At 43.6% G+C, this 288358-nt stretch overlaps 2 protein-coding genes across 8 annotated transcripts; both read left to right on the top strand.

Moving 5' to 3' along the window:
• The first annotated feature begins 4172 nt into the window (after positions 1–4172).
• GPATCH2L (G-patch domain containing 2 like) lies at positions 4173–47321 on the top strand. Of its 4 annotated transcripts, none has more exons than XM_049825135.1 (12): positions 4173–4244; positions 4728–4808; positions 4907–5048; positions 5161–5828; positions 12012–12076; positions 15487–15663; positions 16035–16114; positions 18179–18246; positions 19144–19198; positions 21183–21268; positions 30255–30346; positions 35506–47320. In XM_049825135.1, the coding sequence occupies exons 4-12, from the start codon at positions 5170–5172 to the stop codon at positions 35697–35699; spliced, it is 1476 nt and encodes a 491-aa protein (XP_049681092.1). In that variant the 5' UTR covers positions 4173–4244; positions 4728–4808; positions 4907–5048; positions 5161–5169; the 3' UTR covers positions 35700–47320. The 4 variants fall into 4 exon arrangements, with proteins under 4 accessions (XP_049681092.1, XP_049681096.1, XP_049681094.1 ...); XM_049825139.1 differs by lacking the exon at positions 19144–19198 and adding an exon at positions 19050–19089; XM_049825136.1 differs by lacking the exon at positions 4728–4808 and having other exon boundaries at positions 4199–4244.
• Positions 47322–89723: 42402 nt separating this feature from the next.
• On the top strand, positions 89724–222224 carry ESRRB (estrogen related receptor beta). 4 transcript variants are annotated; one of them, XM_049825141.1, is made up of 7 exons: positions 89724–89839; positions 178224–178633; positions 189538–189654; positions 205984–206094; positions 206747–206908; positions 212897–213166; positions 219625–222224. In XM_049825141.1, coding segments are annotated over exons 1-7 (1317 nt in total). In that variant the 5' UTR covers positions 89724–89837; the 3' UTR covers positions 219870–222224. The 4 variants fall into 4 exon arrangements, with proteins under 4 accessions (XP_049681098.1, XP_049681099.1, XP_049681097.1 ...); XM_049825142.1 differs by lacking the exon at positions 89724–89839 and adding an exon at positions 102001–102029; XM_049825140.1 differs by lacking the exon at positions 89724–89839 and adding an exon at positions 134249–134324.
• The last annotated feature ends 66134 nt before the right edge of the window (positions 222225–288358 follow it).

Here is a 288358-nt window from a genome sequence, read left to right as displayed (position 1 = left end):
GATTGATGAGCTTTAGCTCCTGCATTGAAGTTCCTGGGTTCTCATGCCATTTGTTCCCTTCCCTCAGCTTCTCCCACTGTTGCCAACCTGACAATCCTCAGTGAGGTTGTGGAGCCACCTATCCTGGTTACAGTAGCATTCGTCCCTTTTTTCCTCATATTTGGTAGTAGGAAAATATTCTTAATTGGTAGTGGCATGCCCAGCTACCCAGAAAGAGCCGAGGCTACCACTAGAAGGCAAGATCCATGGCCTTTACTAGCAGGGGTTCCCATGAAGCCAGTGGTACAAAATGCTAGGAAGAGAAGCTAAGCTCTGTAAGCATGCAGGGTATTGCGGCACTGATCTCCCTAGCCATGTTCTTGGGGCTGGTGTTCAGCGACTGTAGCCCCATGCATACAGCCACAGCCCGCGTGACAGCCTCCTCCCCTCCCTGCCATCTTCATCCAGCTTCTGTCACTGGGCTGCCCATACTGAACCAGCCTAGTGGCAGTCACCTCACACAGATGTCCACACTGGTGGACTGGCACCTCCAGATAGGAGCAATCCAAGGCAGACTACCAGCTGCTGGGGTGAGGCACCAGTGAGGGTCTCGTCATGTGCAGAGCCTCCCAGTTATCATTTCTTTCCACTTTCAGGTGCTGTTTAAGCTTGGGCTGTGTTGGCAGTTGGGAAACTGGGCTTTGAAGGTGCCCAAGGGAGCGTTCGTACAAGACAAGTAATGGGCAACTCGCAGCTCAACAGCCAGAGTCTCCAGAAACTCCTTCCGGGTGGTGAGGCGGGAGGTAATGTGGCGGTATAGCCTTGTCCACCATGCACTTCTTCACTCCCTCCCTTTCAGCCCTGTCCTTTCTCAATACCCAGGAAAGATTAACTCCTCTCCGTGCGCCAGAGAAAGTTATTATCATTAATGAAGAATTAAAAGGGAGCGATTAATAAAGGGCCCTTATCTGGCAGTGAGGAGGAGGCTGGACAATGGGAGGAAGATGGAGAAAATGAAAAACAATAAATATGAAGTGTAAAAGGAGGCGAGCACTGCTCCCACTTGTTAGATCGCAGCTGCATCTCCTGAGGGGGGAAGGCTCCAAATTGCTAATTACTGCCTCTGAAAAGACCTCGCTCTGATATGTTTTCTGCTGAAAGGTTCCCATTAATGAAGCAGCGATGATGCCGTTTCCCTTTGACTTGCCTTCAATTCCCTCCCCGAGCTTCCTCCCAAGCCGGGAACAATGAGGCCCTGGGAGCTGGCGGCTCCCACAGGCCTCTCAGAGACTAGGCCAGGGGCAGCCGAGTGAGGGGAGCCGAGCCGGCTGTGAAATATGGAGGGGGGAGATAAGGCAAAGACAGAGGAAAGAGGCTCACTCCCAGGAGCCCAGGGAAAATTTGCAGTTATTATGAAGGAGATGAGACAGATTAAAAGCCCTTGTGTTCTGCGCTGCCCTTTTATTTAGTGGCTTCATCTCTGAGATGAAAGAAGTTGGAAATGACTTTCTCCGCGTTTTGCTGCAAGAAGCTTCACGGCACATTTTTTGACTTTATTCCTCCCTTTGTCTCCTGTCCCCTTTCTGTCTCTCTCTTTTTCCTTTTAACCCCTGGAAGGTTTTGCTGAGAAGCACCATGGGATCAGGCAGAGCATTTGCTGGGGTAAAGCAACGACCCCTCTGCTCTTCCCATCCAACTGGGCCGTACTTCTCCCACTGCCCGCCGGAGAGGGAGCTGGGCAAAGGTGCTGCAGCAACACACTGCTACTGTCCTGCCAAGATTCCTCTCCTGCTCACCTCGGAAACATCCCTCACCACTATCATCTCTCCTCTTCCACCTCCAGGCCCAGCAGCAGTTCAGCACTGGTGACCACAGCCTCTGGGCAGGAAGAAGAAACCTGTACGTACAAAGCCCGGTGACAGATAACAATCCAGTTGGGGTAAGAGTGCTGAACATTTTATATCCCTGGAGCATTTCACGAGCACAACTAGTGCTGAGAAGATGGGCCAGTTCCTGCTGTCCATGCAGGGAACCTGCAAACTGCACAGAGAGTAAGTAATTTGCCAGGGATGCAGGATGAAGTTGAATGCAGGGAAGGACTCAAAATTTATGGTCACTGGCCCATGTCAGAGTGAACCTTGTAAGATAGGGCAGAAATACCATAAACTGCTCAAAACCAGATTACCCCAACTGCGCTGCTATATTTCTCCAACTCCTATTCCCAATTTTCTGATTTTTCCCCGTACTCATCAACGCTCCTTTGCTGTAGCCTTTTAGCTCTTGGGACTCTTGCAATTGCTTTGCCCTGTCTTTTGCTTTTGCCCTATCTCTCTCCCAGAAAAGCAACCCTGCACACCAGTCTGTTGCCTTTACTCAGGCCAAACGCTGCCAACATCTGCTGAAATTTGGTTTGAAGTGTTGAAAATGGCAAAAAAATTAGATGGGTAAAGTACAATTTATACCAGTTGCAAAACAGTTTGCTGACCAACAGAAACAGCAGAGAACTAGTTGGGAAAATGAAGGGAAACAAGAGAAATTAGAGTGGGCATCTGCTGCCATCTCCCCAGGACATCTGAACGCAGGATTTCTTGTACACAATTGTCTGGTTCGTTATCCTACCTGGAACGGCAGCCAGTACTGAGTGCTTGAAATGAAGGGGTAAGGAGCTCTGAAGTGGATGTTTACAGAATAACCTTCCCATCAGGGGAGTTTCGCTCTAACCCAGACATTTTGTAGCTGTTCTATATCCTCAAGCATGAAAAAGGATTGCAGTGGTGAAACAGGATTAGATTTTAGGAGGGATTGGCTCTCAGATCTGAGAGTAAAAAGAAAACCCCTGTATTGGAAATAGGAAACTGGCAGGGAAAACAAAATTCTGCAGGCAAGTAGGGTGAGTTACTGCCACAGAAAGGGTTAAAAAGACAAAAGTACAGAATTTTACAGACAAATTGGTGCACAGAAAGTAACTTAAATGAAGTCAGCTATTGGAAATAGGATAAAAATGATCTGCCGAATGACTATTTTCTTAATATTTCTTTTCCAAGGAAATTTGTCAGAGAACTAAAAGGTAATGAAAATGTTAACATGACAGCTCAGACGGACATAAAGGACTAGTTAGAGAAAAGGCATGTAGAAAGCTCAGTGAAGCGAAACGACAACTGTCCTATTGGGGTATAGGAATCAATGGCAAACTCAAGGATTTGGTTATTTCTGAAGTATCTTGACAAACTAGGGAGGGTGCCAGAGGACTGAGGAAAAGCAAGCACCAGTCTTTTTTTGGAGGGGGGAGGAGCAGGGAGGAGGCAGTGATCTTGGCAATTATCACCCTTTCAGAGTAACTTCTGTTCCTGGTGACATGATGGAATAAATGGAGGTGGAAAAAAATGTAAAAATACAAAGGATAAGAGATCTATGACCAATAAGCAGCAGCATAGATTTATAGAGAACAAACCATGTCAGACAAACCTGATTACTTTCTCTGACTGAATTTACAAAATTAGTGAAGAGAATGCCACGAATGTAATATATCTGGACTTCTGCAAAGCCTTTGATATGCTGCCTTGTTAAGTGTTACTTGAAAAATGAACCAGTATGGGCTTGAATATGAATGCAGCCACCTGGGTTAAAAAAAAAAACAAACCACAAACAAAAATCAACACGAAAGATGAGAAATAAAAGGGAGTGCTAAGCAAAACTGGACGGTGGCAGGGTCACACCTGGCTTTCCTCTGACGGCTGCTGGTTATGTGTAAAATGGGAGGGATGACAGGAAAAGAGGTGCAAGGCTTAAGGAGAGGGGAGTAACACTGTGAGGTTTAATTTAGGAGATAACTAATTTCCATCCTGATATACACAATTAGTGTGCCAGCAGCAGAAATGGAGAAGCTTGGATACCGAGTTTATTGGTTGCCCATTAAAAAAACATATATAATAACGAAGCAGCTAATGGGTAAGCATACAGGAAGGGCTGCCTCGTTAGCAAGTTCAACGATCCGCAATGGCTCCAACAGCGGCACCAACCATAGCGTAGGTTGACGGAGAAGCGACCGAGACCCTCGCAGACCCGTAGCCCGGCCTGAGGGGCGGGTCTGGCGGCGGCGGCGGCGGCGGCGGGTAGCGGGTGGCCCGGCCACCCCCCCCCTCCGCCGCCGCCGCCGCCGCCGCCGCCGCCAGACCCGCCCCTCAGGCGGGGCGGGCGGGGAGGAAGTGGCCCGGGGAGGCCGGAAGCGCCGTTGACGAGGGGCTGGCGGAGCGGGGCGCTGGTCGGTGAGTGGGGTCGGGGTGAGGCCCGACGGAGGGTGGCGGGTCCGTGACGGGGGAGGGTGGTGGGGTGGAGGGCTTCCCGGTGGGGCCGGCAGAAGAACCGGGCTTCTCTTTAGAGGAGGGAGATGGTGTGGCCGAGTCCCTGAGGGCGCTCGGACTAAGGGCGGGCGGCCTGCGGCTGTAGGTTATTCAGCGGGATGGGGGCGCGGGTGTTGCTGAGCCCGGTAGGAGGTGGGGAGAGAAATCCCACGTCTGCAAGGCGCGGGCGGGGAGAGGGAGGTTGCGAGGTGAGGGATTTGGCCGGGACTTTGGGATTGGCACACTGGCAGCTGTGAGGTGGAAGGGGTGGGATTTTTTGGCAGTAGGAGCTTGGGCTAGGTCTCATACACCCCGTTGTAAGGGGCACAGGGTCTCGCGAGCCTTGTTTTGCTGTTGAAGTGATGCTGGCTTGCAAACTACCTGTTTTACTGTCTGTTTTACTCTCAGCTTTGTTGTTTGTCTACTTTTTGGAAGACTCGATCTGTTTGCCGAGCAGGCTAACCCCTCTCTGTGGCTTACTGACACCAGGTAGCGAACTAGTTGCAGGCTGTCATACTCTTAAGATGTGTAATAGAGCATGTTGCTTCAGTGCAAAACATGCAACCTTAAGGCCTTTTCACACACAGAGCACTTGACCCAACTGCTGCAGTAGCGAGATCTCTGCTACCATGGCTAGAAGAGGGGCTTAACCCTTGCAAAAGGAAGGAGTGAGCGTTAGCCCACGAAGCAGCAGTTGTCCTGCATTGGGTTCTCCCAGGCATCTCCAAAGTAAGTGTGTAACTTGATTAATGTTACAAAGGCTATAGCGTACTGTAGTCTAGTGATGTGTTGGTAGCGGCATTTATGTCTGATGCTAATTGTTTATTGTCATTTTTTGTAGGCATTGCCAATGGATGAACTGGTACATGACTTGGCCTCAGCCTTAGAGCAGACTTCAGAACAAAACAAGCTGGATGAGCTATGGGAAGAGATGGCCCTAAGCCCACGGCAGCAGCGGCGTCAGCTTCGCAAGAGACGGGGTCGTAAACGACGTTCAGACTTCACGCATCAGGCAGAGCATGCCTGCTGCTACAGTGAGGCCTCAGAGTCAAGCTTGGACGAAGCTGTCAAGGATTGCCGCGAGGTGCTGACAGCCAATTTCAGTGACTCTGATGACATGGCAGTGGTCAAACGACACCCAGCTCTCAGTGCCACCCTAAGGAGCAAGCAACACTCGTGGCATGAGTCAGACTCCTTTACAGAGAATGCACCCTGTCGACCTCTCAGGCGCCGACGGAAAGTCAAACGTGTGACATCAGAGGTGGCTGCCAGTCTCCAGCAAAAGCTCAGGGTCTCAGAGTGGAACTATGAGAGGGGCTGCAGGTTCAAGTCAGCCAAGAAACAGCGTCTTTCACGCTGGAAAGAAAATGCCCCTTGGACATCATCCAGTCATGGCCTTCGTGAGTCAGGAGAGAACAGGCCCTTCCTCAGCAAAGGGGGAAGGAAGGAGCGGATGGAGTGTGAAGCTGATGAACAGAAACAGGGCTCAGATGAAAACATGTCAGAATGGTGAGAGCTCAGTTTCTTCCCTGTGCTAGTCAGATGGCCACCTTTCTTGCAGCTGCTTGTAAATCCTGTGTCTTGCTTTTAGAAGTTCTTATCAAAGTTATTCAGTGCTGTTCTCTTTTTGAAGAGGAGAAATATTTCAGCTACTTCTAAACTGTAGATTTTTTTTCCAAGTCTTTCCTGTCAACGCTGTACTGATGACCCAAAACGCCTCCTTGAAAAGTTGTCAAGCTGATATGTTTCTGGCTTCTGTTGCACAAGGAGCCCTCTGAAATATCTGTGGCCCTGCAGCTACAAAGTGGCATGCTTGTGGCCTGAGTTTTAGAGAGTAAATCCACCATTGGCACTTGTGTTGCGTGATTGATACGAACTGATCTCTTGTTCTCAGAATTTATCATAAGTAGTAACAGGGAACAGATCAGGTCTCCCATCATGACCACTAGCCCTCTGTGCAGGTACTATGTGAACCTCAGTCAAAACGTATTGTTTGCAGTTCTGCATCTCTGCTCTGGATCTGGAATAAGGTACTGAAAGGCTGGCTATGGGGAAAATGTAGAGAGATGATAAAGAAGTTGGTGGGAACTTGTATTACTTGCAGGATAAGCCTGTACAAACAGTGGAGTCTGGCATGTCTTCATCTACAATTTTGGAGAACTTTCATGAATTTGTGGCACAATCTCATACAAGAGATGAAAATGAGAAGTGTAAATGTCATGGTCTGAATTTGTGTGTCACTCTTGGGAAGTTTTCCCCTTGCATATGACTTTTATTCTCTCCATAGAAGGTTTGGGGTTATAAAACTGCTTCTGTATGAAGAGATTTTTCAGGCTAGAAAAGAAACAACTGCTGAGAATCAGGTGGAGATTTCAGAAAGTGAATAGGGTTTTTTATTTGCTGATAATCATTGTGTAAGGAGCAGGAGACATTGAGGAAACATTTTAAAAAAAAGTATTCTTTTTCATGAAACACGAGCTTTGGAACTCTACTGTGGGACATTTTGGAGGTAAAAAATTTAAATGTGTCCAAAACAGGGATGTGGAGCATAGATTTATCAGGGGCTGTTAAGCATTACAGCCCAGATGGAAGATCTGGATCAGGAAGTCCTTAAACTGCTGACCACTGGAAGAATATACAGAAGAAACAGTTGGTCTGTATTTGTCATGTTCTCATATTCTTTCCTCAAGCATCCACTGTAATAGGCACTATCAGACAGAGGACAGTGGATTTGGAAGGTATAGTTGTTTGACCCAGTATAATTGTTCGTATGTTAAGGTTCATTTAAGTGTTCTGGCTGTCTAGCTCCTGCAGTTTGTCAGAGTGGACAGATGGCACTTGGTTATTGAGGGCTTTGTGGGTAATAGCTGGAGTGCAACCTTCTCAATGCTCTTTTCTTTGAAGAGCATAGTTTGTAATATGTCCTCACGGTCCTGATCCAGGGGACCACTATTGCATTTTTACTAAATAAGTGTGGTTTGTTTGTAACCTTTACAGGGTGGAAGTAGCAAAAAAAGGTCCTTTTTTTCCTTAAAAAGTGGCTATTATTTGCTTAAAAAATAGGTGCAAAGTGGGCCTTTTCAAGAGGCTAGTGGATGCCTTTTTGCTAACTAGTTGTTAAAAGCACTTTTATCTTTGGAGAGCTATTTGCTGGTAGTCCAGGAAAGGGAATGGGCTGAGTAGCCCCTGAATGTTGCATGGCAGTAGCGATGGACTGAGAGATACCCTTACTTGATGGGGCAGTGATGGACAGTGTTCCTTGAGGGCTTTTCTTTCCACCAGTCAGAGTCTGTTCCATCATGTCACCTGCTGAACTTAAACCAGCAGGCTTTTATCTGGCCTTTATTTGTGCCAGCATTTGAAAGAGTAAATAAACAGCTTTTTCTGGACTGTTACTTGAGGACCATGCTGGGAGATCACTTTGTTCTGTCTCAGTTGTTCCTTGCTCTCAAACTAATTATTGTGCAAGTGTCTGCATCACATGACATTTACCATCTGCTGCCAAATCCTTGGGATTCTCTTTGGAAAGCCAGGGGTTGGAATATTTGACCTCTCCAACACCACATGTGTGATCTGTGCTATATGACTCACTAGAGAGGGTCAAAGTTGGAGAGAGAAATACATGCAACCCTCTTCACTGCAGAGTATCCCTCACAGCAGTGAAGGATCATGCTTTGGTCTCTGCTGCTCTAAATATAGCACTTTGCTGCTAGCAGCAGAGTGAAGCTGGCTGTGCTTACCTCACTCTCACTGTGCTCTAGCTGTTTTTTTCTGGTACTGTAAGAGAAGTACTTTGCACAGATGTGTAACAAGGGCATATCCTGAGGAAGGGAGAAGAAAACTGAATGCCTAGGAGAGCGAATGGTGTGGTTGTCATCACAAGCTGATGGGAGGGAGAGTGTCTGACATGGCTTGTGGGACTTGGAAGCAGTCTGTGGCGATCTGGTGATTTACAAAACACTTTGATACTGAATTGGTTCCACTACTGTTCACTTCTCTAGCAGTGGGGAATGTCACAAAACTAATGTGTTTTTAGGCAAACGTAAGTTGTATATTCAGAGTTGAATTTTTTTTTACCTTCTTTTTCCTCCCCTCCACTGACACTTGTTTCTCTTCGTTATGTGGGAATGAATCTCTGTAAATGCTATAATATCTAGCATTTTGTCTGCTTTCTAGAAGGCTCCTTATCCTAAGGCGGATCAAAACACTACTGTATTCAGTAGATAAACTCCCATTCACTGAGAAAGCTTTGGATATGGATCCTTAATGAGGAGGTAGTTTTTATAGTTTGCTTGTGGGACTGCACCTAGTCTTTTCCTGGAGGAAGATGTGCTGCAGTATTGTGATTCAAAGTGTGCATGAAATGAAATCTTTGAAATTGTTTGCCAAACCTGGCAAGAGATGAACACAAACTGAGAGAAGGAAGGATATGCAGGAACATAATGAGGGAATGATGATGGTTCTAAATTGGGTAATGACTTGACTCAAACCCTGATCTATAAATGATTGTGGAAACAACAGAGGAGGCAAGTGGTCTTAGTTTAAGTAGCCATTTGTATATTTGTAGTAAGGTGACAATTAACTGCTAAGACTGTCCCTTAATGCTTTGAGGTTCCCTGCAGCCATAATAAAGTAAAGGCAATTTATATATTGAGTGCTGAAGTTCTTTCTCTTGTTGGTCTGAGTACTCCCAGAGTGGTCTGGGTTTGGCTTGAGGGCAGAACAAACCATAGTACAAGAGCTGTCTGAAAAATCACTCTGAGTGATGTGCTTACTAGTGAGAGGTGGGCAGTTAGTCTAATCTAATCTCAAGTGCCATAACTCTTAACAGGATTTTTTCAAACTGGGGATTATACTGACCCACCAGTGCCGTGTGACTTCACTGGCTTGATGCTGATATATTTGTTGAGCTCCACACAGCTGCCCACTCACTCCCCTGCAGTGGGATGGGGGAGAGAATTGGAAGAGTAAGCGAGAAACATAAAGTTGGTATAATAGGTAAAGCAAAAGCTATGCATACAAGCAAACCAAAATAAGGAATTAATTCACTACTTCCCATTGGCAGGCAGATGTTTAGCCATTTCCAGGAAAGCAGGGCTCCATCGTGTAACAATTGCTTGGGAAGACAAATGCTGTAATCCCAAATGTCCCCCCCTCCTTCCTCCTTTCTCCCAGCTTTTATTGCTGAGCATGATGTCATATGGTGTGGGATATCCCTCTGGTCAGTTAGGGTCAGCTGTCCAGGCTGTGTCCCCTCCCAGCTTCTTGTACATCCCCAGCCTATTTGCTGGCAGGGCAGTGTGAGAAACAGAGATGGCCTTGGCACTGTTTAAGCACTGTTCAGTAATAACTAAAACATCAGTGTGTTATCAATGCTGTTTTGGTCACAGATCCAAAACATAGACCCATAGAGCTACTATGAGGAAAATTTAACTCTATCCCAGCAAAAAACAGTACAGTATTCTGGCCTGGGAGTGTTAACCAGTGCTCATCCTGACTGTGCAGTACAGTTGCTTTACGCTTTTGATGACAGCCTGCAGTGGCAGTCAAGAGCCTGGCTAAGCTAATGAATTGGAGGCCAGTCTCTCCGTAAAGAAAAAATTCCTCTCTTGGCAAGTGACAAAGACAGAGTGTTCAGCTTCCCCTCCTTCTCCAGCCCAGCCTGACCTTCTGCAGCCCCTCGGTGCCTCTTGTTTTCTTATTTTTATAGAAAATCAATATCCCTCCTGACACAAACAATAGCTCAGGCAAAAGAATAAATGGGGGAAACCTGAGATCTCTGTCCATCACCTCTCACTTTAACTCCCCCAAACTATTTAATTATAAGCATGCTTTGCTCCAGGTGTTTGCGACAGTGAAATTGCTAAATGAGGACCATTTTAACCAAAGATTGGGTGATCAATAACACTCTATACCAGTAGCTTGTCGGATCAATAGCATTCATTATTTCATGGTTAAGGTAAGTAGCCTCCTTTGCAAGTGGAGGTCATTAATCAGTGCTTACTGGACCTGCAGAAAGGCTTGTGTAGGAGTCTAGTTTGTGTTCAGCCCTGAAGTGTAAAAGGGGTGGTGAAGAGGGTGAGATCTGTGAAAGTTTGGTCCAGTAAAGCTCTGGCAGTAATGTGTATCTATAAGGAACCAAAGACCTCTCCGTACAACAGGATGCTTAAAGTACTGTTAATATGATCTGGAATCTTGACAATGCTTTTTCCTTTCTCAGGCACCTTTCCTCTGAGGATGCTAAAACCCTTATGAAGCAGTCACTCAATCCTCGCATCTGCTGCTTGTGAGGACTTTTAATCCAGGCTTTCAAAAGGGAAAGCAGACACGCTAAGAGATTTGCCCAGGGTCATACAGTGAGTTGGTAGGAGAGCTAGGAGTGAAATGAATGACTCGTGGTTCTCAGTCTTTGGCCTTAATTGCTATGGTGTATAATGTGGGAGGGTGAATGGATGGCAAAACTTTGTAATGGATTGATTTGGAATTTGATATTAACTTACATGCTGAGATGTGGGAATGATGTACAGACTATTCATCCTTTAAGTTTAAATGGCCTTTATACAATGATGAAGATGCAGAGTTTGTAGATATCCAGCATGATTTGGCTACACTTTAGAGTGCATTTTCTAAGAGCAATAATATGCTCACAAAATGGGGTTTTATTATGTGCTTGTAATTCTTTGGGGTGACACTTCTTGTGGTCCCTCATTATTCAGCCTTTTGAATCAAGGGGTCTCCAGCTGATACTGGTGTCTAGTATGATCCAATTTCCCTGGAAAAGAGGGATCCAGAGATGCTTTCTAACAGCATGCCCTGATTGGAGATTGATTATAGTGCCGACTTATACCCAACGTTCGCATCTAAGGCCTTAGTGCTAAGGGGTGGGCAGTAAGTAGGTTCTGCTTGTTCTGATATCTCTCAGCTAAATCAGAGGAAGTACTGCCCAAAGTGTCTGAGGATTGGTTTAATATCAGCATTAAAGCCATCAGATGCTTGGGACTGACCTCAACATGTACTTCTGCTACAAATATTCATCCAGCTTTACAGTCAATTAACGTCTTTCTACACAACAACTTCTAGTTTAACTCTTTGGTTCAAGAATTAAATCTCCTGTAACTGCTTCAGCAAATGCAAAGTGTGCTGTAACAGCAGCAGCAAGTCATGCTGTGCTAAGGTATTCAGCTGAAGAGTTGTGAATGTACCAGCTGCTCTTCCCTCCAAATAAAATAAAAGTTGCCGTAGACTGAAGTGCAGGGTTATGTACCTGTATAACATTTTTGAGAAAAAGGAATTTGAAGTAGAAAACTTCAGAGGGTTTTCAGTAGCTGTTAAGTGACCTAAGGACAGAGTTTTTAACTGCACTTGATTTCCTAGTGAGTATTCCAGACAATGTCATAGTTAGGTTATTAACTCTAGTACCCGAGGCAAATGCCATTGTATTAATTACTTTTTGATAACTTAGAACTAGACTAGATACAGGATTTTACTCTTTTTCAAGTGATGCAGCATTGCTAGGTTTTAACATAAAGCAATTATGTCCCGTGAGAGCCAGCCATGTATCTGAAATGCGATTTTTGTGAGATACGTAAAGCATTTTGGGCTTAGAAAAGCTAGTAAAACGTAATAAAGTGGGTTTTGTTTTGTATCTGCTGCAATTGTAAAAATGGGATTTTTTGTTTGTTTTTGTTCCAGTGAAACCAGCAGTGTATGCAGCAGCAGTGATACTGGCCTGTTTACCAATGATGAGGGCCGCCAAGGTAACAACTGTCCTGTGATTTTCCTCATGTGTTGCTGGGGAATTTCTCTTAACTTTTTTTACAGATACAAAGAAAGATCTATGTTTGAAGAGGCATAGAGAGGGAATTACGGGAGAGAGGCCAGTGGCTGGGAGGGACTAGAAGTTGAGAAATGAGCCGAGGGCTACAAAGGTGTAATTTTGGTAAGAGTACTCTCTTCCTGCTGAAATAATTTGTAAATCAGATCCATAGTATTTGGAATATAAGAAGCTATTATTACGGAAAGGCACAGAAATGCAAGAGCAGTTTTAGAGTTCTCCATAATAAAGGAACAGAGCTTATGGTTTGTTTCTATAGGTGTTTTAATTGTTGTCTACATACCATTAGTGCCTGAATCTGTTAGTTGTTTTCTCTATGGGCAGGAAGAGACGATGTGGAAAAAAATCAGTACTGACAAGTCACCTAACAAACTGTGCTAAGATGACAACAATAATATGTGGTAGATTTTCTTTCTTTAAATACGTGTTCCTCCCTTGCTCTTGTGTGCATTAGTAGAGCCTAGTTTTTTCAATGTCTGTTGCAGAAATGGTTTTTTAGAAGGTTTGAGTGTGGAGTGTAATCTGGTTCTATTTATCAGTGACAACACAGTGTTCAGTTAATGGGAGATATGGCAGAAGTAAGTGTGAAAGGAGTTGTAGCAGGCACATAGGCACTCAGGACTATTATATTTGGAGCAGGTGGAATGTGACCCTAGAGACCTGTAATTCCACGCAGCTTCTGCTGGTGTGCACTCTGCTTCTGTCACATTTCACAAGCTAAGATTTGGATGAGATCTCTTCTGGGAATGTATGAGTGCTAAAGGAAGTAGTATCAGTAACTCAGTAGGAAATGCTGCTTTCACTAGCTTGTTATTGACCCAGGTATCTGTGTGTGAGGCAATACAATGATAGCGAATATGCTTACATGTTTTCTGATGATATGTTAGGCTGTAAGGCTGATCTGTTGTGATCTTAGGTGGCTATAATATTTTCCCTAAGAGTAGGGATTACAAACATCAGCTTTGACCTTTGCTAAAAAATAACTGTTTCCAGCTTCCCATCCTTCAAAAGCAACAGAAAGTCAAATCTTTTGTCCTTTCTTTTTACTGATGACTGTTCTGGGGGAGCTGAAATTAGTGAGCACTTGCATATCAGATGACGAAGCAGGGTGGTGACTGAAGTGTTGAATTTTTATTTCATCACCCAATGCAAGATTGATATAGACTGAATAGTGTATATATACTTGTCTATATGCTTGCCCTATATACTTGCCCTGGTTTTATACCCTGTTTTAGACATTAATGTTCAGCTGCTACTAGAAGTAGAATACCCAATACATAAGAGCATGTAGAATATACTATTTAAATAAATTAATAAAATCCAATTACAGCCTTCCCTGTCTGGGTACTAGAAGAGATTTGACATCCTAGTCACTAGGCCTCTGTCTGTTCAAACAGTTTATATTATAATAGCTTTCTGGCCAAGATGTTTTAACTTACAGTTACGTTAAAAAGGGTTAAAAAATGTTGTTGCACTTTCAGATTAAATAAGAAACAACTCTCTTTCCTTTTTTTAGACAATTTCTAGTCATGAAATAACTAATAAACAACAGCTCTCCAGTCAGATGGAGAGACCGTGAAACTTTTTTTTTTTTTTTGGTCACAGATCATCATCTTAGAAATAGTTTTCTAGTACAATTCCAAACTCAATAATGGGAAATTATAGCGGTATACTTAAATTGAATGTAGGTTTTTTCCCTCTTCTTTTGATATTACGTCATGTAATATTTGTGCCGTGGCTAATTAAATAGGTTGTCTTTGCAATTCCAGCTACAGTGCACTTCTGTGAGCAGAGAATGGTCCTAGTGCTAGTTTATAATTTGATTGTAAGTCGTTAGTGGTGGGGTTTTTTGGGGGTATTTTTTTGTTGTTGTTAAATGCATTGGGATCTCTCACAGTGAAAGTTACTGTGGTATTAGCATATGAACTTGATTGTTGAAGTTTGTCTTGTGAAAGTAGTGATTTGAGTTATGACAGTGCACTATGCTTATAGATCCCAACCTGCAGGGATATTTTTGCACAAATTATGATCACTTAGAAGAACAATCCAACATTACTTAGTTTTATTGTAATATAAGGTGGGTAGGGATATTTATATTATTTTAAAATATATTTGTCACAAGCATGCTAGGTTACTGACATATCAGAAATAAAAAGCAATATCAGAGCTTTGGGATGAAGAGTTCTGGCTGTCCTACTTGTTGCTAATTGGAGTTGGTTTTGGGTGTTGCTCCTGTTATGTGCTAGAGTGCAGCATTTTTACTAGGGTGACTTTTTTTTTCTTGGATTCTTTTTTTTTTTTTTTTTGTCTGGCAAGATGTGTGGGTAGGCATAATAGACTTCAGTCAGGAATAATGTAACTTGATGAGGAAAGGAGAGTAAGTCGCGATGCTTGAGTTGAGACTTAATGGTAGGCAAACAAGAGTTCTCCCTAAGTCAGATGTGTTACTTTTTACGGCAAGGTGAAGTACCTTGCAATTACATGGGACTGTCTGTTAGTTGGGCTACTGAAAAACTAAGTATGTGAGGTTCTTTGCCCTCTTCCTGCTTTTTTCTTACGCTGCTTATGGGCTACTGCTCTCAGGGGATTTCTGGCCAGGCAGATTTACCATGAATGGTGTCTGATGCAGTTCAGTTTTAGACTGCAACTGCATTAATTGCAGTGACCCTGCTTTATGGAGACTTTGATCATGACTTCTGTTGCTGCTGCTGTAGCTTTGCAGAGAGTCTGTAGTTCTGTCAGAGTCTAAGGAATTTTGATTGAGAAAGACTCACAGCAAGATTAGTAATTATACTCAAGAGTGACCATTTCTAATAGCTGTGTGTTTTCCTCTTAGCTGCTGTCTTAGGAGACTAGGGATCTTTCTCGTCAGTGTGTATGCTCCTTTTGCTTACTCTGTGAGCCTGGTCTTCTCCTGTTGTGAAGTCTCTCCTGTGACAGCCTATAATGTGTGCCAAATGATTGGCCTCTACCTCTGTCAGTAATTACTTAAGAGAAAGAGTTCTGCATAAGACATCACACAACATTGAACTAAGGTTGATGAGATGCAGTTGCAACGGAGTGCTAAAGCTGCCCTAGGCAGGTCTATAAAGAGGGCTTTGTTCTATAGGGAAATTCTGTAGACTGATGAGTTGGATAGTTTAAAGCATTTAGTGAGGCCCCATAGTTACTGCAGATCATTGGAACAGAATACAAATATAAGGCTCTTCAGGAAGGAATTCCTAATGAGACTTCAGCTGTTTCACATCCAGAAATGCCTACCTGTAGTATTTTGTAGGACTGTCACAGGGCACATTGATGTTACTTGTGGCTAATTCCATCCTATTTCTTTAGGAGATGATGAGCAAAGTGATTGGTTTTATGAAGGAGAATGTGTTCCAGGATTCACTGTCCCCAACCTTCTTCCCAAATGGGGAGCTGACCACCGATCTGAAGTGGAGCGGATTGACTCAGGCCTGGATAAGCTCTCAGATTCCACGTTCCTTTTGCCCTCACGGCCAGCTCAGAGAGGTGAGGTCCATAAGGAATGCCATGTGTTTGAGAACTTTTGATGTGATAGCAAGAGTAGATTCTGTTCATAGGTGCTGCAATTTAAACTGATATTAGTGATCTGGGGTTTTTTGCCATCCAATTAAAAATAGCTGCACTACTGGGGAGGACACTAAAATACTCATACCAGCTGCCCACATTCTTGAGTCTTCTTTTTTTTCAATAGGGACTTTATTTGATTTGTCAATAAATTGGCACGTCTACCTCTTGCAGATTGAGAAACAAGAGACAGAGGATCTGATTTGACCACTGAACTAACTGTTTTTCCTGGTGGTTTTGTCAGGAATAATCTTCTGTATTCATTGCTCAGTTTTTCTGGGTTTGGTTTTCAGGATTTCATGCTCGCCTGAATCGTCTTCCAGGAGCTGCTGCCCGTTGTCTCCGAAAAGGTCGGAGGAGGCTTGTTGGCAAGGTATTCCCTTTTGCAAGATAATAATTTTGTATTTCCAGTGCTGATCAGTCCTGAAGTACTATTGTAAGATACCACGTGAATTGTTTTCTGCAGAAAGGGACCCTGTACGTTTTTTGTTTCATGTATTGTTTGATTTAACTGCTTTGACTGTCAGAAGTTGATGGAGTGACTAAGTGGATTTTAAGGCAGGTTTGGATTGGCCAAGACAGTTGATCAGTGCTAAAAGCAGTACGAAAGGAGGTCTGAAGATGAATGACAGGGAGCATAAATATCAAGAAGATTTAGACAGAATGTTGGGGGAAATGATGATGGCATGAGACTTGTCCATGCTCATAATCTGAGACTACAAGGTCAGAGAGGTGACTCAAAGGTGAAGGAAGGCCAAATTTTAGATAGGGAAGCAGACTGACATGAATGCCAGCAAAGGAAGGTTGTTTTAGTAGTTGCATTTTTAGTGGGGAGAAAGAAGAATAAAAGGGTATATGCAATAATGTAGACAAAATTACCCAAATCCATTGACTAGGTTTATTATATGTAGGGCAAACAAAATATTAGTCCTGTTTCTAAAGGAATAAGCAGTACTTTGCAGATGCTAATCTAAAAGAGGGAGGGATACACTTGGTTGGATCTGGATCTTGGAGTGTTGAGTGCTGCTGTCTGTCATAAGAGATGTTTCTGAGAAGGAAGGTGTTGGCTGTGTTTGGCTCTTATTGGAATGTGCTCTGTGCTTTTGAAAATACTGCCATATGTTCTGAGCTGGCTGGCTTTAGAGTCTGTTAGCAAGATGTTTTAGAGGGGTCTGGAGTCTGGATGAATGCGACTTCTTCCTTCTGTCAGTCACACTTCAAAAATCCTTGTTTGCCCCTTCTTTCTTGCACTCACCTTGCTTAGTTGTAACCAGCATTTAAAATATGAATTCTCAGTTGGCAAGAGACTGGCTTTGGGTAGGGTTCCTCAGGCCACCTTCAAGTGGCTGGGCCTGTCGGCAGTACCTCTAATGATCCAAATGAGAAGGATAATATTTACTTGTTTAATTCATCTTCATCACCTTAAAGGGATCTTTGTCATTTGCAGCGGAGGTCACTGCTCCCCCTTCACCATCTCTCTCTAAATTGTAATCATAAATAATGAGTTTCATTCAGAGCTCCCCGCCAGCGAGCTGCTAATTACCAAAAGTACGGCTTGTAATTTACACAGTAATAAACCGTAAATTTAAACATTACAGCACTTTAAGTTAATAATTTTCCTGCTGTAACAAATAGCCCATCTTTCACCCTTGCTGCTACAACTTCCCCCAAACTTTGAGTGCATTTTGCCTATGTACCTGGCACGAACAAATCTTACCTGTGAAAGCCTTTTACCTCATCTTCAGAACCTTACTGCAAAGTATTATTTCTTTCTTGGAGGTAGTTGCTATGCAGATATGAACAGCTGGTGCTTCAGGCTGTGTGTATACATGTATGTCAGCATCAAGCATGTATACAGGGCAGTGTCTTGCAGGGAGAAATGTGCTCCCAGAGCAGGTCCTTTCTCCTAGGTTCTACCTTTTCTTTAGCTGCCAGAGGTCCTGCTGCTGGATTGTTGCTTTCAGAAAAGGCAAAAGCTTCATGCGTACTCCTTGTTCCATTCACCTGTGCTTCATGAATCCCCATTGTTAGTGGGACAACATGATGTCCTGTCTCTCGGCCTGTGTCCGGCCCAGCTGAACCCAGCAACCTGGAAATAAGCACTTCTCAGCCATTTCCCCTGTTCTTAACTGCACCCTTGTGCTGCGTATTTTGTACTGGTCCACTCCTTGGTGTGCCCCTGTGCAAGCAAATATCACTAAAATAATAAAAACCAAGCCCCGCAAATAAAACTGGATGATTTTCTGCCATTCTAATTAGTTAAATCAGGTCAGGTGAGGTTCTAAAAGGAGAGGGTGAATATGTTTAGTTGAGAGTGAGCTGGGAAAGAAGGGATGCAGCCCAGGGGATTAAGGTCTGTTCTTATAGGCAGCAGCAAACTATTATATCTGCTCTCTGTGTGAGAGTCTGCAGCCTTTTACCTGTCTTTGTGTTTCAGGAGACCTCCATGAGCGCTCTGGGCACCGAGAGGCTAGGTCATGTTGTTAATGATCCACGCCAGAAAGAGTAAGGCCCTTAACAACTGTTGCGTAGAACTGTGGGAGGGGAGGAAGAACTACAGGGTCCTCTTCCCTCCTGGGACTGAAGGGATGAAGAACTGGGTGGTAACTTAAGCATGTAGTGACCTGTGAAATGGGAGACAATCCTCTACTGATGGCTTTTCTTTTTTTTTATTTGCAATTGCTGACTTCCCTTTTGTCTGTAAGGCTGCCCCAGTGAGTGGACACTGCTCAAATGCCCTTTTGGTTACAGTCAGCTTTTTCTTTCCTTTATAATGTGCCATTGAAATAACTGCAGATCTTCGCACAGTATGAAAAGACCGAGCTATATATGATTTTTTTTTTTTTTAAAAAGCTTCTCTGTGGAGTCATGCTACAGATGTGTACCCAGACTGCAGAAATGATGCTGACAAGGCAGCCGCGAAATTGCTTTCTCTTTCTTTGGTGTTCTGTCTCCTTCCCCAATTAGTGTATTTAAATTGTAGACAGCACCAGAAATAGTCATGGTGCCTATCCTTTGGCATGCCTCTAATGCTATTCTAGTTGGGCAATATATAGGTAAGGATGGCACCTCTTGACTGCAGTGCAGTGGGTCCAGCCTTCACTAGTTGTTGGTATCCAGTTTTCTTCCTTGGATCTGAAATTCATTGTTTTAATGAGTCCTGCTGATGTTTAATCTTTCTCCTTCTCCTTCCATTTGTTCTTCTCTTCCCCTTCTCTCCTTATCCCCAACCCTCCTTTTTTTGCCCCTGTGTTCATTCCTTCCTTGTCATTGCTCCCATCTGTCCTTCCGGCTCTGCCTCCTTCCAGTTTTTGGTTACCATCCATGGGGAAAAGAGATCGCAACCAGGTAAGCTGACTCTGCTCTATTTTTTTTTTATTTTCTTGGTTTCCTTCTCTCTAGAAAGAACAAAGTGCTGGCTTCTGATTTCCCACACACTGTGGCTTGTGCACATGAGGTAAGGCAGCCCTGTCCCTTCTCATTTTGTTAACTGATGTCTTTTCGGCTTTGAACACAACCTGTGTCTCGGGCGTTATATTGTCTATTTAAACTGAATAGCTCAGGAACTCCTTTTGTTTATCTCCCTGTTTCAGGTTGGTGTAGGCCTTCCTCTCTGGCAGTGAGTGGGAGGTAAAATGCATCTTGGCAGGAGGAGCTTTGGCCCCTCAAAATTCCACAAGAACTAGAACATTTTTCTTTTTTAAATGCTTTGTTTTGCCTTGTTTGGCTCAGGCTTCTACCTGATAGTCTCATCAACAGAGAAGGGAAAAAAATCTGGTGAGCTGATTGTAGTTAAATAGCAGCCGTAACAGGAAAATGTAAGAGATGATAAGCAAGAGAAATAGGCATTCTTGTAACTGAAACTCTTCTGTATACACTTATTGGAGAATATAAAAGTCTTTCATAGCTGCAGTGCTAGGAGGCTTTTTTACTTAAAATATAAGAGCTTAGATTCTTAATAGCAGAAAGCAAAAAGGATCTTCCGTTTGAGCAGTCCTGTTGTAACAGTGTTCCTAGCCATGCACACTCACTTCTGCTCCTTTGTAAGCTGGTTTTTGGTTGGTGAGCAGTAGGATTGAAATCTGGTTTGCCCTTTAGGTGACTAAAAATACATGTATGGCAAGAAATAATTTTCAAGCCTTTGTGCAATTTTGTATTTTCTGCTAATGACAACATTTCACATACCGCTTTTATACTGCTAACGATAAGAATGATAACTTTGTAAGCTTGACCAAAATAAATTACTTTTGTTTTTCTTAAATGAACTTGAATCAGCTACAGAGGGTTTCTGGTGAGTCTCCCCTACTGTGCAGCTGCAGTGTTACTTCACTGACAGTAAACTAACAGTCCAGCTTAAGGAGGAGCTCCCCAGCTTTGTGGTGCATCATGCCTCTTCTTTCTCAGAAAGGTTGAAGGCAAAGGCCTGGTACTGTGTTCTAGAGTTGCAGATAGCTTTTATGATGAGTCCTGCTACAGCTGTGGATTATTCATTTGTCCATATTTAAAAATGCATCATTAATACTAGTAATACAAGAAAAGTATTCTGGAGATTGGTGTAACACTTTGCAAAGCAGATGGAATTGAATTTCCTGCTTGTGGTGTGAATTATAAGTAAAGAGGAGATGCTGAACGGAAGTGTAATGCAGGTACCCCAGAGAAGCTACCAGTCTAAACTTTCTATTTGCATATTGAGCAAAGTTTGCTCCATGCATTGATTGACTAGATTATTCCATTTCTGTCCTGACCTTTAAAAAAATCTTAAGAGTTGTATCTTCTACAACAAGCTGTCTTGCACAGGTTGATGTCTTCAGGATTTGTCTAGTGTATATCTAACAAAGGATCTGAGATTAGACTGACCATGCAGTGTTTCAGAAATTTGTTTTAAGCAGTTTGCAAGGCAAGCTTATGAGGTGGCTCACTTGCTGTGGAATGAGTTGGGAGCTCATTGTGAACTGAAGCTGGTGGGGATGAGTCTTCTAGAAGTCTGTTTCAGTGATACATACAACCATAGGGAATATTGGAACTGCTCTGTGGGAAGTTTTGTGCTTGCACCATTCATAACAGTGACTTTTCTCTCTACAACGTGAAGGTAGACAAGAGGCTTCCTGAAAGGGAGGCAGGCTTTTTTCTCATGGCATGCAGCAGTAGACCACTTTGAGCATGCTCTTACTCAACCAGCATTTTTAATAATGCAAGTTGAAAAGGGGAGCATGCTTATAAGGCTGTCTGTTGTGAGAAGATGGTTATAAGATTTGCTGTTGCACCCCATGCTAGCCTTTTGTCTGAAGTTAAGAGTCAGTTCTCACCTAGTCTCACCCCTTGATGTGTTGGAAAGGTCTCCTTATAGTGTGTGAACAACTATAAGGAATAGATCTGAGCAGTTGTATCTGGAAACTATTTCTTTTAACACTCTGCTTAAATAAAATCTCTTGACTTTCCAGTTCAATCCATTATCTCCTCTGTACTCTCTGGATGTGCTTGCTGATGCTTCCCACCGAAGATGCTCACCAGCACACTGCACTGCCAGGTAACTCCCTTGCTCTGCTCTCTTGGGGTTGTCTCACTTCCCTCCCATGGTTATCTTCAGTAGTACTATGTGGTCTGAACAATAATCATGGACCTGGAAGTCCTAGGAGGCCTGTGTTCAAATCTAGCATAAAACATACTGATACAGATTATTTGAGAGTCTAAATACACTAAGTGCTTAGAGTATATGAAACAGTGTATGACAGACAGGCAGAACATACTATGCTTTTAGAAATAAACATGATCTGTTCTGGATTGTGTAGTGAGTTGCTGCAAGTCTGTTATATAGGTACAAATGGGCATAGTATTGTTGCCCACTATTAAAATTGGAACAAGATGAGAGGGAAGGTGCTGATAAGCTCATGTGGGTGACATGCTGAGGCATTTTGGTATCCTGGGTGCTTAAAATAGACCCTTTGGGCGGATTCAGAACTTACCTGAGGCCTCTAATAACTTGATATCTCTCTCTGTTGCTGTAGCTAAAATTTAGATTTGGTCTGGCCAAACATTGAGGTATATTTGAGTCTGCATAGTTGGGGTTAATATGCTATTCAGGCACCTTCTGCTGACTAATCCTAAATTAAATTCAAGTGTTGGCCTTGGAGGTGACTCCTGTTCTTGTGCTGCAGGTGACTGTCTAAAGGTAAGGTGCCCTTGAGCAATTTCCTTGTGCACGGAGACAAAGCCTTGCTTGGGACACAATTCTGCGTATGTGCTTGTATGAAGGACCAAATCTGAAGGAAACGTCTGGACTTTCAGCTTCATGGCTTTCTTTCCCTTGTTAATTAGCAAATAGAGCATGAAAAATGTACTGAGGTTTTATGTGTCTGAACGAAAGCTTGGCACCCACCCAGGAAAGCCTCTCCTCCCACTGGCTTCTGCAGGGAATTTTGTGATGTCGCACCATGACCTCATGCTGCTGTAGCCAGCATATTAAAGCTGGAAAGGGGGAGGGAGGGAGAAATAAGCTCTTACACATTCAACTGGATGAGAATAAAAAGAATTCAGAAGATTGTGCGTCAGCAAATTGGTTCCTTTCTGTGCTTTTGCCCCACTGTAGGGATGTTTTGGGGCCGTGAAGCAAGAAGATCGATTGGTCTCTTCATTTACAGCTAGGATAACCTTTCTTGTGCCTTGTGTTTTACTTACTGGTCTACAGAAGTTTGTCTTTTAGAAAGGAGAGGTAGACAAATCCTGCTCACAAATTCAAACAAGGCAAAGTCTCTACTTTTATGATGATCAATGAAGGCCCTTTCCAAAGCTACTGATTATGACAAGAGATTTCAAAACCTGGAGGGATCATGTTTGCTTGGTTTTGCTGAATAAGTAGTCTAGTTAACCAATGAATATATGCTTGGTACCTTCCTTTAATGAACAGGTGACCGGTGTCCTGACAAATATAATGTCTGATGAATTGTTACTGAATGTTGGCAGAGTTGTCCCATCCCAGAGGCAGCTGTGTTCTAAAGTGCCTGTAGTTTGAGCAAGTACTTCCTATTTTAGTGTGAAATGTGCTCAAGAATCTTTATAGGAGAAAGAAATATGGAAAGAATGAATGTGTTATGTGGCCCCATATATGTGGCAAGGATTGAACTCTCTGGTGCAAGGTGCTTGCTTTATGTAAAGTTGCTGCCAGGGGCTCAGAAGGAAATTGTTCCTTCATAGACGTGTTTTCTTCACAATAGTTGTTCTTTTAGGTGCTTCAAGAGCCAAGCCTATTAGTAGTCCATTTTCTTACAGGAGGTTCAGGTGATCACTGTAAATGCTGTTCAGCTGTTGAGCCAGTTATCATCTTCCTCTTTTGCTGTGGATGGAGTCAGTTCCAGTAGTTTGTGCTTTAGTAAGCTCCTAACAGCTTCCATCTCATCCTGGAGAAACTCTGCTTGGAAATTTGTCAGAATGCTGGAGGGGGGGGGGGGGAAGCTAATCCCCTGAGAATGATATGAAATGTGTTAGAGAAGAAATTGTCTTGATGTTGTGGACATCCAGTTTCTTCAACCTGATGCCCACCATGCCATGCAAAATTACCTCTCTCTGCTTAGTTTCTGCTATCACGAATGTGTCCGATGGAGTATAGTTACCAGGCAGAGTCTTTTCTCTCCCATGGAAATGTTTTCTTTGTCTCAATGGTGGATTTTGGTGCAGTTCATCTGGAATACTGGTAACCCAGTGTTTCGTTTAAGAAGAGCTGAAGGCCAGAATACTGAGCACAATTAGGGGTGTTCAGGAAAGGCTTTTCAGTGTCAAGGAGGAGGTTCTATGTGGAGGGTTCCTTGGGAAGTGTTATTTGAAAGGCTGTATAAATTGTACGCTACCAAGATTACCTTTCTTGCTTTATGTCTGTGATGAGAAGAGATTTCATTCAAAGTGTGTGCACAGCACTGGGAATTTCACACCCATCATTAGAAGCAGTTTTGTGTGTGTGGTGACTGTTATCATTAGTGGTATAATTTTATTTTGTGAAGTGAAGAGAGTTTCCTGCTTTCTTGCAGTCCTCCCAAGGGACGGCTGGTGTATTAATTTGCTGTATTGCCTCCTGGCTGTTCCCAGGCTGTTTTTCCTCTTCATCATGGAATTTTTAATGGCCCTGCTGCCTCTCGGGAGGCATGCAAGGAAGAGTACCTCAGGGATCTCTTCCTTTTTTCACATGCCTATAATTACTCTCCTTTAAGAGCACAAAGCGTTTGCTAATCATGTCTTGTCTGTTAAGGTTTCGGCTTCACGATGCAGGCTGTTAAAAGCAAGCAAGTAGAGACTTGCGTGGACAGCCCAAGTGATCTTTCCCTGCTTTCTCCTCTGCCCATTTGCCTTGCTGGGAGGAAGGAGTGGTCTGAACAGAATTTTCTTCTTGAACTCCTTCTATTTAAGAGGATTCTGTACAGGCTTAAGTGGAATATCTTTTAGATTTTTGGTTATTCAGTGGGTCTATCAGTGGGAAGACGTCATAGGTTGTTGGTTGGTGAAATGTTATTCCCTTGAGGCAGTGTAAGAAGAACCTAGAGCCAATGTTCTCTTCAATTTGAGTTTGAATAGCAGGCAGAATAAGAGAGGAAGGTAGAAGATAAATTGTCCCTAATGCCATTTATTGTTTGCCTAGCCTTGAAAATAGGGTTATGGGTGAAAAACTCAATTAAATGTTCTCACTGGAGGTCATAGGAAAAGTGGACCTCAGATGGCAAGTAGATGATGATGGTGAAGATTTGAAGAATAATGTTAGAGGGACCTTTGAACAGTACAGATGAATTGAAGAAAATCGTTTTGCATGTACTCTCTGTTAATATTAACTGTAAACCTAGAGTTTAATTGGGTTTAGAAGCAAGTGTCTCATCTTGCCTGGAACACGGGATAAAGTTCTAAAGGGGTGAGTGATCATCTCCTTGAAACTGCCAGTTGCTCTGAACCCTGGATTTGATGGTGCTGTTAGAGTGAAAAGGCTTGAATGTTTCTAATTCTAGTCCTAGCTCTAGAAATATGCTCATCAAAGTAAATCTTGTTCTTTCTCTTCTGTATCTGTGCAGACATCCTGACATTTCTGCCTCTTACCCAAGCATGTGGAAGTACAGGGATTGTCCACAATGTCAAGCCTTTCCTGAGGCAGCTGAAGGAGTGAACGGATGTTCACAATTTCATGCTTTCTCACTTGACCAGGACAGTATCCAGTTCATTCCATGCAACCTATCCACACAGCTTCATCTTCCTGGAATTGTCTTTATGTAAAAATGTCTGTTGTCAACTGCTTTAGGCATCTTTCTCCCTGTTCTTTTTTAAAAATCTTTTTCCATTTAGCTGGAGCACTTTCATGTCTTCCTTTGCTAAAGTCTGGCTAATATTCCAGTTGGGGATATAACTGAATTCTTCTGACAGGCATGCAATGAACGCAGCTATCAACCTAGTGTCACATGCAGTTGTCTGGGGCCTAATGCTCCCATTTTGGTGAATCCTAATTCTCTGGAGTGAAAAATAAATTCCCCTTGGCTTCAGAATTTTGTTTACTTACTATTGCTTTCTTTGCCTATAAAGCATTTTGCTTTTATCAAATCCGTATACTCAGCAGGTCTGGCAAATATTAGGACTCTTTCTGGCACAGATATCATGTGATTCAGTATGAAAATAGAGAATGCAGTATATGGGATTGCATCGTCTCTGCTTAGAATGCTTACATGGAAAACTACAAGAAAATGTGTTCACTTGCATTTGCCACACAGACTTTTAGGAATGGAATTGCTACAGCATTAGAATGCTTACTTGGGGAACAGACTGCTGCTGGATGAAGACCTGTGGGATTTCGGATGATTTGGGAGATGAGCTGACCTGTTAGTGATTTTGGAATCTGAAAATGTGCTCTAGAAGCTCTCCCATGAGGCTGTGCAGGGCAGAGGAGACTCTGCTATGCACAGAAAATATCTACAGTGTGATGTGATAGCAAGAACCACTTGCATGCAGGGGAGCTTTGCGTGCAGACTGGATGAGCAACTTGTATTGATTTACACGTGTTATGTGCAGATCAGACTTTGGTGCCCAGCTGGCTCTATAGTCAAAGAGGAGGAAGAACTCTGCTTTTACTATTAATTTTGTGAAGCCGCCATCAACAGCCTCAGGTAACACCTCAGGGCTTAGAGAAAGAGACTTTTATTTGGCCTATGTTTGCTGGGAATATAGCATCACAACAGCAACATCTGGGTTGCGTGGAGTTTCAGTAGCAGTATCCTTGTTAGAAGGCTATCTCTGTTGAACATTTACTTTAACATGAGGATAATAGCATGCCTTGTTTGTATGACAGTAGATTAATGGCTGCCTCTCACTTTCACTACATAATCCAAGTGCTTTGCTTCCTGTAAGGGTGGAGTTAGAATAAAGATTGTCGGCAGAGAAGCTGGATGATGTGAGATTACAGTGAGAGGCATATACCCCCAAGTATGGGATGTGCCTCCTGCCTCCAAGAAGGCCATAGACACTCACAGTTAGCTCTGTAGGGTCTTCTCAGAGACATCCATTGTGAGTTTGAGGTGCTTTTTACTCTGGGTTTTGAGAAAGTGGATATCACTTTACAGTCTAGACTTTTCTTCACAGATAGTGAAGGTTTCAGGGGCCTGATGCTGTTCAGTAAGGTTCTTTGTGGACTGGTGTCTGCTTGTGCTCTGTATTGTCTCCCACAGGTTGTACTGCCAATCCTAATTTTCTTTTGAAACCCTGTGGTAGATGTAAAATAGTGGCAAGCTCCTGTGACCATATGGCCCAGCACATGGTCACCTTGAACTGTAGGAGTGAGGTAGGACTCCAGTGTATGCAATTACAGTTAATTTAAAAAAAAATATATAAATAAAGTCATAGAATAAATACGTGGAAGAGAAAAGAAAGGAAGCATTACTTCTGACACGTTAGAGATGGCAATGAATTTCAGCTTTCTGCATAGCAAAGCCCGCTTTTTCTCCAGTGTGACCTGCATGCAGACTCAACTACCTTAAGTACTACGTTAAGAACAAAAGGTAAATCCATATTTGCTGGATAATTCCTTTAGCTTGTGATTAAAAAAAAAAACCAACCCCAAACATCACTGTCAGAAAGATACTGTAGACTTTTTTTCATATAAACCCATTTTTTCTATAGATATGTAATTTTTCATTCACTAACTCCTGGCAGTGAGAGGCTGCAGTGTGAGTTGGATGTATTACGGCCATCAGTGTAGCTGCACTTTGCATCCTGCTTTGTCTCTCCAGGTGTGTTCTGCTTTTTCTCTTCCTGGGTTAGAATTTCAGTCCTCTCTAGACTGTAAACTAGGTTTTCACATTAATCTCTGGTCACCTAGCAGATCCAACTGTGACTGAGCACTGTAACTTTGTTTTTTTCTTGTGATCAACCAGCCATAGTCCAAAAATAACCAGGCAGTTATTTTCTCATTACTGTTTGTGCAACATTGAAGGAAGTATAGGAGCCTAGCAGAAGAGATTGAAAGCCATTAAGGACAGAGTAAGTACCATTCTAGTTTCTCAGTTTAGGCCCAGGTCTTTCATCCCACAAAGCTCTGTGCCTCAGACTTCTTCACAGGGGGGCTTGTGACAATGCATGAATGTGCATTTTCTGTCACGTTTTCCTCTCAGCCCTGTTCTATTCTACTTCACAGTTTAAAAAACTGTTCAGAAGAGTTGTTAAAAATCAACTTTGGCAGAAAAACTCATTCATGGTTGCAGCCTGTCAGTGAAATTTTCACTATTTATAGTTCAGCTCGTCCACTGCAATGTTGTGGGCTGTGCATACCCATGACCTGACTTTCCTGGTGGTGTTTCTAGGAGTCTGCTGTTAAACTGTGATTCACCAATTCTATTTTCTTACCAATACAGCACCTGTATGCAAGCTTAGTGATTAGAAATTTAGATTGAAAAATGTGGTATCTACCAAAAAATGCATATTTCATAAATTATACCTCAGACATCCTTTCTGTCCATGTCTTAATGAGGACTACCATCCCTGCGTGCATTCTTCTGCTCCTGTCTCTCCCAAGGTACCCACCACCTGGAGATTCCCTGTATGCAGATTTATGGTGCCCGTAAAGTGCACCAGCCACTTGAAACTGACACTTTTACCACCAGGTCGGTTGAAGCCGTGAGTAATCAATAGGTTCCTGATTTACTAACTGAAGCGTGGGTGATCAATAAGGGATAAACCTGAATGAAATACATGTTACAGAGACAATTTATGACCTCTGAGCCTTTGTATGTTAGAGGCAGGGCTGCTAGATGCAGCCTCCTGCTATTAGTCTCCAGCTGTAGTATGATTTGCCTTTACTTTCACTACAAGAAGGTATTTTAGGATTCTCATATTCTGTTTTCATTTTTATTTTTTTTTACCCCCTGTGTAATCATGAGGTAAGGGTAGATGTGGTTTGATCATGGAGCTGAGAGCCAGGAGCTCTTATTCAAAATCCAACTGTAACATTTGTGAACTGGGGAAAATTGCATAAAGTCTCTTGGGAATGATAGTGCATACTTCTTTCCTAGTCTGTAGTGATTCTCCACCAAGGATCAGCTGGTTAACGTTGGTGTAAGTTCATAAAATTAAAAGGGGAACCTTACTATGTGATAAAATGAGTTGGATTATTATATGTAATTGCATAGTCATCTAGTTAGTAATCTAATACCGTGTCACTGACACAAAATAAAAACCTGAAGTTCCACTTGATTGAAACTCTTTTCCTTGGGCTATGTGTGCCAAGATGTTTCTGAATACATGGTAGAACTATGCTAAAATACTATATAGCCACTATCATAATCATGTACAAAAGCAGTTTTTAGCATACGGGTAGTCATTTAGAGGTTAGTCACTTATGCGTACAAACACAAAATTTGAATATGGAGTCTATAGGTGTACTGGTATTTTCAAAAGCCTTTAGTTCATGTTTTCAGGAGGCTTCTTTGTCTGGTTATATTAATATGCATTCCCAGATTTGAAAAATTGGCTGTCAGTGAAACTTAGCACAATTTAAAGATTTTTGAAACTATTCCTTAATGTCAGATTTAGATGACAGATCTTGTAGACTTCCTGTAGAACTTTTGAATTTTAGTTGAGAAGACAGAATGGTAGATATTTCTTCCTTATTTTGTGGTTGGGCATTTGTTACAGGTAAGTAGGTAGACCTAGCAGCATTCAAACAATTTATAGTCTTGGCTGGTATAGGAGATTTTTTGTGCTCCCTACGCTGTTCTGTATAGCTACAACAGCACACTTTGGTTTTGCATGAATTCAGTGTCTAAAATTGTATATATTGTAAATATGCTTTTTTCTTTTTTAAATAGATTTTGGCATGGAAACATGAAGCCATGAACTTTTCCTTTTGTTATCTGTAAAAGATTTCAGTACTTGATAAATGTGGTTGTTAAACTTTCAGGATTTTTTTAAAATCAAAATAACAAGCTTTAAAGACAGAAGTTTTTCATCACTTAATCATGAAAATTTATATGGTTCCAATCTTCACACCATGTAAGCACCTTACAATCTTTAATGGATTTTATTTGTGCTGTAGTTCTGCATTTTGCACATCAGATCTGATGCAGAGAGTGACCAAGGAACTTGCCAAAGAAACTCTGTTATCTCAGACAAAGCAGGGAATTGAACCCAATGTCATTGCTAAATTATGCATTTGTATTCGTTATGGATTGTATTTGAGAAAGTTCTCTGGTCTGCTGCCAAGACTGTCTTTCTGAAGTAAACTTCTCTTCTTCCTATGTCTGGAACTTGGAGGACTGCTCAGTTCAAGTCAGTCCCAATAATGCAGGTTTCTTCTTAATTGGCAAATGGTTAAACTGAAGTGGTCATCAGTAGGCTTCAGACTTAATAGATGATATGACCAGGACAGATTATGCCTTTCAGCCAGTTTACAGGTGCAGCAAGACTGTATTACCATAAGCCAGATTCAGCTGTTATCACAGCACTTTGATAAGGAAATCATAATTTTGAAAATGCATGAGGCAGTTTTGCATTCCTAACTTTATGAACTTACTACTGTAGCGGAAACAATATACATGGACATCTGGAATATAGGTACATTCTAAGATGACTCTAGAGTACTAAATAAGTTGCAAAATAATTTCTGAATAAGGGAGAAAATATCATGCAATATCTTTATAGAGCAATCTTGCAGACATTTGTTATGCTTGTATAGAAGTAATGGTAGGACATGTGTCATGTCAGTGCTTGATCACATCTTTGCTTATGCAAAGAGTTATTTTAAAGTTAATACAAAACCATATCCTTTAAAGGCCAAGAAATTACTATTCTTCTGAGCAGTTTATGTGTGTGAGCTCTTAAAAGAAATGGGAGCATAATGGTATATTTATGAAGAATGCTAGCAAAACTTCCCTGAGAAGCTTTTGTTTTGTCCTGCCTACTAGTTAAGAAGCTGATGGGAAGGTGGGAGTTAGAGGGTGATTGGCCAGGTTCTTACAGGAAGGTGATACTGGAACATAATTTAATTTGTTTTAATTTCTCTATAGGCAAGCAAATGTACACCTGGGACCACCATGTTCAAGGGACATCAAAAGGAAACGAAAGCCAGCTGCAGCCTCCATGTCCAGCCCAATATCAGGTAACCTGGATATCTATGTTGCAGCATTTCTAGTCATGTCCCTCTTGAGCAAAGTGCCAGAGTCTCAATAGTCAAAAATAGCATTACCTTGATTTGAAACTAATGAAAAGTATGTGAGAGAAAATATTATGTGTTTTTGGATAGCATCAAAAGCTGCCTTCTAAACAAATCTTTGATGACACAGCTATGGTAAGTTAATATAATTTACAGTGCTTCACTGTACATTATAGTTCTGTACATTATTACACTGTGGGTAATAATCTGTTGCTTCATAAGGTGTTATTTCCACCCTTCCTAAATTATGCAGTACATGGTAATAAGGAAGTGATCAGTATACACAGTGTGTCCCTTCAGTGTTGGGCTGACATTAGCTGGTTGCTCTGGTGCCCTTTTTCAGGGAGTTTCTAGACACTCACAGGAGCAGAAATCTGGCAATTTTTGTATCATCAACTGGGTGAGACCACCTATTCCCTGGGAGTTGTCTTACTCTTGTGGATGAAAATAGTAACTTTTTTTTTTTCTTGCTCTGGGGATGTAGTGATTAAAATGCTGGTTTACTTTCATGTGGCATATTTCTAGAAAGTGATTGATTACTCATCAGAATCTGAAAAAGTTTTAATCTGCAGAACACATAGGGGTTTAGGAGATTTCTTTCTGGCCTCTCACCCTACCCCCTCTTGAAGTATTTTGCCTACTATAAAGCAACCCATGTTCTTCCAACTAGCTTATTAAAAAACTATTGTCGTAATCCAGTAACAAGACTGTAGGTAAGTTGATAGGAAAAATGGTGATGTGAAAACAGTAGGGAAGGCCAAAGGAACTGATGATGAATAGGAGGAATGAAGTTCAGATTTCTTCCTTGGGCTGGTGGATAGACAGTAGCATAATGAAGTAGGAAAGAATGTTGTGCTAGTTCTCCAGGCCACAGACCTGGATTACAGACTCTCTGAAAGGTTCTGTATTAAAAAAGAAAAGAACATTAATTTAATAAGCTGTTGCTCAGCGAAAATGTCATCTGTTATTGACTATTTATTTAGGATATTCTTTCTTGGCTTTTGAGTATTCCATGCTAGGATATTCAAACTTCTGTAGTGAAAAGGTTAGTAAACTCCATATATCTGAAGCCACAGAATTTTAGTTCTGGGATATTAGGTTTCCTTGGTATGAATCCTAGTGTCTCACTGCCCCCTGTTACCTGGCCATTTATTTATGGTTCAGAGTGTATTCTGTACTGCATTGCTGGTCACTTTCTATAGGGAGAGCTTCTATTTCTATGCTTAGATGTTTCAAAATCTTATGGAAATTGTACTTACATGACGAGGCACATTGTATAGTGAACACTTTTGGAAGAGTTGAATCTGTATCTGGAGTGGAACTCAGCACTGGAATTTTTTTTTTTTAGGGATGAGGGAGAGAAAATTAGAGAATGTATTACAAAATAAGGAAGGAGAATGTAGTTACTGGAATTTGGACAAGAAGCTTGTGCTGATCATCAAGAGAAAAGTGCTGCAAGGTCTTTAATGGTCAGAAGTGGTAAAGATCGCTTCCTTAGACCCTGTTTAGAAATATCCCCAGCAAAGTTAACAACTATGGGCAGGGTTTGCTACAATACTGACTTGCAGAAAAACTTTTATGATTGCGTAGCTGAAGCTGTGTCCTAGGTGACTTTCTACAGCAGTCTCCCAATTGCAGCAGGAGCACAGCCTGGGTATGTAACTTGGAAACTTCTGAAATCTGCTATTATCTGTCAAAGATGATCTGACTGTGGAATTACTAATGCCTAAGAAATACATAGGATTACTCTGCAATAATGTAGAATTAACTGAAGACTTTTATGCTTGTTAGACATTGGTGAAATAGATATAGATTTTTCTCCCTTGCCATGCATCTACTCACCCCTACTTACACTGGGGTTCCCCTGTACCTGAGGAATCATGGCAGCCTCATTTTCTCACTACAGAGGCTTTTTATGTTTGTAGTGTTATACTACTTCTGCAAAAGGTGAAACACAGGTGAATCAGAACACAGGCCCATGCCTGTCATTGCAGGCACACAGAGTGCTGGATTTCTTCACCTTTAAATAGCTCCTTAGCTGAGTCCAACTGCTCTCGTCTCACTTGTTGACCAGGTCCTGCTTCAGTGATCTCCTTTTTTCCAACCTGAGTGCCCCATGGAGGTGAAGGACACAGCCTGAGCTGGCTCCATCAGTCAGCAGAACAAATGGGCTTGCTCTGCCGAACATCGGGCCATCTCGGATTCCACCTCTTTTATAGAGATGAGTGATGAAGAGGGGCTCGTTCCGCTTTGCCGCTGTATTAATACACATCAGGGGCCAGCTCCCGGCACTAAATCACGCTACTGCATACATCTGTTATCGGACTCCTCACCAGTGTGATGAACAAGACTGCAGATAGAGGCTTCCTCGTGTCATTCTTTATAGGATTTTCCTAAAAGAATAAATAGCTCAAATCTCTGCCAACACTCTCCCCTGTCATTGTGATGAATTTAGCTTCTTTCTTAAACATGCAGCTACAAATCTTCCCCTGTCGCCTCCCCCCTCCACCATCCACAGAAAGTTTTGAGTTGAATTTGCCTCAAATCAGAAGATGCTAATAAAAGGCCTATGAGATGTGGATGTTATCTCCCTTCTAGCTGCAGGAATGTGAGAGGGGAGCTAGAGAGATGTTTATTTGGGAGCCAAGCAAACCAAGTTTATTCCATGTCTTCTCACGTACTTTCATGAATGTGAGTATTTATGGGTTCTGGTAAAGCATCTTTTGTCAGAGACCCTTGTATGAACATCAGAAAACGTGTTACTGTAGCGGAAGTGCCTGGGTCTCTACTGTATTGTTACAGCATTAAACTTTGGGTATTAGGCCTGCCCTTCGAGGCTAACTGGCCTAAATACCATAACTGAGATAGCTGTTAAAGAATAACATTTGGGGAAAAGGCCTGGCTGTTGAGAGCAGCAAAAAGTGGGTAGAAAATTCAGAATTCATTTGCACTTCAGGAATTGACTATTATAAAAATTAAGTTGGGCAAACTTATGCAAATGCTGAGAGAGACTGAAAATGAAACTTTTCACACCATTCAGTTGAGCAGTGAGTGAGTCCTAAAGCACAAGGCTTTCACCAGTAAGAACAAAAGTCTGGCTGATGTAGTTTGACAGTAGAATAAGGAAATCTGGAGGAAGTAATACTGTCTGTTCTGGATTAGACCAGAAGTTCGTCCAACTTGGTGACCAACAGCCAGTGCCTAGGGAGGAAGAAAGTCTGTAGTGATAAAGATCCTTGGAACTTTCAGTGAGCTAAGACTTGGGGGCTTCAAAAGGCATGGATATTGTCCTTGTGTTTAGTTACTTTCCATTGCAGTGCAATAGATCTGGAATAATGTCCCCAGTGGCACAGAAAAACATGTCTGAGAAATACTGTATAAAATGTTATTCTCGTGGTAGTTACTCTCTGGTTTGAAAGGGATCTGATGAAGACTGTCAGGTCTGTCTTCTGTTTGTCAGAACAGACCACAAGTATAGATGGTTGTGAAATGAACAATTGTCCAGCTTTACATTGATGTTTTTATTGCTTATGTGGTCCAGTCCCCTATAAATGCAGCAGTGCACACAGTAACTGGCATCCTATTTAGGTATTACAGTGAGTCTGGGGTAAAAATCTGCATAAATAGATTTTTGTCTGTCTTGGCATGTATTCACACTTAGCTTGTGAAAAATAATAATTTCTAAAAGGTGTCAGCAGCCTCTGAAACTGCTTATCAGAGAACAGTCTGATGAGTAGTAGCAATTTGGTGAATTTTCCCTCTCCTATTTCTTGCTACTGCATTCACTCTTTGTCATGGTGTGATGGTACCCAGCAGCAAGAAGCCTGTTTCAGTCCTTTGCTTTTTTTTCTTTTTATGAGAAAAGATGGATGCTATTGAGGGGCCCATAGTGTAGTATTGGTCATGATTAGTTTAAGGGCTTTGACTTATATTTTTTTTGCATGTTTCATATGACCTTCAGATGGAGGAAGTTGATGGGCTAGAGGTAAAATATGCAATGTACTGTTATCAAGCTGTGTTGTTGTGGTTGAATGGGAATGACTCACTGTTTTGGATGTACAGAAGCAGGATTGTTGGGGTTCCAGATCTACTGAGTGTGGAACCTCAAGCACTGAACCAGCTTTTTATTTAAACTTCAAAGTGATCAGTCCTCTAGTTGAGGCTTGTTATGGCCTCTTTATCCTTCATCCACTACAGAGCAGCAGACACAACTTGTAATAAAAACACACAAACAACTATTACCTGTTGTGAGAATACCAGGAAAAAGAGATGTGTTTCGTACTGAAGCAGTTACTTGTTAAAAAAAATTCTGGTTGCCCCAAAGACTCCTGTGGCAATTACTCTTTTTTATCCTGCCCTGTTCTGCTTGTGAGGATTGAGTGATTCAGGATACTGAGAATAGGAGTAAACTCTCATATCTCTAGGTTTCTGACAATCCTTCTGGAAATTTGGGTGACTGTTGGGCTGAGCTATGGATCTGCAAATCTCTCTTGCTAATTATAGCCTGTCCCATTTTGAAGCAGTGGTTGTATTGAGAAAATGAGAATGGATTCCAGCCTAGCTTAGCAAGTAGCTTCTTGTTATAATATGCTGATTTACTGTATTGGATATATGTGGAGCTTCATGGTACTGCCTTTACTGGGTAAGGAGGAGAGGTACATTTTCGTCTTTAACTGAGCTTTGCAACCTGAAATTTCCAAAACCTTCAGAGACCTTGAAATTCTCAGGTACAGGGTTAATTGAGTCTTCATGAAGAGATGAAGATATCTTCAGCTGAATGATTATTAATTGATTCAGCTTAAGCATGGGACAGCTAAAGCTCTTGATTTTCAACAGGAACTTTGACTAAGGGAACTAGTTAGTGGACTGGGAACTTGGAGTTCTGAATGTGAGAAACATTAGGGGAAAGGTGTTAATGCTATCAAGAACCGGTATTTCAAAGGAATTTGGCAGGGGAACTCGTAGGAACTCAGTAAATAACACCTTCGTATAAGATATTAAATATATGAGGCATTTGCTATGAAGTCACTTGTTCTAACTTTTTTTTTGTTGCCCTTTCTTACTCTCTTCCTCTGTTCCCCCTTTCCTGCAATTTTATATTCCAGCAACTTTATCTGTCCACATGGATGCAGCAGAATCAGAGCTACCAGCAACACCATCCCTGAGATCCCAGAACTCTGAGTGGACAGGGAAAACACCAGCAGCCGAGAAAGCCACTATTGCTGCCTCCAGTAACTTTTTTAAAATGCCACCAGAGAAGAGCCCTGGATTCAGCCAAAAAGAAGCATTGCAACTGTAAAAGCTTGCTGGATTTTGGAAGTGTTTGACTCTGGTGTGTGTCTTTACCAAACAACTTGTTTGGCAGTAGTGACATCTTCAGTATTGCTGCGTGATGCATCATCATCCAGACTGATCTGCGTGCCCCACATACCTAAATCATGCTTGTGAATCTATGTTTAAAAAAGGTAATCAGTGTTGGGACCGCAGTGGCTTTTAAAAATGTTCTTGCTATTGCTGTATTTATTATGCATTCATCTCTTTCCCTGACGCCAGTTCATATGTGCTGGGTCATGTACAGATTCCTTTGGGTTTTCGGATCTTTATTCACCCCCTGGACATGTTGCTTGTTTGTGCATTTGACATTTTTTGGGTGAAAGTCCCACTGCCGCTCAGGGAGGCAAAAGTCTCCCCCTGCTTTCTTCCAGGCCAGGAGGATTTCTTGGCTGGGGAATGAGGAGGGAATGCAAACAAGTTGAACATGGAACCTGAATTCTGTATTAGCAGAATGTTTTCAGGCCTTGTGCTAATGGACTCAAATCATGTTGCTTCTAGCGAAGCAAATACGGTGCTTGTCCATTCAGAAATTGCCATTGGCTCACTGACAGCGTGGTCCATTAGACCTTTTCATTCTTGCTTGTTATGAATGTCTTTAGTCTTGCTCGTGTATTGCATGTTCTTTCCTAAATCTCCTACTGGATAAGGATTTGGGAGAACTACTTGGACATAAATGTGCAAGCTGGCATCCTGGAAAGGAACCTGGGCCCTTGAATATCCTTGGACTATGGTAGAGGATATACAACACTTCCATTTCTCAGTGTATGAATTAAAAAATTACTGTTAGTGTTTCTAAAGGATGCTTCCTGTTGAACTTAACATGCCATTGAACAAAAAAGCCATTTAAAGTATCACCTGAGTTCACAGCATTCTGGATATTGATTAGATCACTTCTGTCTCATGTTTTCCCTCCCTTCAGAAAGTATTGTCTGCTGTATCTACTGGAGGTGTCTCCACTTACTGATGATTGTACTTTACTCTGCAGCATACACAAAAGACATTCTCTTCATAGCACTTCTACTTTGCCCCCTGTTACCTTCTGTGTTGCAGAATATATGGATAGTGATCTTTTTCCCTCTCTTTTCTTGAATTCTTGATCACACTCCACTCTACTTTTCTTGAATTACTCTCTCTGGAACTTATTTTGGGCTATGTTTTTAGAATATATACCTGCATAGCATGTGTCAAGGAAGAGGTGGCCTCATGGCTTCTTAAGTCCTTTAAAATTAGGATGTATTTGCATGCATAGAACTCTTTTTGCTTTCCTCAATGGGTAGAGGTTTCAGACAGAACCTTTTAAGCTTGTAAAATTAATTTCGAATGTGGAGGTGCAGATAGCACTCTTAAGTAGATAACAAAATTTGCATGGTTTTAGTGGTTTTGCAGTGTTCTGCTCTGCCGTATAAATCAAATACCTGAGGAACAGATTTGATTGTGAGGATATAAAGCACTGATTTATATTTAACCCTGTATTAAAATGTTAAATGGTCATAACATACAAAAACCAAAACTTGAATGACTCGCTAAACCACGATTGACAAATAGTTATACAGTTATACTACAGACACATTGTCCATGTCTGATCCCCTAATACCTACTTATTCTTGGGGAGACATCTAAATTGGATTTATATTTCACAGCCCAAGCAAACTATCAGATCTGTCATCTATCAAAACCTTTTTTTTTTTTTTTTTCTTTGGTGGTGGTACATCTTAGAAATAATTAGAACAGCGAAAGACTTTTTACCTTGCTGAAGGAGTATAGAGGTCAGTTTGGATTACAAGACAAGCTGTAAGGGTTTTGTGGAGAGAGGAATGTTCCTGTTTTAAAGTAGTCATTGGATTGTCTTTATTTTGTAGTTGTTTTGGGCAATGGTGTTTAAGAGGTAGCACAGGAAGTCTCAGCACTGAAGGGCCTGTAATCTAGAACATACAAAGAGAAGATAAACCTGAAAAGTAGTAGCTTGACTATCTAGTACTCATGAACACAGTGAGAGGGAAAGGTGGTCACATTCTCCTGACAACCTGCAGATAAATTTTAGGATTGGAAGCCTTGTAACCTAACTTGCAGGCTCTTTCAGTGACAGGGAGTGGTTCCCTAAAAGAGCATTTGTGCAATTGAGTGTTTTTAATCTCATGAAGGATATTCCACATCCTCTCTTGGTTGGAGTCTATTCAACAGACTTAGATTACTGATCATTCAGCTGAAATTTTAAATTTTGGCCTTCGTGTTCCCTTTTTAAAAACCAGTTCTGATATATCTTGCTACATTCTGATTATTGTTCAGAGTAGTTCTGTTTGTCCTGTGGTGTCAGGATGGTTTTAAAAATTTTGAGAGAGATGTTTGAGGTGTTAGGGAATCAATAGCCTTCATCTCACTCATTGTGGTGGCAGGGCGTTGCCAGACTTCACATGTTTTTTCTCTGGGGGCAGGGAAAGATAATTTATCAGATTTTCCTATTGAGGTCAATAGCACTGTTCATCTGGTTAAGGCCTTACTTAGGTTGTAAGCTCCTAGGAGGTCTTCCTTCCCTTTAAAGGTTGAATGTACCTGTGGCAGTACTGAGGAGTAACTGTGGCAAGCCTTGTCTTGGTAAGTCATACTTCCTGCAATGGCAACTTTCTGGAAGTGCCAGGACACTGAAGTTCTTGCAGCTGCCATGTCTTTCCTATTTCTAGGTTAGAATGCATTTACAGGTCAGTCAGTTTCTCAAGCAAATTTGATTCTTCTGGGTGGTAGACAAGCTAAATGAATCACATATCTTTTTACTCCAGGGTATTTATCAAAATTTATCTTCAGACTTCAGTAGCTTGATACAGATTTGAATATCTGCAGCATTCTTAGTTGAATAAACTAGGTCCATTGTTTTGTCTCTTTTCCTCTAAGGCAGATTCCTTAGAACTCACACGGTACTTGCAGTGAAGGGCACAGTGCTTCAGATGTGGATTGCTTGAGTAGAAAGGAATAATAACGTGCCTTGATTTGGTAGCTGTGCTTCTACTAAGGCAATCCAGTATGTGATTATTGTTTCAAAGATACACAGCTCAGTCATATTTCACTTCTTGCCCACCAGGACTTCCCAGTCTTTTTCCAGGTTTGTCTTCTCTCCAGTTGTCTTCTCTCCTTGTCCTTATGGGAGACTTCAACTTCCCAGACATGAACTGGTGATACTATACTGTTGTGACAAGCAAGTCTGAGAAATTCTTGGAGTATGTTGAAGATAATTTCTTGTCACAAGTACTCACTGAGCCAACTAGGAAAGATGTCCTCCTAACCTTGTTATTTGTGAAGAGAGAAGGACTTGTGGGAGATGCGATGGTAAGTGGCTGTCTTGGCCACAGGCATCATGAAATGGTTGATTTTAAAAGTTTTGATGTAATGAGAAAAATGGTCAGCAGAGTTGCTACCCTCGATTTCAAGAGAGTTAACTTTAAGCTATTCAGTGAGCTAGTTAGCAGTGTCCCCTGGGAATCTGCTTTTGAGGGCTTAGGGATATGTGAATTCTGGTCAGTTTTTAAGAACCACCTTTTAAAAGCACAAGAGCAGGCAATCCCTTTGTGTTGAAAGTCGAGCAAGCAGCACAGAAGACCAGTTTGGCTGAACAGGGAACTCCTCTTGGAACTCAAGAGGAAAAACAAATTGTATGATCTGTGGAAGCAAGGTCAGGCTTTGCAGGAAGATTACAGAGCCGTGGTTTGCATATGCAGGGAGAAGACGAAAAGACCAAAGCTTAATTAGAGTTTAAACTGGCCAGCGTTGTGTCAGACAGCAAAGTCTTTTTGAAGTACATTAATAGCAAGAGGAGGTCTAAGGAAAACATTGGACCGATACTTGTTGAAGATGGTCACCTGAGAAATTGGGATGAAGAAAAAGTGGAGGCATTCAATGCTTTTTTTGCCTCAGTCTCCAATAATACTGACAGACCTGGGGCTGCCCAGTCCTCTGAGTTGGAGGACCATGACTGCAGGGAACAGTGACTTTCCATTTGTGGACACTGAAGTTGTAAGGGACCAGTTGTATCAGTTGAATGCTCGTAAGTCCATGAGGCCGGATGGGACTCATCCCAGAGTACTGAAAGAGCTAGTGGATGTTACAGCAGGACCCCTCTCAATTACCTACCAAAGGTCTTGGGAGTCTGGGAAGATCCCTGCTGACTGGAAGCTAGCCAGTGCTATTCCAATTTACAAGAAGGGCATGAGGGAAGACCCAGGAAGCTACAGACCTCTTAGTCTAACCTCAGTACCTGGAAAAATTATGGAGAAGATCCTACTGGGTGCTATTGAAAGGCATTTAAAGGACAATGCAATCGTCAGGCACAGTCAACATGGGTTCACAAAGGGAAAGTTGTGTTTAGCTAATTTGATATCCTTCAATGATAAGGTCACCCACCTAGGGGATGAAGAGAAGGTGGTGGATGTAGTTTTTCTGGATTTTAGTAAAGCTTTTTTGTAAGTCCTTCACAGCATCCTTCCGGACAAGTTATCCAACTGTGAGATGAGCAGGTACATGGTGTGCTGGGTGAAGAACTGGCTGAATGGCAGGGCTGAAAGGGTTGTGGTGAATGGGGCTACATCTGGCTGGTGACCAGTCACGAGCAGTGTTCCTCAGGGTTCAATTCTAGGGACAGTTCTGTTCAATAATTTTATCAATGATTTGGATGCAGGAGTTGAATGCACTATTAGCAAGTTTGCTGATGATACTAAACTGGGAGGTGCTGTTGACCCTCTCAAGGGACAAGAGGCCTTGCAGAGGGATCTAGATAGTTGGAAGCATTGGGCTATGATTGATGGGATGAAATTTAACAAGAACAAATGCCAGATTCTGCACCTGGAGTGGAGTAATGCTGGACACAAGTATAAATTGGGAGAGGAGCAGCTGGAGATCAGCCCTGCAGAAAGGGACCTGGGGGTGCTGGTCGACAGCAGGCTCAATATGAGTTCGCAGTGTGGCCTGGCAGCCAGGACGGCAAACAGCATCCTGGGGTGCATCAAACACAGTATAACCATCTGGTCAAAAGAGTTGATTATCCTGCTATATTCCACATTGGTGCGGCCTCACCTTGAGTACTGTGTGCAGTTCTGGGCCCTACAATTTAAAAAAGCATGTTAAGGTACTTGAATGCATCCAGAGTAGGGCAACAAAGCTGGTGATAGGGCTAGAAGGCAGGTCCTATGATGAGTGGCTAAGGACTCTGGGGTTGTCTAGTTTGGAGAAAAGGAGACTGAGGTGACCTCATTGCTCTCTACAGCTTCCTGAGGAGGGGAAGTGGAGAGGGAGGTGCTGATCGTTTCTCCGTGGTATCTAGTGACAGGATGCATGAGAATGGTTCAAAGCTGCACCACGGGAGGTTCAGACTCGACATTAGGAAACACTTACGTACAGAGAGGGTGGTCAAACACTGGAGCAGGCTTCCTGGAGAGGTGGTCGATGCCCCAAGCCTGTCAGTGTATAAGAGGCATTTGGACAATGCCCTTAATAATATGCTTTAACTTTTGGTCAGTCCTGAAGTGGTCAGGCAGTTGGACTAGGTAATCATTGTAGGTCCCCTCCAACTGTTCTGTTCTGTTCTTTCAATTCTTATTCTTGATTCTATTCTACTCTAATTCTATTCATGAACGTCATGAGGTTTCTGTCTTTTCATTCCTCCAATCTGTCAAGGTCCCTCTGGGTGCTACCCCCACCCTCCAGCATATCAGTGGCTCCCCTCCCCAACATGCCATTATTTCTGATCTTGTTGAGAATATGTTCTGTCTCTTTCTACCATATCACTAATGATCACTGAACAGTATCGATCCCAGTATTGTCTTCTGAGGCATGCTTTTTGTAACTGGCCATCACGCACATTTCAAACCATTGATCATTACTCTTTGAGCCTGACAGTTCAGCCAATTTCTCACTGACCTTTCTCAATGGACGGCATCCAGTCCATAGCTCTCCCATTTGGCTATAAGGATGCTATGAGAGACTGCATCAAGAGGCTTGCTGAAGTCAATGTAAACAGCATCCACTGCCCTCTACACATCCACATAGCCTGTCATTTCATCATAGAAGGCAGTCAGGTTCATAGGCATGATTTTCCCTCGTTTAATCTGGCTGCCTGTTCCTAGTCACCTTCTTGTCCTTTGGGCACCTGGAATTGGCTTCCAGAGCTTGCTCCATAAAGCTACAAGGGATCGAGGTAGGGCTGACTAGCCTGTCATTCCCCACATCCTCCTTCCTGGCGTTTTAGAAAGGTGACATGATACGTACCCCTTCCTGTCACTGGGGACCTCGTGTAATTGCCACGATTTTTCATAGATGACAGAGACCAGTCTTATAATGACAAACTTTTGCAAACAGGGCTTTATTTATGTACAGGGAGAAGAAGGTAGATGTTCCATGAAAGAGAAATTGAGATCTTGGAGGAGCACATTTAGAAGTTGTTGTTTGCAAATTTCCAGTAGTTCCAGTGAGCTCTAGGGAGGCTTAATGCCCAGTTTGGTAGGTACTGGAGAAGTGTGAATTAAAAGAATGTAGCTTCTGGCCTGATGGATTTATGATTTTAAGGTAAGGTACAGTAAAGGGTGAAGAAGGCAACAAAACAGTTGCTGGAGAGAAACTCATAAGAGGCTGTGACTAGTGCTACTGAATGATAGATTAGCTTCATGATTGTGGTATGCAGAGGTGTGTCTTGCCAGCATTCCTGAATAATGACATTGAGATGGTTAGTGCTGTCCTTCAAACTGTAGAACCTCATGCTGTTACTTTGTGGATGTTTCAAGAGACTTGCTGAGTGGGCAGAGGATGAGAAGGGAAATTGGAGGAAGGGCAACAAGAAGGGTGATTGAGTGCCTCTTTTTTTTTGGTAACCCCTTCTGCACCAAAGAAAGAAGATGCTACAAAAAACAATGTGTGTGCCTGGATATCGAAAAGGAATTATGTAAAGTGGAGAAGAACTTTGCTTTGTTGCCTTGAGGAACAGTTCTGTAACCAGAGAACGTTTCAGTGAAGTAAAAGTGAAGGACACTACCCATCATTTGTTCAGAAAATATATTTTAATAGGCTGTTAGAATACTATCAAAGGAGGACAAACCTTTGTTCTCATTGTGATGCTGCATCACTGTATCTTTGTCCCCTGCATTCTATTCTAGTTTGTGTTTTGTGCTTGAGACATCCTGCTTTTGTACCATCAAATATGGGAAAAATACTTTACAGCAATGCTTCTTAAGGCATAAAACATAAGGAGCCACATGCTATACAGAAGGCAAGACAAGATGATCTTAGGCCATTAGGCCATTAACTTTTACCCAGTACAAAGATTGAATTTAGCATAGGGAACATAATTTCTTAATTATACCAAAGCGTCTCATTCTTAAGAAGGCAAGTGCCATAGACAAGTGCAGGGAGGCTGACCTGTCACCAGTGCCTGGAGACTGGTGCATGGCTGGCCCTCAATCAGGTGACATAGACGTGTTGTGGAGACAGAGGGAACCTTCAACATCCTTGTCAACTTTAATGTGGGTAAAATGCCTTCCCAACTGCAAGCCTGGCTGTTAGTGTGACTCCAGTGAGTTGACAAAGATGTGTTAACTAGCATACCAGGAAAAGATAATTCTTGTACCAGCTCAAAGAATTGGTAAAAGTGGAAAACAGATTGGTACAGCCTGTTATGTCGGAGAAAGATGCAAAATACATATACCTGCAGACAGTAATCAGAAAAAGTATTGCTGAGCCCTGCATGTATGACCTAGAGTATTCATTGTCTTACAGCAGAGCTGCCAGTATTATGAGGATGATCAGGGTTTTGCAAAGCTGCCCTCTTTTCCTTGTAACCTCTGAAGGAAATGAGATGAACAGCATAAGAAAGACTACACTGGGTCAGACCAAAGGTCTGTCTGGGTTGGTAGTCTGTCTCTCACAGTGGTCAGGTTTGTATGCCTAGGGGGTACTGTAAGGGCAAAGTAGTTACATAGTGATACTTTCCTTTTATGTTCTCTTAGCCCAGTGTCCTGTCTCAGAAAGATTTACAAATTCTTTCTTTAAGGTTGGAGAAAACTTTTGTGAACCTTTTGGCTATAGTATTTATCCTGCAACTGGATTTAATTATATTTTTAGAAGGAAATGTAATCTGACTTTAAAAACATAAAGTAAGGATTAGCTCATCTTTCTTGGTAATCAGTTTTCTTATTAATTACCCTCTTTATAGGGAAATTGCATCTTCTCTTGGAATAGTTTTTTCCTAATATCAACATGCTGACATTGTTTCTTGCTATGTTTTTTTTTCAGCAAGGTTGAAAAGTCCTATTCTTCCTTTACAATTAGGCGGCTTTGTCATGTATAACTACCTATATCCATTCAACAAGTCCTATGTAATCCACTAACCCATATAAGTCATTTTTCATAAGCTTCACACTGTAATACTTGTCATTTAACCATTAATTGTGCTCCTGCATGAAAATCCTTGGTATTCCACATCCATCTGCATTCAGTTCTAGTGTCTACACTTAAAGTATTCTTTACAGAAGCAGGAATACTTGCTTCCCTACTGCTATTCAGGGTTTCATATACTCATGGATCCAAACATCATGCTAGCCCTTGCTGCCCAAACACTGCTGTAACACTACCATAAAAGTGATATTTTGGCAGTTGACTCTGAATCTAAAGTTCTTACTGCTGCTTTTCAATGCACAAGATCCCAGAAAGTAAGAATAATCTTAATTTATTTTTTTTTTATTCCAAAATGCAATGCATTTGCTTTAGCAGTATTACAGTGCAATTTTGGAATGACAGTTTTTATAATTTGAAATACTTAAAAGCTCAGTCTGTTGAGTTTATCTGAAGAGGATCAGAGGTGTCTTGCCTGTGTGGTACAAAGTCCTTTATGGAAATGGAAATACTAGGTAATAAAGTGTCTCTTGTCTTGAGCAGATGGGCATAAAAATGAACTTGAAGCTAAAGCCAAATGAATTCAAGTTAGAAATGGGATGTGAGCTTTTAACAGTGAGGACAGATTACCCATTGGAACAAAGTACTGTGGGAAGCAGTAGTTTCTGTGTATCTTCAGGCTTAAATTTGCAGACAGTAGCTTTCTGGAAAGAATGTTGTAGGCAAATATAAGCCGTTAAAATAAATAAAGAGGCATCTAAAAGACATTGAATGGTCAATTTTATAGTGAAGGTCGGTCTACATGAAATGATAGTTGCTCCTGGTTTAGAACCTCAGAGAAGACAGAAGACTTTTTTTTTTTGCAGTATAGAGATCTGTGGAAAAATGGGAAGTGTTTTGGCAAACATAGGGAAAAGTCATAGTGATGGAAGTTTTATGTTGTTACCAAAAGATTGTAATGAAGTTTGCATGGGAAGGTGAGGTCACAAAAAATTTATCTGTGCCACCTGGAATGAAGCATTATTTCTGCATGCCAATTTGTGAGTAGTATAGTGACATATGAGTGTGCTGTCTTCAGAACCTACACAATCACTCAGCTGAAGAGTGTTCTTGGTGGGGATTCCTCCTTTCTTGCTGTACTGGCAGCTGGAGTTCTGCTGTGTTGGGGTGGTGTTCCCTGAGTACATGCTCAGCTTCAGGAGCTCTGTCTCAGTTCATTCACTCAGCTGTGTGAACTGCCTGCACATTGCACTGAAATCAGAAACAAATGAAGGAGAGCATCGGTGGGCTTATTATATTGATAAGATACTTGCCAAAAAAGTATGCAATATCTTTCTTAATCACTGTAACGCTTGCTTCTCCTTTTCTCTCTCATGGCATATAAGGAAGATACCTCCTTGTAGGAGTGCCCTTTTGGTAGCCTGTAGCCTTCAGTGTCACACCGAAGGAGGAGATGGTAGGTTTCTCCAAGTGGAAGGGCTCTTCTGCACTCATCTGAGAGCAGATGGTGTGACTGGAGGAAGCAATTTTCTGGTAGTATGTTCTCTAACACTGGGGAGCAATGACTGGTTCAGCTTTTTCAGCTTTAAAATACACTACACTGTACCTTTGTTTCAAAATTAATGTAAAATTCCATTGATGGAATAGTGCCAGATTTGAATTGTTGCTTCAGATCTCAAGCCCTGGACATAGTGTTAATGTCCCATGCTAGCATTTGGTTTTGTTGTCCAGATTGGTCTGTGTGAGACCTCACTGCTGGAAGCTCTTCTAAGAGTGCCATGAACTGAGGCTGGTCTGGCCTGACCAGAGCCCCTAGACACTGCTGAAGCCATTGAATTTTCTCTCAAGTTTGGCAACACCAGACAGTTAGCCAAAGCTGCCATCAGTTGCTTTCTAGCTTTCTCCTCCTGTCCCAGAGGGCTTACCTAGAGATAGTTCACAAACAGGTCTACTCAAAATCTTTAAACAGCCGCATTGTGCATGCCCCAAATGTTTTATGTTGTCATAAGATTTAAGTGTTTGATAGGGATTTGACTCTGGGTTCTTAGGACTCTTATTTTGTGGGTAACATGTAAATAAGGAAGATTCTTGCCTGTATTCCTCTGTCTTAAACATGATGTGTATTCTCTGAGCGAGGCTCTTGCAGAATCTTTGTTCTGATTATAGAAACTGGAAATAAATCAATACATGAACCAAGTGTTTTATCTGATATAAAGCGAACTGAGTTGAGAGTGGGTGAAAAGAGGTTTCACTGACATCTAACTAGATTTACAGTATTGGAATGTCCATAATCTGCATGCTTCCTTGACCGTTTCCTTAAGTATTAAACTGTAACCTGCAGGTTTATAGGGAGTCACTATGCTTTTCTTCGTTTGAATTGCAAACTTGAGTGAAGAATTTGAGGTAATTTATCATGTCCATTCTTTGGTTTTTGCAATGATTTTGTTTCCCGGTTTGTCATGACATTGCTGTAGACAAGTGAGATGCTCCCTGTTTGGAATTCGAAACAATTCCAGAGTGTCTTAAGTAGCTTTTCACTTCTAAGTCACTGCTTCAGATCTGTCCAGTCCCAAAAGGGATTTCATTTAAATGGGCAGGTCAGACTCAATTGGTAGTTTAATGGATATCTATTCATTTTGCCAGTGCTAACATCCTTTTAAGATAGATTGGCATCGTTCTTTTTTATCGTGATAGCAGTGGCTTCAAAGATCAAATGAGCACTGGACTTTGAATTTTCTTTTGCATATATTTGTGTCCCAATATTGATAGCTATGCACACTTGTGGAAGGAGCAAAACAGGACTCCCTCTACATTAACTGTTCCAAGGAGTAAATTGTAAAAAATTAGATCCCGAGTTGATTGAATGCTTTTGAACAAAAAGATCAAGATCCTTTGGAAATTGCTTCAAGTTCTCAACACTGTATTTGGGGGAGGGGGGCTGTCCAATTTTTAAAAGTGATTATTTTCCTCTCTCATCTGCAAACTGCATCAGTGAGAATTGGGAAGTGTTCCTGGTGAAATGTGCTGATTTTTGTTGGGAGCAAGGAGAAAAGAGCTCTTATTAGATTCTCTTATGGGAGATGCCCGGATTTGGCAAACATGATCAACTATTGGTAACAGTCAAAAATGTCAGATATCTAAAAATCAGTATGAGCTGGTTCAGTCTTCTACCTACTTGCAAATTTATTTTTTTTCTGAGGAATGAAGCATTTAGTTTGATAATTGGAGGCATTTCTATTAAAAAAAAAAAAAGCTGAATGGTTCTTGTTCACACATCTTTAATTTTACACCCAAGGGCTGAGAATTTTCTCAGTTCAGTTTGAATAGCTGGTGGTAAATTCAGTAACAGGGCTGACTGTGGTGGCTTTTACTGTTTTGATGTTTTTCAGACCATGCTTGCTTCATACTTTTCCAGCTCAGAGAATCAATTGAAACTACAGATGAATACAAGTAGGCTTGCTACATACTAATGGAAGATTTCTCACATCTAAGTAAAGAGTACTTCAAATCTGGGGGTACAAGATTTGTGCTCTACGGAAGTAATTTTCCACTAAGAGCAGATACTTGATAATAATTCTTTAATGAAATGTAGTATAGAGTTTCAAAATGCTAAATGACATTAATTTCATTCATTTCTAGTGGGGGAGCAACAGGGAGGTATCTAAAGATGAGAACAAGAGCAAGTCTAGGATTTGCTGCCATTAGGCAGATGAAACACATGGATTTTGCAAAACACACTTTTAAAATTGCACCTAGTTGGAGAAATCTTATTTTGAGAAGTGCCATAGCTTTTTCCTCCCAGACTGCCTGCAGGGGAAGTGATGGCAAGCCAGCAGTTCCGCGAAACTAATGCCAGCACTAACACTGATGTTTTTCTAGTAATTTTGACACCAGCTTCCTGAGATGTTCACCAACATTGCCTTAGGACTTTCCTTCATCCTGCTTCACCACATAATTTCCAAGTGTTTGGACTCTTCCAGCCCCCCACCATGAGGAAACATGCATTCCCATTTTTGAGAAAGACATAGGTGAAGACACTCCTAATGCCTAGCGTTATATGGTGAATGAAAGAAGTCTTGTGTTTTCTTTCCTGGCTGTCCAGTGTCACCGTTAAGAGAGCATATAGAAATAAGCAGCAAAGGGAGCTTTCATAAGTCTTTTATCCCTTGCTGGTCTTTTCAGGTACTGTGGAGACAGCAAGGAGTGGGAATGAGGAGTGCAGGGTCTGATTCCCAGGAGAGGGGAGAGAGACCATGAGGTGCAGCCATTGCCCTGCACTCAAGCACTGCAGGGGCTACCACAGGGCTGCACTGGACCAGGTGGCATTTCTTACCCTCCTGACCACATTGGTAGGCTGCACGACTCTAAGCTACAGGCTTCCTGTGTTTTACGTATTTATTTAAACATTTAAACAAGTACCTTATTTAACCCCACCCCCCCCCCCCAATAAAAAAGAAAACAAACTAGAAAATTTGTGTTCCTATGGAAAACAAGGCTACAATTCAAGTGGCCAATATTGCTGTAATCGGTGCCCTTCTGCATGCACAGTACAATGCAGTCAAGCAGTTGCATAAGTTGTTGGGTTTGAGGGTTGTGTGTCCCGACCCGTTCCCCTGTCCCCGCTTCACACTAGGTTCCTGCCTCAGTCAGTGAAGGAGGGTTGAGACTCTCCGAATGTACAGCTGCTTGGTTTGTTGGGGGTTTTTTTTCCTCATTTAGACTGAATCCAAGCTTTATTTACTACACAGCATCCAGGCTCCATTCTGAAGAGAGAAGAAGTAATTTCCTTGTTAGTGTCTTCAGGGTACCTCCTGCTATGATGAATTTATTTATGTGCTGAGAATTTGGATGTTACTGTCACCCTTATTTTATAGATGGGGAGTTTAAGTCAGAATGACTGAAGCAAAAACCAGGAGTTATTTCTGAATTTGGGGGCCCCAAGACGAGTTACCTGGGCACGGGCAATTTGGAGTGGCTTTGTAGCTTTTTGTAGGTTCAAACCACATTTCCTACAAAGTTCTATAGCAGCTATTGAGTGCTCAGAACTTCTACAAATCCAGCCACAATTAGTAATGAGGTGAGGAGCACTGTCCTTACTGCTGAAGGCTCTCTCTGGCTTCTTAGATATCAGAGAGAAGGCAACAGGCCGGCATCTCTCCAGGGCTGGTAGTCAATTGCTTTCATTGCAAGAATTTTGCCTTGGCAGTTTCCTGCTTGAGCATGGAAATAAAAAATGAACTGTGTGATCATTTGATTTGGCATTATTGTAATGTGTATGCACAGAGGGACAAATTAGGATGGCAGTTCATTTCTTCACTTTTGAGTATTTTTATCTGTAATCAGATATGTGTGTGTGTATATAGATAGATTTTATTTATTCTTGAGCTAGGAATTTTTGGTATGTATTCACTTTGTATTGGGGTTTCCTTATAGGGTATTTTAGCTTCCCAAAATATGCTTTGTCTCTGGAAATATCTATGATTCATGGACTTCAAAGGATTGAAAGTGGAAGAGCAGCCCAAATGCATAGTATCACAGAGGATCTCCTGTGAAATAGCTTGTCTACTACAACTCAAGAAAGAGCAATAGGTAGGTGAAAACGTGCTCTTGAGCAGTTACACTTTATACACTTTTACCTGAACATCAGAGGATGATGTGACTGTTGACTCATGTCTTGCACTGATATTTCAAGTGTTCTCCTCCGATTCTCTTCCCTAAACTCCAATGTAATGACTGTCCAGCGCAGAAAACCTGGCTGTTATTTAACAAATGATAGGCTGCCTGTTAATGCCCAATTCGGCAGTGTTTTAAAATACTAGAAATCTTAATGTATATTTTGGGAAGAATGCCTTCGGGTCAGAGACCCTGTTTGGAACAAGAATCAATCATCTGACGGAGCTGTATCAGTAAGAAGCGGAAAGGTATGAAGAAAAAATGGTACTAACTTTTGTCTTTATTATCCTATGTTTTGTTCTGTTCTCTCCATTGACTCTCAGGTCTAGATCTTCTAGAGAAAGTAGTGCATCTTTTAAAAAATAAAAAACACAAACAACCTCCCCCTCCAAGTTTTTGTAAGATTCTTGTGTCAGACGTGGGTTGGCAGGCTCTGTTCACAGCTGAATACCCAATTTCTGATGTAAGCAGATGCCGTTAACCTGAAAGATGAAAATCAGAATGTTTAAATTTCTATGAATACCATCTTGAGATTGGGCAGGTAGCTGCAGTTGTGGTATCCTCATCTTTGCAATAAAGTATTGTGGACCACAACATTCCTTGCTCACACATTGCACCTTTACACATGTGCTAAATGGGCATTTTCTGAGCAAAGTGCACTGTTTGATCAACAGAAGCATAAAAGATGACACATGGTATGTTGCTCTATACCTTATCTTCTCTTTGCTAATCGCTGTGAGTAAGGTAATGATCGTGCACTACCACGTGACTCAGAAACAACTTTGCTGAAACCCACAGATTTCTTTCAGGTAAGCTACATCCCATCTGTATGTATACTTAAATGTAGCTTATGTATTTGTTCCTGGGAAGGATCCAAGTGCTTGTCACAAATAGCTGGCAACTGGAAGCACCAGAACTGGTGTATTCAGAATGTGACTACTCTCTATCATTCTGCAAGTACCTTGAGTGTTTAGGATATGGATGAGTACAACTTCTACTGCTTGTCACTGAACTACTGCTGGTAATTGAAAATTGGAATACAGTGGTCCCTGGAGAGTTTGTCTGTCACGGAGCTCAAGAGGTTAATATGTAGTTATGTGATGATACTATAATTTTATATGCATCTGCAGATACTGGTAATAGACATTAAAGTGAGCATTTACATCCTTATTATGGGTCAGTACTTGATGTCATAATAAAAAAGTCACATCAGAAAAGTACAGTATAAAAATCTGATTATGCACCTTTTGGAGTGTAAATGGCTTTAAAATTCAAATTGTCACCTGATGGGAGGATCAGGAAATAGTGAGAACAAGGGCAAAGGGGCAAAGCTGTGAGACACAAGGGGCAGGATAAAGGAGGAAAAAGAGACAGACTGGACTAGGCCTTTACGTGGGTAGTTTATATCCATATGAATACTATACCCCATTACTTAGGCACTTCATGTCATCTCATTAAACATAAGCTTGAGTGAAAAGTGGACTTTGTGGTGGGGTGTGAAGGTCAATAGACTCCAGATCTTCTGACTTTCCACAGCGTTCAAATCTGCTCAATGTTGGGAGAGCGAAACCTTCATGTGGGTTAGTTAATGCAGGGTGTTCATTTGGAAAACAACAAACAATATGAAAGCTAATAAAGTTTCTAAGGCAAGGTAACAGCTGAAACTCTCTCATGAGGCTGTCCTAAGTAACTGTGGAACTACTGGCCCCAGAACCTGAGGAGAGGGGTGGATACTGGGGGGACTGAGACCTCTGAATCCTGAAGGGCTGTGTAGGTTAAAGTCAACTGAAAAGTACAGTGAGGACTAGAGCAGCATGTAGGATGAGCTGCCTATGCAGCTGGATAGATTGGGACAGTAAGTTCAGCTGTGATGCTGAAGTCTGTAGCATGTAGAAATTTGGAAGGGTGTTGACCTTCCATTTCTCTACTATTTTTTTTAATCCAAATACATCCTAAAGCACTCTGTAAAGTCTTTGCAGTTGACTGAAATTTTAGGGATGTTGTTTTCCATGTCGGAAATATGGGGTGCATGGCAATGGGGTAAGTGAAGTGAACAGTTAATTTCTGCTGAAAGAGGAAGCCTTCTCCTTCTATCTCTACCTTTTTGCCTCCCCACGCCTGGCTGTAAGCTCCTGCTGCTTACCTTTCACTCCTTGGACCCCTTTGAGTCACGTCAACCCTCTTAACTGCAAAAAAGGACTTGATTTCTGCTGGTTTAATTAGTTGATTTGGCTCAATTGATGTGTGTGAGGAGTGCCAGAGGCAGCCCAAGGCATGAGGGGCTGGGGAGATGGGCAGGCTGGGAGAAAGTCCTAGGGAATAATGGTTTGAATGAGGGAGACTCACCCAACTGGCAGCACCAAGGTTTTAACTTTGGCTCTATCACTTACAGACCTGTGCGCAACACGCCATGTTCTCCAGGGATTCAGCAGCTCATAGGAACTTCACATGGTCCAAAGCTGCAAGAGGTGCTTTGGGGGGTTGTGAAGTTAATGCCTCACCAAGAACTGTGTGCTCCTTTTCTCTCAGATGCTCCTTAGGTGTTTTGACACCATCTTTAGCTGAGGTGAGAAGGGACATTTCCTGTGAGATAACCATATATGCTTCCTAAAAAGGGATTATGGCTGGAGAGGACTGGCCTGCTCTAGAGAACCCAAAATGTCTGTCATGTGGATCTCTTCTCTTAAGGGGGCTGATTTGTTTATCTATATGGAGTAATGAACGATGGGGCAAAATGATGGAAAATACTTAGTATCTCTGTACCATGTTGCATATGATGAGAACCAGCCTTTCTGGTGAATGAGAATGTTTGTTATTAAAAAAAGAATCAGTCCTTTGCAACGGCTTTCAACAGAAGTACAGAAACATTGAGGCCCACAGACAGCATGCTCCACAGCCTTCTGGGGTGGAATGTAAGGCAATTTTCTCAGGAAAACAAGAGGCACGGAGAGAAGTTAAAACTTTGCAAGAGTTATGGGGTAAATCTGTGGCAGGCCTGAAAGGTTTTTGAAATTACCTCCCTAAAGGCCTTATACTTCTGCGTCTCTGTGCTAGTGAGGTACAAATAAAACTCCAAGAGGCTGTCTGTCCATTCAGTGGATCAGTCAGACACCGAGCAGGCTGGTGGCAGTCAGTCAGATACTGAGCAGGGGGGCCATTCAGTGATTAATAGATCCTGGTTTGTGAATGGCCACGTCTCCTGGCTCAGACAGCTTTTGGCTGCTGAGAGAACAGGGATGGAGAACTCCATCCCTCTGTTCGCAATTAGTGTTTGTTATTAAATGCTGACAGTGTGTTCTCTCCTCTCATGTATCTGGTCTTTGTTTATGCACTGGATGTTGGCACAGGCTTCTGTGCTGTAATGTCTTGCATTAGCTGCTGTTGAAAGGAGTCCAAGGAGCAGTGTGCTTTGAGGAGGACAGGAGGGTGGCTTGGCACCAAAAGAGCAGGAGCAATTCTGAGGGAAGGATGAAAATGGGTTTAGTTAAGTGGGAGGCTGGCAAGGAGCAAGCAGCAATGAGTCCGTGCACAACTCTGCTCTCGAACGTGATGCCAAACACTTTGATGGGAACGAGGAGCTAGCTAGGAGGTGGATGCGATGGCAGGAAGGTGAGATAGCCTTGGAAATGGTTTGGTAGAGGGTGATGTTAGCAGATATGGTATCTTCAGGTGGATAGGCGGTGCTTGAGGTAGGAAGTGCCTAGAAGGTCTAAGATGCAACACCTGGGCTAAATACTAAGACAGGTCCAATGGCTGCAGCTCCCTGACCCTCTCTGCGATGCTGCAGCAGTGTGTGGCACACCAAGCAGTCTGAGTTGGCCATTTTGGAGGTCAGGTCTTTCACCTGTTTGCGTGATGAGAACTTGAAGTTCAGCTTGGAAGAAAACATGCCAGGATCTACAAGGGACAGGTATGGTTTGGTTATGAGAGGGCAGCACTTTAAGAACTCTTTGTCTCCTACAGCCCATCTGTTCAGAATAGCTGCAAGGGGGTTATTTTAAGATCAGAAGTAAACCCAAAGTGAGTAGATTTTTCTTTCTCTAAGACCTGGATACCACCTCTGCCACTCCTCTCCTGCTCCTGTCCTTTCCTCAATAGGGAGATGTTAAGAAACATTAAGTAGGAATAAACAATGCAGCTTCTTGGAGTGGTACTTGAGTAAAAGGCTTGTCATGTTTCTTCATGCAGTGGGAATGGACAGAGAAGGGTGTCATGAGGCCAGGTTTGCCTCTCCTGGGTGCACTCACTCACTGTGTTTACCTGTGGCCTGACTGGTGACAGACTGTCTTTGCCAGTCTGAGCCACATTCCCAAAATACAAATGGCTTTGGCGGTTGCACAAACTAGAGCCTTGATGTTCGCTGGTCACCAGGAGCGGAGTGGGATGAACAGCATTATCAGGTACTATTTATTCATCACTGGGGACTGCTGTGTGTAACTGCTCCTCTGGGTGTTGCCATTTTGTCCTGTGAATATTTTGCTGGAATCTCTGCAAACTTAACTCCAGAGTATCTTTGACAGCACAACTGACTATTACTAGTTATTTCAAATATTTTGAATACATAGCTCCGTTAATCTAGAGCTTGTTTGTTGGAGCAAATTGAGGTCCTCATCACCAGAAAGATACCTTGCTCCAGTCACTGCTCATCTAGCCCAGTTGGAGTGAGCATCTTTATCTTTTCCCATTTCTTTCTTAGTCTTTCCTGGTCTTCCCATCCCTCTGATGCTGCTCTGCCACTGCTCCTCCCCCACAGCCCACATTCAGGTGTGGCTGTTTAAAAGCAATCTCTGTCAACATTTGTCATTAATCTGTTTCCATTTTTATTTATAAAAGAAAGAGAGAGAGAGAGAGAATGGAACAGCAGCAGTAGCAGGGCAATTGCAGATGAATAATGAAAGGATTCATCACAGCCATACCAGGATATATATATTTTTTGCAGCCAAGCGAGACGGATTCCCATCACAGCTCGGGGACTCGTTCCGCACAACCACTCATCTTTCATGCTGGGGGGAAGGGAAAGGTGGAGACAGTATCATTATGGATGTAACGGGGCTCTGAAGTGACTAGTCAAGGTTGCTGCTTCAGTCGCAAGGAATCTGCTAACAGGAATTTTCTCTCCACCAGGTGTTATTGCCTGGTAAAGTGGCTGCCTTCTACAGCAGACTGTCACGTGTGAAAGGGAGGCTTAGGGTTTGCTAATGAGGATGCTTGCTAAGCAGTCAAATCACTAAAGAAGGATGAGATGGCCAAGTAAGGATTTCACAGGAGTGACAAACTTGTCTCAGAAGGAATGAGGGACACACTGGGCAGTGCAGGGGTCACTCTTTCTCACCTTTTTGTCTCTTAAGCCCACCCTCAAGTTCTCTGCCATATCAACAAACAACTCTCAGCTTGCCCTGCCCCATCTAGCTTAACAAATCTGTCTGCCCTGTTGAGCATAGACAGTTTTGTTCTTCTTGTTTACTTTTAATAGGTAAGGTGGATGAAAATTTGTCAAATAGGGAATGCTGAAGGATTCTGGAGCCCTGAAGGTCTCTGTGAAGCCAGAAGACAAAGAACTGCCATTTAAGAAGGAGAAAAAAAAGAAAAGAAAAAAAGCCTGAAATAGGCCTGGTTGATTGAGGTGTGCACTCTGTCTTCTCCTATCTGCCAGGTCCAGGGGAGCAAGGCCACATGCAACCTGTGAGGGCAGTGTTAATGCTTCACTACTGTTTGAGCTCTGCGTGCCTGGGTGCACACGTGTAGTGGTTACGTTCCTCCACCACTGAAGAGAGAGTCTGGCTCTCCATCCCTCTCGTGCTTATGGGGAGGTCATCCAAACAATGCTGTTGCCTTCCAAGGCAGAGGTGGGCTGTGCTGAGTAATTCTCTCATGCAGAAATGCAGTTACTCTGTCTTCCTCTGGGGTTTGGAGGGTCTGGGTTTGAGGAAAGAGCATGACATCTGACTGTATTTTTCCATCTAGGAAAGCACTAAAGCAGGTTGATTTAAAGGGCAGGATGGTCTCATTTTCAGGTGCTGCAATGAACTGTATTGCTGGTTATCAGTTCCACTTCCAGTTGTAAGAGCACATCAGCCCATAAAAAGCACAAAAGACCTTATCGCAAAGGACTGTATGTTTGTCAGGCCTCTTGGCAACCTGGACTGCTTCATGCACCTTTGGCAAGGTATTGGCATCAGGGCATTCCTGTATTAAATCCTTCCTGCTCTCAATTGAAGCGTATGTGCCACTGAAGGTGATCCAAGTTGAATGGGAGGGTGCAGTACAATGCCACAGCTGAAGTGATCCTTGAAAGAGTAAGACAAGCAGATATGTTGTTTTGTTGAGCCCTTAGGGCTGTCACCTTGGCAGGGGGGAAAACAGCTGAGATCTTTTCTATTCCAGACTCTTCTAGTGCTCTATTTTTCCTGTATAAAATCGCAGCCTTGCCAGCAGTAAAGGGATCAGAGAAAAGGAACCTGTTTCTCAAGCTGCCATTGCATTTCTGTCTTGTACCCAGGGAATGCAATGCAGTGCTCAGAAGCTTAGACTCACTCTGTGTTTTTTACCATTACCTCTCCAACAGATACCTGCCTTTGGGAAACCATTTGGTCCATTTCCTCATATCCTGGCACTGGATTATGACAGGTCATTATGAACTGGATTTTACTCAGTTTGGGTACATGATTCAGCTCCATTTAAGCACACTACTAGGTCTCCATTCCCATCCCTAGATAAGGACCCTTGGTTACTATAGAGACAGGTTTTCTGTTGAATATGGAAACCATCAAGTGTTCGGGAAGTACAATGGGAATAAGCTTCTATATAAGGTGCTTGCTTATTCCAAAAAAGGAAAACTCCTTCAGCCATGATAGGTCTCATCACTGAACAACTTCAGAAATTGGTTCTTATACACCCTATGGTTAATGGCTTCTTACCTTTTCTCCTGGAGGATCTTTCTTTTATACCCCCATAGAATCAGGTTTCTGAAGGAGTTTTTGCTTCTGTGGAGACAAGACACTGTTAATGCTAAAGGTCACCTCCTGACCTTGCTTGGATGTAGCCAAGTGCTTGGACATTGAAGGGGGGAAAAAAAACATCAGCTTACTTGAACCTGTAGTGTATGCTTACAATACTGGGTTGAATGGGCAGGTGAGAATCTTGGGCAGTTCTGAAAATGCTGTGCACCTCCTGTTTTTTCTTTGGTGGCATTATGGATTATTAATGGAAATCTTGCTTTGTCACAGCCTGGGAGGGTGCCTTGCTTCTAACTGGTGCTTTGCAGGTAGATATAAACTTGATGTGTAATAAATGTGTAGTAACATGTTAGGGGAGGAGAAAGATCTCTTCTGACTCCAACCAGCAGATGGTTTACGAGATCTCATCTCTCCAGTTACCTTTGTCCCAGTGATACCTTCACTGAATTCTTTTGTTTCAAGCCACGTTTTTAGTGGCTCCATGCAGTGACTAATCTAGGGCCTTCATTATTTGGCCTCCATGTCTATTCTGTCTAGCCCCCTTCTTTTCCTCCAAACACTCCCAACCAAATGAGGAGCTACTCAAACAGTATTTTTCTAATTATTTTACAGATGTGGTTGTCACTGCAGTCTGTTGTAGGTCACAGTTTCTATGCCCTGCTGTGAATCCACTCATACGGGCAGTAGAACCACGGCACAAGGTTAAATATGATGACCAATTCTCTATCACAGGGTATCACTGAGTTATTTTGTATTTAAATAAAAAAGGTAGATTTTCTTTAGCCTCAGTCTGTAAAATATTGCAAGCAAGAAAATCATTGCTCTTGCTGAAGTCTTGTGATGCAGCAGCATACAGTCTTTTACTGGAGCTGTCTCCTCCCAGCCATGTAGGCTCTTCTCAGTTGGAAATATATAACACCTTATTAGTTTCTGATGTGTTCTTTAATATATCGGTGATCTCAATGTTCCCTGAGAGGCCTCAAATTATGAGGATATAACCAGGAGCAGGTTTGCATAACCTGCTTTGAAATGCTTCACTCCATCTGATGCATACTTGAGTTATTTTAGAGTTGCCATGGTGTGAGCATGCTGAAAAATCTGCACAGTGTCCAGTGAGTGGTGGCTGAAGATCTTTAAACTCCTCCAGCAAGGGTCATGTGAAGAAAAGTCACTGGGTGGCCTCCTGGAAAAGTAGTATTTCTGTCTGGGAGATGTAAGAAGTGTTCTTTCAGCAAAGCAATCCATGGTCCAAAGTGATGCCCTGAGCATCTTCTGTAGCCTGTGGGATCATTGTGTAAACTCAATCTTTCCTCACTTTCTGTACTACTATAGTCCCTAGAAGGTTCTGGTTAATACTGAAGTCCAGCTGACCCTGAGCCTTTACAGACTTCAAATAGGAGCATTTACTGTCCAGAGAATGTGCTGTCCAAACAGACAAAGATGTGAGTGTAGACCGCGAATACTAAAGGAGAGGAAGGGCAGGATAATACATCTTTTGTGATGACATCAGTGTGAAATAAAATGGCAAAAAAGAGAGACTGCTGACCTGTTGATTGCTGGTTTAATTGTTCTTAATTTTCATGACCTGAGCATCTCAGGATACCAGCTAAAGCACATTGAAAGTCAGCAGGGAAGACACATGTATGAAGGCATGTATAGGCAGAAAGAAGAGGAACCAAGATAAGAGGTAGATGTGTTTTGAATAGAGATCTAGCTGGGGAGCAGAGTCCATATGTTGAAGATGTTATCAGAGAAACATGATTTGGATTGAAAGCTGAGTGAATTGTTGTTCCTTATATCTTACCCTGTTGTCCACCTTCTTTGGATTTTTTTCATTTCAAAATCCAGACTGTCCTGCTGACTGCGTGTGTGCATTTAGTTCCCTGTGTGCTCTACCAAAGCAGTGGGAGCCGGCTAAAGAATGGTGTCTGCCTGTCCCCAAACTTTCTCCCTTGTGCTCTTTTTCCCGGTGAAGGAGGCACAAGTGGAGACCCAGGCTCAGTATCGAGGCACTTCTGATTCGAGGCCTGAGTTGGGGAGATGTTTTGCTGGTGACAGTGGCATGGCGGTCAGTAGTGTTCTGCTTTCTGCAGTCCCCATGCTTTGTGCTCCAAAGCTATGCTTTCAATGGGAGGATCCAGTTCTCCAAGAGCAATCTAAGAGGCCAAACTATTACCTGTGGGAATGGTATTTCCTGGGCCAATGCTACTAAGTGGCAGCAGTTCTGCAGTGTCTTTCCCTGGACAAGTCAGTCCCCCCAGTTGCTGCTTCCCCAGCGTTGCTCTCTGGTGACTCCTTCCTGTGTCTGATGGCATGAATGCAAAGTGGATCTTCCCTTGCCGATTCCTGCAGCAGTGAGAAGAACCGAGGAGTTGTAATGATTTCAGTCCGTTTCCACTATCCAGTTCTGGTTGGGGACCTAAAGGCTTCAGGGGCATAGAGCTGTTGAATCATACTTTGCATGGGTCTAAAATGTCGCAAAACAGTGAAAGACTTGGTTCAGCTGTTATTGTCTGTAATAGCCATGGTGGCCTGTGGGCTCAGCTCAGCTAGGGCAGAGACTTTAGGTTCTCTCTGAGGAAGCACTTGAACCCAAGAAGCCTCTTAAGGACTGAAGTTCTGGCATATGGGCCAGGCCCTCCACAAAGTGACTGTCATATATTTTGTTCGAGAGCAGATGTCCCAGGTGCAGGACCAGCTATTTCAGACAAGTTACCAAAAAACACAGACAACTTTTCTAATACTTTCAACCTGAATACACAACATCAAAGCAATACTAGCACCTCAACTCACAAAGTGGGAGGAGAGACCAAAGCTATTTGCCCCCGGTTGCTATTAATGGGGGCAAATGCTATTAATTAATTCACATATAATGAATGCTATTCATTACCCCTTTCCTCTTGTAGATCACTGGAGTATAGAGGATGATTCAGTGGCAGGGTTCTGGATGTCTCATCAGAAGCGAAGGCATGATTGGGAGAGTGAGACTGGATAATCCCAGCACAAGATTAAGACCTACTTTGAGGTGCCTGCGCTGTATCCCACTTGAGGATAGGTAGAGTTTCACCCTTTGTATTTGGAATTTTTCAGGGGTGCTGAATTTGCAATGAACTTGCAGGGAACAAAGGTGTCTTCTACAGGCTCAACTGAGTCTTGCCAAATACTCCAGCTCTCTTAAATAAGGCTGCTCTCTTGCTGATCTGTGCCCAGAACCAGAGGCTGCAATAAGCATGTGTAAACAAGGTGTCCCAGTGTGTTACCTGTCAGTCCCTGTATTTTCATGTTCGCCTCAGGAGAGTGGTGAGGGAAGGGGGAGAGCTGGGCTGCTTAGTTTGACCTTGCTTTTTAGGTTTTTTCCCCCGTTGTTGTTTGTTTTGGTTCGGTTTTTTTTTTTATTCTCTTTGCACGTGCCTCTAATTGATCTTGAAAAGAAGGGACAGTTAAAGAAGACGTTAAGGTGAAATGAAGCCATAACTGTGACTGGAGACTTTTATTAAGTGTGGCAAAGTTCCCTGGGCTGCGTAGAAATTGTTTATTGATTTTGGTATGGCTGGGTGCTCCGGAGTAATCGCCCGCAGAACCGCTAGAGAGCGAGCAGAGGAGAGGCTCTGCCAGGTCTCTGCTGCCTCCTGCCCCGGCTGCTCTTCCTCCTGCCGGTGCCGGTGGTCTCTTAACCTGTGAACGAGCAGCCACAGCTGGTTAACTCTTGTTGCCGCCAGCTCCTGCAGCCCGGCGCTGGGCTCTGCCCTGCTGCTCCAGAAAGGGCCGGTGAAGGAATATGGTACGGGAGGAGATGGCTTTGGAGCACGTTTCATACAAGCAAGCGTGGTATTGCTGAGGCTTAAACTGCCCTTTGGTTCTTCCACCTGTTGGTTGTTTCGGACAAAAACCTGTTTGGGACGGTCAACGAGATTAGTCATCTCCGAGCCTGCCTAACCACGGGGCAGGTCAATCTTGTGACAGGGCGGAGATGAACATGTTCATGTTTCTCAGTTGTGTCTATGAGGTTTCGTCCCAGTATCCCCTGCCTGCACTCCCATGCCTTTCCCCTCTGTGCCAAAACTGCAGGATGCTGAGGAAGGGTTAAAATGGCTGTGTGCAGTGAGCCGGCCTGCTCCCCTGTGCCTGTCTGCAAACCCAGGAAAACTTCAGCCCCTCCTGGTTTTTCCTTTGTTTTTTTGTGACAGCATTAGGGTGGTTTTACTGCTGTAATTCAGTAAACCTCCCTATACAGAGATTTTTCACATCCTTTCTGGGGGGGGTTTATACCATTGTCTTGTCAGAGGTGGGGTTTCTGCTCTGCTCACTTCCCATGGAGGTGCTGCACACCATCCTTGCCACATGACTTTTGCACAAGGGCAGTTAGTTCTTCTGTTGTTTCTCATCCAGAGTGCTATGACTAAAGTATGCTCCTAAAATACACTGGCCCTTCAGTTCCAAGGAGGAAATGGGAAGGAAAGCAATTCTATTGGCATTTGATTGGATAAGTGTGTGAATTTTCTGAGGTACGTTGCACAATTCACGATACCCCCTATTCTACAGGCAAGGTGCTAATAACGGGTGGGAGGTTTTATTCTCTCTCTGTGTCATTCAGAGTGCTTATTTCTACCTCCTGGTAGCGTAGGTTGGTTTAATCTCCTTCCTTCTACAGAAGACTTCAGAAGCCTGGAGTAGTGTGGTCATTAGGTGAATGATATTCAGATGTAAATCTCTGTGTGGTGAGGAAAAGAGGACTTGTCCACCTGTTAGGGCCCCCTTAAAACCTGCTGAGCTTTAGTACCAGTGTCAGAAACTCTGTTGTTAGAAGAAGCTGAAATAACAAACTGGGTTCCTTTCTTAATCATCTAATCTGTATATGAGAGTGGGAGTATGAAGCCAGAGTAAAGGTGAGATCCTCTTTTGCATCATTGGGCAAAATTTTCAGGACATCTGTAGATACTATGAAGAAGTGTTTTTTGCTTTGCATGTACATTATATTTCTTTAATGAAAAAGCCAGGGAAATGTGCATTAGTTTAAAATTTAATTTCCTGAAGGGCATAATGTTAATGGAAGGCAAAATATCTCTAAAGTGTTGCCAATTTAACTCCTGTAGAAAAGGTTTTGAAATGGGATAAAATAATATAAATAAAAATTTGCATCTACCTAGAGAGTTCTCTGACAAAAATGACACGTGAACATAAGTGCTAGGAACAGCAGTAACAACTTCAACTCTGATTTTTTTGATTTTTTGTTGTTGTTTTTTTTTTTTTTACACCTGTAATAAAGTTCAAAATTTCAAGTTACTGTGGAATAAGGACAATGAATTATGCTGATGTTGGTCTGTGTACTTTGGCTAGAAGGTGTGAATGCTGTAACAGAATGTGCACCAGTCTGCACTGGTACTTTAAAGCATTTACTGTGTATGTACATCACGTAAACTTTTGTAATGCTTAGTTGCTTGAATGAACTAAGATGACTGATTTTTTCTCTCTCTCTCTCCCTCTCTCTCTCCCCCCCCCCCCCCTCTTTAAGTTAAAGCTGCAAAACCTTCTGCCATGGCTCAAGTTCCCTGACTGCAAGTTCTTGCTCGTAACTGCTGTAGTTTACTGCTCCTGTTGCATGTGTTGGAGATTTTTGAACCCGTACCCTTGGAAAGAACAGGCTGGCTTTAAATTCCTCAGTCCTGCACCTCAGACTGAAGGAGTTATTTTTAACCTGCCTTGACCTCTGCCTGAGCAAGAATAAAATAGGGATTGGGCAGAATATGACACAAATCAATAGGTTATCCCAACAGATGTGATCTTTGGCACCGTTTTGCCTTGGACACTTGCTGCAGTAACAAAGATAAATGGTGATTTGTTAACATTGTGATCTAGGGACTGGGTGGCTCAGTGGATCGTGTGGTGGCCTCTGACCTCTGGGTCTCCAGGCTCTGAACATAAGGATGAAATCTCATTCTGATAGTAGGAAGGGAAAAAAGGTCCACAAGGGTTGGGTGATTTTGGTTCAGTACTAATCACAGTGCTCCACAAAACAATCCAACAAGGGCTGAATAGACAGTACCTCCTGGCAAAAAGGAGTATGAGAAATAGAGCAGGAACTGTAGCAATAGAGAACTAGTGATCGGTTACTGCAGGCTAATACTTGCAGTGCTTTTATGGAGTGACACTGGAGCACATAGAGCTACTTTGTCTCTTAACCTACCTGTCAAAGGGGACTTGCACTGGGGACAATTTGTGGTGGCTCTCAAAGAGCAATTGGTTTTATGAAAGCAGCTTCCCTTTCATTTTCTGGGACAGTTTCTGCATGTCTTTTGACCCTTGACTGATTACTGAAGGATAGGCATGCAGGTTTTTGGGGGAGCTGAGCTATTGGAACCAGCAGATACGACTGGGATAGATGTGAGCCAGTCATGTTTCCACTGACCTTGTGTGATCTGTTCCATATCTCCACGGAGTCCTGCAGGTCCTCTGTAGATAGCTGACTTTTAATACGTTCTCAGATGTGCACAGTTTGTCTTGCTTCAGCAGTCCATGATAGTGTGTTCTCCTCAGGGTGAAAATAAATTCCTGCAGCAGAATTTCTTCCAGGACATCTGCAAGGATTGGTAAGCAGTGTTTGAAGACAATTCTGTGTTGTAACTAATCTCATGTAAACAGGCGTAAGCCACAGTGCGTTCCTGTCTACCTTGGCTGGTGTATAATTCCTCTTGCTATGAGGAGGCAGTAGGGCAGTATCTCATTCTGAAGATGAACCTGTCAACTTCAACTTTCTGGCTCTGGATCTCCTTACAGTTCTGCCTACAAGACTGGCACCCTGCTCTTGGGTGCTTAATCATGGTAAGTATGTCCTCTCAAGCAAATAATCAAGCAAAAAAGCTTTCACCCACTGGGGGCAAGGGATCTAGTAACTGCCTTATCGATGCATGCAAGATTCTTACATATTGCTCTTAATCTTTCCCATGTTGTAGATCCAAGGGTTACGTGAGAGCTCATGTTGTGCCTGGGACCTCCAAGTCTACCTTTGTGACAATCCCCTGCAGCATCAGTCCCACTTTGTACTTCACATTGGGCTGTGCGTTGCTGGCTTATAGAGAATGATGTGAGTCATGTCGTGGAGAGTAGCCTCTTTCCTCATTTTTCCTCATTCCACCCATCTGTATGTAGTACCTATACCAAAAATGAGTTGGAATTGCAATGGGCCAGTGCAAGCTTCTGCTAGTGTCTCTGTTTAGTGTTACCTTACCATTGACAATTGCTCTTGAATCTCAAATGGAGAACCAGTTTTTAATCCATAGACTGCATGCCCTGTGGGTTGCTCACAGCACACATTTGTTACTTGAGATGTCACAGAAGGAAGTTTGAGCCAAAGAATGTTGTCCTTCTTGTCCCTCTCCTCATGAGCAGGTGATGGTGGGAAATACTGGTTCCTGAAAACTTTGCCCAGTATCTTCCTTGTCCCAGACCAAGGCACATCTCTGTACCCTGCCCAGGTGCCTGTTCTGGCTCACGCTACCCCAAGCTCCTCATGGCAATTGTTTCTCCAGAGACAGGGGCTGCAGCCTGCTTGTAACCAGGAACAGAATTTGTAACTGCCAGCTCCAGCCCTCTCCTTCCATGGGGACACAGATCTCCCTGCCATTCTTGCCTGTCAGTCCTTGGGCAGAGGTCTGTGTCCCTCTCCCCTGCAGCCTAGCCCAGAGCTTGCCCTGGCTCCAGGACGCACAGAGCAGACTGCACTGGGCAGACTGAATGAAAGCAGCATGTCCAGCTCTCCATGCCCCTGCAGCCAGCATGCCACTGTCATCAGACTGCCACTACCATCTCCTTCATGCCCCCTGCTTCTTTGCTATATTCAGAGTATATTTGTGGCTGAGCTTGTTGCATGTACTGAACAGTGGCAGCAGGGTGGTTTGTGGGCCAGGAATGTGTTAGGACCTGCACGCTGGGTGTGAAATAACACCTAAACTGGCTATGGCTGCAGCCTTGCTATGGATGTCCAGGTATGCTGCACTAGCACTGCTGTCTTTACCCACCAGGCTTGTCATCCTGTTTAAAAAAAAAAAAAAAAAAAAAAAAAAAAAAAAAAAGCTGGAGAGAAAAGGTAGCAGCCTAACAAGACCTACTTTCCACTGTATTTTTAGCCTCTGATTTTATTTTTCCCAGTACAATTCTGGATTAACTGTTTCATTGTTTTGTCCAGGCTGAGATCAAGTTTAACTGATCTAGAATTCCCTGCCAACATCCCTTTTATCCTTTTCAAGATACAGGAATCTCACTGTCATTGCTTCAGTTGTTGCTTGAGTTTCATGGTGTTTTTTTTTAAAAGGTGTTAAGTGACATCACCAGTGAGTTCTCTGGAGGCCCTTCAAGTTGTTCAAATGGGAAGTTTTTACTTTCAACAGATATTTCCTCACGTTTCCCTTGATTGTAAAGAACAAAGGATCTCCTCCATCATAAGATATACGGGATAAGCCATCCTGTATCCTTCCTGGTTTAGAGAGAATTACTAGCTACAGATTTCTGCCATCTCTCCAACTATCTAGGCCTAGACAAGGACATTCTTCCTACCCTAATATTTAGTTTCATGAGGAGACAGCTCTATGTGTGTGTTACTGAGAAATAACATTTTTTTAAAGATGTGAAGACTAAGGGGCAATAAACTGCCCCAACTTCTTTGTGATGCAGCTCTGCTCAGAGCCCACTTTGGTTTGCTCCCATGGAAACAGCTTTGCATATCTGTTGGTACAAATCATCCTTTAGGGGTTTTCTTCTGAAGGATTTTTATTCTTATGGAGAGACATACTGGGGAAGTTGGTACTTCTACAGCACACTGCATTCAGAGTGCTCTGCTGTTGCTGGCAGACTAGTCTGTTGCACCTCTGAGAAGCCATGAGCCACTTCCTCACTGGTACTAGAAAAAAGACTGTACTTTGATGGGTCTGGCAGTGGCCAGGATCAGGCCTTCACCTTAGAGTGCATGCAAGTAGCTGTTTTTTCTCTCTCAGGGGCCCTAGCCCATCTGTTCCATGGGTGCTATGAGGGGAGCTGTTGTGCAGAGGCAGTAATTGCAGAGCTGGTGGGAAGTGGTAGCCAGGTGCTGTCATTTCTCTACCTGTTCCTTCTACTCCAGAAACACCTCTGCAAGAAATTAATGTCTTCTGCAGTCTGTTTGTAGAATCATTGAATTACAGAATAATTTAAGTTGGAGGGGATGTCAGAAGGTCTCTGGTACAGTCCCTTGCTTAAAGCAGGGTCAACACTGAATTCAGACTTGGTTGCTCAGTCACATCTTGAAAGCCTCCATAAATGAGGTTGCACAGCCTGTCTGTGCAGCTCGTTCCAATGCTTGACTGTCCTCATGCTGGAAAAGCTTTTTCTTTTATCCAGTCTGCACCTCTCTTGTTTCCATTTCTATCTGTTGCATATTGCCAACCCATGATCCACATGTAAAGAGCCCGTCTCTGCCTTCTTGATAAGGTCCTTACTGAAGTCTGCTGTTAGGTCTCTCTAAAACCTTCTCTTCTTCAGGCTAAACAAGCCCAGTTCCCTCAGTGTCTCCTCACAGGGCAAGTGCTCCAGCCTGCTGACCACCTTGCTCACCCTCCATTAAACTTGCACCAGTTTATTAATCTCTCTCTTGTACTGGGGCCCCAAATCTGGACAACATATTCTAGATGGAGTTTGACAAGTGCTGAGTGAAGTGGAATAACTACATCCCTTGATCTACTGGCTATGGCCCATGAATACAGCTCAGGGCACAGTTGGCCATTTTTGCTGCCAGGGCATTCTGCTGACACTTATTCAGCTTATTACCTATCAGGCCCCCAGGTACTCTTCAGCAGAGCTGCTACCCGGGCAGGCAGCCCCTCGTACGTACTGTCACTGTGGATTATTTCTTCCAAGGTGTAGGACTTTGCATTTGTCCTTGCTGAGTTTCATAAGGTTCATGTTAGCCCAATTCCTGCAGCCTGTCTAGGCCATTCTGGATGGCAGCCCTGCCTTGAGCATATCAACTGGTCCCCCCTAGTTTGGTGTAAAGTGCAAACTTGATAAGAGTGTTCCTTGTTGCATCCTCTAGGTCATTGATACAGAAGTTAAACAAGACAGGTCCCAGGATACAACCCTGCATACATCTTGTTACTGGCCTCCAGGTAGTGTATAGACATTGCCCTCTGAGCCTGATCATCCAATCAGTTTTTAACCCACCTGATAGTCCACTCATAATAGTTTTATATCAAACTTGAGACATTCTGGGAAACAGTGTTGAATGCTTCTCTGAAGTCAAGGTAAATAGCTTCCACGCCTCTCCCCTTGTCCACAAGTCCCATCATTTTATCATAGAAGAGAATCAGTTTGGTCAAGCATGATTTATCCTTGGAGTATCCACACTGACTGTTCCAAATCACCACCTTCTCCTTCGTGTGCTCAAAATACGTTCTAAGGGCACTCACTACATCATTCTGCCAAGGACACAGGTGAGGCTGACTGGCCCTAATTTATTGGATTTTGGACCTCTTTTGAAAATGGATCAAAAGGAAGTTATAGGTCAGAGAGATACCCATAGTCTGTAAAGTCAGCTACTTTCAGCTGCTTTTTCTTTAGTCAGCTCACAGCCAGAACAGAGTAGCTGGTAGTATGCATGGATGGGGTGAGAGAGCTTTCTGGCTGCCTCAGATTTGCTACCAAGGGACATGAGAAACCAGGAAGGAAGTGCTAAGATGCAGGTTGGAGTGGAGGTGGCATCTTAGAGGTGGGGTTTAATTGACATGGAGGTGCTAGTGGAGAGGTGGAATGGAACAAGGGGCAGAGTAACTCAGCTGCAGTGCTGAAGTGGAGAAAGCCCCTGTCACAGGCAGGCAGGTCCTAGGAGAGCATGGTGGGCAGAGCACATGGTGGGTTTTCTCATGAGTTGGCCTTTAAGCAATGACTGATGAAGTTGAGGGTTTGCTACTTGCTCCCTAATCACAGGGTCTGGGTAAGTACGTTTATTTCACAGGAATGAGGGATTTGATTCAGGGGCCTTAAAGCTCTTTCACTCCATGCAGTGTCACTCTGCCTCTCACTGAGGGAGATCTGCTTTCATGCTTGGGCATCTGCCCTCATGCTGTCAGCTCTGTATCTCTCCCCTTCCTTGCGGAGGAAAATGGATCTCTACTCCAAACCCAGCAAATGTCATGCACATCAGAAGGATACATTTGCCCTGTCCTCTTCCTTGAGAGAAGTTTAGATAAAAATAAATGCATCTTTTTTTTGCAAGCCTTAGAGTGAGAGAGCTGGAGCATTGGTCTCATTCCTCTCGAGGTGTCCCTCTTGGCATTGTGATTAGTGATCCACAGGGAGCTTAAACGCAGCAGTTGTAATCAAAGCTGCAAAGTTCCTCTGTATGTTGAGAGCCTTCTGTGTCCAATTCCTTCTTGTAAGAAGTCTGGAGAGATAATTCCCTTGTTGGCAGGCCAGGAAGAAGGAAGATAAGGCTGAGAGAGGGGAAGAGGTGTCCATTGGGAGCACCTCTTCTGACCTGCTGCTGGTCTCAGGGCAAGAGGGCATGTTTCAGCCCAGTATCAGATGTTGGTTTGTTTTTGTCAGCTCACCTGCAGTGGCCTCAGGTGAGAGAAGTAGCTCTGCTGAGAAGCTGTCCTATTCCTAGTGCTTTCCCAGAGGGAAAGGGAGATTTCCATGTGCTCTATCTTCTAAATGGGGGTATTTGCAGTAAGAGGCTTTCTGGGGCAGAATGTGAACCTTACATCCACTGGCATGCCTGTATGTGGAAATGCAAGTACCGTCAGCTACTGCAAATACTCTTATACAAATTCTTGAGCTCTTTGGCATGTACCTTTATTTTCCCTACCCCTAGCTTTTGTGCAAGAGAACATCCACAGGAGAAATGTGCTCAAGGGAGGCTGGAAGCAAGGAATAAGAATGGCTGACAGGGATGGTGGAAGCATTGGGGTTCTTACAGTTGAGGTATCTCCTTGGAAACTGAGGTGGAAAAGAGGAAGGAATGATGTGGAGCTCTTGAGAGCAGGTAATGATATCTGTAAAGACAGTAGGGAGAACAAACCAGGTTGGGCAAGTGCTCTCGGCTTTCAGTTGCTGTTGCTTATTCTCTCATGTTTTCTTTGCCTGATATTTTACATGCATCTGAGCGCTGGTGAAGCATTTGATTCTGCTGTATGAAATCCCATTAGCAGTGTGTGTTCTCCAGATAGGAGGGGGACTGGGAGCTTAAAACTGGTCAGTATGATGATGATTGTAAAAGAATCATATAAGCTTGGGACAGAAAGGTCTGGTCTTTGCCATTGAAAACCTGATATTTAATAGCCTGAAATGGCCAGTGAGGTGGGACAGGGATCAGCATTCAATCTGGTATGATTAATCCTTTTCATTAGATATATAGAAGAGGAGGTAAACAGACCATTAATTAAATCTGCAAAGGATACTAAATTGGGAGCACTGTAACCAGTGACTGCAGTGTGGAGATGCAAAGGGATTTGAAATTAGAAACAAAGGTAAGAAATAAACATCTCTGCTGCCAGAACTCATGCAAGTAAAAGAAACCTGCATTGAACCTGGTATGTGGAGGGGGAAACCTAAAAGACCGTAGTGCCAGAAGGAGATGCAGCCATGTGAGGGTATTCATTGGAATACCCTCAAGTCCATGTCTGGAGCTTGGTAAATTGCTGTCCATTGGAGGAATCCTAAGACTGTGCTCCTTGGAGAGAGAAATGAGGCTAACTCATTGTTTGTGGAAGTCAATGGAAAGCATCCCAGAGGCTTCAGTAAGGTTTGGTTATGGCCTGTAGACTGTGTCTGAGTGCTGATGGATGAGCCACTGGGAGACTGCTCAGAAGCATTCTGTGCAGCCAGCTGACTCAGTGGGCATGCTTTGGATCAGGGGACCCATGGCCTCTGTAAAGAGCTCCACCTTTAGGGTGTCCACAGGGCAATGTAGCTAATCACAGTGTCAGAAGGGATTTGTATGGTGGGCAGGGGTGGGAGCAGAAGGATTTTGCTGCAGTGCAGGAGCAGGAGAATAACAAAGAAGAAAGTGAGTGAAATCAATAACAAAATGCACTGTAACCAACTTGCTCTGGCCTTCTCCAGTGCTTCCCTCCCAGCATCTCCAGAGAGCTGCTCAAGCATGGCCTCCTGGTCAACACCGTCCCCAGGGAAACTTCTGGTGGAGAAGCAGAGGAGCAGGGAAGTAAAGAGATCAATGCCAGAGAGGTATTAATGTGAGTGAGCCAGGGTCAGGCCTGGGAGTCCCAGGCTTTTGTTGTGACATTGAAGTCTCATTTTCTGTGTTTTGTCCATTTAGCATTTGAGACACAAAAGGGAGCAGTAGGGCTCATGGAGGTTAACGTTCACCCTTTGTGTTGCTGGGGAATCTGCCTCATTGTCAGCCTAGACTGTATTGGGCCATTGCTGCAGGTTGTTCTTCCTTATGCCCCTGACATTCCTGTTTAGCTGGGACGTGTGGTAAACATGCCCCTACATCCCCCACCAGCTGTAGGTGGCAGCTCTGGACGGTAAGGTGATGTGAGAGGACTCTGAAAATCCATCCCTTGAAGAGCAGTTCTGCATGTCTGTCTCATGACTGGGTGCCTTGAGTGCTGAGCTGCTCTGTTTGGGGGCTTTCCAGGGAGGAAGGGAATGGATGTCCCCAGAGGCACTCACAGCAGTGGTGAACTCTCTGCATAGCCTTTGTAGTGCTCGGGTCAGGCTGGCAGAGGCTGGGGGGAAGAGAATGAACTTTCCTCAGGGCGAGTCATACTGTGCATCTCGCCAGTCTGGAGAGGTTCTGCTGTGCCTATCCCTTCCTCAGCAGATCAGGGAGAAGCAAGAAGGTTAAAGGAAATATATATTAAAACTATTTTGTAGGGTAGCATTGATTTTGACATGCCCAAGAACCACTTTTACAACAAGCTCTGAATGAGGTATTGCTACTCAGTTCAGTCCATGTTTAGACCAACCATCAAATACTGGAGCTGGCCTGCTACATCGTGGGAAATGCTGTGTGCAAGACGGGGGATTTCAGCAGTAGTGGGTTGCCAGTCTGTAAAGGTCATGGAAGGGTGAGGCAGAGCTAGGAAATACAACAAGGGAAGGAAGCTTATCATTCTTCCCTTTGATGGCTTTTTGTACCCTGCAGTGCTTTCCAGCCTGACCTCTGCAAGCTGGGTTCACATAGCCACCACAGTTGTTCTGCCTCTGGGTAACAAGGCACGCTTATCTTGCTGCAGCTTCTGGTGTCTGCACCTATCTGCTCATCTAGAGAGGCAGAAGAAGGAGGTCTGAATACAAGCAGGTGAAGGGGAGTTACACTGAAAGGAGCCATCCAGCACTTGAAACAGAGCTAGGTGAGGTGACATGTAGAAGCACAGAAGTCATCACACCAGTTTGCACCAATTATCTCCCAGCTCCTGAGTCCTGTTTCCCAGGATGGTTGATGATCCAGAATAGTCGAGTTTGGGGGTAAGGGTTTTACTTTCTGCTGGTTTGAGGTTGGCTTCAGCCTCCAACTTTGGAGATTCTTTGCCTTTTCTCCAAAAAATGCTGGTGGTGCATTGGTGAACTCAGGCGACAGCTCTGTACAGTTCTCATCTCTTTCTGTAGGAACTTTAGATATAGAAACAGCTATTGTGTCAGTACACAAAGCCTAAAGACAAATCAGGCGCTTAGGCCAAGGAGTTGCCACTCAGTTTATCCATAAAGCCTGTGGGAGGCTCCCTCAGCTGGCATCCAGTCACTGATGTGGGGCTGGGTGCACCACTATTCCCTGATGTTCAGCGTTTTACCAGCTTATGAGTCTCTGACTGAATCTCTGACTGTCAGGATGATAATTTTACAGAAGAAGGTAGATTGTCCCAAACTACTATGAGGTTCTTGCAGCAAGCTTTGGCTGCTGTCAGTGAGAGAGTAGAGGACTGGAGAGCCTGTATAGATCACATCATAATTCATATACCTATCTGATCCTATTTTTAATCCTGCTTAATCTGTATCTTCAGTGCTACCTGAAGTTACATGAGTTACATGAGTTAATGCGGCTTCATGTATTCTATATTCTCCAGGCACTTTTCTCTCCCAGCTTTGCACTCCCGTTTCTGCTCTCTTCCAGAAAATACTCAGTTCTAACTGACTATGGTAGCTCTCTCTGGACTGTCTATGTTTCCTGTATTCAGCTGGAAATTCCAGCCCTATGGAATTGCAGTCTGCATTTCCTGGCTTTGGATTTCACCCACAGTTGTCTGCCTTTCTATCCGGCTTTGTCACTCTGAGGTTCTTCTCAGACCACTTTTACCTTGATTAATTTAAATGAGGCTGTTGTCTGCAGTTTTCTACAACCTGTTCTTCTTGGTTTCCAGGTCACTGATAATATACCTCAGTAGTCCTAGGATAGACCCTGGTGCAACTGAGCTTTTGACCTGGTGCCATGCTGAAGACTAGCTGTTCATTCTTCAGTTTCATCCAGTTTCTCATTTGTGACAGAACTTTCACTCCACAGATGCTGGTTTTCCAGAAATGTCTGTGAAAAAAAGCATTACCTGAAGGTCCAGATTGTCAGCTGGTTACCTCGCCAAGCTGTTTCAGAGGTGCCTTGAAAGAAGTCCACTAAGCAAACGACCAACTCTTGTTCCATAGTGAAAGCACTGGCTTAAGTGGTAGCTGTAAATTAACTATTTATGTATAGTTGTGTATAGTTTATATAGTTGTAATTAATTAAGCTCATAATTGTAACTCCAGCTTGCATGGGTGTAGGGGTCAGGCCCTTGAGTGAGGGAATCAGGGAATTCAGTGTGGCATTTTATTCTTCCCTCACATCCATCATGGGTGACCTCAGTCTTTTGTAATAGGGAGCCATCCAGGTGCTCTCCGGGAAAGCTGTGACATACTGGGAGGAGGCATACTCTTCTCGAGCACCAAGTCATGTTTAGGTGCCCTGACTCTGGCCATGGGGAAGTCAAAGGCTACTAAAGTCCCCGCCCATGGGAAGCGGGAAATTATGTTGGGTAGTTATTGAAGATAATTGCCTTTACACTATTTCCCCTCAAGGAGTCTCCTTTAGGCTAATTTCTTAGAGAGGAAAATGAGCACTGAGGAGTTAGTAGGAGGCTGGTTTTGTGGCACGCTTCACCCCTGAGAAGTCACTGTGGAACTGAGGTTTCTCTGGGACTTGTGGATGGATGCACTTGGTGTATCCCCTTGTCCAATGCTTGACTCTCCCCTCATTCCGGCATTCCTGGTTCCCTGCAGTACCCAGCCTTACAATACTGCTGCTATTCTCTGCTCACTGGCATGTGCTTCCCAGGTGCTCATACCCTCCTGCTTCTGAGGCTGACCCTGTGATGACAGCTGCCTGGCTGCCTATCAAAGGCTCCATTTAGAGCTAGCCTGAGCGCAGACAGAAAGCTGCAGTGTTAGACCCCGAAATCTGACACAGTGTGGCTTGCCCGCTTTTCAGTGGGTCCTTGACAGCCTTTCAGCTCATGTCTGTCAGCCCCCCTGCCAGGCACACAAGTTCACTTCCATCTTGGAAGAAGGGGAGAGAGGAGTGACATTTCACTGAGTGGCGGGCGTGCCGGAGGATGTAGGGAGATAAGGCAGGATCACAGGAGCAGCTGAAATCCCCAGCGGATATTGCGTTGCTGGCTGGATTGACAGGTTAAAAGTATTGCTGGGACAAGTCTCTGTGCTCCTTCTGTCCCAGAGGACTGTGCAGTGAGAACAGCACTCAATCCTAATGAATCTTGGCCTACATTGGGACCAGCTCTGCCATAGCCTGGCATAAGGACATCCATGGGGAATTCGTTTCCAACTTTCAACAGGAGCTACCCATAGAATGGCTTTTTAAATAAATAAGTTCACTTAGCAAACAGCAGCAGTAAATGAACAGAAACACTGATGTGGCCAAGGATGAAATATTAGCATTTTTCAAATCCGTTTAGCGAAGACAGCCCCTGGGCACTGGTTCAGGTCCTTGTGTTAGTGGGCTGTTTGCAAAGCACTAAGCTAACTTACAGCCAAAACCTGTCAGCTTCTTCCTGGAGCTTAGGAGGGCAAAACTTGTCTTAGTTGAAAAACTAAGTCTGGTCTAAAAACATAATACCTTTGCATTTCTTTCATCCCAAAGTACTTATGACATGTCAGTCAGAGCACAAGCTTCAGGCAGTGTTTTGGCCACTCCAGACTGCAGGCAGGGAAAGGAACAGTTTTCTTCAAGCCCCACAAAAATGCTACATAGGCAACAGCAAACTGAGGTGACTTGTTCAAAGAGCACCACTTCAGTGACCACAGGTGGTCTTGATGCAATGAAAGGGCTCCCTGTTGCATCACAGCAGTGAACAGCAGGCTCAAACAGTCCTGGCTTGGAGAACCTTATGAACTGCTTCCTGCCCACAGCTGAGTTTACTGGGGAAATGATTTGTCCAAATGTGTATCTGGCCTTGACTGGTTCACCAGCTTTTGTGGGTTGCAGCACAATATGGCATGGCTTGAGGCTGCTGTCTAGCAGAAGTTTCCCACTCTTGGAAAGGTGTGACTATGTCCTTGGGTAAGGACAATGTTGCATGGGGAGCCTTTTCTTTGAGGTTGCTAGATCCAACCTGATCTCCACCAGTAAAGCTGTGCCAGCTGTGTGATGTGAGTGGTAGTTTCAGCCCAGCATCCACTAGGAAAATCCCATATGCAGAAGCTAAGGCTAGGGCTCCTAACCTGGGGAAAGAGGTGTCAATCCTCAGGAAATGGATATTGGACTGGGATGAGGGTCTTCCCGAGGAACTTCTCTGTGCAGTCAGTGGGGAAACACTGGTGACTGACCAGTGTGTGACCCAAGCCATTACCTGTACGTCTCAGACCAGGGCATTCCCCCAGGCAAGTGACAGGTCCCAGGAGAGAGGGGGAGTGCTGAGGGGTGGGGGTGGGGGGATTAGTACTGCTGGGTAGGCAGAAATGAACTAAGCCAATACACTAGTCAGTGACTGGCCAGGGGACAAGTGGTCTGTGAGGAGGGTGCCTGAGGCCAGGCAGGTTGCACGGACAGGGAGAGGGAGGTGCACAATGCCTGGGGATGCGATGCTAGGGAGACAGGGTATATAGGGGCAGAGACATGCTGTCATCCTGCAGCCAGTGGGGAAGTTGCACCAAGGACTACTGTGTGCCCTGCTTGACAACCTCCCCACAACACTCTCTGTTCCCTGCCCACTCCTATATATGGCAGATGGGGGCACTGCCTTTGTTTTATGCAGTGATCTGTGTCCTTTCTCCCAGGTACTGTGATTCTGCAGTACCTCCTGCCTGTTGTTAATGCCCAGACTATTCAGCCCCAATATCTAGGGCATATTGTCCACTTCCTTCTCCCTGTTGTGCAGGCCCATTCTGCAGCTGTTCTGCATGCAGCAGTGCCCCTTGCAGTCCCTACCATAAGGTTAATAAAGACCTACTGCCTGAGTTACCTTTAGCTTTTATAATCCAAAAAATACAAACAGCATGTAAGCAGCATTCATTACTTGCACGCCTTCAGCTGCTTATTGGATACACATCCCCCTCCCTCCAGCATCTCTCTCTTTTTTTAATATGTTTTTTTTAATTTGTTTTGATGAATGAGTGACAACCCTGACACCCGATTCGCTGAGATTAATAGAAACGACACAATATTTACGTCGCGCCGACGAGCAATTATCCTGCCATCTATCTTTGAGATTATCTTTCTGATTGAAAACTACTCATCCGTGTAATCGGAATTATTTGGAATTAGAAGGGAATTTATGGCCCTTCTCATTCTCCCTCCTATTTGCCTCTGCCTCCATCCTTCTTCCCCCTCCTTTAAGAGGGATCCTTTCTTCCTTCGTTCCTTCCATCCTTCCTTCTTTCAGCCTTGTGGATGGAAACGTGTGCTTTACTGTACAAGGCTTTGCTGTACAAGGATGGTTGTTTGTGGAGATGGGGGAAAATGTGCAAGACTGGCCAGGCAGGCACTGGGGACAGTAGGGATGCAGTGAGGCTTGGGCAGCAGCCGGGAGATAAAAGGCTTTTCAGAAGAAGGCTGGCATGGGAAATAGACATGTGGAGTATGTGACACAGTGGAGGCTGCACAGGCAGTACTGCAGTGACAGAATAAGTGGAGGCACCTCACTTACCTCCCTTCTTCATTCTGTTTTACAGTTCCTTCCTTATTACTCTGTTTTAAAGATGCCTTTCACTAGCCCACTGCTTAGTAAATGTGCTCCTTGTGCATTTATTTTATCTAAATGCTTATCTGAAAGTGTTTTTCCAGCTCACTCTGTGTAGAAGGACCCATGCTTGTGGGCTGCTTCTTGCTTGCTGTGAACCTTTCTGTAGCAGCTGCTGGTGTTTCTGCTACTTCAGCAGACCCTGGAGTCAGCCTGCTGTCCTCCAATGTGTAGGATGGGGTCTGACAGTCTCATTTCAATACTGGTGTCCCTTCAAACAATGCTGCCTGTATAGGGTTTCTAGGAAATACTCTTGCTTATTCGTAACAGCTTTAAGGAGCTGATAGGTGATATAGGACCTCTGTTGTTTTTTCTCACTGGGAAGAGCTCCGTCTTTTGCATTTTTTCAGATGCATCAGTGTTTCCCACACTTTTCTTTATTTGCTTTTCATTCTTTTGCTGGCCTGTGATGTAGAAGAAGCAACTAGTCATGTTGTCTCAGGTCACCTCTAGAGGCAGGAGACACAACTCTTCCTTTTTGATGATTCCAAGATAGGATTACAAAATTCACATATGCTCCCTCTCTTCTCTGGAAGCCCATCTCTTAACGCAGTCCTTAGTGAAGCATTTCCTACCTTTTCCTTCTTTGCTATGAAGACAGGAGTGGAGCTATCCTGCTACATACAGAAAAAAATCTGTGCTGTAGATCAGTCAGCACTGAGAACTACTCCTCCTCTGTAGACACGCTTCAAAAACAGTGCTTGATTTTTTTACAAGTGGTTGTGGTAGAAACAGAGACAGCGAAGTGGATGTCAGGGGATGTCAAGCAGCAGAGACGTTTTAAATGGATCTAGTAGCATCTGTGTCCTTTGAGAACTACAGCATGGAAAGGTCCTTGGCTCACGTGAATCCTGCTGGAGAATAGAGAAGGGAAACAATGTAGGTTTATGAGCAAGTGCCATGTGCTGAAAGAGAGACACGGGCTAAGTGCTGAAGGAATTCAGTATGAACTCAATTGCAAAGATACTAGCTAACATACAATCCAGGCTGACAAAGATGTTTGCTACAGAGAGCAGTGTAAACAGTTAATGACACAAGGATTTGGAAAAGCAAATGTGCTTTGAGGTACAATTGCTCTGTCAGCTTGTGAGATCTAGGCCCAGATGGGAATCCCAGATCCTTCCGCCCAGAAATACCCGATGTTGTTATTAATTAGTATGGAAATATTTTCCTTTCTTGAGAGAGGGCTGTTGAATTGCCAGTGGGATACTGGGGGGATGGGTGTGTGCATGTGTGGGGTAGGCTATCAAGGAACTATTAATTAGGTTACTTCCCACTGCTGTTGACATGCTGGGGAAGGGGGTTGTTTGTGGGCCAAAATAAAAACAGAAAGGGAAATGGAAAGACTGGGAACAAGAATAGAAAGCATGAGGAAAAAAAGCAGTTGGGTAAGACAAAGCACACAGGCTGAAAGAAGAGGTATGTGTGAAAAGACATTCCTAAGATTCCCGAAGGAGAAGACGGGAAGAACAAGAAACCAGGATACGGTTACGAACCAAAGGGGAAGCTCCTTTGAGACAGCAGTAGTGTGGTTTGGACACAGCCACACAAGGACTGACTGATCCTCTCCTGCCTTGTCACTGGTTTTGTTGTTCATACTTCCACAAACTTGGCACCAAAGCGTCCTCATGTCAGAGCAGTGATATTTTATGGCAACTGTCACTATGAAACAGGAGAGAATTTGGATGAGAAACTTCTTCAGTTGTAAGTTACCTTCCTTTGCTGGCTGGGTCTCTTACCCCCTTCCTTTGGAATGGGATCTTTATCACCTTTGATGAATAATCATAAAAATACTAATTGGAATTTTTGCTTGGCTTCCTACATAATACTTCAACCACTTACTACTTTTATGAAGGTCTCCTTGCAGTCTCTAGCTCTGTTCTTCTGGTCATAGTGTGTACAGCCCTGGGAGAGCACAGACACAAAAACCAGCATAAAGTGATAGTGTAGCCCTGTATCTAAGCAGTAGGTGCTGCATTTACAGTTCTGAGAGAGTGCCAGAACAAGAAAGAGACAAGGAATGTGTGTGGCAGTGTGAGTTAGAACAAGGAAAGGATCTATTCACAGAGGGGAAAGAAAACTGAGCAAGTGGGTTACCTAAAAATATCAGTGCAAGCTCCAGGCTCCGTGCAGTTGTGATTATTCAGAGAAAGTGTTCTGGGTTTGCGAAGTGGGAGGAGTGGAGTGATAAGACAAAGACATAGCATTGATACCTCATATGGGACCAACACATCCAGACCTATTTATCCAGAGATCTACTCTAGAGAACATAGCTGTCTGCCGCATTTTCTTCCAAGAAACCTGTCTAGTAGGAAGTTGGATTCTGAGCATGCAGAGCACCTACCCAGCCTCCTTGGAGTAATACAGCACAGAAGGAAAAAAGTTATCCAGTTTGCAGCCTACCATCATGACTTCAAATCCTCAAGTTCCCTAAGAGACCCAGGGTGAACAGAGGTGGTTTGAAACAGAGAAACTGGTAAAAAGAGGAACTAAACCTAGAAGGATAACCTGGCTTTCAATTCCATGGGTTTGTGTGTGACCATGGCAATTTATGATCGTGTGAAAGGTTGCTGCTAGCCTATGCACATCTGCTGAGGGCTAAGGAAACTGTTGTCTCTAAATCTGCCACCAATCATAGAATCCAGGAGCACTCATGGAGCCCTTGCCTGCCCTCTTCCTATGCTATATGTAAGGCAGAGCATGGTCAAGGTGGGCTTTATTGTAAGGCCTGTTTTTCTAAGGGAATATTGCGTATGTGATTGCATTGGGTGAGTTTGTGTAACTTTTGAACCTGTTAACTAATTTCAAACATATTTTTCAGCCAGTCAGAAGTCTGAAAGGTATTAAGTTCATGCAAGTTTCATGAAATAGGTGACAGGTAGAGGGGGAAGACATTATTATCCCTTAGGGAAAGACTGCAGAATGAGCTCACTCTAATAAGAGTCCAGGAGATCCACATGGGACAGGGACTGTCCAAATGCCCCAGTTACAGGAGAGTTCAGTTGAGGCTCACATCTGACAATGTGTGCATCGGAGGATCCATTGGTTGGTCAGTGTCTCTCATAGATTCTCTAGTGACTAGTAAGGCAGAAGCTTCCTTCTTTCTGGACATTCATAATGCTGCTAATGCATGTAGATTCCCTGGAATTTAAGAAGAGGTGAGTAACATTGCAGCCTCAGTATAATACAGTTAAAAAGCCAGTCAAACACAACAGAGAAAGCTACTGGAAACAAGGCATCTTTGTTTCAGGTACCTGAGAAGGCAATGTACACCCAAAATTTTCAGTAGAAGATTCTTTCAGGTGGTAAGTTGTGGTGCAGATGTGAAATTGCTGATGTCTGTACTGACTGTATCTTCTGCCCTCTAGCTTATGTGTGCCCCAGTTTTCATCATATTAGACTCTTGGAGTACTGGTTTAAGTGTGATTTTTGGATCCCGGTATAGTAAACTGGTACAGTTCTGGCATGAATATTACTTTGGTATGACATACTTAGTCCACCATAGCTTCTTTGGAGATGTAAGCTAGACTAACATAAATGTGGTTGTAGTTATATAACTTTGTTCAGTGCAATATTCTTATAAAATCATTCCTGTGAAATGGGATAGTTACATTTATACAAAAATGGCCAGGCCTCAAATTACAAAGCACTAGAGACCATATTTGCATATTTACATATGCGGGTGTTTAGTGTCAAAGGGCCCAGGTTCTGAATGTTGCTTATAATAATAATAATAACAATAACATAAAAGGGTTACAAGTCTGGCTGGGGAGTCACCACAGTGTGTCTGTAATTAGTTGTAGTAAAAATTATCATTTATGAGGTATCTGGCAACACAAACTAACTCTCAGAGATGAACAGTAACTACGTAGTCATCTCTGTCATGGCACAGCATTAATGACGTTTTTGTCAGGGAACTTCCTTACTTTTTGCTTGCTCTGTACCATGAAATAAAGGTAATGGCTGAATGGATTTTGTCTGCAATCTTGCCATTACGTGGACCACTGAGGCTGTCCATCTTCATGACTCATTTACCTGTTCCCCTTGCAAACATTGTTAACATTTCGCAAGCATAATGTAGCAATGCAGAAGCAGTTTCTCTGCATAGACTGGCACATTCTGAGGAAGGAGGTGAAACAAGAGTTTGCATTTATGGAGAACCTGGCTGCAAAAATTACCTTTGAAATAGGGAATCAATGAGCAGTTTAGGGCAGGGGGCTGCTTCCCGATATTGTGGCTTTCGGTGTCAAGACTTGTTTGCTTGTTTGCTCTTTGATTAAAGTTTTCTGGAGTAACAATTTCTCCAAATTACTGGCACCACTCAGAACAATAGTAGTTAACATAGAAGACTTCCAAAGAATTCCTCTAAAACTCAGCTTTTTGTTCAATTTCATAAAAGAATGACCAAGCTTTAGGAAAGTGTTTTCTTGGGGAATTTGCTGATACAGTCAAGAAATACGAAATGCCCTATAGTTACAACCAGCCGTCCACCTGCCTCCAAATTAGAGCCTTGCTTTCTTCCTGAATGTGAGCTATTGACCAGTGAGAAAATGAAGAATAAAATAACTTTTTTTTAAACATTAGCTGTTTTCTTTGGAAACTTCAGAAGGAGACATGAAAATAATTCCACAGGCTATATGTTTTCCAACATCCCATTTCTACAAATTTAAAAATGTGAATTGTGTCATCTGATAATGTGGCAAAAAGAAACTTCTCCAGAAGAATGATACAGATGTAGCACAACAGCTCTGGAGAACAGGCTTCCAAAGAGCAGAAGGCAGTCTGTTCTGCAAGTTTCCATGGGGTTCCACCAGGCGAATGAATCCCAGGATCTCATGGCAAGGCACATGATGTATTCAAGAGAGGTTCTGTTCTTGTCTGTGCTACTTAAGGTGTTATTTACAGGGCACAGGAGAGCACCACACAGTGATAACTCAGATACAATCTCATGGGGCTCTCCATTTGAATTAATATAGCCTGGTTCTCATCTGGATATAATGTCCATATGAACGAGGCTATATTTCTGCCAAAATCCAAACCAGCTCATTCAGAGCATGCTGAAGTAGCCCTGTATAGCTCTGTTTTGCTAACATACTCTTATTTGCTGCGTGACATAAAAATGGGGTTGCTTTGCCTGGAGTTTCTGTTACCCGGCTGCAAAGTGCTCTGATGCTGCTGTCCTGCCTCACAAAGATGCAGGGGGCTGAATCTGACGCTTCTTGCGCAGAGCTTGGTGTTGCACAGAGGTGCTAAGGAAGGAAAGGCTGTGATTTCATGGTGGTTTGTTGGGTTTTTTCCCAAGCTTGTGAGCACAGGAGAGCTGTGTGGTACATGGCATGTCAGGGAAGAAACTACTGTGATTGCTTTAGATCTTCCCCTTTGTGCCCAGTGGGGAGTTGCAGCCAGGTTGTGCGTGAGCGAGTATGTCTGAAGCCATGCCTGTGACACATTCCTCAAGGGAGGGGACTGGCCAGGAGCTGGGTCTCACCTCCCAGCAGAAGCAGGGCCCTAGGCAGAAGCAATGGAAGGGACTGGTTATTCCAGGCAAGGACAGGTCCAGGTGTGGCAAGAGCACAGACTAAAGCAGCAGCAAGGGACTGAGCAACCAAATGTCTGCATCTGAAGCACGGACTCAGCAGAAACCTTCCTCAAGCAGCTGCTTCCAAGGGGCTTTGGGTAAATCCACTTGAGGTTAAGAATTGACAGATTTATCCCCTCTCCCCCCCACCCCCCCACCCCCCCGTTAAGCCTCAGTGAATGCAACATCTTTTTACAGGGGCTAGGTGGGGGGTGGGGAGGAAGATGGAGGGCAATATAGCTTGCTATAGACTGTCCTATACCTGAGCTCCAGCTCAGGTTCCAGCAGCTTTAAATATCTGTGATGAGCTGCAGGGCACCTTTGTGCCCAGAAGCAGCCCACAGCTCTTCCAGGAGCTTGTGGGGTGGGGTCAGGCACTGCCTGCTCCCCATCAGGGTCTCAGAGGCATCGCGGGGGGGTGTGGGGGGTGGAATGCTGTCTGTGGCACATGCCAAGACTGTCGGTAGAGGAACTGTTGGGGTTTTGGCTCCTCCTCAGCCTGGCAGGCTATTGGCTGGCAGCACATAGCTCCGGCTGGCTGAGGGGGCTGAGCGCCGGGCACATTATCCTGGCATGCCCTGGCACTGCTGTCTCTCTGCTGGGACTGTGTGTGTGGCCCTTCCTTCACATTCTCTCAGTGCAAAGCAGCCTCAGACCAAATCCTGAGTGACTGAAACAAGCACTGAAGCTCGGCAGCAGCACAGTCGGCCCTGGAAGCTTGTCCCCTCTCAGTGTGTGCTGTAACCTTGCTCCTTCGTCTGGGATGAGCTCAGTGCTGGGGAGCTGAGGAAAGGAACACTAAAGCATTTTGCCAAACCCTTCTTTCTTGCAAATATGGGTAACTACATTTAAAGAAAAGGTTCCTTCCCTTTTTCCCTTCCCTCTCTCCATGCTCTTGGAGAGGAAATGCTCCGAGTTTTGAGGCGCTCCAGGCTGCAAGGCGGGAAAGGTCTGTGTCAGGAGAGCTTTCAGAGGTGACTCGCAGCACTGAGATGAAGGACTTCTGGAGGTGATGGGGCGAGGAGGCTGAGGAGACTGCAGCAGAATCTCGGTGAAGAAGGAGAAACCACCTCACTTATTGCTGAGATGAAGCCGAGCCAAAGTTCAGTAGAACTCGCTATGGTTAGCCTGAAGAAAGACAGACAAGGGAGGGGGGGGATTTTACCTGGGTCTGTGCCTGTTCAACACAAGGGTTTACAGCTCTCTGCCAAGGGCCTGGCAGTCACCGAGTGGGCTCAGAAGTGATTTTAGATTGCATAGAGCTGAGAGGCATTAGCCGGAAATGCGGATCCCAGTTCCCCTTGGGGTGCAAGTGAACCTTGCTGTAGCTTTATGTGCTAGAGAGGCTTCTGTGAAGGTAATGTTTAGCCTGCCATTTCGTGTTTGATTTACCCACAGTGAGGGAGCAGTATTATGGTGGCAGAACTTCACTGCCAGCGAGGGAATTGAGGCAGGCATCTGCAGACACATTGCCGTGTCTGTGAAAGTCATGTGTGCCCTCAAGTGCCTCCCAGATACAATGGTTTAATTCCCTCATCAGTCAGGAGTTATAGGTAGAGGTTTGATCTGTGTGGGAGGATAGTCTCTCCCACAGTAACAAGACAGTTTCCAGTACTGTTCAGGGTTATTTTTGGTGGCCTGTTTCCTCCTACCTGTCCCTATGGTATATCCTGCCTGGCACAGGAGCCCTGGCAGTGTCAGCTGGAGATCACCTGGCTGGGAGCGCTTGCTTGCCTGGGTCGCGGGTGCAGAGGGAGAGCTGCTGAACAAAGCAGAAATTTTTTTTATCTGTTGTGAGATACTGTGGTGGGCTGACCTTGGCCAGCTGCGAGCTGCAGTTCCTTCAGGAAATATCCACCTGCTCCACCGCGGTCTCTGCAGAGGCTGCAGGGGACTATCTGCTCTGGCACTTGGAGTGCCTCCTCCCCTCCTGCTCTGACCTAGGTGTCTGCGGGGCCGTTTCTCACTCCTCGCTGCCTGTGTGGTGTTTTCTGTCCATTCTTAAGCATGTTTTCCCCCAGGCACCACCACCATGGCTGAGGGGCTCCGCTGTGCCCTGCGGTGGGTCCGCTGGAGCCGGCTGGAACCGGCTGCGTCTGGCACAGGGCAGCCCCAGCCTCTCCTCACAGAGGCCGCCCTGCAGCCACCCTGCAGTCAGTACCTCACCACAGACACCAGGTGCGGACACACTGTGTGACGCTTGGCTGATGGTATTTTGACAGGGGTGAGAACTGCGCCTTCTCCTTCAGACCAGTGAGAGTCCCAATCTGAGGGCAGGGGTAAGGGCTCTTCAGACACAATTAACTTGATGGGGAGATGAGGGAGGACAGGAGATCAGTGGTGTTGCTTTGGAGGGTGCTCATGAGGGACCCACTGCAGAATTCCTCTTTACTTATTTCCTCGCTTTAGAGGCTGAAGGAATTTGCATTGCACCTCGCATTCCTCTGAGAGCTCTGCTGGGTTGTGCTGACCTGCAGGCATGCCCTCAGTGGGGGATGGAGGCAGGTGAGCAGCCCTGAAGCCCCTCAGCTTGCATGCGAAGGGCTTCTCCTGGAAAAGCTTATTCCTCATCTGGGTGTCTGCAGCCAGGAACATCCCCTTCCTTTGAGGAACTTCATCAGTTATTTGCCTTCATTTTTATTTTTGAGAAAATATCTTTTAATTGAGCAAGACACACTATCAAAGAATATGGAGCCTCTCCTTGGAGAGGAGAAGAGGGAGCGGTAATAACCCCACCAACGCATGCATTTGGAAAACGGTGATGATTTTTCTGGGGAGCTGAGCTACCAGTCTGGCTGTAACGAGTTTAGATCTGGAGCCAGACATCACGGTTAGGCCTGTCTGTGGTTATAACGTAGTTGTTTGAGTTTTGTAGAAGTCGTCTGAAGGAATCTGAATTAAAAACAAAACCAAAAACCCAAGGGGAACCCGTTTCTGGCAGTCCTGGTGCCTATTTGATCTGGCACCAGAACTGGTTTAAATCTCACTTTGTCCCCCTTCTCCTGCTATCAAAATTGCTACGAGCTCTATTATGACAGTTACCATGCTTCCTCTCCCTCCCCACCATGGCCAAGGTCACTGAGAACATGAAACAGTATCTCTTGCCTGAAGTCGACCTTAGAAGGCTGCAGGGCTGCTTTGAGATTTGTCTGAGTGCACAGCTAATGCCCTGCCAGCACAGGTGTGGACTTGCTGGTGCTAAACCAGGTCCTAAACAAGTGGTACAACAGCAATGAGTTTCTGCAAAGCATCCGCAACAAGTTGAAAGCACAAAAAGGTGCTTGCCCCCAGTGATGGAATTGACAGCCCAACATTGGTGAAACGCTTTGCAGCGTGTGATTGGAAGAAGATGAGGGTGGTTTCCCATGAGAGAATATCATGGTTACACAATTTAGGCAGGAGTACATCCAAGAAGTTTTATTCTGTTTCATTGCTTTTTGCTGGGTGTAAACACAGAAGCCCTTTTAGGCAAAGGCTCTGCAGTAGAAGCGGAAGTTCTAAATGAGGTAAGGGTAGAAGGGCCTGTGTTATCATACTGTAAGTGATAGACTGTCAAAGGTCGTGTGTTTAAATGTAATGCAGCATATGATTGTCCTAGTGCTTACAGGCTTTAGTTAAATCCTTACAGATTTTATTTCTGTGTGTACGTGTAGAATGGAATGCTCACTCTGGATAGTCTCTGAACGCACTTTGGTATGTGTTTTGTTGGTCAGGCCAAGCTGTTTTTCATTAGTGCATTGTTATTACTGGTGGACTCAGAAAAACAAGGCAGAGTGGCATTCTTCGGTGGTTGCTCTTGTTCTTGTTAAAGCCAATGGTATCACCTCTGCTGAGCAGCCACAGATGGTGCCTCTCCACAGCCTAACTCTGCAAATAGCTATGCCAGGTGAAGACTTTTCTCTACCCACAGCTCTGAAAATGGAAGAATAGATTTGGGTGCTACCTAATCCAGGAAAGTTCCTGAACCCTAACCTGACGTGCTTTGCTTGAAGCTGTTTAGAAAGTCCTTACAGTTCTATTCTGTCAAAGAGATTTTGGAGTCCTAATCTTCAGCTGGCGGGCAGCTGGAGGGTGGTAACATCTTTAGCTGGAATGGCTAAATCTGGTAGGGGACTTCTGTTAAAAATCTTAGTCATTTTCACTTTCCTGAGAAATAATAAAATATATAGGGGCTAAAGAAGGAGCAAAGTTTACAAGTGTATTAATGGAACAGTGTGACTTTCCCTGGTGATGACAGAGACTTGACATGGCAGCATGGCATGCACCATGGAGGGTGCATGAAAGAACTGGATGCTAACTTCGGGTTCAGCGTGTGCCAAAAAATACCCTGCTATGGATATTGGTTGCACAGAAAAAGAACACTGAAGTACTATGGAGTTTGCAGCATTAAAATCAGATAAGGAAATAAAACAGCTAAAGTCCTAACAATAATATCAACATTTCCCTCTTGAGCATTTGCTGTTTCTCAGAGTACATGCTTTGTATCAAAATGCATAGTATATTTAACTACCTGTTAAATCAGATCTGAGAGTCATACTATGTGTGCCAAGCATCCAGAAGAGCATTGCTACTCAAACTTTTCCTTTTGTTTATCTTTTATTCCTTATCTTGTTATTTTCACAGTCTTGGAAGAGCAGCTTTTTGACATTCATTTCCTTTATGTAAAAAGAGTCATCATTTTATAGTATCTTTTTTTGGTGTTTAAGTAGTCCCTGTTTGAAATCTGTGGAATTCACAGCTCACTGGATCCAGCAGGGCACTAATGCAGCTGTCCTGGAATTTTGGGTTTGTGAGACTCTTTCAAAGTAGCCTGACTCTGCCAAAGAAAGTTTTTGTTGTGTGTTACAATTAATCTTATTACTTTGTGTCTGGCCCTGGAAACTGCAGAGCTGACTTTATAAATTTATCTTTTAAAACTTATATTCATACCTGCATTTCCTGATACAAAAGCAGCAGTGATTCTGAGCTCTAAATTTCTGGCACATAAGTCTGATGTGCACAGAAGCATCTTGAGGCTCATGGGAGAAGGGACAAAGATTATCTGTGTGGTTAAATGTGTGGGTGGGGTGAATTGGAAGATTCCATTGATTGGACCAGTATTTTCAAGCTTCAACTGGTTTTTCTGTGTCCCTATCTAAAAAAGAGTAGCTGTGATATTTTGTTTGTTTTTGTCATTACAAGGAAAGTATATTTTGCATTCTTCTATAATAGCTTGTATGCAAGCTGAGCAAATTCTGCCCTCATTTATATGTGCAAAGCAGTCTAAAAGTCACTGACATTGTTCTTTTTTGTGTTTTGGGTTTTTTTTTAATGTATCTGAGGGTGCTTTTGAAATATTCTGGCTTTTTTTTTTTTTTTTTTTTTCCTGTGTTTTGAAGTGGTCATTCAGTCTCATGGCCTCTACTGTTGGATTCTTTCCCTGCCTCACCCTGAGTCTGGAGGCTGGTATTAAGTGGTGTTTATGCACAGGGGTGCTGGCAGTGGGGGTAGGGGACTTGTGCCTGAAGTTTTACCTAAAGCAGATCTTCTCTGGATTGCTGGGTACCCCAGTGGGGAGCAACTAAGGTCATACATCCTGCTGTCTTAAGGCAGAGAGGAAGGATGGAGGAATGCTGACTCCATTCAAGGTTCATACATACTAGGTAACTGTATCATGCTGGCAAGTCCTCATCCCTTCATCCTCCAAGCAGAAAGTGGAAGGATGGGGGACTAATGTATGCCCAGGTCTTGCTCTGCTGTGGATATGGGATGCCAATGATAAACACTGGACCTGGACCTGAGAACTGACTAGACCTTCCCAGCTACCTGATTGACATGTGCCCAAAGTGCCCTTATGATTTAGACTACATTGTAGGGTTTCCCTGGGCTTCAGTTTGGGCCATGGCAATCTAATGGGACAGGGATGATGCTGTTCTATACAACACAAGGATTGACAGCGTACTATTTGAAGAACTTTAGATGTCGGTGATATAAAATGGCAAAGAACAGTCTGACAGTGATAACATGTTCAGGAACTATGTGACTATGCCTTTGTTAAAGCTGAATTTTTCAAAAGTGACTCTTGGATTTAGGTGCCCCTGTTTTGGGACCTTGATCTGCCGTGCCTCAGCCTGATTATTCTGTGCATTGAGCTTCTAAAATTCCTTCCAATGGCAATGGGAAACGTAAAATTTTTTACAGCTCTCAATATTAAAGCCCCAAACATCTTGTACCCAAATGAGAGGGCAGAAATTCAAAATTTTCTTTGTTTGGTCAGGTAATTTTTTATCTGAGATCTGATCCAACTAGGTGAAGGTGAAGGACCAGAATCTGGCAGGGAATTGAGGGTGTGTTTCCACACTGGAGCTCATCCTGTCAGATACTTCTCCCCCCCCCCCCCCCCCCCTTAATTTGTAGTTCTTCATCTGTAGATATCATAGTGCTTTAAAGTGCAGTGTTAAGTATTGTTATCTCTGTTTTTTTAAACCTGGGGAATATGCAACAGTGGTAAAGTGACAAGCCAGACTTCACACAGGGCAGTAGTAGCTCAACTGAGGAAAATGTCTAAATGTCATGAGTCTTTGCCCAGTGCTTCATCAGGCCTCTATCCTGTGAGAAGGGCTTTTTTTAAAAAACTTGTTGACTAAATCCTACCAGCTTAGACACAAAGCATATTGACAAGAAGTGAATTATGCATGCAGCAGGATTTGGCCCAAAGAGAGGAAATGACTTTATCTTCCCACATAATCAATAGCTGCAGCTGAACTGAGACCTTGGCTATGATGTGGTGGGTCCTTGCCTTGCTTCAGGATAGCTGCTCTTGTTGAACTAACTTTCTTTACTCCAGCAAGAGCAGCAGCTGCAGTGCAGCGTAGACATGCCTAAACTAGCTTAAATAGTTCAGGTACTGTTAGCCACTGAGCCAAAGAACCATGGAGTTCAACATGTGCTTGGTGCCTGAGGATTTTATCCTGCTCTTTATGAGTTCAGCATTTCTTTACCATCTCAGCTCAAGCAAGCCTAGCAATATATGAAAAGAAGGCTGGTGGATCTGGTACTCTGTCTGCACTAGTACTTTTGCCTGCAGAGCTGAGCATGGTGCTAGGGGTGATTGTAGGAGATACTGCCAAAGGTAGCAGTGTAGCGAAAGTTGTTTTGCCTCTCTCTGCCTACTGTTCTCCCTCTTCTTCCCCACCCTTCCCTTGGTATTAATCTGAGTCCGTTTCCTATGAAACTGCATAGCCATTAAGGTTCTACTGGAGATCACAAATATCTAGGAGTTGGCAAAGGCTTGAAGAACCAGCTGGCTCCTGGAAAAGCTTTTGGCCTTGCCTGACTGTGGCACTAACAGGAGAACCTGTAGAGGTTAGATATGGAAAAATCCAGGACCATTATCCCTACAGTTATTAATGGGCACCAAGGCAGAAGCATTCCTGATGCGTTCTCTCAAGTCATTGTCCAGATGGTGGGCTCCCAGGTCAGCCTCTGCAGAAGAGCTGTGCTGATATCTGTAACTTGTTTTCTCCTGGCAGTCAAGGACATGAGCAGGAATGATGGTTCAGGTCCTTGAGGGCTAAGTAACTTCTGCTGAGTCAATAGGAGAGGTACCATCAATGCCTTCTGTTTTGTTTTCAGGAACAGCCTCATCAAATGGTGTTTGTGGACAGAGACCCTAAGTAGACTGCCAAGCTGTTAAATTGCTAACCTACCCACTAGCCCTAGTTTATTCTGCAGCAGAAATACAAGCACACCTGGACCAACCCCCAGAACTCAACTCTGAACTCCTCTCTCATTCTGTCAGAATCCCCAACTTGTTTTTAAAATGGCATTTATTTTTGTTCAGTTGCAAAAGAGTTGGATGCAGTCTGCCACTTGTGCTTTCCCTTGCCTTCTTTGTGCACTGAATTTTGTTCATTCGCTTTACATGCCTCAAGTTGCTGTAATGCTGCTGGGAAAGTAATTGCCTTGCACTTTCTCTTTCTGATGCCCACGGGTGACTGTGGGGGACTCCTCCCTGGGCATAGTACAGAGTTAAAAGCCCAGCTTTTGCTGCTTTGCTTAAGACCTGGTTATTTCTTTTCTTTTTTCCTTTCTTTCTTTTTTTTTTTTTTTTTTTTTTTTTTTTTTTTTGTCAGCTGCCTGTTATATCAATCACAGAGCTGGGATCTATTTATAGGTTGGGACTCAGAGTACTGTGTCCTAGTCACAAAGAGAGGCAGAGACGCAGAGGGGACTGTCGGCTGGTGCAGGCGGAACCAAAAGATATTTAATCAGCAATTAGAAACACCTGAGGGCAAGGGAAATTCTACTCCAGCCTCGAGCTTCATCTCTCAGCCTGCAGCATGTAAGTAGCAAACTTCTACCTTTTATTGCATTTATGGGTTTGGGTTTTGTTTTGGTTTTGTTTTGGGTTTTTTTGTTGTTTTTCTTTTTTTAATCCAAATGTTGCTCTGCACCAATCCTTTTATCTGGGCTAAAAATTATGGCAGCATCTCAATATGGTTAAAGGTAATAATTTTTTTTTTCTATTTTCACACTGTCAAAAGGAAGGTCAGTGTGACCCACAAGGAGAGGAGTCAGTTCAGAACTTTGTAGAAATCAGGCAGTTTCACTGTTTGAGAGTGGGTTTTTCCTCTGGAAATAAGCAAATGAAAGTTTGAGTGGAACAGTTTTGTTTGGGGAATAGAAACGGTAAGGTTTGCTGGCATTCCAAAAAGGTCAATATATAACGTAACTCTGCTTAAGGGCTTACCAAGGACAGGTGCTATTTATCCCATGCTGGTAGAGGCAAACCTGGAAACTTCAGCAGTCCTGTCTTAAAAGAACCGAGTGACACCCTTTCTTCTATTAAAAATAACGCACACACACACCCCCAGCTTCATATCAAACCTCCTCTTAGCAGGGAGATGAAATGAAATTTTGCTTTTACGGAATGCATTTATCATTGAGCAGTTGATGTTTCTTTAATTTTAAAAGTCCCAAAGCAACTGAAGCCTCTTCAGTGACAAGAGGGGTGCAAGTCTTTGCAAAGTCAATGCAGTAGCAATCAAAGAAGGAACTTACTCTGTCATCATCAACAAGGTGTTTTCTTTAAAGTAGCCAAAATGCAAAATGTTTGAGCAATGATATACTTTTGGAGTACTTTTGTTAACAGGAATATGAAGAGAGGGAAGACAATAACTAGTCAGAAATTGTTTTTTTTAAGTAGCTTTTAGCATAGCATTTTTGTCAAAACACAAATGTTTTTTGTGTTTCATATTTTTGTCTCAGAGCTTTGGGTTATGTCTTTTACAAAATGTAGGCTTTATATTTATTTTTAAGTATAGACAAAATTCATTAATTTCTTGTATTTATAATGTCTACCCCCTCAAAATGCCAATATTACAATTTTTAATTTTGTTTTTTTAGTATAAATTTCCATGAAATATATGTTCTACAAACTCCACCCCCCCCCCCCCAGTTTACCATTTTTGAAAGTAACAACAAATAAAATGAAGCTAAACTTAAAATAATTTGTTGGAACAACTGTCTAATAAAAATGGAATAATAAAACCAGAGCTGTTTCACAGTTAAAATATCAAGTCCTAAGAAAGAATTGTTTGGATGGAGTGTAGAAAGGTGACAAATAGGCTTATTCTTTATTTTGTATTTCTCTGATGTACGTTTTATAATACTCAAAGTTTTTAACTTAAGTTCTAGGAACAAAAAATACTGACTACAAATTAATTCTTTCTAAGTTTTTAACCATTGATATAAATACTCCATCTTTAAGCTAGAATTCCAGATGTAAGGAAGGCTTTTAGGAAAATATGGATAAACATAGTGAATTTACATACACAAATAATGCCCAAAATGATCATTACAATACATGCTTGCTATGAAGCTCCCCTCCCCCCAAATAAAACAAAACTGTCAGCCTGACCATTCTTATCGTAGGAAGCTTCATTTCGATTATTAAGTCTTTTTCATTACTTAAAAATGAATGTATTAAAATTATTTAAATTATTTAAGTCCCTTTTCTGTTTGTTTTGGCATGATATTACATTTATTGCCTCTCTGTGACAATGCAACATTATTGTGTAATAAAGGGAGAGCAGATTTTTCTGAAAGGCGTTAGAGAAATGAAATTGCTGACTCTAACTAACAAAAAATCTATCATATAACTGGTCTGAGGTCCACCTAAAAATTGCAAACTGGGACATCTTATCACTTGAAAAATACAAATTGAATCTTTTTCTTCCTTACACACAGAGAAATATCAGCATGACTGCACTTGGGAATTACTGCAAAAACTCATTTACTATATATTTTTGCAGAAATCCAAGCATTCCCAAAGAAGTTCTCCACGTATAAAGCTAGAAAAGATTTAGTCTTATGAATTTGTTTGGACTTTTCAGTAGTTGTGTCCACATAATTGCTGGACTTTATCCTTCTCTTTAACTGCATGTGGGTCTTTTCCCCTGTTAAACTTGCCATATCTTTTTATTACTGCATTTGGAAAACAGAACCTAGCATCTACTGTCCTGTAGCATACCAATCAGTGGTTTATGGGACCACTTTTATTTGGAGGGGGGGAGGGAGTTATCTGTGGTTAGAGGGAAGACTTTGATGCATTGTGTGGAAGAAAGTCTTTGTTATTTAGTTTCTGCTTCAGAAACGTTTCATGTTTTGTAGACTAAGCACCTATCAAGCTCCAAACTGACTTATTCTACACAGCGTAGTTTGTCACAGGAGTGTTGCATGATTTTTTTTTTCATTCCTTAAAAAACCAAACAACAATCATCTTTTGTTTCATCCTAGTTTATTTGTTTCTTTTGACTGGAAAGTAATGATTGACATGCAGATTCTCCGCGCCCCTCCTTTCATTGCTGAGTATGACATCCCTTGGGAATTATAAATAAAACCTGTGCCAAATCTGCTGCACAGGTGTCTGGAGTACAGCATGCTCAGGTGTCTCGGTGTAAATCCCTGAGAATATGGAGTAAACACCAGCAGGAAAAAAATACTCTTGAAACAGTTCTGTGTTTTTAGGGGCCTTCTGAATAAAACCCCCAAAGCCAGCAGCCAGTTATTAAAGATTGTGTAGCTCTCTGTCTCTCTTGCTCTCTCTTACCTCTTTTATCACTTCACCTGTACATCTGTCCATCTATTTCTCATCTCTCTATTTTTACATTTCATTATGCTATGCTTGCTCTCCCGCTCTCTTCTTTTCCTTTCCTGAAGACACATTTCTATCTGGCACAGAAAATAAACTCAGATTGCGGGTAGTTATGTTAATCTAATTCAATCCTCTGTGGGTTAGGAGTGAAATTCTAATAGTGGAGCTGTTGAGGGCTTTTTTGTTAATGGCTTGGGGATTACATTGAGTTAAAGGCTCATTTCCTAATCAAACAGAGAGGGAGAGAGTGACTCCGAATATTTATGAGTCTCCCAGCGCGAGTTAAACATTGAACTCCAAAAGCAGGATTTCAGTGCTGCAGAAAGAGTTAAAACCCCTCAGGGCTGCGGGGGGGGGGGGGAGGGGGGGGAACCAGTTAAGCCATCAGCATTTTCAACTGCTATATAACTTCAGTTTGGTGAGAGAAAATAATCATCTCACAGAGCTAAAATGGAAACTGTAGCGAGATATTTAAAACAAAGTCAAGTGATGCTTCAAAAAGGCTCGTCTTTAGTGAAGCAGGATACATGCAGTGCATGCAGCAGCCTAATAGAAACTCCAAATAAATACTGTTCTAAATGAGAAGGATTGGAGGGTGGGCTGCCTTTTTATTATTAGTGCCTGGAAGACCCAATTTAATTTTTTAATGCTTTTTATTTTTGGTTCTACTTAACTCTTGGGTAACCTTTTATGAAAAAAAAAAAAAAGAAAAAAAGAGAAAGAAGTGTGGATGGGTCAATATCTAAATTGTTCTACTTCTGTAGGCTGGTATCTTTTGAGGCATTTTTTCTGTCCTTCAGTTCAGCTGGAGTCTTGTGTCAAATAGTTGGAGAACTGGATTCGCTGTCACAGGAATGATTGACTAAATTAATGCCTGATTGCTTTTATGATGAGTTCATCATACATGCTTGGGTAGACCCTGCTGCTGCTGAAAAAGAGCAGGCCTGCCTGCCTGCAGCAAGCAGAGGACCTCTGTGTTGCTAAGGCCTGGCATGTTGTGAGCTAGCCAGCAGTAGGCTTTTTTGCCCCAAGCTTGGACTTAGAAAATCTGTCTACAGCAGGTGAACTGCACAAAATCAAAACTGTCATGATCCTGCCTCTCTTCCGTAAAGAAGTCCTGAAAAGGAATGGGGATATAAACCTGCTGTCTTCTGACACATGGCCAAGTCATATCTCAGTGTTCCTCAGTTTCCCTGCCTGTAAAATGATACATGGCTGCCATCAATAGTATTCCAAGATCTACACAGAACAATCTTATTTAAATCTCCAGTGGCTGGTTTGCCCATGGCAAAAACTGCAAATCACTGACACAGGTGCATAACTTGAAAATAGGAGGGTTTTATGCTGGCAACAAGAGTTATCCCACTTTGCTGTTTTGGGTTTTTGTTTGTTTGGGGTTTTTTGTTTGGTTGGGTTTTGTTGTTTGGGGTTTTTTTTAATACATTTGGTACAAGCCACCAAAAAGGTTTTCTGATTTTGGTAAGACAAGCGGATAGAAAGCTAACTTACTCCTAGTATTACCTTCAACTTTGGTTGAATTTGGTCTTTGTGACTCTTGTTGAGATGAAGCTCCAGGTTTGTTACTCAAAAGTGGTAAACTTTGGCTAAAAAAGTAAGTTACTGTTTCGTTCTGGAGCCATGTGTATCAATGGTCATCCTGTATCCACCGAACTTGGTGGTTTTGCTGACACGTCTATCTGGGTGCAGCACCTTGAGGTCAGAATTGGCACCTCGCCCTAGTTTAAAAATTATTTAAAACTGTGACCTGATGTGAATGCCTGAGGCCCCTTTCTCTTTGGGTTCTGTGCCTGGACCTGCTGAGGAGAGCACCATCAGCTAGAGTGTACTTTATTAAATGCATTTGAAATACATAACAATTGTGTTCTTTCCCTCTAATAACTGGGACCCACAGCAGATCACTTTAAGACAGGAGCTTTCTGTGGCTGAGCTGAACACTGTATAACATTTTTCCTGCCATCCTCTCCTTCCCATCCTTGTTTCCGTTCTGTTTGCCTCAGCCTTTTCCTCTCCTGCACTATTCTGCTGTGACCATGGCCTAGCAGCTTATACTTAGATTTCTTCTTCTGACCTTTCAGGCAAAATACTCTTCCTTCTCTTTTTGTCCTTTCTGGTGCTATGCTGAATCCTATGAATGACCTGCTGCCGTTGACCCTGAGGGTGGCTGCATTTCAGTGTAGCTTTGCCTGGCATATATACAGTTTATGAAGAACTGGGGAGTAAAAACTGATTTTCAACTTTTTCAGAAGCTACATAGAAAGCTACTGTGTTCTTATTGTCCTCCATGCATGCCCCAAGTGCTTACAAAATTATTTTATAGTAGTGTAGGAATTTCAGGGAAGAAAATACTGCAACTCTTTAAACTTTTAAAGCACACAGTTTAGTTGACATGATGACTTGAAAGTAATGACACTTTTAAAGTCTCAGGACTCTTGAAAGTCTCTAGATAAAGGACTGTGTTTTTAGGGGAGGGAAATTACCTTTTCTAATGGGATAAAACTTGCAACTAAATCTTGTTATTTGGATACTGGAAAGCATATGTTCAACATGTATGAGCAGGAAGCATAAGTGGCTATTTTTATTCATTAAGGAGTTGCTGCCCTTTCCTTTCCCTCAACCATGTGAGATACGAATGATCCTGCTCACAAGAGTTTCATGCTGCTGTCAGAATGGATTCTCTTTCTCTTCGTAATCGTGTTTGCTGGATCAGCAGGAAATGTACTCCAGAAGTTCTTTTTTCCCCAGCCTCCCGTGATCACCTCTTTGTAGTAGGCCAGAGCAAATGACTGGTAGCCGTATACTAAAACATAGGCATTTCATCAACATCCCTCTAAAGCTCACAAGACCTAGAGGGTGACTTCCTGGGTGAGAAGAGAGGGTATGTCTGCCACCAGGCTTACCAGACAGCTTGCTTTTTGTTTGCTTTGTCTTCCATCCTCAGGCCTTTCTTTTCCCACAGGTCTCCTGGGCTTTTTAAAATTGCAGTTACTCTCATTGGCAGCTCTTTCTACTGCTTCTCTTTGAATAAGAGGTTCTTCCCTCTTGCATTGTGTCCCCATGGCCTAGTACAGGCGATTTCAACCTTTCTTTGTTGGTGATGTGAACTCATGTAGATTGATGAAGAGCTCATGTGAATATGATTGGCTAGGTCATACTTTTTGGACCCAGTCTGTAGCACTGAGAGTATAGCAGCACTCAAGTTATAACCTTTGGCTAATGCTGTCTTTGCATGGCGGAGGACAGCAAGGATTTTGTGAGTGAAATATGGGCTAGGAAGGGATTCCTTGCATCAGCATCCTATCTAATGCTTCCATGAAAGTCATTCTAGGAGCCTATCCCAAGCCCCACTGCTTTTCAGGTGGAAAATTCTGTGTACAGCTTAAATGTATTCATAGCCAATGTTTATACCAAACTGTTTGTTTCACTGTTATTCTTTAATTCTAGCTCTGACACGGACTCCCTGTTCAGTCTAAGGTGAGCCCTTTCACTGATGTGATGTGTTTTGCTCATCTTAAATGGGGTTCCTGCTTGCCTGTTGTCCATGATCTGTGGAGAATTGCATGATCACAGTGAAATGCTTTGTGTTACTGCAGGCTCTGAATATAGTCCTGTGTTTTGCCTCCGGTAGTCCCTATTCCCTTTTTTACATTGCAAATAATCACATGATTCTTCCATTCTCGCTGAGCTTTCTCCCCATCCCTGTTACTCTCTTTTTGCTATATAGGATTAAACTTCAGGTTTGTGTGTCTCTAAATAGTCTCTACTCTTATGACTGTCTGTAATGACTGTCCGTGCCAGCTACTGCCTATGCAGCCCCCTTCTGTGAGTGTCAGCTGGTGCTCTGGGAGTGCCTTAAACTCCCTGCACAGAGAAGTAGCGAGGGATAGAGAGCTATGGTATCTTTGGGATCCTCTATCCCGTACAAAGAAATCAGATGCAAGGATGCCTCCATGTGCTGAAAGGGCAGTATATAGACATGTTATTGCTGTGCTGAAGTAATGGGCCATACCTCTCTGCAATACCGTGTTCACCTGGCTACGTTACTTCCAGCTCTGTAGTCTCTTCTGGCACATGGGCTTGTGGAATGTGTGATTGAGGAGGACAGAATTAATGGGGCTGCTGCTATGTTTGTGGAGGGTTAAATGATGGGGGATGAGAGCCACAGCTTCTCCTGGGGAATAAGGACTAGCCAGAAGAATTGATTGTCTTGGCTTATTGATCCTTCAGGAAACAGCACTGAAGAGATAATGCTGTTCCTGCCACTTTGAGGCACTTTGTACCAGCAACATCCTCTGTTTACCTAGGATAGTGCAAAGGAAGAGCTCCTCTGTTGCTAACCCATTCCAGCAAAACCCCTTGCTACGCATGTGTTGAGTTTACCACTTGTCTGTCTGCTCCCAGGGAGAGGTGCATGTGCAGAGAGGTAGCTCAGCAAGTGTTATAGTGCTTAATGGAGATTGGCTGCACATGGTAGTTTGTGAGTTACTATCCTGAGTCTTTGCTGGCAGTGTTTTGGTCTGTAGCATTCTGTGAAGTCTCAGGCTATCATGTCACAGGGTAACCATCTCTCCCATCCTTTTTCCTCCCTTCCCCTTTCTGACCAATGGTCAGTCACCCCCCAGTTGGTCTTGCTTGTAAGTTGGAACAGGGTGGTTGAGCGCTTTTGATCCTGTGAGCCCAATGCTAACTTCTAGCCACCTGTGTGGGCTGATGGGGGATGGATGATGAACCATCCCACCTGCTTTGCACTGAAGCTCCGAACCTGCCCTGAGAGGTCAGGCATTTCTTTCTGGCCTCAGGGTGAAAGAGGGAGAAACACACACCTGCTACAGGAGCTGCTGGAGGAGCAGTGCTTTTTGTCTGCTCAGATGCACCACCCCTATAGATGCATGAAATATGTCCAAAGAGCACAGCATGCAGAATATCAGCCCTAAGGATCTGTTGGGTACTTCTGCAACTATGGGCCTGTGAGGAGTGGGGGAGCATATGTTCCTGCCTGTTTCTAGGCTCTCAGTTGTCCTTGTAGCACAGTGGGCTGGGGAAGAGCTCACACTGTTCCCCCTGAAGCACCAGTTGCAATCAGTTGATGAACTGGTCTTGGCTCACACAGTTAGCTGGACCGTTGCTGATAACTAGAAAATTTGGACTCTCACCTGTAGAAATAAAAGAGCAGCTTTCTCATCATGCTCCCCATCTCCTTTTCTCTCTGCTTTGTACTTGTATGTGCTTTGGACCCTTTCTCTTTCTGGATGCGTCCTTGTGTTTTGAGGAATCCCAGGCAGGTCTCTGAAGCTTCCCATAGCCAGGTCAGAAGGCCAGGAAAGCTTGGGACCATTTGGGGGGTATTGCAGAATCTTGCACAAAGCCAGGAGGGCCAACAAGCTATTGTGAAATGCTTCTTTATTAAGTCAGGCCAACTTATATACGGAGATACACAAATAACTTGCAGAACCATTTAATTACCCTATATATCATTTCTATACTTCATCCTCTCTGATGTTGCCAACAAGTTTATTGCTGTACTTGATGTTTGACTTTACATCTCTACCATGTGAAAGCAAATGATGAGAAAAATTGCAGTTTGTTTTAAAAGAAGAAAAGTGTCTAGACCACAAGGTTTCAGGAAACAACTAAAAAGCAATGCCAATTATCTTTTTTTTTTCTTTTTTTTTAAAGGGGTGATAAGAATAACCACCAATGTATCATATAGAATATAATTATGTTTATTTTGGGACTCGATCAGTAGTTGAACATTTGAGGCTTACAATACTGGTTTAAAATAGTATGCAACATTGTGTATTATGTAATATAAAATTATTATCTACTACTTAATAAATCTCATGCTGTGACTGTTCCACTTCTTTTTAACTAGCTCTCAGACTATGGCTATGAGTTGTACTGGCAGCTTTGGCTGTTGCTTCCATTTTGCACTCATTGTTTGCATGATGACACATTCCCTACTGCTGGGGCTGCTGCGTTTAGCCATGAGATAGCTTCTGTCTGAAAGAGCTTCCAATCTGATTCAAGACAAGAGATTACCAGGCGGTAGAGTCAGTCATGAAGTCTGTGGCTAGAAGGAAGATGAGGGTAACGGAGAGAGGAATTTGTGGTAATGTATTGCTGCAAGTGTGGCTTGTTTGGAGTACACTTGCTGTGTACTTAACTAAATGATAACAAAAAAAGAGCATAGGCCTTTATTTTCTTGTGTAAAACCTGCCTAATTCTTTGCTTTGCAAAATTAGCACCTTCACTTTCTTAGCGAAGACGAGAGCTCTGCTACATGTTCTTGGTATCTTTATACTTGCATGTGTGTTTTCTCCCTTTTTTCAATGCTGTAGTCATCCTTTCTTCTTTAAAAAAAAAGGAGGTATTTTTTCACATAACACAAAATTAAACTGTGGGATTTATTGGCCTCTGCATCATTCAGTGGCAAAGTTATGGATGGATTCAAAAAGATATCAAGGAATTTATGGAACGTGGACTCATCAGTGACAAGTACGTGTTATGGTCTAGAGGGAACACCCTAAGCCACAGGCTGCCAAGATACTGATTGTGAGGTCCGCAAAGTTGCAGCAAGGTGAAGAGCAGGGAAAACATTCTCCTTTCTTACCTGAGCACGTGTTAGCAGTTGATATCAGAGATAAAATATGGGACTAGGTGACTTACTAACTTGACTTGGCATGCCTGTCCTCACAGCTTCTCTTGCAACTGGAACCAGTGTTGTCACTCTTTGCAGATAGCTGATTTACTTGTTTACATGATACTCTGTTACAGACATCCAGCATTTGTATTTTGGGGTACCTGATCTTGCTTTCCCTGAATGTTTTTCTACTATTATAGGCAGTGTTTCTAAAGCTGTGAAAGTCCCTAGGGTAGATAAGCTATGGCACTATGAAAGTAACAGTGAAGACAAAAATGCAGTTAGGGAGCAAGGCTGAGCTAAGCAGAAATGATGCTTCCTGAATTTTTCCTTTCTGATTGTACCTTCCCACTGACTGGGTGGCGCTTGTGGTGGAATTTGCAGAGCAGAAATAAGCCTACAGGGAAAGAGGCAACAGTTAGAGGGTGCTTTCAGGTATTTATTTTTAAGACCACATTATGCAGCAGCTGTGAGTTTGTTTTTAATGTATAGCATCCTCTGCTCTGCAATGCATAGGTCTGCAGAAGGTTTAGTCACCTGATGGGTTTCGGTTTGGTGGTGTGTTGAGTCAGAGGAGCATTGCATTCCTGTATCACCAGCTGGTGAAGGTTTCTTGAAGTAAATGGTCATTACATTGTAACACTCAGCAGGGCCTTTGCCATCCTGATACTTGTTCCTTGTGACTTCAGCAATGGCTTCTGGCTTCATCTTTCCCTTCTCTGGGTGAGGGGGAGTGATGCGCCTACAGTACCTTCCTTCTGCAGTGGAGCATCTGGGAACACCTTCCCAGGTTTTACCTGACAGAGGAGGTATTTGGACAAGAACAAGATATTTGGTTTTTAAGATGAGAGTCCAGCATAAGAAAGAGGAAGGACCACAAACATTTGTGCACTCGGTGGTTTTATGGAGCAGCCCGCTTCTTGTACACCACCTACCCTGTGAGTACAGAGTACTGAAAAAGTGACCTGTTATCTGTTGAAAACTGTAGCATGGTGTTTTGGCTTTTATTTTTCCCCAGGATTTCATGGGCCTTCCCCAGTGCAGCCATCTGTAAACTTGTATTTGTAAACCTGTGTAAACTTGGAAGCTGTCTCATGTAGTTTTGCTGCTTAATGTATGTCTCAGTAAAACATGAGTGCCTTGGGGCTTCTGAGCAAATTTACTTTCTTAGCCCAGAATTCACCTCTGTAGTGAGAGGACAGCTCTGCACTACCTTTTGGGAGCTAGAAGCAGCCAGGCAAGGGGCAACAGTGCCTCCTATCTTGCTTCAAATGTAGATTGTAATCTTTTGCATGCTTTTTCAGTACTTTGCCTTGGTAGCTACTGACCCACATGGGAATTAAACTCAAAATCTCTTACACTGAAGTCCTGATAAGCACTCAGACCTGAAAAACTCATGACAAGCCTGGAGTGTTGGGAACCATGCTACTTTTAACTTTCCATCCCAGCCAGAAGTATTCCTAATTTTCCATTTTTTGCTTTGAGCCCATCAATAATGTGGGGCAATTATGTGACTATGAAGACTGATTTGATATTGTACAAACATCTTTTTGTACCATTTTCTATTTAAAAGCGGAGCCAAGCAGGAATTTTTGCTGCTGCCCATTCATCTGGGAACCGCTGCAACTTGGTAAAGGCACGTTTCTGAGGAGAGAGGACTCGAGCTGCTAATTTGACTGTAGGAGTTTATTTCTGGAATGCAGCAGTGTTTCACCAACGCAGCAGCTGTCCTGGAAACACTTACCACATGGGGTCCTTTTCCTCTCTATGTAATCGACAAAGCCACTCCAGTTAATCTGAATCCTTTTAAGTCTCCTAAACTAGACCACAGGGAGTGCAGAGAGGTCTACAGGACTCTGACCTCCTTCACTACCTTCTCCTATCATTAAGGAAGAAAATATACTCCCATGCTTAAATGCCCTTTAAAGGGGAAGCCTATAATCTTTCCTGAGCATGAAAAACTGTTACTATCAGTAACATGCTACTGATTTGGGGCGAGGTGTTAGTCCTCCATTTTCTATGGGTATTTTGTGATAGTAGCTACATCTCTCCTAAGTTTACCAGCTAATCCGGGTGGTGGAATCACAGAAGTTAGAGGTGGGAAAAGCTTCTTGGGTTATTCAATTCTTTTTCTTCTGTTTGATTTGCTTTGTTTGCACAGCTTTTTTCCATCCCTGTTCATTTCTGGGGTGACAGTTCCACAGCTCAATTCCTCTGCTACAAGAGAAATTTTCCTGGCTATTTAGTTTAAATTATTTCTTATTTTGTTTTCTTTTTTGTCCCTAGTTCTCTCTCATGTTGCCCAGTTCCTTCCTCACTGTTTCTAGTCTTCAGTCCTTTTTGGACATAAGTCCTGTCTCTAAATCCTCCTTACCTCCAGTAGGCTCTATGCTTTTTTCCCTGTTACAACCTTGCATCAGTTTCTTGAACTGCAGTATAATCTTTATTGTGGTTCTGTTGAGAAGGTTTTACACTTTGAGTTTAGCGATTCCTTTATTTGTCTTTAAATCTGTCTTCTAGGCCAGGGTGCAAGGCCAGTCACAGGTAGCAGTCCGTTGTGGGTAGGAGGACATTCTTGAGAAGGCCTTTTTTGAGATCCTACGACCTGGCAAGTCCTGCATCTGGGCCAGCCTTGCTGCAGCCCTCATGGGTCCATCACTGGAGCTCTGAAATGGAAGTCTACATCTGCCAGGATTCAGGGACTACTTCTTCAGTCAGGTACTTAAAACTGAGAACACAAATTACTCCTCTTTCCCCAGGCTGTGCTAGTGTAGGTTTTCAGATAAGTAAAGTATGACTGCAGCTTCCTCAAGATTAACAATGTCATTGAGGATTTTTGCCCCTACAACTGTTGTTTCAAGAAGTGATTTTACAAAAAGACACCTCACTGAATTAAGCTAGCATATTTAAGAGTTTAATTTCAGAGTGAAGAGAACTCTAGAAAATATTCAGTGGACGTACAGTTTCTTTTTCTTCTTGTAAGCTCTTTGCCTTTAAGATGAGTGATAGGGTGAACTTAATTAGTCCTGGATCACCCTTATGGAAAGGTAGAATCTGGAAGGATTAAAAGGTTGGTATGATCCCTTTAGAGAAAAGGCAATATAGATTTTCCTTACTGAGAACCAAGGGGCAGTAAGTTGTAGTAGGAAAGTGTGTCTTCCTAACATTGTTTTGGAAGGTGACGTTTGAGAGATGTTGCAGGAAGGACAGGTGATCAGTTTTTAACAACAGCCTACTATGACACACATCAGAGAGCGCGTTCGAGAACAGCCATGTGTGCCTTTAAGAAGCCTTCAATAGGCAATAAAGTAGTAAATTGACATGTAATGGAGACAAATAGAAAAATATTTTCCCCAACACTATGACAGAGTCTCTTCTGATGGAACATGGCTATGTTCACTTGAAATGAAATGATGGATTTGTTTTAGCAATTGAAACTAGAACAGTATTTTGTTAGCCAGAGTATGTGAGAAACTGGAAGAACAATGATTTTCCTCTCCCATTTATGAGCGTGTGTTACAGCAGAGTTCACAGCTTGACTTCAGGCCTCCAGTGCACCTGTATTGAAAATGCATACTGTAGTAGTGACAGCAAACCTGGATGGTGAGGCAAACATATTGGGGTTGACTGATTGACCAACAGCTCTCTTCACTCATTTTGTAACCATGATGTACTGGATTTATAGTAGTTGTTCTCATTGGCAACTTACTCTCTGAAGCTTGAATAAAACTTCAAAACTATAAAGGAGATCTTTTAAAAAAGTAAATCTAATTTTCCTCACTTCCATCTACCCCAAAGACTACTGAATTCAAGACATGGGCAGATTTAGCTGACCACTTTTCCTCTTGTTTATGATTCATGCACAGCACAGCCCTTGTCATTAGCCTTTATACATTCTTTATATACACTTTATACATTCTGGTAGATGAAGCACATGTCTGGCAAAAATGGGTAGTTTTTCATAACAAGGTTACTATAATGTATAAGAAATTGCCTTATAAAAAACATGTATGACTCCTCTTACTTGTTTGCTCTCAATAAGCTTCAATTATTGGATACTAGATACAGCACAAGCACTTCTTAGTAAATGGTTTCAGAAGACCAAAGCAGATGCTGTCTTTGCACACATTTGTCTTGCTTTCTACAACTCTCAAAGAACTACAAGGAATCTAAACAGATTTTAAGGTAGACCCATACTACTCTGATGCTCTAGGCCTAACTGCATAGCACAGGCCATTAAAATCCACCTCATAACTCCTGCACTTACCCAGGCAGCTTCTCAACATTGTCTTCTAGAGAGACATACAACCTTGATTTAGAAGTTGTGATAGATTATCCAGCATGCCTCATGGCAAGTTGTCCCAATGGCCAGCTCCTGATGTTTAAAATGTGGTTATTGCTAAGTGAAATTTGTCTAGTTTTGGATACCAGGAATAGTCTAGTCTTGCATCCTTTTAAAGCTAGATTAAAGAACTTTCCACTATTAAATTTTTCCCCACTTACAATTAGATCAGGTCACCCCTTAGCCTATTCTTGGAATTAAATTTATTATGCTTCTCAGATCTCTCACTGGATAGACTTTGTTTCAAGCAAGTATTAGTTTGATGGCACCATGCTTTTCAGTTCGGTAATTTATGTCTTTCGGACTCGTTCTGTCTCAACAATGTTATCATTTACTTACACAAAAGGGGAAGTTTTCAAGAAGACGATCCCAGATATGAATGCTTTTAAGAAACCATTTGACATTGCTAATGGTTTCACAACTTTCAGAACTGCTGTAGTGTGGGGGTCATATGTCATGTACAGGTATGTGTGTACACATGGACTTATAGTAACCCTGCTTGCGGTCAGTTTGAATTAAACTAACTTTTTGGCATTTTTAACACAGATCAGCTCCTCAATCTGAGGTGTACAAACACGTGTTAACACAAGGGAGGAGGCAGGACAAATGTGGCTTGGGTGGGAAAGATGGTAGGATCTCCTGTTTCAGCAACAGAGGTGGATTAAAAAGATTCTGCAGCCTATGCAGAGAGACTTCGTTTTTCTACAATCCAATTTGTAAGAGCTAAACTCCTAAAAGAAACAAATAGGCAAGATGTAAAGTTTTATGCTCTTTGAATGTAACACACATGTGTTAGTTGTATCAAATTAAAGGAAATTTTACAATTCTGCAGAGCGGAAGAAGAGGTGCAAGTCTTTCATTGGTAATTTTAAAATGAAAATCTTACACTGAAATCTCCCAGAGAAAAAACCACAAGCCTTTGGGCTTTGCCCATACTGTATGTGGCAGAATGTAGTTGTGTTGCTCCAGGAAGAATTTGGAGAAGAAATCCTGGCTTGGATGCTTCTACATTCATACTTTCCCCACTTTGCACAGGAATGGATGTTAAGAACAGAGTTACTTCAAAGAAGTTGCACTCTGAAAGAGAGTTTCACACAAGGCCAGTCCTAGTAGCCTGTTGTTAGGGTCATGAGAGGGTCAATCAGAGAGGGAACGGGCTTTCTTCTCTCTTGCAGGATTTTAGAACATTTGATTATTTCTTCTGACGTCTTCCCCTGACTTGCCTGCTATAATGCCATGAGAAGACTACCTTCTTTTATCACCCTTTGCTAAGATATTAAGGCTAGTCAAAATCAGACCCTGTGAATGTATGTAGTAATGAAGCCCATTCATCAGTCTCAAATGCAGGTGGCCTGTACATGCATAATTTTACTATGAGTTTTATTCCTCTTCTATTAAATTAGAATTTGATTATCAAGAGAGCAATTGTAAGTGCTTTACCAAAGAATTCCAGAACCAGTTGGTACATATGTTGAATTGCCTGTATATTCACTATAGCTGTATCCCTAAAAAGAAAATACTTGGATTATGAAATCAAGGTAACAGGGCTTCATGCATCAGGATTACAGCTGCTGGAGTGAAATATACCCTTCTTTGTACTTTCTCTGAATAATGTGATTATTTGTGATATGGACAGTCTAAGATTTATGGAAATAGCTGCTCAGCTGGTATAAACCAGTACAGCTACAGTGAAACCAAATGAGCTCTGCCAATGTACACCACATTGCAATTTGGCCCTTGGTGTCGTTAGGTAGATGTTTCCTTGCTTTTAAGTGGTCAGGTTTTATATGTGCAATAGGTAACTACAGGGTTGTCAGCAACCTAAAACAATCCTAAGCGTGGTTCTAGCAGAGGATTTTACTTTCAGACTGTACCTACATGAGGGGAAACATTCCCATCAGGTAAGTGGAACACAGCAGAGAACTGAGTGAGAGAGTGGGGGAATGGTAGTGATGGGCAAGTCTGATCTGCGTTAGCATTGTAGCATGACAGACCAAGGGGGCAAAGTGGGCAGGTTGCAAATGTTGGCCTTTGTGTGAGACTTGATTGTGTTGTATGCAGGCAGGACACCATGAAGCAATGAGGGAGTGTTCTTGCTTGGTACTGTTCTGGTGAGATTTTCAGCTCTGGGCACTAGCAGCAAAAAATGCAAAGGAAACTTGGAAGGTAGTAAGAGAACAACAAAAATGATAACAGCTGGAGGGATTGTTTTTATGAGGGAAGATCAAAAGAACTAAATATGTGGAGCTTGGCTAAGTGATGACTAAGAAGGGAACATGAAAACTACCTACAACTGTTTGAAGGATATAAACACTAGAGGTGAGCAAACAGCGAGGAGAAATAGTCTGTGAATTTGAAAGTCATTTTCAGTTCAACTGTGTTTCCACCCTTTAATGCTCACTTTCTGTTAAGACTTGTGCTTTCCTGAAAACATTTTCAGGGAAAAGCACACTTGTGTATTCAAATGCTTCAGTATCTGCAAGGGAATTCTCTAATGTAAATTCAGGCTTAAAATTTGAAATTTGCTCTACCATACATAAGTCACCTAGTGTGTAGTATGTTGTGCTAATCAACAGTATGCAAATTTTCTGCGTGGCAAGTCAAATATGTGGTTGAAAACTGTACTTTCAGTTTTGACATGGTACTTGTGTGCTTCCCTGATGGAATTACTTAGTTAACTGAGCAATGCAGGATAGGTCCTAACTGCTTTCTATCAGCTTTGCACAAAAAGGTGAGTCATTTGCTTTTGTTGACAGGCTGTATTTTATAAATGGTATGATTTGCATGTTGATCTGTTGGGGGAGGTATTTTTTCCTTTAACAAGAGTTAAAAGTGACTAGAGCCCAAAACAAGAGTGTGTTATGTATATAACGGTTGTTGGTGCAGTTTTATGAAGTTGTCCAGATGTGCTTGTGCACTGCAAGGGAGATCTTTTCTAATGTTTTGGTGCACACTTCATCAGCTGAGAGATGTGAGTTTAGCTCCTGTGACACCCCCCCCCCCCCCCCCCCCCCCGCCCCATGGACAGTTAGAGCAATTGAATGAAGAAGAAATTTCAGGATGAATTTAAGAAAATGTTGTGTTAATAGTGAAATATTCTCCTCCTGGAGGCCCACTTCTCATTTAAAGCACTTAGGCAAAGCAGTGGAAGTGCTTGCTGGGCAAGCCTCAGGTGAACTAATTTGGTAAGTCATATTCAACTTCGGTGATTTGTGAATTCAGGCATTAAAATTCTGTGTTAATACTCATCAACAGGCTTTTCTAAGTATCTTTGCCTGTTAATGCAGGATTGATGTGTGCTGCCCAGCGAATGACAAGAAATATACGGTCAGCTGTGTAGATACACTCTTTAAGAAAATGCCTCTGGAAACGACTGTGTGTATGTATGCACGCATGCATCAATCTATACTGTACATAGAAACTACAGGCATTGACCTATGCAAACACACACCAAATTATCGCTTCCTATAAACAAATTAGCATGCTTTAAAAGGTGAAAAGCTCTATAAAATTGTCTGCCCTGTTGTTTATGGTGTGAGCGGAGGATGCACTACATTACAGAGGAGCTCACATTTCTCTCTTCTCCCCCCCCCCTCTAAATGGACGTGTGCTCCGTCCGTTTCACCATTGTTCCTGCCAGCCCGATCCCAGCAGGGGTTCCCTAATTAGCAATCTCTTCATTTCCAATCAAAGCACAAAGCGGCCCCAAAAGCCTCTCTTTATGAGGGAGCTGAGCGGTGGCTGGGGACGTGGAGTGGGATAATTGCCTTCGCCACTGGCAGCAGTAAGCAGCCTGGCTAATTCATTATTGTAATAACTTTGCTTGTCCTTGGGGAGGGGGGGCTAGGGTGAGGAGGACTGAGCCTGGCGGTGCTAGCTGAGGACAGGGGGAAGGGGGAATCCAGCCAGAATTGAGGTAGAAGATGGGAACAATTGGCAGGAAAGGAGAAACTAGTCAAGATTTTTCTGTCTGTCCCTCCTAAATAATCTGAGGATGATGTTAACTGTGGCATGGCAGCCAGCACTCACTGAGCAAAACTGCTAGAGCACTCCTTGGCTCTGCCCTTGTCATGTTCACAGAGGGCCGTCTGGAAAGGCATGTAACTTGGCCCCAGGACTGCTGGGGAGGCTGGGGCTTGGTGGATGAGGAAGACTCAGGGGTTGCCTCTCAGTCCAGGTAGGAAAAGTTGACACTCAAGCATTGAGATAAGGTTGAATGACTGAGCTGCCCACACCCAGCAGTTTGTGGCTTTCAGTGATGCAGAAAAAGTCACCAGTTCTTGTGTGGAGATTGCATGTTGTATTTCTTCAAAGGAGCCAGGAGGTAGCAAATCCTGTGGCAGAGCTTTGTTCTTATCTATTGTCTCTTAAATACCGTTAATCACTTATCTGTCTTCTTGTGGGCTGCAGCTTTAACTTTGTTGGAGCTCTGTTGGCTTTCAGGAGCAATCAAGGCTCTGCCCCTGTGAACAGACCGCTGAGCTGAGATGCCAGCAACTGCTGGAGCTGCTAAAGGGAACAGACAATGGTGGTGGTTACTTCTCTTACTTGAAGCGCAATGTCTGTGGTGTGGCACAGTAAGTTTATTAGGTTTTTGTTTTTGAAATGGGTACGTATTTTAAGTAGGTAAGACCAGTCATATGTTTCCAGACCTCCTGGTTCTTCTTTTTTGTTTCTTTGTGCTTATTTCAGAGTGGTGTGCCAGGGTCTTGGCTACTCTGACTGACTGACAGGACAGCTCCTTTTTGAAATTCCTGTGAGCCGTTACTGCTGTGTATGTTCATTGAGCCCATCACTCTGAGACTGTCACCATTCATGTTTCTGCACCGAGATGGCTGGTAATGTAGCTATGCATTTTATTGTCAAAGTTTTTCCACTGAAAATTATTATTTCTACATAAAATAAAACTAAAGTTACAGTGACATCAAAGTGCAAGTGCCAAACATACAAATTTGTGTGTGGCAGGAGCAGTTTAACATCAAATTATCCCACTGTATTAGTGAACACTTCATTCTGGAGCTGTTTGTGTTGTATTTGTGTTATGGAGAGGCACATGGAGCAAGTCCTCAGCCTGATGGGCATTTCAATAATATGTAAAGGATCCTTTGATTCCCAAAGAATTTAGCCACATAAGCAAAATGCTTACTGTGAGCAGATGGTTTTGGGGTAGTTGAATAAGGCAATGGAGAATTATTAGGTGTTTGCAGCAGAATTTATAGTTGGCATTGTCCTGATTCTTATGACCAGTGCTGTTTTCCTAGCTGCCTTGTGCTAGTTGCTGTCTAGCAGGTTTTTCCACCTCTGCCTTCTCCACCTCTCTACCAGAGAGTCAACCTCTTGGAGGCTGTGCTGCCTGCAGCCAAAGGAATGTTGGTTCAGTGAGTTGACAAGCAAGAACAAACTCCCTCTGCCTGGTACCAATGTGTGTGAGCAGTCTATAGTGGTGATGTTAGAGTCCCAAGAGGTAATATGTCTTCTGATTTTTAGTTTTCCATGATCAGTGCTGTAGTCCTGGTTGCATTGTGCTTCTTGCTGTGTAATGTAAATGCTGTACAGGGAGGAAGGTTCAAACAGGCCAATGAGTACGCACCATGACTGTTGTGGGGGATTTCAATCACTTGCTCTGTGTCCTGTGCCGTTTCTATGCTTCTGGATCTTTTTTGTCAAAGGATCATTGTAGCAGTGATGGGGGAATTGCGCACATCTCACAGCTTGCTTAGTTAATAAGTTGCAGCAGTAACAGCACATAGGGTTGAGGTGAGCTCATGTAGATAACCCTGTTTGCTAGAAATGGAAATATCTCCATTTGTACGTTTGTGGGATTCTCCATCATGTGGTATGTCCTACCCTTGGTTGGCATTTATTCCTCCAGCCCTCTGAGAGCACTTTAAATGTGTGGATAGTGTGGAGACCAAGAGTTAGAGCCACACAGTGGCTAGACTCTTCAAACTGGTTGTTTTCTTTCCCTGTGTTTCCAACTGCTCAGGAATAAGGATAATCTTGAATCCCTTTCCTGGTCATTTAAGAGGCTATGGATCTTGAAGACCTTTTGATAGATAAATTGGGGACAGGCAATTCAAAGGGCTCAAAGACATCTGAGATACAGCACACTGGCATAAGGTTGATGGGATGCTGGGATGTGGGCAAGGGTGGATGAATTGGAGTAACAATGGGCAGATTAGTCTTGACTTCTCTTCACTTTTAGCCTGAGACCCTAAATTGTTGCATTGTTAGCAATTGCTTGTGGAGAGGTAAGAATTTGTGGCAATGGGCATGAGAAGGAATATTAATGATCCAATTTCCAGCTGGGTTCCACTCCAAGGCCTCGCTGGGTGATGTGCATTTTTAATCATAACAAACCAGAATGAGAAGGAGTTGTTTGCAGCAAGGCAGGCCTGCGTGTGGAGCCACAGAGTGTGACACCATCTCAGACCTCTGCCAGCTACTCAGAGGAGGCAGTCGCACAAGACTGCTGTGCTTGAGTGCCACCACAAACTAGGTTGCACTGTGAACACAAGTAAAACCTGGATCACTGCTAGAAATGGATCCAGGGAGGGAGCCTGGTAAGTATCTTGAATAGCCTAAAGCTCTTGACCAGAAGAAATCGCTGAATGTGACTGGAGCTTTAGATCAAAACTGGCCCTGATCTGAAAAGGGCAGAAATATGATTTCTAGATGCCAGACAGCATTGCACTGTAGCCATGCTGAATGTCCTGCTAGCTAGTTTTTGCAGTTTTGATGGTTTCTGTGGTACAGTCTTCTCATTTGTTTGTGTTTCTGGAAAGCGATTTCTCTGACTTCCAAGGGCATTCAGTCTGGCTGAGTGATGTGCCCAACAGCAAGACTGCTTTGATCCTTTTAGTCTTAGAGACACAGAGTTTGAGAGAATTTGGGAGAGCCCTGGAGGTTTTCTTTACCCTCTGAGGTGCTTTTCATTCTGAACTTTCAGCCACAGAGAACTTTGCTGTACTTCTTTGGGAGTCCATCATCACATGGTTCAAGCAGCCAGTAGTTGTTGTTGAGGGACATGAAGCTCCCCTTGCCTGGGGCTAAGTATTCTGTGATCACTTAGCAGTGGGATGTGCAGCTCTGTGCTGGATACACATTTGGGAACATGCCAGCTATACCCTAACTTACCTGCTAAGCTTCAAGCTCTGTGTCTCAGGACAGGTCCCTCTTTACTGTCCCTCATCTTTTACTCTGTCTTGGTAACTGTGTAACTGCTTTGTCTGTAGGGTTAAATAGCTAATAGTCACAGCAGTGTTTTAGTCCCACAGTTTTCTAGTGTTTGTAAGAACCTGGTGCAGAAGCACAGCCTTTTTGTGGCAGAGATGTCTGATACATCTCTGGCGGAAGAAGCAGGAGCTTAGCTTTCTCAGTACAGGACTTACAGTGCATGCTAAGCACGAGTCATTCCATCGAGCAGAGAGCACGGGTGCCACAGATACTCTCTCACTATAGTGCAGGAGTTCTGGGAGGAAGAAATACTTGTCTCGCATCGCCTCAAGTGTTTATTAAGGCTGTAAGTAAGTACTGACTTTCCTCTTGGAGTTCTCAGCAGCCGTTCAGTTGCTCCCCATATGTTAGTGGTAACCCAAACTAGGGAAAAGGACTGAAGTACTGCATGCCTGGCCTTTGTAGCATCATGTTTTATGTATCTGGCAGAGGAAAGGTGGTTGGTGTTTGATATCCCAGTACTCCTGCTCATTATTTTCAAGTAAACAAGGTGGGGAATCTGGAAGAGACATGAGAAAACTCCTGTCCTGATTTTTATCCCATTAAACTGGAAGCTAGCATTCTCTGGGATGGTCCATGCTGATGCAGCCATCTGTATTGTGCTGGCTGGGGTTAGAGCATTGCTGCCGAACGATGGGATGCTTTCTGTCAGAGGAGTTTCTGGAAGAACACTGACACCTGCAAAGTCAGAGCCAGCCAGGCTACTGGTGTCTGCCCCAGCTCTTGCCTGCTGCAGTTCCAGGGGAAATGCCAGCAGCTTAAAGACTTCTGTTTTGCTTAGGAATAAAGATTACATGATTTGTGCAAGAGCTGTTTCACCTGAGGAAGGGAATTCACTGAAGTGGCTGAGGAGGGAATGGGGAGGGGATGGGAGGAGTTGCCTTTCAACATCCACAGTAGATGCTGCCTCTGGCATAAGTGCCATGGTTGGAGGACAGAGTGAGGGGTTTGTACATGTTGTGTTCCTGCAGCATGTCTGGCCTTGAGAGAGGCACCTTTCTACTTGGTAAAGCTGCCTTGCTGCTGCTGCTTGACACCCAAGCAGCTAATATGACTCCTCCACAAAAGGCTTTGTTTTGAAATGTTGAAAACTGCAATTCTCTGTGTGTGTGCGCATGTGTTGGGGGTGGTGGTGCGCCAAATGGATATAGCTTGCTGTGACTTTAGAAATGCTTTTGAGGGAAGATGGATACCACTTGCTGAGATAGGTGTTTGTTGCACAGGCAAAACTCCTAGTGTATTTACAGCAGGTCTACACGGTCTCTGTGTGTGCGGTAGGTATGCGTGTGTGCATGTACATGCTTGTGTATGCCTTTATTTCCATGCTCCGGCTGCCTGCCTCTGATTTAAGGGCAGGTTTTATTCCCCAGCTGCCTCAGGGCTCCTCTTTTCTGATTGCATTAAAGTCTCCGTAATTCTCCCCTCATTAATGATTGGCATATTTTTACCTCTCACTAAAGGAGCTTGGAGGCAACTCCCGTGGGGCCCTGCTCGCCAAATGAAACAATTTCATCCTGCTCCAGAAACGCATTAAAAAGGGTTTGTCAGGATCTTATCGCTAGTTAGGGAAAGCTAATCAAATTACTTCTATTTATTAGCTGCCGCAGCAATGTGTCATTCCATCAAGTACAGGTACTGGGACAGGCAGGGATTGCATGAAGAGCTCTGTGCATCCAGCGCTGCTGCCTTGTTCTGCACAACAGCATCTCTTGACAAGGGAGGCCACAGGGCCAAGAGAGGCTGTGAACTTCCCAGCAACAGTGCTTCTGCCGCTAGTCCCAGCAGGGCCTCCCATTTGCTGCCCTTCTTCATGTGTCTTTTCCAGGGGACTCTCCACAGTACCTTCCCAGTAGCACTCCTAAGCTTTTACCATTGACTCCATTGCTTCTGCATTTGGTTGATGCTTCTTACTGTTACTGACTATATTTTGCTATGGACTCTTTGTTTTGAAATGGTTTGGGTTTTTTGGCAAGTTTAACTCAGTATTAAACCAGTGCAGGAATGATCTGTTACTTAGTTTCTCTATGGGCCTGGGCTGACGAAGAGGACAGTGGGGCAGGATTATGGCAATTTGTAAAATAATCAATATAGGTCTTTTTTTACTTTGTGAGACTTTTAGGAAACATATTTTTTTCACGCCTTTTTTTTTTTAAGTCTGTGTGTTTGGAAAAGTAATTAAAATTGGGGGAGTGGGAAAGAAAACAGCTGAGACTTTATTGAATAAACTAAGTCCCAAGGACCTAGCTGGGACTCTGAAAAGAGCACCAACTATTGCTAGACTGATGCTGATTGTATGAGCAGTAGTGGTGTGTGAAGCAGGAGGTGTCAACTCAGATAAAAGCTCTCTCTTTTATTGATTCCACATGTGGAACATACATTTCCTTTATGCACATACACAGTGCGCTTGTATTTGCAACGATGTATGCAGTCCCATTCTTGCACATCATCCTAATTCCCAGAGTGATTGTACCTCCCATGGGTTTGCTCAAAAGGGGCATGAATGCAGGTGCCTGAGATGCACTTTCAAACTTTAGAGAGTATAGATCTACTTCCAACTTTTTACTGTTTCTTTCATCTTTAAACTAAGAGCAATGAAATCTCTGGCGTTCTGTATAAACATGCATTTGCCAGTGAAAAAGGGCTTGTTTCCATGTAAAGCTGATCTCATATTAGAAAAAAACACCAAATAAAACCATTTAGTGGATGTATTTGCATGAAGTGAAGTGTGTCTAAATATAGTTATGGTGATTCACGATGATGATATTGCTGTGCACTTCATGTAAACCTTTGCTGTTTCATTTTGTGCATACCAAGAATTTCACCTTAGCACAAAATCCTGGGAAAGCAGTGAAAACACACCATTCCCATTAATAAGTGTCTATGTAAATATAACAGTGTGCACATCATGTATGGTGTTGGTTTCATTTAGGGAAGGTTTGCACTGGTTCTCAGCATTTTGCAATGTATGTACACACATGCACACTCCATGTTTGCATAGAAATGATGGAGTGGTTAGAGGTTTGACAGTATTCTGGCACTACAAGCAATGATTTCTGGAGCTTGGGTTGGTGGGGGATGGGCAGATGCCCCAGCTATTTTAACTGTGTGAATTCACTATATGGGTGTGAGTGGCTGCCAAGCTGCAGGGGCCCTGGGTACCATTCCTGGAAGCAGCAGTGTAGCAGAACTAGTGGGGGAGTCTAGCCCCATCAGCCCCATGCAGTGAGCCACGCTCCAGCATCCTCGTTATCCACACAGTTCAAAAGGCAGTCCTGAGCGGTCCGTCACGTCCCACAAAAGGCTGTATCGATTGGTCTGTCGGAGCATTTCCCGGGGTCCTTTATATCTCTCTGCCTCGTCGTCAGTAATGAAGAGGCCGAGTGCAGGGAGAGTCAGCAGACTCCCAGCTGCTGGGATTTCTTCATCTTCTCATCAGGATTTTAATTAGACACGTCCGAGAGGGCAGCACCGTGTGAGGGCAGGCGGGAGCTTTATCAAGCAGGCCACTTCTTTAATTACTGTTTACTGACAGATAACAAGGGAGGGGAGGTGGCAGCAGAGATGGTTGCAGGGGGAAGCAGGGAAAGGACGGCAGTCCCCAGAGTGTGCGCTCAGCAAAGAAGGCCATTGCCAGGGATCAAGTGGAAATTGTTCCCCCCTCCCCATCCTGCCATGCTGTTTACCTGTTGCCAGAGTGAGAAAGGTTCCCCTTGCCCCTTTTGTAGGGAGCAGAAGATAGATCTGAAAGGTGTTAACTGGTAAGGGCCAGAGACACAAGGAATTAAAAGTATAAGTTTGGTTAGAGAAAAATGAGAGAACTGTCTCCTCTAAGCTGCCAGGATCCTCAGCTGAGCTGTCCTGTGCCTTCCCAGCCTTGGGTAGCCCTGTGGGTTTTCTGACACTGCACAGTAGGAAGCAAAATTATTTCCTTCTCCTTCTGTCTGGAATTGGCAGCGCTCCTCCCTCCCACCATCACCATTGCTGTTTTGTCCAAAAGAAACCTCCTTCTGTCTCTTCCTGTGTCCTCAGCATTGGTGGTACGAGAGCAGTCTGCTCTGTGGCTGCTGCTGTCGCAGACTTCCTCCCTGCTCTCTCGTGGCCAGCTCTTCACCTGCTGTGAATCATATCTTCAGCCATCTCTCTTCTCTCTGGCCCCAGAATCCACATCTCCCTCCATTGTTTGTCTCCTTCCCCTTAAGGTGCTTTTTGAACACCATTTGAAACCTAGCTGCTGTGGCCTGCTGGATCATAGCCCTGGCTTTAGTTTTGTGGAGCTGCATCCTCATTCGTGTTATCACATGGGATTGGTGTTCATAGTCCCCACCAAGCCATGTGGCTGGGCCAGATGGCCGAGGTGGGTCACTGCTCCCTGGCTCAGCCAGCCCTTTGGGACATGGGATGCCTGCAGTGGAGTGCAGCAATTGGTGTCCACATGAGCGGTCCTTTGGTGAACTGAGCTCAGCAGCCTGTTGCTTTCCAGAAATTTGCTCTGAAGTTCATGCCACAGTCTTGGCTGCATTTGTATCCACTGTAAGGCAGTCTGGTGCTTCCAACTAGCATGGAAGATGGCCTGTGTGAGAACTTACTTTCCTTTGATGCCAACAGACTCCCACTGCTCTGAGCAGAACAAGATCTGGAGGATGTGCTTGGGATCAGCAAGGACTTGGTAATTGGACTGTTGTTCTTTCATTTTGCTACGCAGTAGCGAGCAGATTATAGAGCCCACACATTATAGATTTCCTGTCATCCCTCATGAATCAACCTCCACCGTCTTATTTACTGTCGGCCAAGGCCTGTGAATAACATCACCAAGGGATACACTCTCACGCAGTTGTGCAAACACACAGTACAGAGCAGTTGCATGTGCCTTTGAGCCGTCAGTTTACCTTCCCCCATCACAACATCTATGGTTGAGAAGGGCCCTCTGTTTCCTATCTGCACAGAATGGCTCCTGGCTTCCCTGGGAGCTCACAGTTTGTAACACTGGAGGCAAACCTGTGTTATCTGAATATTATTAAGTTCTACATTTTTAACTTTCTGACATTTCTAGTTACAACTCTGGCCATTCTGTACACTCTCATACCCACATGCACCAAGGATGTGGATTTTCAGTTTCCTGGGAGTTATTTCATATGAAATCTGGCAGGTCTTCATGGCTTGTCAGTGAGGAAAGATTGCTTTGTGCTCAAGGCACAGCACTGGAAGTCAGGACCATGGGCAAAGCTCTCAGCTTCATCAAGGACAGTTAAGAAATTTTGCTGGTCTACCTAGTAGTGTAGTAAATGTAATAGATGATAGCCTTGATTTATCAGAAGATATTTTCTCAAGTTTTCAAAAAATTCCAGGTCAAGATTTTGAAAGAGCGTGAGAAATTGAATCTAGCTGGGAGATTTGCCTCAGTGAAGGGCTAACACTGTTTTGGTTTTTTTTGTAACTGCAGTGAGGCGTTACTACTGAATCAGTTGGAGTCCCCTAGAAGTGAAGGGAAGTTTGGCTTGTCTACCACAAGCCAGCCTGCTAGTTGCAACCTTGTTCCTTGTTCTATGTGTTCATAAAAAATCTGTGGCCTTCCAAGTGATAAGCTTGGAGACCCAGGAATAAATTTGGAGAGACCAGCATGCTAATTTGTTTCTGTTAGGCAGGTTAATATTTCTGTCATGGAAATCTAGATATTAGGCAAGGTCTGGGGAATGTGTCTTCAAATAGTAAGAGGCTTTGTCCAGGAAGAAGTGATTAAGCCGTTTGCTATGTCCGTTGTTGATAGAGCTGAAAGTAAATGGGCTTTGATTGCAGTGTGGGAAATTTCAGTTTGATGTTACAAATTTGTTTTAGCAATGATGCAGGAGCATTAGAACAGACTGTCTTGAGAAGGGCTGAAAGTTTTTCAGAATAGGCTAGAAAAACATCTGTCAAAAATAATGCTGCTATAGCTGATCCTCCATTGGGACGGAGGGATGCACCAACAAGCTGGCCCAGTCCTATCCCTATTTTCTGTGACTCTGTGTAATGTTAAGATGTGTATAATCTTGTGTCCAGCTGATGCAAGCTTCATATGGGTGCAGGTGTATATATCAAATAAGCACTAGCATCAATAAGCTACCAGAATAGTGTACAAAGGAGTACAAGCGCTCCACTTTCCTTCGAAGGCCTGCCATCCAAATGCTAATGTACCCAACCATGGTAAGTCTTAAAAAGAGATGGCAGCAGTACTGTTTCTTATTTAACCAACTTCCTTAATTTTTATCTTCATTCTTACTGCCATCTATAACAGACTAGTAGCACCATCTTTTTTTGCTAGTGCTTCCTGTAAAATTTAGTTTCAGTTGCTCATACCACTGCTAAGCTTTAATCATTGCTGTAAACACTTTCTGTGCCTCTGATGGACTTGTTTTGTGGAAATTTTTATGAAAACCAGCAATTATTTTTTTTAAAGAAAAAGTAATGAGTATGCCATGTTCTTGAATTATGCCTTCCTTCCATTTAAAAAAAAAAAAATCAAGAAGATTCCAATTTGCAAAGCTTTAAATCAGCTTGTGTTTTGGAGCCAGGCTGCGGGGACAGCTGGGGCTGTGTCAGGACAGAGGCAGTGTCAGTAAGTGGGGCCACCAAACAGTAATGGAAAGACAGGGCAAGGGAAGCTGGGCAAAAAGGTGAGGAAGGGAAACAAGTAGTTACAAGCAGCTGTTGAACAAGGAGGCTGGGGCTGTGGATTATGGGGGAATGGTGTTTGGAGGGGTGAGATGAGAGCAAAGGAAAGGGATGGGGTGAGAAGGCAAAGGCCATGAAGAGAAGAAAGTGGGCTGGGATGGTCTGCAGAGGAAAAGCAACAGGCATGACTTGGATTGAATGGTTGAAAGAGCCTCTGAATCATTATTCCTCAGCTGTCATCAGTGTCTGAAATTCACCCAGTGTTTCATGCTCCTCATGTTACTCTTCACAAAGGAGGATGAGCTACCTTTACAGCCTATTTACTCCATTACGTTGGTTGTAGTGGTCCACGTGTTGGATTTGTCTCTTCTGATAATCCACAAAAGTGTCACTGTGATGCTTCATGAAGGAATTTGTTCACTGTAAAAGAAACAACAAACTCTGTGAAAAGGGCACTTTGAAGGGTGCTAATGCAAGAACTGGAAGCGGGGGAAAGACCAATTACCCTCTACGTGCACTTCTGTCTACCTGACTGTCTTATACGACTCATGTTTTAGCTATGTCACTGTGTGCTGTTTCTTCCACAGGACCCCTGCTTATTCACTGCATGCGATAGACCTGCTCTGAGATAAATCAGAGTTGCACAGTGAAAGAGACCATCTGTAGGACCCCTGCCTCATTTGTCAGGTGTGTACTGAGACAGGCAAGGGACTGTAAGAGAGAAAGGGAAGCTTTTATAGCTGAGGCGGTGAATTTCTGACCTGCCAGTTGACTTTTTTTCTGTGACCATTTCTGTATGATGGTTTTCAGGTTTTTTTGAAGCAGCTCTTGTGCCAGTGGTTATTTAATTGTGCATTCCTTATTTTATAGGGGACCTTTTTGATCCCAAAGGACCTGCTTTACAGAAACACTGAGTGCTTACAGTTGCAAATGAAGTGAATGTGAATCCACTGAACCCAAAGTGCTTTACAAGCACAGGTCAGTCAGGCTGTTGGTGTCTCAGCCTGCGCACCCAAAATTAGCAAATACCTTTTAATACAGTCTTCAGTGATTTACCTGTAAAATGGGAATAAAAATACCCCCTCTTATATAAGTGTGTGAAAATAAATGATCTTGGGCTGGTGAAGCTCTTGGACAGTGTAATGATAAGCTGATAGAAAAACACATAAGGAAATGAATAAATCTCTAGAGCCAGGTTTGAATAATGTACAGTAAATAAGGCCTGGGGCCACACACTGAACAATGAGCAGAAACCAGCATCTCAAATAGCTGCTTATTACATGGAACAATCCCTTCTGAGTGCAGTCTGAGATGGGGTACTGTGGAAAAAATATGATCATGTAATCAAGGGCTATAAAATAATGCATATGTGCATGAGGGCTAAGAGTATTTCTCACAAATAAAAACAATTGTAGCATTTCCTAATTCTTGACTTCATTTGTAGCCTGCCCTGTTTAACGTACAGGTTTTTTGTTTGTCATTGTTTCACGGGTCCTGTCATGCTTTGCAGATTTATGTGCTGTAAGATGGTGTTGTCCCAGCCTCTCCATTTGGATTAAGTGTTGCCATTTCATATAGTTGCAGATCAGCTAATTGCAGGCAGTCAAAACCTACTCATATATTATGTATTTCACAAGTTGTAACCTCCACTGAGGTGCAGATTTGTGTGATTGAGAAAGGCAGATTTGACCATCATTTGCCATCATGAGCAAAACTGACACCCAGATGCTGCTGTTCTTAACAGTGAAGGAATTGGGGATATTTCAGATCTTACAACCCGCTAGCAGTAATTAAAACAATAAAACCCCCGGTAATTTTCCCATGCAGCAATATGCAAGAGAGGAGAATGTCACTAAGGCTATGAAATGACTTTAAAATTCTTTGCTGTAATAGGTGGAGGAAGAATGGCAAAGCTTAAGCTTCTAGCAAAAGTATGCAGAAATGTAATGCTCAAAATACCTAATTTTAAATAACCACACTTTTGATGACTGATTATGTGCATGTTTAGGAACAAATATATGATGACTGTAATGGTAATAGAGTAGTGTTAAAATCTATCAAGTTGAGTGTTAATGGTGCTGGGATGATCAGTGTCCAAACCTAATGCTGGTTAGCCTTTCCATGGCATGTCTGGTATTTGCTATCATTCCAAGGGAGAATGTTATCAATAGTACAAGAAGTGGAGCTGTGACATGTACCCCATACGTTTTGTTTGTGGGCAGTAGAATTGTCTATTGCAAATGTCTAAGAAACATACCATAAAATCTTTTTCTCTTATATTTTCCCCTTCTCTTCCCCATTCACAATCTCAAATACTGGAAGAAGAACTAATTGGCCTATTTAGGCTATAGAATGTGATCCCCCTCTCAAGAATAACGAGTATCACTGTTGGCCAGTTGACAACTTGGAAAGCACTGGTTCCCACATGTGCTGCAGATTCTGGAAATGAAGTAAGCCAAACCTATCAAACACATTTTAACCTGTGTAAGAGACTGAATGAGTGTCCTTTGTGCAGTGGTTTAACTGCTCAGTTTTAACAGTTTCATCAGACAAATGTATTGTATGGTTTAAAGAGGACAGAACAAAAAGTGATGCCAGGGTACCCAAGAGCAGGCACTCTGACAAAAATCCCCTCAGGCAGGGCCTGGCACTACTGGCCAAAGGAGAGAGGAAAGGGCAATTAAAAAAATACAACAATCTGTTCTTGTAGTGGTCAGACAGCAAGATGCAGCACGTGTGCTGGGTGGGAGCCATCAATGAGAGATGGTTTCCCCATGGGATATGCAGACCTGGACTATCAAAGTAAGCTGAGGCTGGGACAAACAGATGTTATGCTAGACACGTCAGCAGAGCTAGTCTGTTTTGCATAGGCGCCTGATCTTACTTGGCATGCTTTAAACTCTCTTCTGAATCTCAGGGTGCAATATAACCATTATGATTTAATCCTAACTGCTCTGTTCTCCACGTATGATGCAACTCTGGGGTATTACTTCTAGCTTACACAAACGGGAAGCCAAGGCACAAGGTGGCATGTTGCCAGGTGCACAGCTCCCAAGTGTGCAGCCTCAGTCATATGCCTCTGCTTCCCTTCGATGAGAGAAGGAAGAGAGGCTGTGGGGGCACTGCATTACCAAAGTGAACAGTCTTTCCCTGCAGGTCTCTTATTGACAGAGTTAGGTAGTGTTAGTGCCCCAAAACTGATGTTTTGAAAACACCATCCTGAGGCATCTCTGCACAACAGGCACTCTGCCCTCTGGAAAACAAGCTTAGGACAGAGTGGGGAAAACGAACCAGAACATACAGGCTAGTGGCCCCCACTCCTCTCTGGCAGTGCAGGGGTAAGGTCAGGCCTTGGCATCACAAAAACTGCGTGTGACTGGAGAGTGTGATCCTAACTGTGCTCAGGGGCAGGCAAGTCAGAGTCTTGCTCTTTACAGACCTGCCAAGCGGAAAATGTTTATTTGCTGCTCTGGATCCATGATCTAGGAGAAAAGAATAAAAGTGATTTAACCTCCAATGTGAGGAAAATCACCTGACTGAGCAGGACGCAGAGGACAAATGGGACAGGGGGCCTTACCTTGCCCGGCCAGGAGAGATGGGAAAACAGAGGTGCAGCACAGGATCAGATTCATTAATTATTATTTATTATTAATTTTCTAATTTTTCCCTTGCTCGGATTCCACGGTTGCTGGAAATAAAGGCTCCTCTAGCTGTCTGGGTGCATCTGTGACATTGACTCTGTCTTTGAGATGGGGAGCACCCTCTGGTGGTTAAGGATAATCTGACATTTCCTGGGATTGGCACCCATCATCCCCGCAAGCCGTCAGTTAAACTAGGTGGGAGGTAATGCTGGCTTTTTGTCACTGCCGGGATGGGTGTTTGGGGCACAAATGCTCTCTCTGACTTTCTAACCCAGGAATCTGAGTTGACCCCCGGGGAAGCCTTTTTGCCCTGTGAAAAAGGGTGCAAGGTGTGTGTGTTCTCCCTGCCCTGCTGTTGGGCATAATGTCACATTCAGCCCCTTCTTGCTTTCTCCTGGTGAGAGGGCAAGTAAAGCTCAGTTTGCTTCGTTAGTTCCCAGTGGATACAAAATCCAGCCCTGGCTCTCTCCCTAGTGCCTATTGTTCCCTGCCTCTGCTCTTGCTCCTGTCTCCCAAAAGCACTAGTCTTGCACCCAGAGCTCTCCCCAGTTCAGCTCTGTTTGGATTTGCTGTGGTGCTAAAGCCAGCACAGTACAGTCCCTTGCAAGGAGCACAGGAATTCAGCTCAGGTTTCCCTTCTCCTTCCCTAAATGGATTAACAGGCTGAGAGGATCGTCTCTGCCTGCCTGACTCAATCTTCATTAGCTGACATGTTTCGCCAGCCGCAGTCACATCCTGGTCTGGAGAGCTGTTTGACAGGAGCGGATTCTGGCCCCAGCCTCCCACAAAGGCTGTTGCATCTTCTGAGAGGGTTTTCTTGATAGCAAGGCTCTGTGGGATGCCCTGGGTGCTAGGGATGTAGGGCAGGAGTGCTGCAAGATGTGCATCGTTGCTCTATGCAGTGTTCACTTTACAATAACTAATTTGCATCCCCTGCTGTCTGAGAGACCTGCATGCCTATGTAATGCACATGCTGTATGAGTGTCAGAAAACATTCTGTGTTGCTGAAGGTGCACCCACATGTGTTTGTTTTCCCCTCGTGTTTTCCAGCCAAGGGAGGATCCTGAGTATATTGAGATGTCCCTGAAACTTCTGTTAGTTGGCTGTCGCTTCTGGATGCTTTCTTGGGTGCTTGTAGGTAGTCAATCTGAATAAAGTATTTCCTAAAAAGCTGTGTGCAAGCAACTGACCCTATCTCCTCAGCCCCTTCTCCTCCCTGCTGCTTTGTGGTAGTTGTTAACGGGTGTTGCACCCTTGCACAGGGAGTAATTTATTTTACAAGTGCTGCTGTTTCCTCAGTCCAGAGAAGATCTTTTTTACACAAGGAAGCCATACACTTTAAATTGCATAAATTTTAAAACAATCCATTTAAACTAGTGAAAATCTGAACTGTGAATGCTCTCCTGCCAGTTTGAGGATGCTTCATCTTTGCTCAATAGATGCCTAAACAGGTTTAGTTTCAATAGTAATGAGTGCCTTTTGCACCAGCTTAAGTTAAGTTGTACCTTGAATTATATTGCAGTAACATTCTCGTGCAAAGAAAGCCTGCAAGGAGAGGAGGTGGACACTGGGCGTCACTAATACCAAATGCCATTGGGGATGCCTATGCCCCATAGTACAGAGGTGTCTAGTATCTGTGCAGAGACCTGAGTGTACCTTAGCAGGAAGAAGAGGCCTCCTCCTGGCTGTCAAATGCATTTAAATGGGTGCAGATTAAGCCCTCTATTTCTGCAAAACTAAGACTGTGAAAACTTGCTACAGAAATTATTGTGACTGAAAAATCTCAATGGGAAGCGTTTCACAAGGAAGCAAATGTTCTCCTTTTGTTTTTGTAGCCTGACCATTGTGGTGGGGAAAGTTGGTGTGCCAGGCTCTGAAAGCAAGGTCGACTGGTCAGGAACAGAATCAAAATGGACTTTTTTTTCTTTTGGCAAGGTGGAAGGGAAATAAAAAAGGCAAATGAGCATGAAGAAGCAAAGGACACTGCAGACTTTGGAGGATTTTAGAACCTAAAGCTGTATTTAGCAAATTAAGGGATGAATTGAATTTCCCAAACAATGTGTGTTAAAGCACACAAATGAATAACCCCAGCACTTATGAACTAGCAGTGTATTTGGTTTGGCCCTGTAAAGATTCTCAAGCCACAAGTCAATAGTCAAAGCAGAACAGCTCCCCAGAGAGCCCTGGGTTGTCTGTGCTCTAGCTCTCTGGGGGATGCAACCCTCTCTAGAGCAGTGCCCTGTCAAAGCTAAGTAGCTATCAGTGCCTAATGATGTTCTTCCCAGAGTGGGAAACAAAGGTTACACAAACCCTAAAAATGTAACCTGTCTCTGAATGGGCAGCAAAGGAAGTTTCCTTTGAGACACCAAATAAGACCTGCTTCATTGAATGGAAAAGGGATCCTTTTTATATTGCCCTTCATTTGGAGGAACATAGACTGGGAGAACAAAACTGGTTTTATATATTTACAAGTAGCAGGAATCAGTTTATGTGTGGGAAGGAGCAGACTGGGGAGGAGGCAGTCTGACTTAGACTCACCGAAACACTCTCACTGTTAGACTTTGTGCCTTTTTGATGTTGAGGCTACCTTGGATCACTGATCTTGATGAAGATGATACTCTCTTGTTCTTCAGTCCTTTCCTTTTCAAAGGTTTCCCAAAGCACTTTATGCATAATGAGTTATTTTGCTACCACAACAGGTTTTGCAGTAGCTTGAATGGCACAAAACAATGTACTGATTTGAGACCAGAAGGGGAAGAATATCATTGGGGAAGAATATCATTGCTGGGGAGTAATGCAAGATATACTAGCAGAGGCAGAGCAGGAATAAACTGGGAATGTTGAATAAGATGTGTCTAAAGCAGTAGTTCACTGTCTGCTCCTGCCCTTTTCATCTCAACCTCTGGCATCTCATCAGTAATGAATTGCAGGGAGACACAAATTAACACAGTGCAGGCTGTACCACTCACATAATCTGTTCAGTCCCCATCAGTGACCCTCTTGTAACACTACTCTTCTGCAGCATCTTCCAGTGAAAAATTCTGGTGGCGTTGGGTAGTTGCCAAGCCCTGGTTCCCCTTTGTGGCCTTCTGACCAAAGCCAGAATAAGAGGATAGTTGCCAGATCTGTCTGACTGGGCAGATATGTCTGTCTTTACAGTTCTTTTTTAGTGTGTGGTGAAGTGTTAACTCTGAATACTGAAGGGGACTCTGCGATTTTAGGGAATAACTCCGCTTCATCCTCCAATTTTGGGAAGCAATAAGAAATTGCATCAAGAAAGACACTACTGTATCTTGAAAAGGAATTGTTGATACGATATCAAGAATTCTATATTTCCATGCTGACTTTTCCCAATTCACATATTTCCTCCTGTTTAATCTGCTAGTCCTTCCCTCCCCCTTAAGTTTAGAATGTTTAGATGAGCTTTGGATACAGACTAGACTGACATGCTTTCTGTGCAGTTAGGATCTGGTTGCATGTAACTTCAGGGTTGCTTTATCAGCTGTGGATTGAATTGAGGATGTCTATGGGGAGTTTCAGGTCTTGGTTTTCTCATTGGAGGTCCTTCCATCAGGCAGGTCTGTTAAATGCTTGCTGAGTCCCTAGAGACACTTGATCTGTGTTTAAAGGGAAGCAGCTGAATGACGAGAAGAAAGAAACGGCTGTGTACTCAAGTACTATTGCTCTGAAGGGATCTTACTGTAAGCTGTGCAAAGCTTGCATGGCAAATCTGGGTGCCTAGGGCTCTCAATGTGCTCCATCCCAGCAGAGACCTGTGTGATACTCTTTCTGGCCTTTCCTTCTCTGAGAAAGACAAGTTGATGGCTCCTGCATGCTTTGAGCATGAACTGTGTTTAATTCTCCTGAGGCCCAGACCAGGAAAACCTCTGGAGGATTCCAAGCAGCACCTTCCTCCTGCTCCCCACTCCTCTTAAAGCTTCCCCAGTGGAGGCGCCCGCTCAGGGAGAGCAGGAAGTCCATAAATAAATAATTTCCTCTGTCTCTCCTGATCAGCCCAAGGAGCTGTGATTGCTCCCGAATGCCTGGGTTGCTTTCTTCTTAATGGCTTTTAAACCAATTTCACCCTCACCTGATGACCCAGCTTCTGCTCCTATTTTTGGAGGAAGAATTTCTTCTTTTAGAGAGAGGGATTTGGGGGGTATTTGTATTGTGTCAAGAGTTTTGGCTGAGGTGAAATAGTATAGCAGTGCAGGTGAAGCTACAGTTTACTGGTTCTACCAGGCTGCCCCATGCCTTATTCTGACAAACCTCTGCAGGGCATTTCACTGGGTACTGCAGCTAGCATTGACCCTTTCTTGAGAGCATTGGACACATGTGATGCTCATGGACATCCCACAAACATGTAATAACTCTTACACCACTCTAAGACACTGCACTTTTTTGGATATGTTTTACTGTTGGGAGAGCTAATCACTGAGACATCTGAGTGCTTATCCTTTGTCCCACAGTGTGTAGGTAAAAGTTTGGGAACGTAAGTTAGGAGTGCAGGCTCTCACTTGTCTGTTCAGCTGACCTACAGCATCTCATTAATGGGCATTTGATACCTTGACAAATATTTAGGACTTATATTGGTGCTCTTGTTTGTATATATGAACTGTAGTAGCTCAAAAAAAGAGAGTGGTCTTTACATAGCAAGTGTATAGTCAAATCTAAAGGTGCTTGGTTTGTATCCTAGTGCAACCCCTGGAGGTATTTATTGCTCATCTGATGGGTGTCATCTAGGTTTGTCTATGCAGAAGTATTCTGTATTTCTGGAAGTATTAATACTGCCTCCACAGACAGAACATACCTGCTGGGTAGTAGGACGTGCAAGGCATGTTCTAAACATCCTTACAGTGCTGCTCAGGTATCCCATGTGATGTGTACTAGCACAGCCTTGTGCAGGCCTTGTTGCAGGCCGATGACAGTGCCCCACAGTGCCTTTGGAAGAGGCAGTAGTCTAGCTGGGTGGAACGCAGCTGTCATGCCTTGGGTTATAATGCCAAATGGGCTGATTCAACCCAAATGATTGTTGGGTAATCAAGGCTAATGATGTACATTTTTTGTTTGTTTTAACCATTGTGCTTGACCAGTCAGTTTAATAACTCTCCTCATTATATGAGCCCCTGGAAACAAATTGGTCTGTCAAGGTACTCTTGCCTGGTACCTTCTCCCTCAGAAGCAAGGCAGGGCCATCCTGGGTACCATGTCATTGACTGTTTGGCAGACCTCTGTATTGGAAGCAGTGACAGTCTTTCTCTCTTACCATCTTCCTTCTATCCTGCTTCTGTCTAACTTCTTGTTACTCTGAAAAAGCAGTGGGTTTAACAAGGAGAAGTGCTGTCCCAGCTTGTATGGTTCCCAGGACAAACCTGGTAGCAACAACTTCTTGAAGTTATAAAAGCCTACCCTGTGCTGAGTTGCTGACCACATGAGTTATGAAATACTGCCAAATGTTGAGGGGCAAGGTCTAAAAGATGCGTTGAGTACTACTGAGTTCAGCTGACTGTAATTATTTAATGGAAGTTTGGTATGTTCAATAAACGAGCAGAGAGGGGAAGCATCAGTAGTCTTTGATCATTGCTAAAATAAAGGTGTTCAAGAGATGAGCAAAAGACCAAAACTGGATTTTCCTTTGTAAACACTGTGGAGACCAGGGGACCTGTTGCTAGGAGGCTGCAGCACCAAAGTCACCCTCAGACCACATGGGACTGAGATTTGAGTTTGTCTTTACAATGATACTGAAAAGTAATCTTTCCTAATGCTGCCACAGAAACGGCAAAGCTGGCAACACATGACTTTGAAGGATGAAGGCATTTTTGCTGAAATCCAGTGACGCATATTCGGGTTCATCAGGAGAAGGCTTTACTGCTGCCCACAACTGCCTCTGTGCCTGGATCTCTGAGAAACTTAAAGACTTGGAATTCATGTCAGTAAGACCTTTTCAAAGACATCTAGGGATTTGTACTTCCACACATGAAAGAGATTGCCATCTTTTGGAGTACACAAGGCTGCATAACAGAAGTAGGACTGAGCTAGTGAAGCTTCTCCTTTCCTTGGCATAGAAAAGCCTTTTTTTTTTTGGTAGCCGGCATCTGTCTCCTTGTGACTGGCTACCTTCTTGATACTATATGTGCATATATTGTGTAGCTAAAGCAGACATGTTTATATGGTCCTGAGTTGCCCTTCCTCTTCTAAATGATGTTTTTTGTTATAGGCAAGGATTGTTTTTCTTGTTCTTTTTCTATTTCTTGTTTGAAAAAGTACTACAAAAACATGATCATTCATGGTCTGTAGGCATAGTGTTTTAATGTTAATGACTTGTAGACAGAGCAGTGATTTCCTAACGTGTTTTACTGCAGGTGTCTGAATGAGATACAGTTGATGGAACTCAGAAATTAAAAGTATGTTAAGAAGCTTGGGATAGAGTTTGTTGGCAAAGCTGTCTAATCAAATAATCTGTCACACCAATTTGTTCTTGTCCAGAAAGTGAAATAAATGTAGTTCAAGTAATAAATAAACTCAGGAGAGAGTTGTGAAAAAAAATCTGTATTGTTGTTCAAACACTAAGGTTAGTACAGAATGAATCTTCAAAATGGTTGTGTACTTAACTGAGCTGTTTGGAGATCCAGAGCAGAGAAGACTTGCACTCGTTGTGCTGCTGATACAGCATGTCAGAAGGAAGCTGGCCTCTGTCATGCCTGGCTCTAGCTGAAACCTGTAGCCCCTTACTGTTAGAAACTGGAATATTCTGAGGCTGGAGAAGGTGACCAGGAGAACAGTCCTAATCATCTGATGTTCCCTGCTTTTACTAGACTGTTGTGTATCAGGTTTCCTAAGGTCACTTGGGACCTGCAGGTTCATCTCCCTGTTAAATACTTTTGCATAGATCCACTGTCGGTGAGCTCCTCTGTATTTGGCCTGGCTGACCTGGTGAAGTCAATAGTCTTCTATTGTCTGTGCCCAGATGAGGCCAGATGGAGGTTCCTGCAGGGAAAGGAAGGTCTTTAATCCTTGCTTTCTTCATCCCTTCATCCCCTTCTTCCCTGGATGGAAAAGTCCTTTCATGGCTTTGCTGCTTTATAACTACCCACATCACTTTCCAAAAGGACCGTTACGTACTCAGAGAACCCGGCTAAGAGGAAATTGCACACTTACCCACTGGTTTTTGTCACATCATAGTATTAAAACTGTAAAGTCTGGGCCACTGGAGCCACCTCATTGCTGTTGCTGGGAGGTAGGTTATCTTGTATGCGTTTAAGTTCCTGTTTCCATCACAGACTTGGAAAAACTACCCTCCATCTTCACTGCCTAGCCCTCAGTAGGCATGCTCTCTAACAGTAGTAACTCTGATGCATTTTGGTTCTTTAGGCCCTACTCTTTTTCTGGGTTGAGACACTTGGCATTATCGATGCACATGCCCAAAATGTTTCAATTCTTTGCTTGCAGCATAACAGTAAGTAACTGTTAGTTCTCCTAAGAAGACACGTATTTCTTTTGATCAATTCAGTGAGTTAAGTTGGTACTGCGAATATTAGGGTCCTGAAGTGATTAGAATGCATGGGCTTGGAGTGCATGGGCTTGGAGACAGAAGCAGGAAATCATCTCCCCAGATTAGAGGAATGAACAAGCATCCCCTGTTCTCCTGACCTCCCTCCTTGGCCTTTCACAATACAGTACTTGAAGCTAGTGTACTGAGGTAGGAAAGCTAAAGGTGAAAAGATGCTGTTTGACTTTATATCCCATCTCAAGACTCCTAACATTGTTGTATCCAAGCACAGAACTTAATGAAACATCACATTTGGGGGGACAGAGAATTCTCATTCAAAGCAGGACAGTAAGGGTTAAGATACTTGTATTCAGACTCTTGCTCTGCTACAGATATGCTCAGATTGATCTGGGGCAAGCCACGTAACCTCTTTATGATATGATTTGGCAGTCTATAGGTTGAGAATTATAACACAGATGTTTTAAAGACTAGGTAATGCTTGAAGCATGTCTAAGCATGTTCAGATGGGCAGTTATTTAAAAATTACAGTGTGAAAACTATTTCCTGCTTAAATAGATGTTGAGCTTCAGTGGTGATGGTGGTGATCACCTTTTAGATGGAAGCAGATTGTTCATAAAGCCAATTAGGGTTTTTTTGAAAAAATCTGTTGGAGTTTGGTAGAAAAGAAGACATTGCCTTTGGTGGGGAGAGCAAACTGTTTTGTTTGGGTGTAGTAAGGGAAAATAGAACAGAGCCCAAAATAAAGAAGGCTGTTTTGTCCTCATGGATAGAATGTATCTGGGATAGCTGTGGAAGGGAGTGTGGGAGAGGTGAAAGCCTACCAGCGATCAGGGACCTGTGCTCAAGGGACCTAAGTTTCTCTTCAGGGTTACTAGCCTTGCGAAGCAGAGCCATCAGGGCATGCAACACAGTGACTTGTGTGAAGTCCAAGCAGTACTATTGGCCTCAAAATGTGGAAGGGTTGTCTTCTACATTCATCACAATAACCCCTCTGTAACTGTTATTTCCTTAAATGAGAAAGGGGCTGGGAAAGGTCTGTTGTCATTGAACTCCTCTTTCCCTAGCAGGCAAGATAAAAATGTGTGTACACAAGTCTGTTCTGCCCAGCTTAGGTCTCCTAATTATTATGTATGGGTTTTGCCCCATGCAGTGACTTTCTTTGTGAGACTACAATAGTAGGGCCTTCATAAAAGGGAAAAAACCCCCAAACTCCCCAAAGTAACTAGATCTCTCCCTCTCCTCTCTGCTGCATTTTCCTTATTCACAAAAAACTAGACTTATCAACAAGTGAAATCAAGTTTGTTTGGCATGATTTGCAGGTTACTCCAATATTAGACCAAATGAAATTTCTGTCAGTCAATCAGTCAGCTTGCTGGAAAGTTGATCATTATTCCATGATAAAAGTTTAAAAAAAAAGTAAAAAATTAATCTATCAAAACCAGATTACTCATTAAAGAATGGGGGAAAAGTCTCCAAAGAGAGTCTCTACCCGTCATCTCTTGGAAGAGCCGGTAAAAGTAGAGACATGTCCTCGCAATTCTTGCTCTTTTTCTGGGGAGGAGAGTTACATGTCTCAAAGAACTGATACTGACTATTGCTCCATCAGCCTGTAGCACTCCAGTTGTGCTCTGTCCGAGGCTAACATTGATGGCAAGTCGTTGCTTTGCATTTGGACCAGGTGTGAGGAGAACCGGTGACCTCAAAAGCCAGAGGCTGCCTTATGAAAGTCATCCCAATGGGTAGCACTTACTAGAGCACCTGTGGGTATGCTGTGCTCAGAGGCCACAGACTGAGTGGCCAGGACTGTTCCTGCCCCTCCTGCAGCGAGAGAGGAGCAGGGTTCCAGGAGAGAGTTCCAGGGCAGGATTTGGTCAGGATTGCAAACAAAGGCTGTGCTCACAGGGCAAGCTAGTGCTGCTGTTGCATGTGCAGTTCTGCCTTGTACTTGCCCAAATTGAGGGTTTTGGCTTCCAGATCTGCTAGCTTAATCTTATAGTCCTTTCTAACCTCATCCTGGTACTTTTTTAAAAAACACACATGTTGGAAGGCTGGCCATGTTGAGATCAGTGTTTCCTTCTTTATTGTTTGAGGGGGAAGAGGATTTGGCTAAATCTGTGAGAAGAGCTCAGCAAGCGCTGCGTGCAAAAGAAGGTGAAGCCTCCTGAAGTTCCAAAATCAGCCTGCAGGACTCTTTTCATCTTTCTTGGGGTATTCAGGTTGCCAGATCAGGCCCAGCCAGCAGAGACTATTCCTTCCTATCCTTCTCAGAAGGGAAGAGCCAGGCCTCCGCACAGCTGCTCTTAAGGCAGGGGAAGCTCCATTTGTCCATTTGCACTGGGTCAGAAGAGATTAATGTTACATTTCTGCACCACTCTGTAAATACCTACCTTACCCAGGCAGTCCTCTGTCAGCAGCAGCCCATTTCCAGAGTACAAACCCACCATTGTACTGTCTATATCAGTTAATTCAGCCCTGTGGACCTTGTGCCAGGCAATCACATGGCTCCCTGCTTGCCTCACCTCAGCCTGGATAAAAGTTAAAAGTGCAAAATTAAAACATCAGCTATTGGGAGAGTAGGACCTGCCTGCCAGGCCATTCCCACGCTGGTCTCCCATTCATTGAGAACCCACACCAGAGCTAATCTCTGCACAGTCAGGATCCAGCCAGGGTGCATCTTTCTGGAGAAAATTGTTTTCCACCAAAATCAGCTCACTGCAAACACTCGGACTGCTCTTGAGCTGTAGCTTGCCTGGGCCCTGACCCTGTGTGCCTCCTCCAGCCTCTCTTGCTACTGTGCATCAGGAATCTTCTTTATGGGGCAACTAGGTCATCAGTGAGTCCCTCTCTGACCTCAGATTTCTTTTGGAAACACACTGGTGCTGGTTTCATCCTTCTTGCCTCTGCTTGGGTCAGGTGTTTTCTGATGTGGTCAGTGAGATTCCTTGTTTACGATCTTGGGCCCCACTAATGCTAATGCCCTACTAAAGCTCTTGTATTCTGTCTCTTCAACATTTAAAGCATCTTAGAGTTTCTGCTGGGCTGATATATCATGTAAGTGTACAAACGTGTATATGCGTATGTTCCATTTGTATTAATTCTGCTTCCTAGAAAGATGGATAATCTAAATTTTGTCACCTGCAACATTCAGGTAATCAGATCCTGCTGTACTCTTAATTCTGCTTCCCATTTTCTAAACTAACCTGTTCTCTGTGCCATCTTCATGTGTACCTTTCACCATTAAAGACCTCTGTTTTATCATCCTTAGGCTGTCCTGTCTTAAGGATAGTTGATCAGAATCACACAGCTTGTCCCCACACAGCCTGGGGACGCGGTAGGGCATACCATTAGTTTGTATGACATTTGTTAAGATCTCTGGTAGAGAAGGTAGTAAGGAAGTTGCACTGATAGACTTCAGTAAATCAAGGACAGTTTACACTGGCTGCGAATTTGGTCATTCCTCTTTTTTGAATATTCTCAAGTTTCTACAAATACTGATTGCATGAAAAGTTGTAGCCTAATTTAGTCAGTCTTTATTGCCATGTTTATAGCTGAACCAGCCTGCATTTTCTTCTATGCCATATCACCCCCCTCATCTGAAAAGCTCTGGTCTGCCCTTTACTTCTCCCAGTGTTGCACCCTCTTGCCTCAAATTAGATTTATATTAAGGCATATCCTCTTAGCTTCTACTTTTTTGTTTTTGTTTGCCTGGCATAAGAGAATGAAGCTTTTATCCAGGTGTGTTTGTGTGTATTTCCTTTTAAAAAGGCCTCTAGTTCTTGTTTATCTGTTAAGGATATTTTTATACATGTGAGCAGTGGACATCTAAACATGAAGTAGAAGCACAGGAGAGAGACAAGAGAGGTTTGCTTGAGTGCAGTTTGGAAGGTGGAGAGTAGGTAGCAAGGGACAAATAGACCCTGTAGGGCACCTCTGTGTGAGTCAGGCTTTCAGTGCAAGACTGCGTGTGCTAGGCACGTGCCCGAGTGGCTCGCGTGCTTATATGGCGAGGGATCTTCAGATAGGTATTGGTACGTGGCTGTAAATATGCAGCGGAACTGTACGAGTGTGAAAATCTGTGCAGCAATTGTGAAAGCACACTGACTTACAGCAGCCAGTACATATGCAGAGCTTTGAAAACGTGTCTTTCACGAGGCTAGTTAGTTGTGTGTGCCAGTTTTGATGTTTGTGAAGACTTCTGAGGGTCTACAGCTACGGTTCTTGTGCCTGGGAACATGCGCTGTTATCCTGAGCGTCCGATTCTGATCTCACGCGCCAGGATTTATTCCAGTGCGGTTTCATAAGCTGCACTGAAGCGACACCTGAATCACGCTGCTTGGAAATGGGACTCGGGCACTCTTCCGCGTGCGTGCGTTAGAGTTTTCCTGTGTTTGGGAAAGCAGACATCTGAGCACGGCGATTAGGCTGTGTCGGTGTGAGACGCGGGTCTGTGCATGTGCACCCAGCGCGCCTATGTGGAGTCATGTGTTTGCGTGTAACGGCGGCTGTGACACGCGTGTGCGGAGCGGGGCGCCGGTGCGCGTGCTGCGCGTGTGGACTGCTGGCTGGGCGGGCAGACGCCCACCGGCGTGCCCGCGCGGGGCGCGAGCAGATGTAAATAGTCCGTGGGGGCACCCTTCACCTCGGGGTTTTGCTTAATCCTAAACTGCGGCCGCTGCCCACGAGAGGCGGATCAGTAGGAGGGAAGGGGAGCCGGCGCTGCCGCTGTATCGTTCCCGTGGTGGGACCGGGCTGGAGCTGCGATTTCGCGTCGCGCGCTGCCGGCGGCCCCGTCGCCCCAGCCGCCGTGCCAGGGCCAGCCCGGCTCGCGGCCCGCCCGGCTCCGTGCGGGGCTGGGACCGGGGCCGCGGCCGGGGCCGGGACCGCGCGGCCCCCACTCCTCCGGCCCCGGCCCGGGACGCCCCGCCGCCTGGCCCGGGGCGGGGGGCGGAGGGCGGAGGGGGGCGCGGCGCTCGCCTGGGCCGCGCCGCGCTGCCGGGCGCGCTGCGGTGCCGGTGCCGGGTCCGGCGGCCCCCCCCGGCCGTGCCTCCCCCAGCCGCGCTCCAAGCCCAGCCCCTGCGCGGGAGCCAATAGCCGCCCTGCCGTCTCCATCCGTCTCCCGGCGTTAAAGCTACAGCGGGGCTCGGGGCGGCGAAATCCCCCGTGGCCGTGTCCTGCGCGCCGCCCGCCGCCCGCCTCCTGCCGCCGTCAGTGTGTCCGCACGCGGGTGCGGGTGCGGGAGCGGAGCGGCGCGGCGCTGCCTCCCCGCCGCCCGCCCCGCCGCCTCTGCCCCGCCGCCTCTGCCCCGCGGCCGGGCGCGGGCCGGCTCCTCTTCCCGGGGCTCCCCGCCCTCCCTGCCCGCTGCAGTTTAGTTGTTCTCTCCTGCTTTTTCTCTCTTTCCTTTTTCTCCCTTTCCTTTTTCTTTCTTTCTTTCTTTCTGTATTCCTTTCTTTCTGTATTCCTTTCTTTCTGTATTCCTTTCTTTCTGTATTTCTTTTTCTTTCTGTATTTCTTTCTTTCTTTCTTTCTTTTTCTTTCTTGCTTTCTTCTTTTTTTTCTTCTCCCACCGGGAATGCTCAAACTGGACTGATGGACATTTCCGAGCTGTGCATCTCCGACCCGCTCGGCTACCACAACCAGTGAGTGCGCGGCGGCGGGATCGGGCGGGCCGGGGGCGGGCTGGGACCGGCGCTGCGTCCCGCTGCGGGTGGGACGGGGCAGCGACCCCGCAGTCCCGCTGCCTCCCTGCCGCAGAGCCGCCGGTCTCCCGCCCCCTCGGGGCACCGCGGGTGCGGGTGCGGGTGCGTGCGAGCGGCCGGCGGCGGGCAGGGCGACGCACACCTCCGCGCGGGCAGGTGCGGCAGAGTGCGCGGAGGAGCGCTTCGGGGGGGTCGGTGCGCTGGCGTGTTTCTTTCTTGCCTTGTAACTTCTCCCTCTAACGCTTCATCTCCTAGGAACAGGCAGCTAACACTGAGCACTGGCAGTCCTTTCTGCGCAGTTTTACTTTCCGTCTGTGCTAGGATTTGTATGAGCTGAATTACTAGGTGTCTCTGAAGAGGTGTGGATACAAAATTACACAGAGTAGATCCGCTGAAGCACTGTCTCTGATAAAAAACCCTCCGTTTTTCACCTGCAATGCCCTGTGGAAATTTAGTTTCCCACAGCTTGCTCTTTGGATAGCCTGCCCGGGGAAAGAGTGGCGTGAGCCGGCGGGCTGGCAAGCAGACATCCCGAGCTGGGACCGGTGGCTGATACCTTAGCACCTGCTACTGCTCTTTGTATTCCAAAGTGGGCTGTGCCTGGTAATGCTGTGTTTAAAATCACTTCAGCATGTCAAGTTTGGTTTGATCCTTTGGGGGGAAGTTAGGAAACAAGGCAAAATCTTCTCAGCATTTGCAACCGGCTGACTGGAACAATTAATTTTAAATACATTTCTCCTCTCTGGTAAATCTCACCCTGAGCGGAGTCCTCTTTTGTGTGTTTGCATGTTAATCTGTGTGTCACCTATGCAGGTTCTGTGGTGTCATCAGAGGTGGGCGTGAAGTAATTTTGCCTATTTCATTGCTTTTGTTTTAATAACACATTGTATTTGGTAAAATTAAAACAATTAAAACCAAACAAAAAGCCCGCAATGATACTTACACCTCTTTCCCCATTACAACTGTCTTTTATTTGTCTTTCTGTCTCTTGTTTCCTGATATTCCATCTGTCCTTACACTCATTTCTTCTTTCCTTAATCCCCTGCTTCCAGCAGTTTCATTAAAATGAGACTTAGTATTGTTAATAGAAATTAATAATCTAACCCATGTTAGATTCTTTTCCCATGTTCTTTTCCCCACTGGTGCTTCACTTGTGGCTGCTCCATTTTGAATTAAAAATAAACAAACAGTTTCTTAAGGGAAATGTATTCTGTATGCTGCTGGGAGTCTTTTAATATTAAGGCAAAAAATAGAAAGTGCATTTACCTTCGTTACAAAAGAACAAAATGCCACAATCAAAAGCTAGATCTTCATCACTTACTCTATTGTCTCTTAACTTTTTCCTTTTATTTTTTCTACTTTTGGAATTCAGAAAGGGAACTCAAACAACATGAAAATAGTAAGAAGTAATTGCGTCTTGTATTACTCCTTTTACTTTTCCATGGGCTCTCAGTCAGTTCTCAATAATGTCAAGTGCACCTTACCCATATTCACAACTCTTTAGCCGCTGAGTAGACAGATGAAGGTGGCCCTGGGGGAAGTGCCACTGAGCCCCTACGGCTTTACAGTAGACTGAGAATGCTGCTTTTTGAGATTAGAAACTGTTGGAGAGCTCTTTGTTTGGAGAAGTACTTGCCTTGGTTCTGTGTGCCAACTAATCTTCTCTTTAACATTGTTGAGGTTGGGGAAGAGAGACAGAGAAATACAATTTAAAATATCTCAACCTCTATTTTTCAATCTCTTTTTTTTTAATTTTCTTTTTTTTTTTTTTAATTAAAGGAGTACAACGATGCAGGGAAGTATGGCTAAGTCTGGAAAAAGTTATTGAGAGAAGGAATAGATGTGAGAAGCCTTAAAAATATGGTATATTTAAAGGTATATGTGCAGTGTGTCAAGTACTGATTTGATTTACATTCTGCTTTTGTTAAGGTTAGACTTCAGATTGCATTCCTGTAGCTGAGGATAAAAGTTGGCCCAATATATATCCCTTTAGCCATTTTTTTCTCACACTGTAACACAATTATATTGTGAACATATAATGTAAATACAGGTATTCCATTTGTCTGTATCGCTGCCTAGCTGTGTGAGCATATTACCCGTGTTCTACTGATTTACTCTTCCTACTGCTAACCATTGAAAAGATTTTAATAGTTATTTTCCTTTTTTAAAAAAAATACTGCTTTTAATTATGTGGACAGCAATTTTTGTCAAATTAAACCTTAAATTAAGAGTGAACTTAAAAATATTGCAAACTGCCTCTTCTTGTTTAGTTGCTTGTTAAGCTATAGGAAAAAATAGGAGGAAGAGTAGAATATAGTAAGAGAAGTGTATGTGGTCACTCAATACGTGATCCATACAGTTACCTGGAAACTGTATTTCACCTCACAATTATTGAGGAAGAGAGAATGAACAAGAAAAAGGGAGAGAAGAGGTGACTCCCTTCACCTTGGAGTTTAAGGAGAACTTAATTTTTCTAACAGTCAGACCCAAGAAGAGTCTGAACAAAAACTAAGCAAAGGAATTCGTTGTCCCTAATCCCACTCTTCAGGTTTTGGATTTGTCTTCCTTAAGCAGTGAAAGTTCCCTTTCCTTTGCCTGTGTGTGTTGATCTGAGCGATTACACCAGGAACCTGCAGAAGTTCTGGTCAGGGGGTTGTGTGATTTCCCTCAGTGCAGGATCTTTCAGGGAGAGTAAGAAATTTCTTCCTAATTTTGACCATCTGTGCATGTGTCCTAAGGCAGCGTATGTATTTAATTTCTTGCATAGGAATCCACTCTTTAGCAACAGCGTACTACCTTTTGGTACTGACCTCTGGGAAAATTATTCCTGGGGTAGGGGATGCATGTCCAAGGAAGAAGCTTCTTTATGAGTTTGAATTGGGAAACTAACAAAGACAATGATTTGTACCTGCAGTTTGCCTCTCAGGTGAGGGCATATGGCGAGAATACATTAGTTACACTGTACTGACAACGTCTGTCTGCAGTACAGCGGGAAGGGAATGCATGTGCAGACACCACAAATGTATACTCTGACATATAAAAGATGTGATTATATTCACACACAAACATGCGTGCATCTATAAATATTTATGTGTAGGTATACGCACATACATATATATGGTCATACCTAATACTGGTGTTGCGTCTCTCATATGCAAACCTAAGGCTGTTTCAAGGGAGAGCGAAATACGGCATTTTTACTTTTCTATATTAACTTCCACATCCCAGAGAATTTTGTTCTGCCTAGTTATAGTTGCAACTAGAAATGTTGACAGGACTGCAAAATTACCATCTCTGTTTCTAATTAATATTCTACATGACAGACAGAAACTGACCAAGGAACCATCATGAAGGGAAAATAAAAATCATTGGCAAATGAGGGCATCCTACCAGATGCTATGTCTCTTACACTGTTTGCTCTTTTGTACAAGAAACACACGTGAGTCATTGATCTGATAAAATGAAAATTATTTTATGAACAGAAGGAAAAAGTTGAAAAGAATAAGTGATATATTTGATAGAGAGATGGAAAGGTTTAACATTGGAATTTTAAGTCAATGAAGGAGCAGATTCCAGACCCTGTGGCAGAGAATTAACAAAGTTGTTGTCACTGACTCTAATGCACAGACTGAGGAAATGTGACTTGATTTCAGAGCTTACTGGAAATCTCCATATTCCCTGAATGGGAGGAAATCTGAGTCAGAGAAGCTGAATGCAACTGTCTGCTCTGAGTATCTCTGAAAGTCTGGGATAGGGAGGATTTGTTTGTTTTATTGACAGAATAAATTGAAAAACCTCTGTAAGGGAAATGGCCTAGTTACTGGGTTCCTGACAAGGTTCCCATCATAGAATGGGGTCTTGGTACACTAAGCTTATTGAGCACAAGGCTGATGAGGAAATTGGTACCTTTAAAGTATTTGTATTAACTTTTCCCTCCTCTTCCAATTCTACTTGTAAAAGTAAAGATGATCTAATAATTATCAATTATTGAGAAATATGGAAAGATCAATATATTTTAAAAATAGGATTTTTTTCATTGTATTGATTTGAAGTGATCAATAAATATTGCATTTAGCCTGAGAGGGGAAAGACTTTGGAGAGATTGCATCAGAGAAAGTTGCTGTGACAGAGATTTCACATCCCGTTTTCTTCCTCTCCAAGAGAACGTTGCTCTACTCTCCGTGTCCCTTCCTTTCCGCTGTTATTTCCCAGCCCTATTTCTGCACTGTTACTACTGCTCTGAATTTCATGTTGCCTGAAAACACCCATATTCTTCAAGTAATTTCAGTTCAATAAGAAGTTTTGTCCAGTGCGTCAATGGGTCTCTTTACTAAATTTTCCAGGGCTCAAAGGATACAAACTCTCTTAGAGAACGGAAGGAGGGAGGAGGTAAAAGGTTTAAACCTGAGACTGGATGAACTTTACAGGTTCTGTTGGGAGCACAGTGGAATTTCTCCGAAGAGTGTAAAATGTCTAAGAGAGATTTAATTAAGGAAAGAAATAGTAAAAGTAGAAAATGATGGTGACAAATCTTGGATATAAAAGCCAAAATCCTTTTCCCAACTTTTCCTTCTAACTTGCGGTCCTCGGGTTAGGAGTTGGGGATCATAGCGGCAGCTGGTGTTGCACGGCAGCGATTCCACTGTAGATTGCAGAGACTGGGAGATTCTTCCCAGCCAGACCTGTTCTTTATTCCATGGAGCTACTAACGGTAACTTTACAGCCAGGGAGCACAACAGAATTTTTAGTTTGTGCAGTGTGCACAAGTAAATTTAGCATCTGTCCAGTACCCAGCAGTGAGGTTCCTAGGTAATGCTGCTATAGAAACTGGGGGGGGGAAAAGGGAAAGATCAGAGCTTCCATGGCAAACTATGAATCAGATGGTTGGTTGTGTAGCGAAGGGACTTAACAAAGAAGATATTAGCAGTACTCGGCTATGGCGACCTTGCCAAAAAGGAAAATCTGATTTCTTTGTGCCTTCCCGGTATCGGCTGCATTTGAGTTGTGAATGTAATCATCTCTATGTAGCTTGCACGTGTAAAGTGCTTTGTCTGTCATCGGGAGCAGAACGTAATTTAGTATTATTTATTAGTAATAGCTATTGACCTGGTTAGTTTCACTTCTTAGGAATTAAATTGTAGTAACTTGTTCTTTACGTTTGTTTCCATCCTTGCTATGCTGCCTTTCTCTTAAGCTTTGCCCCGTCTCTTCAGAGCAATAGAGATGCCCACAAAATGATCCTTGCAGCTGGAGCACAGTGCACTTTGATTCTTCCAGTGCTTGAGATTCTGGCTGCTGGCAGTGACTGTCCGTGAGGAGAAACATGCCTGCTCAAGGTGGAACACACTGTATAATAATATATTTGTCATGTTTGTAATTGCAAATGTAATTAGCAAACAAGCTCTGGGGGATTGAGGACTTGAAACTTTCACTGCACATCATTTGACCCTATCTTGACTGGACCAGAGCTTGTATGCCACTGTTAACCCTTGCTGTTCTTGCAAAGAGATGTTCCTTCTAGTCTGACTGCTGCTAAGTTTTCTGTCTTTTTTTTTTTCCTTCACCCCTCCCCCCCCCCCTTTTTTTTTTGCTATGAGCAGCATTGTACCTGTATTTGCTTATACGTTCCTTTATTGTGATGGCAAGTGCTTATGTTCCTCCTGCAACACACGCACTAATATTTCCTCTCCTAGCACTTCTGACACAGTCTGGAAAGCATTCTGCAATGCCCTTTGTGAAGAGCACTGTGTACCAGTAAGTGCTTTTGCATACTGAGCTGTTCAGTGCATTCCTATCACCACAGGCAATGTTACTATTCAGTGCCCCTTGCACTTCGCAAAGACAACTTGTGAAAAGCAGGTGGCAAGCTGTTATCACGCAACCTGCGATGGCTCTGTGTCCCTGCTGAGCTGGAATTTTCTTGCACTCCCTTTCTGAATGGAGGAGGAATAAATATGTAAGAAATCCTGTTCATTTGGTGGGAACCTGGCAAATCTCAGTCTAGTCACCCTTAGGATGACTTTGTTGTCCTACAAAGAATATTCCTGATCCATAAGGATTTAGTGAACAGCACGGAATCTGTTCATAAAGTCATAAACTTGTGTGTGCATAGGAAGCAAAGAGGGCTACTTCACTTTTTCATGTGAATATAATTTCTTATTTGTTTTTTGTTTTCAAGGTAGGACTTAAATTGCAATAAAATTTGTGATAGGACTGTTCTTGTTTTGGACAGAGTTTTATTTATTCTTGCATTTTTGAGTATGTGAAAGGAAATAGCTTAAATGTAGAGAGGGGTGGCCGTTTTCATACATTTTTTGTCATTCCTGTAAGGACATCTCACAAATACTGCATCCTATTGAAGGCTTGGAAGGAAAAGGAAGCGTATTCTAGTTTCTTCTTGGTAGGGTAAGAGCCTTTGATGAGAAACCCTTCCTTCAGTCCAGATTTTCCTTTTCCCTTCCTGGAAATTATGTTGGATTTACCATGTATTTTAATGGTCATGTATTTTTCTTAAATTAGAAAAGACTATAATGTGGGTGATGGAATTGGGACCTCCAGCTTAGAGTATCTTGCATAACAGGAGACAATTTCTCATAGCACCTTCTGTTTTGAATTGATTGCCTGTGTTTTACTGCAGCTGTTTTTAGATGAAGATTTCTTGTTGCTCTGTGTCTACTGTTCTGAAAGGCTTTTTGTACATATGGCATATTTAGAAGTGTTATTTTCTAATTTCCCCCCTTTTTCTCCTGGCACTTTAAAGTTCCCTTTAGTAATAATGGCCCTCTATCTCTGGTGATGGAGCCGTCACTGTGAACAATGCTGGTGAGTGTATTGTCTCGCTGTCCTTTTACTCAAGAGAAAGGTCAAAAGAACAGCTTTAAAAAAATGTTCAATTCTTCTGTTATGATTTTGCATATGGAGATGATCATTTTAAGAATGTGTAAGCACTTGGGTGAAAATAAGACAGAAATGTCATTTTCCATCAGTTGCTGCAAGTACATTTTTTCAAAACGTGCTGACATGTACAATTACAAACCAAATTTCTCACTGAGATTTACACCATTTTGTATATTAAAAAATTAAACAGCTGAAAATAAGGACACTAAAGAATTGTTCTTCAACAGATTTTATTTTCCTAAAGTCTTCTGTGTTGTTTTTGGTTTTATTCAGTAAATCTGACAAGTTGCTCATTCTCAAACCTATTATTTGTTTCCTGATCTATGAAATTATACTTTATCTAGATGAGTGTTGCACAGGTGTGGCAACATAGCAGTGGAGAACATAGGGCGTTACTTATTTCAGGGATTTGGTTTAGAGTATTTTTTGGTGCAGATAACCAGAATTAGCCAATACGCATTTTCGGTGTGTACATTTTCTTCATACTTTGCTTTTTATTTTTTAAAGCAATCTTTGATTTATCCAGCAGTTTTGAGGGATTGCGGTTATTCTATTTTTCTGTGTTTCTGGACTGTGTATGGCACGTGATTGCTATCTAGTTTTAACAGTTCAGAAAGTGCTGTAGAGGAAGAACAATTTAATTCTTTAGAACACACAAATTCAGTCCTTCTTCAGCTCCTTTTCAAACATATATGATGTTGCTTCTACTTTTATCTGTTAAGAGTTTAATTCAGTTTCTTTGTAGTTTTTGTATTTCTGTTGATGAGGCTTTTTTGGTCATTTTTTGTAGACTAAGGAGGTAATGGCACAGGGAGATACTAAAAACATTCTCCTGTGAAACTTAACAACGTTGGTGCCTATTGCCTGATACTCTTTAGTAGGCAATTTTTGTTATCACATTCATCAGTAGTGCAGAGGTATCTGGCTGGATCAAGGCTCTCCGTACCCCTAACTGTATTAAGCAGTGACTTCTAAGCGATGATGTACAGCCTGCAATGCAGCCTACCCGGGGACTGGGGCAGGGAGGGGGTCACAGCTGTCTGATACATTGGAGACTCACATTCAAAGGCAAGGAAATCCCAACAAGGGAACTTGCATTTTGGTGCTTAGGCTTTGTGAAGGATGTTGACTTTACTTCTTGTGGGTTCTTTTTGCCTTAATAGATTGTAGCAAATACGACCTTTTGAAAATTATGTTTAAGTATATTGATGTGTCCATATGTATTATTTTACACAGATGATGCCAGACGCATCTCCTTTGGAATAATTGATCTAAGTTGGGTAGTGGCACCGAGCACGCTGTAGAGGACTAGAATGAGTCAAAGTAAAAGAGAAACAGTTTTCTTGCATACAGACATCTGTAAGTGCATGGGTGGATGTATATCAGGGTGTGTGTGTATACATAATTTTACATATGTGTGCACATACTATAAATTAACAGAACACACATGAAATATATAATTTTCTATATAACCACATGTTCATGCAATATTGCATAATGTACTGTTTCACTTAAACAGTTATCCATACAATGTCTCTTTGTATGCATATGCAAGCCTTTCTGCATATGGTTGTGTATTTCTCTGTGTGTATTCATGTATAAATGTATAAAAATTTAAGGATAGGTATGTTTGTCTTCATCACAAGGTTGTTCCAAGTCTTTATTAATTAAAGTTTGTAAATCTGTTCATAGCCTTGCATAGAAGGTGTTCTATAAATGTAGAATGCTGTACAAATATACCATATGTAACATTTGTACTTAAAAAAAAAAAAAATTTGGTGTTTCTATTGGAACATATATAATTACGGGGTTTATAGGGTTAGGTGCTACTGAACAACTGCAGTTAGATCTTCTGTTTATAAATCAATGCATATTTAAAATTGTGATTTTTAAAGAGGAACAGAGATTTTCTTTAAATAAAGCATCAGACAGGAATTTGAAAAACAGTGTGCAGAACATAGATCCAGCTATAACATTGTCCAGATAAAGCTGGGCTCATGTGCCATAGCCAGAAAAGGAGGTGGTATGGAATTTCTTTTTTATTTTTGTTTAATTTTTGGTTATTTTGGAAACTTTTATTTCTTCCTTTTTTTAGTTTTAATGAAATTTTGGTTTTGGAAGGTACAAAAGACAGTGTGCTTCCCCTTATGGAATCCGTTGCTTGAAAGGTTATTTGACGATGAGATACATTGCTTTTTTATTTCAACACCTACAGTGTTTCTGACCGTTCTCTTTATGCTTTTAGAAGTAGGGGTTTTTTTACTTTAGAACAGAGCAGTTCCTTTTCTTCTAGCAATTACAGCTAGGGGACTGTCATTGCAGAAGGAACTGTAAGCCCTAATCACTGCCCATAATCATTACTTCTCTAATAATACGGACGGTCTCTGTCAAAATTTACCCTCTTAAGTTCCTATTTTAACATGGACTTATTTTTAAAAATATGAACAAATCTAATTCCACAGCCTTTTTTAAATAACATAAATATGAAACAAAAACCAGAAGCTCTCATAGTACAGTGATGTGGTATTTATACATGTTTTAATACACTAATTTTCCTTAGAATATTCCCCTCAGGTGTCTGGGGAAAAACAGATGCAGCCCCCCTCCCCCCCCCCCCCCCCCCCTTTTATTGTTGGTTGAAAGAAGAAAAAATACCTGATTTTGGCTGGTCTGCTTTTTCAACATACTATTACTTTGCTTCAGTTTCTGCAAAATGTTATAGATTCAATTCCCCTGTTGGACCAAGAGTTAAAAATTAATTCATGAATAATAAAAAACAATCAGTCTTGTTGAGTTTAAGAAGGATTAGAAGAAAGGTTTTTGTACAGAAGCAGTTATGTATCTTGGTGGTGATGTTGTTGGACTAATAGATATTGTACTAGGTCCCGTTGGTTATCTGATAAAAGGTAGCTGATTTGCAAATAGGATTGTTATCCTGATGACTAACGAGTCTAATATTGGATGGATTAAAAGAGGCTGGGTGGCTGGTGTCTATTATAAGTTCTCGACTCCCTTGTAGGAGATAATTTATTTGATTCAGACACATAGATTGAAAAGGGACCAGGTAAATACATACCATAAAGAAATGGTTCATGCTACCTTACTGCAGCTGGGATTTTCAAGGAAGGCAACGTGACTTGGACACCGAATTCCACTGAGTGTCGGCGTACCTGCGGTGGGGAGCTGTCCATAGCGCGATGTGAGGCCTGTACAGACATCAGGCTGTCCTGCACTCAGAGCGTGTAACTGGTAGAAGGTGGGCACAGAAAAACTCATGACCCCTCAAGATAGAGGAAGGATTTGCACACAAAATTTTGCGATACAAAACCTGACCCTGTCGCTATGCAGATCTGCTGTGTAACACTGGAGAGTGGGAGAAGGAAGTAGGAGACATGGCTTCAGGGGAATGAGGGCATCCAGAGCAATGGAGATCTCAGTTTTTTTGAATAGGGTTCAGACCTAAAACTAGAGTTTGAGGGAAGCCAGTGGGCAAAGGTGGCTTGTTTGAGGGATAGTGCTTGAGTCTGACATGGGGTATAGGCAGAAGGCTGCCCTTCTGCACCAGACAGCCATTCAGCACAGTTAGATGGACGTTTGGGGAAGGGAGGAGGAGGATATGGGTGCCATGGGCAAGAGGAGGAATGGATGAATCTTTTCAAATATCTGCTCCATAAGAGCTTCTTAGGACTGCAGAGCCTTGGTGAGAAAAGCATCTTGAGCAACAAATTCTCTTCCTGTAAGAGGAGTTTGCTGTCACACTTAAGAGCCGCAGCATCTCTGTCTTTCAGCTGTCGTGGGAAAACTTGCAAACGCAGGATCTTTGGGAGGTTAAAGACAGCGATATTCAGCCTGCAGGCTGTTAGGTTTGGGTAGAAATAAAGGCAGCGTAGAGAGAAGCGCTCTTTTGAAAGGAGAATAGTTCTGCTTCCTTCAGCGGGTCTCTGGCTAGTGGCTTTGCCTCCACCTGCCCATTGCTCCAGCGCAGGTAGGAGCTGGAAGAGCTCTGCAGCCATCTGCAGGGCTCTGCCGACAGTGCGCCGGGCACCTCGCTGCTGCGAAAGGGGCTGCAGGGCCTGCCTGGAGAGCAGCCATTGCACCTTTTATTCACATGCCAGCTCTTCGGAAACGTTCAAATTACTTTGTCCTCTAAAAAGTCCATGCGTTTTTCTCTTGGGCATCTTGGCAGTGCACTCATTACTGCATTAAGAGAGAGTTTCCATGTTTATGGACCTTGTGGAGCCTCCAGGGAGATTCTCTGTCATCCTTGGTGGGTCCTACTCTGCACACTCCTTTCTGCATCTTACTAGTATATGTTTGGACACTGTCACCACATCCCCTGGAGAGTGATTCCACCGTCTGTGAAGAACTCATGGTAAAGAAGCTTGATGAGGAAAGAGAAACCTTAGTGTTTCCCATATGAGTTTCATGCAGTCTTTGAGAAGTATGTTACTATCTTTATGAGTGCATCTTCTGTGTGTTTGCACACTGTTTTCTAAATGAAGCAATCTCTTGCTTTCTCACAGAATCACAGAATGGTTGAGTTAGAAGGGACCTCTGGGGTCATCTGGTCCAAACCCTCTGCTCAGGCAGGGCCACCTACAGCTGATTGCTCAGGACCGTGTCCAGACAGTTTTTGAATATCTCCAAGACGGGAGACTCCACAACCTCTCTGGGCAACCTGTGCAAGTGCTCAGTCACCCTCACAGTGAAGAAGTGTTTCCTTATGTTCAGGCAGACCCTGCTATGTTTCAATTCATGCTCTCATGTTGTGCCCCTTGAGGTTTTTTTCTTCTGTGGAAAAAAATTGGGTTTGCCCAATCATTTTATGGTGTCTTAAAACTCTCTCTAATTTGTCAGTCTCTTCCTAATAAAGTGACACATAGAAATTTTAGGTACATTTAGGTTAAACCTATGTGGAAGAGAAGTATACCCTACCTGGTTCCCTGGCAGTATATCTTGATGTCACTTTTATAGGTGATTGACAGCTGGGAGTATAACTGTGTCATTAGGATCTGAATCACTGGGCTCTTGCAGCCTGAGTTAAGGTATGACAGGTATGTTGTCTTAAATTCACAACTGGTTCATCAAGAGCATCTATTGTGTCTCATCAAGAGATACAGAAATTTCTCATCTAGTCTAGAGTATAGCTTGTCCACATCACAATATGATGAATATGTAGAGGTATTTGTTTCAAATATCCTATTTATCTTTTTCTTAGTCAGTAGCTGGTTTATCAGTGTTCTTAGCAGGGTAAGTGAATAGCAGTGAGTAACAATTCAATGCAGATTTAACAGGGAACAGTCCATTCATTTGGGGATTGCCATTATTTTGACCCCTGTTCTCACTCATCATTGTTTCTGGTTTCTTCTGGGAGAATGACATCTGAGTAGCCTCGCTGTGTGTCTATATATATATGCATATATACGCACTTTGGGACATGACCAATGTGAGAGTTAGGTAAGGATTTGACACTGTTCATGATGTGGACTACTGAACCAAGGAAAAAACCTTTAATAGCTATAGAGAAAAATCTTTGAGGGGGATGCTATATTAAAATGACTTCTACTGTGATAGAAAACCTTCTGCCTGCAATAATGTAGTCAGTACTTTCTGCCTTCTAGGAGCGACTACTGTGCTAACAGGTTTTGTTTCACTCGCAGCAAAAGGTAATTTATATCAGGTTACTTCATCTTCTGAGAGCAACTAACAACCATGAAATGCTGCCACTGTTGTTGAAGGAAGAGGCTGGTGTTAAGAATTTATATGGGAAACTAGACAAGCAGAAGCCACAAGATGAAAAAGCCATCTACAAGCTTTGAGAGTGTTTGGGAACTTGCTTTTTAAAACTGTCTTCTAAGGTACTTTGGATCTGAATGTGCTGTCATTTTTACTTGTGTAAATGACAAGTAACTGTGAAAATCAGATGGGATACACCAATGTAAAACTGGCACAAGATTAATATTAGGCCATTCAGCTCAACATCACAGTGGAGGAAGATATACCTGGAACCAATATAAGAAATCATATTGAAGTGGGGAAAAAAAAAAAGGACTAAAGCTTTGTATGGGAAGGGCAGAAACTAGTGATTTTCCTTCCGTAAAACTCTGCCAGGTGCTGTTAGTGCCTCAGATCACTGGCTGCTTCTTTCAGAGTTCGGGTTTTATGCTTCTAATGCATGAAATGATTCTTTCTGCCCTTTGGGAATAATTTGGAGTATGTTGGAGAAGGCTACATAGTGGTAATTGGGGAGCAGTTTGATGCATTGCTAAAATGCGCAGAGGACAAAATGCCAAATGAGGTGTGAGAGGAGGTGAAGTGTGAACTCGCTGAAGTTGCAAAGAATATTATTGGGATAAAAACACAGCAGAGGTGAGTAAAGCAGGACTCCAAAGAAGCATTCCAGAATTCCAGAGAGCTCCAGGTGGGAATGTCCTTTGCCAAATTCATAAGGATGAAACCTGTGGAAGAAGGCGGCCTTTGCAAAGGAGAAAGAAGACTAGAACAAGATAGCTGGGAAGAAGAGACCCGACTGGTTTCAAACGCCTTTTAAGTTATCTATATAATGCCATCAAGCTGAGCAGCAATTGCATCTTTATAGCAATAGATAAAATCAAGAAAATGTGGAAGGCAAACGTAACAAATTGTGCTTTAAGCAAAACTTCCCTGATATTCCCCTGTGGGTAGGAAATCAAAGTTTAGTACCACCTGATTCTGTAGTATCCTGAGAACTCCGGTGCTGCAGGGAAATGCAAAAAGCAATGCTAGGCAATATTTTACTGCTATAGGCAAGAGATCCAAAGGAGAGTTGATGGTTCAGAATGATCTTGAGCATTTTGGATTGTCAACATTATAATTCCACTGGACACTGTTGGCGCTGTGTTTGACTGGAGATGGTGAGCTAGAGGAAAGACAAGCAAGGGGGAGGACCTGTGTCATGGAGCTTGAGATCACACTGTGACAGAGCAATGGTGACTGAAAAGCCAAGGACAGCGGTCCAGTCACTCTGGCTGCGTCTTGTCATGTGACTAAGTTTTCTGCCTGAAGCATGGTAGGAAACATCTATTTCTCACCACTTTTCTCATCCAACTTACTGAACATACACTGAAAACACACAGCCATTTCTTCCTGCAGAAAGCTTGAATTTTAATACCACTTTAGGAGAAGGAGAGATTGCAGAGGAGGAAGAAAGATTTTGCTAGCACATGCACAGGTTTCTGTTGCTAAAAGTGAATGAAAATTTGCTTAAAAATTGGGGTCAAACCTTGCAAAACTTCTGCCTTGTTTCTCTCCCAGCTTTTTAATTCATTATGTGCTGTATGGCCACTGGACTGGAAATGGGCTTTCCTTCAAATTTGGAGACTGTCTTGTTTTGTCTCTCTGCTACAAGGTGAAAGTCGTCAGCAACATCCTTGTGAGGTGAAGAAGAGGCGTATATGTAAAGCCTGCCCACACCAATACACAGGTCCCTTCCACCTGACAGCCCTATCAAGGGCCCCATCACTGGCCGAAAGCAGAGCCTGCCTCCTGCACCTGTTGTGGGGAACCTGAAAGCCAGGTGGTGCTGGGAGCAAATTGCACTGGAGAGAGGTGATGAGATGTAGGGCAGCAGGATATCTCAGAGGGCAGAGGAGCCTTGAAATGGAGCTTTTGACATTGGAAAGAGCTTCTGTGTGCAATGTCATGGGGCCTGAAGAAAGAGAACTGTTCCCTTAGGATGAGGAGATTTATTACAGCGTGTTTAGCATCCTTGCAACTGGAGAAGGAAGATACCCATTAGCAGCTGGTACGAGGCCTGTGCTGCACTTCTGCTCCAAGAGAGTGGAGAAGGCAGGAATGACGCATTGCTGTGAGGTGGGATGGGAGTGGAGTCCTGTGCATCAGATGGGGCAAGTTAGAGCAACACTGGCTTGGCATGGAAGAAGGAAAAACTCATCTGACCTTTGTCATTGTGATAGTGATATTACAGAAAATCCCTGGGAGAAAAAGCTCCCAGTTAGTGAGCTGGAAAAGGGGGGAACTAGGGACCACCAACCAATTTAAAAAAAAATATTTCTGGCCTGATCTACTGGCTGCTGCTGGCTACTAATACAGTTTGAAGTCTTTGTGCTGTGTTGCAGGATTACAGGGTGCTTACCTGTTGCCTCCTTATTGGTTCTTGGCAGTGTGGTTCAGAAGATGGTTTCACTTTCTCCCAACTTTTATTCTTATCTGAAGTCCTTTCTGCTGAGTGGGAGGAAGAGAACAGAGAACAGCACTTGGCAACACCTATTCTGCTTGAGAAGTTCATGGGCTAATGGCATTGCTTTGTAGTTCCTGTTCTGGTGCAGCGCTTGTTCTAGCAGGTGTACATAGAGATGGAGAAGGAAAAGAAGGTTCTGTGTTTTACCTGTTTTTGAGGGATACTTTGCACTGATATTTCATATAAATACTTTATATGCCAATGGACATAGGGAGAGTTACACGGTGTCTGTCTCCTTGGTGTAAATGGATTTGCTACCTCACCTATGTGCCTTATGCGTGCACCCTATACGCACCTCCTGTGTGTGTCCATCTGTACTAAAGCAAGCAAGGGTATCTCCCATGGAGCTCCATGTTGGTTGCAGTAGGTACTTCTTGCTGAACTGAGTCTCAGAGCATGTCCTTGGCTTGAGGAGGGTGCTCTTAGGACTCCTCCTGTGAAGGCAGTACATAAAACAACCTCACAGGAGTGTGAACTCGCTGAATGAACATATTAAATCCCCAAGGGAATTCCTGATTCCAGCAGGAGATGTAGATTTGGGATTGGCATTACTGAGCCAACATTTATTTAACATGTCATCAAGACTGAAAGGTATTTTGTGGAGGTGAGTTGAACAGCATTTGCTCTGAGGAGCTACAATTTTAATGGACAGGGAGCAACATAGTGCTGGACAAGATAGTTTGGCTCCTCAGAAATTAGTTTTGGAAAAGCCAGTCCATGATGTTGCTTGAACAAGGTTGGTGCCTATACGCTGCTTTCTGCAGGGATTTAAAAGTGCAAAGCGAAAGATCTTCACAGGAGTAGGGGGTAGAAGGTGAACCATGTTTCCATGCAGTGATGCTGAACCTCTGTCAGACATGTCCTTTCCCTGATGTGCATTCTGACATTTGCTTATCACTCGGAGAGCAAGGACACATCTTTTGCCTCCAGCAGCCCAGCTGCCAGGATGGAGTAAATATTGCTTTGTGGCCATAGGGGCCTGTTAGCCTCCAGGAGACACCAAAGAGCAGCACTCAGAAAAATTAGCAGCAGTAAAAGTACATTATACAATTCATCAATCTTTTGTTTTCAGCACTGAAGCAATGCTACTTGGGGCACATGGGTTACACCAGGGTCAGCACTTTCATTAGGAGATCCCTGGTCCCCCACCCTCAGCCCACCATCCATCCCCAGAGGTGCAGCAGAACTGCTTCCAGCAGTGGGTGCAGGCAGCTGCCTGGCATGGGCACGTCAGGCTGGGAGCAGCCGTTCAGTTCTAGGCAGTGTGAAAAATCAGAGGCGGTTAGGTACGAGTAAAAATATTATAAGTTTCCCCGGTGTCAGCACAGGCCAGTTCTGATTTTAAAAATGAAATATGGCAGCTAATTAATCTAGATCACAGCTTAATCGCCTGTGGTGGGTTTTAAAAAAAACATTTTTGTGTGAATTTAGCACTCATGAAAGTGAGAGGCTGAGATTACTGCATAGACCAAAGCACAGCACGGATAAGCTGTCTCCCGCTGGCTCTGTTCATGCTCCTCTGCGGTGGCCTGCAGTCGCCACTGCTATTACCTCTGGAGCTTGCCTTTCATATCCTCTTCTACAGCAGCATCCACACACCCGGTGTGACACATCTCCCCAGAGCCTCTGCATCTCCTTTTGGGAGCAGTCGCAGAGGTTTGGAGGCACAGAGCAGCGGATTTGCAGGTTCACCCCAGGATGATATGGGGAATGCCTCTTCCTAGGACCCAGGCTGTGGTGTGCTACCTGCTGTCAGAGGTGCGGTGAAACATGGTACTGCCCTAGGAAGGTGTGGTGTGAATAGGGAAAGGAAAGGGATCAGCAGAGAAGGCATCAAGGCAGTGATCAGAAAGACGAGAAGAAGAAGGATTTGCTAGCTCTGTTCTTTCCCCCAGACTAGCAGCAGGCCAGCACTGGGGAAAAGAAAATCTGTCCAATTCTATAGACTGTGAGTGCATTTATGCTTTGTAAAGATTTTGAAAAAACAGAGCATGAGTTCTTCATTGCACATCTCGCCCATCATTAGTGAGTTGCTTTCTGCCAGTGTTTTCAGTAGATCTAGGTCTTGCAGAGGGGTGTGTCACAGGCACTGGCTGCGAGACAGTCAGCCAGTTGGTTGACTGAAGTGAGGGATGGTATGGGGGGAAGGCAGGTGCATGTTTGAAAGACGGGCAAAACAGATGGACCAAGCTGAGTGCATGTGATGGATCACAGAAAGGGCCAGGACAATGTGAGAAGAGACTGTCTATTAAATTTTGTGGAATGGCTTTAAAATAATCCATCAGCAAAGCAACAGCTTTCTACTCTGTTCAATCAACTTTTTCAGTAAGAGTCTCTACAGTTAGGAGCAAACCATTTACTTTCTTCTTCCTCTTTCATTCACACTTATGGTAAATTGTGGTCCTGACTCTTCTTGCAGGTTAGCAGAGCTGAACAGGAGGCAAGCAAGCAAATGTGGAAGGCAGGGCAAGAGCTGGTGTTGCTGATGAAAAATCCTTTGCTCTGAGAGCTGGCACCTCAGTCTGGCACGAAGGTTGCCTCTGTGCCCCTGGCACCCATCGTGCCAGGTTATTTGGTGGATACTAATATTCTAATTAGATTTCAGGTCAGACATTTACATTGTTCCTTATTTTCCATTATAGTTTCAATAGTACAGGCAATTCTTTTTTTGCTTCTTGAACTCTGGCTGTATGCTGCAGAAGAGCTGCTGTGTTAGGCTTCAGAGATGGGATGAGTGAAACAATCCCTTAATGTGCATACAATTTTGAGTAGCAGTTTGATATCCTTGTGGGTGAAAGATGCTGCATGTTGCTTCTTATTCACCATAAATCATCATTTTTTAATATATATTTTTACAGTGACCTGAGTGGTTTATAAAAGGAACTCTTCCATTTTGGGAGGTAGTAACTGTATCCTAGGTGAAGTAAAATACAAAGCCAAAAGCTTTAAACAAAAATCGGTTGTTAATATTAATAAAACACAATAGTACTGTTTTATATCTGTAATCTTCAGCAATTATACTGACCTATGTAGGAGCAAATACTTGGTGCTTAATTTGAATAAAAACATTATTTCTTATTTTGTCACTTAGATAAATTGAGAAGATGAAGCAGTCACGTTTACTGAGGGTATGGGGACAGTGAGGCCAGAGGGCAATAGAGATCTGAAGAATACGGTTCCCATTCAGTGTTATGACCGGCAAAGAAAGTCCTGTCTCAGCACAGCAGCTGGGGAAGAGACATGATTTTCAATTTGAAAACACAGTATTAATGGGTTGTATTTTGTTGTGCAATATTTGATCCATGAGGGCCCTGTGGCCAGGAGCCCGTAAAGCAATTTGAAAAATGTAAGGTATGTGTAACAAAGTAGGAACTCGGAGAAGAGACAAAGAATTCACAGCAATGTGGAATGGGTTGTAGTAGGAAAAAAGGGAGAGTTGCACACATCAAAAGGCACTTTAAAATTATTCAGGATATGCACATGTCCACTAGGTTAGAAACAAGGAGAATCTGGTTTGTCCTCTTCAATTTACCTTCGTTATTACACAGCACATATCCTCACAGCATCTCAAGTCTCGCTGTTTTGTCTGAGGAAGAGTAAGGTATACATGAGTTTTTGGAATACCTGTGATTTGTTCTTGCAAAACAGGGCTTTGAGAACCCTGTGGGCACACAATTAACTGTTTCATTTTAATTCAGCCCTGTGGGAAGGGGTCAGGGTCTCTCACTCTGTCTCTTTGAAATTGCTTTGTAAAGGAGATGGTTAGTTAGCATCGACTGAGCATCTGCCGTTGAGGCTCAGTGAATAATCACCCGATCCTGCTCTGGATTAGAAGAGGAGAGAGAAATCAGACAGGGCTAAACACCAACAATTAGTTAGCTTTACTGCAGCCTGGGGATGCATATGGACTAGGCAGGATTTATTTGGCTTTCCCAGTTATAATTTCCATGATTCTCCATGAGCTACTCAAGACAAAGCAACCAGCAATCTTGGAGGGAAAAGAGTGGAGCTGATATCTCCTTTATCTCTTTCTTACTTTTTGTAGAAATTCTCCCCTTTTTGTTTTCCTTCATTTGTGATTTTGGGTCACAGAAAGATGAGAGCATCCCTGAAGATGGCAGCACAGACTCCCCAAACCCTAGCTGCGGTGCTTACAGAGTACGGAGTTAATGCTTTCTGGCCTCGCAGACGGAACCTTTCCCTGTTTCCTTCCTTCTCCTGCAGGCACTCAGGCGGATGTTTCTTCTGTCCAGGACTTCCTTCTGCTATCCGGTTTGTGTTCCCAGTGAGTGGGGATTATGTCTAGGACATTTTTTTTTTTTTTTTTCTTCTCTTCAAGGCAGTGGTAAAATTTTAACTTGAGAAATTTGTTTTGTTTTTTTTTTTTTTTTCCTAGCTGTGCTGAAATGAAACGGAGTTGTCCTTGCATAGTTGTCATTTCTGAGAGAAAATTATCTTTCTCTTAAAATAAATGAAACTAAATCAAAGCAAACTTACATCACGAAGGAAGAAAAATCCTGAAAACTCTTCAAATATACTTACAGTATAAGTTTTGGAGCAAATAAAAAAGATTTTACAGATGTTAAAAGTGTTTTTTGTTATTGTTGGTTTTTGTTAAAAAGAGATTTTTCTTTGGTGGTATTAAGTCCCTACCAATAAATGAAGTACATCCATAGCTCTTGGAAGCACGCAAAGTAACTCCTGTGATTAGGCTGCTCTCTCACCTTCTGTTTCTTAAGGAGGCTGGATGATCTAAAGCTGGGATCAGGATGGAAGCTCAGTTCCCAGCTCTCCTATAACTTCCTTAGGTGAACTGAGCAAACATTTCAAGTTGGATTCTCTCCCCGCCTGTAAATTGTGTATCGAAACATTTTCTTTCTTTTAGTCTGTCTCTGGAATGCAAGTTCTTACAGACAAAGACAAATCTTTAATACATAGTATACTGCCTAACACTTTGTGTCTGCAAAATGCTTTTGTAATGAGAACAATGTCTTTAATAATACAGTCTGCCCTGTCCCAGTCACCATCCCACAGATTTGTTCTCCATCTTTGATTTGGTGGGAAGGAAATTGCTGAAGATGGGTGCCATGTGCTGAGCCCTTTAGCTTGAATTTTTGTAGTCAAGATGAAGGTTTAGGTGCTGTGAAAATGCATCAGTGCTACCTTGACATGAACTTTTTGGCTGAATGGCAAAGACTTCTTTGCCTCTTTTCCAAGCATGTTCCTATATGCGTATATATAAACTTACACTGCACATGGCAGTCCTGATTTGCACACTCAGATTTTGGAGATAAGCACATTTTGTAGTTCTGGAAAATATCCTCCTTTGAGAGGAGCTCTCTGTGTATTGCACTCTGTGTGTAAGCACTAATTTCAGAGACCTTCGTTTTACCCTGGCAGCATCTATATCACACTGTCTGTGTCCTGCCTCTATTCATACTCTGTGCCAAAGTCATAAAGGACAAAGTGTTTTTCTTCCTTCTCTTGCTTACCTGTTGACTGTCTCCTTTTGAGGCATATCTGCTGCAGTCTGATCCAGATTGCCTTTAATTTATAGTTATTGGAACTTATTTATCTGTTTTTCTTTTCTGCCACCTTTTGGAGTCTACAGGGAGTTAATTTCTCTTCTCTTCTACCTGGCCCCCCCCCCCCCCCCCCCCCCATCTCCCATTGTTCCCATCTTCTTCTGGGTTGGCTCTGTCTCATTATTGAAATCTTGGCCTTCCCAGGACTGCATCACATGCCTTTTTGAGCCACTGAAGGTTTGTTTCTCCTCTCACCTCAGCCAGGCCTCCCCCTAATCTGCAGTGTTGCTTTGCCCCAGCTTGCTGAGTTAAACCTTTTGAATTCTACCAATGTGAATGCTATGTGCCTCTTCTATTCTGGGGAGCTTTGTAACTTGAAGACGGGCAATATTGATGGGTTAATTACTTCCCATGTCAGTAAGTAGGGCAAAGGTAGTATTCAGGTTTATCTCCTGGGCAGTTCTGCAGTATCATCCTTAACTTCTCAAATTTAGGACCCAAGTGGCCAAAGGCTCTTCAAAATGAAGGTTCCAGTAGGGAAACTTTCCTTGGCACCAGTACCAGAGAGAAAGGCCTGTGGATGGCTGACACTGGAAATCTCTGTAGTGGGAGTCTTCACATAATCTGTTTACCATCTATTTGCAACTGTATGGCTCTGTTCAGACCCAAGCAAAACTTAGTGGTATCCGCAATGTAAATTTTACTTCCTTGTTCCCTCTTTCACCACCTAATGGCTGTGGTTTCAACACCAATATTGTATCTTCACTTGTCTGAAAACTACCACCACTGGCAGCACTTACCTGTATTGTGACAGGGCGCCATTCAGCAGCCTTTCCTCAATTTCCCAGGAAAATGGGACCACACATCACTGACCCTGAAGTGCAACACTAAGTGTATGAAGTGTTTCGGCTGCAGTTGTAGGAGATCCTTTTCCCTGTGTTGGATTTGGTTCTAGCTGCCCTGCAACACCCACTAGAGCTAAAATTTGACAGTCTGTTTCTCTAATGATAGGGAGGGAAATTACTCTTCAAGAGTTCAGACATCACTGAACATGCTAGATATGAGAAGACTTTTTGTTCTTTCACGTGCAGAGGTCCCGGTTTCTTCAAGTACTCTTTCCCATAACCAAAAGTTCAAAAAACATCAGTGATTCCCATCCAAAGATTGTCATCTTGTATAACAGTAAGATCCAAACTGAACTCCAGGTGAAGTAAATATTACTGGATGTCATGCAGAACGTGCATAGCCCAGCATTGTTAAAGATGTTAACAGGAATTAAATTTCCTCACAATGTGTTTTCCATATACATGTTCTGTCTGCTGCACCTCTGCCTTTGACTACTGAGGTTCTGTGGGAAGTGTATGCTGTTCCATGAGGTCTACACAGAAAGCAAGAAAGTCTCCCAGTGGAAGGTGCACATGGACAACATATCTCAAAGCTCCTAAGGCCAGCTGGTTGGTAGCTCTTCTTCTCTTTCTTTATTTTTCAGTGAGTGAGTATATGAAAAGGAGCTGGAGTTTTATGTAGGATGTGGAGCTGAGTCCTGAATGTGTCCTGGCTATATCTTTATCACACTGGAACATTGAAAACACTTCTGGGGTTATGTGGGTTTTGAAGTTTGAGCCAGATATGTGTTTGGAAGATACACGGGGTATTTGAGAAATACAGCAACAATTTGTAAAAGAGAATGAGGAAGGTGTGTGAAAATAATGATGCTAAACAATGCAAGTGAAAGCAAGCTTTACTGAAAGAAGAAGAGCAACAAAGATGGAGAAAGGAGGAGTCTGTAGTCTTGCAATATTTGATAAGAGGCCTTTTTTTTGAAGTGAAGTGATGCACCAGTTATGGTTTTGTTTCTTAATGCAAATTTCTTGCCCTCAGCATTGCGGAAGGAAGTATGATATCATGGCTTGAGAGCATGCAAGTAACCCAGAAAACTGAAACAGACACAGAAACACAGAAAACAAACAATATTCTTTATTTGCAGGATTTGCTGATTTTAAAGCAATTTTAATAATTTTTCAAGGGTGTAATTTAGGTTCTAGAATTTTGGGTGCTTGAGGTTGGTGACACCTGTGTGGCAGGTTTGAAATTAAGGAAGTGGGATGGACTGAGCACTGCAACGCAAATCTCTACAGAGACTGTTATAGGCAAATGTGGGTCAGGTTTGTACTTCTCCAGAACTCCAAGACTGATGTCCCCGTGGGCTGCATTGGCAGGATGGCTTGATGTAGGAGACAAAGGTACCCGCGCTTTCTCCCTCCCTCCACAGGCAGTGCATGTTAATATCAGATTTGCACCCCGCCCCTTCCCCACCACCACCACTTCCCAAAGCTCAACAGCTAGAAGGCAGGAAAGTGACTCAAAAGTGTCAGCCCTCAGGGTACAGCAGTTGTCACCCACCCCTGGGAGGGCTGTTGTGCCTGTCTTATTCCAGCTAAGGAGAACAAAACAGCACAAAAGCCTGAGGCTCCATCCCAGGTCTGGTTCTTCCTAAGCCACAGGGCAGTTTGCTGCCTTTGTTATCACCTCTGGCGTAGCCCTTATGCTTTCCCATCTGAGGAGTTTTCCCCTTTCCCCCAGCTGTGTGCTTCTGCTGCCCAGAGTACATTCCTGGAAGAACGCCGCCTGTGACACAGCAGATCAATGGGCACAGACCCAAGTCCCCTCTCCCAGGGATCAATATGATGTTGGAGGCTGGCATTGCCTACTCCTTTCAGGTCTGGCATTGATTAGCTGCAGCCTGCAAATAGAAGTGGAGCAGTAATGCTCTGCAACCTCGATAACCCATCCTCAGGAGCCTGCCAGAGTCAAGGGGCTCCTTGCTGCCACTGCAGCCAATAGAGCCATTTCATTAGCCTGGAAAGGTTAATTGCATTGAAAACTGGCATCGTTCTCAGCACATGATTGTTGTAAAACTCTACAGTGGTGTGAGGCCTGAAGCTGTCTTATGGAAAGTGGACCCTATCTGAGCTCTGAGAAATTTTGCTCAGCAAGGCTTCTGTGTAGGGCCGTCAGACCCCGTATCTGCCACAGTTCTCTTGCTGAGGTCCCCTTACTTTGTTTAGAGAAAGCTGGTGAGGGAGTGACTGATGGAGGTGGTGGTTGTGGTCAGAAGGGCACTTGCTGGTTTCATGCAGCTTTTGGATTACATCCTGCATGCACACATGCAGTAAATAGAGAGGAGCAGCTTATACAAACTATGGGTTTTACTCTGAGACACACGGATGAAGAAAGAATGTAGCAGGCTGGGAGTCAGTCTCTGTGCGCTGTGGCTCTGCGCTGAAAAGGCAGCTGTGATCCTCTCCGTTCTGTGCTAACAGTGAGCAGAGCTCAAGTTCCTGGAAAATTGTTGCTGCAGCCCCTTAAAAAGGTATAGTTGGGTTTTCTCTGCCGCAGGACGCCACTTGTGTCCTTCTAAGCTCTAGGAACCATCACCTGTCTGAAAACCAAGGGGAGGGCTCCCTCTGCGGAAGGTTGGCCCTGTGAAAGTTCAAGTGGTCTCTTCTGGTGTGTTGTTAGGCTTGTGTGTGTGTTAGCTAGTCGTTGGTCAGAGAAATTTATTTTGTGATTGACGTGTTTTTGTCAGGATTTGGAGGAGAGTCTGCTGCTTGTGCAGAATGTCACAATTCAATTTGCCAACCAGAGTTTCAGAAATGAAGAACATTCTGATCATCTGAGAACTTTTGAGGATCTAAGCAGCGTATTTTCTCGTAGCTAAACAGGAATTTCAATTTTTGAAGTGATTTTTGTTAAGACACAGATTTTCTGTTACCTTAGCAAGTGTCCTCTTGTCCTTTTGTTAGAAACAGCATCTTAGAAAGCAAATAGTTACAAAGACGGATGTTGGGTTCTGACATTTGGCTTTCTATTGTGTGTGAAATGTTTTGAGGTGCTTTTACAGAAAATATTAAAACAGAGCAGAAGATTATTCCCCAATCTGATACAGAAAACCTTGCAAAACCAGAGTCTTCACAGATTGCTTTATTCTCTGGTTGTTGGTGACTGAGCAACAGCTGGGCTATTAAATCATCAATTGCAGCTTCTTTTATAAACTCTTTTCTGCCTCCCCTTCATAGTCACCTTCTGTGGACAATCTTATGTCTTCTTGCTCCTCTTTTCCTTTTCCTGGGTGCCACATTTCAAACCAGAACATTGGTTTCGGAGAGGGAAATGTGCTCTGTAGATGGGAACTTCCACTGCTAAACAGAGACAGATGAGGACAGAAGGATGGGAAGATGCTGGGTGTGCACAGCTGCTGCTTTCTAAAGGGAGCCCTTTACCATCCACTCAGTCACTTCTCTGTCGGAATGCAGCTGTTGTGGCACCCCAGCTACATGTGCCAAGCACCAAGGCAATGCCTAGCATCTTGTCTGTGACTGCAGGGCACCTGTGTTGAACCTGGTCAGCTGATTGTCCACCTTGCCCACTTCTTATAGATTCATGGGACAGGCCTAAAAGGGTTCACATGTGCTCATTATGTCTACTTACTAACACATAGCAGGGCTCGGTAGCTCCCCTGTCTCCTCTGCCATCTGTGCAGGGACCTTCTGCTGCAGCTTGACAGGAAGCAAATGAAAGAAAGGACTTAGAGGTCTGAAGGAGGAAGACAAGAGAGGAGGGTGGGAGGGAGCATCTCAGGTTCAGGAGACCTGTTTTGTATTTTGAGGTGCTCTTCCAATGTGCATGGGGTTCTTGGTGGGAAGGGCACAGTGAAGAGCTTTCTCTTTAATACAGTGTGTGTTTTATCTCCGCAGACTTCTTGCAGACTTAGTTTAAAGATCTTAGCTCAATACCATTAGTGTATCTCTGCTGAAGGCCCTTTATAAAATTGATTAGAAAGTGGGCTTTTGCATGTGTGTGTGTGGGCTCTAATCTGATTTGAGTCCGAGATGGTATCTTTAATTCAGTGCATCGCGGCAACTAACTCACGAACTTCACCGAGAGTCAGAGCTCCTAATTTGGTTTGAGAATACATTAGCAAAACGAGCTCAGAAGGCCCCTTTTCGGGGAGAGGGGGAGGGGACATCTTGGGGGGGGTCTTGGGGGAGGATGGGAAGAATTGACTTGACAGAGAAGAGTCATGGATTTAAACAAGATCCTGGGCATGATATTCCTGCAGTGGTTCCCAGGGAAAAAAAAGGAGGAAAGAGAGAAGATTGATTGATTGCTGGCCTTGCACAAACCATGGAGAACAAAGTGAACCTTAAAGCAGGCTTAACTCTTTCTTCCCACGCAAACAGAGAGAACCTGAGGTGCTGTTTATCCAGAACTGTTTCTCCTCTTCCCATTCCTTCATCCTGCTCCGTGGGCTGGTGCCTAAAGCAGGCACTAACATTGCAGAAGTAATAGTATGCTTTTGCACTGGTAGACAATCCACACTATCAAAACTTTTCAAGACTGATCCAACTCAAAGTAAAGTATTAAACCACATGTCTCTCATTCTTTCCTCCTTACTTCCTGAAATAGAAAAAAATTGTTAGAAAGAAATAGACCGGCACAGCTGGTGTTTGCAGTGGGACAGTGAAAGCAGTGTTTTGCTGCAGGTGATATGTAAAAGCCTACCCTGGGGATCATTAGACTTAGCAGAGTAGGTATGTACATCTACTACCTGATTTATAGCTAACCTTCACTCTTCAGATCCCTTATTCCTGTATGATATGTATTGCGGGTTGTGTAGCATTCTGTATGATCCAACAGTTATGGGGGAGGAAAGAAACTCTCCAGATTTCCTCTGGCCCCTTTTAAATAAAGGATTATTTTAATTTAAGAAATTGTTGAAGTAAATGGGGGATAACTCATCTTAGATTCTGTTGGGTGCTATAGAAATACTCGAGACAGAAGTAAATATTTAATTTGAAAATGTGATTAGTAAGCTGTTAAACACAAAATGTTTGCTGTGTTAATTCAGTTTTATGGCTGAGGTCTTGCACACACAGATGTCCGAAAATTCCAAGTTCTGCCTCCTTCAGTAGCAGTATTGTATTCCCCTTGCTGCTGGGTAGTATTTCCTCTTGCCAGGAGTACAGTGTTCTAGGACTTGCTGCCTAAATTTCATAAATTGGTACAATTCCATTTATTACAAGGGAGTTTTACTTGTTTATACCCAGTCTGGCCATTAATATCGTGTCTGACTTAGTGTTTTCACATGGAAGCTCCTAAATTGTGTTTGTAAAGTACTTACAAGATGCACATGTGATGGCATAGGCAAGGCACTCATGGACACAAATGACTAATATACTTGCACCTACATGTTTATGAATGAAGTTGACTGAGCCATTGTTTTTGCAGTAGAAGTGCATGGGATTTAGTTGCAATTCAGTATTTGTGTTTGAGAATATGACTGTCTCTGTGCAATGTCACATGATGGTTGTTTTAGGCAGAGTAACATCAAATTTCCAGACTTGAGGATATTGCAAAATGTTCAGTATAGTGGTCCTTTATGATATATGTTTCCATTCCATTTCTTGAGTGTAAAATCAGCCAAGACCACAGCTGCACAGAGGACACAACATATTCAGAGGAGATTTGAGCCCCTTGCTCTCAATAGTTGCATTTTGGAAGAGGGAGCTGACTATGCTTTCAGGAATGAGGAATCACAAAAACAAATATCTCAGAAGTGGAAGGCTTTGGCAGTAGGTCTTACTACTGTCATTTGAATATACAACTGGATATATGACTTGATTCAAATGCATAAGGTCAGTCACCTTCCAATAATTATTTTTGTTAGCCTTCATGCTCTGCATATAGTATACCACCTGCTTAGTTGAGATTCCCTTTTCCACCTTCTGTGATGAACTGCTGAGGTCAGCAATTTTATTTCAGTACCTTGCTCTGATGAACTTTTATTTCTATACCAGCCTCCCCATGCAGACAACGCTGCAGTGCAGAGAAATAATCCAATTTTACTTGATTATTAATAATTACTCTCAGCTGCTATTTTTTCAGTTGATTGATTAGAATAAACACTGCTCTGACGGGATACACCAGAATCCATAACTCCCCTTCCTTCTCTACTGCAATTTCAGCTCCTGCTTCTCCAGGCACAATGTGAAGCAGGTGGTTGTAATGCAGAGTGGCTTTTTTAAATGTGCCTTCATGCTGTTTTTTAACTGGATGGGACCAAAATTCATTTATCTGGATTGGTGGAAGTCCACAAGCCCTGAATAATGTCTGTGGTTTGCAAGGCAGTGCTTTTGCTTAACAGGTATGTTTTCCACTGTTCAGGGTTAAAGCTGGATGAAACAACTTCAGTCTTTTAGTCTTCCGAACTGATCAAAGACTCTAAATGTGCTTCATATTTACAACCTTGTCTGACATCTGACTGGTTGTGTATCCCTCCAGCAGGGCATCAGGCCATGAGAGTCACTTTGGAGGGATCTCATGTTGTAGTTTTGTGAGGTTTTTGCTGTACCAAATGTGACAGTTTCCTTTTAATATTTGGAAGGAGCATATCAAAAGGCACTCTCTCAACAAGTTGTGGCCTGAAACTCTATCCAGCAGTTCTGCAGGGACAGAGGAACTTTAGTGTTTGCAGATTTGTCAGGAACTTAAATACCTCAGCTAAATTATACACAAAAAAATTGGAAAATGAACATTGATGTTCATGTTTGCACCAGCTTTGTGCACAGTCAGGAACAACCTCTCCCAGCCCTGCAATCCAGTCTCCGTGGCTCCCTTGCTGATCCAGCCTATTTTGTACCAGATTTGCTGTGAATTTGCAGTCAGTACCTCAGGAAATGAGAACAGGCAGTTCAGGTGTAGCTGGGATGAGCAGTGATTTTCCTACAAAGTAGCTGCAGTTAACCCTGTGGACTGGAATTCCCTCTGGGCAGGTTGTGGGTGCAGCATGGGAAATGGTTTTGCTACCTGTAGCTATTTTGATTTGCAGCTTGGGCTCCTTAAGTTAATCCTTAAATTCATGCTACTTCCAGGGCAAGGGAAGGTGGGAAGTGAGAAAATTGCTTGAACATGGACAGAATTTACCTTCTCTTTGCAACAGAGGCACCTAGAGCTTGGGCTATTTATCTGCTTAGGATGAATCCAGGGAAATGAATGAATCCCTATTAGAGAGATCTTTTTAGGGACCCTGTTGTTGCTGAATTTCCTCTCTGGAGTGAAGTGCACAGGGTGGGCAAGCCTGTCAGAGCTGGCAGCAAAGTGGCTTCCAAGGAATGCTCAGGCCAGTGAATGCCACCTGGATGTGTGAATGGATTCACTGTACCCCATGATTTGCAGTGGTTGGGTAGGGCTATCAATCTGTGCAGTGTGATTGGCAGGAGAAGAGTGTTTGTTAGTGTAAGTGGGGATTTCTGAGAGAGCCCTCTGTTGTGAAAGATTTGTTCATCTTGCTGTCCTTCCCAGGAACATTTGAAATAAAAGTGTGTTTGAAGAAGGAGTAGTCTAACACTGGAAGACAAGTCTCCAGAAATCCAGTGAAGGGCATGGGATAGTTGCAGTGTTCAACATTCAGATGACTCTTCAGATCCTGAGGTCCAGTTCCTGTTCAGATCAATAGAAATCACAATTTAATCTCAATAGTAGTTGGATCAAGGCTTAAATGAAGAGATAGGATCCTGGCCCAACTACTTGTGATTTGATTCCACTGTAGCTGCAAAATGCTGGGTAGGGTTCAGGTGGCAGGTAAGGTATTTATACCCAATTCCAACAATTTTTCCTCAGCAGGTTGTAAAATGAAGCATTGTTTTGTGGCTCACAGAGGTGCTAGGAAGTAGCACTCCTTGCCATGACTGAATGAGAAAGAAGTTTCATTCAAGCTCTCATCAAAGTGGATAAAATGTCCAGGTCAATTTTTTTAAGTTGATAGGGAGCCAGGGTTTCGGAGCTTCTGATCACATGCCAGCACTGATTTCATTGTGATGCAGAAGGAATGGGGTAAAGCTTAAATGGCACCAGATGGAAAAACAGAGCTGGGTTTCTCCAGCAGCACTCAGCTTTCAAAACAGAGGGGTTGATTTTTGGCTGTGGGATGCTGCTTGACACATGGTTAATCCCAGAGTAATACAGGATGACCATTTTATATGAGTTGATGGCACAGCTTCCATGGTACTCTTTAATTTCCAGAACTTTTATGCAGAGTTCCACCTTTTCAGATGATTTAGATATAGTTTGTTTGCCAGTATCTGTCTCTCTATGCTGCCTGGCTAAAGTGGATAACATGAAGTGTCAAAACGTTTCTGTGTGCATTAGAATACACATGTTTCTGAATGCATATGAATAGAGAAAAGAGACCTTCTGAGTGAAGCACAAGCAGAGGACTGTGTGGAAGATACAGGGAGTAGAGCTGCATGAAAATTAGAATCTTGTTTCACAGAATATTTGTTGTTTCAAAATGTTATTTCATCCCAAATCTGTCTGCATCCTGAAATTTTAAGCAGAGTGGAGATTCCAATAAAGTTTATTTTGAGGAAACTTCCAATATTTTTTTCATTATGTTCTTGAAATGATGCGCGATTGGTCGGTCAAAGAACACAAGGCAGCACATAACAGGCTAAACAAAGTGCTAGGAACAAGGCAAAATTAAACATCTCATTTTCCTTAGAGTTGTTTTGGAAATCTTACTGTACAAAACATGGCCAAAATTGACTTAGTTCTGTAATGAAACAGAATAGCATTTTTTAACAAAATGAATTGTTGATGAAAAACTTGTAGTGAAGTGTAACTGTGAAGGAGAATGGAAAAATGGGTTGTATGGAGGTGTGGTCAGGAGGCAGCTGGTGTGAGAAATAGCACCTAGGGAGATGGAGATAGGATTAGGCAGTATTAGAGATAAGGTTATTGTGCAGACTGGGTCACAGGGGACTGGGCTTAAAGTACAGTCCACTGTAGGAGGAGGTCAGAATTGGTCAGTATAGTACAGACAGACGTGTGAAGCCAATGTTTTATTCCTCTGGCTAGCTTGCATGCAGGAAAACACTATCTACTCGCAGTACTTACCCAGGCAAATCTCTGCGCTGCAGTGCTGAAGAAAGAGCTTCAAATTCTGCTCATAATCTGGAGTGGAGGCCATCATATGAGCACAGGGCTTATCTGTCCATCGTTCTGTTTAGCACACTCATCTGCACGCTCCATTCTTTCAGTCACAGTTGCTGATTAACTCTCACAATGTTCCTGAGAGGTGGGTCATTCAGGACCATATCCCTCCTTTTCAGTTGGGGAAGCAGTGTTCTGGAGAGCTGCAATGACTTGCTGAAATCTAGGAGAAGATTAATGTTGAGGCTGGAATTAGACTTAGAGACATTCTGGCTGCATTTTAAGGGGTCAGTACACTGTACTTCACTGCCCTGTGTCATAAGTACAGAGCCAGTGACTAGGAATCATAACATGTATATGGGTCCTTAGGCTGTGTTTGGGATGTGGGTGCCTAGTGGCTGAGGAGAGATGTGATCTAGGTGTAGAATGGTTCCCAGAAACTTTACTCCTAAGAGTGGGCTCAGAGAAAGGATGGGAACAGAGACAAATCTGGGAGAACAAGGTCTACAGCATAGACCTGGCCAGAGATGAGTGTGGGACACAGGCTTAGTTTGCCAAGGGCAGAGGGAACTGGGAGGCTGGACACATAGACCAGTTGAAGTGTGAGTGTGTGGAGTTATAGATCCTGTCTTTATGCATCACATTGATCTCATTCAGCGTGTTATACTTAGCATTTCATTTATATAATGTCAGGGTGTTACACGGGTTTGTTTATTTTTAACTCATGGATGACTGGCAGTTGCAGTCTGGATGCTCTCTGGTAATGAAATGGGAGAAATTTGTCCAGGTCTGGTGAAAGATCTTTGTCAAAGGATCTCTGGAAATTAAGAGAAATGCATTTTCTTGACCATTCATATTACCTTGTTACCTGGGAGCTAAGTCCAACACAGACACCCTGTGCAGGGTATGGTGAAAAGACTGACCGCCATTTGAATGCATTGGTACATGGTTCTGTCATTTTGTGATAAGTGTTATATTTCATTTAGGAATTTAGGTAGGAAAAAGAAAAGGGGCCAAGGTGCATTTTGCATCATGCAGTAGGAGTCTGGTGCAAAACCAGCCACCTGGTGAAGTGTATCATGACCAGAAGAGCTTGGGACTAGAAGCTGTCTCATAGCCATATGGTCATGCCTGACCTCACTGCTGGTGGCCACTCGCTGAGTTGCTGTTTGTGCTGTTTCCCATTGTAGACAGGGTTGGAGTGAAACCAGTTTCAGGATTTGGCAAAGGATTCCCTGATGTAAACAGGGTGCTGAATTAATAGAGACCAACACCTGCCGAAGATCCATCTCTTACCAACGCCTCTGGATGCCCCTTTCTTGCTGTATCACGACCAGATTCTCCAAAGGCAGTCACATTTCCCACCATACTGAAGAATCCAGCAAGGACTAAGAGGGTTTCCTTCCTGCAGGTTTACACGCAGCATCATGCATCCAGCTCTAAGGCCTACTGAACCCCAGTGGAGCTAGGCTCCAGAACTTGCTTTAGAAATGACCCTGCATGCCCTGATGGGTTTGCAGTGTTCACTGCTGGCTTGTGACCAGACATTGATTTCCATTTCTGATTTCTCTGAACTCTTGCATGGCTCACACATGGTAAGCTCAGTCTGTCTGCTGTGAGCTGTCAGGGTTGTCCACTGGAGGGAATGTCTGTAGCTTCCAAGACCTCCCACCGTAAAAATATTTGGCAAAACTGTGTTGTAAATGGATTTGTGCTTCTGCCTATCCCTACCCCTTGTCCAGGTTGCTCTCACCTTCTGTTCGGCACATGCCTGTTCCCCTTCAGCCCAGTACTGTCTGTCCATCTCCTTCTCTTTATATGCATCTAATGGAGGTTGGTAATCCCGTTAGGTGCTTGCAGCAGGCGCTGCCGAATTTGCTTGCAAACGCCTGTGCCAGGTCGAGTGTCATTGCCAGCAGCACTCTTGGCGGGATGAAGGTTGCATTAGCGAACAGTAATTGAAATGCAAAATAACATTTTGATCGAGCGAGCAGGCTGTTTATTTATCAGATCAATAGCCAAAATGCCCCATCTGGAGAAGTCAGCGTGATAATAAGTGATAGCATTCCAAGGGCAAAGGGAACAAGCGCAGCAGGGAGGACATGCCGGCTGGGTGAGCCGCTTTGGGTTGGGTCACGCGGGGCCGTCGGTTGCTGAAACTTGCTTCTTTTTGGGTCCTTCTTTGAAGAGGGCAGTCCCCCTCCTAGTAGCATCTGCAAAGGGTTCCAGACCTCTGGACAGAGAACAAACAGTTCTTAAGTATGAGATCAAACAGAGTGCAGGCATATGTAAAATCATGTGAGGTCTTTTCCCTCTCATGCTCTGGTAGACACAGGGCTGTGACTCAAGGTGCAGACTGTGGATGATGTAGCTCAGTTAGGTGGTGGTTTTTTGATTGTTTTTGCTTTAGTGCATTATGTTTGCTATAAAGGTCTGAACACTCACGGTGATGATCTGGAAATATGAAGTCATAGTTTGGCTTCTATAGCGAAGCTGCTGGAATGGTATCTAGGTGCATCCACATAATGAGGAAAGGAGAGATGTGGGAGGCTGCATGTGAGGAAGGGGTTTGTGTGTATTTGCACAATAAATTTTATTATATGTATGCATACCTGCTTTACACAGATACCCTGCAGAATAAAGCTATGCAACATTTAAGCCTGTCTCAGAAAGGTACTATATGAAAGTGTAGAAGCAGCTGTATAGCTTCTTTGTGGGTGCCTGACTGCCTGTCTGTCTGCTTTGCTGTGTCTGTCTGTTGCCTTCTGCTTGTCCATTAGTAGGGATGCTAAAGACAGGGAACAGGAAGTGAAGCTGAGGTTGAAGACCTTGCAAGCTAATGTTTTTTTCTTTCACGTCCCAAAATACTAAGAGGGAAAAGTGAAGACTTCCTGTGATGAGGAGATGATCTATTCACCATGACAGAAAGGAATGTTTTTGTGATTTTTTTTCTAAACACATTTAGTTAAATTTTCAAACAATGATCCCAATTTGGGAGGAAAATGGAGGTAATTTTAAAGTATTTTGCTTTAGAATTTGTTTGGGGTGAGTTGTTTGGTTTTTTTTTTTTATCTGGATAAATGAATGTGCAAGCTATGCAGAGTGTTGAGGAAAATTATGCACTTGTTCTGTTACATAGTTTTCTGTCTGAAGAGTGGTTTGTGGCCATGTTCTCCTCCTCATCTCTTAGTTCAGACAGCTAAGAAAACAGGACACTGCGGGGCCTCAGGTAGGGCTGGGCTTGAGTGGACTAGAATCTACTTTGTCAGTCAAAGGAAATGGGGACAAACAATCTGGAAGATGGATGAATGAAGTGGATTTAGAACGAGTCATTAGGGTTTGAAGCTGGAATTTGGGTCAGCTACAACTGGCTACTTAATACATGCAGTGTGTGGTAAGAGATCTGCTAAATACCTACCAAAGGTGGGGTTTTAAAGACTCAGCAAAACTGAACCTTGAGGTTATTTTAAATAGGTAGCTAAAGATAATCCTGTATGTTACAGCAGACTAAGGTGTGTAGAAGGAAACTGGCTGTTTCCATGTATTGCTTATTCTCCTCAAACCTGTGGTGTTCATTAGCTTGAGAGGAGCCTGGTCTACAGTTACCTCTCTCATGTGCTCTCTTTCTGTGCTTGTTCAAGTGCTGTGTACCAGCTTAACTGTGTGGCACGGGTTTCTTGCCTGTCCTTGACCCCATGCAGTTCTCTTCTTGTGCTTCCATCCACACTGACAGCCCCACTCACTCCCACTTCCACACTTTTCCAGTGGTTCTGGGACGTCTCCGCTATGCCAGATTCAGTGTTTGCTCTCACATCATTATCTTGCTTTGCTACTGTATCATCTTAGAAATGCTTTCCAGAGAGTCAGGGATAAAAAAGTTTTCAAACTGAAAAGCAATAATTGCCTATTGTTATTTACCATGCTGTAATTTATGTGGAACTAATTTCATTCAGTTTTTCAGGATCTGTCTGGTTTTGAGTAATGTTTCTAATGATGAGGCACTTAATTATAGATTTCTCCAAGAGCTACAGGTGGAATCTAGGCAAAGCCCATCTATTCTGTCTGGATTGTCCTGGTAAGGGTGGGAGAAGGAGGCAGAATCCCACTACCACTGTAACTTTTGAAGTGTAAGAAACAGAAACCCTCAAAAAAAATTTAACAGGTCAAACTCAGAGAATTCCTAAATGCATCCATGTTGGAGAACACACAAGTTCAGGTTTTGTCTGAATAAACCAAGTCCCCTTTCAGTAAACTAGTATTCATAAAGAAATGTTAATTCTTAAGTCTCTTTTCACATTTGTTTCTAGGATTATGTCCTTGATTTGTAAGTATCTCCCATTCTAACTTCTTCAAACACTTGAAGGAATTAAGCAATACCTCTGGGTCTCTCTTTTTTCCCTGCCATTGTTCATCATGAATTGTAGGCAAGGTTGAAGGGAGGTGTGCCTTCAATGGATATCTTGAAATGCGAGGAAGTGCAGGCTGAAGAATTTGCACTGGTGGCAATTTTCTCTCAGAAATGCTAAGAGGGTACTGAATGAAAGAAAAGGTCTATGTGAGATGAGACAAGGGATCAGGCTGGGATGCAAAAACAAATGTGATGTGAATGGCAGTGCCGGAGGTTTTCTTTTCCTTGCCCAGCTGCAAAGGTGGAAGCAAAATTCTGACGTACAAGTGTTTGAAGTGTGCTTTACTGAACATGTTGTTGTATGAGTCTCATTCACAAGTGTCTGAAGGACACTGACAGTACTAAGAGAGATACAGATTATAAGTGCCCTAGATAGGCAGAGTATAAAGAAAGACATTCAAGAAGAAATGAAGGTCTAGCTGAGCATTTCAACAGGGATTGAATTGCAGCTTTGCTCTATGCAGGCAAAATTGTTGAACTGGTGTGAGCAGTCTTCCAGATGTAGAAATAGTGGAGGAAGAAGTGGAAATGTGAAACACAGAATGATAACATGGTGGGGCGGAAGGGTGGTGGTAGAATTTGGATAAATAGTGAATAGCAAGTCAATCCTGGTCCTTGTTTTGCTGTGGTATCAACAGTAAGTATAAGCAAGAAACATTAGTTCAAGTGCTAAGCAAGTCACTCTGGAGGGAGCGCCATTAGTACACCAGAAGGCAAGGTACCTTCGAAAGGTGATGTGTTAATAAGAGAATGAACTGATAATGTATGTCACACCTCTAGATTAATTGTCACTTCATCTGTGTAATACTTCTTACCATTTACTAACAAGAGTGTCATCCTCAGGGTGAAGAGAAATTGCAAGAATGAGGAGAGGGATAAAGGCTAGTAGGAAATCCATAATGTCTTCTGCCCATGAGAAGCCATTTTTATTTATTAAGCAGCCTCCAGACAGTTTGCTGCGGCAGCTTTCATCAGCATGAGCTAACTTGGACTAGAGAAGATCTACCGATATGTAACTGGGCTCTGGTTATGCAATGGATCAAAGGGATAGAATGTCTCCTGGGCATTAGGCAAACAAATGCTATTTGTGTAAGAGCCAGAATATGAGCACTTGCTGTCTCCATCTCCTTAGCTTGCAGAAGAGCCCAGCTTGGGCCTCCATCTCCCCTGCTGTGCAAGGAGTATGTTCCTCCAGTCTACGTGGCAGAACTGGTCTCATCCAGTGACGCACTTCAGTAGATCTCGTACAACCCAGTTCTCTTCAGGAATACCAGGGGAACTGACTCCTGGAGACAGGTCTCTAGATAGGCTCTTGCACTTGGGGAGCTGTGGGACTTTGCTGGCTTCCTTACATATTTTCATTTTAGCTTCTTCAGCCTCCTGACTCAAAAGTTCTTCCCCTAATGCACCATCAAATTATAAAGCAAATAAGAAAAATCTGTATCTCTCTTCAGAGCAAGGGTGAAAGGCCGGCCAAGTGTGATGCATTTTTACAAAACAAGCCAGGCCCAGATGCCCAGCAAAGCCAAAACCAACAGAAAATGGTTGTAATTGGAATTAGATGGTGTAGCTCTCTTAGAATAAAATGCTGACAGTTGGACCTTGTTACAACCTGGCAGTCCAGGTTTGTGAACTACAGGTTGGTATTCATGCTGTGGAGTAGAACTCACACAATGCTGTCTACTCCAAATTAGAGAGCAAGCTCATCAGCCTATTGCTAAGCTATGGTTTATGTTTGTTCCAAAGACAAATATGTAGTACTTGTGTGGGCTTATTATGGACAAATGCCTTGCAAACAGGCTGTGTGGGGTTTGCCATACTCTATAGAATAGAGGCATAACCCACGCAAGCCAAAGGGAGCCGCCACTAGCAAACATGACAGAACTCTTAGAAATCCTATCTGCAATCCAGAGAAAAATATTTAGATTGATCTGAGGCTCTGACTCTCTTGTCCTTTATAGCAATGCAAAATACTGTGATTTAAACAAAAAACCTCTAAAGCCTATGCCACTATAACTTGTCGATTTATGTTTATGATCATGCCCATCAGGCATGTACTACCCAAGCTCTTGCCTACCCCCAGAGAGAAATGAAGTTTGTCCGGGGAACAGGATATGTTCCTGTATGATAGAATAAGACCAGAAAAGCTTCCTTTACTGTGGCTGGTATGGCTGAGTTATCCACAGTTATCCACTGTACAGGAGTGAAGTAGCACATTGGCAGATCTCATTATTCTTGGACTGTTGTGTGGAGAAGAGCTGTCAGTGAAGATGAGGAGTCTCTAGATGATGTCTCTCTCGTTTGAAGTCCATATTGAGTAGAAGAGCAGGAGAAACGAGTGGGTGTGCTGACCCCTTGACTCCCTAGCACCATGGTGGGTGTCCTCGAAGCGGAGAGGCAGGGTGGGAGCATGTGTGTGAGCTGTCCATGGTAGAGCAGGTCACCCGACAGGTGTGGGCATCTCAGCTCCATGACATTAACTCTTTGCATAGGTGACCTAAAATTACACTGGCTGTTATTGCAGCTGTCATGTCTAGCTGCCACTTGGAAAACAGTATTTATTTCTGTCTCTTGTATCTAAAAAACCTGACCTGACAAAATTTGGCTTGTTACTGGTGTTGCAGCCAGTGTTTGAGAACCTGATCTATATTGTTTGTCAGCCAGCTGTGGGTTGCAAAGCTCTCTCATATGGCCCACAAAGGACACAAAGTCTATGTTGCCCAAACGGCATCATGGCATCATATGCATATCCCATTTACACATGCAGGGCAGTTTTATGTCATCTGGGCTAACAAATACTGATAGCAAAAATAGGCCTGTACTGGAGAAGAGGTTGGATGGTTTATCTCTGTGTAAATCATTGGTGTTTCTGCAGATTAAACTTCTTTGGTCTTTCATGGTTGGTTTAAAAATGTCTGTGCAATCCAAAGTATGCTTTTGTCACAAGCTGGGGCCTGAAGCGAGCAGGTTTATACAGGCAATCTTCCTGGGTTTTGCCAGTAAAACTTGAATCTACTGTGAGGACTCCCTGTTCATGGGCTTCAGGACTGAAGTGCAGTTCCACAAGCACAGCCATAGGGCACCTGGAAGTTAAAAGCTGCACAGGCATCTCGCCTGCAGGCGTTTTCAATTTTATGGTAGATCTTAAAGGACTTAAAAAAATAATCAAGATTTCATTCTGTCTGGAATCCATACCCAGCTGTGAGAACCACCCAAAAAAACCCATTTCTGAGCTTTTACATTTCTCCTTGTGCCCGGAATAGAGAAGATTTTGCCTAAGGAGGGCCTGAGTGTACTCTCTGTCTCCCCCTTCCCTCAGCTGATACTAGTTCTGCAGCTATATTTTAGCATTATTTTTAATGATAATTTCAGTCTTACTGTTGGAAATCTCCAACATGTTGGTTTGGTGAGTTTGTGATTTTATCAATAAATACTGGTGAAGGGACTGGCCTACATGGCAGAACTTCTGATGCCCATTCCTTACCTTCCTCCAGGAAACTGGCGTATAGCACTGAGCTATCCTTGTCTTTCCTATTGAAGATCATGTAATGAGGACCAGCCAGTAGAGAAGCTCAGCAGTGTTGCCTCTAAACTTTCCTTGATCCAGTTTGGAGTAGGGAGTGCTGCATGGAGAAGGTACAGGGTCAAATACTTGGGTTTCCATCAGCACTTAGGTGCTCAGATGGTATTAAGTTACTGAATTGTGGATACCTTTAGCCAATAGAGAAGTCTTCTGATAGGGAAAGGTTACCTTCTGTTACAAAGCTGGATATTGTTCTGGCTGTCTTGCTAAGCAGATGTGAGTGGTGGACCTTGTTTTCTCTTGAGTCAGGTGAAGGCTTATAGATAGAGTACTGAATTCCTGTAATTTTCATATCCAGATGTAGAATAAAGAGGTGAACATAGCTACAAATGACTATTTCTGGCAAAAATAATCTCAAAGGATGTGCAATAAAATAGCCTTATCTGCATCAATTCCAAACTTATAATCCTTGAAGTTTAAAAGAAAAAAAAAGAATTGGGGGACAATATTTACTGCCTTGATTTTATAACACTAATCTTTTGTGCCTTTCTGGTCCTGTCCATCTAGCAGTCTTTCCCTCTCTTATTATTGCTGTTGTTCTCAAGAGAGCATTAAACTCATAAGCAGTCCAGCCACTGTAGAGAAATAGCAAAAGATGAAAGGCTGGAGAAGAATTGGAGAGACTTGTAACATTAACCCAATATCACTGCCCGAGGGAGATAACACTAATGGATAAAGACCTAAAGCACAATGTTGACTTAGTCTAAACCTGCATATTTACATCCAGAATCACCGAGATAGGAGCATGCTTGTCTGAGGGCAGTTATAGGCATGTAAAGGCTAACAACATTGTTAGTCATAAACAGCAGTGGGTTTATGAAACAGGAGTACAGCAGACAATAACCTTTCTTGATACAATTAGATAATTAGTGGGCAAAAGGAATGCAGTGGATAGACTGTCTCTGGACCATGCATGGGCTTTTAACACAAAGCTGTGCAAGATCTTATTAGGGAAATTAGATCAAATTGGTTTTGATACAAATCCTGTGAAATGAATCGTGGATTAGCTGACAGAGTGTATACAGAAGGGCTAGAGACATTCTTTATCCCTCTGCAAAGGTGGTGTCCAAAAGGGCAGTGTTTTGGTTTTAAATATTCATTAGTGACCTGGAAGAAAATGTAAAAGGCATAGTTCTCAAATTTACAGTTGACAGAACTGAAAGATACTAGAAAAAAATGACAGTAGAAAAAAGAAGAGCTAGGCTGAAAAAATGAGCATTATTAACAGGCTTTGGTAAAACAAGTGGCAATTAGCAGTGTGTGGTTTAAGGATGATACTGGATCTACTTTGGAACAAGGAGCATCTCCAAATTTCATGTTGTGCAGAGCACGGTGGCAAAAGCAGCTTATGTTCAGAGAGGTCCCAGTGAGACAGTGGCTATCAAATGATGTGAGCTGATGTGCAACCTGATGTCTGGCAAAGCTACTGCTCAGTTGGTCCATATGTCTGCCCGGCTGTGTGCTTTCCAGAGTGACTGTCCCCTGTAGTGCTGTGGCATTGCACTGTGTGATTCGGGGCACCTTGCTACAAGAGTGACCCAGGCAAGTTGGAACAAATCCAGAGAAGGGCCACAAAGATGCTAAAGGGATTAGAGGGAATGACCTATGATGAGGAAGGGTGAAAAGAACGAAATGTTTAGAACCTCTAAGCCTGTTACATGGGCACAGAAATAGTAACGGAGTTTCCTGTGCCAGCACGGAGGAGAGTTGGATCAAGTCTCTCTCCTTTTACATTCCTATTAAGGTAACTAGAGCTGGGCAAAATGGCTGTTCATCACTTTGAACTCTGCAAAAAACATTTAGCTGTTCTTCTTGAAGTTCAAGATGTTGTATTTCATTGCCAGGGGACACTCTGAGTCTGTTTAAAAATCACCATAGGATCTCCATGAGACTTGCAGAAAGTCGCAGCTGGTGAGGCTTAACTCAGTGTGTGCTGCCCAGCAATAGTCAACTACGCAAGTTGTACCAGAGGCCAGAAAAGAAGAACACAAGCTCTGGAATGGCTGGAGTACCTTAGCTATGATCTTTGATCTGTCTTGGTGTTAAGGACTTTTACCTCTAAAGCATGCGTTCACATCTAACCAGAACTTGCGATGTATTACTATATCCTGGAAGGGAACAGGAGCGTCCTCAGCTGTAAGGATGTAGGGGGTTTGTTACTATCCTTGATTCACTATCAGACAATCACTGTTTGCCTGCCTTGGGGAGGAAGGCTCCTTAATTGAGGTTGTGAGTTGAGAAGTGAGTTGGTCTTAGGAGATTAAGCTCCCCTCTTTTTTTTTTTTCTTTTTCTTTTTCTTTTTTTTTTTGCAGTGGAGGCAAATACCTCAGTGGGTCCTGTTGCAGTCCTCTGTGAATTTGGGGCTTTTTAAGAGACAGAAGCTGGGATTTGAACTCTGCTGACTGAATCTGACAGTATAGCTCACCTCCTTGTCATGCCTTTTTCATAGCGTTGTCCTCTGTCTGCCCTTAACATTACAACTCCAACTCCTTTTACTGTGGAGTTTTTCAGTGCAGAGCAGTGTGTTATGGTGGTTTTGCCTTCCATTTTGACCCTAATCTCATGTTATTGTGCCCAGTGATCTTCAGATTTTTATTACAAATGCAATTCTCAGGTAGGGAAAGGTTCCAGAGTCTGGCCAGCACAGCAGCTTTCAGCTTTGCTGTGAGATGCTAAGATCTGGACTCAGCTAGCAAAGCTTCATCTTCCTCCACACACTCAGCTGGCATTCCACCAGGAGATCTGCAATCTGTCTAGGTGCCCTGTGGGATTAAAGATGAATGCACCTGCAGCAATTATTCCTGTAACTGCTCCATGGCCTCTGGTCCAGTGTGACCCTCTGGGCAAAGCATGGGCATTCATCAACTCATCATGCTGTCTCTGAGAGGGACCAAACTCTGGATTCCTCTCAAGTAACACCAGGCAAAGCAGCTGAGGAACGTGAGATGCCTGCCCATACTCTCAAGGTCAACAGTCTTGCCAAATAACAAACTTGGCCGATCGATTCCAGAGATAGGAGATGAGGTCAAGCATTGAGGATGAAACAGAGAAGGGAAAATTAGGAGATACTTGGGTCAAATGAGATCATAAGGATGCAGGACTGTGAAGTTGCTGCATACAAACATCTACATTCATATCAACAGACACACAGATATGATATATATATATATAAAAGTGTGCACTCCAGCCTTGCTGTATCACAGAATGTTTTGTCCTGTCCCCTGCTGGGTTTGACCTCTTGGCAGAAGGAGTTGCCACAAATACCAGGTAAATAGGCTGAAACTGAAATAGAAATAGAAATTACCCACATGACCATAGTACGGTAACTTTAAACCAGCAGAGCTTCCAAGAAGAAAAGTCAAGCATCCCCAGTCAGTCAGAATTCTTTGGACATGTCATCAGGAAAATGCACGTATTTAGGTTTTCTTAAAAGCCTTTGACAAATTATCTTGCTGAAGGGAAAATTTAACCTCTCAGGTTAATACTATTATCAATTAAGAAGTGTCTGAGACAGAAAAGAAGGGTAGAAATACCCTACCCAGAAAAGAAAGAGAAGTCAATTTTCAGCATGGTAAAGGTTAACATGAATCACCCACAAAGATCAGTGTTGCGGTGTTTGATCCATGTGTTAATGATCTGGGAAGCGGGTGAACAATGAGACTCTGCAGATGACATCAAATTATCAAGAAAGACTGAAGAACTCCAGAGGATCCTAATAAAGCTGGGTGCATGGACAGCACAGTGGTAGATGAAATGCAATGTTGACTATTGCAAAACATTGCACACCAGAAGGCATTAATTTGATTTTGCATACATCTTAATGGATTCTAAAGTAATGGTAGCAACTCGGGAAAAGATCTGAGGATTGCAACAAGTAACTTGCTGATATTCTCTGTTGAAGAAATGGTAACAATTTAGATTTTAATTTAAAGAAGAGAAAAGCAAACAGTGTAAGGAGTTATATAATAGATAAGCTGAAAATAACACTGAAAATATGGTAACGTCAGTAGGTAATTGATGGCATGCCTTTGTCTTGACTACTGTCCAGACCTTCAGCTGGAGAAGTGATGGAGCAGTGCCAGTTTCATGCTGCTGAGGAGCTGGTTCATTGAACTCTGTTCTGGATTGAACAGAAATAGCCAGGCTAGAGGAAGTTCAGAGATGGATGATGAAGCAGATAAGAGGTCTGCAAAAACTTCTGCGTGAAGAACAATTATATAGATAATGAAGAGCTGAATGAGGAGAACATGGCAAAAGTACATTTCCTGAGAAGGAGAGTCAGGAGACGTCCAGGGAGCCTGAAAGGCTGCAAATACAGTATAGGCAAATAAAAGTGGGATTTTGTTTGTTTGTTCGTACACCGCACAAGTAATCCCTGGAACTCATGGCTGTAAGATATCATAAAAATTAGCAGTGTTCTAAAAAAAAAAGGCTGAACATTTATGTAAGGAGTAAGACTATCTGTGACTAAAATAAATAAGAAGAGCTTGCAAATTTGGTAAAGATGCAGTCCTTTTCATATACTTAAGAGCATAACCCTCTCTCTAAGAAGTGGGAAATTGTCTCCATGCAAAAGCCCTATACGAGTAAATAGAAGAAAGATTAAGATTAAGCTGGAGGAAACACCTGATCAGATGATTTTCCTTCAATTTCTAAACTCCTCATTTAATGATGATAGTGAAGCAGGGGGTAAGGAATCCAATATGAAAATTAATCAAGACTTCTGTATAACAAATGAAAATCCAATCTGAGCAGGCCCTTTCTGCAGGGTCTGCTAGTGAACTTTTTGCTTAGAGCAAGGGCAGCACATCTTGAACTAACCAAACATCTTTTTCACCTGGCCTGCCACAGACAGGCGCATTTCTTTCTGCTGTCCCAGGGGTAGATTGTGTTTGGGGTAGATTGTGCCTCATCAGCACTGATGCCCCTTCCCAGCACTGCAGCCCATGAACAGCCTGAATCATGATCTACATGAATAGCCTTGTCTTTATTCTAATGTGAGTTTGTGGGGAGTAGGTGGGCTATTCTTAGTGAGTTGTACTGATACCCCTGAAGGAGAAGGATCTGGGTGGGGGCAAACTGCCTGAGCCAGCTGGAGTTGGACTGAGGTGGGAAAAGCAGGGCTCTCTTTTGACCAACCTGGAGCTGGGTTTGGCCAGGAGGCTGCTGAGTGCCTTTGCTCTCTCCCCGCAGGCTGCTCGGCAGAATGACCACGGAGGAGCGGCACCTCTCCTCCAGCTGTGGGTCCTTCATCAAGACGGAGCCCTCCAGCCCATCTTCTGGCATCGACGCCATCAGCCACCACAGCCCAAGTGGCTCCTCCGACGCTAGCGGTGGCTACGGCATCGCCATGGGTGGCCACCCCAATGGCCTAGACTCACCACCCATGTTCAATGGCACAGGGATTGGCGGTGGGTCCTGCCGTAAGCGTTACGATGACTGCGCCAGCGCCATCATGGAGGACTCGCCCACCAAGTGCGAGTACATGCTCAATGCAATCCCCAAGCGGCTGTGCCTGGTGTGTGGGGACATTGCTTCTGGGTACCACTACGGCGTGGCTTCCTGTGAGGCGTGCAAAGCCTTCTTCAAGAGGACTATTCAAGGTATGGTGGGAAGGGAGGGACACTGAGACCTTCACTCCATAGCAAAAATGGGAGGTGGCCCCAGACATTGCTGAGACTGCAGTGTTTCCATGTCATAGAAAAGGGGGAAAGGGAGGATGAAGGTAATGCACCTAACCCTCCATCCTTTTGTATGCTTCCTCTCTCCTCCTGCTCAGCTCTGGTCCTTCCAAATCAACCTGGACATGAAGTTAGGCTTTGTGGTGGTAGGAACCTTTGCCACGTTCCTAGCCTGGCTGGCTACCAGATCTGGGTGTCTGGCCTAGTGGATCTTCCTGCCATTGCAGGTGGCACTGATACCCTGATAATGTGGCTGCTAGTGGAGTGAGGCCTGGAAAGGAAATGCTTTGCACTCTAAAGGTGTTTTTAAGGCTCATTTGAAGAGTGGATGCCCCTGCCTAGAGATGGCATCTCTTTAGAGATGTCTGCACCTTGAGGTGAAAACTCCAGCATTACAGGCATAGAGAGGTTCTCACTCTGTCCTGCCAGTCATAATTTGTGGCCGTGGACTCCATACAGAGCTCACCACAAGGCTGAACAGGGCACTTGGATGACAGTCAATCCTGTGTTCATACTTTTCCAGTTCCACCGACCCCTTTCATTCAGATGCAACTTCTTTGAAGATAAAAACTTTAGGCACTGAAGGAGATAGAGATACTCAGTTTTTCTCAGTCTTACTAAGGATGAGAAGTTCCTCAGGTGATTTTGAAAACCTCATTGCACGTATGTGTAGGTGAATTGCAGTGCATTGCTCCTGCATGTACAGTTCACATATGAGGTGTATGGCTGTGTCGTGACCGCCCAAGGTATGCCGCAGGTGGTGCACACATGCAGGTACAATGGTATAGCCAAAAGTGGGAGTGCATCCAGGCAAGCTCCAATATCCATGGATGCTTGGGTGTACTTACATAAGCAGGCCCCGTGTGAGCAAACATGTCTGGACGTACGGATAGTCCCTTTATTTCTCACACTCTCTGACTGGAAAAAAGACAGGATCATTCACCTTCCAGTAGAAAGTGTATTGAGTTTACCCGATCATGGCGGGTTGACTAGAGACAGATGTCCAGTGAGCAAGCAGCTCTGTGTGTACTTGAATGTTGGCTGGGGTCAATCCACTACACCAACACTTCCTTATCTCCTGTGAAATGAAAGAAATGCACATGTGGGGAGAGCACTTATTTTATTTTTGTTCATTGAATGGGCCTGATTACACTCTGTCACTGGGAATGTCCAACTCTGGAGTGGACAGAGCAGTACAGGGTGCAGTTCAGCCCAGGTCTCTGCAGAATTCACTATTTCTAGCTTAATTTCTTAGATTCCAGATGTCTCTCCTTACTATTATCTAGCTGTGGAAATAATCACTTTTTATTGCCCCACTGACTCTTCCTCTTTTATTATGCTGTGTGGAAAGCATGGCCATCTCTAGGGCATTGGCCTGTTCCCTGGCAGTGTTTCTGTGATTTGTCATTGCTGAATCTCCTGTGATTGAATGTGAACTTTTACTTGCACTTCTGACTGTCAGCACTGGCTCTGTCCCTCCTCCAGCACTTGGACCCATTCCCAGTGTTTCTTTTTGGCACATTCAGGTGCTAAAGGAGGGACAGGGTATTACTCTGAAGCGAAGCCCTAGGGGCTTCTTATATAGGAAGAGCCTGAAAAACTAACCCCTCATAGGAGCAATACTGGGGCACCTCTGTGGGAGAGCAGAAGAGAGGCCTAACCTGGAGAGAGAGAAAAAGACCTAGGAATTTTTTAAGACTTTTCAGAGAAAATTGAAAGAAAATGATGTAGGGCGGCAGTGCCTGAAGTCTGTATCAGCCTGGGTGATATGTCAGCTGACTTAATCCCAAGAAGGGAGAGTGCTTCTCTCCAGCCCCCTCTCCCCAGCACAGCCATATTCTCCCTGTGGTTCCCTAACTGATTGCCTGTTAATGTGTAACAGATGGGGCAAAGGAGTAAGTGCAGATTTCTCTCACCCTGTCATGAGCTTGGGCTAGCGACTGAGGTACCAAAATGCTTTTCTTCTGAGTGGGAGAGTCGAGCGTGCTGTGCCTGAGGGTGAGCAATTTCAGCTATGGAGCTGAGGTCTGAGCCCAGGGGAGTGGGCAGCAAATAGGGCTGCAGTGTTTGCTTGAGTCAAGAAAATGCACTGTTCCCAGGGCTCTGCTGCAGTGCATGCAATATCCAAGCACAGCCCTGGGTATGCAGCGGAAAAGGGTTTAAAGACCACATAGAAGAGATGGCAAGTGGCAAAAGCATTTCCAAAAGGTGTTCGTCCTGCAACTCTATTATATTTAGTAGATGTGTTAAGCATCTAACTGAAGAAGTGGGAAAATCTTCATCCAGGCTGCCTAACATTGATGTAGGGTATGCAGAAAGCGTGCAAATGTGTATGTTATACAATTGCATTCCCTGCTAATATCAAAAGACTTGCCATGATTCTGGTATCTGGGAATGCCATTGACTCAATGGTTTGAGTACAGAGATGGAGCTACGACCCCAGGATTTCCCAGGTGCTCAGGAGATGCAGTAGGTAAATTCATCATCAGGCTTTTGTGGTCTTGGACCAGCCACTTCACTTCTGTGTGCTTGAGCATTGAAAGATGAAAAACTAATGACTATTATGAGAGTACTTAATCTGTTGGCCCTACATTTGGTAACTTTATTAAGTAACAGGTGTGCATGCTGCTATAAAATGGGTCTAAATCTGTCCTGGATGATTAGACTACTATGTAAATACCCCTGATCATGAAGCAGAGCTTCACTAAGTCCCCCCCCCCGCCCCGCCCCACCCCACCCCCCCCCTCCCGGCGACTCCCCTCCCTTGCTACAAATGACCCCAGTCTGCCTATTGGTTTTTATTAGCTGCATTAACTCATGTAAAACCTCATGTCTTGAGGCAAGACAATCCTGGAATAGCCTGCTGCTACAGCAGTGGGAAGAACGGACATCCAAGCTGCAGACCTTTTTTGAGCCTGACAGCTCTGCAACTCACTTTCCCCCTTAGACAGGTGAGGCCAGGCTGTCCTGGACAGCAAAAGGGTTGTTGCTTTTCAAGTAATGCAGAGAAGATAGGCTGAAAGCCAGCATGGACATGGCTGGTTATCTCTGAAGTCACTACTACTACTATGTGGGAGTTTTCCATCGGTAGGATTTTTCCAAAGAGAAGAAGAATTTTTACAAAGTCAGATTTCCCCAAAGAAAATGTTGATGATAAGATAAAAAAGGTCAGGAAAATCCAAACTGTTGATTCACTTCAAATTGGAGTGTTTGGTTTTGCTGAACTAAGCCAGGATCACACAACACATCCTAATCTATCCCACAGGTTATGGGGGCGTCACACCTATGACCTCTCTCATGTTGTGTTACATGGCCCAAGAGAAGGATCAAGGCCTGGAAACCTGTGTGTCATTTCCACTTTGCAGCACTGGCAATGCTTGAGATGGAAAGGTGAAAACCTGAGACGAGAAGACAGCACGCGCCACTGGGCTGCAGGCCTTTCCCTCTGAACATGTTATTTTGAGCCCCAGGGCTGGACTTCCCATGCTTTGAGGCAGACTCAGAAATTCTGAACTGACTTGATGCATTTTCTGTCAGCTAGGCTTGTCTGACAAAACTTTAATCCTGTTTCTCTACAATTGTATTGCTTTGTGGGAACTGTGCTTTGGGTCCCCATTATATTCTGTCTGCATGACTGCATGTCTGCATTTACCTCCATGACGCAAGTGTCCTCCATAAAAACATGTGCCATGGGCATCACCTGACTTTGTGAATATTGTGGAAGGTGCAACCTAGCGAAGACAGGAGAGAATCTGAGTTTTGAGCATGTTGAAGTGTGCTGCTGTTGGTGCTTAAGAGAGGTCTGGTTTGAAACCCAGAAATTCGTATTAGTTGAACGTAATGGAACAGGTCTGTTACATGAAAGATAATGCGTTTTAGATGTTTCTGAATTAAAATTTTTTTAATTTCTATTGCATGGAAATCCTAACTAATCCTTTCATACAAATTTAGGGCAAAGGCAAATGCTGGATTTCTTATGGGATACAAATTCTTAATCTAACTCTACTCTGTTCCTTCTTTTAATAGTTTGCTCAGTAGATAGAGTGTTATATATCAATCAAATATATTGTCATTATCTTTTGTTCATCAGTCGTTACAATTGGTAGTTTTGCCTATTCTGAATATTAACTAGTAACAGTACTATGTAACCATATGAGTCCTTTATTATTCAACATATTCATGGCTGTGACTACCCTTCATCTATTTTTCATCTTCAAATGGTGAAAATTAAGGCTATTTCTAAAATAATCCATTAATATAAAATAAAAGCTTAAAGCTCAGCAAAATAAATCTGAATTAAGATTTCTCTCTCTGATCTTTGTGAATCATCTCATTGTGTACTTGGAACTCATACCCGTAAGGTAATACACACTTGCAAGCAGTGATATTGGGGAGAACTGGTTATTGGAGAGTCAGAGACGAGAGACACATTTACCGTCGTCTTCTGAATACGCAGGTTGTGTATCAGGCAAAGTGTCTGCATCTGTGGATTCCCTGCTTGAGTCTTGCAAGCTTCAAACTCAGTGCATGTAGCAACACAACTGCTGTGCTGGGATGCCCTTACACCAAGAAGGGGCTTAAAATGTGGATAATGCAGCTTAGAAGACTTGTAGGGATTTATAACAGGCTTGTAACAAAATCTGTAGTCTTCTAGGGCTTCCTGGTTGTCGTTACGGTGGTTAGAGTGGGAAGGGAGGAGCAGTTAAGAGAGTTTGCTCGTTTTCCTGAGCAGAAGAGCATTACCATCCACAGGATCAGCAAAGGGCCTGTGAGATGCAGAAGGGAGGTTTTGTGCCCCTACAGTAGCAGCCACGGCAGCCAGGCACTGTCCTATCCTGTTGTCTTTCTCAGAAACATGCCTGCTACTTTTCAGGTGGGATTTCACAGCCAAAAAACAGGAGATGTTCTGAGCTTTCCAAAAACTTTCGAAGCTTAACCAGGGAAAGTGCAGTATTCCCCAGATCTAGTGCCTGAGTGCTGCCTACTATTCACAGCTCTGGCACTTGGATTCAGAAAAACATCTCCAGTGCACTCAACTCTATTAGTCTTGTGTTTTCTTTTTGCCTCAGTGCATCTATACAGAGAATTCTGTGCAGGATCTTTTCTGTAGAACTTCAGTGAAGTATTTCTGTGTCAGAAACCCTAGAAACAAACTTGCTGCCAGGAGGGAGCTCCAGGGCCCATCTCCTGCATCCTCATGCAAGCAGAAGGCTGATTTGAGTGAGGTTGTACAAAATGTCCCGTTCCTCTTTCGTGAAGCAAGGAGCCAGGTGTGCCACACTGAGGAGGAAAAAGTGCTGGTGTTACACATATAGCTACCCACTTTTCCTCTCATAGCATCAAGATTCCTGAAGCCTTGGTCCTCACATTTCTGTTTTTCTTCGTGTATTAGCTGCATGAAGTAAAATTTTGTTAATCTAAGTGTTAGGGCTTATCTCACCTGCTTTTCCAAAGTCTCATTGTCCTGCAAGTGATAAACACGTGTACTAGGGTGGGGAGTTTTTCAGTTTTGCTTTGTTGTTGGGGTTTTCTTTGTTTGTTTGTTTGGGTTTTTTTGTGGGCTTTTTGTGCTGTTTGTTTTGGTTTGTTTGGTGGTTGTTGTTTTGGTTTGCTTTTTTTTTTTCAAAAAATAGGAGCCTCTATTGATGCTTGTATATACTCAGGCACCTAGATCAGGGACATGTCCCTGGAAGCATAGGACAGCCATGCTGAAAATCAGGTCACTTATTCAAGTGCCTAAATACAGATTTACAGGTTCAATATTTGAATCCCTTTCTTTGAAAACTGTGGCTTAAAAAATAACCCCTTTTACCTCACACAGATCATTGGAGAGATTTTCCTCTGATTTTCACAAAGTACCTCTCCTCACACCAGGACTCAGGCTATGATGCCTCAGTTAGAAGGGCTAATTTAGGTGGAAGGTAATAGAGAATCCACTCCATACATATTATCAGTATTCCCCATCCTGGTGCAGGAGGTCAAACTAGTGCCTGCTGAGGGCAGAGGAACTGCTGGCCTGGCACTGTACTCACCAAGGACCTTTTTACAGTTTTCAGGTCCCTTTTCGCTGAGACACCCAAATGATCTCTTTACCTTCGGAATCGGAGATAAAAAGGATTCAGGACAAAAGCTTGTGGGTCCTGAAATGAAAGTGTCATCAGAGCTAGTGACTTATTGAAATGTTGGGTTGCTTTCTTCTGCAGACTGTCCCAGCCATGCAGAATAGCTGTGCCATGGAGGCATTATACTGACTGCCTGATGGGACCTTCCTAAGGCTACAGTATTTTGCAAGCAGTTCTTGTAAAACAAACAAACAAAAACAAAAAAAACCCCAACCAACCAAAAGAAAAAAACAACTGTGAAGGCAGTGTAACAATTGTTACAAAAATTGCGATAGAAGGAAACAAATGCATGAGCTGAGGTGCCTATGAGATGGATTTCCCTGGGAATTCCTATTCCCAGCCCTCTGGCCCCAGGGGGCTGGCAGAGTGGCACCACACCATTGGTCACAACTGCAGCATGATGTGTCAAATCACTAGAGTGAAAGACATGACTTGAATGAATGGAATTTGGAACTTAATAGCAGATATGTCTGAATCTGGGGTTTTCCCTGAAATTCAGGAGAAGCTGCAGTCATCTGGCCCTCTGAGTCACCCAAAGAAAGAGTTAAGAGGTCTGTGTGCAGCAGTGCAGAGCAGGACAGAGTATGGAAGGAAGGGAGAGGAGAGGGAAAGAATGGCGAAAAGCAGTGAAGAAAAAAAAACAGAAAAAGAGAGAAGATGAGGGGTTTTCTTCAGAAAACAGAAGCTGAAAATGTTTTAGCTTTAAGACTTTCTTGGCTACTTCTATCTAATCTTTCCTGAGTTTCCTCATAGAAAGGCTTTATAGAAAGGCAGGATCAGTATGCAGGGAGCAGCTTATGCTCTCAGTGCCATACTAATTCTGAGTTTAACTCCCCTGAGGAGCCCTGTCCATACTGAAGCAGGAGCTGGGTGGGACTTCACTGTGCTCCCGAAGCTCAGGGAGGCATTCTCCTCTTCCCAGTCCCTCCCCTTCCAGTGAGGTAAGGTGACTATGGGGTCTCTTCAACGACCAAGCTCTCGTGCAATTTTCAGGTGCTTCTATTGTGTGTGCACTGGAAAGTCTGTTCCAAACTGTTTAACAGTCAAAGGTCCAATTTTACAGAAAATAGGGTAATTTTGCAGTTCTCCAGCATAGAAACCATGATCTATCACTTTAATAGTCCTTGGCTGTTTCTTAGCATCTCTCATCTAAAGGCTTTAAAGTACAGTTAAACCTTAATGAATCAAGACTTACTATCTCCCCAGAAGGTAGGTTTGGCGCTCGTTTCATTTTGCAGACGAGCAAACTAGGACACAGAGAGGAAGTGATTTGCCCTCCAAAGTGACATATGAAGGCTTAGAACAAATCCAAACTCTGATCTGGTCACCTACCAGTTGATTTTTTTGAAGCCATTTTTTAGGTAAATCTTGTCCCATGGTATTGGTGAGGTCCTAGCAGTTTTTTCAGATCAAATGTAAATATTGTCAAGGAAATCTTTTTTAATAAGCAACAGTTCAAAGCAAGGCCTTGCCTATTAGATTATCCCATTTTCTGCCCTTTCGGATCGCATAATCTACAGTTCATGATACACTGAAACTTGACTCAAATTTTATACTTGCATGCAGACTTGTCCATGTGCATGCACCCTTGTGTGCTGACACTCTTCTGTAGGGCCTTGCAGCACCCCCAGATGCTGTAGTGAAGGGGAAACTCTCTCTGAGACCCCTGCGCCAGCAGCCAGGCTGGTGGTGTGACCGCCAGCCACTGGGAGGCTGCTGGAATTCCGATGAGTTAATCTCATCACTTTATCACAGGGCACTTACAGAAATTACAGGGAGTTGTGAGCAGCTCACTGTGCTGGCAGCCAGCCCCAGGACCCATAAAAGAAATTGAGACACACACACACACACACACACAAAAGTCAGAGAACTTTGTTAAAGTTTTGGAGATGATAGTTTTTCTTGGATGACTTCTGCCTGGGTAATGCTGATTGTGCCTTCCCTGGTGATGTCCCTGTTTCTTGCAATAATGGCTGGTGATGCCCCCAGCTGTAGCTCTCAACTGCTGAAGCACAGAGCATGTTTTGGGGCCTGATATAAAGCTCCATTTACTTTGGCAGCATTGTCTTGTGCGAAGAGGGTACAGTGAGCCTCCCCTCTAGCATTTATGCCTGTAGAGAGGGCTGTAAGACACAGCTGCTTGTCCTTTCTTCCTTTAGTCTGGGCACAGCGTTTGGAAGGGGCACATGACCCTGTGTTCAATGTGAAGGCAATATGCATGCTGAATAGGATGGCTGCTGCACTACTTGGTGGCCACTGCTTTGCTGCCCAGGAAGGGGAGTCCCAGTGCCCACCTTCCTCTGGCTCTGCTCCTTTAACAGGCTTGATCCCAGTACAGAAGTGCCTTTGAGAACTGCTTTTTCAAGCTGTACATACAGCGTGTATATGGTAACCAGTACCTACACCTACTCTGACACTATCAGATTTAGTTGTGATGTAGGTTTTGTAAACCATTTCCAGTACTTTGCTTGTCAAGAGGTCCATGGGCTGGAGGCATGGAGAAGCTGGGGGATCTGCTTGACACAATGTAGAGGCACCTTGAGCTGCCAGATGAGGGCTGTCACTGCTTCCCGCTGCTATTAAGGGCTCAGTGCCCTTGGTGCAGTGTCTCTGTGTTAGGGGGCAAATTTTTGGCCTTGGGACCACAAAACATGAAATCTTACATCTCTCCAGAATTCTGGTCCTGGATTTGGTGAGAAAGGTGGGCACTGAAACTAAGGCAAAACCTTCCAAAGCGAGACCGTGTTTGAGTTTTATTCCAGGTTTGTTCCTGCTCTGTTCCTTCCTATGTGGGGCACAGCAAGTATCTGATCATGAGGTCAGGGCCTCTGTACTTATGGGTCTGTAATGTGCTGGAGCTCTGTGTCTAGAGCAGAAGTTTTTTTATTACCTTGAGATCAAGACTGAATCTCAATTTCCAGCTCTCTGAGAACGTTGCTATATTGCTGGCTATTGAAATTCAGGTACTGCACAATGACGAAAATACAGTCTGGATGGAAGCAACTTGTGCAGCACACTCTGTTCCTGCAGACAAACTGCATTTTGGGGGCAGATGAACAATGGTGAGGAATGGAGTGGCTGGGCTAGAGCTTAGGGGCAAGTTGCAAGTCTTGTTACAAAACAAGAGGCAAGAGGTAGAAGGTTTATAATTAGCAGGCGGATCACCTTTAGGCTTTGGAGGTTGTGTGCTCCTGGGGTTTCACCCAGCATGGGCCAAGCATGGTGAGATACATCAAATGGTGCTTTCTTCCTTTTGAATCTGTTCTCTGTCTTTCCACTCAGATTCCCAATGGGCTTTCCAACTGCTTGGTTAGCCCCAAGGTCTAATTACCACCCCCAGAGACTGGTATGTATCAGATTGTTTGTCTTTAGAGAAAGGAAGGGTCTTGCACAAGAACATAGAAATCCATTACAGAAGCAGGAACAAAAATCAAGTTCTGTCCCAGTGCTACTAAACTGTAAGCTCTGCTTCTAATCTGATGGTACGGAAAGGCCATACTGTGTGTTCTCTCGGCTCTTACCTACACTTCTCCCTACAGCTCTGACTGAACTCTTGAATCTCAATTTCCTGCTCTAAACCACCAAACCAACTTTTCCATTCTTCTGAACTGACTGTAGAGCCTAGAAATCCTTTTCAGAGCTGCCTGATTTACCCAGTAGCTAGACTGCCTCAAATGTATTGTCATTGTCCATCCATCACTGTCAAGCTTAGATTTCCAGTCCTGCTCCATGGCAAACATTGAATAATCCTCCTCAGAAACATCATCTCCAAAATGAATGGCAGGATGGAGACAGCCATTTCTGTTTGTTGTCTTCTAGGACTAACTAATTGTTGCATTACACTGTCATCCAGCATAATTCCACTTACATCCTCATATCAGACCCTCATATCCATGTTTCAGTTACATTCTTGGCTTATGATAAAACACAGTGTGACCAGAAATAAATTTGGGATGCTTCTTGCCCTGCTTTGTCTCAGAGGCAGTGTTGTGAGGTGATCATAAATGAAAGGGAATGAGGGAAGAAATGCTGATGCTCTGTGCAGAGGGATAAGAGGCAGGTACACAATGACTAATAAAGTAAAACTGGAACGATTTGCATAGAGAGCCTGTATTCGTTTTACAGGACCTCTTATCCATCTTTCTTAAACCAGACCTACTGCTTCTGCGCTACCTGTAGTATGCCAGCTGGCAGGAGGAAGCAAAGGAGTCAATGCCATCTCTGAGCTCCCTGGTCCCCTAAGCAAGGCAAGAAAGGGCAGGTGACATCCATCTCACAGACAAGGAGCAAGACTGGCAGCAAAGGGAATGCTGCTAACGTCTGAACTGCTCCCCCTTTCAGCCCTGGACTTCAGGGAACGGGCTGGTTTATAAGGGATGCAGCACAAGGGATGATGACGTGCCTGGAGGACACATTGTGCCCAAAAGCCCAGCATTGCAGTCATGCCCTTGAATGGACAGGTTTCTCCTAATACTTAGAGCAGCATTGCTTTTTTCTGAAATGTGTTCTAATAAGTAGTGCTGGGGTCTCTAAGAGCCATCATGAGCTGGCTGTGGTCTCAGAGTCTGTGTGTGTGCAAAGGAGTGAGCAAATATACAGCATATACAGACTGATGGTGGTGGGAATATCTGGGCACTACAGCCTGTCCCTGGGTCAGTGGGGGGAACGTGGTTCCTGGGTGACCATCTCTGTGTTTGATTGCAGGGAATATTGAATACAGCTGCCCGGCCACCAATGAATGTGAGATCACGAAACGGAGGCGCAAGTCCTGTCAGGCCTGTCGCTTCATGAAATGCCTCAAAGTGGGGATGCTAAAAGAAGGTAAGACAGAGTCAGACTGAGAATTGTTCTCTGTCCCAACAGCACCTGGGACTCCAGGTCTTGCAGGATCTCCTAGGCTAACTACACACTTGCCCTCTCTGACTTTCCAAAGGTATCTTTTTACAGGCTTTGTAAAACAGTCAGGATGGACAGTGACAAATAGGGCAGTCCAGAGAGGCAAGTGGTTCTAGTCAGCACCCTCATGCTAGAATATTACTTCTAGCACTTGCAAATCTGACAAATAACTGGAAACTAGCTGTACCGGACTGTTTCCTTTCCCAAAGGAACCCCAGGCTAGAGGGTGTTGCCCTTCTTGCCCCCCAGGTCATTTTGCAGTGTTGGGGAGGACAGGCTCTTGTGTGGTCATGACTGGGTTGGCTGGGCTTCATAAGGGAAGGATGGGGTTAATGCAGAGCTATGGCACAGTGTGCAAAGAAAGTCTGGCCATATTAGCCCTCAGGAGACTTTCTGAAAATGGTGGGTAGTGCAGGTTTGTCTGGGAGCTGTGGGTCCCCTGGCCTGCATGCTCAACCTGCATTGTGCTCAGCCTATTGATCTGTTCAGCGCTCTCTGAGCAGTGTTCAGCTTCTCTCCTGTGCTGCTTTTCCTTCCCCCACCCCCGTCTCCAATCCTTGTCCATTCAAGGTGAACCACAGGGAATTCAGTGGCAATTAAACACATTCTTATGGATTGACTTTAAAGCTTTGTTTCCCTTGGGTCCCTCTGGGAGAGGCAATGAGGGGAGGAGGGGGAAGGAAAGAGAAACGTTGCATGTAACCCTATGCATTGCTGTACCTGGCAGAGCATGTTCTCCTCAGTTTAACCACAAGGAACAGCAGCTGGCTGTGGTCTGCACAAGTCCTCTATGCTGGAGCCAAGATGCTGGGAGGCAGCTTGCTTCCAGGTCATACTGTCAGAGCAGCTGGTGATGAATTGTACAATGTCACCTGAGCGTGTATTGCTTTGCACTAGGGCTCTCTCATTTCTTGAGAAGCAAGTTGATGGCAGACAGTGTTGTTAAGAATGTAGATTAGATGTTAAACCCTGTTCTGTTCCTTGATGGATGTGTAGTTTCTGTGGTTAAATATCTTCCTGCTAGAGCACACCAGTTACCAAGGGGAGGAGATGCAGACTTGTGTAGTCTGGCCCTCCCTGACCTAGGTGTAGAGATGGTAGAGTCAGAGGATCTTAATCCACTGCTGGGAGGGAGGCACCTACTTTTGGAGTTAGAGAGGGACCACTGGAAACTTGCTTATCTGCATGTGGTAGTTTGGGGAGGGGATACATCCTTTTACCCGCGCCAATCCACATAAGTGACTCTGGCTTTAGTGGGAGCACAGATTGGTAATGCACTCTAGCCTGCTCATATGAATCCCATAAAACAACCTTAAAAGCCTGATGTGGCTCCAGTCACTCTGCAGAGCAGCAGCATGGGTCTGGGTTTGCTGGCTGCCTGAATCTGTGCTGCCCTGCGTCCAAGCCGTTGAGCTTCTCGGAGCTGGCAGCCGGGGAAGCAGAGTCACAGGAGCTGGCGCTGGTGTGTCTGACTGTGTGGCCAGGACATTCTCTGCTTCTAGTTCTGGGATTTCCATGCAGTCTAGAGCAGGGTCCTGTGAAGGGTTTTGTGGCTTAGACTCCAAGTTGTGTGAAAACAGTTAACTCCGTCCAGACCAGAGTTAGGCTGGCAAGCAATGTAGGTTCACTCACATGATGCTGTGCCTGAACTCCTGAGCCCTGTGGGATACTACTCATGGCAAAGTGAAATTTGACTCTAAAGCTGCTTTTGCGCTGAAGTGTATTTAGTTATTCATATAGGGATTGATTCGGCATCATTAAAGCCACTGGGGAAGGGTGGTTTGCTATTGATATTAGTGTATCTGTGATCCTGCCCATAATATTTAGAGCTGTGGAATATACAGTGTAAAGATTTATTGATAGTAATGGGATGCAAGAACACATGACAATATCAAGAAGAGCAGAGGAGACTACACTAGCAATCTGCAGATAGGACTTCTGTGTTCTAACACAGAGTGGTCAAGTGATGTTGGGCAGGCATCTTTTTTTCTCTTTATTTTGCTCAATTTCCAGAGCTGAGAAATAAGGGTCATACTGCTTTGCTTTGCAAAAGGATTGTGAGGACTGATTAGTTAACTTTATGTGAAGCCTGGTGAAAGCACAAACTATTAGTATACAGAATTCAATCAATACACATCTTTAAAAGCTAAATCCGAAAAGGGAGAAAAATGGTTTTACAGTCTTTGGTCTCCACAGAGCCAGGAGTTCTAGAAAGAACAAATCCATAATTGCTTGACTTGCTCAAAAATGCAGAATTGACAAGGGATTTTGGATTAGAAAAGGTTCATTGGTCTTTTCCATCTCTGATTTGTCATCCTATTAGCTCATCCATCCCTTTTCTCTGCCAGGGCAGGAGTGTTCCCAGCTGTACATTTCTAGTAGTTTAACTGTTTTTAAAAATCCCTGATGTCTTGGTTTCCCCAGAGGGCCTGCTCTGCAGTCTCCAAGCACTCATTAGGATAAGATGTGTCTTGATACTTGAGCTACAATTTTTTTCCTTTCAATAGTTCCCCCTCCTACTTTGCCTCAGTATACCTCTCTCTTCTTGCTGGGGTTCATCCATGGCAGAAGGTTGCAAAGCCAGGTTCTTTCTCCTGCTTGATCACCAGGAGTTTGAAGAAAACCAGTCTTGTGATTAAAGGCAAGACCTAGAAAACAGTTCTTCTCTTGACAGGTTTCTCCTTGATGTCCTTGGCACTGCGCTGGTAACTTAGCAGGGATATTTCTGGGTGAAGAAACTGTCCTTCCTCTGAAGAACAGTATGATATTCCATTAGTAACTAATTAAGGGGTTCATGATTTCTTTTTTTCTTTTCATTTTCCTGGTTATTGTCAACATACATGATGTACATACCACCTCCTGCCTTCTGGACACGAGGCGTGAGCCTCTTCTTCAGGCAGAGGACACCGGTATTCAAAGATGGCAAAAACAGCTAACCATGACTTCAAGCTTCTGCCTTACTCTTGAAATGCTCAGCTTGATGCTGCAGGAGAGACTTAGGCCTTCCCCTTGGGGAGTGCATATGAGGGTCACCAGGCATCTTCTCTCCTCCCTACATGGGCTGCAGCTAGGTGAACAGCGGTGCATGTAGCCCTTTAAGGTCTGGGGAGACTGCCCTAACGCAGAAGTGCAGGTTATTCAGGCAATGCTGAGTGAATGAGGATCAGGGCAGGAAGAGAGCCAGTGGAGCAATCAATAGGTGTCTCAAATATCCAGGCCACTTTCTTTAAGAGAGTTCCGATCAATGCATTGCAACGAGGGAACTGCACGGACACCAGAGCTTTGCTGTCTCAGGTTCTCCTGGCATGACGCTGCAGGGCAGGCGAGACTTGCTGGGGAAAGTGGCAGGCAGAAAGCTCTGCCCACGGAGCCCAACTGGCTCAGATGTCTGAAGTGTTGGCCTGTCTGGCTGCCTGTCTCTCACTTTCCCCTTCCATCTGGAGTGTGCCCCCGGAGAGCATTAATTAGCCCCTTACTAGCAGGCTCAGATAGGAAGCTGCTGAATCTGGAGTCCAGGATTCCAGCAGACTCCAGTCCCAGCGCCCCTGTGGAGAGGCACCATCCCCAGAAAACTTGCGCTCTGCTGCTCTTGGCCTTGCTGAAGCACCAGCCTGTAGGCAGCAGGAGATGGAGCATCTTCACAGCTTCTTCCAGGAGAAGTGCATACCCCCTGCTCTGCAAAAATCAGGGAAACCTGGGCAACGTGTGATACTGCTGACCCCAAATGGAGAACATGATACCTACATACATGCCTAGCCAGTGGGGATGGCCAGTGAAGGAAAACGTGCCCTTAAACTTGCAGAGGAGAAGCATTGCTCAGAGCTGGGCATCCCTGTCTTTCGCCACCCCGTTGCCTCTCTGCTCCCAGCACTGTCTGTCTTGTGCCCACAATGACCAAAGTGTAGCTCTTCAATTCTGGGCTCTACAAAGTAGATCTAGATCTCTCTGGCTCTCTAGCATGATGGATAGAGAAATTTCAGCCGTCTGGCAGGTCTCTTTTAAAACCTCAATATACTTTGTCAGTTTTGGAGAGAATATACCCTTGCCATTCACGCTCTAGCCACCCATGGCCTTTCTGTTCTACAGCAATTTGTTTGTCTTCAAGAGGTAGATGTAATTTCAGATGACACATGGCTTGTGTAAGTGGGCTCAGAGGTTTGATTTTGGGCATTGGCTGGTTAAACATGACCTCACAGCATTGCCCTCCACACCTCTGCTGCCTCTCTGAATTCACAATCCTGTGTGTGACCTTGCAGAACAACACTGTGATGAGGACAGTGATGTCCGTTCTTGTCTGTGTGTCAGTGTGGTGAGTTGACCTTGGCTGGCCACCAAGTGCCCACCAAGTTGCTCTCTCACTCCCCCTCCTCAGGAGGACAGGGAGAGAAAATATGATGAAAAAGCTTGCGGGTCAAGATAACAACAGGGAGATCACTCAGCAATTACTGTCAAGGGCAGAACTCAACTTGGGGAAAATGAGTTTAATTTATTGCAAGTTAATAAGAGAGTAGGGTATTGAGAAATAAAAACAAAAGTAAAAACACCTTCCTCCCACTTCTGCTTCTTCCCAGACTCAACTCAGTCATGACATTCACCTCCTCCCCCCTGAGCAGTGTAGGCAGATAGGGACTGGGGGTTTGTGGTTGGTTCATAACACTTTGTCTCTTTCCTCCTCATTCTATTCTCCTGCTCCAGCATGAGGTCCTTCCCACGGGATACAGTCCTTCATGAAGTTCTCCAATGTGAGTCCTTCCCATAGCCTGCAGTTCTTCAAGAACAGCTCCAGCATCGTTCCTTTCTACAGGTGTCATGGTTTAGGTTTAACCCCAGCCAGCAACTAAGCATCACGCAGCTGCTCACTCACTCACGCACCCTGCAGTGGGATGGTGGAGAGAATCAGGAAAAAAGTAAAACTTGTAGGCTGAAATAAAGACAGTTTAATAGGACAAAAAGGAATAAAATAATAATAACAATAATAATAATAATAATAATGATAAAATGACAATAATAAAGAAAGAAAGAATTGGAATATACAAAACAAGTAATGCACAATGGAATTGCTCACCACTCGCCAACTGACGCCCAGTTAGTTCCTGAGCAGCAATCTGCCGCCCACCCCAGCCAACTCCCCACAGTTTATATAGTAGGCATGACGTCCCATGGTATGGAATACCCCTTTGGCCAGTTTGGGTCAGCAGCCCTGGCTGTGTCCCCTCCCAACTTGTGCCCCTCCAGCCTTCTTGCTGGCTGGGCATCAGAAGCTGAAAAATACTTGACTCAGTATAAACACTACTTAGCAACAACAAAAAACATCAGTGTGTTATCAACGTTATTCTCATACTAAATCCAAAACATAACACTATACCAGCTACTAGAAAGAAAATTAACTCCATCCCAGCCAAAACCAGGACAAAACGGTACCATCCTTCAGGAACAAACTGCTCCAGTGTGGGTCCCCCACAGGCCACAGTTCCTGCCAGAAAACCTGCTGCTGCATGGACTCCTCTCCCCAGGCCACAGCTCCTACCAGGAGCTTGCTCTGGCATGGGCTTTCCACAAGCTGCAGCTTAATTCAGGGCATGTCCACCTGCTCCTGTGTGGGGTCCTCCATGGGCTGCAGGGTGGATATGTGCACTACTGTGGTCTTCCATGGGCTGCAGGGGGACAATTTGCTTCACCATGGTCTTCACCACAGGCTGCAGGGGAATCTCTGCTCCGGTGCCTGGAGCACCTCCTCCCACTCCTTCTTCTGTGACCTCAGTATCTGCAGGGCTGTTTCTCTTGCATTTTCTCACTCCTCTTTCACAGCTGCTGCATAGTGTTTTTTACCCTTTCTTGAATATGTTATCAGAGAGGCATCACCAGCATCACTGATGGGCTTAGCTTTGGCCAGTGGTGGGTCCATTAGCTTTGGCCAGTGGTGGGTCCATTTTGGAGCCATCTGGAGCTGGCTCTGTCTGACATGGGGGCAGTGTCTGGTGTCTTCTCACAGAAGCCATCCCTGCAGCCCTCCACTACAAAAACCTTGCCATGTAAACCCAGGACAGTCAGTTCATGAAAGGGAGATGTTCTGAGATCATGCAAAAAGGGATGGAGATAACAGATGAGGTGCAATGGAACATCAAGGCCTCTTATTACAGAGCTCGTCTTTGGGTGGAAATGACAGACAGGCAAGCAGAGGAGAGTCAATACTGGACATACCAAACTATACCATATCAAATGGAGCAGACTGGCTTTTGTCTGGGCATTTGGTCCTTTACTGTTGTGGAAGCCCTGCAGAATTTTTTCTTCAGTGGATTCCCACTTGTATTGTTTCTAAAGCTGTGTTGTTCCCTGTTCTGTGCTGGCACATCTGCAGAGACCCAGATGGAGCACAGATAGTTCTGAAAAGGAAGTAAAGCCGGATCACTAATGCTTTCATGAAGCGCATGCACGTGCACTCATGTGTCACATCAGAGAGTGACAAACCAAATAGCAAAGAAAATAACTGCTTTAAAAAGTCCCATCTAGGCATTGAGATGTCACCCATTATTCCACCAGTCTTTGAGTCTTGTTTTCCTTCTTAATAGGAATAATGTGTATTATGTTGCTGAAGATTGGTTGTCTCCTGCTCTTTGCCAGTGCTGAGACTTGTCTCCTCAGAGTCCTGCTCATGACTGAGGCCTAAGTGCAACTTTCTGAGATGTGTGCATGGCTTCTGCCCAGTTTCTTGCAGACGTTGCTGGTTGGCTGCCAATAAAGAGGGCAAAGAATGAAAGGGCCCTGGGGATGTGTCCTGTGGTAGACCACATATACCTTATTTCAGAAAGTAGAAGGTATTTCTGGAGTCCCCCAGATCTACATACGTTTCTTCTGATAAAAGCAGGAGTGGGAATTCCCAGGATAGGAAACCTGCCCTGTATGAGGTGCTTTGCCCCACTCTGAATGTCTTTGAAGGCAAGTTGTCCTCTGGCCTAGCCTCCTGGCTCTCGGGAGTCACCCAGCAGCTATTTCTTGTGTGGTGAAGGTGAAGTCTACAAATGCAAGGAAGGAAGGCAGAGGAAGGTAGTCTTGATCTGGATGCAGAAAAGGGAGGCTCTTTAACAGCAAGAGAGAGGTTAGGCAATTATCCAAGAAAGGCATATGATTTGTTTTATCTACATGACTCTCTCTGTTCCCATAAGTGTATCTGCTGTGGTGTAGTAATCCCAGGTACAACCATTCCTTTCCTAGGCTTTGCTTCTAATGCATTTCCATAAGAAATGCTAGAGAACATGTTAAAATTCAACAGGACACCCAAATTCTTTGTTACAAATCCCCTAAGCTCTTGGACTCCTATCTGTCTAATCTAATTTCTGATGTAGTAATTGCTGGAAGGTGTGGATACTGACACTGCAGGCCTAGGTGGTGAAATATGAATGAGAAGTGAACAGAGGAGAGCCACAAAGTTTCTTCAGCTCATCTTCCTCTTAATTGTTCCCCTTTCCCTCCTGTCCCCAGTGTCTTTGGGAATACCCTGCCTCCCAGGAATTTGCAACAACCTGATAACCCTTGTGCTGCCTAAGTGCCTGCATCTCTGTGAGTGGTGGATGTGGTCCCCCCTTCAGAGATGGTGAGCCTGTAATCTCCAGATTTCAGAAGTGGCTGTCTTACTTAAATCCACGTTCCTCCTGTTCAAGACCCTGGCTGATTAGGGAGCCCTGTAGCCAGTAGAACTTTCCTAGTGTTTATTCCTAACTCTGCTGTTTCCCTTACCAGCTGCAGCCAGTGGAGCCCTGTAGCCAGTAGAACTTTCCTAGTGTTTATTCCTAACTCTGCTGTTTCCCTTACCAGCTGCAGCCAGTGGCTGATGTCGTAAATGTTTCCCAAGGAAACAAATCTGTCTATCACCCTGGGCAGGCCTGGCTCTGTGATGTTATAAATTGGGTACAGTCATCTAGTATCTAAACAAGGGATTCCAAGCACTGGCAATCTCAAACTACTTCCGCTTAGTAACTTTGCCTTCATCCTTCACTAAAATTCAAATAACTGAATCAACAGCAGAGCTCCTTTTCAGCAACATAACTGAATGGAGGGTGTTTCATTTCTGTTTTCAAGTGAAAGAATCTTTCAATGGAGCAAAGCGTTTCCAGCAACCTCTCCCTCCTGCTCCCATCTCTGCTTCCAGACCATGTGTTCTCAAGAAGATATTTGATTTCAGTGAAAGCTCAGCTGACATCCCTGCAATATGCTCGGGTTCTTGCTTTGTGCTTCCTGGGAAGGATGAGGGCTCCTCCGGGGATTCTGGGTAATTGGGTTAGTGGCCAGCTCATGTCAGGAAATTAAAAGGCAGCCCTGATCAGGTTGCTGCTGCATGCGTTTTAATGGCTTTGTATTTATAGAGTATTCTGCCTCCAGCCGGTGCCAGAAATACCGCTATTGGAGGCATCCAAATGAAAAAAGAGAATGAAAAATGATTTTTCTTTCTCTAAAATACCCCTGTGTTTAAAAACAGACAGGCAACCCCCTGTCCTTTGAAACAGGATCTCCAGGTGCAGTGAGTGGCATTTTGATGTCTATATCATCCACACCCAACTACTTTCCAAGGCATGAAATGAGCATTTGCAATGCGGCTGGAGCTGGGCTGGGTGGTGGTGTGACACAGAGCATGTGCTGCCTTTGGCGGTGTGGTGGTGATTCTCCAAAGAGGAGGCTTGCAGTGGATGGGCTGTCCACAAAGTGCACGTTGGGCTGATGGCACTTTGTATTTGTTTTCCGACTGTAAGACTGGTGCATCCAGGACCCTCACACCTTCTGCCATATCCAGTGGATTATGAATCTGTTTAGTTTGGTTCCTCCCATTCATTCTGAATTATTAATTTGCCTAGGTTCTTGCCATACCTAACGAAATCTCCATTCTATCAAACATGAAGTCCAGGCTCAATCAATGTACATCTGTGTGGGTTCAGCCAGGCTCAATCAATGTACATCTGTGTGGGTTCAGAGAGGCATCTACACAGGTTTATGACAAACACTTTGTGCATTCTGTCACCAGAAATTGTGCTTAGTGCTCTTATAACGTGTATAGAAAAGAGGAAGGTGATGAAAGCTGCAACCATCCAGTGATGTTTAGACCCCAACCATTGTGCTACAAGCTCTTAGGCAGTTCTGACAAGATGGTAGGAAAGATCCTCTGAGGTGAGCAAGAGTGGGGTGGGACCGAATGTATGTCCCACTGCTCTACAGTAACTTAAGGCATGTGTATCAATATTTTCACAGCCTCTGGTAACCCACGTTCACCAGTGACTCAGCTCTGCCAAGATTCTCAGTCCCTTCCCCTGACTCACCTTTGAAGACTGTGCCAGCCCTTGGGCTGTAGGGTATCCTGAGAGGGTCTTTACTCAGAATTGCCTGGCACAGCTGTTCTAATTTAAGAATTAAATAATAAGTGGACAGTAGTTCTTAGTGTTGGAAAAGCCACTGCTGAGGTGAGGACTTCAGGAGAGACTTCAAGGCTGCAAGGCCCAAGCAGAGGTGCTCTAAGAGGCTGGCCAAAGCAGCAGCACCCTGTGTTGGTGGGTCTAACTCCCTCACCTCTGTGGATCTCCATCACAAGTGGGCCTCTCTCCCTGCAGTGATGGGGGCCTCTCCATTGTGTCACATATCTAAAAATTTGGTTCTTTATCCATACTTGTGCTGCTCTACCTGTTCCAAAAGGCTCACAGACTCTACCTAACTAGACTAAGACAGAAAATTGGGCTAGAGAAAGCATTGGTTTGACCCTGCAGGGGTTCCCTTGGTAGTCAATAGGGAGAAATATCTGTCGTCACTCCTCCTCAGGTAAGTGTTTGGCCAGTGAGGTAAATGTGGAGGTGCCTGCTTCTCTCTGTTGCTGGTCAAGGGAGCCCAGACGTGCAGAAGGGAGCTATCAAAGCCTAAAGTAGGGTGAGTTAAACCACACCCAGGGCTGCAGGTTCCTCTAGGCAGCAAACACCCCTTTGGGGATTTAGCTCTGAGCACTACCACTTGAAAGGTCAGCGAGGCTGGGGCTTTGTCATCTTTTAGGTCCTCTTGTGAAAGGCATCCATGGTCTTCTCCTGGCAGGCATGTGCCTGCAACTGTTCCTTTCACACAGTGCCCCTCAGCCTGCTGTTATGCAGGCATTGCTGCCACGGGTAACGTAGCCAATTGAGCTGCTGTCCTGCTTCAGGCTGTTTAGAGGGTTGGGAAGGGAGGCAAAGGAGAACACGTGCATGGACCACAAACACAGGGTGAGTGTGTGGGTGTGGGGGCTATTACAGAGAGCTGAACAAGGTACTGAGGTAGTCTTTATTCCCATCTGCCCTTGAAACCCTTGTTAATTCCTGACTTTCCAGGGTGATTGGGGGGCGAGGTGAGAGGGGCTCAGCATGGGAAGGAAGCTGTACATTTGACAGACAGCAATGGCTAATGCTGCAGAGATGCCTCTGCAGAGCTGGCAGCCATGCAGCTGGCACTAGCAGAGGAGAAGGGTTGGTTTGCAAGCTGTGTGGGTTACATCAGATCCTGTATGCTTCGGACAATCACCTGGGACATGCTGCTTGTGTTTTTGTGTCTGAGGAGCAAGGACGCCTTGTGTCACTGCTCCAAGGCAAGTGACAGCCTCTGGTACCAGGTATCATCAGGCATCACAGGGCTAACCTGTGTCCAGGGACTCTTTAGCCAGACAGACAGCAAAGGAACTTTCCTACACAGCTAACATATCCCTGAAAATATCAAAGGTGGAGCAGGCTGCAACATCCTACTTGAAATGATCTAATATCTCTGTAGGCCCTTGTAACACAGGAGATGGATTTTTCAACTCCACTGCCTCGTGCCCCAGGTTGGTTTCCCACCCTGCCATTGCAAGTGTCATTCCCAGGCTTGCTGACCTGCACTGTGCTAGTCACTGGGTTTTTCTGACCATGCTGACCTGTGACCCTCAAGTTGCTTTCCTGTGTTTCAAATTAGTTGGGTAATTGCACCAGTCATCTACCAGGACATTTTCCAGGGGCTGGCTTCTTTTTGCAGCAGTATAAAACCTAATGGTATAAAGGAGTCTTTTCCCCTTCCCATGCTGGAATCTCAGAGTAACAAAAGAGACCCTAGTCAGGTTGCAGCCTCTCCACTCTCATTAGATAGAGATGCTTTTCCCTATAGTCTATTTCTTTCACCATCTTGGCAAGCCTAACTTTTATGGTCATTGCTGCTCTCTGTTTCCTTGATAGGCCTCCTCCTGGCTCACTCATCCCATCGCCACATCCTGTTATCTCTCCTGAAGTTCAGAGCAAAAAGGGAGAGGGAAATTCTGTAGGAGACACCCTGGGCACAACCCTTCTCCCTTGCTTTCTTCTCTACTCTTAGCCTATGCCTTCCAGCTTCCTTGGGCAGTGCCAGTCCATGTACTTTAGACTGCAGCTCCTGGGGACAGGAGCATCTCTGTTAGCTACAGAGCACCACCCCAGCTCAGACCCTGGGAGAGCAAGCAGGTTGCATTGATGCAGAAATCGCAGCTCAAGGATTAGGTGGGCAGTGGGCACAGGACCCGGCTGGTGTATCGGGGAAGCTCAGCAAAAGCAGCCCTGTGAGCATTGCTCCCTGGCCAGCACTTGCCCTGTGTTCCCTTTGGTTGTGTCCTCCTTGGTCTAGACGCATATTGTACCGTGCAAACCCTGTAGCTTGGCTCCTCCGCTAGCTCTTTTGGCAAGATAGATCTTTCTGTTCCTATCAATTCGTGGGCATGTGATTGGACTCGATGGAAAGTGAGGTGAGGCTAGTAATTTGACACGACAACTGATATTGGGCCTAGACTGCATTTCCCACTGGCCAGGGCTTAGCTTCACAGAGCTTTTAGGAGTATTTTTAGTCCCCAGAAAATAAAAGAGAAACTAAACCTGACTGTGTGCTGTCGCCTCTGCATACTTTGCTATTTTTACTTCCGACAGGCTCGGCCTGGGTCCAGCTTTAAAAAAAGCTGGAATTATTTTACTTCCATTAAGAAAAAAAGCCCAAAGCCTGATGTTATCAAGTCAGCAAGGGGACATCTGATCCCAAAGTTGTCGGGCAGACGTCTCTCTGAGGGACATGTCAGAGAAATGCAGGGAGCTTGAACAGATCAGCAGATCAGCTCTCCCACTGCAGAGGCCTGGTGCTGGCACAGACCTCTCTGCAAGAGCTCTTGGAACACGAGTGGCACCCACAGGACGCTTAGAAAACTGACATCCCTACCCCAGGCAGGATGCTGAGCCAAAAAGTCCTGCCCAACTCCTGGCCCTGCCCTCCTCCCTGCTAGGTCAGAGGGGGCTCAGGCAGGCTGGGGAGCTGGGAGCATGCTGCCCGTGAGCTGGGACACAATCCCTATGGTGGACACCGGGGTGAGCTCCACACCTAGGTCAGACGGGGTGCCAGGACTCTTACTCAGGATCCCTCAAAAGATAACAAGATTCAATGAACAGCAGTGCTTCCTTGAAACACAGGGGAGTGGGAGGAGAGGGGATGTTTCCAGATAGCTTTCATTTGTGAAGAAGCAGCTGCCAGAAAGGTAAGTTATCAAGGGGTGGTACATCCCAAACTTTGCCCTATACTGTTGCATCTCACATAGTGTATGTAAACCCTCCCTTCTTTACTGCTCTAGCAGCCCCTCCTTGCTGATACTGTCAAGAAAAGGGGTCCAGGAATGCCTATGGTGGTGACAGTTTTGTAGGACGAGTGCCTTCTCTCCTGGGAACTGGCCAGTTGTGATCCATGTGAGAAATAGGTTTGTGCAGGAGCTGGAAGGCAACTGCTTTCTCTTGCTGCTGTCTTATTGTCAGAGTGGCACCAAATCCTATGTAAGGGTCTTCAGTACAGACCAGCTGCATCTTGTAAGTGGCTGCGGCACCTTGTAGTTAAAGCTCAGGTGGCTGCACGTTTGGTGTGAAATCTGCCCTTGGGATTACAGTGTATGTACCGCTCACCCTTGCTCCAGCCCTCTCATGTCCCTTCTCCTTGCACTGTCTCACTTCCACTCATATCTCATTTTACATCTCCCTCAATTTCTTCTCTGCTCAGTGCTTTCCTTCAAGCTGCTTCTCTGAGCTTACCCACTGCACCTCCCCACTCCATTTTAATGTCCTTTAGTGTCCCTTTCAGAGCTGCATTGTAACCAGCCTGCCTATCTTAAAATCAACCACTGAGGCAATGAAAGTATAACAGCAGGCATTAACAAGCCACCTGAATACCACGACTCAGTACCAGGTCCTGATATTTGATCATGCCCTTTTCTTCCATCTAGATACGACCCATTAGGCTGTCAGATCTTTGGGGAAGGGATTTTGCCATGATGGTTGTGTCTGGAGTGTCACAGTCAGGGACTCGGGGTTGAAATGCTTTTGTTTGCTGCAGCACCTGCAGGTCACTGCACTCAGCAACTGGTGCTGGGATGTGCTATGTAGGGGTCAGCCTATTCACCAGCTCTGCGGCTGGAGCGATGACAACAGGATAGAATAGTGGCTCTGCAAATGCTGACTGAAAACATTTGCCTCAAGGAGTGTCACACAGGATGGGGAACAAGAGGAGGACAAACACTTGTTCAAAATTAACGAGCCAAAGTCCTTGGGCAAACAGACCTCTATCTGCTCAGTGAGGGAAGGAGGGATGGAGGGTAAATCTCTCTGCGTCTCTCTTATCTTTTTTTAATGCACTTAAGTCCTTTGTGTCCTTATAATCTGATTGAGGGTCCCTAGCACAGCTGCAACCTGTGCAGCCATCCGTCTGCCAAACACTGGAGTATGGCATGCTTCTCCTTGGAAGAAGGAAACGAGCTCCTTCCCCCATTTCCTCCCTATCCCTCCTAGTGCCCCCTCTCCGCTGCTTATCAAACTGCATGGCAAAAGCATTCTGAGGGCTGTGTGTTGGTTTCTCCTGGGCTGAGAATGGCGTCTCCCTGCACCAATGACATTCTGCTCACTGGCGTGAAGGAATGGACCCCACTATGACCCTTCTTCTGTGAGGGTCTTAGGGAGCTGTGATTGAGGCCTGAAGTCCTACAGCCTGTTCTGGATTCCTCCATAATCTTTGAACAGTGTATTCCTGACCCTTTTAATTTTCACACCTGGTTACTTGGTTTAGTGGCAGTTCCTGAAATTTGTGTCTCTCCCTCCTCTCCTGTCTTATAGGTAGGTGTCATGCATTCAGCAGAGTCTGGAATAGATGTCTTCTTTCTTAGGAAATCAGGGCACATATATTGAAGGGAAAGAAATCATAGATGGAAAGGAAAGTTTCCTACTTCAAGCAGGACTTTATTAGTGCTGTTCCTCATGGATCTCCCTAGATAATCTCATTTGGGATTCCCTGGCTGCCCTTTCTGAAATCACTCTGTGGAATGTGTTGGTGCTCCCAGGAAGGAGTCTTGCCCACAGGCTATCTGCTGCTGTGAATGGAGGTAAAAGAAGCAATGGGCAACATTTTCAGAAACAGTACCATGTAATGGAGGAGAAAGGTAGTACTTGTGCTTAGGGATGTCAATGAATTCTCCGCACAGGGTCAGAAATAGAAAATGGGGCAGGGGAAGGAAATTACTCAGTGTGATCTGAGTTCATGTATTCAGCTTCGTGTCTTTCTCTCCATCTTCGGTGTCTGCCATCCTCCCATAGCAGCCACTTGCAGCAGCATTTCTTTTGCTCTGGAGAGCTCCAGGCCTTCTCATTCCTGCTTCTCCTGCTCAATGGGAGCAGCAGGACTCTTAAAAGGAAGCAGCTATATAGCATTAATATCATCATGCCTAAGAGCCTCTGTCCCCACACACCATGGCTTACAGGTAATGCAACCTAGACCTCCATGTGGGTGTTGCTACTGCCAGAGAGATTTTGCTGTTAGACTGTATAACTGAGTGCTGTTGGCCTGGTTGGTGTTGGTTATTCTTCCTGTTGGGAGGCTGTTGGTACTGTCTGTCAGTCAAGCTGGTTTGGGTGCTGCAGCCGTAAAGAGTATCAGAATCTAGATGTTGTGGCAAGTAATGGTTTCATGTGGTGCAAGTGGGGCTGGTGTGGTGGCATTGAAATGCACAAGTGACAGACATGTGCCTCTTTCTAGGGCAGAATATTTGTCAGCAGACTGCAGGTATTTTCAGGTGTACAAGTTGTTCAAAAAGCATCACTTCAAAATTGATTTGGAGTGTTTGCTTTTAGTTGTTTGTGTTTATGTAGTGGATTGATTGCAAAATATTAATGGCTCGATGTGATTAGGAAGTATATCACATAATTGGTTCCTGTGATCAGACTAGAACTTATGTGTTTTTCTAAGGAAGTACTTGTATAGTGTAAATACAATTTTTTATTCTGTTTGAATGCTCCTACATTTACCTTGAAAGATTTTTTTTTTTTTTTTTTTTTTTTGGCAATAGCTTTTTCTCCCAGCAAGACTGAGTTACCCCAATTTCATAAGAACTGATTACCAGAGACCATATGGCTGGCCAGAAGTAACTGACAATTGGATAAATACCTATGCCTTTTTTCACTATTTGTTTTTAACACTGTATTTTGTACTAATACAGCAGTTCAGCTGCTGGTCCTAGTCTATTGATGCTGCTATGGTTTTTTGCACTGTGACAGTAACTGGTGCTTCCCGGTCACTGGGAGCTGTTTTCAATGTGCTATTTGCAGTTTGATTCACTGCATTTTGAACGAGCTGCAACAAATTCTTCAGTGTCTCCCTACTTCAGCTTTATCATTGCTTTATTGTAGTAGAGGTTGTTTCTATTTATTTGGGTTCTCTTTGTATTACAGTTGCCTTACTTGATCAAGGCTGAAATATCTTTGTTGAATTGATAGTTCATAATCTATTTGCTATATGTCACTTTTTTCAAATATAAACAGTAAGAGATCACAGAACATTTAACTTCTCATTTTTAAGAACAATCTAAAAGCTTACTTTTATAACTGCAGGTTTGATTGACATTTAAAGTCTTTCTTTTTAAAAGCAAGATCATCCAGAGGGCATTGAGGTCTGAAGCTTTTCATTTGCCCATCAGATTGATGGTGATTGAAGAGTTTGAATGGGTTAATTTCTGTCTTCATTAATGTTTTGAATAAAGTAAAGCTCACAGCAGCATGGTTAGAGCTGGAGGCAGTCTAGCTGGTATTATTGGGATTGCTGGGTTCAGCTGAGATCTCAAGTATTTGGGAGAGAGAAGCTCCCTGGAGTGTGGGGAACGTCTTACTTGGCAAATTTTAGCATCTGCTTGTCCAGGTTCCCTGTGGCACTAAGGAATCATGAGGATTTCTATTGTTTTACTTGCAGGTGTTCGTCTGGATCGAGTCCGTGGAGGCCGTCAGAAATACAAGAGGAGACTGGATTCTGAGAGTAGCACTTACCTGAGCTTACAGATCCCTCCCCCAGCTAAAAAGCCACGTACGTATTGGTCTTGAATTGTGGTCCTCTGAGCAACCACTAAGTTTCTTTTTATTGGTCTCCCAAAACATAAAATGGAACAGTTGTCACTTCTGATTCCCATATCAGTCACCCAAATCAGCACTAGGATTATTTTTCTTATGAACCTAGTGCAGGGGTAGATTAGGTATGCCTAAGGTACAGCCCAGGTGCTGTATTCATTGCACCTAGGGTTAAATACCAGACCTTTTGTAGGAGATTATGTAAATCCATTTAGTGATATTCTGATCTTTTCCTGTAACCAAGCTACGTTAACAAAACTGGTCCCATGCTGATTTCTCTCTTCGGTACTACCCATAGTTCTCTAAACTTTTCTACATCCCACCAGCTGATTGTTCGTGCCTCTTCCTCCCCTTGTTGGACCTACCTGAGACAATGGCTGACAACCTTACAGTAACTTCCTGCTTTTGTCATCCCTGTACAGAGCTGGTTTGGCATAGGCAGATCACTACAGCTTGTGTAGCTGCAATAGTCTTTTGTTGTGACCAAAACCATTTCTGAGGTCCTATGGACTCTATAGTCATGTCTCGTCCCAGCAAGGTCCTTCTAGAAATGGCTGTTACGACACCTTATGTCATGTGAGATACAACAACTTCTCCTTTGAAATGTGCAGTGACTAAGATCGTCTCCCACTTGCTGGTCGCTGAGCCAGAGAAGATTTATGCCATGCCTGATCCAACCATGCCAGAGAGTGACATCAAAGCCCTGACAACCCTCTGTGACCTGGCAGACAGGGAACTGGTGGTGATCATTGGCTGGGCAAAGCACATCCCAGGTAAACAGGGGGAATTACAAGGGTGTAAGCATGAACAGCAAAGGGAGCTATTATTTATCACTGTGCTTATCAGTTTTGTCTTCAACCAGGATTTTTACATACAGTGATGGGTGGAAATTACTGTCACAGAAAACTGCTTGTGGTGGGCTCTCATTGGTAACAAACTCCAATATAGCCTATGGTATAGGTGCAAAAATTGATGATGGGGTGCGTGTGTGTCCTGAGATTACGCAGAAGGCCTTGAGATGATACGATAAAAGTTCTTGGTTTTACCTGGCATTGAGTGGTACTGCAAAAATGCTTGGGAAACAGCCCTTGGGATGGTACGGTGGACTTCAGTGATTTTGCACTGCATCAACATGACCTACGTCTGTTGTGTTTATAGATGAATAAGTGTTATGGCAGTGACTGGACTTTACTGCTAATGGCAAGGCAGGCAGCCACCCTCTCTGTAGTGGGCATTCTTGCCCAGACTCAGGAAAGCTTTTGTCATACTGGATTCATCACAGAACAAGTCCCATTGGGATGGACAACATACTATTGTCAGTGAATCTCCAGGCTTCCACGCTGACAAATAACGAGGACAACTTATTGGCAATGTGACTGGCCTTGGAAAGCTCACTGACTATATCCAATGAGTGCCTGTATGACTGAGTGACGTAGCAACTGTCTCACACCTGCGGGTAGGATGGACCCAGGCTGAAGGAGCAGCCGTGGCCCTCAAGGGGGTTGTGGGGACAAAGATTTGGCCTGGGAAGGGAAAGTGCCTGGTCTCGGAAAGTGCCTGGTCTCTAGTTCCCCCCCGCCAAAAAAAGATAGATGGATTTGGGTGTGGAGAAGGTTGGCCAGGGAACTTAGGGGATGTCCTTGGGGTTTACGTGGCTGCTTTCCAAAGACTGCTTCAGATGCTCACTGTGAACAGCTCACTACAGCTATCTCTTGCCTTCTGCCCCCCTTCCTTGTGTCAGGAGAATATCTGAGACTCAGCCACAGTATTTAACCCATACTGCACGTTTTCTGTGTCTCCCACTGCATGGGTCTGTGTTCTTTTGCTTTGCTTCATGGCTTTAAGCTCTTCCTTGTTTGGTGAGGCATCCTAGCATGAGTGATCAGACAGTTTAGTTCTCCGATGTACTTTGTTTCTCTTTGTAGCTCCTCTTTTGGCTTTTTGGTGGCTGCTTCACTTTTTTCAGAGGGAGTATTTCCCCTGTGACTCAAGGGTTAGTGGTTTTCTTGGCTATATGGTATATGAACTGTTACATGGTGGGACTACGAAGTCTGGAGAAACTTTTTCAGGACAGTGTTTCTGAGTAGAGGTTAATCTCAGTGGTGCCCTTCTTACACAAGAACTGCAGTATCTGCAGGGATTAGACCCGTCACTAGTGCTGGAAGCCATCTGGGGCTGATTCATCACAAGTGGGGTTACAGTGGCGATTAGGGAACTCAGCCTGGATTGCTCTACTAACCCAGTACTTGGAGTGTTAACAGGAATGGTTTTAATGCAATACAATTAGCTGCTACGGCTGTCCAGTAAGGTGCCATTGTATGCTCCTCTAACCTTGGCTATTTCTGTTTGCACAGGGTGCCCTGCTGTATTTTCCTAGCTTGCAGCTGTGGGATGAGCGTGGAATGCTCAGCTCTGAGTTCCTACAGAGTTTTTCAGTCTGCCATGGTGATATTATCCCAGAACAGGAGTATAGTAGAAACTACTCCTGCAATGTGAAAGGGGTTCTTTCTCTCCTTTCTGAAAGGCAGGACATACCTGCCATCATCTCAATTTTCTCTGTGTATTTTCCTTTCCTATCAAAGGCCCTGCAACACGATAACAGCCATCAGCCTGGCTCAGTTCAGACCAGCAGCAGTATTATAACAGGACTGTGTGCACAGGAGAGAGCTCAGGGGTTGTTACACAAGGGAGCAGTACCAAGTAACAGACATAATAAAAGACAGTTCATAAAAATAGAACAAAATACCCCACAGTTCTGAAACAAGTATGAAACATACTGAGTTAGGCAGCAAGGGGGCAGAGCAGGGCAGGGCCAGGAGGCTGCCAGGTGTCTACATTATGCATGCCCAGTATTTCTGACTTCCAAGGATTTTGAGCAAAACAGGACATTGCTTCCTGTGTGCATGAATTCTTGGACAGAGAGGGATGGAGAAAGGAACAAAAGTCACATATTCCTGCCTTGTGTTTGCACTGGAATTAGTAAAGAACAGTGTGACGTTGAAGTCGTACCAACCCTTCAGCATCCCAGGTGTCAGAAAAAACTTCTGCCCCACAGTGTTAGCAAATAAAACCAGTTAAGCTTAAAGACACTCTCCTATGATAACAAGAAAGCATGATTTAATGGTGTTTAGCAAATGTTATTAGCTCAATAGCCTTATTAGCCACTAGCTCAAAAGCCAGGCTTAGCCAATGTGGAATTGTCCCCTTTTGTATGGGGCCCCCTCCCCGCCACTCACCCTCCCCCCTGTGCTAATTGTCTTTGAACATCTACCTTTTCTGCATGCCTTGATGCAGGGAGACAAGACTTCTCTCGAGGGGTGACGATGAAGGCTCTCCCAGGGTAGCTGTTGTGCTGTTCTCACTAGGAAGACGATAGTACTAGCACAGAATGAAATATGGCAAGTGGAGTGACAGCAGCTGTGTCTGGAGTGGCCTCAGATCCTATAATTACATCTCCCTTTATTACCTCTGCTAATGGCCCTCCAGGATGACAGAAATGATAATAAATTAACAGATTATGAACTCCACTTGCCACAAATTATGTGACTTTTTTTTTTTTTTTAATTCTGGGAGCTCCCACTGCCAAACCACTGAAATAAAAAAAAAAAAAAAATCACAAAAAATAAAAAACCTGAATGTCACATCAGCTGTTGCAAATAAAGCAGCTTTTCTCAACCTGCACCTGGGAATGAGGGAAACATGCATGGAGCTCTGTGCTAGAGACAGAGGCCCCTCTTTGGGGAGCCTAGGGATGGCAGTGGAGCGTTCAGCACTTTTCAGGATCAGACCTGAGAAAAGCAGCAAGAAACAGATCACTAAGGGCACTTTCAGGATGCTGTGCCATCAGACAGCTCAGGAATGCAAAAGGGCTGGATTCTAGCAATTCCTGGGAGCTGTAAGATGGCAAGGCAGTTGAATTTCACAACTAGAGGTTCTCCTATAAAAGCAAGCCTGTGATTTTGGCCAGGTGAAATTAGCATTTACCATTGCTGATCTCAAGTTTTATAGCATGGGAGACCCCAGGTTATATGATCTTCCCTAGTCTGTGCAGACTGCAACGATACAGGCACAGTCCTCTAGCCCTTGCATTCTACATGTGCAAACACTGGAGAAAAAGGGTCCTGATTCTGTCAGACATTTCAAATCCAGGCTTGGCATTGCAGTGCTCCCTCCCTCACACTCGCCTGTCAGAGCTGGAGTTGTTGGCTACCTGGGAGTGCTTCTGGCAAGGGGCTTTCCTAGGTGGGTAAGGCAATTGCAGCTGGATCTTCTGTTCTCCTTGGCACAGGGTAAAGCATGGTCTCTGCTGTGCAGTTCCCACCTGGCATGACTGCCTCTGGGAAAGAGTGATTAACAGAGATGCTGGATGTACAGTCTACTGCTAGGGTTAAGTCAATTTTTCTATTTTATTCTCTAGCAGAAAAGTGTGAGCCCTGTCTGTCCTGGATCCTCTTGCTCTACTCTATGACTGTTTCTCAATCTTTAACAAATTTCATTGGCAGACTGCAGTGAGGTGATGGCATAACCCCTTTTGTAATACAGATGGGGAATGAAGATGCAGAAAGGCCATGTGACTGACCCAGAAACTGGACTTAAGGCAGCAGCCTTAATGCAGGGCTGTTCTTCATGGTCAGAGCTAGGAGAAGGATGACCAAAGGAGAGATTCTGGGTGCTAGAGACCATGACAGTAGCTGTGAACATCACCGTTATCCCTGTCTCAGGGCTAATCTCATCAGTTCCCTGTGCAGCAAACAGACCTGGGGAGACAGGATCCCAAGCCTTTGAGCTGCATCAGCCTGCACTTGGACTCAGTCAGGAGGGCTGCATTCAGGAGCAGCACAGTACTGACTGCGGGAGGTAAGGGGCAGAAGGGTGAGGCAAAAGATGGGTCACCCCTGAAGTAGTCACAGCCTGAGCAAGGGGTGGGATTCACCAGGTGCAGAGCTACGTGGAGCACAGGCTATGCTGTACGGGAATCAGTCTCACAGTCAGAGAGCTAGATTTGCAGCTCTTCTCTCCAGTAGCCTGGACTCCTCTTTAGCTGTTCCCTCTGGCACTCCTCCCCAATGGTTTATTGATTCTTCCCTCCCACCCACTGCTCCCCTCAGACCTTGCACACACAACACGTGACAGCTGATTGGTATCTGTTAATTAATGTGGCCTGGGGCCTCTTTTCTATTCAGTGGCCTGATAAGGGAAATTGGATGTCCAAGGGCTGCCAGGCCATTATCACCCTTTGCTTCCCCTGGCAACACAAACACAAAACATGGCGTAGTGATAAATAAATACCACTAACCCACCCTTCTGCCTTCCCTTCCCCAGCTGAGATAGCGCAGATAGAAAAAGAGAACCCACAGTCAGTCAATATAGCAATCATCAGCTCTTTTGTTAATTGCCAACTTGATAACAAGAGAAATCAAATGATCATCATGGTGGCTGGCTACCTAGGTCCTGATGCAGGGCCAAGAACTGTGAGCAGGGAGGGCTGTGGGATAAAGGAGTCCCGCTGAGCCTAGCACACAGCCAGCAGGGCTGGGAGGCTTCTGCACAGAGGCTAATGAGCTCACAGGCCTCTTGGTGAGCCCTGAGGCTTAATAAGTATCTGGGGAGAAAACTGCCGGGGAGGCTGGTGGAGCATTGTTCCCCCAGCTGAGGGGTGCCTGGGTGTCCCATTCTCTCACAGCCCTGGGACCCTTTAGGTGCAAGGAGCTACCAAAAAGAAGAGTCCCTGCCTGTCAGTGCTGGGCAGGAGCTGCCTATGTGGGACCAACAAACTGTGTGTGGCATCCCTGTCTGTAATGGCTGTTGCACAGTGCCCATCTCCCAGGATCTTTCATGGGCTGGCCTTCAAGGATACCTGGTACAGAGGACGTAACAGACACAGCTTTCCTTCCCATGCACTTTATTTTTTTCCCCTCAAGACAGACAGTCCCTCTGTGTTTTGGCCTATCCACTTTCTCAAGTGGATTCTGGGGCTGTCAGGGTCTATCTCCAGATGATGATTGCTCTTTCTGTATTTGAGGAGAATGATTTGGTTCACTGCTGGGTGCTGGTTCCATTGCTACCGGGTTTGGCTGTGATTTAGGTACTTGTATGGCACCATAAAGGTATTTTTGACACTGGGTAGGTTTATTGGCTGTGAGGTGCAGAAAGCTGATGGTGTGGAGCTCAGAGAGTGAAGAGGAATAGAAGAGGATTCTGTTCACAAACGTATTCAGCTTTTAAATACATTTTGGTGCTCTGTTGTAGCAGGACCTTTTCTCATATTGGCCAAAATGAGAGACTGTGGTATGCTTGTAATTCAGGCCTGTGTCATTCCTTCCTACCCCATCAGAAGCCCTCTTTTCTGCCATCTGGAGCTCTTCTCTGCTTTTTGGTCAGCTGGGGCAGACTAAGTAGGCCGCAGTACAAAGCTACAGAGCAACACAGAGCAGGACAATGTGGTACAAAACAGTTGTTGCTATAGAAGAAGCAGAGATCATTGAAAAGAGGTTATCATCACCTTGGGTTGCCCTAAATGCAGTCAGAGCTCCTGTTTGAGGCTGTGGGTGGGCATGGGAGCAAAGACAAGGGTAAGGTCCATGTGTGCTGATTACCACAGAGACAGGGTCACTTCAGTAGGCTTTTTTTTTTTTTTTTTTGAAAGCAGCAGGCCAATGGGGGAGAGTGCTTGGCATGAATCCCAGGGAAACTAAGGACCCCAGGCTCCTAGAGGCTTTGCTGCACACCCATTTGACCCTGCTTGTCTTTTGCCTTGTCAGGGTTCTCCAACCTCTCTCTTGGGGACCAGATGAGCCTCTTGCAGAGCGCCTGGATGGAAATCCTCATCCTGGGCATTGTGTACCGCTCCCTGCCGTATGAGGACAAGCTTGTCTATGCTGAGGACTACATCATGGATGAAGAGCACTCTCGTCTGACAGGGCTGCTGGAGCTCTACCTGGCCATCCTACAACTGGTGCGCCGCTACAAGAAACTCAAGGTGGAAAAGGAGGAGTTTGTCACACTCAAAGCTCTGGCCCTTGCCAACTCAGGTACAGCCCTGGCCCAGCCAGCCTCACAATCCGGGAGTCAAGGCCCATGCTGTTATCTGGTACGGGAGGAAACCAGAGCCTATTGCCCAAGACTGTGCTGTGCCTGTGTCATGCAACATCCTCAAAGCTCTCCTCTGTCCACAGAGCAGGACCTAAGCTGGAGAGCAGGGAGAAATGAGGCTTGCTGCTGCTAGAGCCCCAGCTGTGCTCTGGCCCTGTATTAGGGAGTGGAACCAGGCAGGGATGGGCTGGCTGCTGGTTTCTGGCAGTAAAAGAAAGCCTGTGGAGCCCTTCTCCACTAACAAGCCGACTCCAGTGCCGTGAGTTCAGAAAAGGGGAGGTGCACCATGCCTGCATCCACCTCAGTAGTGTTGGTCATTTACAGCAAACAGGGAAACCCAGGTCCCAATTTCAAATCCCACAAAAAGCTGTGGGGTTGGGGCTGCCTGGTCCCACCCTGGAGATGTTCAGTGATCACAGACACGGAATACCCCTTTAAATGGGAAACAGTGTGGATCTGGGTGGTAAAGGGTAAGACATGCTGGCAGAGGCCTGATGTTGCATGTTCTGTTTCTTCTTTTGAAGAGGATGAGAAAGGCCAGGGCCCTCGGCCCAGTGCCTTCCATCTCAGTCTGTGGAGCAGGCTGTGGGAGACACAAGAGGTGCTGTGTGTTGCCCTGATGTTGCACAAAAGCCAGGCACATATTTGCTCAGGAGTCCCTTTCGAAAGGGAAACTGCTAAAGCTACTGTGTGACGAGGGCTCCCTCTACATCCCTTGAGTCTCATTGTCTCACATCAGATCTTGCTGAGCTGCTTCATGCAGGTCACAGAATTCACCCTTGCAGCCTAGCAATAAGTCCAGTATCTGTGTTTGGCTAAAGCCACCTTCCAGAAAGACACCTCATGTGAAGCTGAAGGGATTAAAAGAGGGGGAATCTACATCTTTTGTGGTAGCCGACTCTAATAATTAATCATTCTCTCAGTTTAAAAAAAAAAAAAAGGCACCAAAAAGGCACCATATCTTTAACGTCAGTTTGCCTGAGTTCAGCCTCCAGATACCAGTCTTTGTTGAGCTGTGTCCTATGACGCCAGGTCTTTTTACACCTGACACCTTGACATGATAAAGTTCCTGTTCCATAGTTGCATTCCTTGGCTATAGATATATTACTTCAAGTATAACCAAGTGGTCCAGAATGCTGTGAGACTGCCCTATCCTCACCATTTTACACCATTCTGTTCCTCATTGCCATCCATACTTCTTAGCAACAGCAATTTAAAAGAAAAAAAGAAAGAAATTACTTACAGCTCATTGATAAAAATGTTGAGTAGTGTCTGGTTTTTTACCGATCCCTGTGGATTTCCACAAGAAAACTCCTTCAGGGATGATTCACCACTGCTAGCTACTTTGAGATCTGTCATCTAGCCAGTTACTAATCAATTGAAAGTGTGCTTTATTGATATTGCGTAGTGCTAATTTTTTAATGAGAATGTCCTGTGGTGCTAAACCAAGTGCCTTATAAAAGCCTAAGTCTATTATATCTATGCAGTTAACTTTATCAACCAAACTTGTAATCTCATCAGAGAATGAAATGAGGTTTGTTTGACAAGACCTCTATTCCAAAGTATTGTGTTGACTGGCAATAGAATCATAGAATCATTTAGGTTGCAAAAGACCTTCAAGATCATCAAGTCCAACCATTAACCTAACAATGCCAAGTCCACCACTAAACCATGTCCCTAAGTACCACATCTACACGTCTTTTAAATACCATCTTATAAGTCTTAATTGAACATCACAGGGTTTTTTCCTTTATTTTGCCCTGGTTCACATCAGGCTAGCATGGAAATTATCAGATAAGACCTAGGAATATATATGCATCATTAGAACTTTTCCAGTCATCTTGAATTTCTCAAAAATACCAAGACTTGTTGATCATTAATCTGCCCTAGATGTGCCTCAGCCAGCAATTTTAACTCTTAAAGAAAAGTTATCTAGCTCTGCTGATTTCTGTGAAGTTTGTCCCTAACAGATGTCTAACATCTTCTTGCATAAACAACAGACTAAGAAGTCTTCATCATCTTCATATAACACAGGTACCTAATGCTGCTTTTTTCTAAACAGGACAGAAATACTCACTGAGGATTTCTGTCTCCTCTGCACTGCTATTAATAATTTAATAATCTCCAGGTGAAAAGAGCCCACTACAAATGGTCATTTTTCTTCTATTTCTTAAATATTTGTAAAACTTCTTTATTGTCCTTAGCCCTTCCAGCCATGGATTTTCCTCCGATGTCCTTCACTTCCCTTATCGATTTTCTACACTTCATAACTCCTGATTCATATAAATTGCTATCTAGTTCCCTTTTCCAATTTCTCATATATTGCTTTTTTAGCTCTAATTGCTGTCTTTACTTTGCCACTGAACCAGGATGGGCAGATGGCCAAGACTGGCCTCTCTAGATTGTGGGACAGTGGTTTTTGGTGATGTAATCAACTCTTGTTAAAGAACCTGCCTCCTGTCTACCAGGAAGGTCACAGGATTAATCAGGGAGAAGGGCTCCTCAGAGAGGCTGAAGTGCTAAGGTAGTGGTTGTGACAGGGTGAGTGCCACACCAGGACGTTCATCTGGCCCATGCTATGAGCAGAGACACTGCAGGACTTGAGTCTTGGTGCTGTCAAGTTCTTCACGTGCAACAGAAGCACTTTCTGCTGATGTTGCTCACTATGCTTTCAGGACTAAGCCCAGGGTAAGCCTTATGGGACAGTCTCTATCAGGAGTGGAGGAACACTGAGCAAAGACAGAGCAGAACAACCAACACTCATCAGCTGCTTTGCGGTTCTGTTTCCAGCACTGTGGAGTAAAGAAACCAAGGTAAGGGTCAGGAGGCACAGGCCAAAGCATGTTCTCAGCTGGATGGGAAAAGCCATTCTGACTGCACTGGTTTCTCCTAATGCAGCTATGTAAGAGCATAATCCACAAAAATCCTGTTTTGTTATTCATATTGAAACACGTGAAAGTAAAGCACGGATCTCGTTTTTCACGTAACTAAAGCCTCTCACAATACACACAGAAGAAAGCTAGAATAGGACAAGTGTATTTTTCTACTGTAACTTTCACATTCAACCTTCACATTCTTTTAATAAAAGTTATTTTTCTTAGTGTATTTGTGACATGGAGTAAACGTGCAGAGCCTGCATGTATGTGCTTGCATGCAAACAGCTGATTCCTAAAATGGTAGGAATGCAGACTACCTTTGGGCCAGGCCTTAGCTCCCATGGGTCAGAGACAGGGTTTAAAGCTAAGCACTTAGATTAGCACCTGTGCTGCCTAGGCCTGCTTTCTGCCTTGCCTCCCATATAGATAAGTTCCTGAATTTGCTTTATCCCTGCTGGGTGTAATTGCTCATACAACCCAGCTCCTAGGGACTTTCCTGTCTTCTATGCAGCCCTGTGTATATTGACCCTTTGTTTCTAGGAATTAAAACAAATGAAAACAGAAGTGGGAGCTCACTCACTCTTTACTAGAGGAGAAGCTAACAATAGGCTGACCTTGCCAGAGCTGTGGCTGATCTCTGAGTCCTCGGTGTAACACACCAAGGACACACCTGCTGGGACTGGCAAAGATAATTCAAGTGAATGCTGTCTTTAGTAAGTGCATTTTAGAGAGCTGAGAAATTAATTCTTAATGCCCAGAGCAGCAGGCAAGTCCCAACAATATGATCACCCATTTTTTGACAGAGTAGGGGTGCTGTATACTTAATTTGCCACCCTTCAGAACCTGCAGTCCCTTCTTAGGCATTCCTAGGTCCTCTTTCCTCAGGAATACAAATTGATCAACCTGTATATTGAAGAGCCCTCCAGGTTAGCATACAGCACATGTTCATTTAAGGACATCCCAGACTGACCAAATCTTATTTCCTCTTTTTTCCCCCAATGCATTTTAGTGCTGAGATGGAGTGAACAAGGTCTAGATGTAGCAAGGGGATGTGTAGCAAATTCTGTACTAATGGGTCCTGTGAGGTGCCGGCTCTTCCTGCTCCTGCCAGAAGCTGCAAAAAAAGAGTTAGGTGAGGAGACAGTGAGCCTTGTCCATTCTCACACCTGCCCTGTACCCCATGCCAGCAGTGCTGGAGAAGGGCTCCTGACATGAAGCCTGACTTCTAGGCCAGCTGACCCTCAGGGACATGGTCAGGCAGCCTCCCTCCACCTCAGTGCTCTGACAGCTGTAAAAATTCATAGCTATTGATTTCGTAATTAACAGTTTATCAATGCCATCAACACCAGCTCACTGATGGATTGCAAGGAAATTAATCCTGCAATGTTATTTTATTTTTTTTGCAGTCAGCTGCCAATTTTGAGCTTCTTTCAGCAAAGAAGGGGGGGGGGGGCAGGCTTTGATCTAGTTATTTAGTGCTGTTAAGTCTCATCACCTTACAGAAGTCAGGTGGCAGAAGGGCACAGTTTTGGGATTCTGTCCACTGTACAGCAGCATCAGTACCCAAAACAAGACCACCCACTTTGGCCTGAAGCATGGCTTGTTGCCTACTGCTTCTAGCACCTGCTGGGATCTGCAGACTCTGATGGGCTGTGATTACTTCTCCCCCTTGTGCCCCTAGCCAGAAGGACATTAAACAGAAAGACTGGAGGACATTTTTTCCAAGCTCCAGCTCTTGATACTTCCAGTATCCAAAATAACCTCTGCAACTTGGCAGGAAACAGATCCTACTCACTTCTCCTGAATGGTGCATGGAAATTTTCCAGAGGTGCTACCTGGTTGGGAGAAGTTGACAGACTGACTTGGCAACATGATTCTCCCTCCCTACTTTTCAGAATCAACCTCTGTGGCTAGCTCAGGTCATTGTGATGACCTGCCAGCCCTTCTCTGAACTTCTTTGCCTGGTCTCTTGGATACAAATAGCACATGCAGGAAGAACAATCCTTCCTCAGTAGGCTTCTTGGAAATACAACCCTTTAATATCCTCTAATTAGGGCATTCCTTCTAAAGAGCTTCTTAAACAGCTTTCTTGCTAGACATAATATTTTCCCAACTGTTGTAATACTTCATAAATCATGCATCATAAAGAGCATTTACTGTACATGTGTCTTATGAAATTCACAGTCTCTAACTTGTGTTGTGCTCTCCATAGAGATGACACATATTTCTAGAGAGACTTTGGCAATTCACCCAGCTTTCCTCCCCTTCACTGCTGTCACACTGAGGAGCCCCTGTCCTCACATTTGTGTGTATGTGTGTGGGCTGAGCCAGAGCACTGCCATACTGCAAAGCCTGGCTGCAGTGGCAGACAGTGCAACTGCATGTGTCTTGCTGTAGTGTCCCTTTGCTGCTGCTTCTGCATTCGTTGCCCTGTGGCAGGAATCTTTATCAATGGGTTCAGTATCGATTAGAAGTCTCTGAACATTCAATGAAGACAAGGCAACAGTGTCTCCAGCTCTGTGAGGATTGTAAGAAAGAAGCAAGCATCAGCAAGATGAAAGGGAGAAAAACCTTCAGTGATGCTGTGCCTCATTAGCTTCTCTAATCTAACCTCTCTGCTCTTTGGTGCTGCCCTGTCACCTTGACTCACCCACAAGTTTAGCAGCCCGTTCAACTCGGGTTCCCCAGCTCAACCCCTGACTTGGTCACTACCTTTGCCTCAGAGACACACCAAGGAGCTGTGCTAGCCTTGCAAACCCTGCCAGCCCCTCCGGTAGCTTGTAGAAATCTAACTGGCAGGCTAAGGGAACAGGCCTTGCAGGAGGTGTGGGTTTCCTTTACTGAAGCAGGAAGCTCCGGGAGCAGCTGCTGCCAGTCTCTGAAAACAGGGGCATATGCACAAAGGTGGGGCTGGCAACACCCCTGGGCACACTGGTTGTGACCTACTGGGGCTTTTGTGTCTTGCTGACACCCTGAGCAGCTGCACGGCAATTAGGCAGTTTAGACAGATGAAGCGCTATAGCAGTGTTAATTATTCTTAATGAGATTGCTCCCAAGTGGCAGCACAGCAGCTGCTGCCCCTTGCAGGGTGACTCTCCCCGTAAGGAGCATGGAGGGCAAGTCAATGTGCAAGTCACAAAGGCCCCGGCTGACCCCTGCACAGCCTTGGGGTGTCTGGCAAAACGGGCAGCACACAGGGCACAGTGTGTCACCTACACCTGGAAACCTTACTGTCCCACACTGTTAGGGCCAACTCGTTGGGCTGATGCAGAACTTCACAGCAGCAGCACCAACACCTGCTAGCAAGGGGTTTTTTGCCCTTAAGAAACAAAACAAAACAAGAACAATCACCCCAGTACCTGCCCCCCCCCCCCCCAAAAAAAAAAACCCCACACCAAAACACCAAACTCCCCAAAATCAGAAAAGAAAAGGAAAGAAAGCATCTTTAGCTTCAGGACCATAAAGGATTTCCTTCCTCATGTCTGACTTGTCTGTTTGCTGTCTTTTCTCCCTCCCTCCAGACTCCATGCACATAGAGGACATGGATGCAGTGCAGAAACTCCAGGACCTTCTCCACGAAGCCCTGCAGGACTACGAGCTGAGTCAGCGCAACGAGGAGCCCCGGCGAGCAGGCAAGCTGCTTCTGACCTTGCCCCTCCTGCGGCAGACAGCCGCCAAAGCTGTGCAGCACTTCTACAGCATCAAACTGCAAGGCAAGGTTCCCATGCATAAACTCTTCCTAGAAATGCTAGAGGCAAAGGTCTGACAGCCCCAGCGCCAGCCAACAGTGGCCGGGGAACAAACTAGAAACAAAGATGCAGACAACGGAGCAATCCAAACAGCAGCAGCAGCCACCGCCGGCTTTTATCTTCAATCATTTATTATGGAAGAATTATTTAATGTCTATCTGTCGGCGTGACTGCAGAATCTTGTGTACAGGAGGGGGGAAACTCTTTTAATCAGTCACCTGTTTCTCTTTTTTTGTTTGTTTTCTCTGTGGGAAATACCAGAATATGCTCTTGCACTTGTTGAGGCGGTCACTGGGGCTCAGCCTCTCTGAGCAGTGATGCTCTCAGCACTATCCAGGCCACCTGCTCCCCAGCTCCCTCCGCCAGTGCTGGAGGGGGAGTGGGGACAGAAGCAGGAAGAGAGGAAGAATAGCATCAATACAAACTTTATCTGCTGGTGTTGTGAGGGGTCAGATAGAAAGGGAAGCAGCCAGGGTCCTTCTTTTTGTCACCTTCCTGGCTCTAACCATAGAGCAGATGCTCCTTTGGAGAAGAGTGCTGCTGGACCTCTCCTGATGAAAACGGCTGCCTCCCAGGCTCCTCTAGCGACAGCTAACACTTGTACATACAGGCCCCACTTCTTACCGGGAAAGATGCTCCTAACTGTGTAAGATATTCTGCGACCTTGTACAGTGTGTCATTATGCCTGGCTAGTCCCTCCTATGTACAATCCCCGCAGGCCCCTGAAGAGGTAGGATGTATGTCCCTGAGAGTATGCAAGTCTCCTTTCCCAGATGGCAAGAAAAGGAGGAGAGCCTCATGTTATGCTTCAGTGCTGGGTTGACTTGATAATCTCTGCATCCTCTCCTATGTGGTGCTAACTACAATTCTTCCACACTTTTCACCCTGTAGTGTATCATCAAACCTGCCTCTTCAGCTCAGCTGAGTGCCATTCCCCACTTGTTCCTTGTGGCAGAGAACACAAGGCTTTGTCTGCATGATTACTGCCCAAGTATAAATACACCCCAAACCAGGGCTTTCCTAGACTTCGTTAAAGTGATAGCTCTTTGCCTCCACAGAGACTTAGGCTTATTGCCAAATGCTAGTTAGGAATCAAGGGCACTGCTTTTTGGAGGAGGCAGCTCTTGAGCCTGAGAGATTGCTTTTTTGTGGCAGCCTAGGGAAATAAATTAGAGGGTGACGTGAAACCCACAATATCCCAACTACTGACTTCCCCTGCCTCATCCCATTACCCTCAAAAGCAGCAAAAGAGCTAGCAGAGATTATACCTGGGGCTGGTAAGAGGTTCTTTCACTGATGGGAAAGCAAATATTTGACCTTGAGGTGGCGGGAGAAGAAGTGGGGGAATGTTTATTTACTCCTTTCCTGTAACCAGGTTCCTGCTGTCTCCAAGCCCTGGTTTAGATCTGCTGCCCTTAGCCAACTGCTGCATTCCCGGTAGCCAGAGGGGAATGTGGGTGACTGACAAAACTGGCTGTTGGCATTCTCTGAGATTTTATTTTCTAGGTCACTTAGTTTTGAGCCAGCCTGAGCTGATGAAACCTGAATGTATTGTCTGTTTTGTGGTCAGCGGCATGGCAGTAGAGGTGAGAAAAAGCCTCTGATCTACATCTGAGACACCACTAGCTGTACTGCCTCTCTTCCCCTCAAGCTTCCATCCCTTCCTGGCTAGCCCAGGAGAAAGGTGGTGTGGCAGAGGAGTAACTTTCCCCCAGGAGGAAGCCTTCCAAACCACGGTTGAGGCATGTGATCAGGGAGACACTGGGTGCTTGTTCTCCAGTGGAGCAGAATGTGTCACAGCAGAGCTGTCAGTGCTGCAGAACAACACCCAGGCTAGCTCAGAGACTGGGGGCACTAACTGATCCTGACCTCTCAGCTCTCACAGCCAGCCCGCTCCTGGTACTTGAGTTAGTTCAGTTCCATCTCCTTTGAGTTTTCTCTACACACACAGTTGTAGCTACTCTCACTCATTTTGTACTCACTTGATAAAGGAATTCAGTCTTCCTTAAGGCACATTAGTAAACCAACAGAGACCTAAGGGGCAGAAGGCATGTGGGAGCTGGGACTGCTTCTATGTTCACAGCAGTAGCAATTACACAGTGGCCTTGTGCTTTGAACAGATTCTCATGCTTCTCTCTGCAGCTCCCTCCCAGAGGCAGCTGGGGAGAAAATGAGAGGCTTTTGGTTGCGCTCATGATCCCTGTACCCATCTGTGACTTGGAGGGACCAAAGTGAAATGCACACCACCACTACAGAGCCAGCTTGCCATGTGCTGCACTCTGCTGTGTAAAGGTAGCTGTCCCAAAATGGGCTGAAAAGATCCTAAGAAGCAATTCTTATTCTGTTGGGCCCTGGCTGGAAACGTCACTTACCAAAAAAAAAAAAAAAAAAAAAAAAGCTCTTCCAGCTTTGTTGTATTTGGATTTGGGCCTGCTTTCCAGAACAGGGAGGGAGAACTATCTACAAAACATGATTATGGAGAGATGCCGAGTTAGCTTGTAGCCCACAGAGACTGCTGGCTATTTAGAGTAGGGCTGTGGTACAGAGGCAAATCCTGCCTTGGCAGAACAATATAAAGATACCAAATGCATTTTTTTCCAGGACCTTCTTTCCCCATTACAGCTGCATAACCTTGGAGCCCATCTGGATATCCCCCATTGCTTGAAGATAATATGCCTGGAAGTGTTTGCATTGCTTCTGAAATAGGATGGGAACTGAAGCAGACAGTAATTAGCATATATTAATCTCTTTAAGCAAGGAATGCAAACTTTTCTCCAGGAACTGGGACAGAAACACCTGTCTAGATTTAACCCTTAAAAGGTTTGTACCATATACTGGGAACCAGGTCAGATCTGTTGGGCACTTCAGACCAGTACAGGAATCACACACATCTCTTCCCAGTTACTCTGATTGCTGTGCATCACTAGTGCTATCACGCTGCCACAACTGAGGAGCATGTCCGGCTACACGGTGAGCTGGGCTTGCAGAGAAGGGTAATATTTTAGTGTAGTCCTCTCAGTGCACTTTGAAGTAGGAAATGGGGCTTCAGCAACTGCTTAGGTCTTTGAATGCTCACAGTCTCTTACAAAAAGGTCTGGGGATGTGGAAGCTGAGACGTGAACTAGGAAATGGGTTCTGGGTCAGTGCTCTTTATGCCGTTCATTTGTAATATAGGACTTATAGAGCACCATACAGCCGTCCTTCTACATGGGGCAAAAGATGATGGATCTTGAGCCTTGGGACACAAATGGGCTCTATGACTTAAAGAAAAGCAAAGTGGTAGAGGTAAGTGTATCAGTGACAGTGAAAAAGCATGAAGCCCACGCCCAGCAACTATGGTAAAAGCAGCTCCAGCCCCTGATTTGCATGTGCGGATAACAGAAACAACGTACCCATCAGCTGCTACAAAAGGCAATTCTTCCCAAGTGACCAGCTCTTCTGGTTTGGGCATATTCTTCTCTGGGAACAGCAGTGTCTGGCCTGTAATGCAAAACAAATTTCATGGGGATCAATTAAAAGAAAAGGTAAAATACCACACAGAATTAGGTTTCTGGGGAACCTTGGGCATTACACCTCGCAGCAAAACTGTGAAGCCAGAAGAAACTCCCCCATAACAATCAGAACCTTGCAGTACTGCTCATGCTAAGGGGGCATTATTTTTTTCTTTGTAAGCTAAATAATCTTTTTTTTTTTTTTTTTAACTATTACAAATATATAAAATAAAACATGCTGCACCAGAAAGATGTAAGCAGCTATTAGAGGGGAAAGTCACTGAGAAAGACCCTAGAATGTAACTTGTTGAGCTTTTATTACTAATCAGAGCTGAGAAAAGAGCTTCCACTTTGTATCCACAAGCTATAATCAATCATATGGCCAAAGGCCACTCTGTTGTTCTTGTGGCTGGGTTGTGTGGAGAATCCAGAGAGACAGAGGCTGTGAGAATGATGCAGGGAGTTATAGACAGTCAGTGAAATAAACAGTATCTACTTAACTATTATCTGCTCCTAAAAAAAAAAAAAGAAAAAACCTGTTAAATAAATTGTATTCTTGTGGTACAGGTCATTTCAAGCAAAACAAGAAATAAAACAGAGAAATGTAAAAACTAACCCAGACAGAGTAATGTTTATTGTGTTTAGGAGCTGCTCCATTCTGTCCCTTGGGATACACATAGCCCCAGAGAAGAGGCTGGGTTGGGGGAAGGCATGATTTATGCATGCTGTGGAAGGGAAGGAGAGCCCCAGCCTTCTCACTTGGAAACGCTCATTTGGTGGTTTACCATATCCAGAAAAAAAATTCTCAGCAAACTTCTGAGTTTTTGTGAGATTAGCTTTGCTGAGGACTTGTTAGGCAGGTACTGTTGTCAGTCTCTGCTGTCTGTTTCTTTCACTCACCCATTTTCTCCCCACATTCTGCACTTCACTGGTGCAAGGAGTAAACATGAGCTAGCAATGAAAAAGCCTTGAAGTTGTTCCAGTGAAAAACAAAATCTCTAATCATCAAATAGACCACTGGCTTAAACCCAACAGTGACATCATGAGTATTGCAAGCATTACAGCAGCTGTCCAGTGCTTATAAAGTGGGTGCAAGTGCTGAAGTCATGGCATTTGCATTGATCTGGTGGTCAAGTGGTGCAGGAGGGCAAGCTTATGTCTGCTTGAGAAAGCAGGAGGAAACGCGCTGTGGTAATTGGGACAGAGGCATGAGAAACAAGAACCCCAGTTTTTTATTCTACCTCTGACTCTACTGAGCGCAGACAGCATCACACCCTGTGTAAGCAGCACCATCTCCACACACCTCAGCCAATGCTGCTTAAGGTCCTTCTTTCAGGCAATGGCACTCACCGGGATGATGCGTCTAAACCAGGCAACCAAGAGGCCTCTCAGCCTGCCCGCAGGAGGAGGAGGTGGCTGAATTATTAGTGGTGGCCAGCCGGAAAGGCCATGGGCTAGAAATGGGCTTGAATGAAAAAAGATGAGCACAGAGCTAGAGAGCGAGGTGGAGAACAACAAGGTTTTTCTACACTTCCAGCAGCTACTCCCAGCCCCACACCATCAGAGCACCACTCTGACCATGACAGGCTCAATCTTTGAAACAACACAATCCCTTTCCAAGTTCACACAGGCACCTCACAGTCCCCACCTGCTCACACTCTCCACCCCACCCATAGCCCACCTGCATCGAGTGCTTAGGCCCTCTTAATGTTGTATCTGTTCACAGAAGGTTTGGAATTGGCCACCACAGTAGGACTTTAGAACAGACTTTACTTTGGGTTAAATATAGCACAGGGATGGTCAGTCTGTGGCTTTGTGAAAGGCAGCAGTTCTAGGGTTCTGAAAAGTTTATGTGGTACTGGAGCTGCCGGTGTCAAGAGATCAGTAAGGGTAGCCAGGGGACTATGGAGAGTCCAGGCCTCACTGGTCTCTTCAAATACCATTCAAGGGACAAAAGCTTTCCTCAGTCCCTAGCCTCTAAAGTGGCAGCTGCCTTCCTTACATTTCCTGGGCACCCTTCTGCTTTGTCTACATTTTTCAAGGCTTTCGTTACTTTCCTTATTATTGTTCACTCACACTGGAATTAAAAAAAAGTGGGGAGGAGGGGGTTGGCTTTATAGTAAGCACACTGAGCATTGAGAGGAACTGAGGACAGCCTGAAATGTCCTCTTACAGAAAAGCTTCACAGAAAATACTGGAAAAGTAATCTATGTTTTCTCGGATTAGCTGGGGAGGGGAGGGAGGTTTCTCTACTAATCAATGTTGAGTTCTTTAAATACATTTCTCTCCCCCAAAGTTAAAGGCATGTTTAACTGCTGGGATATGTTCTTAAACTCCAAATGTTAAAACATGATTGCAGTAGTTATTTGTGGCTACCTGCACACAAAAATAAAATGAAAACCAACAAGATTTCTCTCTTTCAGGCTAAGGTATCACACAGGGAGTCAAAGCAAACATAGCTGATGTACAGAAAACTTCAGTCTTCAACTTTCCAGTAACAGAAAGCTAGAGAGGTTGTGCTGTGTGCCTGGCTTTCTTTACAAAGTCATTCTCTCCCATTGCAACCAATTTGAAAAAATTGGCAAAACCTGGACACCTGCGCCTGGGGAGCAGGAGGACTAGCCTAACAGTGTGCTGGGGTGGCTGGATGAGACAGAGGCTCATAAGCGACTAATGCGAGTTGGGTTTAGAAGGCACAAGGATGGTTCAGCAAAGCACAGCTTCCCTGATCCAAAACACTGCTGCCAGCCAGCCAGCCAAAAACAACAGCCTTGCTCCAAAAGAACTGCAGCCAGTGAGTCGCTTTACATTAGTACTAATCAGCTTTGAGAGGCTCATCATGCTCCTGGTCTTTGAGTGCTTGCTTCCACAGGGCTTGGGTGAGGCTAGAAAAGTCTTCAGCTCTGGGAGTAGCAGCATCCAAATAATTATAAGTAGGAGTGAAGTCACAGGAATGATCAGAGATGGCCAAAGGCTCAAAGTATCTTTTGTAAGAAAAACTGAGAAAACAGACAAGAGCTACCACTGACACATCACAGATTTGCTAAAGACTTCAGTGCTTCACCGAGCCCTTTGTAAAACTAACCAGTCACACATTGACTGCAGCCATCTCTTGGAAGCATGCACAGCACATGCAGAAACAGCTATATTCATTCAGATCACAGACCCATTTAGGCCAGTGCCCCCTCTCTGCTAAAGTGGCCAGTCGCAGGTGGTCAGAGAAGAACGTAAAACCGGGGCAAGGAGGTATGATTAAGTCTCCCAGAAACTTAAGGATCAAAGACTACCTGAGCTAGAGATGAGGTCTTTGTCTTTCACACCCCTTCCCAATGATTATTTTTATATTAATTTTTCAAGTCCTGTTTTCAACTACAACAAGCATTCAGCCTCTGCAGCACCCTGCAGCAATGAGTTCCATGGATCACTGCTCAAAGCAGTATCTTTGCCTGTTCTGAGCATGCCATCAGTTCATCCTATTTCATGCTCCTACAGCTTGTATTAGAAGACAAAACAAACAGGCCCGGGCTCACTTTTTTACCTAGCATTCGCAATCTTCTATGTCTTGATTTCACTCATGGTCATTTCTTTTCAGGGAGGAAGTAGAGCTGCCAGCCTTACCCCTTCACAGGGTACACATTGCACCAATTAAGTTACAAAAATGTTATAATGAGAAAAAGGCAAATGACTACCTTCCACCACTTGATCTTGATGCTTTAAAGACAAGCACAAAACCCTAGTCCCTATCTGAGATGATACACAGACAGGCAGATATAGACCTCGCTTTTGTAGCTATCCACACACCAATATACACACTCATTGCATCTCTTAGCTATGCTTTCTTTCACAGCACTACTGGAGTTCACATCTACCTTCAAAATAGCTTAGAAACAAGATTAGCCTATTTAAACCATATTTTCCCAACAATAATAGATTGGAATCCCTACTCCTTTACATGAATGCAGCCTTTTCCCTGACAGATCTTTTTTCTCTTTTTCATCCATCTGAAACAAACAGTGGAAACTAAAAAGGCACCTTGGCCTTTCTCTGATATAATCCTTTTATTATAACACAAATAAGTGTTTTAAAAACAGAAGATTTTAATGCATTCCTTGATGTATTGAATAAGATTATTTTTTTAAAGGTATTCCTTCCTATTGCACAATAAAAAGCTGATTTCTATTTAGAAATCCCAGGTTACTTAGTTGAGAAATACCAAACCCTTGCTTTTCTAAATGCTTAAAATCAGCACATTGACCATTCTATAAAAAGTCTCAGCATCCAGTGCATTATTTTGATCAATGAAATTATTATACAGTTTGTTCTCTGATTTCAAGAAACTGGCATTACATTTTCAATAAGCTTTATCACACATCCCTGACGTAACTGCAATTGTTGAATAATAAAAGGCAGGGCAGTGATCAGATAAGGAGAAGCCAGGACAGAGCAAACTGAAATCACTTTGCCTAAAGAGGCAAGAATCAACACAAAACAAGGTTGCATTTAATAGATTGGTTAGAACAAAGCACATAAATCATGTTTTTGAGAGGGGTTAATTTACACCATATGCCAATTAAGTCAAGTACAATACATAAGTAAGTTATGAATAATCTCACTGGAGTGAAGAGTGCTATATTTGGAAGGAAAACGATTTAACTGAAGCCAAAATTATAATCACCTTCAATAATTACATTTCCAGCATTGTAAGTTCTTTTCCTTCGCAACATTGAAAGCAGTCAATGCTGCAAGTAATTTTCTATTACCATTTACATTATTAAACTCAAACACATTAACCAAACTCTTGTTTATATTTTTTTGTCAGTGGTTAATGCTACTACAGATCAATGATCCTTTGGGTCATTCTTAGGAAGTACAATTTCATCAGATATTTGTCAAACTAATGAACCCTCCTAACCACGCCTGGGGTAATCACTTCTTTCCCCCATTGCTTTGTCATTTCCCCCATTGTTTTTGTCATCACATCATAAAAATTCAGCAGTGTCCTAAGGGAGTAATGCTTATGGGAACAGCATTAGCACAGGCATCAGCTTTTCAGGGTGCTCTTCCACTGCCTTGAGCTCTTCCAGCTCAGCCTCACTTTTTCTAGCTGCAGAAAATCCTAAATCACTACTGCTGCTTCTGCGCATTTCTTCTTTCCACTACAACTCTATGATTTCTCATGATGAGTCACCTGCTATGATCCAGCCTGTTTCCCTGGCTAATCTTTGATAGATTTTTGTTTTGTCACTACTGTGATAGTCTCTCTTTCTCCTGTCCCCCTCCTCCTGCCCTGTTTCTGGCACACTGCCTATGTGGGTGGCGAGGCCACCAGTGAATATTGAGTCCCCTGTGGCAGCCAACCACACTGAGCTGCTCCAAATCTCTTTGGGATAGACTGTTCCAGCTCCCTAAAAAAGAAGGTCCCCATGGCTAGCAGCCAGCTCACAGTTCTGGATACCTTCCACTTAGAAGGTGTCACCCCAGTTAACAATTTTTATTGTTTCCCATTGGTGAGGCTCTGCTAAGATGTCCTGGCTTTCCAGCCCTGCAAGGAATGCAATGCCACCAAAGTGACATTCAGCAAACCAAAGGGAGTGTTACAGGAGGGCATTTGCAAAATGACACTGCCATTTGGGCCAGGTTATCTTTTGCCTTCATGCTCAAGCTTATATTTGCAGACAGGAATGAATTACAGGCCGGTGACACAGTCCACAGTCAGACTAGATCACAGCAGCTTCTGTGGCAGCTCTAGTTAATTAGACAAACTATGCCAAACCAGTGAAATAACCTCACTCACCTCAGGCTCCACTGCACAACTCAAGAGAACCTCAAAATCCTGCCTGCATAAGCCAGCAAGGCCATGCAGCAGGGTAAAACATAGAGACACGTGGTGTTGGCAGTGCTGAACTAGAAAAGCTGCATTCCTGTGATGCTGTATTCACTTGGCAAAATAGTTATTAACCCAAATTGAGTTACAGCAATTATAGAAACACCACCACATTCACACTCAGTGATCACAGAAAATAAAAACATTTTACAAATAAATCATAAACACCTTCTAAATGTGCCTAGAAATGTAATCCTGAGAGAAAAAAAGCAGTCAAAAAGAGAGAACAAAGCCTGGACACATATTGACCTCTGTTTCTCAGCTTTCTTGAATCAAGAGACCACCTTGCCTTTTCAAAAGAAAAAGAAAATGCCTGGACTACCGTGGGAGCTGTGTACCATCAGCTGTAAATGAGCAAGGGATAAATAAAACCTCAGTAGACAGGCAAAATGTTTTGGGTTTACAAAAATGATAAGGTTATTATCATAACTATGAAAATCTTATGTAAAATTTTAATTGATAGAAAAGCAAATGTGACCCCATTTTGCAGAGCTCCCCTGAGCCTGCCAGCCTGGGCTGCAGGCAGAGTAAAACTGTGTGAGAGGAGTAAAAGCTTCATACCCTGAGTGTATTCTGGGGTCCGTAAGAGACACTGAAGCTGGATATCCCCGCTGCCCAGCATGCTGAGCCATACTAGCTCGGCACTTCCTTCTGCCACCGCATTGCCTACTGCAAGCATTTCAGGCAGGAGTTTCCTTTTTGTTCCACAGCTGCTCAGTGCACATAAAGCAGGCCCCCAGTTTACCTCTTCTTCCGCAGGGCATGTTGCTTGCAAATAAGTGTATCCTAAATGTGGCTGAAACCTCAGATAAATGATGCCTGGGACCTCTCAAATTCTGGGAGACTTAATCACTGCATTGGCTGAATCAGCTTGGACCAGGACTTGAGAACTCTTGGGTTTTGCTTTTCACATAGAACATGTCCACAAAAGGGGGCATCAATGACTCATTCCAGAGTTTGTGGTTGCCATGAGTCCCATGTTGCTAAGTTGCTCCTGTCAGTCCTCTGGACATTCTCACAAAGAAAGATAGCACTAGGCTACCTATAGCTGCCTGACTGCTGTGTGTGTTATTTCACCCAATAAAAGGAATAAATAAATTACCCCAAGTTGTCAGTGAAATACCATGCTAAGTACAAATGCTGACACCTCCTTGGTTCCAGGTTCTATACTCTGCTAGTTACATTTATTTTCACACAGGTCATCACAGCAAATGCCCTTTTCACTGATTCTGGCCCTGCACCCTCCACAACACGAATTGTTCATGTGGCGGATAAGCATTACTCTTTTCAAACATCAAAAGAGTCAAAGAACAGAAACTGCAACAGAAACTGTCTGGGCTATGTCTACGAGTAGTTGCAATTCAGCTGTAATATGCCAAGGGAGAGGGGCTAACCTGCATTGGGCCAGTGCTTCACAAGGTGAGCAGGGCTGGCTAGATGTCCTTCACGAAAGTGTCCTGGTGACTTCCCAGCCATGACTGAGAAGTGAGATAATCATCTCTTTCATGAGCACTCATTGGGTAACTAGCTACCCAGCAAGTCAGGAACAATACTACATCTGAAACAAAAAAGGAGAGAAAAAATATGATATAATGATGACACAAAAAGAACATTAAGCAGCATCTCAGCATCTCTGTGCTTCAGACTTGGCTGAGGAGTCAAACACCTGTTGCAGTTAGCCTTATGCTTCACTGCTTACTGCTGCTAAGCAGGTTAAAAAAATAACCTCTCTTCTGTTAATCCTCTCCCTTCACAGTCCCCAACCTCCACTTCTTAATGGGAGGGGGAGACATGGGCATAATAGTATTTCCCTGCCAGTCCACACCATAGGTACCACTTATTTCTTCTGGATCATTTCTCATGACTAGGAAGGTTTCTGCCTTTGTGCGTAGATGTATTTTGCACTTTCAAGGAGAAAAGAGTGAGAGAAGCAGGACAAAGATAAGAAAACATGATAGTTTGTTCCTTAACTAGTTGGCATAACTAGCTTTACTGCCTGTTTCCCGTTCATCAGGCTGGCAGGAAACCATGACATAGACATGAAGATTTTTGCACTACCTTCACTGTAAACCCTTGCAGCAGTGGGATAGCAGTACACAAATGGGAGGCCAACATGCTCCTGGCAAAGAAGGAGAGAAGCAACCATTAACAACAGAAAACACTACTGTCACTTTGTTACTTGCCCTAGCCCTCAGTATGACTGCTCTGTTCCTTCTCTTCCTAGAGAATCTTGGATGATTTATCCTGGTTTGCAAGTAGATGCAGGAAAGAGAAGGGAAGAAAAAATACATAGCAAAAGGGAGAATGTATCAATTCAGAGCTTCAGCATCAATGAAGCTGAAGACTTCCTGAACACATCAATGAAGCTTAATCAGATTCCCACATACAGGAGGGGTGACAGGCAGCTATTATGTGTTTTTACTGCATATTCCGTACTTCCAGATGGGACAGTAATACTGAGCAGGATGAGAAAAGTCCATCTGAACAAGGCAGGCAGAGCCCAGCACTCTTCAAAGCCAATGGAAAAGCTGAAAGATATTTTTCCCATCAGCAAGAGATTTTCCCCATACCCTCACCGCATGCTCTGTTCTCTGGGAATCATCATCTTTTTGGCTGAGAAGCAGAATTGCCCCAATTTGCCCCAAATCCAGGTTTTGATAGCCAGGAGCAAAGAATCCAAAGCAGAGAGAATGAGGGGCATTAGATTCAGAGTAAGGAAGTTCTGGGACTGCTTCCCACAGAACGTACAGCAGCAAAAACTATGGTTACCTTTGAAATGCAACTCAACCTGTATACCCTTGTATGAGCCACAGGGTCACTCCTGCTCCCACATTCATGTGGTCCTAGTACTCTTCTTTATGGAGAAGGAATGGCTACAAGTGTCACTGCAGCACACAAGGAAGTGTCTCCTGGAGAAGCAGGCCTTAAAGGCAAGTACTTACCCAGACATCAAAAGATAGTGCTTCTCTATGTCAGCCTGCACCAGAGAGAGACCTGCTAGAGAGACCTCTCCCCTAGAATTACCCTCTCCAAGTAATGAAGATGAGACACCTTCTGTGACTGAAGTGTCAGGAGAACCGCTGCTGGAACAAACTGCTAAAGAATAACAAATCACCGGCATGGTATACCATGTACATCCAAGAGATCTGTAGGCATTTGGGATGGAAGTGGCTGAGCTGCTAAAAACATGAATTCTCTCATTCAAATCAGCTGTTCTACTGGAGTAATGAGGGATAGCAAATGCTGTAAGGTGTTCTAAAATAGCCATATGGAGTGATCTGGGAAGTCACAGACCACTGAGCTTTACTCTGAATCGGGAAATTGGTTGAATTATCAAGTAAAATTAGAATCACAGGAGAGGACCGGCACAAAGAATTCATTTAGTTTTGCTCCAGTGTCCTTGCCCTCTTTCCACTGTTCCTCAGTACCTTACAAGTCCAGCTGATTCTTCTGAAGTATCCTGCTTAGATCTATCCCCATTACTTTTTGCACGTTTGGCTATGTCCTACAGAAAAATGGCTTTTCTTCCTCCCCCATTGCACCTAATTCTGTCCTGGGATAAAAATGCATAAGCATAAAATATTTTTACTTATTAATGTAATACCTGTATTGCCATTTTGGGTACTACAGAGGAAAGCAGCAATAGCAGAAATCATACCTGATGTCCTAACGATCCAGCATTGGTCCCTCACTTGTCCCAGCCTTAACAGATGAGAACTATATATTCTAGGAAGCTAATTACTTAAAGTACTGCAAACTGGGCTTTTCCATATGAAGACCATGCACCAGCCTGTAAGAACATTTTAGCAAAGAGTTTTCTACATGAACCCTTATATGATGCCTAATCCAGTTGGAGCCTTAGGATGTAACAAAACGGCAGATGATCTCTTTGGTTTCCGTGGCAAGATACACCAAAAAGAATGATCCAGCAGGTGTCTTGGTTCTGCGCCTGGGGATTCTTTTCCTGAAAATAACCATTCCCATCCACCCCCCTCCCCACTGATTCAGGATTTTCTTTTATATTGCAGCACAACTCCTTTTTCTGAACAAATAGTGGTGAAGAAGCAGCAACCTATGAAAGATGCTGGCCAAGGTATGGCCAGGCTATTGAGGACACAGCCAGGATGTGACAAGCCAGGAGCAGAACATACAGAACATACTCCATACAGAGTACACTCCACTCAAGGAACTGGGAGCAGGGGAGCTTGAAGCAGAAGACAAACCTACATGGGTTTCTTCTGGGACAGGCAGGCAATATGTCTAGGTTCCCACCTGAGGGGAAAGATCAGAGGCTTAAAGGCAGAGGGATCCCAATCAGAAAACCCAGAAGCTCTGGTATGTGTCCTGCAAAAACCTATGCTGAAGGTGCAGAGGCACCCAGCCTGCAGCTGACATGCCCTAAAGGTGCACAGACAGACACTATCACAGTTTCACTTCTGTTTAGATTATTGCACTATGAGTATTTGCAAACCTACCCTTTGTTGCCTAGTAATTATTGACTTACATTAGTTTAAGATTACATAGAACCTAATTAACACTCATTACTTTGACAGATTTGCTTCTGGTACTGTAATTACTACAGAATATCACTTTTACTTAAGTAGAAACTTAACAAGTTATCAGCTTTAACAGTTTTTATTGTTCAAGCAGAGCAGACGATAGGATTTTACCTAATACCTCTTCATGCAGTCTGGTGTCTGGAAACACGACCCTGAAGAAGGCACCAAAGAATCGTGCTGATCCTGTAATACTTTATCTATCTATTTTGCATATTCATTTTCTAAGTACTTAATGTTTCTAACACCTAATTCTTTAAGCACCAAATGTCACTAAGTAGTGACATTAATGAACACATTAGACTATAATTCATACTAATTATCGGTATCACTTTGATCAAACTAACTTCAGTGTTTACTTGGACACTACCATAGTCAAATTGTTATTATAATTTCTGTCCACATTTTGTTAAGCATTCTGACTTAACAACTTTCATAACTATCGTGACTTTTTTTTCCTTTCTAACTAAGAAACTAGGATCCCAGAACTTTTCTGAGTAGACATTAGATTCCATGCATCCACACGATGGCAATGCAATTCACTTTCAAACTCCTAAGGTCTAAATTTCCTTGTTTGGATTTCTGGAAAATTAGAACACCCTCTGCAAGGTCACTGCAACACTGCCTTTTCACTTTAGTCCCAAGTCCAAGTGGATATTAGGATTTATAAAGCTTATGGCCCTTATGGCCTGGGAACTGGAGCATCTTTGTTCTTGCCTCTTGAGTCACTGTGCACCTGATGCCTCACTGATCCCCAAGAGGTTTGGTGGACCATGGCACTGAACAGCTATAATTAACTTCTGGAAGCCAGCTGCCAGTCAAGTGACAAAGAAGTCTGCAGAGCCATTTCCCCCAGCCCACGTCACTGAGCACTTGGACGATTTGAATACAATATTAAATAGAACAAGACATGAGCAATATGTTATTTTTGCAAAGCTGAGCTTGTCACATTTGCAAAATTAATATGGTGTGGCAGGAGATGAAAGGGCCACCTTCTCCATGGAGCTCCCACGTCTGCGGAGCCAGACAGCGTGAGCCCAATAATGAAGTGCCTAGCTTTACAAAACCACAAAGTTTTCAGACACGAAATGGGCAACCAGGAGTACATTGCAAGTCCTTTGAGATAAGCACAAAGATGAGAAAGTAATGACAGGAATAGGTGAAAACAGGTATTTCCTACTAAGCCTAAGCAAAACTTTTCTGGGTCTCACTGGAGTACAGGCCTCTGAATTTTGTTGAAAGTGTCTAAGTCCTCACAGTGCAGCAAGCCATGAGCACCCGGAAGGCAAAGAGCACTGGCAGCTTCTAGATGTTCTTTCTGGGACCTCTGGACAGTGTTATGTAAATGATTTTTATTTATCTGGCCTCCTCAGTGATCCCTGCAATCCATGGACAAAGGGGAGGACTCAGTGGTTCTCCAAGAAATCCTGCAGCCTAAATTACAGCTAAGTCCCTGCTGCTATTCAAAGAGGGTTACTTTCTGGGCAAATTTCCTTTTGTTTTGAAAAAAAAAAGGAAACACTTAGGATAAAATAAAGAAGATAAAACAACTGCTGCCTTTCCAAAGCAAGCTGCGATACCAGCAGTATCACCACAGATATAATTATGTTCCTTTTGCCCTTCCTTCAAACAGAACTTAAACTCACCCATTTCCTCCCTTGCACACTCTCCTCTTCAGAGAAAGATGTGGCTCAGGACACCACCTCCAAATCAGAACTTCACTTGGACACATCCTACCAATAAAATCCCCAGTAGAATCTGGAAGAAAACATGGAATCTTTTGCTTCTTTGGACAATTTGCAAGGTGGATTTTTTTATATACATATATGTGTATGTATACACACACATAATATATACATACAATACATACGTATAATATATACATATAATATATATTGTACATATGCATAATACATGTGGATAATACACACATATTTTCAGTGCTGCATGGGTGCCAGGCAGCTCATGTATTCCCAAGACAGAGATATGCTGGTGAATGTGGAGGGAGCCTACCCTGACCCTGAAATCTGACCAGGAAAGACTCTCTGAAGGAAACATGGGAGGCTTCAGCCTATGTGTCCCATTCAAGGTTGACCTTCTGGGTTGAAAGCCCATTGACTGTGTGACACTGCCCAGAACTGTCCACAAGCAAAGTCACAAGCCAAGACACACAGCAGGCGTTTGTCTCTTCCCCTCCAAACATAAGATGGAGTCAGTGACCCACTCTTCATCCCACTTGAGAGTCCTCTTAGGGAGAGAGGCCATTTTAAGAAAGGGAAGGTATGTCCTACGCTGGCCCTGGGAATCCCACTGAGTGACAGGGAGCGGTTCTACAGCAATTGCTTTGTTTAAAATGCAAAGTGTGGATGTGTTTAGAGGACATATCAGCATCAATCACTGTATGCAAACACTGCCTGTGGAGAAGAGGTTCCCCTGTAAGTCACTCCTCACTGCTCTAATCGAGTTAACGCTAGTGACTGAGGGCATGTTGAACGCTGATGGGCTGCTGATAGTGCTGTCCCAGGAGGAGATTAATAAAAGGCAGCAGAAGTGCTTAGCCCCAAGCAGGGCAAGAAGTCAGACGGGGAGGTGAGGGGGGAGGACAAGGGTGTCTTTCTGTCTAGCAGTCGTTGCCCATTACCACGGACACAAAACCTTGCAGCCCTCTTCCACAATCACCAGCACGCTTGTGGAGGAAGGTCAGCACAGATGACGTGCACTGACTTGGACAGGAGATATTGCTGACTTGCACTCTGTAACCCCCTTCACAGGGGAACATGGATCCATAAAAGAGAGGTTAAAAAAAAACCAAGCAACTCCGCTGCTGTTAAGCTTAGATATACCTAAAACAGGGGTCTGCATCCAGCCTAGAGACCCACAAGCTGACACAGGAAACTAGAGTTGCAGAGACAAACAATGCAAGGATTTGCTTAGCACATCATGAAGGAGGAGAGAAACACACTACACACAGGCTCTGACAGTCGCTGAGGAAAAAACACCACAGTTCTTGTGCCAGCTCTGCAAGGCTGATGGTGGCAGCCCTGCAATGCCCCTAGCCAACCACCCTGGCGAGGTGACAGCATGAATCCTAGCACTGGGCTACCTGTGACTGCACGAGAATGATTTTTCAGGTGCTGGTGATGCCTATCTATCCAAGTCTTGAAGGCAAGGCCCTGGCTGGAGTAAGTAGTACCAGCTACAAGTGAACTTCTCTGGCAGATGCAGCCCTTGCCCCTTCCTGGCAGATGAACTGTAAGTACTGCTAATGATAGTCATTAACATCTTTCCCTCTCTTGGCAGCCAGAGCGGTAGTAGAAGGAGAGTGAGGAGGGTGCAGATGTTCTCAATTTTCTCAGTGCTGGGAGCAGGAAAGGGATGGAGTAGTGCTAGTTAGGTTGCTTTTCATCCATTCATTGATAGCAGTTTCACCACCTACACTTCCCCCTTCTCATCCTAGTCAACTCCTAAGTCTTCTACCTTGCCACCTTCTTTTAGCTTCTCCCATCATCTCCTTGGCCACATCACCCACACCTGCTTCCTGCACCAAATTATCGCCAAGTTTCCCTTTTCTCACAGCCTCCTGTTGCAAAGGCTTCTGCCCTGAGCTCCTCTTCTACCATGTCTGCCCTCCTCAGAACTTGAGTTATTGTCCCATGACTCCTGTACATCTGAGTTACTGTCAGCTCCTTGCAGAGTGGGAATCTTCTCCTTTATGTATCTGTAAAGTGCTCAGAATGCTTATATTGCTCTATAAATAAGGAGAGTAAGAGTCTAATGCTGGCAGCTCCAGCAGATGCATAGGAAAAGGGTGATGGCCTGCCCATGGAGTGATATCATTCTGCTTACTGGAAGATTTCGTACCAAAACAGGCTTCTGCCTGGAGTCTAATACCTATCAAAATCCTTCTGAGCCTAGCAAGAGCAAAGCTAGTGCTGTGTTAGGGAGCTGATTTAATGCAACAATTTTCAGCGCTGGACTTCCAACTGGCAAGAGTTTCTATAAGAAGTACTGTCCATATACACCAGTCAGTGAAGTGTAACTTTTGCTCTCCTAGAAAACACCTAATAGTGTAGGGCTAACCTGGTCCATGAGGAGCTTGAAATCAGAGATGATGCCATCAACCCAGCTGGAGATTTGTAACTTCTAAACCACTAAGAGGACACCAGACCCAGTCCTCCCAAAAAAGGAGCTCACATCATTAAAAGCCTCACAAAGCTGGTCCTTCTGCAAGCAGTCTTACTGTTACAGCCTGACTCTCCAAGGCGGGCTGAGGACTCCCATACAGGGGGTACACAATATTTCTAGAAACACAGTACAATGCTAGTAGGCTTCTAGAATTGAGACTCATCATTACTGCTGAACCAAGAGTGAGATACGGAAGGGAGGAGAAACAAATTCTTTGGCACTGTTCTTGTTTATACTACAAATGGTAGCAGTGTGTTGCACACCACCAGCTCCAAACTACATCTTTGCAAGCTTCAGGTTGTTGTTATCTGAAATCATTGCCAGAGCAGGAAGGGCGGGCTGAATGCTGTGTCCTTTCTTCATCCTGTCATCTCCAAGTCCCAACAGATATTTCTGATTGCCTCTGAGTCATTTCAGCTTGTCCACAGAAACTGATGGACCACTGATCTGCAGTTAGAGGGCTGCTTGTGGGTTATTTTGGGACATGGATGCAAGACAGAAGATGGCAGAATGCTCTTTCAGTTATGTTCTAGCCCCACATATTCCACAGCTCTGACACAAGCATGCTATAGCCCAAGCAGCTTTGAGGGACTTACTTACACAGAGCTGAAGGGTAGGGATTTTGCACACTGCATCTCTGTCTCCATCTCTAGCATTTGAATGCTTATGTCCTTCCACAGGCACCAGCTGTATAAGAGTTCCCCACATTCAGGACCGGCTACCAGCTCTATGGGATAAAGATCAGCTATCAAATAAGCTTACTATCAGCTCTCTAATCCATGATTGGAGTTGCTCCTCCAAAGCCCAAGAGCTGAAATCCAGTACAACCATCACCATTGGTCAAAACAGTGGCTTCAGGGAGCAGAAAGGATGCTGTGTCTTTTCTAGTACCCAGTGGAAAGACAGTTTGTTTCTGGCATACAAGCTGTTTCCCTACCAGGGCAGAAGTAGAGAGGGAGCAGAAAACCTAGCATAGAGGGAGGGCGGGTGAGCAGCAGGTTCTGGCTTTACAAGAGGATGATAAATGATAACAGCATTAGGAACAAAACCAAACATCTTTCATGCTGTCAGAGCAATGAAGCCAGCACATAACAAGACATGGGCACAGGGCAGTGCCGTTGCTTTCCAGAGAAGTGCACAAATATCAAGTTACTTCTGCTGTGAGTCAACAGACCAATTCATCTTCCCTGAGTTCCTGCAGAAGAGGGCAGGGGACAAAGGGGTAGTCATTTCTCTCCAGTTAGCTAAGAGCTTCAGCTGCTCCACAGCGCATTGAATTCAATAGACAGGGTCAAGTCAGCACTGGATGCCGGCGCAGAAGAGCTGTAAGAGGATGTAGATTGGAGAGCTCTAGATAATGGACTTCTTCCCATACTGCCCCAGTAGTTACCAAAGGGTACTGTGGGACACTGCCTTAACACAGAAAGGAAGGACCGGTCCAGAAGATAAGGACCACAGTATCCAATACCCTTCACAGTGTTCCCGCAGATTCAGACTCCACAGAAAGCATTCCTGCAGATGAGAATAAAAATCCCTTCCTGGGGTTTACCTCATCTTCGCAGGAGGTCACCAGGGCAATGGAAGTAGCTGGTGAAGGGAGGGGTGCAAAAGCAATCACCTCTGTCAGGCTTTGTGAGGACCAGGTTCAATGAATTAATGTTCTGTGTGGTGCACCTGTCCATCTGCATTTGTGGTAGTCCAAGGCTTGGCAGTGAGGAAAAGATTAATGGCCAGCATAGAATTAAGAATGGGATGGGTTGTTATGCCCAGTTTTGCTTTTACCAGCTCCCTATCATCTCCTTCTATGTCCAAAGATGGCCCTGTTTTGACATTGAATCAAGCAGAAAACATGATTCTCAGTGAACATATGTGCATGTAGCCAGGAAGGACTTTCAAGCACTACTGGCCTGACAGACCATTCCTTTCAATATTAGGTGGTGCTGGAAAGTCATTTCTGCTAAACTCCAGTGAAAGTAATTTCTGCTAAACTCTAGTTCTCTTTAACAGAACAGTGACAATACTTGGTGGTTCTTCCCCTGACAACCACATCTCATCTTCCTCCACTAATGGCAATTGACACAGATAGCTGTTACTGTTCTTAGCTTGCGTTCTGGGGAAACTGGGACACTGTAAGGGAAGTGAGCTTCCAGGGTCAAACACAACAAGGATTCAAACACAGGCTTTCACAACTCCCTACTCCCCATATTGTTTACAATCTCTTTGTTTTGCAAATGGTCTCCCTCAAGACGATAGAAAAACCTCTAGCAACCCCCATACTTGACCACCAGACTGTCCATGAACTAGGTAGGCATCTACCTCATCTTACTGCAGACAACTCTGTAAGGCCCCATCAAGCAAGAAGGCTCTGCAGTACCAGCTTGGTCTTGTCTTCTTTTGGCTCTGAGGACTGCTGGCTACTTTCCCTCCTGCTGTGAGGGGTGGCCATGGGCATAGAAATTAAACAGAAAGAATTGCTTTGCTAAAGACGCCCTATGCTCAAGGATGCAAGCAAAATGGGAAAAGTGTGAATATTCAGTGGAAAAGGCCTTTGGAGTGAGGCATGAACCAGATGTGTCATGTGACAAAATGCAACAGAAAATGCAAATCCAGCCTGAAAGAAGGCAATAGAAAGCAATGTAAAAATTCACACAGCAGGTAGAACTGAGCATGTCTGGGGAATCCTGAAACCATCTACCGAACTCATTAAGAGTAGCTTTGTGAGCAGTGGGATGAACAAATCCCAGCTTCCTATGGAGTTGTGTCTTGTGTTGAATTTACTATGCTACATATTAGAACAGGTCAACTCCAATCAGAGTCTTCCCCACAACTAGGACATTGATGCACCCTTTTTCCAGGACTGTCTTTTGTCTATCTAACAAGGGGTGAGGTTAGGTTTCACTCAGAGCAGACACTGAAAAATTGTCTTCTCTGCCCAGGAAAATTGTTGGGACCCAGCACGTTTAAGATCTCTGCATCTCTTTCAGGTAAATTAATCTGGGGGTGAGAGGTTCAATTCAAAAGTTAGTGTGAGGAATGAGTGAAAAAATATAGACAAAGACAGTCACATACAGACAGCATAATCACTTAAGCCTTGTTTCATTTGGAAACAAGGCATGAAGGAATTAAAATCTTCTCTGTATCTACTGGAAATAGAAAGTTTATCAGAAAATTGGTGGGTCTTTGAATTATGAGAAGATTTACATTATAAGAGGGAGATTAAGGAAGACAATGACATTGTAAGAAAACAGCACTATTTCTTTGGCACCAAAAATTTTGAGCAGAGATCGAACTTGGAATTATTCTTTTCAGATGACAAGGATGAAGCTTGGAAACAGCAAGACTCACAGTAGGAAGAACTGGAAAAAATAATAAATTGAAAAGGAACAATCTCCCAGGATTTTATGTCATTTGTTTGGGACCCCTGAAGAAAATGAAGAATAGAGCAGCCTTGCTACTGAGACAAAGCACATTATAGAAATAGAATTTGCTGCTCTACAGAGTAAATTCCAGCCACCTACCCAGCCTCTACAGCACAGTAAAATGACTGAGGTCACTGGAATTAGTGAGGGCAAAATCAGGCCCGCCCAAAGAGAGAAGAGCTTCCTCTGGCAACCTAGCTGGTGACGTTCAGCATGCTTGTGCATTTCCCCACTGTTGGATACATGCCCATATTTCTAACCACTCCTGGCCTTGTAATTCCAAATAAGGATGAAGAACAATGAAGATACTTCTTCTGCCAGAGACCTGAAGCTTCGAATTGCTTTTTTCATGCTGGGCTTGGCCCTTTTTCCCTCACACACCAGGTGTCTTTTCTGCATCCTGCGTGGCTTAGACTAGCTCCTGTCCTGGGGACGTACTTTCTCTCCAAGTCAAAGTGGGTGATTCAAGCCCTGTGCCTGACATGGAAAGCCATTTAAGTGTTATTGCACTGATACTAACATTAGTTCCCAAGAAGGTCACACATGGAATAGCTTAGCAGCTCCTGAACTGGAAAAGGGGGAGCAAGACACAAGTTAGAGAGTAAGGAACACTGGTCCAGTTGCAGTATGAAGTGACGCACTGGGACCCTTACTGTTATTGTAAATAAAACAACATCTGTGATGGGAGTCAAAGTCTGGGGTGAAACAGTTGTTTAGGGAAGTAAGAGAAATCATCCATCTGTGTCTGAGCAAAATTTAGGCTGTATAAAAGCCTAAGCCATAAGCCAAAAGCTGATGCCATAAACCATAAAGATGTCTTATCTCTCAATAATGATCTTATGGAAGCATCTTCTATCCAAGCACAAGTGCTCCTCCACAGGGAATGTGGTCAGTCTTGGTCTACCATCCCTACTGCTATTCCTATGTCATTCCAGCCTAGATGGCTGTGCAATGCCCCATCCTCTCTATGGCGAAGCACTCAGATCCTCTAGTACCTGCCTGCCTCTCAGTCCAATTCTGGACCTTTCTTGTCACATAAAATGGATTTTTAAAATGCATATTTAACTTCATAGAATTTATATGCCACTGAGGAGAAATTCACACCCTCCCCCCAAATGAATGAAGGAAGAAATAAAGTCCTGTCCTTGACTTAACCTTTTACATGTACTGTCTCAGCAAGGATGAAATTCATTCAGCAACAGTTCATTGTAGCTTTATTTCTAAATCACAAGTGAACAGTGCCTGACCACAGGCCAATTATAGCCTCCAGAACTGTACTGCAGTATAGGATAGTCTGGTGACTCTTTTATCACTCAAACAGTTTCCAGTGGGTCTTTCTAAAGATCCCAATGTACAATGATCAACTCAGACCATTTGTTTGAGTTCTGTGGAGCACCATATGGTTTGCTATGTAGTTTTCCTGGGTTGTACCTCTTTGTCCAGACACGGAGGACCTTTAATTTGTTGCACTGGGCCCTATCATCAATGAGTTCACTAGGAAAGAAGTGGGTTACAGTTACAGCTATCTGCAACTTCCGCAGCAGGAGGCAGCTTGCTCCACTGAACAAGTCTCCATTAAGTGGTGTTCCCACAGGAGGTGCTGTGTGCCCCACAGGAGCACACGCAGGGTTAACATTCTTGAATTTCTTCCCAGAGACAAATGGTTTGTGTTGAGGAACTGCTGCTGGGAAGGAAGGAAAAAAAAAAAAGGCCCTTTTTTATTATTCCAAGGTGCATTTTAATTTGCACAAGCGACATTGTGTCTGTGATGGATTACACGAAGGGAAACATTACAGCCCAGCAAGCTCGGTAAGGAAAAAATAAAGGAGATATGGGGAGGATTAAAAACAACCTATTGCAATGCAGAATTCTGATAAGGGGTCCTTGGTGCCTTCAGAGTGGGAGCAGGTGAAGCTCAGAGTACCAAGAAAGAGAAGGGGCATGGTACAGGGTGAGGGAAGGGGAGCGCGGTGGAAGCACAGACTGGAAGAGTCTCCTTGGTCACATAGTCCACTCTCTTCCTGCTACCAGCACCATCACAGAAGCCCTTTCATAAAAGATCAGGCTCCGTCTTAAAATTCATTGTTTCTTTTCCCTTGGAAAACTGTTACAGAATCTCACTTCTCTTTCTGATGGTTAGAAACCTTCGTTTATTTTCCAGACTAATTTATTCTCAGCCAGCTTATACCTATTTGTTCTTGTGCCAACATTGTCCTTAAGCTTAAATAGCTGTTCTCTCTCTTGAGGGTTTTGTGGTTTGATGTATTTATAGACAGAAATCATATCCCCTCTTTCCTCATTTTGCCTGACTGAACTAGCAAAGCTCTTAATATCCTGTAAAACAGATTCCCCATACCACTGGCCAACCTAGTACCTCTCTGTGCTCTGTTCTATTTGATACCCATCCTTCTGTGATATTGGTGACTGAAATTGTATGTGCTGTTTCAGCAGTGGTCAAAACAGGTTCTTGGACAATTGCGCAATAGGTCCATTTCTTTACTGGAAGCATCTCTATGCTGAAAATGCCTCCTAGCTTTGGACCTTTCATCAGCACTGTGCTGATCATTTGGCCAATGCCATTAATGGTCAAGACAAGATCATTCCTGAGAAGAGCCTCCTTTCAGCATAATACTTCAACTTTCAGCGCTACCTGTTGCTGTCCCCCGCTTCATTCACCTTTGTGATTCCTCCACTAATCACCATGAGGCACCTTATCTAATGATTTTCTGAACTCACGATAAACAAGGTCTAGCCAGTTATCTTATCAAAGCCAGCTATCTCATTGCTTTTTATCCCATCTTCTATTTTGCTATTGCAGGTCCTTTTCCTTTAAGAGTATAAAACTAGTGTACAAGCCAGAGAAAAATTCCTGTTGCCTGCTAATGGTATATGGTTTATGGCACAAAGGTAGGTAATTCTGTCCCCTTGTTGGGGGGAGGAATGGTGATATGCAGTGGTCTCTTTACTACAATCTTATACTTTCTTACACACTCTTCGGGGTCTCAGCAGCATAACCAGACTTTTTGTACTCCTCCATTTTTTATCCAGCCTCTTCTTATTTTGAACTAATACAAAAAAACATTTCTCCAGAGATATTAGTGCCTGGAATTAAAGAAGATAGATTTCTAGCACTTAGGGATAGAGGCATTTAATAACAATAAAAATGCAGCTTTGTAGGTGGTCTGAGAAATGCCCTAATGCAGCAGGAGAGACTCAAGAAACCAAGCTGAATTAGGCAGACTGTTGGTAAACAGAAGCATCATATTTTCGTACTGTGAATCACAGGGAGCATTTGAAGTGACCACAATAAACATTTATCTATTAATTTATAGGATACATCTTATTATAAAGGTCTAGGCACATCCATAAAAAGGAATGAAAAAAACCCCACCCAGAACATTCTCATTAATAAGCACATAAATAAAAAGAACCAGGCTACTCCAAAATCTAGCTAAGCTCCAGTTCAGAATAGTACTGAGCACCTGGCAACACCAGCTACTTCCCTGGAAGTTACACAGGCTCAAAATCTTTCCTAATCAGAAGTTGAAGGCCTATTGCCATAAACCCTGGAGGCTTTTCCTGCAGAAGAAATAGATAAGCCCTGTAGGACCCCTAAGGTCACTATAGCTGGGCGCTGATGCACCACAAATGGTTTCTGTTGAAAACATTTGGCCATCAGTGCATGTACGTATGTTCACACTGCAGTGTAAACACATATCTCTTTGTCTCTCCTGTACTTCCATAAATGAAATGGTGGCTAAAACCATAGGGGAAGGCGTGAGTACTTGAAGCCTCATGACTTCAAACATAATGTGCTTGTTTTTATAAGGCTATCATTACTTGTCATGAGTAAGCTCATCCAGGTCCCACAAAATCATACTGTATTCTGTCTGATTCCTTGTGCCGTGTCAGTAAGAAATGCTCTACTGCTTAAATACTGTCTTCCCCTGACTAATGCTACAGGCACAATGCAACTGTTCCTTGTCTCCCTCCACATGTCTTCTGGGAAGTCACGAATTGGACCCATTCAGCTGGTAAGGGAGGAACAGAATCCTGCATCCTTCCCTATGGCCCTGCTGCCTCAATCAAACTACAAAGTAAAAGGTCACAAATGCTTCTTTTTGATTCCGGAGTCAGTAAGGCTAACTCTACATAACTGCTAACAAGAAGGTAACATATTCAATGGCCGTTTTCAGAAATGTATTTTCCATTTTCCCCATTATCTGGGGCATCCCAGTAGCCTCTATTAATGAAAAGCTGACTGTGATCACTTTTCAGAGCAGAGCTAAACTCTGCTACTCTAAGACTCTAGAAAGGTCAGTGTTACACTTGTACTTGTCATGTCAAAGAAGTAAGAAATCCCAGAGTCAACTTCCAGAAAATGATAAGTGAAAAAAATTAATAAAATAGGGTATTACTTCCGAAATCTGCTTGTCTCTCTATGCCTCACTGTCCTGGCCAAACCTTTTGCAAGCAGGTATCTTGCTATATGCTTGAAGAAACTGTGTATCCCTCCTCAGAACACACATAAACTCCACTTCCTCCTCTGGGGGAGTAAAATGTGCTTCTTTAAATAAATTCATAGCAGAAAATTAAGAAGTATACAGTATTATTTGGAAAATTCAATGTCTGCTAATCAGTAATGGGCAAACAAGTGTTGGAGTAGGAAAAGACTGAATACATGAGTCATTCAAACTGAATGCTTTAGGCAGCTCAAGTGTTAAGTCCTGTTCCTTTACAATAACTGTCACTGAAAACCAACAGAACTAGAAAGGGTGCTAGTGACTTCTTCTAGGCAGGGCTTCTGAAATACAGCTATTTCCCTCTCTCCCAGTGCATCCCTAATCCTGCCAGCTCCTTTCTCTTTTAGGCGAGGTTTAGGCAAGCAGGCAGCACAGCCTAATTGGTTTCTTTGATGTGATGGACATAAGAGGGGATCGGTTAAAGAGCTCCACGATAACCTTCCTCACTGAGATTTGTTTTCGAGACACAGTGGATGTAGTAGGTGGCATTAGTATAGCCTGAAGATCTCTTGATATGGGAAGGGTCCTTTCTCACAGTTGATAGTATCATAAACATCCAATCACCTAAGCAAGGCCCACCATCCTTCTGTGGAATGAATAGGCAGTTCTCAGCCCCATTCCTGGTGCACAAACATGCACCCAGCTGGTGTGGGAGGGACAAACATTCTCTCTAGATTCCTGAGCAAAGTGCCGTCACAGGCAGGGTGACAATACTGAGATGTCCATTGATGTCCATTGCTCCTGCCATAGTTGCCCTGCAACGAAAGTCTCAGGCACATCCATTCCCCTACATCAAATGTGGGTTTAAAAAACCCCTATTTACCTCAAATTCAATGGTGTTCTACCACTGAAGCTCTCAGATTTGCTCTTGCTCATGGCTGGCAGAGTCAGTACTGTCTGAAGTGGGGAAAGGACGGCTGGTGTCACATAGAGGGTTGGGAGGTAGTAAAGAGAATGCAGGGCCCTTGCTTCTTGTATGTGGGGACCCTGGGGAAGCTACCTAACAGATTCAAAGGAAGGAGAGGTGGGGTGGGAGGCAGCCCAGGCAAGCCCAGAAGTCTCTGCTTGCAGTCTTATACAACTCTGCCAGGTTTCAAGACTACTCAACATAATTGCCTCTGCTTGGATAAACAGCCTGCGTGTTTACTTACTGCCATGGCACCATGTTGGTGTTTTTCCAGAAAAACACAAGCTGCAGGAAGGAAACAGTGATTTCTAGTAGCCAAATCCTGAAAACAACAAAAAAAGCCCCTTTTAAAAGCTCTTTCCTGTCAAATTTCATACTGCCATGACACAGTGGAGCTGTCAGAGCATCTAGAAACATAAGTTTAGAAAAGGTTGATAGAAGGCAAACTAAGGTCACTGCCTCTTTCCCTAGAATGAAACTGCTGTGAAATAGTAGGGATTTCTAGGGAAAACTCTGAACATTAAATCACTCACACAGAGCTTTTCAACAATGAGACAGCAGAGCAAGGTAGGGGACCTGTCATGTCAGTTTTCAGTATATGCCAGGTCCTTGGGAGGAGCCAGCTGTTAGATTAATCTACTATTGAATTACCTATTTTAAATTATGTTAAAAAAAATATAGGTCAAGCTTCAAGGATCTTTACCTAAAAGAGACAGTCAGTGTCACCAGCCTGCTGGTGTGTCAGATGCTAACCCAGTGCCTGTATGTCTGGGTACAGAGTGAATCTCAGTCGCCCTACAAGTCATGAAACAAGTTATAGGCTAATTCCATGTGTAATGGATGACTTTGCCAAGGTTCAGTCAAATCTTTGACATTATTAAAAACAACAGTGCCAGTTTACGATTACTAAAGAAGTCTCAAATCACACAAAGCTTTAGAGATTATACCCAAAACTTTGATAGGACAAAGTTTACATGTCCATGGACTACCATCCTCCGGAGAAAAAAAAAAGAGTTAAAACATTTGCTCTCACTATTTGAAGGCTCCCAGCCCCTCCCCAGGCTCTACTTTTGCTGCACATTTCAGGAAACATGATATGTTGGAAACACCTTGCACAAGCACCATTTGTCTAGCTTCCCCTTCTTATTCTTTGCCGGCAACTTTCCTCCACAGCTCTATCAAAAGAGGATCACCATCTTCATGCCTACACAGGCTGTGGGGACTGGGATACTCCCAAGTCAGTAATAATCCAGTTTAGTTTAGTACAGTTTCCACTGTAATGTCAGCCCACTGCTGGACACCTGAAAACATGGTATCCTTTATGGCACAGATTATTCTTTCTTCAGGGAGATGGATTTTTAAATAACAGTATCAACAACCCCTTTCTCCATTATGCTTTTAATGATAATAAAGTATTATTATTAAAGACAAATAAACAGAACACTCTTCATCCTGACACAAGGCTTGACCCTGAGTCAGCAGATTTCCCCACAGGTCAGAAGCATGCCTCTCTTTTTAGGCTCTATTTTCATGTGCACAGTCAATAGCAGAATTAAGAATTGCCTTGTATTGCTCTTCACGGAAAAAGATTTCAAATGTAGATCGCACCACTGCACACTTTTTGGATGCACTTAACAGTGTCGGACATAATATTGTCTTTTGGCCCACAGGAAGATGCTGTAGGATGAAGTCAAATCTCCGCCATCTCCATGTAACTCTCTCTTATGCATGGGTTGCCCACCCCAGAGTACACTGAGCTCAGAGTATCATTGGTCTTTAGGGTGATGTGGAGCAGTATTATTGATTACTGAGTTACATAGTGAGTGCCAGCAACCATTCGTTGCCTGACAGGATGGAGGGAGTGTATATGAATCACGTGGGATAGGAATGACTTGAGTCATGCTCAGTTAGCTCCTCTATTTCTTTATTGAAAGATGCATGTGATACTCCTTGGTCGGAAAATAAGACTAAGGGCTTTAAAGAATGAGAATAAAGACAAAATGAGAATAAAGAGGGAAAATGAGAACTCAGAGGATTTCCTTTACTCTTTCCCCAAAGAGAAAAAAGATAAACTGCCAGATAAACATGCACTGATGTGTTCCCTTTGCCACCCTTATTTTGCTGTAAAGGCCTTATGTCAAGAAGCTGGACTATAATTAACTCCTGCTTTGTTTTACTGTTTATGCATAAAGCTACTGTTCCTCAGATGGAGATGGCAATACCCACTGCAGAGCATGCCAGCTATCTCCTTGCTCATGGGTTCTGGCACCAGCCAATTCCTTTCTGTGATTTATTACCTGGTAATCCATCTCCTCCATCCATTATCCTGCACAAAAAATCAGCTCTGGACAGCCGCTTTCTCTGCAGCATAGCAGGCAGAGTTGTCACTTTGTCTACCCTGTTCTCAGCAGGGCAAGGGAATTTTGTCTTTTCAGATTCAGTAAGCCTTGTGGCAATTTAGTTGAATGTCTTACAGGTGGAAATAACAGCTCTGTGCACATTAGGCTAGACTGATGACCTGCGTAAACATTTCTCTTCAGTTGGGATGGTTCTTCCAACTTAGGATTTGCCAGCATCTGTAAGATTCATGCAAGTTAACCCTCATGAACCTTTTTATTTTCCACAGGCTATTTAAGCATCAGTTAATGAAGCCTCACTATTTTACTGAAATCAAACAGATCTGTTGCCTCTATGCTGAACTGATAAACATGATATACAGTGATTTCAAATGCTTCAACTGTAGCCTGTACAAACATTCAGCAATAATTTATGTTGTGAAATAATATACATAAGCAAAGCAATGCATTATTGCATGCCAATTCTTTAGTGTTTGAAATCTGTTTCTAGGATTTTTATATATGCAATCCATGTGCATATCCATCCAGCATCTAAATAGTACACCAGACTTACAGTACATTAAAACACCATTCATAAGCAGTGTCAAAGGTTTTTATATTAGAAAGGTATAGTTATATCAATAAATTCAACACATTTTCCTGAAGTAGACACTTGCTTATTAGTACAAGCTTGGTTTAATTTGATTTCATGTATGGAATCAATGAAGCCAACAAAAGTTTCTTGTGTGGATCTAGCCTAAATTATCAGGATTTGGGTCCAGATCAGTGCCTGCGTATTTGTACAACAGCTAGCTAGAACTTCAGTGCAAATATTAGCAGTGGTGAAACACATCCAGAAAAATAACACACTGCAATAGAAATTAAAATTCTCCTGCCTGCAGATGTGCAGCTCACAAAAAATCTCTATTCTGCAAGAAGTTCTGTGTACAATGAAGAAAAAGGGAAAAAAGGAAAAAACTATGTTTTCCTTCAAAGACTCAACAAAAAGCAAGACATCCTTTCACGAACAAGACTTTCACCTTTGATACAGCGGTACTGGATCTAGAATTTTTTGTGTGCTTAGGGAGAGGACTCACAAACCCAAAGAGAGTTCAGCTTGGGGAAAATAATTAATTTCTATTCCTCTCCTTCAGCTCAGTCAACCTCATGGGGGGAGGTGCCAGAAAACATTACTGCCCTCCCTTTCTTCAAATTAAAAAAAAAAAAAAAAGTAGATGAGAAGGCAGAGGGGGAACAAAGATACAGAAAGAAACTGGGGAGGGGAGGAATAGGGATGGGGAGCTGAGAAGCAAGAAGAAAAAAAGCATTTGTAAAATTAAAAGGCAGGGCCCCATCAGATTGTGTCGGGCAGGGGAAAGCGTGTCGTAGGCAGGAGTAATTGGTAATCGGAGCAGAAGTGAAGAAGGGGATGATTTATGGGAGCATGGAGACAGGGGTGGAATAATTTTTGGAGCAGAACGGGGAACTTACTGAACGCCTGAAACTCAGCTACTTATCCACTCGTTCTCGTGATAAATTAGCTCTTGTTTAAAGTAACCGGAGCTCCATTTTTCATTCTGATTACTACACTTGATATCTCTCTCTCTCCTTATGTTTCTCTCTGACCACTGCCCCTTAGCAGGTTCTCTGAGCTGAGGCAATGGGTTTATGGAAACTCCTCACCCCTCCATTACACTGTTCCCCCCACCTTCCAATTACTGTAGGGTTAACTCTTTAAGTTGCTGTGTGTTTCTCTGAGCTGCTTAAACTGTTTCTCAGGGTTGACCTGGGAGCATATGGAACATGATCCTCCATTTATGCTATGGTGGGGGGAAGGGGGGGAGGGGGAGGCGGTGCACAATGCTTGCCTGCATACAGAAGAAGCACAGTGGTATGTCACGGTTTCCAGCATTTGTGTGTGTGCTTCCCATGTTTGAAAAACAGCAACATGTCTGGCCTAGAGCACATCAGGTTATTACTAGGAATGATTTATTTTATGGTACCACCCAAAGCCATTGCACCTGCCTCAGGCTCAAGGTCTCACTGTTCAGTTTACCACCTAAATCCATATGAAGACTCAGGTGAGACACAATAGGCAAGATTGAAACAAGTGGCAGAATGAAGGAGATGACATACAGTGACAGACTCATCACAAGCAAGAGTAGATGATTTTAAGACAAACTAATTTAAAAATATGCTTTTAATAAGAAACTGTAAGACAAATAAATACTAATAAGTATCAAGTTTCTTACTGACATCAGAACCAGTTATTTTCCTAAAAGCATCAAATTACTGAAGTGGATCACAAGGAAAGATTTGAAGGATGAAGTGGTTTTGCCAGTCAGTTCAGGGAATACCAAAGACAAAGTATAAAGGTACCACAGGAGACAGACCAGCTAGGTTTTTGCTACTTTCCTTTATGAGTGAGAAAGACATGAAGAGCAAGTTGCTGAGAATACTGAGGAATAAAGTACAAGAACAGACAAGCCAGGAGTCGGCCTGTTATTGCCATTAGTCTAGAATTAGGATATAAAAAGAAGAAGGGTTTATTCACTGAAATGAAAAGATGACAAAGTAATTTTTCCACACACAAATAGTTAGGTGGTGCAATCTTCACCTCAGCTGCTATTAATGCCAGGAACTTGGCACGATTGAAAGGGATAAGACAGATGTAAGGACTTACCTAGACCTATGTTGGTGTGGACACCAACAGCTGAGCCCCTGCACAAGAAGGCAATTTCTACATATACAGACTCAGCAGATGTGATCCCACAGTCCAGCTTTCCTTAACTGCCCCCTGCCTGGAGTCCTTACACCTTCTCAACTCATTTTGTGTCATCACAGCAAAAGACAAGGTATCAGGTTAGCAAAGGACACCAGATGTGACATATCACAACAGCACTTGAGCTCCCATATAGGGCAGTCCAGCCATAAAACCTTGCTGAACAAATATGCTGCCTGCCCAACATGGCTTATACTCAGTGAAAACTCTATCACATACAACAGCACACAACATTGGTTAAACCACACATTCATTTCTAGCTCTTCTGAAGGAGACATATTCTATTGAGTGTTGTCTGTCTGACTTGCCGCTCCTGTCTGCTGTGACACCTTCTGTACTGCCAGCCTGAATACACTGTCCTAGGTACAGTTCAGTTAAATCACATTGAGTCACATTCAAAATTGAGCTAATTCTAGTAAAGCCAGCATAAACTTAACTCATGTTTCTCTTATATTTCTGTAGGCAGCAGGTAGTATAACCACACATCATCATCTTTATGTCAGAAAAGGTTAATATTATGGATAGGTACTTTTCCAAACGAGAAGATGCACCTCAACAAAATGTGTTCATACTACTGTCTCTTAATACAGGCTGTTTTCTTATGGGTTTTCAATGTTTATTCTATAAACATAATGATCTCCAAGCTCAAGCAGGGCAATCCCATCTCCATTGCCTCCTTATTCATACTACTATACAATTGTGTGTTACATGAACAACCTGGTAGCACTGAACACCTGCTATTACCTGTTAGTGTGAGAGGCATTCTTTGAATAAGTAATTACAGCTTCAGTTATGAGATGTTTAGGAGGAAAGTCTAGGTAAAGTAAAAAATTAGGAAAAAAGCTATAAGCATTGTCATTACCAAAGCCAGCAGGTGGGCAGGTTGCTTGGAAACAATGATGGAGTCTCTGCCTTGAAGGAGTCACAGACAGATTAAAAGCCAACACCTCCTGAACACATATTTACAAGTTCACAGTCTGATGTGGTTCTCACAAAACTCACCAGAAAGGTATCTTTGGAAGATTAGTGGGATCACCAGGTATTACACCATCAGTATTTCACCAGTGATGTCAACACAACTATGCTGTGCAGGCAGGACTGCAGACCAAGGCCCAGAGTAAAAAGCAGCTGTAAGAGAGGCAACAGGCAAGGACAAGGTGTGCAATAAAAGGGTGAAGATAATGAACGTGCATTTTCTTTGAGGTGAGTATACTGCACATCCTCTAACCTTGGAGGATCCCAGGGGGTTTTGGAAAGGGGATGAGGGTGGTTCACAGTTGTTAATACATTTTTATTATATATTTTATTATATTAAGTAGAGGGCAAACTGATCACTATGACCAGACAAGGACAGGGAGATTAGCCTTACTGCAGTGGTGGGCAGTTTCTTACTTGGAGTCCAGACAGCTAATCTACCCACCATGTTTCAGACAGCACTCCCTTTATCTCTACTTGGAAGCCCAGTCCCATCTCTCCTTCTCATACCTTTGATAGCAAGCAGCTAGATTTTCAGAGATTTCAGAAAGTCAAAGCGTATGAAACAAATAAAGACTCTGAAAGTTTTGCTTTTATACACAGCAATTTCAATGTGAGAGCATCTAGCATAGTCTCAGAAAGGAAGAGTTATACCTGAGGATTGAAATCCATATGCTTAAAATGTATTTATACTTCCCCAGTTTGAGGCAAAGAAGTAGAAATCTGTATTTTGAAAGAGAGATTCCTCAAAGCTGTGGAATAGGAAATGCAGCTGATTTAAAGAAATACATACATAATATTAGCTTAAAAAAGGATCTTTCAGAATTAGCCCAGAACTGGAACTGTCAGATTTCATAGGAAAAGACAAAAACCGGTGAAACAAAATGCCTTCTCCTGAAACTCCAGCATAAGGCACTAATCCAAGGGAAGAGAATTGGTGAATTTCAAAGAATAGTACTCTGTTTTCCCTTACTCTGCCCAGTGCTGTGGCACAGGGGTGTGTATTTTACACCAAAAGAATAGAGAGCACACAGCAGCTTTCACAAGTTTTGGAATACTTCAAGTTGAAAAGCATAAAGAAAGTATGCAAAATTTTTCTCTGGGAAGACCAGTGTGTTGCAGAAACACCAGGCAGTAATCTTGCATCCCTTACCACAGCCCATAAGAAGACAACTAGGAAAACAACCTTTTTTTTTAAAATCCCATAGGAGACCTATTGTTTTTACACTTGGATCCCAGCTGACAGACTTGGCATTTGAGCTATAGCACTTGAAAACACAAGCAGGACAAAAGCAGAATCTTCATTTTATGGAAAATTTCAAGGGTAACAGGCCACAATCCTGAAGTAATAATTTTATGCTTTCTTCAAGGAAGTGAAGTAGATGGGGCCTAAAGGAGCTATATGGGTCAAATCCAACCTGCATGAAATTTGGCACACCTGTAGTTTTAAACTGGTGTCTAGAGCAGCTTGGGTTTTGAAAAACAAACACTTGTTTTTTTCCTGAAGGACTCTCAAGTGGTGAAAACTTACTAGGCAGGTCTTGCTATAGACCGTATGGGGGGAATGATTCCTTTGTTAGACTGTGATAGTTTCCCTTGTGATTATTTTCTAAATGACCACTGTCATGGTGGCTTACAGCAGCAGCTCCTTTCTTCTAGAACTAACTGACCAACACAATGCTAAGATAGCTTATGGACAAACCAGAAGCAGCTTAGCATAAAATGGTGTACTGGTTACCTCTGGCATCTGACTGCCTTTTTACTGCCTTGGCTCCAACCTAGTCAACAAATTGCAGAAGTGGAGTCAGAGGGTCATTTGCACCTCAACCTTCCTGATGAGACTGCAACAGGAAAACTGTCCAGTGCAACTCTCAGCCATTTTCTCTGCAAAATGAGTGAGACACTAGTTCAGCTGTGACACTAACTCATAGTACACGGCCATGAGGTAGTACTGACCGGCTGTGTTACTGCAAGGTGAATGCTGCAGACTGAAGGAGTACTCAATCCACAGCCAATCAACTGAGCAACTCTTATTTATTATACCTCAGTGTATCTGATACTGTAACCCAAAGGTTCACATATAGCAGCTGTCTCCTTCAGTGACCAAGATTACCAGGATGTAAATATGACACAGTCCTTCATGTGTTGGCAAACTCATCCTGTTTAGCCTAGGAGCTCAGATGAGCAAGCAAGCCAGCATCATCTTTGGGGCCATCACCTTCCTGCCTCTGTCCTGCAAAACCAGCTAGCCTTCAGGGGAACATCCAGCACTCAGTGGAAGGGAATAGCTGAAATACTCAAACGATGTCAGGACATACCTTTCTTACAAAGAAAGAAAGTATTCATTTATGGGACAGAAACAAAATTCTGTGGCTCTGCTTTCTGGCCCTCTCAAGAGTTAGAGAAGTCATCATTACTCAGTGGACAGTGAAAATTTCTCCCCACTTATTTCCAGTGCCAAGCCAATGGAGAAAAACTTATGTGGAAACTTCTTTTGAACAAGACCTAAAGACATTAGAGGTTCTTCCATTTCTGATGGCCTTCTAGACTATACTGGAATTCAAATAACCTGATTTATTTGGGGATTGTAAAATACCATAGGTAGAAGGAAGAGGAAGGTGGAGAGAAGAATCCTAAGATACAATGGAAATATTTATTTTTTTAAGAACTACCGTTGCTCTCTTCTATGCCCCCTCCCCTGGCAAAGGTGAACTGCATATCTTTAGTTAATAATTAACTTGTCATGAGCTCCATCAATATCCCATCATCTAAGTGACAGAGGGAAGGGAGGCGATGGGGGAGGTGATCAGTACGACGTGCCAGCTCTGCCCGCAGCCTGCGATCTCGTCTCAGCCATAATAAATAGGATGAAATGCGCTCCTGATAAATGCCCATGTCATGGAGAGATTTTACCTTCACTCAGAAACAATGTAATATCTCAGCTATTACCCAAAATAATTTATCAATGTGTAATAGCTTTGTGCAGAGCTCAGATAGGAGGGGAGCAGCGCTGCCCGAGATGGATGGATCCTACCTTCTGCTTTTAATTTTTAATGCTCGTAGGCAGCTTCACATTAAAGGCCAGGTGTCATATATAGACTTAATGTAAGAATGGAGTTCATGAATTCTAATCAGGAGAGAATCTCCCTCTCTCTTCTCTTGCTTTAGTCACGTCTCTTTTTTTTATTTATCAATTTTCCTCTCTTTCCGTACTGTTATCTTCTTTGCCTCTCTCTTTTGCTCCATTTCTTTCCCCCTATTCTTCAGATACATTTTACTCCCTGTCTCTGCAACTGTCCTGGTTTCAGCTGGGATAGAGTTAATTTTCTTTCTAGTAGCTGGTATAATGTTTTGGGTTCAATATGAGAAGAATGTTAATAACACACTGATGTTTCAGTTGTTGCTAAGTAGTGTTTAGACTAAGTTGAGGACAGCTTCTCATGCCCAACCACCAAGAAGGCTGGAGGGGCACAAGAAGTTGGGAGGGGACATAGCCAGGACAGCTGACCTAAACTGGCCAAAGGGGTATTCCATAACATGTGACATCATGCCCAGTATATAAACTGAGGGGAGCTGGCCTTGGAGGTGGATCACTGCTTGGGAACTAACCGGGCATCGGTCGGCGAGTGGTGAGCAACTGCACTGTGCATCACTTGGTTTGTATATTCCAACCCTATTATTATTATTGTCACTTTTTTATTATTATTATTATTAGTTTCTTCCTTTCTGTTCTATTAAATTGTTCTTATCTCAACCCACAAGTTTTACTTTTTTTCCTGATTCCCTCCCCCATCCCACTGGGTGGGGGGAAGTGAGTGAGCAGCTGTGTGCTGCTTAGTTGCTGGCTGGGGTTAAACCATGACAGTAACGAAACCATTTGGGTAGCTATTTGCTACTTCTAAAAACTGTACCATCACTTATGGACAAAACAGAAGAACAGATCTGCTTCTGCCTTGGTCCTGGTGTCATCATTTGCATGTAGAAGAACAAATTCCACACAGGTACCAGGCCAGAATATTAGTATTTTATATCAAGGCAAAAACAAGAGCACAGTAGGGATCAAGAGTGGAAAAATCTGGACTGTGGCCATCAAAATTCATAGTGCAATTGCATTACTGAAAAGATCCTGGCCACTGGAGAAGACCCATCCCATATCCCAGCCAAATCACATATCTCTGCAAAGAACCATGTTCCTCTAATTGGCAAGAATACAGCACTGGGATGTGTGGATCCAAAAAAATGCTGTATCCCAAGGTCTAATTTTCCTAAGATTTCTCGTCTCCTTATAGCCATGTCAGCCACATAAATATTCTGCTCTTCACTTTCAACGTTATGCATGAAAACCCAGTTGGGACCCATCTCATCTGGTGGCCTGCATCACAGGAACCTATTCAAGAACCTCTGTAGCAGTACGTAAAATCTCCAGTATGGACAACAGGACAATGCCAGGAAGTTCTGTCATTAAAAACCCACCGTTAGGGCTCACATTAGAAATACCATTATTGTATCAATAAAATACATCAAAGTATGACGTACTGTCTGGGTGAGACATACCTGAAAGCAACAGCAATGTATGACAGCACTTCTTAGCTCTGCGCAAAGAATGGAGCTGTAGGAAGGAAGAAGGGAGCACCACTTACTGGCCAGAATGTGCAGCAGGGGACAGACAACAAGACAGTGAATACACGCAGTAGACACAAAGATCAAGGAAGAGCCACAGGCTGCAAAAAGGAAAAGATGGACTGTTTGGACAACAGCTTTTGTTTGCACTCTGACCTGAAGGAAACTGAAAGCACACCAAGGCAATACTGCCCAGAGGAGGAGCACTGCCAGAGCTGCAAACCCTTTTACAACCACTTTGCTGACTGGCAAGTTATGTGGACACCAGCGCTGAGAGGAGCTTGGGCTTGATATCCTGCTTTCGGTTAACAAAGGTAACGTTAACTGCTCCATTTGTTGGTTGACAATGCAGGGACCACAAACTGAATCACTGTCGGGAATTCCTTCAAAAGGAAAGACTCCTCTTGTGCCTAAAGACCAGGATGGCATAAAAAGGCTCTGCTGGTGCTGCTCCAATGTCCCTTTTAGCAGATAAACAGAGGACAACCACCTTTAGGGGTTGCATTGTCCATGAACTATTTCTCTTTTCCTCACCACTCAGACATCTTTCTTTCCAGAACATGAAGAATTCAAGACACAGGCCATTTATTCCTGTGTGGTACTTAACATACTCCTCTGCCTACTAGAACAACACAGCAAAGTTCTGTTCTCAAGCACCAAATTTACTACAGGAACAGTGCATAGGAAACTTTCCTTTCTTGTTTCTTACTTTTTGCAAGGATTGCTCTGAGAACGTTCCTCTATTTTCACTTTACTCCTTCCCAGCTCTGCATATCACACAGTTCCGGAGGTCAGCTCTGTCCAACTAAAACAAGTACCACACCCCAAATTTCATTGCCTTCACATTGCTTTTCACTAGGTGGTTGATAAGGGAAGACAAAGGCTGGTGTCCCACTGTGACAAATCCACTCTTCACACTAAGAAGCCATCTCTATAAAACATGTTAAAACCAAGTTTTAAGAAAAAGTCATTGCATAATTGATAAAAGACAAGACTTAGCTTTGTATTCAGCTTTGTGAATGTCAGAATAAGAGGCTGCAAATCTTTGGACAGCAGACCTGAAAAATAAGAGGGCGGAGAGCCAAAGTTGTATTGCTGGGCCACAGTGTGCTACTTCAGGGTACAGGGAATGTGTGGCTGTTTGTGGGCAGAAGCTCTGGAAACTTCAGGCTGTCTGTGAAGATTGCCGTTTTTTCTAGGAACACTTTACAAAGACTGCCTGCACATTCATCTCTTACCAAGCACATTTTGCTCGTCTATGTGTATAAACGTAGCACTGCAAAGGCAAGACTCTAGCATCCCCTGGTGCAGCAGCCTTAGGATACCATCTGTGATCTGAACTAATAAGAAAGAGAGATGTTGTTTGAAGAGGACAGAAAGATAGCCTTACCTCCCCTGAATACCACTCACTTAGTGGCTTTGGCCTGGCTCCAAGCCAGGAGGAGAGCAGCATGCCCTTGTCTGTGTTGAATGAAAGCCCATTGCTGCCTGCCAAATAGCCTCAGGCAGACAGTGACTCTAAGGACCAAACTAAGAGCTCTAAACTCATTCACTCATGGGCCAAGATCCTTCCTAACCCTGGGGGGGGGGGGTGAGAGAGAAAAAAGAGAGACATCCCCCAAGTAACAGTCCTTTGCATCATACAGCCTGAGCCTAATAAGGGTCTATTGCTGTCTCATTCCATTGCTAACACTGTGACTCTAACTGCCGTGTACTACAAATTAATTCATTCCTGCAGGCCTTGCTGTTCAGTAACTGGCTGTCACAGCAATCTCCCGAGGAGCTAATTGAGAGTTGTGATCCGTGCAGTATTTCCATTAGTGCTGTAATGACAGGCAGCCAGACACACACACATGCATGCTCGCACACACAGAGCACAGGTTCCTCTGTCCCCACAAAGGGAAGCAGATAACAAGCCAGAGCCATCTCAAGTGTTAAGCAGCAGCTGCGAGAAAGGGAAAACAGGAGCAACAATTTCCGTGATTCAGGCTGAGGTCACCCAAACTTTGCCTGAATGAGTGCAACTTGCTGGGAGCTCAAGACAAGCTCCTAGTTCACGTTAGTGGAGTAAAATCCTTCACCCACTCCTCTTCTGTACAGTGGCACTGTTCCCAGAGACTACAAATTCTACCCAACAAGTCACCTCTATTTGAATGGCCTTCCCCATTGCATGGTGGGATCTGCAGTCTCCATAGAGATGCTTCTTGAATAAGGATGATTACAGTTGTATGTAGCACGGCAGAAGCTATTAATATTAGAATCTTACAGGTTCTGCTTAGCAAACTAGAAGAGGTGTTAATTTGGGAAGAATGTATTTGATCAGTTATGATGTGGTTCGTTCAGGAACCTGGATAGCTCAGACATGAAGTCTGTTTATAAACTTAACCTCTTTTTTATTTGTTTTTCCTTTCACGCCTAATTTCCAGAGGATTAGCAGGAAAACATCAAATACAGCACCTCCTGTAGCTGTGCCACCTGCTGGTAAAGACTTAGCCATCTTAAAGGACACATTTTATGTCCTAACTGGACTACATCCTCACAGTTTTTACCAAGAAAGCAGACATGCAATTCTGTGCTGTCACTGATGATTACCTTTGAACTAACTCTAGAATTAACCCTACCACATTTGAGGCCTTGTCTATGTACAGACAAATGTATATCCATTGAACTTAGTTGTCTTAGAAGTTGGTCAAACTGATGCAGACTATTTCAGGAGGCACTTCTCACTGAGTGCTTTATTAATTCCAAAGCTGTGACCAGTTTCTTTATAAATTAAAGACAAAGTCCATTAACAATGGGGAATGAAATCACAACAATTCTTTTGAATGACAATGAATGAATCTTTTAAAAATGTGTTGTGTTGGTGTTGGTCTTTTTAGCCTTAAAAAAAAGAGGGAGACTATTTAAAGTTTCCCTAGTAATTAAAATTCTGTGACATTTTAAGTAACTATGCAAACCAGGATGCATTTGTGATCTGTGCGATTATCATAGCAGCCAGACATATCTAAGTCAACATTTCTAGTCGCCCTTAAATTGAGACTGTTGCAATGGCAGAGGTTAACTCAGCCATGTGTAAGGAGGTAGCTCATGCTGGGGAAGTCTCAGAGGGTAAAGATATCCCCGCTTGGACCTGGACTGATCTCACATAGTCCCAGGTTTCCAAAGGCAGCTTTTTAGCAAGGGCATGAGCTTCAGGTTCTTCAGAGCATTCCAGAGAGCACAATATGCTACTGTGACTACCAGTGCAGTCTGGCTTTATAAAAATACCTAGGGCAGATACCTATTCAAGGTACACAAACAGCCTTTAGGGCTCAGATAGAGGATTAAGTTACTGAGCCTTAAGAAGTTGTGGCATATAATTTTAGCTTGATAATTGAACACGTGCATGCTCCTGGCATGTGATAAATGCAAGGTCATTTGACTTAACCTAGGAGAAGACAGTGCTAAGTGGAGTTACCCCATGTCTGCTGCAGGCTAGTTGTGCACACAGCTGTTACCACAGCTCAGCTGATACATAGCAATTTGTTCATTTGTGCTAAATGTTACTGCATGTACAAACCCTGATTCTGCCCTCTTGTGACAATATCACAGGAAATTTGATAAAAGAAACATAAACATTTCAAAAACTTTCACAACAGTGAAGTACTCCTGGAAAGTGGGTTAATGTAGAATGTTCTGAGATATCCATGTAGACCCATAGTGTAATACGTTTGGCTTTCCTGTATACGTACAGCCTATGTACAATTTTCAATTGGACATAGCTGCAATAGATATAAAATAATCTCAGAGGGACACAGCAGAAGGCAACAGATCTGGTGCGTCTGCCTCTTCTGCAGACAATCAAACTGAAATCTCACACCACACCAAGAACAGACCCTACTATCACTCATGGCAAGCTTCTGAAAAAAGACAAGAGGATGTCAGTGAAGAAAGTTCCAAAAGCCCAGGGGCAGAGGAGATCCTGGAACAGGCCACACAGACCATTAGGGTATGGTGTGTCCTGGGGCTTCATTTCAAGGATCATTCAGGGCATGCCCAAGGAATATAAAAAGTGGGCATAAAGCTTATCTCTGTTATCAAAGTTGGGAAAGCTGTGCTATAAATGCAAAAGGTCCCAAGTTCTGACCAATAACTTCACTGTTACAGAAATACTATGTGCCACAGAACAGCTTTGGCTTCTGGGCAAAGTCATGCCTTTTCCCTTAAAATGTGATAGAAGATTGTTTCCAGCTAAGAGGTGGGGGTGGAGTGTGGACATACAAGTAATGATTTATTCCAGATTATTTTGAGCTGATTACTTGGAGGGAGCTTCCAAAATACATTTACTGAGCATGGCATGTATTTCAACACAAACTGATGTCTTCATAACTCTGTCATGCCAGCATATATATAGTTACATAGCATAGCAGGATCACCCCAAACAACCTGAATCAAATTCTGCGGCCATAATATGTGACAGAAGCCCCTGTTCATGTCAGCATTTGACATCCTCATGGTCTCCATGCACAGCATAATTACGGGTTCTGACTGTTTTGCTGCTAGCAAGCCTCAGTGTCTGTGTTTCCTACAACATAATCCTGTCAATATTTGCACAAGTTTTTTCCCGTGGGTCACAGATGCTTGAATTTATTTTTTTTTTTTTTTTTTTGTAGAGGAAGACCTCAAGCCTGTCAGACTTTCAGTGCTCACTGCATTGTTCAGTTCAATCACTCAATCACATTTCCATAGCCTTTATTTGAATGTTCTTGCAATAAGCAATGCAGTCACAGGCAGAACAGCTCTTGCACATGTGCTGTTCCACAGCTTAGTCATGGTCTGGGGTGGGCAGAAGGGGAAGCACACTTGGACTTATTTGGTACAGTGGCAAACAAAGAGCACTTGTGCATGTAGGTTCAGGGAAGTCTGGTAAGTTCTTGCAAGATGCAGTGAAAATCAATTCCTAACAAGATTTTTTCAAGTTAGTGCAACACAGAGAACTCTGGACTGTACTTCCAGAGATCCTAGCAGGAAACTTGGGTAAGTACTTGGCCAGTGCATGCACGTCTACTGTATGTGAGTAATGGGGTGTGTGGCTCTGCGGAACTTCCATGCTTCCTCCTGGAAAGGTCTGTCATATGGTATATGGGGGACATATATATGGGGGACACGTAGTCCAGCCGTGAAGTGGGACTACTGCCACCACTAGAACATGTCAGCTGTGCCTCTGTCTAGCTTAGTCTTGGAAACTTCCAAGGATGGAAGTTCCACTATATCTATGGGTAACGTGTTTCACTGCAGCACAGGCCCCCTAGGGAAGTTTTACCTATGCTTGATTTGAATATCCCAAGACACAGTATGTACTGCCAGCCATAGCTGGCAGAAGACCAAGTCCTACCTAGACTATTCTAAAAATGGTAACCATAAAATGAGCAAAAAATAAGCAAACAGTTGGAAACAGGCTCACAAAAAACGTGTACAAATGCATTTCTCATGCAGGAACTCCTTTAGGATTTCTGTTTTCAAAAGCTCTCTCAGTCAGCAGAACTGAAGAAAGATTATGGTACTCTGATACTCCCTCTGACAGAATAAAGCTACATGAAACAAATCAAGATGACATTAAACAATGTCTGACTGCAAGCCCAGCTTTCACAGCATTCTCTGCTCAGTAGGGCAGTTTACAGAGCAGGGACTTCAGTCTCTGATTATGGTCCCCCATTTATGCTGCTCAGTTCTCCAAGGTAGTTATCAAGTGCAAATAAACTCACAGGGAGACATTTGCCTCCTCTAGTTCTAATTAATGGCACTGAAACTCATCATTAGCTAAGCATATGAGGGCAGCTCATACACTTGCAACCATCTATCAGGAAACACCTATTGTATGGGTGTAATACCAAACAAAGTGTCTGTTGATTGAAGGGAGCCTTTTCTTTGTGAGATACTTCTGTTTCAGTTCAAGAGAAGGTTAAAGCACCAAAACTCATGTACCTCATTTGGCTCTTTGCCCACTTCTCTTGCTAAAGCAAGGAACTAGTTTTATTCTGGTAACTCACTGTGTAATTTAGTGTAGCTGTCTAACAAATCACACTTAGAATCACAGAATTAGGATTGGAAAGGAGCCCTGGAAGTCATCTGGTCCAAGCTGCTGCTCAAAGCAGGCCCAGCTTTGAACTTAGATCAGGCTGCTCAGGGCAAATTGTCACTGTCTCTGAAGACAACAGTCTCTCTGCAACCACTCCCATCATGAAGAACTTTTTCCTTATAGCTATTGTAACTCCCCTGTTGCAGGTTGTATTCATTGCCTCTCATCCTTTTGCTGTGCTCCTCCAAATAGAAACTGTTTCTTTCTTCTCTTTAACTACCCATTAGGCAGTTGAAGGCTACAATTAGATCTCCCTTAGCTTTTTCTTCCCCAGCTGAATGAACTGGGGTTTTCCAGTCTCTCTTTTTATCTCATGTGCGCTAGTCCTCCAACTATCTTTGTCACCGTTGGCTGGACTTGCTCCAGTTCGTCAACATTTTCCCTATACTGGTCAGCCCCAAAATGGACACAGGACTCCAGGTACAGTCTTGCAATTGCTGAATAGAGGGGAAAAATCAGTCCTCGACTTGCTGGATACAATCCTATTAATGCAACCTAGTGTGTGCTCAGCCTTCACTACCTCAAAGTCATGCTGTTGATTGATCTTCAACTTGTCTATCAGGATCCCCAAGTCCTTTTCTGCAGAGCTGCTCTCTAGCCACATGGATTCTAACCCACGCTTCTTTTAAAAACAACATTCACTTTCCAACACACCTTAGTATCATCACAAAACCAGCATGCAACTTCTAATTCAAAGGCAGTAAATACACCTCATGAGCAGAACAGAAAATAGATGGTTTGTGGGGATGCCTGAATGTGCTTGCAACTGACAATTTCGGGGGTATTTACGCATAATTTACAAATTGTATTCCCCCACCTCCTACTTTACTTCTTTTGCCAGCACAGTATCTGTGCCTTATGCATTTGTGTAAGATGCCACAACTTTTGCCTTCTCCAAGGCCTCATGCAACAGATGTAGCAGGACAGCTTGATCATCTGGGGACCACTGGACAGAGTGAACAAGGAGCAAATATCTGCTACCAGAGTCAAAGGAAGCAGAAGGGACACATGCTCGTGCCACAGACTCTAACCTGTGGAAACAAGAAAGTTCTCTGGTTCAGAGTATCTGGTTTAGAGCAGAGGCCAGGGAGTGAGGGGTGGAGGAAAGGCCAGGAGTTGAGCCCTCTCCCCCCATTTTCTTACTCTGAGTTTGAATGAACAGAGGGAGGAGGAGAAGAAAGAGGACCTGTCTGGTCAAAAAAGTAGCAGAAAATGGTGCAGCTTTCCAGAGAGGAGACCACAGCAGGGAGCAGTGAGGAGAAAGGTGGTTCAGGAGCCCATTATGTTTTTACCAAACTGCTCTTTTCCACCAGAATGCCCTAAACTTTTTAGCACTGGCTCAGGAACAGATCTACAACATGTCTCCCTAATCTAGTTCCATACCTGGTTATACCTACCTCCCCAATGTACACATCATTAGATTTTATATTCCGACTCATTTGATTTCTGGCACTATTTACACTTTAACTCACAGTATGTTTCTCTTTCCTGTGGGAGGTTTAGAGCAGATTTCACACCTGTTAGGCTTTAAATAAAGTATCTGTTCTACTTAGTTGTATTTTAAAGGATTCGCACTCTGCAGGTATGCCTCTTTCTCCCCTCTATCTGCTCTGTTTTCCACTTTGCCCAAGCACTATAATCTCCTAAAACAAGATCCATTTTGTCCAGTAGCTACGTCAGTCAAGGGTGCAATCAATGTTAGAACATGGCCTAGAGCAGATACTTAAAGAAAGGTGATTAGAGACAGGACAGGAACAGGATTACTGTGTCCTTGGGGCACTGGGCTGATGCTTTGGAGATCTAACCACAAGGAGCCAAAACCCCTTTCCAGGTGGTAATATAAAACACAACATAGTGTGGATCATTTCATCTCACCCCTTGCCTTTGCCCTGGGCATGATTTCACATTTTTCAATACTGTGAAATCCTCTGTCATGGTGATTCTTCCATTTTTATTTATTCATATATCAACACATTTAATTGTCCATTATGGCTTCTAGTGATCTGCTTGGCCTAGAAAACCTCCCTTCCTTGGTTTTGGAGTTAGGTAGTATCTTTGCCACCCTCCTTCCCTGTGATTTAAGTAAAATGTGATTTTGTGATGAATACAGATGCATTTACAATATCTGCTAATGCAAACTTAGTAATATCTTTGGAACTGTGCTGAGTGGGAAAAGATGAGGCTGGTACAAAGCCCTGCCAACAAAGCTCCACAGCTGCTGCCATATTAGTTGCATTCATGCTAAGCATGCGTATGGTAAAGCTTTCCAGGTATAATCTTAACCAAAGAAAGAAAGTAACCACCACCAAATACAGAAATTCACTTGATGACCTACTCATCAAGTAAATACAACTAAATATATCAGTCTTACATACCAGAAACAATCTTGTAAGGGGACCAGCATTCTGTAAGGATACGTCCTTGCCCATACGAATCCACAGTCTAGACAACAGATGCATAAAATAACTGTAGAAGCATATGCTGCCAACAGGTTCCTATAACATGGCAGAGTTTTAATGGAGAGTTGATCATTTTAACAGTTTCTCTTTTTATGTTACTCTGCCTTGTACAGATTATCTCTGTGTAATAACAAAATTAATTCATGGTATCTATTCTGTTTGTTCTGACCTTATATATAACTAACATCCACTGACGCAAACTGAAAGAACTCCATGGCTGATCTAGTATTAAAATAATCAGTCTGAATAAACTACTTGGTAGGATTTGGCCAATCAGGACAGTATTAAAACAAAACCAGTAAATAACATCCTATTGCTTAGTACTTATACCACACTTTACATTTAGAAGTACTGCAAAAAACATTACTTGATTAATCAATTAATCAAGAAGCTACAAAATTAGCTATATTAACTAATTAATTAATCAAGAAGCTATTAAAAGCCTGACTGAAAGGATATCGATTACTGCTAGAAAAAACAATGCAATTGCAACATTGTAGTGCAAAGATAAGAATTTCAGAGTTGGGAAACAACAGTTTGCGGATTTATGAGGATTCACATGCATGGATTTGAGATGCATCCTAAAGGTGTGTGGCATGGGAAATGAGAAAACAGCTAGAACATGTATTGTCAAACATAAATGTAAGGGCTTGTTTGAAATGGCTTCACTTTCAAAAACAAAAGAACCAGCTATGGCTGAGATCTTGCCTTGCAAGTAATTCCCATCCTGAAGAAAAGGTAGGAAAAATTAAGAGAAAACTTCCACTTTATTTATCAACCTCGGTATCAGCTGCTACCTTTATTATGGGTTCTCAGAGACCTACCGAGATAAGAACTAAAATGGGTATTTACCAATTAATTAATCTCTGATGAGAAGACACTAATGGCTTGCTCAATACATGCTGCTCACTCTATGATCATGACTCAGTTCTAAGTCTGCAAGAGTTTTGCTGTTAGCTTGTAACATAAACTTCAGAGGCAGGGGAGACCAAGAGTTGCACCCAAATATGGCTAAAATAGAGGATGCACAGTCACCCTACCCATCTCTGCTGAGGGGCATGGTGTAGAAGGGCCAAGCCCTAGGGGCAGGGATGCAACTTCCCATGAGGGCAGGTGGGTTAGAGATCCACTTACTCTCCTTTAACTCTTGCTTATAACCAGGCTATCTATTTTACAACTCAAGAACCTTACCAAGCTATACACCTTACAGAGAAGGACTGCAGCTGATTTCAGCTAACTTACAGAGCTAACTGCAGCTAACTTCTCTGATCTGATCCTTCTACTTGCTGATTTTTTTGCCCTGCTTTGACAAGGCCAGCAGTAGCTGAGTTTCATCTGCTGTTAGCACACACATGATTCTAAAGCTACGGGAAAATCTGAGTGAAAACAGCCATATTGATGTTTGCCAGAAGGTCTTGTGCACAAGGTTTACCAGAACTACAGGCGGATTGTTCAGGATCCTCCATGTCCCAATCCTACAGTCATACTTCTGATGGGATACTGAATTGCAATAGCAGCACCTCTGGCATAGAAGGGGTGTCTGAGACACTGGATCTGCTCCACCTAGAGATTCCAGAATATGTCAGGCTATACCTCTGTACTGGAGATGAAGGCAGCCGCAGGCGACAATATAGGGCACTATGGACTGTATATAATCTGCAGGCTACTGCTTGGTGATTGTGGCAGTAGAGGTGAGTTTCCCATTCTTCCTAAGCTGACCTGTGGTAAGACAGGTTTTATGTAATGGGATCGTTGATCCCCTCCCCCCACTTTCTTATTCCAATTTTCACCCCCCTCCCTTATATTTTATTAAATTTCAATCTCTCTTTGGTAATAGCGAGCAAACAGAAAATGAGAGCAGAATATCATATCCCATAGCACCACAGAAGCTTGAGAGACAGACACATCAGCACAACTGAAGTGGGGAGGAGGGGAAGCTCATACCAGGTATTGCCTTCCCTCATAAGGCAAATATATAGACAGAAAGAGCTCTTGCTCAAGTAAAGAGTGCTCTCAGTTTGCTTGGCCCTTGAAGCAGAGTACTGGAGCAGCCTACACTTCAACTTAATTGGCATAAAATGGAGCACATTATGGCAGTCAGCATCTCCAAGGATGAGCAGCAGAAACAGATTATACACCCTGGCATGCAAGGCACAGTCTGGTCCCAATCCTTGCATCCTGTGAAGACTGTGGTTTTGTGCATATTGCACTGCAAGAGCCAAACATGCTACAGATGATCACTGAGGTTAGGTGACAGGGTTAGATGCTACAACTTGGTGCAAAAAGTGAACAGCACCTCTGTGACTCAGTGTAGAAAAAAGGCTAACATTTTCTATACAAAAACATTTTCTGTTCCATTTCCCAAATGGAAAAAGAAAAACCAATTCTGAAAAGCATAGACGCAATGTCTTTTCAGTCTAGCTGTAGTGAATGTCTATATGGCATACTGCTGGTGAGGAATCTTTCCTTTCCCTGCTAACACTAGATTAGTAATTCTCTCTTTCACACTGTATGGCTCTGGCATCAACCCTACTGTTCAGGAAAAGCCCCCATCTCCCTGACTGAGATCACTATTTATACTGGATGCCCATTAATTGCATTGCTTGGAATGATTTGCTGTGAGGTTTTTTTTTTTTATTCTAGCTGCATTATGTCGTGATCCGATGATTGATTGGGCCCTGTGAGCAATCATGAGCCCAAGCCTATTGCTGCTAGCTTGATAGAGTGTATATCTCTATTTCATATTCAATAATGATGAATGGTCATGGCTTACATTTATATAGCGCCTTTCATCCAGAAAGATCCCAAAGCGCTTTACAAATTGATTTACTGTGCAAACTATGGGGTTTATTCTCTGCTTCATAAGCTCGTATAAATCCCATTGAGTTACTTGCACTTCATCAAGGTACTTGGTATTGCCCAAACAAAGCACAAGCACTCTTTATAATACACCTAGGAGAGAGTCAGGGAACGTTTATAAAAATATGCAAGTGTTCAGAACCTCGGGTTTATGTCTTATCCAAAAGGCAGAATCTTTAGGAGCAAAGCATCCACCTAACCCTGGGAAAGTGCTACTTTCTGCACTACTAACAGGGCTTCCTGCAGCAAAGCCTTTCTTGGAGAGGACACCACCAAGAGCTGAGCCTGCCTGCTCACATGAGTGCACCCTGAAGCAGTAGCTGCTAAAAACAATCAGTTCCTTCTGTTTTAAAAAAACACTATTAAACAGAAAGCTACTAGCAATTGAACATCAGGAGCCATCAATATAGGTTGCATGGGTTTCTTCTGGGTTGCAGAAGAGTGAAACGGGAGGAAGGCTCAGGCAACCTTTCTGGCAATAATTTTGAGCAATTATTTAGCCACAGCATGATGCTCTGCACTAATGCTTTGAAGCAAATTATCCAGTTGCCTTCTCTGTTTAACTTGGGGTGGGGAAGGAAATGCACCAGGTATGTGTCTGGCTTCAGCAATTGCTGCTGTTCCCCACCTTGATGACTAGCAAAAGGGATTCCCAAATCTGGAATCTAGCCTTCACATCTTCCAAGCCTGAGGGATACAGAGTGAAATGGGGAACTCATGGCTGAGACAAAAGGTAATCCCCTCAAGTATGTTTTCCACATTCTCCACTCAGTCTAAAAGCTTTAAAGGAGCAAGAGCATCTCTACCTCCATGACTTTGGCAGATAGTTAAGTGAGGTGCATAAAAAAAAATGCAGAAATTCTCATGAATTGAGATGCCAACAGTGGCTCTTACCAGTATGCCATGGGTATAAGCTGAACAATCTCCCAAGTACCTTTTTTTCCCTGCTGTTATCACTTCTGAAATGGTTGCAGTACCAATGCTGGTTCTAATCTGATCAAAGTCACGTCAAGTTATCCAATGCTTGTGTGAAAGACCCACCTCCTAAGGGATTTTAATCCAAATATGTTCTCTGGGAACCCAAAGAACAAAAAGCAATAGCTTATAGATATTTGAAGCTAAAAGGTATTGATCTAGTGCTAGAATTACATATAACTTTCAGGTTTTGACCACTGTCTTTTCTTTCTTGGCCTATCAGAATTACCATGCTGACATACTACAGCAATAAGTAGTTTAAAAAAGTAAAGAGAGAGAGAACAAACCCTTCCCTTTGTTATTACATTATGGACAGTTTGCCGTATTCTTTATTAATGTCAGATCAAAAAAGGAAGATGACAAAGATTAAGACGGGGGGGGGGGGAACATCTTGAAGACATGAGTATTTGGAAAAATAAATCTAGCAGCAGGATTGACAGCATCAGACTGAAAGGCCCCATGTAACATGCATTCCTGGGGCAGGGGGAGGGGGAATCACACAGAAAACATGGGAGGATTTATCCTGCAGTTTCATAATATGTTCAGGTCAATATAGCTGCAGTCAGTCCCTCAGTCATGCATGTCCCACCTCTGTTTTGATCAGCTCTAGCAGCTTGTCCAATACCAGTAAAATCTTTTGGATCACAAGTGAGTGAGGTTTTAAGGAGGCTGTAGGTAGAAATGTCCTCCTCTCTCCCCCTGTTGTGAATGTCCTGCCCATTTGGCCTCAGTGGAAGGTGGTTATGGTGAATGTCATAGCAAATGGGATGGTGAAACACAGGGAAGGCTTGGAAATTTCCTGTGGTATAGGCAGAGAGAATGTAACAAAAGCATTGCCCAACAGAAGATGCTGAGGCCAGTCAGATGCAGGACACCTGCCCCTACTGCTCACCTAGGGCATGAGACCCCACTAACCATACACTGCTTTCTCTGAAGACTGCTCTCCCACTTCAGTGAACAGGATAGCATTTCTGTATTTCCACTTGTCATCTGTATTTTAAGTGAGGACCTCAGTCATGTTTAACACACAGCTGCATTTAGCATGGGGTTTAAATGGAGTATCAGTTTTTTCTTGGACACCTTCCCTCTAATACCTAGATATGTCACAAACACTAAGAAATTTCTTTTCCAAATAGCTGTATTGGAGCACATGGTGTTAAAGAACTGCAGGATGATGGGTACAGCCTAAAGCCTACATCATATATTCCTTCATTTTAGGGGACCGCCATGGTGTGGTGAAGGCCTGTTTTATCAACCTAGTTTTCACAACTTTTGTGTGGCTAAATTTTAGCTCATTTTTACTTCGATTCAAATTCTTCAATTTCATCTTCAACTTTACATTAGGTGCTTTGTATTTGCACCCACAAAGTGAGAAAATGAATAATATTTTTTATATAAATGGCCTGCTTAGCAAGAGGGGAATTCTAAGCAACCTTCTAACACCTAAAAGGAGGTTACTAAGATACAGCCAGGATCTTCATGGAGGCACATGGCAGGAGAACAAGAGACTGTGGAATTAATTGCAAGAAGGGGATTCTGACTGAACATAAGGAAAAACATTTTCACCATAGATAAGCAGTGGAACACATTACTCAGAGAGACTGTGGTATCTCCATCCTTGGAGTTTTTCAAGGTCCAGCCTGTACTTTCCTGCACACTCCTCCGCCCATCTAGCACTTTTCCCAAGCCCCTGCCTCATTTTTTTAATCCCTCTTGTGTCTTATGTTCTGCATGCTGGTGTGGCTCCTTTTTCTCCTTCTGACTTTGATGTCAACAGGAGGAGAGTGAGAATAAGAGCAAGACTCCCAGTTCTGGTCTGTAAGATGACAGTGGCCTTCAGATGTTTGGAGAAACAATGACACAGAAGACCAGATCAAGGCCCACAGACGCTACAGGTTCCACTTTTGTTACCAAACAAATGTTTAGAAAGTATGCACTTCTATAACTGTCCTATTTGGTGGATTTTATAACCAACAAAGAATAACTAAGTCATGACATCAAAGCCAACATGAATATTTATAAGGAGGAACAAGCATGCTGGTAGAATAGCAAGAAAGTCTTACAATCTGCTATTTTGAAGCTTTAGAGAAGCCACAGAATCATCCCATAGTTACTGTCTGAGGTTGGGATGCAGTTTCTCCTAGTCGTGTTTTCCACAACCTGACCAAGTTTTTCTAGCTGGATGGCCCTGGCCTGACACCACCTAAGGAGGGCACCAAATGGGAATACAATGCCAACCCAGGCACCCTGCCTACCACAGCTGTGCCAGGAGTGCTAGGAAACTGAAGGCCACAAAAAAATAATAAAAAAATAAAATTGACAGTAACTTACTTCGGGACCAAGTCTATCAGACTAGAAGGGAAACAAACCTCGTACTTTCAGAAACCCTGAAAGATTGCCAAGCACAGGAAAAGGAGTTCACCCCATGTAAGGAGACACTGTTCAGCAAGTAGTTGGAAATATTTTATGATTTTTTTTATCCTTAGAAAACTTGCTAACAATGACAGGACATCTCATCAACATTGAAGAACAGGGACAAGAAAGCCAGAAAGTAATGGTAAATTAAGGAAATCACATCAAATTAATTGAAGCAACAGGGTCAGAGTCCATTTTCTGGCAAAATAGCTTTCCACCTCACAAGAAATGCCAGCAAAAATGACATAGATTGGACTTTTACTGGCACTCAGCTGCAAAGCCAAGGACCAAAAAACTGCTGCAGACTGAGATTCTCCTGATCTAGGAGGATCCCATCTCTCTGTAGCAGAAAAGTCATTCAAGAGGCAGGGATGCCAGGGAAGCCTGCATCACTTTCCAAAGCTTTATTTATCCCAAAGATAAAGACAAGATTCTGACAGTGCTCCATATGAATCAGTCTACTCTTGTTCACCCGCACTGAGTTCACATCATATCAACACTATAAAAAAGAAAGAAGACACAGGCAGCAGTTTTTGAAATAAAACCAAAGACTTTCAAAAGCTTTGCAAGAAGAGAATGTGACTGGTAGCGCTCAAAGACCTGAATTTGTATCCTTGCAAGTAAGAATAAAGCAACGCGGCACAAAATTTTCAAGTTTCTTGGCCTTTGCAGGCAGATCAGTTCAGACAGAAGGTAGCAGTGCCCAGCACAGTGCGTACCAAAGACCTCAATGTCCAGCTTCATGAGCCTACAACATTATTGCATCTGCCTGTAGACAGTGCCTCCCATTTAGCCAAGAAACTTTCCATCTTGCAGGTCCCCAGAGATGGTGCAACAGGAGTCCACAGCATCCAGAGCTACATGTCTGATAAAGCCCTCCTAGCTGAATAGGACATGACAGTACCCAGGATCATCACTAAAGCAGGAAGGGGGTCCAAAAATTTATGAATCAGGGCCTGGGAAAACAGCATTTTACAGGAGCTTGTTACAAAAGCAAGTGGAAAACTACTGCGCTCCTGGGGCTTTTTCCTTCCCAAAGCAAGCAAGTGCCAGAAAGCATGAGTCCTATTTGTGTAGGAAAACACACAATCTTCTTCAGACTCCCAGTGTGGAAGAGCATGTTGAACCACACCATCCCCCTGCAGCCCTCCCTCCCTCTCATCCACTGTAGATATACAAGGCTAAGTTGATGAGCTGTTCAGCTTAGTGTGAAATGTGTTACATTTTCCCCCCAGCTGCTTCCTGATTGCAGTATTTACTTTTAATCTCCTCTGCCTCAATGCCCGATAAAAACTTTGTCACATTAGATGGTGACAGATGGGAAAGAGAAGGGGGGGATCACTGCAAGGGAACGTCCTGGCTTCCCAATAATTTTTCACAACGCCAATTATGTCCTTCAGTGCTTCCCGGCATGTGCACCCATGTCAGCAGAGAAGGAAATAGAAAGGCATAAATAAAGACAAAACCAGGCACTGCGTGGCTTTAATCTGCAGAATAACATTTCTCATTTGGGTGAAATATTGTTGGATTCTCTCCTATGCTGGAGATGGAGACACACACATGTATATACAAGATGCACAGAGTTCACAACTGCTTTCCTTATGCATGGGTACTACCATCCTCACAAGCAGCTCTTCGGCATTGTGAACAGCTGTCTCCTGCTTTCTGAAAGGTATCTGTGTCCACCAAGCCAAATCTTGTGCTCTTTAATACAACCACCCTTGACTAAATAGGGGTAATGTGAAGATTCTCATCTTTAGGGTATAAAAGGCAGTTTTTAGAAAGTTTAAGATCACAACATACTCTGTTGTACTTGAGGCTGCTGGCAAACATCCATTTCCAAGCCTAATCCTGGATGACGCTACATTTGCCACCTTTAGATTTTCCATCCAAGATGATGGGCTACAAAGGGAAATCTTTTGAATTTTAGTTACTTCTTGCTTAGGTGTCCAAGAGAAATGAAAAGCAGTAGTAACAACCTGCATTAGTGGACTTGTACATAGCAGCAGCTGAAGGTAATCATGGAAGCAATGGGAGAGGGCCCCAGGAAGAATGTGAGAGACAGCTTTGCCTGGGCTGGGATTTAGTCAATCCTATCAGGACAAAAAACCTACTTTTTGTTTGCCCTTGCTATATTCGAGAAATAAGGCTTTATGTACCTTCTTTGTAAACAAGGAAAAAAAAAATCAAAATATAACACTTCCCCAGACATTTTTTCTTTGAACTAAGATAACCACACATGCTTTGGACAATAACTACTACTCTCTTCTTGACAATCCTGGCTCAGTTCCAAACAGGGACAAGAGTTTGGTGACTTTCATTCCAAGCAGAATGGACAGGCAATGTCCCAGAGGAGTGCCTAATAAAACAAGAGCAGCTGCTCTAGGGCATGATGGAAGTGTAGCAACAGAGATAATTAAGGGAAAGGAGCCTCAACTGGAAAAGAAGGAAAGGGTAACCCTCCTAAAAAGTGAAGCATATTAGGATGGTGTACATGAATGTTCACGGGTAGGGCACATTCAAGCGTCTTCCACCAGGTCAGAACTTGGCCTGCAGGAATCTTCGTAAAAGCCAAGACAATGCCCCTCTCCACATTAGATATGAAATAAGATATGTAAATATGTAATAAAGCAGGTACTGTCAAACAAGGAGGCTTCCGGGTACCTACAAATTGGGCATCAGCCAAGGAGTTACTCACTCACTCTCTGGGGAGGGGGGTAAAAAAAAAAAAAAGAGTGAATCAGAAGTCTCTGGGCTCAGGGCTAGAAGATTTGGCAGATATCAGGCAAAGGGCTATGAGTCACAGAAGCAACAAAGAAGCTACTGGTAAAATGAACTATGCTTTATAATAAGCCAGGGAACAAATGGCTGGAGCTGGAACAGAAAAATAAGGCAAAGGACTGTTAGTATTAAGTTCTTTAACTGTAGATTTGCTCTACTGAAAATAGCTAACTAGTAACAGAAACATTATGATCTTAGACAGAGTGTCCTTATGGTTGTGCATGACCGGATTTTGGCAGTCATATCTGTATTTACATGCCTGTCAGAATGAACATATTATAGGCAGGTTTACAGAACTGATTATGCCATTGAAACTCCCCCAGAAGTTCAACTACAATGGCCTCAGCCTGATATTATAGTGGCAGAGAAAAATGCCCTTTTCCCTACAGACAGAACCAGTGAGGAAACACAGGTCTCTGAAGAACTTGTTGACTGAAAAGGGCACAAATTAGCAGTCCCAGGCCAACCAGACCTCAATGGATGTAGGAGCAACAACAGCCACTTACGAGAGAAAATTAGTATTAAGAGAAATGTCAAGGCAAATAGGTTTAAGGAGAAGAGTAAAACTCAGATCTGAATAATTATTAAAACCCTGTTGCCTTTCCAAAGGATGAGCTCTGAAGGCTAGGAACTGCACATGGGCCTTATCCACTAGGATGCTCTGAGAAGTATCTTTGACAGAGCTGCTAAAAAATAGCATCATGTTTACAAACAGATACAGCAGACAATTGCTTTGGTGTGGTACCATGTCCTAGGGTGAGATTCTTTGTTCCTTCCTATTTTTATAAATACATCAACCCCAGTCATTTGTGGTTGACTAACTGATAAAGATTTTTAAAAACTAAAATGTAGATGCATCCAGATTATTTGTTTTCATCTAGCCTCCAGATTAATTACTCAGCAAAATAATATTCTCAGCTCTTCATGGCATTATTTTTGCAAACTAAGTGAAGGTGTTTCTACAAAGAAAAACAAAAAGCATGCATCTACTGTCCTAATGTAATTTGATATAGAATTGGCTTTTTCTTAGGCAGGAGAAGAGCTGAATCACATTTTATTTCTCTAATTCTTGCTAGAGATTGTCAATTAGTTTTATTTGAATGTGTTCTCATTTGCAAACTACATTAAATGAGTGGGAGTGTCCTAGGAATCAGAGGCAGAAGAAACATGTTCCTACTTAAATTTTGATTTCCTTCTAAATGAGAAGGATAAGAAGCCCATATGCAAAGGACTCTCTCCTTTCATCCCAAGTTTATCAAGCAATACTCATGCCACAGTTTCTCTTCTCAGTTTAGCTGCCTTACCTTCCAAACTTTAGCACAACATGATCAAAGGGTTTTCTGCCCACCTATCTTAGAGTTTACACTTAGACTGAAACTACTTAAGCAGAGTGACCAAGACTTACAGAATTCTTTTCTTTTTCCTGTTAAGAAGTATGTATGTTTTCATATTCCTCCCCCAAAAATAAGACTTTCCTTCATTTAGGCACAATAAACTTCCTAATGATGGGAGAAAAACAACTGCCAGATATTCAGTGACTGTGTAGCTGTGTACCAGGAGGATTCCACATGCCACCCCATTAACTTCAGTCTCTAGAGGAAAGACAGGAGCTCAGCTTCAATATGCGCTCTCAGCTTTGCTCTGCCCTGACTTTTCTCAGTGAGCATCACCAGTTCCCCAGGGGAAAACTCCAGCTCCTGAAAATAACAGAAAATTCACTTGGTTTCCTCTAACCACATGGTCCAGCATAGTAATGTAAGGAAGCCAGGTAAGCTAACCTTCCATGTCAAAGATCTGTCTCTCCGTTCAACACAAAGCTTTGCAGATTATATGAATAAGATGGTCACCATATTACAGAATATAAACATACAGGAAGGTCTTGCTTGTTTTGCCAGCAAACTGTTCTTGAAGGAAAAAAATACAGAGGACTCAACTTTTCAGCTAGCGACCCAGCCAGCTGTCCAAGAAATACCTATGTCACTTTTAAGGGGTATTCAGGAATTAACAAGCATGCTCTTCCTTTTCCTGCTGTATGAACGTGTGCAGCACTTAAACCTGCAGCTTCTCAGGGAACTTGCATTTGTACCTGGCAACGTGCTTGTCAAGGTACTTGTCAACAACAGTACAAGAATATAGCCTATACTTTTTTAAATAGTCCAACAAGTCCCATCAGCTTTCCACAAACATTACACTGAGATTTGCAGAGGCCTATGGAAGTTAGATAAGAATTCCCAAACCAGCTTCTCTTCATTCATTTTGAAGAGTCCATCCCCCATTTGCATAACTCGGAGCAACAACAAGGGAGTGGGGGGAGTAGTCTACAAGTAAATTTTGCCTGACCCTTGCAATCTCAAAATCACAGGATGTTTACCATGGTCCTGTGGGAGATCCCATGTTTTTCAGTACTCACCCAGCTCCAAAGCGCTCACTGTGTTGCAATGCTGCAGTGCCAGCCACAGCAGTGACATGCAGTGTGTAGCCAAGTGGGCAGAACAGTGGACAGCCCACTGACTCTTGTTGAGTGGCCTTCATTAACATTTCCAGACCCTCAGTGAAAATTGAGTCGTAGTGGCTCAGAGTACACAAGTATTCATACCAGTACTTTTAGTCAGCCATTCATTTTCATAGTTATCCCCACTTGATACCTGCCCTTCCAAAGGAAGCATATGTAGGTTGAAAGGATTAGCAATACTTTACTCAGCTGGTACTTTTGAGGTATTTAACATAGTATATAATACAGTATGTAATAATTCCTGACAAGGAACAAAAAGAAACATTATTCCTGCCCTACACAACATTAAAGTCAAATACTGCATACCTGCATCATCCACACTAACGGTTTTCGGCTTACAGTCTGCAGACGAACAGGATTCTTCAATATACTTGCAAGAGAACCACAAAAGACATTTACAAGAAGCAATCCTATTGTCAGGAGGCTCAGTGTCACTCTACAGGAGCCCACACATCCATGGAAGCGTTTTAGAGGTCCATAAACTTAAAAAAAAAAGGCTGAAAGACATCATAAGTATGGCAAATACTACATAAACAGAAACATTTTAGCTGGACTAATGATCAGGCATCAGTATGTGGATACCATTACTAGATCTGCCATGGAAGTCTTTAATGATAATAAGTGAAACTCCTTCTCAGTAAATTCTACTGATTTAAAGGATAACAATAGATGTTTGCAAAGCATCTGTATTATTTTGTTTCAAAGCATATCTTATTTTCTTAAAAGATTACTAAACTTATTTAGGAAGAAATCAGAGTGATATTTCACGTGTTTATCATTCAAAGTCTTTGTAACAGCGTATTTTCAAGACAAGCATACATTTCCCTTCTGTTCTGCAGGAACTTAATATGAATAGCAACATATTTTTCTGTAGGGGGAAATAATGCAATATGGCAACAGAAACAAAGAGATCTGGTTAGAGAGCAGTGATTCAGTGGAAAAGCCTTTAGCAGAGCAGATACCAAATTGTTCAGAATCAAGCAGTGTGATTTTAATACAAATGCTGTTTTAATATTTATCTACATACACAACTTTTGTGAGAAGGATGGGTGACAATAACTCCTCTTTATTCAAATTTAGTGAGAAGGTTTAGGGCTGTGTTCAGTACCTCCCCTTTGCATGTCAGAACACAGGAAAATCAGAGAGAGTCCAAACAAGGTCTCTGGATCTGCTGAAGGGATTAGCTAGTATATTCCAAGCCATTCAGCATGGAATAGAGATATTGCAGAGCACTTGGAAACAGACCGTAATTATGACTAGGGCAACAGGGGGGGAAAGAAGAAAGACAGAAAGAAAGACAGAAAGACAGAAAGACAGAAAGACAGAAAGAAAGAAAAAGAAAGAAAAGAAAGGCAGAAAGAAAGAGAAAAAACCCACACAAACCCACAAAAAGTTGTTGTGAATTCTGGTGAAATGGCCCAAACTGATCTGAAGCAACAACTCCCAGCTGCAAGCTCCCTGTATCCAGCGGTCCTCAGATCACATCAGTGGACAGAAGTGTCAGGACTGGACCTATATACAACTCCTCACCTCCTACTGAACAGGAGGAAACAGCACAGGAAACTACTGGATATGGTCTGTAGATATTAGGTGACCAGTGAACCACAGCTGAATAGGAGGGAGCCACTATGACACAGAGGCTTAGATTAAGGACTGCACCCTGCTCCTGCAGAACCAATGAGCAGCAACCCCGCAGGCTTCAGCAGGGTACAGCAGTGAGCTAACTCAGACAAGCAGGTCTGAAACATTAACATTAGGATCTAGGACCTCCACCTCTCACCTTCAGGTGAGAAAAAACACCCCACCTCTTTAAAGGAGTTTCAGAAGTAAGTTTTGACCATGCATTTTTGTCCATAGCTAGTTAAGATGTGAATTTGAGCCCTGTGGAAGCAGAACAGGGGCCCTTTTTGCTTCTCAGGGTTTGTGAAGGCAAGGGTAGTGGGTTTCAGAAAGATTATCTCACAGTTCAAACTCGTTAATGAAAGAAATAAATTAACCAAGCTCATTTTTCAGGGAATTCTTGTGTAAACTGGAAATTTTCCAGTCTGTGAGCCCCGCACTGTGCTAACCCATAAATCACAGCAAGCAGGTTGTCTGTATAGTGAGAGCAGCCACGTTTGGAGATGGAAGGGGGGGGGGGGGGGGGGGCAGAAACCAGCATATGTTCATGGAGAAAAAAACCATAAAAGCAAAACAGGAAAAAAGAATACCTCCCTTGCCCACCCACCACTGGAACAAAATAAAAGGCTTGGCCTCAGGCACTGGAACATACACTGTCTGCAAAGAGCCCCCCAAACCAGGGGAAGGCACCTGAAACAGGTCAGCTTTTAATTGAATACAATATTAATTACCGCGTGCACCATTAACGGTTTGTGGGATTTGACTAATTAATGTAATAGTTTGAGTCACGCTCATTAAATATGAAAATTACGCCGGTGAAAGGTATCGGTTTCATTATCAATCTTGTATGGACAGGAGGGGGGCTGGGGAGAGGGTGTAGTAGAAAGATTCCCACCCTGAGTTATTGTGTTATTAGCTCGCTCCTCTTGGAAGTGGTTCAAGTGGGCAGAAGGAAGAGCCAAAGTGAAAAGGAAAGAGGCAAGGAGAACAGGAAGCATTGCCTAGTGTCATAAGCTAGTGGCTGCAAGTCAGGACCCAAAAGCTATCCAGCTCAGAGTGAACGTACCCTTTTGCTTAGCGGACAGAGCTGGCTGGTCTGCATGTAGCTCCAACTAGTTGTTGTCAATTCCCATCATAATGCTTAGTTTCCTTCATCCCCCTGGAACAAGCATAACGAGAGAGACCGAGGACACATGGGCTACTTAATTTATTAACCCATGTAAAGCATGTGGTGGTTCCTTAGTGGAAAACTACAGGGAAGGTAATTATCACTATTGAAAGTCAGCTCCAGAGCATAATTATGCACTAAGAATATGTTGAGATATACTGTTATGGGACACACCCCTCACATGGGGTAAAACTGTTTGTTACAGGAGGACCAGAGATGTTATACCTCTCGTTCCTATCCAGCAGTCCAGGGTAGGGGCAGCACTGATGTATTCTAGAGGGAACTGCCATCAGTCCTGTGTGAGGATGGGGAAAGAAAGAGAACATCAGTGCTGCAGGGTACCTGTGTGCCCTACCCACCACAAGGGAGCAAAACACAGAGGTCATCTTCTAGACTGAAATTTGAGAACAAGTGCACAGGTGAGACAGTGGGAGGGGAAAAAAACCCTCAAGACTGAGATAAAAGTCTGACATCACTTAGTGGGACCATTTTTCCAAGCACCATAGAGGGGGGTAGGATCACCATCCTGTTAACAACAATGCATAAATGCTGCACAGGGAGCCCTAAGGGAGTAGGAGGATCAGAGGTAATGCCAGTGCTATTATTTTTGTAGCAGTCTTCTTGACTGATTCTTAACATATTTGGCACATGCTGTGGGGGTGAAGAGGGGAAAGGGGATGGCCTTGTGCCAGAGCTGCACACCTTCACATTCATGCTGCAGGTGTACGTCAGCCTAGAAGGCCCAGATACAGAGAAGAGAAACCAGCAGGTGGGGAAAGAGCCAGAAGGGGACAACCGCACACATGCAAAACCCAACGAACAACTCAAATCCCTGATTCTCCTTAAAAGGTAGGGAAGAGAGAGCAAACAGTAAACCTGTAAGAAAGAGGAAATCCCATACATTATGTTAGGGCTTTTATCACTTTGTCTAACAAGTAATGGCTTTCTGATTTATTTTTTCTTCAAAATAGATGCCAGCATTATTTATAAATAGCATCAGCTTGCCAGGAATCTGTGGCTGAGCCTGTTGAGAGTTGGTTACATTGTGCACAGCCTGTTCCTCTTTGCGCTTATAACATGCACAACTAAGAACCGTCTGCAGGCTCCTGTACTGCATCTAAGGCATTATGCCTTCTCCAGTGTACATCTTCAGCCCAGTCACTCACCCATAAATGTTTCTTCATACTCCAAACCTCATCACCCTGTGCTGAGCAAGGAAGTCAGGTAGCTACAATCAGTTCTGTTTCATATAGGAACTGTGAGTGCCATGGGCTCTGAAAAAGCTGTAAAATTTGGAGGGTCCTTGGTATAATTAAATCCAAAATTTTCATTAAGACGATGGCAGGGCTCTTTGCAATCATATTAATAAGGGTATATTTACTCTCCATAACAAGACAAGTAATCACTCATTTATGGAGTGAGAACAAGTTCCTCCTGTGATGCAAATCTTATACCAAACAAACAAGAACTCTTCTGGTCTGAAAAAACTGTCCCGTACAGGTGGTATTTTCTGGTCCTCCCTTCTTTCAGGTCACAAAGGTTTCACTGAACTCCTTCTCACCTATTTTAAAGATGAGCTTTACATTTTTAAACTGAGTTCATTAGAACAGCCAGGGCCCTACAAGCTGCCCTACAAGCTACTCTGGAGCTGGCTGAAGGTATTTTGGTTACACTGTGTATGTTTCAGGGATCAAGAGATCTAATTCACACTCCTCCCCCTCTTGCTTCGCTAAATGTAGTTCAGCCTAGGCTTACAAAGGTAAGGACCTTTCATCACAATAGTAAATAGAAAACCTTTGGCTGAGGAAGGCCCGAAACCTCTGGATTGCCAAACACTGCTGTTCTTCTCAGAAGTGTGCAATAGTGCCATTATCAAACAGGACACAAAGCTACATAAATTCTTGTTCAAAGTTTTACAGCTTCTTCATACTGCCATAGTTCCCACAGATTTTGTCAGTGAGAATAGAGAGGACAAAGATCCAAAGTTTCCCTACCAAAAGCAGAGTTAAGATACTCTTCTCTAGGACACATGCTAAGAAACCATGCTCAGCCCCTTGTTTCTCACTAGCACTTCAACAGCTTTTATCAGCTCACACTTACTTTTAGCTTCACTGACTGTATCCTCTACACACTAATTTGATCCTTTTCGGTTCCTCTCATTTTCCACAGCTTTTTTCATACATCTGTGCTGATGAAATAGGGAGGGCCTTCCAGACTGGAGTAAAGGGCAGGATTCTACATACAGAAGTCCTGGTTGGAAAAAGAAAACCCACACACAACACAGAGCAGTTTATGCTAGAGGGAAAGCCTTTGCAGCTATGAAAATACCCAGGTTGCAGCTACGTAATCATTATATATCATGGTCTCCTCTATCTCCCATAACTTTCCTAGTATGAGTTCACAGTAGTTAATTAATTTAGCACTATATACTGTTGAGATATGCTGTCACTGTCTGTTATTTCTTCGTATTTCATTTAAAATGTTTTCATAGCTCAAATGTGTCTCTGAATGAAAGTCAGTGTTCCCAAATGAACATGGCATTAGACACTTTCAACTTCAGTTACAAGAGCAGCACGAAGAACATGGAAGATAATACTCAAACTTTGAAGTGGGTAAGCACAGCTGTACTGAAGCTGCAGCAAATTAAGTTATTACTTAAATAACAGTCAGATGAATACAACAGCACTGCCCTTCAGATCAATAATGTTCCATGAGAAAGTTAACCACCAAAGAACAGGAGGGGTTGATTGTTTTGTTATGTGTTTTTGTTGTTTTACGGGTTTTTTTAAAGACATCTCTTCCACACCATCACACATTGCAATTATAGGTATGTGCCAGCACCTGCCAACAAATATATTTAAGAGATAACACCTAATTGCTGCCAGTACCTAATTTAATTGTTACAACTGCACAGACTTTATTTATGATACCATGACAAAGTGGCATTTATCTAAGCAAAGTTGTAAGTACTTTGTTCATCACCTCCTCTTCTCAGTAAAGCATGTGGACTTGAGTGGATAAATTCAGACTACGTTAGATTGCCCCTTAAAACATCATTCAGTGCTTCTCTGGATTAAAAGAGGACAAGAATTGGTCAGTGTAACAAACAAAGAAAGTGTGGTAAAGCTAAGGCAATAAACAGTTTTCTTCTTACTGTAAGGACTTTCAGGTTTAGAACAAGTGTCAAGTTCTGCTTTTGTAAGCTTTACAAGAAGGACAGTTTAATTTTTCCAAATTAATAGATATTAAGAAACCACCAAAGGGATTTTTGAGTTTCTTCTTTATCATTCAGCCTAGCAGTTTTAGTCACAAAACATTGGTTAGGTGTTTTTTCTTGCCTGAAGACTTTGGAACAATTTCAGAGGAAAATATTGCTGTCCCATCAAAAACTATAGCACAGAGACCAATAGCAAGTTCTGCAGGACAGAGGAGTCAGTGACAGAACTAGGAATACAAGCCCACAGCTGTGACATTAAAGCTAAAAAAAGCACATAATTCTGAGCACAGAGATAAAAATAATGTCCTACTGTTGAATGATGCTTCACAAGCAGAAACACATCAAAACTACTGCTCTAGAGAATTTACAGTGCCAGCATCTGTGACAAAATCCCTAAAAGCAGCATGTTGATAGACATAACAGGATTTGAGGTATATATGTACCAGGCTTGGTCTCCTACTTGCTCAGGCAAGCTGACTATTGGCATTTCAGTATGGAAGGGATGTATTGATCACATCATGCACTATGTGATTTATGAACTTATGCAAGGAACTGTCTGTCCTAACAAGACCAGGCAGCAGTGAGTAGAGTAGTACGCTCTATCTAAGCCAGATCTCTGGAGAGAAGCCTTCACACTGCACGAACATGAGGTGTGAAATGAAATTTAAGACAGGGAAGCAAGCCAAAGTGAGTGGGTCTGCAGTCAGAACAGTTTGCTGTCCCATGCAAGCCAGACAAAGTGCCATTTGCCTTTTAGTTGCTAGCAGCATAAGAAAAATGAGAGTTCATTTGTATCCAATAGCTTCCTCTGCTGGTAGGGAAACCTAAAGTAACAGCCATCAGTATCGCTAACACATTAGGAAGAAAGTGATGTTTCTTTCAAATGTTTCACTTTTTTGTAATGTTGTTTTGAATTACCCAACCCATGTATAACCCTTTCCCTAGTAGTATTCAGTGTCTGGGCAGAAAATTAAGACAGCAAGCATTCCTTTCCAAGTTGAAAGTCCTTGCACAGGGTTGACTGGCAGCACTCCCTGAACTTATCATCCAGCAGGAGTAATGAGTTCTCAGAGATTTGGGATATATGTTTTCTACCAAACTGAAAAGACAGATTTAGGGCAAGACTCCAAGAATTAGAGGGTAGCCTCCCTTACCAGGCACAAGGCAGCATTTTAGTAAACAGAAAGAAGAGCACAAAGGCAGCTTATAACCAAGTCTATTGCCACTTCTGGCAGTAGCTATGTGATAGGCCTCCCTCATACAGAGCTTTCACTCAAGTTAGCTCTGTATCCCATAGACTCACAGATAGACACTCTTGGTGGCTGGGCCTATATGGAACATTTTCAGAGGGGAACAGGTGGGTGAGAGGACATTAAACTCTCTGCTAGAGCTTGTTGCATGTTCCATAATTTTTTCTTCTACAAAATGTCTACAGATTATGATGCTATCTTTATTCCTTCATATCAAAATGGGAGGCAAGCACAATGGATGGACCTGACCTGTACTGCAGCACCCTCGTCTGCATTTTGCTTCCTTAAGCACTCCTAATTCATTTCTTTCAACAACCCCACCTCCAAATAGCTTCAGACAGCAAATAAGAACATGGCAGATCACTACAGGTATCTGCAGGAATAGGTCTTCACATGTAGAATCCAAAAAGCTCTCCTGAAAAATAGTTCAGAGAGGGCACATAGCTCACCACTTCTACCAGATGCATATTTTCTAGAGATTTGTCCAGTCCAGTTTTAAATTCATGGCAAACAGCAGAGATGGTATCACTTGTCTTGAAAATTTTTTTTTCTATCTTTGGTCCAAGATTTTTCTTTAGTTCTAGTATCCCAACAAGACTTGCTAAAAAGGATCAAATGCTAGTGGGAGCTTAAAACATTCAGTTTATTTGCAGATTGAATGCACTTGGGTCTCTCTCCAGCCCCCGATCAGTTCTTAGGCTTCTCGCTTGGATATACTCAGCTTCTTGATCCAGAAGAGGAAGTGTCTGCACAGAGACAAGAAGGAGAAATTGTAGCAGCCATTCAGGAAAGCAGTCATATAAGGCAGACTCTTGATCTGAAAGAGATCTAAGGAATACCCCTTTCCCCAGTTCACACAAGAGTAATGTTGTTACAGGAACATGTAATAGCACTTCTGAATCCAGCCAGGTGCACTCTGCTTAGGTTCAGCAATCCTGGTCTTGTACATTACTTAAATGGTGAGGGGCAACACTACATGTCAGTACTATTCTGCTGGAGAAATGCCCAAGAATACTCCTCTGCTTTGGCCCCCATTTACTTAATTACACACTCCACTCACAAAATGGCAGCCTCTACCCATCAGGATCCTTTCTGAGAGGCAACAAGAGGCTTTACTGACTCTGTGCTGCTATACAAAGATATGTGGATCATTAACTCAGGCAAGCCTCCAGCTTCACCATTAATCACTGGCTGGCTCAACACCTGCATTCTGCAGACAGCCTTCACTGAAGAAAGTTTGCAGCTGGCCCAGCTCTGGCTGAGCTTCCTCATACCCACCAACTATCTCCACTCTCCATTTGTCAATTGTAAGTGATAATTTCTATTCAATCTGATACATATTATAAGAATATAAACAAATGCCTCTGGCTGTATCATGGCTGCGATCACTTCCCTTTATAGCCATCATTTATTACAGGCAGACAGGTGGCCATTCATTGGAATGCTGAAGAGGCTATCACCTGGACAATCACCATGAAACACACTCACATTTGCATTCTTCCCAAGCAGACCAGCAAAAGAGGTGTGTGATTTCTGGAAAAACTTCACTATGCTCCAAAATTTCTTCCTTTTCCAGCCATGTAAGTCATGGGAGCAAATCTGAATATTACCAGCCTTGCCCATGAATGAACACCAGATTTCAAATTTAAACTCATTTAGGATTTTTGAAAATAGGGACGGGATCTGGGGAAGCTTTGCCCTCAGTTGCTTCATTTTATGTCTTACAGTTTTGATAGAGGATATGTGCTTTTTCTAAATATTGACTGGTTCACTTCACAAATGTATACAAAACACTGAGATGGCAGCACCTTTGTTGCTCAAATGGAGTTTGCAAGAAGGCTTGTTATCTACTACTGTCAGGCACAGGTAGTGTTTCATTTCAAAAAGACCTTGGAATTCATATCTAGGAATCATTTCACCTCCCTTTAAAACACTGTCACCTCTAAAACAGATATCTGTCCGGTTACTTCACATCTCAGGCAGCAACAGTCAGGACAGAAAGTGAACAGTATGGCAGTAAGAGCACTTGCAGAACACAAAATATAGTTTACACATTTGTCAAATTCTAGAACAATAAAGTTAACATTAGCTCTTGCATCAACATGAAAGGACCTCAGCCTTAAACTGCCTCTGAAACACTGCAATCTCACAAGCACAGCATAGCTGGAGATCAGTGCAGTATATTAGTTCAGAACAGACTTGCATAATCACAGGTTCAGCAAGTCCCTAGCAGCAATTCTGTGAGCAGGACCTGGGCTCCGCATGTAGGCCCTGGTACTAGTTAACTTGTTAGACTGTTGGAAACAGGACTTTTACACAAAGTGCCACAAGGACAGAGCAAGGAAGACTGGAATGGAAGAGTTGCTGTAGGATCTTGTAATAGCTTTTAACTTTACTAACTATCCATCATTCTCAAGATTAGAGCTTACATTGATTATCATAGCAAAATGTGCATTATCAAGTTCCTAAGAACAGACAGACCAAAGGACCATCACACCAAATACGCTGTCTCACCAATGGCTAGCACCAGATGCTTGGGAAAGAATCCATCTTCTCCAAGTACACTCTTCTAGCACCCAGTCTTTCAAGGAGTTCATAAGGCCAAAGGCTATCTTCAAACCATTCCATTTATTAGCCATCAACGGACTTGAATACCTAAACTAATTTATATTTTTGGTCACCCACAACATCCACTGAGAACAACTTTTACTGCTAAATTCAACTTGATACTTCAGAGTATTTCCTTCTCGTCTTCACATAGCACCCAATGAAACCTGGAGACTTATTCACTAGTTTGTACAACTTTGTAGGTGTCAATCACAGTTGACCACCCATTTCCCATCATGCACACACCTCTCTCCAGTGCTGTCCTCCTGATAGGTACAGATGAGAGTTCCTTTATTACTGCCCAGCATAGCAAAGTTATTATTCAGTGATTCCCCAGTCTATCAGCAATGTAGTCACATTTTAGGGCACAAAGGCAGGCACCAGACTTGAGATGTTAATGCCCAGTGACTCTATCTGCAGACCTGGGTAAATCCCTTTGCCTCCTTTTACCTTTACTTCCCTACCTTCAAGCTAGATGCTACGCTTCCTTACTTTAGGAACATCATCTGAAGTTACACTGTAAATGCCTGCGAAGCATTTTATGAACATGAATAAAGGTAACCAGAAATATATTAAATGTAACTCCCCAAATTTCCACACTGTGTCCTACCAAAGATCATTCTGATAAGACATAGGTACAACTGAAAGACATTAGCTTAGAAACAGAAGAAATACAGCAAACACCTTTACCACTTCAGTATATGACCTGGAGATGGAATCAAGGTGGGTTAGAGCAGAGCTTCACTCAAGCAGATGGCATGTGACTTTCAGCATCATGGATACCTGTGAAGGGACTGTAATAATATTCCTGCATGTAACAACATAGCTGTTCTCAGCACCTTGGGAT

Source organism: Accipiter gentilis, chromosome 22 (assembly GCF_929443795.1).
Source record: "Accipiter gentilis chromosome 22, bAccGen1.1, whole genome shotgun sequence".
Classification (NCBI taxonomy): domain Eukaryota; kingdom Metazoa; phylum Chordata; class Aves; order Accipitriformes; family Accipitridae; genus Astur; species Astur gentilis.
This window is presented reverse-complemented; position numbering and strand designations above follow the sequence as displayed.

Bases quoted from the DNA above. Each gene is read 5' to 3' on its own strand.
- GPATCH2L (XM_049825137.1), top strand. From the start codon at position 5,170: ATGGATGAACTGGTACATGACTTGGCCTCAGCCTTAGAGCAGACTTCA. The intron at 19,199-21,182 runs GTAAGGCAGCCC...TTGACTTTCCAG, and splicing joins CTGTGGCTTGTGCACATGAG to TTCAATCCATTATCTCCTCT. The intron at 30,347-35,505 runs GTAACCTGGATA...TTTATATTCCAG, and splicing joins CATGTCCAGCCCAATATCAG to CAACTTTATCTGTCCACATG.
- ESRRB (XM_049825140.1), top strand. From the start codon at position 134,275: ATGGACATTTCCGAGCTGTGCATCTCCGACCCGCTCGGCTACCACAAC. The intron at 178,634-189,537 runs GTATGGTGGGAA...GTTTGATTGCAG, and splicing joins CTTCAAGAGGACTATTCAAG to GGAATATTGAATACAGCTGC. The intron at 213,167-219,624 runs GTACAGCCCTGG...CCCTCCCTCCAG, and splicing joins TCTGGCCCTTGCCAACTCAG to ACTCCATGCACATAGAGGAC.